The 288,358-nt window shown below is 42.1% G+C and overlaps 5 protein-coding genes across 5 annotated transcripts in view; 2 read left to right on the forward strand and 3 right to left on the reverse strand.

Annotated features, from left to right (window-relative positions):
- Positions 1 to 31,615: 31,615 nt before the first annotated feature.
- Positions 31,616 to 87,577, reverse strand: Efhb (EF-hand domain family member B). The gene is made up of 14 exons (XM_048354773.1): positions 86,762 to 87,577; positions 82,400 to 82,462; positions 80,826 to 80,969; positions 78,556 to 78,736; positions 76,890 to 77,000; positions 68,671 to 68,800; positions 58,387 to 58,470; positions 55,994 to 56,061; positions 52,132 to 52,286; positions 47,501 to 47,708; positions 42,831 to 43,043; positions 40,518 to 40,699; positions 35,453 to 35,622; positions 31,616 to 31,739 (listed from the first exon to the last, which is right to left on the reverse strand). The coding sequence occupies exons 1-14, from the start codon at positions 87,575 to 87,577 to the stop codon at positions 31,616 to 31,618; spliced, it is 2,649 nt and encodes an 882-aa protein (XP_048210730.1).
- A 9,339-nt stretch (positions 87,578 to 96,916) lies between these two features.
- Rab5a (RAB5A, member RAS oncogene family) lies at positions 96,917 to 129,606 on the forward strand. The gene is made up of 6 exons (XM_048355948.1): positions 96,917 to 97,280; positions 100,803 to 101,058; positions 120,713 to 120,864; positions 121,108 to 121,230; positions 123,064 to 123,157; positions 129,349 to 129,606. Exons 2-6 carry the CDS (start codon positions 100,896 to 100,898, stop codon positions 129,462 to 129,464), a joined length of 648 nt encoding a protein of 215 aa, XP_048211905.1. The 5' UTR covers positions 96,917 to 97,280; positions 100,803 to 100,895; the 3' UTR covers positions 129,465 to 129,606.
- Positions 129,607 to 130,692: 1,086 nt separating this feature from the next.
- Positions 130,693 to 147,415, reverse strand: Pp2d1 (protein phosphatase 2C like domain containing 1). Its single transcript, XM_048354774.1, has 3 exons — positions 147,261 to 147,415; positions 145,551 to 146,659; positions 130,693 to 131,783 (listed from the first exon to the last, which is right to left on the reverse strand). Exons 1-3 carry the CDS (start codon positions 147,413 to 147,415, stop codon positions 130,975 to 130,977), a joined length of 2,073 nt encoding a protein of 690 aa, XP_048210731.1. The 3' UTR covers positions 130,693 to 130,974.
- Positions 147,416 to 172,230: 24,815 nt separating this feature from the next.
- Positions 172,231 to 268,733, forward strand: Kat2b (lysine acetyltransferase 2B). The gene is made up of 18 exons (XM_048355946.1): positions 172,231 to 172,607; positions 202,525 to 202,651; positions 215,215 to 215,360; positions 223,140 to 223,232; positions 225,875 to 226,056; positions 232,068 to 232,259; positions 235,627 to 235,733; positions 240,969 to 241,091; positions 241,307 to 241,443; positions 244,375 to 244,583; positions 246,178 to 246,304; positions 250,593 to 250,703; positions 251,590 to 251,733; positions 257,174 to 257,288; positions 260,137 to 260,173; positions 260,419 to 260,482; positions 260,581 to 260,665; positions 266,695 to 268,733. Exons 1-18 carry the CDS (start codon positions 172,311 to 172,313, stop codon positions 266,886 to 266,888), a joined length of 2,490 nt encoding a protein of 829 aa, XP_048211903.1. The 5' UTR covers positions 172,231 to 172,310; the 3' UTR covers positions 266,889 to 268,733.
- Positions 268,734 to 273,140: 4,407 nt separating this feature from the next.
- Sgo1 (shugoshin 1) overlaps positions 273,141 to 288,358 on the reverse strand; it is a 17,145-nt gene continuing 1,927 nt past the window's right edge. The window contains exons 2-8 of the mRNA XM_048355947.1: positions 287,567 to 287,715; positions 287,289 to 287,485; positions 283,415 to 283,491; positions 280,020 to 280,072; positions 278,365 to 279,174; positions 274,929 to 275,118; positions 273,141 to 274,047 (exon numbers count right to left, since the gene is read on the reverse strand). Coding sequence (XP_048211904.1) covers positions 273,918 to 274,047; positions 274,929 to 275,118; positions 278,365 to 279,174; positions 280,020 to 280,072; positions 283,415 to 283,491; positions 287,289 to 287,485; positions 287,567 to 287,708 — 1,599 coding nt within the window. The 5' untranslated portion in view covers positions 287,709 to 287,715 and the 3' untranslated portion in view covers positions 273,141 to 273,917. The remainder of the gene's footprint in view (positions 274,048 to 274,928; positions 275,119 to 278,364; positions 279,175 to 280,019; positions 280,073 to 283,414; positions 283,492 to 287,288; positions 287,486 to 287,566; positions 287,716 to 288,358) is intronic.

Raw genomic sequence — 288,358 nt, forward strand, 5'->3', positions numbered from 1 at the left:
CTCAGGCTAGTTTTATGCTAGGAAATCTGCTAAAGTGAATGGATACACATGCCAAATTGTTACAGCAAGAAAACAAGTAAGAATATGTAGTATAGAGACAGACACCAATGGTTCACACCTTTAATCCTAGCTACTCAGGAAGTTGAGATCTGAAGATTGCAGTCCAAGGCTAGCTCAGTCAGGAAAGTCCATGAGACTCTTATCTCCAACTATCCACCAAAAAAAAGTCAAAAGTGGAGCTGTGGCTCAAGTAGTAAAGCACTTGAGCAAAAAAAAAGAAAAACCTTAAATAAATAAGTAAATAAATAGCCAGCATTATCAACATGACAGGTAACATTTTGTCAATTTAACCTTTCCTAGGAGATCCAAAGGCATCTGGCCCCTCTGAATTCCCAGCCCCTTGGGCAGCCTCATGCTATCGCCACACTCACATGGGCACAGAGACTCCATGGACGCAGTACTCCTCAACAATGTGGAATTTCACAGTTTTGAAGATCACCTAAGCATCTTCAACTAGCCATTTTTTTCTTGATTGACCTGTTCATTTTTACCATTTGTGAAAACTTTTTTTTATTAAATTTTATTAACAAGGTGTTGTGCAAAGGGGGTACAGTTACATAATAAGGCAGTGAGTACATTTCTTGTGATATCTTACACCCTCATTTTTCATTCCCTTCCCTAGATCAGGTAGGCATATATACAATATCCAGTGTACCAAAATCATATACAGTAACCACGTAGGGAACACCATAGGAAATTCACCTAGAACTTTACAGATAACGTCAACAGTAGAATCCTCCTGTGTCCTTCTCTTGGAGTTGTTTTTGCTTATCCTCTTCTTATATGATCATGTGTACATAGCTGTTGAGCTATTGTGATCCACTGATAGATTTATTCTAGAACTTTTTATGTTTAGTAGTTGTTTGGTTTTAGATACATAATGTGAAGTCACTGACCCAAACATGTGGAAAAATACCATTTGAAAAGAAGTTTGTTATTTTGCAGACTTGGTTTCTACTGTCCTTCTCCCTCCCTAACAGTCATATATCAAGGAGGCCATGCCCCTTTGTTCTCTGTGTTCAAGGCTTGTCTCGCTCAACATTATTTGTTGCTAATACCAATATTTTATCATTTCTAATCGCTATGTAGTATTCCATTGTGTATAGGTACTCATTTTTTGGATCCATTCATCTGTAGTGAGGCAGCTGGATTGTTTCCATATTTTGGCTATTGTGAATTGTGTAGCAATAAACATGGATGTTCAGATGTCTTTATGATATCCTGAGACCTGTTGTTCAGGATAGATGCCTAGGAGTGGTATGGCTGGGTCATAGGGTATGTCTATGCTGAGCTTTTTGAGGAACCTCCATACTGTTCACCAAAGTGGTTGTACTAATTTGCACTCCCATCAACAGTGGAAAAGGGTTCCTCTTTCCCTGCATCCCTTCCAGCATTTGTTGTTGCCTGAGTTCAGTGTATAGGCTGTTCTAACTGGGGTGAGGTGGTATCTCAGGGTTGTTTTTATTTGCATTTCCTTTACTGCCAGGGATGTTGAACATTTCCTCATATGTTTCTTTGCCATTTTTATCTCTTCTCCTGTGAGGTCTCTCTTTAGGTCCTTTGCCCATTTAATAATTGGTTTCCTGGGCTTGGAGGGGGTTAGTTTTTTGAGTGCTCTGTAGATAATGGATATTAGGCCTTTGTCTGTTGCTGTACTGGTGAAGATCCTTTCCCATATGGTTAGTTGTCTTTCTAATTTAGTGCTTATGTCTTTAGCTGTGCAGAAACTTTTTATTTTGTAGTAGTCCCATTTGTTGAGTCTCTCCCCTATCTGTTGTGCCCCAGGAACTATGTTCAGGAAGTTCCTACCTGTGCCTATAAGTTCTAGTGTCTCTCCTACTCTATCCTTCAGTAGTTTCAAGGTTTCAGGTCTGATGTTGAGGTCCTTAATCTATTTTGAGTTGATCTTGGTGCATGGTGATAGGCTAGGGTCCACTTTGAGTTTTCTACATGTGCCTCCAAAATTTTCCTATCACCAGTAGTTGAAGAGGCTATGTTTTTCCATTGTATGTCTTTAGCTCCTTTGTCGAATATCAGCTGACTGTAAGAATGCGGCTTTATTTCTGGGTCTTCTATCCTATTCCATTGGTCTTCAGGTCTGTTTTTATGCCAATACCAGGCTGTTTTTGTCATGATGGCTCTGTAATAGAGCTTGAAATCTGGTATTGTGATTCCTTCTGCACTGCTTCCTTTGCCTAGATTTGCTTTGGCTATTCTAAATCTTTTGCTGTTCCATATGAATTTATGGGTTGTTTTCTTTATTTCAGTGAAGAATGTGGCTGGGATCTTGATGGGGATTGCATTAAATTTGTATAACATTTTGGGCAATATGGCCATTTTCACTATACTGATTCTGCCTACCCATGAGCATGTGAGGTCTTTCCATCTCATGAAGTCCTCTTTGATTTCCCTTTTTAGATTTTTATAGTTCTCATTAAATAAGTCATTCACGTCTTTAGTTAGGTTAACCCCTAGGTAATTTATTTTTTTTCAGCTACTGCAAATGGTATTATTTCCATAATTCCCTTTCCTGCTTGTACATTGCTGCTGTACAGAAAAGCTGCTGATTTTTGTGGATTGATTTTGTATCTTGCTACTTTGCCAAAATGGTTTATTAGTTCTAGGAGTTTGGGGACTGAGGTTTTTGGGTCCTTTAGATATGAGATCATGTCATCTGTGATTAGGGATACTTTGATTTCTTCTTTACCAAGGGGATCCCTTTGATGTCCTCCTCTTGCCTTATTGCTAGGGCTAGGAATTCCAGCACTATGTTGAATAGAAGCGGGGAGAGTGGGCATCCTTGTCTTGTTCCTTAATTTAGGGGAAATGGTTTTAGTTTCTCCCCATTTAATATCATATTAGCTGTTGGTCTGTTGTATATGGCTTTTACTGTTTTAAAGAATGTTCCCTCTATTCCTGTTCTCTCCAGGGCTTTAAACATGTATGGGTGCTGTATTTTTGTCAAAGGCTTTTTGGGCATCGGCTGAGATAATGATGTGGTTCTTAGTCTTAGCTCTGTTGATGTGGTGAATTACATTTATTAATTTGTGGATGTTGAACCATCCTTGTGTCTGTGTGATGAAGCCTAATGATTGTGATGCATAATTTTCTTCATCAGTTCCTGTATCTTGTTAGCTAATATTTTGTTTAGGAGCTTTGCATCTGTGTTCATTAGTGATATTGGTCTGTAATTCTATTTTTTTGTTGGGTCTTTGCCTGGTTTGGGGATGAGTATGATATTAGCTTCATAGAATGAGTTTGGGATTTCTCCGTCTGTTTCTATTTCACAAAAGTGTTTGAGGAGTATTGGTATTAACTCCTCACTGAATGTTTTATAGAATTCATTGGTGAATCCATCCGGGTCTGGACTTTTCTTTGTTGGAAGGCTCTTGATTACATCCTGTATCTCGCTGTAGGTTATTGGTTTATTTAGTTGATTTAGTTCTTCTTGATTCAGTTTAGACAGTTTATACTTCTCTAAGAATTGATCCATTACTGTAAAATTTTCGTTCTTTAGTGAGTAAAGGTTCTGGAAATAGTTCCTTATGATTGTTTGAATATCCTGTGTATTTGTTGTAATTTTTCCAGTGGAGTCCCTGATCTTACAGATATGAGTCTGTTCTCTCTTTTTTTTTTTTTTGTAAGTCTTGCAAGAGGTCTGTCAATTTTATTTATTTTCTCAAAGAACCAGCTTTTAGTTTTATTTATTTGTTGAATGGTCTTTCTATTTTCAATCAGATTTATCTCTTCTTTAATCTTTGTGTTCTCCTTCCACCTTGTCATTTTAGATTCAATTATTTCTTGTTTCTCCAAATGTTTTAGTTTCATCATGAGAATATTCACCTGCTCTGATTCTGTTCTTTTAATGTGTGAGCTGAGGGCAATGATCTTGCCTCTCAGCACTGCCTTTGCTGTATCCCATAGGTTTCTTTGTGATGTATTTTAATTGTCATTGTCGCTTATGAACTCATTAATTTCATCCTTAATTTTCTCTGTGACCCAAATGTTAGATAACAGTGAGGAGTTTAGCCTCCAAGTATTTGTGTAGTTTCTGTGGTATCCTTTGTTATTGTGGGCTACCTTGATCCACTGTGGTCAGATAGAATACATGGGATAATATCAATACTCTTGTATTTGCTGAGGTTCTTTGTGTGGACTATGATATGATCTATTTTGGAGTATGTTCCATGGGCTTCTGAGAAGAATGTGTATTGAGTCTCTGTAGGGTGAAAAACTCTGTACAGATCTGTCAGATCCATCTGGGCTATGGTGTTACTTAGGTCTTTGGCTCCCTTGCTAATCCTCTGTGTGTTGGATCTGTCTCTTAGAGAGAGGGGAGTATTAAAATCTCCCACTACAATTGTATTTGGGTCTGTCTTCTTCTGTAGTTACAAAAGAATTTTTTTGACATATTTAGGGCCTCTTTTGTTTGGTGAGTATAAATTTATCATGGTGATGTCTTGTTTCTGGATTTTTCTTTGTATTAATATGTAGTGTCCGTCTTTATCTTTTTGAACTGTTTTTTTTATTTTTCTTTATTTTTTTTTGGCCAGTCCTGGGCCTTGGACTCAGGGCCTGAGCACTGTCCCTGGCTTCTTCCCGCTCAAGGCTAGCACTCTGCCACCTGAGCCACAGCGCCCCTTCTGGCCATTTTCCATATATGTGGTGCTGGGGAATCAAACTGAGAGCTTCATGTGTAGGAGGCAAGCACTCTTGCCACTAAGCCATATTCCCAGCCCTTGTACTGATTTTAATGAGAAGTCTAGCTTGTCTGAAATCAGGATGGCTACCCTGCCATTTTGGTAGGTATGTTTGCTTGGAAGATCTTGCTCCATCCTTTCATTCAGAGCCTTTTTTTATCCTTTGCTGTAAGGTGGGGCTCTTGAAGACAACAGATATCTATATTTCATCTGCAAATCCACTCTGCCAATCTTTTCCTTTTTATTGGAGAGTTCAATCCATTTATATTTAAAGAGATCATGGTTAGGTGTGGGTTTTTTTTTCCTTTCCATTTTCCTGTTAGGCTGTGTTTTGCTTCTTTCCTTTCCTTTCTTTCTTGTCTTTATTGAGCTGCTTTTCCTATTGGGCTCTGACTATTGTAGTTTCTTTCTGTTTCTGTTTGGAGGTCCTATACATTTTCTGTTGGGTGGTTTTTTCCTCTTAGAATTCTCTGTAAGGCTGGGTTTTTGTTTACATATTCCTTTAGTTTCTCTTTGCTATAGAAAGATTTGGTTTTTCCCTCGAAAGAAAATTCTAATTTTGCTGGGTATCTAAGTCTGGGTTGGCAATTTTTGGCCTGCAAGACTTGGATGGTGTTCTTCCAGGCTCTTCATGCATTGTATATTTGTGTGGAGAGGTCTGCCATGATTCTAATCTTTTTTCTGTTGTAGCATAGTTCTTTCTTTGTTTTGACTGCATTCAGAATAGGTTCCTTGGTGTTAAAATCTGAGGCCTTGACTATGATGTGTCTGGGGGAGTTTCTTCTAGGGTCTGGTCTGCTAGGTGTTCTATATGCTTCCGTTATTTGGGTGAGGGTTTCCCTTTTGAGATAGGGGAATTCTCTGTAATAATTCTATTGAATATGTGTTGTATACCTCTGCTCTGATACTCCTCTCCTTCATCTAGTCCGATTATATATAGATTATATCTCTTTTCCCTGTCCACTATCTCCTGGATTAGTCTGCCCTGGAGTTTGACAGTTTCTTGGAGTGAGATAACCTTCTGGTCCTTATCAGTTGAGTCATCATCCCAAAGAGAGACTCGAGATTCAAAATGATCAATTCTTTGTGATGTAGCTTCGAGTGTGGCTTGCATTGAGGCAAGTGAGCAGTTTATGGTTGCCCAGATCAGCTCTCATTGTGGTAATTTCTTCTTTTAAAGAGTTGTATTTTGGTTCCATTTTTTTCATGCATTTCGTTTCTCAGGATGTTAAGGTCTTCTTTAAATAAGAAGTGGACTGTATCTATTTTTGCTTCCATTTCTTTCTTGACTTCCTGAAGACCTTCGAGAATTCCATTCTAAATTCCTGGAAATATTTTTTGAATTCGTTCCTCAGGCTTTCAATCATTTCTGCTATCTAAGCCTCTAGCTTTTTTTTATTCTCCATCTCCTCTTTGGTTGTACTGTTTTTTGAGCTGGCAAGTTGGCTTGACCTTTCATAACATTTGTAATATTTCTTTGTGATTTACGTATCTGGGATGAAGAAATTATGGATTCTTGATTTCCTCCTGCACTTCCTTTCAGGGGCCTGTAGGTGGAGGCCTTGGCTTGGCTTTGTGCTGGTTCCTGCTGGTCTGCCAGCAGGGACTTGTTTGTATCCAGGCCACTGCCTTTAACACCTAGCTCTGACTAGACTGTGGACTCAGCAGGGCAGGATTCCTCGGGCCTGGTTTACCTGGCTGAGGGCCACTTGCCCTGGATGAGGTTCCTCCTTCCTGGGCAGGGCAAACTTCTCCTGCCCGGAGCTACCTTCTCCTGGGTGGAGCTGGCTGTGGAATTCAGCTCCAATTGCTGGTAGGAATTGGGCGTCCTCTGTAATGGAGCCACCTATCTGTCTCAGGAACTGATTACTCCCCAATCTGATTGTTCCATGTGGCCAGTAGCTGCTGGCCGCTTTTGGTTTGATTTTAGAAATTCCAGCTGCTGGAGAGTCAGCAGCCACAGTGTCAGTGGGGTGGGGCAGGTGGGGCACCTCTGGCTGAGTTTACCTGAGTCTGTGAACCGCGCGGCCCAGGAATGAGCCTCCTGCCTGGGTGGGAGGGATGTTCTCCTTGGCAGAGCTGGCTCTCACCATTCAGTTACTCTTGCCCTTTTCAAAGATGGCCCCTTCGTCCTTGATTTCCCTTGGCCCGCTTTAGTTCCTTTCTGGTTGACCACCAGAGCAAAGATGGTGCTTTGCTCTGGCAGTGGGGGAAGGGCTACCTTCCAGAAGCTGCTCTGTGGGCACGAGTAAGAATGTCTTTTGTGGGGTACTCACGCTTTCTCTGTGGTTTCTGCCCGTCTGTGCTCAGCCTGTGATCCTCGTCTGTCTGCCACTGTCTGGAGGATTTCTCCCTGGTCGCTGCTGTGTGCTTCAGGTGCGTGGGGTACCAGGCGCTGTGCCAGTGCCAGTTCCTGCGTGGCAGCTGCACACCACCCAGATCTCAAATTTGTGTTTTCAGGCCAGCAAAGTTGAATTTTCCTTTCTGGCTAGAAACCCTATACTTTTATAACTTACTTGGGCTGTCTTTCTAGGAGTAAAAGTTTCTCTGGAGTGGTAAAACTGGGATGTCGGAGGGAGCTTAGCTAGGGCTCTGCTGCTCCTTCGCCATCTTCCCGGAAGTCTCTGAAAATTCTTTATATGCCTAAGTGACAAGCAGGGTACAGGCATCCCCTTTAAATCTAGTGTGTGTTGTGCACCTGTCAGCAACTACTGACCAGAATCACATGGATTCTGTTGGGACTCAGCTGCCTTCTCCAGATACCCACCATGGACAAGCTGTCTTAGCTATGATGCCCCACCGTGTGTGTATATGTGTGTGTGTGCATGTGCGTGCATGTGCCCTCACATAATCATGCAACACCAGAGCTTGAACTCAGGGCTTCACACTCTTGCTTAGCTTTTACACTCAAGTCCGGAACTCTGTCACTTTGCCACTTTTTGCTGGTGAATTGGAGAGAAGAATCTCTTGGATTTGTCCAGCCATGGTAGCTCCAAACCTTCATCCTCAGCTCTCAGCCTCTGGAGTAGCTAGGATTACAGGTATCACCACTGGCACCCACATACCCCTTACTTTAATGCTGCTATATTGTATCATTCTCCTACACAGACTGCTGCTCTGAAGCAGTGTCATTTTGATCCCCATCAGTCCTCAGGTATTTAGGATTTGTTGTCCTTTCTTAAATCTAAATTGATTTTTAATCTGATTTTATTGATTGTACCAAGACTCGGCTTATTTTTCTTTATTCATTATAGAACTTTGAGTCTCAGACTCTTTGAATGAAGTTCTCTCTCTCCCTCCCACATTTCTTCCCTCTCCCTCTTTCTCTCTATCCCTTCCTCTCTCCCTCCTCCCTCTCTTCCTGTCTCCACTCTTTCTCACATCTTCCTTTTCCTCTTAATTCATGTTTACTAGACCTACACATCCAGTCCATACTGATAAATCAAAATCCTTCCCCCAAAGTGAGGCTGGCTAAGTTCCTTTTTTTTTTTTTAATCAGTCATGGAATTTGAATTCTGGGCCACATCACTGTCCCTGAGCTCTTCAGCTCAAGGCTAATGCTCTACCACCTGAGGCATGGCACCACTTCCAGTTTTCTGGTGGTTAATTGGAGATAAGAGTCTCGCAGACTTTCCTGCCTGGCTGGCTTTGAACCCTCAGATCTTGGCCTCGTGAGTAGCTAAGATTACAGGCATGAGACATCAGCTCAGTTCCTATTGGTGAAGTCAATTCTCTAGTCTCATGACTCCTATTCACAATAGCCCCACAATAGCCTCTTCTGTCTCATTTTCTGAGTAGGGAACATGAAACGGTGCACATCCTACAGACCCTGTGTGTACCCAGAGTCCAGCAAAGATATCCTTTTAGCCCCAACCAAGCCTTTGATTTCTCAGTGCCTAGAGATAGTCCTGTAGATTTTAAATTCACCTGTTTTAACTGTTTATCTATCATGGCATGTGTTTATAGCAAGATTCACAACTCTAATGTGGACAAAAAACCTATAATATACATCATATATCACATATATACATATATATATTTCTGTGTACAAATGTTACATTTAACTATCTGAGATTATCCTCCCAAAACTCTCTCATAAACTACATTCAGGAGAACAAAGCCCAGCCTTCAGGAGAGCTTGAGAATCACCCTCTAGTCACTCTCCATTGACACGCCAGAATCTCTGACAGTGCTGTAGATTTTAATAATCCTGACTACCCACTAGGCGATCTTTCCCACTAACAACAGATCACTGGAAAATCTCTGACTGAAGTTCAAAGGGTGCTGTTTTGATTAAAAACTGAATCACTAAGCATCACACAGTAGAATCCAAAGGCTACAATGACTGGTTTCAGCAGCTGAAGCATCTGAAAGAACAGCCTCTGATCGCTTCTTTCAGCAAGAGGACTGAAGATGCAAGGCGCTGGATGTCTGGAAGAAGAGGGAGAGGAAGACATGCTGGAGACTTTACCAACTGGCTGAGATCCAGTTGCAGACCACAGCACTCACAGAAGGTTCTGGATTGCAGCTACATCTCCAGAGAAGTATTGCCTATTCTTACTAATGAAGTGGAAAAGCCATGTGGAAAAGCTGTGATCATGGGATCTGCTTTACAGTGCTAGCACTCTATACACCAGCCTTGAGTCAAGACAAAGACCACAGAGAATCTAAGAGATTACAGATTAACTTGAGGAAAATTTTGGGCTGTGTCAGGTAAGGACAGACAAAGATGAAAGAGAAGAATGGGGCTATTGTGCCTGGTATTGTGCCTCATGCTTATAATCCCAGATACACAGTTCAGCATATAAAATAGCCAATAAAAAGCAAGCAGGAGGCAGGGCTAAAGTGGTAGAGTGCAAACCAAGCAAGCAAGCTAGAGAACACAAGGCCCTGACTTCAAACTCTGGTACAGATAAACAGTCACCTTTTCATATTTCCTCATTTATAAACTAGTGTGCTTCTTTTACTAGATATTTGAAGACCAGTTTTAGATTCACAGCAAAACTGAGTAGAAGGCACCAAGACCTCCAGAACACTTTCTGTACTCTAATGTTTTCAATGGTGATAGAGGTAATTTAACCAGCTGGGCACTGGTGGCTCATGCCTGTACTCCTTGCTGCTCAGGAGGCTGAGATCGGAGGATTATGGTTGAAGACAGCCAGGCAGGAAAGTTCATGCCTCTTCTCCCCAGTTAACCACCCAAAACACCAGAAGTAGAGCTGTAGCTCAAGTGGTAGAGCACTAGCCTTGAGCAAAAAAGCTTAGGGACAGTGTCCAAGCCCTGAGTTCAAGCCCCTGGACTGGCAAAGAAAAATAAAAAGATAATTTGACTAAGTTAGAATATAACATAAAAAAACTATATTTACATCAGGTGTCCCCAAATGGTCCTATTTCATCAACTCACATGTAAGAAAATTTAACAAAAAACTTAGAACATAAAATAAGCAAACAAGTATATTTGATATGCCCATATTCATTTTGAACCAGCAACTCTTGATAAACCTCTATTAAATAACTCATAACACCTTGCATCATTCATAGGTTTCATCACTTGACCACTCAGCACTATAAAGCCCCTCATGTCTGTGCTTCGGCATCTGCACCCAACTGGCAGGAGGACATGGTCACGGGGGCAGGGACTTGTGATCACACCACAAAAACAACACGCCAGGAATCACGCTGTGTCACCTACCGCAGATGGGAACAAAGATGGATGTTCCAAACTAAACAAACTCGCCTCCACAAATTAAACCTCATACAGTTTCAGTTAAAGAACATTAAGTCCTTTGAAAAACATTTTTTATGAATTCTCCATACCTAAGTTTTCCCAGAACCTACCTCCAAAAATCTATTTTCAGTCCTGCCAAATTCCAGTCCTGCCATTAATAATTGAGAAAGCAAATGCCCCCATAAAATCCATTATCCCATTATTCCACAGGAATGGAATCGAAGCAGTTGCCCAGATGATGTTCTACTTCCTGAAGTAACCACATGGCCTTTGCCTCTAGCATACCATAAGCAAAAATGAAAGAGTCCAGTGAAGGTAGCTCACGGGGAGGAGGTAACAAGTTGGATAAGAAATGTACTCACTGCTTTACGTATGAAACTGTAACCCCTCTGAACTTCACGTTGATAATAAATGAACAAAAATTTGAAAAAAAAAAAAAAAAAGTCCACAGGGAGAGGCCAGGCAGAGGCACCCAAAGCAACTCTGGAGATGGGAAACACCCAGGCCCAGCACAGGGGTGAGGGCTTGTTGCACATCAGCCATCAGACAAACAAGGAGCTGCACAAGGAGCTCAGCCAACTGCATGTGGAGCAGAGGACAGCCATCTCTGCTGAGTCCTGCATGGATGTCCAAACCTAACAGACTTGTGAACACTCAATGGCTATTGTTTTCTTTAAAGGCTTTGAACACGTTTGCTATTCCAGACATACATAATAGGTACTCTATCCTAACCTCCTTATCTCTATCACTAGGTTTTTTAGTATACTTGATACCAAAGGAGGAAGACTGTAGGCCCTTGGGCCAAAAGGTGCTGGTATTTCCCGAGAAACCTAGATCTTCCCCCACCTGCTTTGCCCCAGGTAAAATTCTAGTTCTGCTTTCCTCCTTCTGCTTTACTTAAACTAAAATTCTCCCTTGTAAGGCACAGGTTGCTATCATTATTTTGAACTTCTCTAAGAAACCTACAAACCACAAAGTTTTGTTTATTTTGTAGTTTTGTTGCTTGTGGCAATGTTTTTGTTTTTTTATGTTTTCATTTTGCATTTTTTTAGCTTTTGTTTTGTTGTGTTTTGTGCCAGTACTGGGACTTGAAGTCATGGCCTCATACTTTTGCTTAGCATTTTGTTCAAGGCTGACATTTTGCCACACCTTGACTTGTATAATTTTGTTTTTTTTGTTTGTCTTTACTCGTTAATTGGAGATAAAAGTCTCTTGGATTTGTCTGCCCAGGCTAGCTTTGAACCTCAATCCTTAGATCTCAGCCTCCTGAGTAGCTAGAATTACAAGTGTGAGCCACTGGCTAAACCACACTTTTCATATGTGTTTCTTAGTTGTGATGAAGATCTATAAATGTGTGTATGCATACTTGGAGTGTAAGCTTCTAGGTCTGTGTATATGTTCATAAGTACATCCTTGTTTTTATTTATATACTAAGCCTCAACATGGTCAAAATTACGTTTAATTCTATGTAGCTATGCTATATAATATACATGAATATCTCATCTCTTCATGTAAGTTTAGTAGCACCAAGTTTAGCAATGCTACTTTCTGACAAGAAAGCCCCTTTTAATTCTGTACAAAAGATTTTTTAATCCAATTTGATTGATTCAGTAGTCACAACATGAATATGCCACACTGACCTGAAGCACTTTCTTGGTGTTCTAAAGAGGTCTAAATGGTTGCCAATGGCAACCAGAGAATCCACTCGACATCTCAGATGATAAGAACTTTGCAGTCCATCCACAGGATAAGCCCAGCAGAGCACACTGGGCAGCTTATGACATTTTAATCATTGATAATTTGGGTTGTGCTGATGAGAAGACTTTTTAATGTGTGACACTTGGAGAGGGTTTTAAGGAGAACTGCCAAAGTCATTAAAACAGCCATATAAATTGGCTTGAATAAGCCAGGCTGTCAAAATGCCCATTAGTCTCCCTGACCCTACCTACCCTTCTATGGCCACATGCATCCATTCATCAGATGTGTTCTCAGCGTACATTGAGTAATGGACCACACATTGATGTCAAAAATGTGCCATGATTTAAGCAGCACATACTACTTCAGGTTCCTTTGGAGACTGGAACACACTAAATAAGGAGCTAGATCATTTGTGCCCTGCCCGTTTCCTGAAAGAGCAGTTTACATGAGAGACGCAGTTAGAATAATACACAAAGTTATGGGCTGGGAATATGGCCTAGTGGCAAGAGTGCTTGCCTCGTATACATGAAGCCCGGGCTTCAATTCCCCAGAACCACATACACAGAAAACGGCCAGAAGTGGCACTGTGGATCAAGTGGCAGAGTACCAGCCTTGAGCAAAAAGAAGCCAGGGACAGTGCTCAGGCCCTGAGTTCAAGGCCCAGGACTGGCACACAAAAAAAAACAAGAATAATACACAAAGTTAACACAAGGTAACAGCTTGTCTCAGCCACTTAAAATTTTGTAGGAGAGGCAGTGACAACATGGAAAGGAAGCCAATGAAACCGTTAAGTGAAGAAGAGACTTCTGATCAACATCAATACAGCCATCACTAGAGAGCATAGCAGATGGCAGTCAAATTCCAAGAGTGTCATTCAATTCTCCTAGTCTTCGATGACAGAACTGAGACTCATAGTGTGTAACTGGCCCAACTCAAGGCTAGGTAGTGATGGAACTAGATGCCCCACCTGAAGCTGTAGGATTCCAAAGCCAACTCAAACCCCACCCCCATATTCTCAATCCAGTGGGACGGAATGAATAAGCACATGAAGCTATAGAATAAAATGTTTTATGTAAAGCAATTCATTTATACATGTACAGTATTCCTTGTGGTCTATTTTCAGAAGACAAGTATGGATGAAGCTTTTTATTTTTTGCTTTTCCACACTCCTTATTATCCTATCTTCGTACAAATGATTACAAACACAACCAGTGACTGGGCTCTTGTAAAGTTCCCTCTCTCTGAGTGCAAAGTGAAATGCCTCCAACAAAAACAAAATATGATATTTGGGTTTTGTGGTTTTCTTTTTTAATAAAGGGCTTCTATAGATGTAAAGATTCCTAGTTGGTGAGTTGGAGTTCATCAAACACAGGCTTGAGCTGCATGCAGGGGCTTCTATCTGTAATCTTGGCTATACTGGAGGTGGAGATTATGGTCTGAGATAGACCCTAGACAAAAGCAAGGGACTCTATCTTAAAAATAACTAAAGCAGCCAGGCCCACGTAGCTCATTCCTATAATATCAGCTACTCAGGAGACTGAGATCTGAGGGTCATGATTCAAATCCAGTCCAGACAGAAAAGTCTGTGAGAATTTCTGATTGACCAGCAAAAAGTCATTCATAAATGTATAGTTGAAGTGGAGGAACACCAGTTATGAATGAAAAAAACAAGCAAGAATTCAAGGACCTGAGTTCAAGTCCAAGTACACAGAGAAGAGAGAGAGAGAGAGAGAGAGAGAGAGAGAGAGAGAGAGAGTCAAGCACTGAAATTGTCTTCTCATGGTTGGTAAAAAGAGGTGTGTGCTTTGGGAGGTAGTCAAGTGGGCAATGACTACTTGTGTGCTGTACCTGTCTGAGCTTCAATCTCAAAGAGGAGGTCATCACTGAGGCCATCAAGAAAGACTTTTCAAATGAGCAAGACTTAGACACTATGTTGAAATAAACTTTACATCTTGGGGGGTGAAGGGGAGTAGGGGAAGAGAAGTGGGAGAAAATGAGGGAAGGGGTGACATTGTTCTAAAAAAATATATACTCGTGGGCTAGGGATATGGCCTAGTGGCAAGAGTGCTTGCCTTGTATACATGAAGCCCTATGTTTGATTCCCCAGTACCACATATGTAGAAAATGGCCAGAAGTGGTGCTGTTGCTCAAGTGGCAGAGTACTAGCCTTGAGCAAAAAGAAGCCAGGGACACTGCTCAGGCCCTGAGTCCAAGGCCCAGGACTGGCAAAAAAAAGAAAAGAAAGGAAATATACTCATTACCTCCCATAACTGTAACCTCTCTGCTCATCACCTGTGCAATACAATTAAATTTAAAAAGAAAAAAGACTTCCAATAGAGCACAGTTCTTAATGCCAACACCCTTGCTTCTCACTTTGGAGAAATCCTGGGATTCCCAACTTCTCCAGCCACATTGAAATTTATTCAAGGGTCCAAATGTATTCTCCTCACTCCCTGACATTTACTGAATGCATACTGCAAATCTCATTGTATATCTTTTAATCCTATTTTAAGAGTTAATCTGAACTGGGGAGTGACTCAATGCCCAGCTTGCCTAAGGCCCTGAGCTTTGATCGCTAGCACTAGAGGAAATAGAAGAATTAGTCATGTTCTTCCAATTATTATATCACAATGCAATGATCACTACCTGCCATGAATTAACAATTTAGATGAGCTATATCTATAGAGTACATACCTAGAGAGATGATGATGGTGATACCAGTAATAGTATTGGGGAATTGACTAGGAGGCTGTGGGTGGGACAGGGGAGGGCATTGGGAGAGAATACTGAGGGATGAAGAAGGAGAAGATACTGAGGGACAAAGGGAAGTGTATGACGTATAATATGTGTGTATATGTATACATATAATGTACATGTATAGATACACACACAGCATAGTGAAACCTGGAGAGCAATGGGAATATGGTGGAGGAGGTAAATCTGTTAAAAGTACATAGTGTACATGTATTGGAATGTCACAATGGAACCCTTCCATATGGCAGATATATATTATTTAGGCATTCACACACAGTAAGATTAAAGGAAAGTATTCTTAGGAGAGGGACACAAAGTCACAATGCCACAATGCTATGTGGAAAAAGCTGTGCCTTAAGTGGTAGAGCTCTATCCTTGAGCAGAAAAAGCTAAGCAAGAGCCCAAGGCCCTGAGTTCAAACCTGAATCTTGGCACTAATAATAATAGAAATGATAATCAAATTTTAAAATAAAAAGAGTATGTGAAACATTATTGTCTATGAGAAATCAATTTGTCCTGTTATCTCTTACACATGAAATTAACTGAACTACTTTTTCAGGGATTTCTGTTGGGCCTTCATTGGTATAAACCAACCCTACTATTTAGTCCAGTCAGTGTGACTTTGAGGCATGTACTATACCCCATCTCTGTGGGAAAACACACCCTCTTTCCCTTTGCCATCTTCCATTTGCTCCTCCACCAACATGGTAAATGTGAATTTCTATTTCCATTAATACAAAGAGTATTTTTATAAGCTTTAAATATGCAAACACTGCCATCATTTACTAGAGGTGAACTGTTCTATGAAAACTTCACCCGGGGTGTGTTCACAAACATAGAAACAAGTCACACCTTCATTTCACAGCATTGGAGTCAGTCAGCACCTCTTCCACTTACAAATGCTCTCAGTTAAACTCCAGGTTATTTGTAGTTCAGGACTATGATGCATGGTTATATTATTTTATGCTTATTACGTCCCGGGTAGGTTTTATAAGCCATTTTTTTAGATTTGAACCTCAGGCTTTATATTTGCTACCCAAAGCATCTGACATTTGAAATACACCCCCAATCCTTTTGGCTTTAGTTTGTTTTTAAATAGGATCCTATTCTTTGCTTTTAAATAGGATCTTATTTTTTGCCAAGCTTGGACTGAAATCAGCCTCTTTATGCTGTCCATTTGCCTGGCATACACACACGTACCACCATGTCCAACTTTTATGGGTGGAGATGGGGTCTCTAGAACATTTTGTCTGGGATGACCTTGAACTGCAATCTTTAAACCCGAGCCTCTCGATCAGCTAGGAATATAGACAGGAGCCCGACATGATATTGAAATATTTGGGCAGTGGTGAAGAGTGAGTTGTAGCCAAGCTGGGAAACACTGGCGCTTCTGATTTGCATAATGAAAGCCTTCAACCAGCAAGAACATGGAAATCCTGGCTGCAGCATGGGTTTGCATTTTGCCACGGCCTTGTATTGTATGGTGTGAGTTATGATTTGAATATGAAGTATCCCCTTCAAAATCTCATGGATTGGTTTCCAGCTGGGGGTGCAATTTTGAGAGGTTCTGGAAACCTCCTTCCTCATCGGAGCCAGTAGGTTTCTGGGAGAAGATCCTTGTGGATTATACATTATATCTGGCCCCTTCCTCTCTGTCTCACATCCTCCCTCCCCCCTCCCTCTCTCCTCTCTCCTCTCTTCTCTCCTCCTCCACACCTGTCCTCCTCCATACCTCTCCTCCTCCACACCCTCCTCCTCCTCATCTCTCTCCCTCTCTCTGCTTCACAGCACAGGGGCTGCTAGCTCCCTATGCCATGATGTAGATGAAGAACCTCATCAAGCACTCCACACACTTAGCAATCCACCAGCAAGCACCTGGCTGTAGCAGAGAGATCTTCAGGGTGAATGAGAAACCCAGCATTTCTTGTCCTTGAGAAGCTTCTAGAGATGGTGTTTGTTTTTATGCTGGTACTAAGGCTCAAATTCAAGGCCCTGTGCTCTTACTGGACTTTTTTTTTTTTTTTTGCTGGTCCTGGGGCTTGAACTCAGGGCCTGAGCACTGTCCCTGGCTTCTTTTTGCTCAAGGCTAGCACTCTACCACTTGAGCCACAATGCCACTTATGGCTTTTTCTGTTTATGTGGTACTGAGGAATCAAACCCAGGGCTTCATGCATGCTAGGCAAGCACTCTATTACTGAGCCACATTCCCAGCCCATCATTTCAAATCTTCTGAAAGAAACAAACATCCAATTCCCAAATGAAGTCTCATTTAAACAGTGATCTTGCACATTTTTTCTGCCATTTGTAGCTTTTTTTTCCCAATAGGCCATTTGCAATTTTTATTGACCAGTGCATAATAATCATTTGTTAGACATTGTATTGACTGAATAAATGAATGAATAAGCAAATTAACATTGACACTCAGTCTTGGAAAACAATTTTACAAGTCTAGTTTGACTAGATATTTTGATCCACTTCCAGGTTTTTGGTGGCTTATTGGAGATAAGAGTCTCACAGACTTTCCTTCCCAGACTAGCTTTGAACCATGAGCTTCACATCAAATGATCTAATACATAGCTTGCCTACATGTTTTGATCCCTGGACATTTTAGTGACCTTTTGATGCTTAACAAATTTTCCCACAGCTTGGTTGATTAAGCTTTACTATTTCTCGTAAGTCCATGAGTTGAATGGGCTCCACTGGGCACTTTGTTCTACACAGTACTGGCTGCTCACTGTGTGCTCAATTCAACAGGACACTCATCCAAAGAGTCTTGGTATTCCTCTGCCTGGCCTTTCCACGCTGTATCCATCCCCTGAAAAGGCCTGCATGGGCTCCATCTGGAATTCCACTCAGCACAGTATCTGCATTCCAAGGGGAAATCTTTCAAGAAGACCCAAGTGTGAGTGTTTCTCAGGTAATGTTCCAGTCCACGCCTCTCTGAGGGAGGACTTCGGTTCTACTGTAGATCTGGCAGAAACCCAATCTAAGGCTAGAGGTGGGACCTAAATGGTAGAGCATTTGCCTAGCCTGAGTCAAGTCTTAGATTCAACCCATGTGCTGTAAAATAAATAAATACAAAAGGTATTCTTATAAATATGACCAAATACATTTATACGTATTTTAAAAAGTTCCCAATGAAACTCACTGTTTAAAATTTTGCAAGAAAACTTTTAAAGGGGTGGATAGGGGAGGAAAGTAGAAAGGGCATGAGGGAGGGTGAATATGTATGTATAGAAAGGCCCTAAAAAGTCCCCTTTCTTTGTATAATTAATACACATGATAAAAATAGTACCTATTTACACCTGCAATCCTAGTTCCTTAGGAAGCTGAGATCTGAGGACAATGGTTCAAAGCCAGCCCAGGCAGGACTAGCTTTGACTCTTATCTCCACTAAATTACCAAAAAAAAAAAAAAAAGTGGAGCTGTAGGTCAAGTGATAGTACAGACTAGCCCTGAACAAAATATTCACAGGGACAGAGCCTAGGCTCTGAGTTCAAGCCCCAGGACCAACATCCACACATCCACAAAAATAAACAAATAGTGTGTATCTAAAAAGAAGCCTCACCAGGCACCAGTGGCTCATGCCTGTAATCCTAGCTACTCAGGAAGCTAGGATCTGAGGATCATGATTCAAAGTCAGCTTGGGCAAGAAAGTCTGTGAGAAGCTTAACACCAATTAAATCACAGAAAAGGCCACAAGTATCTCTGTTGCTAACCTTGAGTGCCAACCTTGACAAAAAAAAAAAAAAAAAAAGAGCTCAGGGACAGTGCGTAATTAGGCTTGAACTCTCTAGACTATGAGGAGAAGGAGGCAGAAGGGGAGGGGGAAGGGGAAGGGGAGGGGAAGGGAAAGGAAGGGGGAGGGGAGGGGGAGGAGAGGGAGGGGGAGGAGGGGGAGGGGGAGGGGGAGGAGAGGGGGAGGAGGAGTTGTTGCTGTGTCTAGCTGCCATACTGTCATGCTGGGAGCATCTTTCTCTGACTTTTAATTTCCTCTTTATTTCAACAACCCAGTGATAAAACTAAGTCTAACCTAGTCTTGTCTAAGAGGAGCTAGGTCTAGTCTGTCCATTAGTTATCATAAGTGAGTAGAGGAAGAAGAATTGTTATTAAGCAATCCCTGTATCCTAAACCAAATATCCAGTCTGTTTCTGACCTCTAAAACTTTAGTCCCATTTGTTAAAACCTCCATCACACTTTAAATCAATTTAATCCCAAGTGAAATTTGAGAGAAACACATGAATGCAAGCTTTTCTCTCCAATTTGCTCACCAAAGATGAACCAAATATAAAGAGTCCAGGAAAGCAAAATAGTCTCTCACCTATATGGTAATGAAATCCATGAGGTGAACAACAGTCTTGCAGAAAACAGAGGAAATTACATGACAGCTACAAGGAAGCAACAATTAGGCAGGCAGTTGTTATTTCAAAAGTAGCATCATAAGCTGAAAATTCAGTGGGGATGGCCATCCATCCTGTTGAGCAACAAAGCTTCTTAATTAAAGCTGCACAAGCAGATAAAATATGTTGTGGCCAAAATGTAAAATAACTGCAGACCAACAGCTTTAATCCATCATAAATTGTTACAGAAAGAACTATTAAAGGATGTACTTCAGTGGGAAGGAATTTAAATCAGAAAGAAAGCAGCAATAGACACATTGTAAACACATGTTTATCCAGAAGTGTTTTCATTCTATATCCTTTTCACATTTTAATCTCATCTATTAATACATTCCTATTCTGACCTTGGCAGAAATGACTAGCTGTGAAAACTAAAGACAAGACTTAATAACTAATATGAATAGCAAGAAAAGACTTAATAGTTAACATGAATAGTCAAAATTAGTCATTCATTTCATTTTTGTTTACTAGATTGTTTGAAATCATAAAATGTATTGCTTTTAGTTTTCATCTTCATTTCCCTCCACCACGATAGGGGTACAAGCAAAAAAGATGTACATAACACCTCCAGTTAGAGCTTGGAAATTTGTTGTCCCATATCCCCATTACAACAAAAAGCTGAGAAAACTCAAAGCAACAAGTTTTCTTAGTTCTTGCTTATTCAGAGAACTGATGTTGCAAAGCAAACAGCCATTACAAAATCAGGAGAGACAAGCAGAGCCAGGGAGCCACCACAAGATCCAGTAAGAAACCAGTAAGAATTTTGATGAATTGCTGCAAGCAGAATATGGACTAAGGGGCTGGGAATATGGCCTAGTGGCAAGAGTGCTTGCCTCCTACACATGAAGCCCTGGGTTCGATTCCCCAGCACCACATATATAAAAAACGGTCAGAAGTGGCGCTGTGGCTCAAGTGGCAGAGTGCTAGCCTTGAGCAAAAAGAAGTCAGGGACAGTGCTCAGGCCCTGAGTCCAAGGCCCAGGACTGGCAAAAAGAAAAGAAAAGAAAAGAATGTGGACTAAGCTGAAAACAAAGGAACAAACAAAAATAAACTTGTGAGTGCTACAGAGTTGAGAGTTGACAAGAGGGTCTCAAACCTTAGTGGGTTTTATCTTCAAAGCACACAACATAATATCAGAATGTCATGGTTGCCAAACATGATAGCAAATGCCTATAATTTCTCAGGGGCACAGGCAAGAAGATTGAGTTTAAAACCAGCCTGTGCTACATAACAAGAATGCCTCAAAAAGATAAGAGAAGTGGAGGGGAGAGAAGAGGAGAGGAGGCCTAATGGCCTCCCGATTATCCCATCTCTAGATGCTATCACCTTGCAAAAACTACAGGCTGAATCGCTATACAAAGATAACATTCTTAATCATAATCTAAATGAAGCAAACTGTAAGTTAGAGACTAGACTTTTAGAAAGTACAACTGGTTGACGAGTGGAGACCAATGCTTTACAACTATAATCATAGCTACTCAGGAGCCCAAAATGTGAAGACTATGACTCAGAACCAGCCTTATCTCCAACTAACCAGCGAAAAGTTGAAAGCAGAGACATGGCTCAAGTAAGAAGTAGAACAAAGTTAAGTAAGCGTGCAAGGCCCTGAATTCAAGCCCCAGTTTCAACAGAGAGAGTCATCTAATGAATTCATATAGCATACGAATTTACTCCACAAGAGAATGGAAAAAAAAAATCTTTCACCTCTATTTACAGAGGGGAAAGCAGGCAGAGTAATTACAGGTAGAATAAGAGCTTGCAAGCTCCAGATGACTCTCAGGAAACATTTCTTAAGTCTAAATGCACTTTTTAATTAGCTCTTCCAATAGCATCATGCTAATTGGCTAATTTGGGAATGATATGAGACCCTGTGTGCTTTAAAGAAAATCTGTGTGTTGATATATTTATTTGCAACTGAGACTGTCTTATTGCTGGCAGGACAGATATTATTAAAACAGAATCACCTGCTTGTTTCAACCAGGTTTTGTGTTTTTTTAATGAACACACATGAATTGGTTTATCCCTAGGGTTTCAGGAGAAAGTATTAGCATTTTGAGTGATGGGAAATTGCCGCTTAGCAGGGAAATAAATGAGCTTTAAATAGTTCCCATTATTTTTTTACAAGGTTATTATTGCCAATGTTTTATCAGAGCAAGATGCCCTTCTACTCTCTCCTCGATGTTAGCTTATGATTGGGGTGTTAACCTCTAACTAGCCTAGCCCTTCACTTCAAGCCATACTGAGTTTTTATGAAAGGTTCTTACATAAAATTAAATTACCCATTGTTGGCCCATATAATATTTCCAACAAGTTTCTTCATTTTCTGGCTATATTGTGAATTAAATAAATTAGGCTTATTTGCCAGAGCTTGAAGACTGTGGCTTGCCCCCCAACCAGTCCTGGGACTTGAACTCAGGATCTAGGTGCTATCCCTGAGCCTCTTCAGCTCAAGGCTAGCACTCTACCACTTAAGCCACAGCACTACTTCCACCTTTTTTTTTTTTGGTAGTTTATTGGAGATAATAGTCTCACAAACTTCCATGCCCAGGTTGGCTATGAACCCCAGTCCTCAAATCTCAGCCTCCTGAGTAGCTAGGATTACAGGCGTGAGCCACTGACACCTGGCTAAGACTGTGTCATTCTAAAAGTTTTATGTACTGTATTTTATGTACTGCATTTTTTATATACTATACTTTTCTGTTTCAGGGGGTGGGGTGGGGGCAGCACACTGGGGTTTGAACTTGGGAGGTTTGAACTCGGGACCTGGATGCTGTCACTTAGCTTTTATTGCTGAAGACTAGTGCTCTACCACTTGAGCCACAGTTCCACTTTCAGGTTTTTAGTGGTTAATTGGAGATAAAGAGTCTCATGGACTTTCCTACCCAGGCTGGCTTTGAACCATGATCCTCAGATGTTAGTCTTGAGCCACTGCTGCTCAACTGTATGCTTAACAAGACTGTCCTAAAAACCATGAGAGCATTGTTTGAGTGACAATACTTGGATTCTTATTTGTATATTAGCAAATAGTTCACACTCCTTTACTTCACTAAGAGATCCAAACTTCCCCTCTATCTTTCTGTTTAAAATGTTTCTTCCCAACCTAATTACTGCCACTAAATAATAAAAGGAGAAAGTTCCCAAAATACCTTGGATATTGTGTGGTGCCGTGGTAAAGATTCTTTCTTCCTTCAGTTTAGCATTGTCTGTTTACCAGAAATTATTGTTGAACTAGCTTCAGTTATTCTGCAGTTAGCTAAGGTTCATGGTTGAGATTGGAAATGCTAGCGTGCCCCCTACTGTTCAAAATGAGAAATACATCTCTTCGCTTCAGAGTACAACATTCTTCTAAGATACTTAACCAAAGATAAATGATTAGCAACAGGAATGCATGCACCATGTATGTATGTATGTATGTATGTATGTATGTATGTATGTATGTATGTACGTATGTATGTATTTATGTATGTATGTATGACTAGAGCTACCTGTTGTTATACTTTAAATTTTTAGACTTTTGGAGGGGAGGGCAGGTCCTCCAGCTTGATCTCAGGGCCGGGTGCTGTTCTGTGCTTTTGCTAGGCCAAAACTCTACCACTTTGAGCCACAGCTCCACTTCTGGATTTTTTTTTTTTTGGTAGTTAATTGGAGATGAGTATTAAGGGATTTTCTGCGAGGGCTGGCTCTGAACTTATGATCCTCAGATCTCAGCCTCCTGAGTCACTAGGATTATAGGTGTAAACCACCTGTGCCTGGCAGAATTTTAGATTTTTTAACTACTATTCTGATAATCTATAGATATTATATCCATAAGTCAATGGGGGATGATTATTATATGGCTAAAAGCTTATGTTTTGGTGCATTTTCTAAGTTGGCAATGTGTTTTGGTTTTGCTTTTATTATAATTTCAAAGGGATACATAACCAAGATCTAAATTGACTCTCTCTCTCTCTCTCTCTCTCTCTCTCTCATAAAAGTACCGTGCAGCCCTTTCATTTTGCTTTTAAGCTCACTCCGAGATCCCAGTTTTATTACTCCAGAGAAACTTTTGCTCCTAGAAAGACAGCCCAAGTAAGTTATAACAGTATAGGGATTCTGGCAAGAAAGGAAAAATGGACTTTGCTGATCTGAAAACACAGATTTGAGCGCCAGCACAGCGCCTGGCCCTCCACGCACCTAAAGCACACAGCGATGACCAGGAAGAAATCGACTAGACAGTGGCAGACAGGTGCAGATCGCAGGCTTGAGCACAGACGGGCCAAAATTCCAGAGAAAGCATGAGTGCCCCACAAAAGACATTCTCGCTCATGCCCACAGAGCAGCATCTGGAAGGTTGCCCTTCCCCTACCACCAGAGCGAAGCACCATCTTTGACTCCCATGGTTTTTGTTTTGTTTTTGTTTTTTGGAAGCCCTGGGTTTGACTCCTCAGTATCACATAAATAGAAAAGGCTGGAAGTGGTGCTGTGGCTCAAGTGGTAGAGTGCTAGCCTTGAGCAAAAAAACCCTCAGGGACAGTGCCCAGGCCCTGAGTTCAAGTCCCAGGACTTGAAACAACAAAAAATTCTCCCCTACAACTCTTTGTCCCATTCAAATTGCTGAATCCATTTGCTCTATCACCTTTTTTTGTGGTATGGGGTTCAAACTTGGGGCTCCTTGCTTTACTGAACAGTGCTGCCTCTTGAGCCACATCTTCACCTTCCAACTCCATTTTCTGTATTATTGTTAAACCTTTTTCTGTGGTTTTCTGCAAGCTAATATTTTTATTATAAATTTGCATTTTATGTTGTTTAACAGTCTTACTGGTGTTTCTTTCTTTTTTCTTACTATTCTAGCGTATTTGGCCATCAGCATTCTGATAGCGTCATAAAATGAGTTGGAAAAAAATTCTGTTTCTGTTCTGTGCAATCATTTATATTACTGGACTTAAGTCTCCCTTGATCATTTATAGAACTAGTATCAACTGGTTCTATAGTTGTTGGTTTTTTCTGGAGAATATTATTAGGGAAAATAGAATGCTTGTAGTTTGAATTTGTTCCTAATGACTACATTGGAGAGACTATATTGAGTGATAAGCTCAAAATAGAATTCTCTTATTTACAAGCAAAAAGAAACTTTAATTCTCTAATTTGAAATGAAGAAAACACTGAAATTCAGGACTTGCAGGTGTGGAAGAAGTTAGAGTCTCATCTACATCTGCTGAAAGGGGGAAAAAATCTAATAATTTGAAAGGAAGAAAATTGACTAAGGAAAAACAAAACCAAATGATTGGTCTCTCTTTAAACTAATAATCACAGAGTGCTAAAGCTCTGTATTTCCTTAACCAATTGAGTAGCCCAACAGTGATGTCATCCTTCCTCATCTTTTCCCACTTCAACACACCCTCCACTTCCCCATCACTCTCCTCTGGAGAGGATTGTCTTCTTAAGGTCCTTCTATGTCTTCCCTGAGCAATCACCACACTGCCTCCTAAACACTCAGATCAGGAACTTTGCTCCTATGACTATTTCTTCCTACTCACACATTTCAAGTTTGATCTCTTTACAATTATTTTCAATGAAAAATGTACTATAAAGATCTCTCCAAGACTTTCCATTTCCTTACAAATGGGGCAATGTCATTCTTTCTGATAGAAGCATAGAATTCTATTGTGTGTATATACCATAATTTCTTTTTTTTTTTTTTTTGGCCAGTCCTGGGCCTTGGACTCAGGGCCTGAGCACTGTCCCTGGCTTCCTTTTGCTCAAGGCTAGCACTCTGCCACTTGAGCCACAGCACCACTTCTGGCCATTTTCTGTATATGTGGTGCTGGGGAATCGAACCCAGGGCCTCATGTATACGAGGCAAGCTCTCTTGCCACTAGGCTATATCCCCAGCCCCAGCCATAATTTCTTGATCCATTCATCTACTGAGAGGCATCTGGGTTGGTTCCATGTTTTAGCTATAGTCAATTGTGCTGCAATGAACATGGTTGTGCTGGTAGCTTTAGTATAGTCTTGCTTGTGATCCTTTGGGTAAATGCCCAAAAGTGGGATTTCTGGGCCATAGGGGAGCTCTATGTAAAGCCTTGGGGAAAAAAAATCATACTAAGTGAAGTGAGCCAGACCCAAAGAAACATAAACTCTGTGGTTTCCCTCATTTGTAATAATTAGTGTATGTCTAGGATATTCTTAGCACATGATCACAATAGCTCAATAGCTATGTACACATGATCACATAAGATGATGCTAGGTGAAATGAACTCCAAATTATGGAAATAAGTGGTTTATCATCGTTGCTGTCATTTTCAATGTACTATGTGAAATTATGCCTTTTTCTTTTGTTTTTCTTCCCTATGGTTTTATCCCTGATGCTACTGTAACCAATTTTGGTACCCTGGATATTGTATATACGTTTATCTGAACTAGAGAAAGGAAGGGGAACGTCAAAATGGAGAGACAAAGGATAAAAGGCAAACCAGTGCAACAGCAATACTTACAAGACAATATGCTGTAAATCATCTATACAACCCGGGGGATGGGAGGGATTGGGGAAGAGGAAAGGTGGGAGAAAAATGAGGGAGGAGGTAACAAGTTTGACAAGAAATGTACTCACTGCCTTACATATGTAACTGTAACCCCTCTGTATCTCACTTTGACAATAAAAATATTTTAAAGATTTCTCATATATATGTATGTATATATTAAAGTCTTAGCTGGGGGACACATATGAGAGCAAGTATGTGCCATTTTTCTCTCAGCCTAACTTAACATAATTTTTTTCAAGACCCACCCATTTCTCTGCAAATGAAATATTCTTTCAAATAGATGAATAAAATTCCCTTGTGTACATGTACCACCTTTTCTTGACCCACTTATACATCCATAACTTGGATATTGTGAATAATAAAGCAACAAATACAGATGTGCAAGTTCCTTTACCATATCCTGACTGGTAATGCTCTGGTAGATGCCCAAGAGGAACATGGCTGAATCATAGGGTAGTTCTATAGTTAGTTTTTTGAGGAATCCTTAAACTGCCTTCCATAGAAGTTAAGCTAGTTAGTAGTCTCACCAGCAATGTAATCAGGTTCCTTTTCCTCCAAATACCTACCCACATTTCTTTTTATTTGAATTCTTGGTGGTGGCCAATCTTATTGGAATGAGACAGAAACTCAGTATTATTTTTATTTACATTTCCTTTATGGCAGAGATGCTGAGCACATTCTCATGTGCTTATTTATCCATTCTTTCTTCTTCTACTGAGAAGTCTCTATTTTTATCCTCTGCCCATTTATTAATGGAATTATTAGGGGTTTTGTTAGATATTTTATTATTTTGACAGATCCCTTCTTCCATGTGAATTGAATCAAATATGTCTATCTCTGACTATCATCTCTTCTCAGGTGTGAACTGAGGCCAACACACCTGTTTCTGCAGAAAGTAAGAGCCATTCCCCCCCGTCTGTCCAGGTGAAGAGCATGCCTGTTTGTGAGAACTTTTCTATTGTTTGGACACTGCTTTCTTTTCTTTTCTTTTTTTTTTTGTAAGTGTGTGAGGCATAGAAATCTTTATTGACACAGAAATCAAGTGCACTCATCCCATCTCATCAACAGTTTACAAATCACAAGAATGCAGACTTCACACAATAAAATATAATACAGACATGAGGTGGACATGGAAGGAGGAATGGTCCTTGGTCTATATAGGCTGTAATACTGGGGTAATCAATTGACCTTGTTCTGACTGCTTTCTTTTCCTCACCCAATATTATCTTCCACCATGTATGGGGAAAATGTGAACATGGGGGTAATAATAACCCACCATTTGCTTTGAAAAAGCAGTGTTATAAAATTTGGTCAAAAAGAATTAGTAAGCTAGGCATGATGGCACGTGCTGGTAATATTACCATTTGAGAGGCTGAGGTAGGAAGACCACAAGAGTTCACGACTTGAGCCCTTGACTTATTTTTTTCTTCTTTTACTTTTTTTTCCTTTTTTGTCAAAGTGAATTACAGAGGGGTAACAGTTTCATACGTAAGGCAGTGAGTACATTTCTTGTTCAACTTGTTACTCCTCCTTCATTCCCCCCCCCCGCTTCTTTTCCTCTCCTCCCCCCACCCTATGAGTTGTGCAGTTGTTTTACACCAAATGGTTTTGTAAGTATTGCTTTTGGAATCATTTGTCTTTTTATCCTTTGTCTCTAGATTTTGGTATTCCCTTTCCCTTCCCTAGTTCTAATTCACGTATATACACTATCCAGGGTACTAAGATCAGATACAGTGATAGCGGGGGTGAAACCACAGGAAGGGAATACAAATGGGAAAAAAAAAAGGGTGCAATTTCACATGGCATGTTGAAAATAACTACAACAATGATATAACACTTATTTCCATAATGTGGAGTTCATTTCACTTAGCATCGTCTTATGTGTTCATAAGGGCATAGCTATTGGACTCTTGTGATCTTCTGCTATGACTAGCCTAAACATGTACTAATTATTCCCTATGAGGGAAACCATACAGTCCTTGCTTCTTTGGGTCTGGCTCACTTCACTTAGTACAATTTTTTCCAAGTCTTTCCACTCCCTTGCGAATGGGGCAAGGTCATTCTTTCTGATAGAGGCATAGAATTCCATTGTATATATGCACATTTTCCTGATCCACTCACCTACTGAGGGGCATCGGGGTTGGTTCCATATTTTAGCAATGACAAATTGTGCTATGATGAGCATTGTTGTGCTAGTGGCTTTAGTGTGGTCTTGCTTGTAATCTTTTGGGTAGATGCCCAAAAGTGGGGCTGCTAGGTCATAGGGGAGCTCTATGTTTAGCCTTCTGAGGAATCTCCATACCACTTTCCAGAGTGGTTGAACAAGTTTACATTCCCACCAACAATGAAGTAGGGTTCCCTTTTGGCCACATCCTCTCCAGCATTTGTTGTTGTTAGTTTTCCTAATAATGGACATTCTTACTGGGGTGAGGTGGATTCTCAATGTCGTTTTAATTTGCATTTCTTTTATGGCCAGTGATGTAGAGCACTTCTTCATGTGAGACCCCGTCTTAAAAAGGCAATTTGGATGGGCTGGGGATATAGCCTAGTGGCAAGAGTGCCTGCCTCGGATACACGAGGCCCTAGGTTCGATTCCCCAGCACCACATATACAGAAAACGGCCAGAAGCGGCGCTGTGGCTCAAGTGGCAGAGTGCTAGCCTTGAGCGGGAAGAAGCCAGGGACAGTGCTCAGGCCCTGAGTCCAAGGCCCAGGACTGGCCAAAAAAAAAAAAAAAAAAAAAAAGGCAATTTGGAGAATAAGCTATTGGGTCTTAAAATGCTAGACCAAAATTAGTAATCAGAATATACAAGGAATTCAAACACTAAACTCCAAAAGACTAACAACCATTAATGAATGAGCAAATGCATTTGAAAAAATAATTGTTGAAAGAAAGAGTAAAGTGGCCAATAAATACGTGAAGAAATATTTGCTATAACTGGTCATAAAGGAACTGCAAACTGAATTTCAACTCACCCCAGTCATAATAGCCATCATAAAAAATACAAGCGACAATAAACTCTGACATGGAGATTAACAATCTTAATACACTGTACGTGGGAATGTGAGTTAATACAGCCACTATGGGAAGCAATATAGATACTCCTCAGAACGAAAGCACTGCACTATCTGGTGATATGCAACTCTTAGGCATATATCCAAAAAGACTGTCATAAAGATACAACAGAGATACTTGACCACTCATGTTAATTGAAGCACTATTATATGCATAACCAAGGTATGGAATCAGCCACTACTATCAAGCTAGTGTGAAGCTCTGAGTTCAAAGCTCAGTACTGCCAAAATGAAGAAGAGAAAATGTGTTATATACACACAGTGGAGCATCATTCAACCATAAAGAAGAATGAAATTCTGCCATTTGCAGAAAAATAGTGAAACTCTAGATCCTGGTGTTAAGTAAGGTAAACTTGGTAAGAGGTGAAATACACACACACACACACACACACACACACACACACACGATGATGATAACTGTGGTACTATTTTGGATGTAAGGGAGGTAAGAAGAAAGGAACTGAATAATATCCAAATAAATGTGTCCATGTGTGAAGATTATGAAGATGGCCTGAGGGAACCTAGTGAAAGCTGCTGGGAATAGAGAGGAGGAATGGAGAGGGTTTTTTGCCAGTTCTGGGGCAAATCAATGGAAAAGAATCAAGTCTACAAATAGGCCCAATGCAAAAATGCACAAATAAAGCTATTATTTACAGTAAGTGCAAAGATTATTCAATATAAGGATAATTTTTCCAAAAAGAAAAATAAAACCATTGAGCAACTGGGAATGTGGCTTAGTGGTAGAGTGTTTGCCTAGCATGAATTAAATCCTGAGTTCAATCCTTCAGTACCACATAAACAGAAAAAGTCAGAAGTGGTGCTATGGCTCAAGTGGTAGGGCACTAGCCTTGAGTACAGAGAGGCTCAGGGACAGAGCTCAGGCCCTGAGTTCAAGCCCCAGAACCAGCAAAAAACAACTGAAAGAATTCAACATTTGTAGAAAATTTTTGAGATTGTGAATTAAACATATCTTTTGCAAAACATAGCAAAAGCACAATCCATAGCTGAAAGTATTGATAGAGTTCTTCAAAATTTAAAACATCTATTCTTTGAGAGTCCCCCTTTAAGAAAATTAAATGACATACTAAACACAGGAGATAGTGCAAAGCATGTATCTGATTCAGGACGTGTATACAGACCATGCAGGCTAGAGGCATGGCTAAAGTCCTAGAGTACTTGCCTAACAAGTACATGACCTTAAGTTCAAACTTTAGTACTAACAAATAGAATATAGAAAGAACTATTAAAACTCAATAATAGAGGCTGTGAATATGGCCTAGTGGCAAGAGTGCTTGCCTCGTATACATAAAGCCCTAGGTTCAATTGTGGCGCTGTGGCTCAAGTTGGCAGAGTGCTAGCCTTGAGGAAAAAAAAAAAAAAAGCCAGGGACAGCGCTCAGGCCCTGAGTTTAAGCCCCACGACTGGCCAAAATTATATCACACACACACACACACACACACACACACACACACACACACGGTCAATAAGACCCTGAGAAGATATTCAGCATCACTGGTCATTACAGAAATGCAGGTTCAAGCAATGCTGAATTACTACACTATTGGTTGAATGGTTCAATGTTTTAATTTGATAATGCCCCATGCTTGTGGCAAAGGATACACTGAAATGCTCAGGAATTGCTGGTAAGAATACAAAATGATGCAACCATTTTAGAAAACATTTTTCAATGTCTTATAAACTTCAACATATGCTTACCATACAGCCCAAGAATCCTATCCATATGTGTGCTCCCAAGAGAAATGAAAATGTGTGTTTACACAAAATCTATACATGAGAGTTTATAGTAGCTCAGTTGAGAATTCCAAAACACCAGGAACAAACCCATGTGTCTCTGGTGAGTTGAAAAAATACTCAAAACAAAAAGAAATTGTTCTAATGACTACTGATCCCAGCACAACATAGATGGATTCCAAAAGTACTGCACTAAAAGAAGCTAGGTCTACAAAAGCTAAAAGAGGCATGATTGCACTTACATGACATTTTGGAAAGAGACTAAACTATAGGAATAGAAACACAGTCTCTGAAGGGCAGGAATGGGCAAGAGAGTTATTGACTGTGGAGAGACTCAGAAAGCTTCGAGGAATGATGCGTAGGCGCTACATTTTGTTTGTGATGGTGGTTACACAATGGCCATGCATTTTTTATTTTTAGCCCTCCTCAGACTGTGCACTGAAATGGCCTCATTATCCCTTTATGAAGATGACACTGAAATAAACATTACAACATTATTGATCACAAAACCAAAACCAATGAGCACCTAGGAAGAAATCTACTGGACAATGGACATTATGTCAACATGGAAAACTAAAAAGCATTACTGAGATAAAGAAAAGCTAAATAAGTGCATGGATTGATATGTCTATTAGTCGGAGCCAAAACATGACCAAAAAAATTCACCTTACTTAAACTGATCTTTAGGTTCAATGCAATCACAATAAACATCCCAGAAAAATGTGTTTTGAAAAATTTAAGAAGCTGGAGCTGGGAATGTGGCTTAGTGATAGATTGCTTGCCTAGTATACATGAAGCCCTGGGTTCTATTCCTCAATACCATATACACAGAAAAGGACAGAAGTGGGTGCTGTGGCTCAAGTGGTAGAGTGCTAGCCTCAAGCAAAAAAGAAGCTCAGGGACAGTGCCCAGGCCCTGAGTTCAAGCCCTAGTAATAAGCTGTGCTTAGAGCATAAAACAAGTAATAGACATGCCCTAACTGATATTCTTTAATTCCCTTGAAAGGTAAACCTGTGGGAATTGTTGAATTTACCAATGCCAACACTGGACATCTAGTTCACAAAACAGGAATCATAGAGATGAAAGAAGAACTAAAAGAAGGTCAATATAATATTTGTATTAAGAATGGAAAACAGCCAGGTATTGTGGCTCAGACCTGTAATCCTAGCTACACAGGAAGCTGAGGTCGAAGAATCACATTTTGAAGCCAGCCTAAAAAACATTTATCTCCAATTAACCCCAAAAGGCTGGAAGTGGAGCTGTAGCTCAAGTGGCAGAGCAACATCAGCTATGACAGACAAAGCTCAAGGACAATACCCAGGCCCGGAGTTCAACCCATAGGACAGGAAGGAAAAGGAAGGGAGGGAGGGAAGGAGGAAGGGAAGAAGGAAGGGAGGGAGGGAGGGAGGGAAAGAAGGAAGGAAGGAAGGAAAGAAGGAAGGAAGGAAGGAAGGAAGGAAGGAAGGAAGGAAGGAAGGAAGGAAGGAAGGAAGGAAGGAAGGAAGAAGGAAGGGGCAGTGGAGAATACCATGGTACTTACCAGTGGATGAGATGAGCTGAGGCCTAAGCTAGGCCTTCTGACTAACATTTATTGAGCTAAAACTGTCCTGGGTGCTTACTCAATATCCCCATTACCATCAAAACAAATTCACAGACTGATAAGGAAGCTATTGCAATCTGGATTTTATATAAAAAAGCTACAGCTTTGTAAGACTAAATGCCTTTCCAAGGACACAAATCAAGGCAGTGACAGATTTACTATTCATACTATCAGTTTGCTCCTCAGGAGGGGTCTGATTGGAGAAGCAAAAATTACTACAGATTATAACATTTTGCATTCAGAATAAGTGTGAGGGCTGGTAGGCTGGCATGCTGGAGACTGTGATTTGCTGCAAATTAAAAATCTAGACATCAGCACTATATCTCTGATATAATACAACCAGGGAAAGGAATGGCATTTCAGCAACCAATAGGAAAAAAGTGACAAATTAGGACCCAACAAAGGCATGAAGCTTGATTGAAATTACAGTTCTTCATACTTCACTAATATGGGCAAAGGTAAGAAATGTTAAGTCACAAGATGCCCATACACTGTATGAAAATTCATTTCGGTACACAGCTGCATATAGCTTTTCCTTGTAGACTAAGGGTGTGGTGAGGCAAGTTTTCAGTTAGGCCATTGGCATTTTGCCAAGCCTCTGTCAAGGATGGGAGTTAAAGAGGGAGGGAATGTGGTTTAGTGGTAAAGTGCCTACCTAGCATTCATGAAACCCTGGGTTCAATTCCTCAGTACCACATGAACAGAAAAAGCTGGAAGTGGTGCTGTGGCTCAAGTGGTAGAGCACTAGCCTTGAGCATAGAGAGGCTCAGGGACAGAGCCCAGGCCCTTGAGGTCAAGGACCTGGACCAGCATAAGAAAAGGGGGGGGGGCAGGGGCGAAGGAAGGGAAAAGGAAAGTAGGGAGGAAGGGAAGAAGGAAGAGGTGAAGGAAGGTGTTATTTATGTAGGCCAGATTAGCCTCAAATTTGAGCTCCTCCTGCCTCAACCTCCCACATTCAGGTATTCTCTACCACATACAACAATGTTTAACTCTCTAGTGAAAAAGATATGGTTAAAACTTACCTTTTCTGGTGCAGCTATACATCCACTATGTAAACATGAATACCTTTACTACTAGTGAATTAGTGCATTTTTTATCACTTGTGTCAGAAATAGCAGTTCAAATTGGCTTGTCTGCCTTGAGCCTGTAAATCATAGCTACATAAGAGGCTAAGATCTGAGGATCACAGTTCAAAGCCCAAGGAAACAAAACCACAAGACTCTCCAAGTTAACCAGCAAAAGCCAGAAGTAGAGCTGTGGCTCAACTGCTAGTGCCAGCCTTGGGCAAAAAAAAAGCCCACCGAGAACAAAAGGACAGTATTGGGGCATGCACATGCATACATACACACATTCACACAAAACACAGACTTTTCTTTGTTATCACTTGTGTTGAGAAGTAGAGTTTATCACACTTTCAAACAGTTCCCACTGTCAGGTAAGTATGTGTTTGTGCATATGTGTGGATGGGTAGATGGACAGATACACAGATAATTGAGGCATAGGCTAGTAAAATTCTAACTACTAGCTCCCTGAGAGGAACAAATCCTTAATTTTGTATCATTAGGTTTCTTATAAATATTTCCACTACATCTGACATAAGCTACCAGTAGGAGATCAATGAAGGTAATACTGAAAAGGCAGATTCCAGCACACCACTGTAGAATTCTGCATACAATTTTTGCAAGTCTTAAGATGACTTTGAAATAAAATTAAAAGGAGAAGGGGGGAGGAGAACACTGTCATAAAATTCAATGTATGTCCTACAAAATTAAGAAAAGTGAGGGAAAGGGCGGGTTGGGAGGGATGGGTGAAAATGTTGAAAGGGGTGACATTGATGAAGATGCAGTGTTTTCATAGACTACTTTGTTAAATGGCAACTCCTTTGTACAACCACTTAGAGATAATAAAATACAGTAAAAAGAAATAAAAGAAATTTCAACATATATTATCTATATGATAAATGTATTATCAACATATTTCCCCCTGGAAATTGAGTAAAATCATGTTTTTAGGCTGTAAGTCTCTATAGTTTACATGTATAGTGCTGAGGACTGAACCCAGATCCTTGAGCATAGGAGACAAACATTGCACCACTAACCTACAGCACCAGCAACTACAATTTAACCAGTCAGCAGTATTTTATTATACTAATAGACAACAAACTGGTCAAGGTCTATGAGAGAGATACTGACAGAGTGCAGATTTATTGATTGTTGGATGTTTATCTTACTGATAAACCATTAGCTGTGTCTGGCCTGCACTTTGCACCTGCTTGAGCTAGGGAAGGAATGTACCATCCTCATCCCATCCTGGCTGGACATGGAGGGCCAAAGCATGAAGAAAGGAAAAGTGGTTCCACATAGCTACTAATAACCTTCTAAAGGCGCATCGTATGGTGGGTCAGCTGTGCCCTCTTCGGATATATCAAAGACAGCATGTCTTGTTTCTCAGGCCATAGAAAGTCTGAAAAAAATCACTAACTATTGTGCAATTGTTGGGACCTAAGATTTGGCTGCTTAAACCCTTGCTTGTGAAGAAGTTGCAGACTAGATGCTAACAAGACTGAAAGCCTGCAAATCTTAAATCTTTTCATTATAAAGCCTAAAGACAACAATAAGACTTCCTCAGGCCTAGAGTAGCTCATGCTTGTAATTCTAGCTATTCAGGAGGCTGAGATCTGAGGATCTTGATTAGAAGCCAGTCTAGGAAGAACAGAAAAGCCCTTGAGATTCTTATCTCTAATTAACCACCAAAAAAGATAGAAGTGGAGTTGTGGCTCAAAGTGATAGAGTACTAGCCGTGAACAAAAAAACTCAGGAACAGAACCCAGGCCCTAAATTCAAACCCCAGGAGCAACACCAAACAACAACAAAAAGCATCACAAAAGAGACTGAATGTCAGACAACACAGCCATAGAGATGACCAGATTCTTAAGTCTCACTAAACATTTTCTAACTTGTACTAACATTCTGAACTGTAACTGGTGAGGCTGAAGGCGAACTCTGCAAGTGCAGAGTTTTATGATAAACAAACAGACACATTTTACAATCTAAACTGTAATGTATTAACAACGCAGACTGGCAGACAAGTTGTGCCAACAGGGTGGCTGGATAGCCAGAATGGGTTGAGCCTTTCAGATGAACATGGAACTCCAGCGCAGCTCACCCGGCTGTTTTGCACTTGGTCAGGTCTTTCTGCAGTAACTCATCCAGCGCATTCCTGATCGTCTCCACACACACTTCTCCTCTGTGGTGTTTCTTGGACGCCAGGTTCCATACGGTCTCAAATTCCTCTTCAGAAAGCTGAACACCAATGTTACATAGGATCTCTTTAATCTGGAAAAAATAATGTATTAAGGCCACACCAGGGTCTGGGAGTGCAGCTTAGGGGTAGAGTGCTTGCCTTGCACACATGAAGCCCTGGGTTCGATTCCTTAGCACTACATAAACAGAAAAAGCTGGAAGTAATGCTGTGGCTCAAGTGGTAGAGTGCTAGCCTTGAGCAAAAGGAAGCCAGGGACAGTGCTCAGGCCCTGAGTTCAAGCCCCAGGACTGGGAAAAAAATAAACCTTTCATAATATCAAATACTATGAATATTTATCCCTCCTTCCCCCCTGCCCCTGGCAAAAGTATAGGTATATGCTTGTGTGTGTGTGTGTGTGTGTGTGTGTTTTTAATTAAGAAAATATCCAAATTCTAGACATTTTACCACAGAAGTGGACTTGTTATTATTAATATGAGAGAATATTATGAATAGAAGATATATGATGACTTTGTGTTATGTGTACTTGTAACCTTTTTTTTTCTTTTTTCTGTGGTGGTACTGGGACTTGAACTCAGGATCTTGAGCTCTTGCTTAGGTTTTTCCACTCAAGGTTGACTCTGTACCACTTGAACCATATCTCTACTTCTGGATTTTTCCTAATTGGAAATAAAAGTCCATGAGATTCTTATCTTTCATTAACCACCAAAAAGCTAAAAGTGGAGCTATGCTCCAAGTGATAGAGGACTAGCTCAGGGATAGTGCCCAGTCTCTGAGTTCAAGCCCAAACACAACACACACACACACACACACACACACAGAGAGAGAGAGAGAGAGAGAGAGAGAGAGAGAGAGACTCACAGACTTTCTAGCCCTGTCTGGTTTCAAACTAAAATCTTCAGATCTTAGCCTCCTGGGTAGCTAAGATGGCAGGTGTGAGCCACCAGCATCCAGCCTGTATTTTCTGTTGGTTTGGTTGGTTGGTTTGTTAGGAGAAGCAGCAAGATTCAAATAAAAAGAGCACAAAGAATAGTGTAAGACTTGCTGTAACTGAGCCATTTATTTGAGTCATTTATCGTCACCCTAGTCTGTGGGTGCCATGTAAATTCTTCAAATGTTAGTTTTCTCACTTTAGAAGATGGGACTTAGGGCTGTGAATATGGCCTAATGGTAGAGTGCTTGCCTTGTATACATGAAGCCCTGGGTTCAATTCTTCAGCACCACATAGATAGAAAAGGCCAGAAGGGGCGCTGTGGCTCAAGTGGCAGAATGCTAGCCTTGAGCAAAACAAAGCCAGGGACAGTGCTCAAGCCCTGAGTTCCAAGCCCCAGCACTAGCCAAAAAAAAAAAAAAAATAGAAGATGGCCTTGGGCTGGGAATATGGTCTAGTGGCAAAGTGCTCACCTCATATACAAGAAGCCCTGGGTTCGATTCCTCAGCACCACATATATAGAAAAAGCCAGAAGTGGCACTGTGGCTCAAGTGGTAGAGTGCTAGCCTCGAGTAAAAAGAAGCCAGGCACAGTACTCAGGCCCTGAGTTCAAGCCCCAGGACTGGCAAAAAAAAAAAAAAAAAAAGAAACCAAAGAAGATGGGCCTTTATAAAAGGTATCTAACTGGGATGTTGTAAAATTTAGACTTATGACTATGCAATAGGATCAAAGGATCACACAAAGAGCTGAGCACATGAAAAGCAGCCATGCTGGCTAACAAGAATGCCTCTGCGTGTTACAAAAAATATCTAAGAAAGTGAAAACTAGTACTGAGAAGACAGGATAGAATGGGTAAAGGGAGTAAAAGATGTGGAAACAATTTTTTAATGAACGAGATTTAAAGTAAGAAAACCATTTACTACCTTCCACCTGGATTACATACAGTGAGACCCTTCCCCCCAAAACAAAGTGAGGCACAGCTGGCTCAAGCCTGTAATTTTAGCTACTCAGGGGATGGAGATCAAGAGGGTCACAGTTTGAGGCCAGCCCAGGCACACAGAGCCATACCCTATCTCAAAAAAAAAAAAAAAAAAAAAACAGAAAATTAATTAATTATTGAATAACCAGAGCAGAAAGAGCTTGAGGCATGGCTCAAAAGGCAGAGTGCCTGATAGGAATCATGAAACCATGAGCTAAAACCCCACCATTGCCAAAAACAGAAGGGGAAAAAAAAGGAAGAGAAAGAGAGAGAGCGAGGAGGAAAAGAGAGGATAGGAGGGAAGTAGAATGTTTGTTGTGAAGCATTCAGGAAACAAAGAAAATAAAAAGAGAAATGAGTAGGAAAAATATTTTTAAATATTACATTAGGAAAATATTAAAATATTAGGCAGTGAATGGGAAAGCCAAAGAAGTGGAATGCTTGCAGAATATTCCTATTAAACAGAATGTCAACTGCTAAAAGGTCTTCTAGAAATCATATATACCTTGGTCAGAAACTAGCCATACAAATGAATACTACACCAGAATAGCAGAGCTGCTAGCACATTCAGCTGCTCAACAAAAACAGCAATGTCCCTAAGCACAGCTGCTGTCTCCTCCCAGGCAAGGGCACCTAACTGGTGGAGAGAATTCACTGAGAGGTCCCAGGCCCCAGAGGCATTCCTCTCAGACATTAGCAAGCTACCAGAAGTGTGCAGAACAGGTAACAGGGAGTGAAAGCTACTTGTTGTCAAGCTAATGAAGTCACTTCCACCAAGTCTTAGAGTTCTTGTAATCTACAACTGTGAGCTCAAGTGTGTCCAGTTAGAATATTTAGACACCAAAAACCAAGCAAGAGCCAAACCCTAGCCCCTCCTGCCTGTATTCTACCTATTCAGGAAGTGAGATGTGAGGAACTACATTTGAAGCCAGACTGGGCAGGAAAGTCCAGGAGATTCTTATCTCCTCTTAACTAGAAAAACAGCTGGAAGTAAAACTGTGGCTCAAGTGGTAGAGCACCAGCCTTGAGCAGAGAAAGCTACAGGACAACACCTAACACCTAGGCCTTCAGTTCAAGCCAGAGTACAGGAAGGAAGGAGGTAAAGGAAGGAAGAAAGGGAGGGAGGGGGGGAGGGAGGGAGGGAGGAAGGAAGGAAGGAAGGAAGGAAGGAAGGAAGGAAGGAAGGAAGGAAGGAAGGAAGGAAGGAAGGAAGGAAGGAAGGAAGGCAAAGAAAGAGCGGGGGTGAAAGAGAGAAAAAGAGAAAGAGGGAAAGAGAGAAAATAGAAAGAGGGAAAGAAAGAAAGAAAAAGAGAGAAGGGAGGAAGGCAGGGAGGGAGGGCCATGTGAAATGATTTGGAGGTATCTCTTCTCTGACCCCCAGGGCCAATCCTGGCCTGGCTTTTTGGTGGCAGTTGGCATGCATCATCCTGAGTTTCCCTTCTTTCCCCTGCCACAGTGGGAATGAATTGTAGAAACAAATTTGTCATTTGTTAGTACTTAATACTTAGTAAGCTTTCAACCGGTCAATCTGAAGTCCCAGGCGACATGTATCTCATGTCTCATTCCACCTCTGGATATAAAGGTTCTGAGGAGGGAGTGCTCCTGGGCTCCATGTTGCTTTCCACTGTGCAAATCTGCATGGGCCGATCCCATGAGCACTGATCCTTGCACTTGACGTACAGTAGCTACCGTGACCTAGTCACTGCTGCTGTTTCTAATCCATCTAGAAGGAAGATCACTGGGATATACAAACCATGTTTTATGACTTAAGAGAAAAAAAAACACCACTGCTGGCGACTCACACCTCTAATCCTTTCTACTCAGGAGGCTGAGATCTGAGGATCTCAGTTCAAACCAGCCAAGGCAGAAAAGCCCATGAGACCCTTGTCTCCAATTAAGCACCAAAATGCCAGAAGTGGAGCTGTGGCTTAAATGGTAGAGCACTAGTCTTGAGAAAAAAAAAAAAGAAAGAAAGAAAGAAAAAAGCTTAGCACAGTGCCCAGACACTGAGTTCAAGCCCCAGGACTGGCATCAACACTTTCCCCTACCCCAGATAAATGAATGTGGTGGCAACAGGACAAATTTTAATCTGAGATATTGGCTAGCTGAGGACAGGAAGGGAGACAAGATGGGCCTCCAATGCTAAGGATATTTACACAAGGAAGGGATTGGTCTTTTTTCCTTTTCCCAACTAAGAACAGGATTAAATGATCTAGAAAATATTTTTTATCTTTCTAAGGAAATTTTTTAAATCATGAATGAAATGTTTCCTGTCACATAATGAATTCTTCAACAATTATACCAAGCCAGGCATGATGGTGCCTGCAACCCCAGCACTCAGAAAGCTGAAGCAAGAGGATCTCAAGTTTAAATTCAGCCTAAGCTACATAGCAAGTTCCCAACCCTCTTTCCCACACACAAAAAAGTGGATGGATGGATGGATGGATGGATGGATGGATGGATGGATGGAGGACAGACGGATGGATGGATAGACAGATAGATAGATAGATAGATAGATAGATAGATAGATAGATAGATAGATAGATAGACAGATAAATAGACAGATACAGAGATAGATACAGAGATAAAAAGATACTAGGCACCAATGTCTCAGGCTTATAACCCTAGATACTCAGGAAGCAGAGATCTGAATATTTGGGTTCAGAGCCAGCTTGTCAGGGCAAATACTCAAGACTGTTATCTCCAAGCTAACTGTTATTTTCAAGCTAAAAGCTTGAAGTGGAGGCATGGTTTAAGTGGTAGAGCACCAGCTGCAAATGGCAAACGCCAAGCAAGCATGTGAGATCCTGAGTTCAAGCCCCAGTATTGGGGGAAAGAAAAGAATTGTGCCAGGAAAGCCAGCTGTGGTGGTTTAAGCCTGTAATCTCAGCCCTCAGAAGGCTGAGGCAGGAGGATTTTGAGTTCAAAGCTAGCCTGAGCTTACATATGAGACCTTGTCTCAAATAATAATAAACTTAATTATAGTTATTGATGAGTATTGATCTTCATCCTTGTGTGTTTATGTGATATTGACATTGCTTTTGAAGTGATTGCCTTACCTCTTCTTTTGATCTAGCCTGGAAGAAGTCTCTTTCATACACTCCTTTCTGGGCGAAGATGGTAGGATGCAGTAATGAGTAAGCATTGCCGTCTTTGCCATAATTTGTTCTGTCACTGATGCGACGGATTCGTGGGGCAGGAATATCAGATCGGACAGTTGGAACACCAAAGATGGGGTAACCTAGGTCATTGATCAGGGAAGAAACAGATCTAAAATGAGGCTATGTGGTGCAGTAGCCAATTGCCATGATGTGGCTCCTGGAGGCCTGAAACGTGACTGGCCTGAATTACAATGTGCTGTAAGAGCAACTTGTGTCCCAACTACTGGGGAGATGAGGCAGAAGGGGCACTTGAACCAAGGAGCCAAAGGATGGTCAGGGCAACAAAGTGAGAGCCATCTTAACAGAGGGAGGGAGGATAGGCTTAATAAATGTATTTTTATTTTGGATACTTATATTTATATCTACAATTAATTGCTCGTTTCCTTTATTTATGGGGCTTTTTGAATATACTACAACATTTTAAATGTAAATGTAATTCCAATTGCATTTCTATTGGCCAACACCCAATTGTAAAGGGAGTGACACTGGGACCTAAAAGTAGGTCTATTAGGTCTGGTTACCAGGCCCTGGTGGCTCACATCTGTCATCCTAGCTACTCAGGAGGCTGAGATCTGAGGATCAAAGTCCAAAGCCAACCCCCAAATCCATGAGACTCTTACCTCCAATTAAGCACCAAAAAAGCTAGAAGTGGAGCTGTGGCTCAAGAGGTAGAGCAATAGCCTTGAGCAAAGAAAGCTCAGGGACAGCATCCAGACCCTTAGTTCAAGCCCCAGAGCTGGACAAAAGAAAAAAAATAGCAGGCTGGGAATATGGCCTAGTAGTAAAGTGCTTGCCTCGTATACATGAAGCCCTGGATTCAATTCCTCACCACCACATACATAGAAAAATCCAGAAGTGGTGCTGTGGCTCAAGTGGTAGAGTGCTAGCCTTAAGCAAAAAAGAAGCCATGGACAGTGCTCAGGCCCTGAGTTCAAGCCCCAGGACTTGCTAAAACAAAAACAAAATAGCTAAGGGTACTGAGGTATGATTTAAGTGGTACATTGCCAGTCTAGCAAGGAGGAGGCCCTGGGTCCAATGAAAGACCATACAAAAAGGGGGGGGGGGGAGTTTCAGAAAAAAGTACTCACTGGGAGAACACCAGGTGCAGATAAAGGCAGAGAGCAGGGAGCTGCAGTAGAGCTAAGCAGTGCTTTGGTGCTTCACTGCCTTAGTGCCACTGAAAGCGAGGGGAGTCATTAAAACAAATTCCCCACCACTGTCCACAGAATGAGTCAACTCTACCACTGGCCACACTTGGACCTCAGACTTCCAGCCTCCAGAACAATGGAAAAATACATGATAGAAATTCTGTCTTGGAATCCACCCAGCTGGTGGCCAGGCAGATGGGCTCCCGCCTATCATTCCTCCCACTCAAGAGACATGGGTAAGAGGCCAACCCTGAGGCAAAAGAGTCAGAAACTGTATCTGAAAATAACTAAGGCAAAAAAATGGGGGGGCTAGGGTATGATTCAAGTGATGGAGCAGCTGTCTAGCAAATGTAAGGTCCTGGGTTCAAAACGGAGTATGCCAAAAAAAAAAAAAACCTAACTAGTTTGTGTACTTCATTATGGCAGCCCTGGCAAGCTAATGTGATATGGAAAGTGGTATTTATCTTATAAAAAGCTCTTTAATATTTAAAGGCAGAGTATGTATGGAACTAAGAATCACATAGCTGGGAAGTCTGAATTAGTACATATGCAACATACAATTAGCTCGTCTATGTGGGTTTCTGTTCTATTAATGTAGAGAAAAATCATTTTAGCTGGGTGCTGGTGGCTCACACCTGTAATCCTAGCTACTCAGGAGGCCGAGACCTGAAGGTTATGGTTCAAAACTAGCCTACACAGGAAAGTTTAAAAGATTCTTGTCTTCAATTAATCAGAAAAAGGTTGGAAGTGGATTGTGGCTCAAGTTGGAGAGCACCAGCCCTAACAGCAAAAGCTAAGCAAGAGCACAAGACCCTGAGTTCAAGCCCAGGTATGGTACTGGTACGTGCGCATGTGGACACACACACATATTTTACTTTGAGTCAACATCAGCAGTTCAGCCAACAGTTTGTGAGACACCCACCCCGAGTACTTAGGATACAGAATTAAATGTAAAGTCACAGCTTTGAAAAATTTCACAGTCTAGTGCAGAGAGAACCTAAGCACAAACAAAGAATGCTTGACTGATCATTTTGAAACTTCACAAATTTGGTGACACACTTACAAATAGATGGAACAGCTCCAACAACTGCATTGATCTCAGAAGACGTTGTCGTATAACAGTGAGCAACTTTATCGGTCGGTCTCAAAAGTGTCCGCAGAGTCTGCTCTGAGCTCCCTGGTTCTTTTGGGACCATATCTTCAGGCTTGATCAGCAGGGTGGGTTCGGTTTCTTCTAAGTTAGCCTCAGCAGGGTAGGTGCAGTCTGGTTTTCTACCTTTAGGGAAAATAAGAGACAGTTCCCAGTGGAAAGCAGGCAGGAGAATCATCATCAACATTAACCCTACCATGGAATAAATAGCAAGCTTAGGCCAATGTTGTCCACCAGAAAAATCTGTCCATGCTATTACCTGAGTATTTTCCTTTTGCCACTCAATTTTATTCTGAAATGAAAATTTCAAATATGAGGGCTGGGAATATGGCCTAGTGGCAAGAGTGCTTGCCTTATATACATGAAGCCCTGGGTTCAATTCCCCAGCACCACATATATAGAAAACCACCAGAAGTGGTGCTGTGGCTCAAGTGGCAGAGTGCTAGCCTTGAGCAAGAAGAGGCCAGGGACAGTACTCAGGCCTTGAGTCCAAGGCCAAGGACTGGCAAAAAAAAATTTAAAAAAAATTCAAATATGAGAGACTAAGAGAAACTATAGAACCCATTCTTTGTTTTCCTTAAAAAATTTTAGTTTATAAACTTATAAGTAAATATGTAGGGTGGTATGCAAGTATATATAAATATAGTAGATTTAAGGGAGAAGTCAAGTTACGTAATTCCTTAGAAAGGCAAAATCAAAGTTCCACAAAATACAACACCAGGAAGTGGGTGCTCTAAAGGGGAAGGAGGAGACATCAAGAGGAAAGGGGTAAACAAATGAAGAGAAGAGGGGGAGAATGTAGTCAAGAATCCAATGCATATTCTACAAAATTAAGAAGAGTGAAGAGAGGGGTGAGTAGGAGAGGGATGGGTGAGAATGCTTAAAGGGGTGACACTGATCAAGATATATTGCATTTATAAGCTGCTTCATTAAATGGTAACTCCTTTGTACAACTATGTAAAGATAATAAAAAAATTAAATTTTAGAAAGGAGAGAGAGTGTGAGTGTGTGTGTGTGTGTGTGTGTGTGTGTGTGGTGTGCGTGTATTCTCATATTTAACTCAAGCTAACAGACTGCCTATCCAGAAAGGAAATAAGAATCCAATGCACCATCAGGCATCAGTGAGTGGCTCACACCTGTAATCCTAGCTGCCCAGGAGGCTGAGATCTGTGGATCTTAGCTCAAAGCCAAGACCGACAAGGGGGCTGGGGATATGGCCTAGTGGCAAGAGTGCTTGCCTTGTATACATGAAGCCCTAGGTTCAATTCCCCAGCACCACATATACAGAAAATGGCCAGGAGTGGCACTGTGGTTCAAGTGGCAGAGTGCTAGCCTTAAGCAAAAAGAAGCCAAGGACAGTGCTCAGGCCCTGAGTCCAAGCCCCAGGACTGGCAAAACAACCAAACAAACCAACAAGGACCAACAAATTCAAGAGACTTTTATGGCCAATTCACCAGCAAAAGACAAAAAGGGGAGGCCTGTCTCAAGTTGAAGAACTCCATCATCTTGACTGATAAAGCCAAGCAAGCAAGAGCCTCAAGGCCTTTAATTTAAGACCTAATACTGGTACACACACACACACACACACACACACACACACACACACACACACACACACTCACTGGGAACTCAGAAAATTATCTTAACTCATTGTATAACTAAAACCCAGGGCTGGATACTAAAACATATGCTTAGCCCATGTGCTTAGCATACATGAAAGAAAGTGTGAAGGTGGAGCTGAGAACGTGGCTTAGTGGTAAAATGCTTGCCTAGCTTGCATGAAGCCCTGGGTTCATTTCCTCAGCACCACATAAACAGAAAAGGCCGGAAGTGGCGCTGGGGCTCAAGTGGTAGAGTGCTAGCCTTGGGCAGAAAGAAGCTCAGGATGATGTTTTGTAGATTTGCTTTGCTGAGTCAATTCTGAACTTTAAAGAGGAAATTCCTGAGACATGATTTTCTTCTTGTTTTTGTTTTCCAAAAACCTGGTTATTCCATAGCTACCAGTAGAGGGCACTCTGGTGTTTTGATGTCCAGAAGAACTTAAAGGCCTGGTAAGGCCTTCAGGTCCAATCTAGGTTTGCGGAGACAAAGTGGAGCTCTGGAATCAAACAACCTTGATAGAGCCATTCCATCATTCCTTTGTGTGCGATCTTTGCAAAAAAAATAATAATAAAAAAAGCATTCACGTCCAGAGTTCCAGATCCTCTAACACCACCTCCTCTCAACAAAAAGCAGAGAGCTAGAGAAGTCTGACAGAAAGCCTCTTCAGAAAGCTGAAAGCCATTGTCTTCCAGTACTTACCCCTGTCCTCCACAGGCCAAAAGCCAGACAGAACAGGATATATGAATATTCCTGGCAAAACACAGTTGGACTCTCCTGGACCTACTGGACCTAATGGCCCGGGGACACTCGTACTATCTGACCTAAAGTCATAGAAGACAAACTCCTCCTCAGGGACTCCACTGAGAACCAGCTGTAGAAGTTCATGCCTATAATCCAGCTCTGGGGAGGCAAGAAGGAGGGAGGAAGGGAGAGAGGGAAGGAGAAGGAAGGAGGGAAGAGGGAGGAGGAAGGAAAGGAAGGGGTGGGGGAGGGAGAGGGAGAGAGGAGGAGAGAGATGAAGGAAGAAGGAGGGAGAAGGAAAAAGGGGAGAAGGGAAGAAAGGGGAAGGGGAAGGAAGATGATGAGGGGGACAAGGGGAGGAGGAGGAGGAGGATCCCACTGAAAATGGCTGATGAGACTGGGAATAACTTAAAGAACTATTGGTACCAAGCACCAGTGGCTCACTCCTGTATACCTAAGTACTCAGGAGGCTGAGATCTGCGGAGCACCGTTCAAAGCCATCCCAGGCAGAAACATCCTTGTGACTCTTATTTCTAATAAACTACTCAAAGAAAGCCGGAAGTGGCGCTGTGGCTCAAGTGGTAGACTGCTAGCCTTGATAACAAAAAGGATCAGGGACAGAGCCCAAGCAGGAGTGATGGGGGGGGGGGGGGCGGTTAACTATTGGTTTGAAAACAGAAATCATTGAATTAGAAGAAAATAACTCTATCACACACCCCCTTGATTTCTGAGAAGGATGGCATAGATGGGCTGGAAATGTGGCTTAGTGGTAGAATGCTTGACTAGCATGCATGAATCACTGGGTTCGATTCCTCAGTACCACATAAATAACAAACAACAGCAACAACAACAAAAAAGCCAAAAGTGGCACTGTGGCTCAAATGGTAGAGTGCTAGCCTTGAGCAAAAGAGAAGCTCAAGGACAGTGCCCAGGCCCTGAGTTCAAACCCCAGGACTGGCAAAGAAAAAGAAAAGAAAAGAAGTAGAGACCATTCTACGGCTTTCACAGGGAATGGGAGGAAAGGCTGTCAACACATTGGGCACATGCTCATATAGTCATAAAAGACCCAAATTTGGTTTCGGCCTTGCAGAAAGACATGATCTAAGAATAAAAATGAGAATGATAGTATATTTAATTTTTCAGAGGAGCGGCATTCCAAGGGGAAATAAAAAATGTAAAACAACCTTTCTAAAAAGTTAATCATCTCTAATAATCATCATAAAATTAAAGCAAATAAGATATCATTACATATCAACTAAATTATAAGAATGTTTGAAATAACACTCGATGGTAGCAATGCTGGAGTAAACCACAGAGGCTTGGTTGATAAAATTACAAATTGGTGCAATCATTTAGAAAAGCAAAATGAAAATAGAGCTACTTCTGGGACAATAATAACATTCATAAGAAAGGAGATATAATTAGAAGCAGAAAGCTTCTTGAGGGAAGATAGTCATAGCATTACCTGTATTACTTTTAGGAGATCTGGAAACAACCTAAATTTCCAAGCATGCAAAAAGGTTTAGTATCTAATATATAAGTAAGCACAACAAATTTTAAAAAAAAAACTGTAAAAAGCCAGGCACCAGTGGCTCACTCCTATAATCCTAGCTACTCAGGAATCTGAGATCTGAGGATTGTAGCTCAAAAGCCAGCCCAAGGGCTGGGGATATAGCCTAGTGGCAAGAGTGCCTGCCTCGGATACACGAGGCCCTAGGTTCAATTCCCCAGCACCACATATACAGAAAATGGCCAGAAGTGGCGCTGTGGCTCAAGTGGCAGAGTGCTAGCCTTGAGCGGGAAGAAGCCAGGGACAGTGCTCAGGCCCTGAGTACAAGGCCCAGGACTGGCCAAAAAAAAAAAAAAAAAAGCCAGCCCAAGCAGGAAAGTCCCTGCAACTCATCTCTAACTGCCCATAAAAAGCCAGAAGTGGAGCCATAGCTCAACTTGGCAGAATGCTATCCTTGAGCAAAAAAGCTTAGGGACAGCACTCAGGTCCTGAGTTCACACTCTAGAACCAGAAAAGGAAAAAATAAACAGTAAAAGAATGCTTACATTCCACAGAAATTTGAAAGATAAATTTTAAGAAGCCAGATGAAATGGGATATCCACTGTTACTTTAGAAAGTTTAAAATACACATAAAAATCCTATCATGCTGGTGCACATCTCTAACTTACACAATTTGGAGGCTGAAGCAGAAGAATTATAGATAGATAGATAGACTTCAAAAATCAGATACCTTTAATAATGACTCTTTTTTCATACTCCTTAAGAGTAAATTTGTCTTTCCAGTTCAGAAAATTTGCAAATTCTAGATAGTTAATCATGCCATCATTATCCACATCACAGTAGTCAAATAGTTGGTCCAGGAGCTTCGTATCCAAACGTAAATTGGCCTGGCTACAAGCTCCAAGCAGCTCTACTTTATCTATCATCCCGTCTCCATTCTGAAACAAAAATAGAAAGAATTTAACACTATCTGTGAGAGCAGACAGTATCGATTATTTAACAACAAAGGGAAAAATGAAATTAAGTTGGAGATGGAGATAGGAAGATCAAGGTTTGAGGCTACTGGGACGGAAAAGTTAGTAGTAAGACTCCATCTCAAAAAACAAACCTGGTGGGCTAGAAATATGGCCTAGTGGCAAGAGTGCTTGCCTCGTGTACATGAAGTCCTGAGTTCAATTCCTCAGCACCACATATATAGAAAAGGGCAGAAGTGGTGCTGTGGGCTGGGAATATGGCCTAGTGGCAAGAGTGCTTGCCTCGTATACATGAAGCCCTGGGTTCAATTCCCCAGCACCACATATATAGAAAATGGCCAGAAGTGGCGCTGTGGCTCAAGTGGCAGAGTGCTAGCCTTGAGCAAAGAAAAGCCAGGGACAGTGTTCAGGCCCTGAGTCCAAGGCCCAGGACAGGCAAAAAAAAAAAAAAAAGAAGTGGTGCTGTGGCTCAACTAGGACAGCACTCAGACCCTGAGTCCAAGCCCCAGGACTGGCAAAAAAAAAAAAAAATCTTGGTTTGGTGGCTGATACCTATAATTCTAGTTATGTGGGAAGTACAAATGGAAGGGTCCCAGTTCAAGACCAGTCTTTGCCCCCTATACCGCCACCCCCCCCAAGTAAAGTAAAAAAGGCCGGGGATGAGGCTGAATAAGCACAAGGCCCTGATTTCAAACCCTAGTACCACCAAGAAGTAGAGACACACAGAGAGAATAGCTCTATCATTTCAAAGAATTGGTCTCAATTTCCACACACAGGGAGTCATATTAAGCAAGACTGATTATCTTTAAGTCCACCTCACATACACCCAGTAATTTCAGACTCAAGAACCAAGTGTGCAGGCCCAATTTTATTTTAATAGTATTACTTAAACCAGGGAGCAGGGATAATCTGGATACATGATGGCATTTCATGTGGTTGGTGTTCTGTACTGCTGACAGCTCTTTACAACTTCCTATCCTCCCAGTGGTGTACTGTGTGTGTTTTCTTCAGGCTCTTTGCTGGGTGGAGTATAAGGAAGATCTGATTTGTAATTGCTGCTACTGTTCATTAATTCTCCTGTCAAGAAGAATTGTGTGTGTGTGCACGTGCGTGTGTGTGTGCACGTGCATGTGTATGTGTATGTGTGTGTGTGTGTGTGTGTGTTCCAGTATACTTGTAGCCTGAACTCAGGGCCCGGGCCCTGTCCCTCAGCTTTTTCAATCAAGGTAGAACTCTACTACTTAGGCCACAGAACTACTTCCAGTTTTCTGGTGGTTAATTGGAGATAAGAGTCTCATAGACTTTCCTGCCTGGGCTGACTTTGAACCACAATCTTTAGATTTCAGCCTCTTGAGTAACTAGGGTCACAGGTGAGAGCCACCAGAGTTCTGGCTTTGTCGGGCAAGCATTGTGATGCCAACTGACTTGCAAACTTCCTGAAAATGTACCTGTCATATGCACTCTCAGTTCTAGCCGGCCAGTGCTATTCTAGCTTATGGTTAACTCCCTTAGCCTACACCTCATCCAGTAAAGGGTGGGATGTACTATGGCCGTTCCATAATTAACAATTAATTTCATAAGCCACAAATATTCATTTAGGAAATCATAGTTTGTGCTGTTTTAGTTTTTAAAGTTTTTTCTATTCAATTAAATTGGGGAATCCACTTTCAGATTCAAATCATCAGAAATGATCCTACAGCTGTATGTGACGTGCCCCACTTCGCATCACCCTCGCAGTAAAACATTCCGTAAGGACACCAAGCTCTACGCTGTGCCTATTAAAAGTTAACCGTTTAAAAGGCATATCAATATTAAATAATTCTCAGTAATTTCCTCCCTGCTTAATTTAATTTTATCATAAGGAATGTGCCTGGTGGTTTACTCAGATAATCAACAGCTATTAAGATGATCATATTTCCCATAATTGCATTTCAAATGAATTTTTTAAAGCAAAGCACTATGTACTGTGGCAGGTTGTCTCCTGTTAGTACTATGTAAATTAAAATCCCCTCAAATATCATACTTGGGAGATAATCTAGACTTCAGGGGAAAGGGGCTGAGGTGTAGGTCAGTGACAGAATGGCAGAGAATTTTCCTGGTACATGTGGAAAGCCCTGGGTGCTATCTCCAGCATTGAGAGACAGAGACAGAGAGACAGAGATACTTGGCTCAGGGCTTCTTGCTTACTAGCAAGATACTCTACCATGTTCTTTTTTGCTTTACTTTCTTTTTTTGTTTTTTGCCCATCCTGGGGCTTGAACTCTGGGCCTGAGCATTGTCCCTGGACCTCTTTGTGCTCAAGTCTAGTGCTCTACCACTTGAGCCATAGCCCCACTTCCAGCTTTTTCTGAGTAGTTTATTGGAAATAAGAGTCTCACAAGGCCACACCTGTAATCCTAGCTATTCAGGAGGCTGAGATCTAATCATCTCAATTCAAAGCCAGCCTGGGCAAGAAAATCCATGAGACTTATCTCTAACAAACTACTCAAAAAAGCCAGAAGTGGCACTGTGGTTCAAGTGGTAGAGCACTTGACTTGAGAAAAAGAAGCTCAAGGACAGCACCCAAGCCCAGAGTTCAAGCCCCAGGAACAGTTTTATTAAAAAAAAAAAAAAAAAAGTCTCACAGACTTTCCTACCCAGGCTGACTTCGAACTGTGATCCACAGATTTCAGCCTCCTGAGTAGCTAGGATTACAGGTGTGAGCCACAGGTACCCCACTAGTTCTTATTTTAATATTGAAGAATTATCTTGAAATGAGTGGGGTATAGCTTAAGTAGTAGAGCACTTGCCTAGACAGTGTGAGACCCTGAATTCAAATAACTGCCAATTTTTTTAAATACCTATAAATACAAATTGGTTTATCTTAAAAAGCTAGGCAGCCTCAGTAGACGAATGGATCAGGAAAATGTGGTACATATATACAATGAAATTTTATGCCTCTATCAGAAAGAATGACATTGCCCCATTTTTAAGGAAATGGAAGGACTTGGAAAAAATTATACTAAGTGAAGTGAGCCAGACCCAAAGAAACATGGACTCTATGGTCTCCCTTATTGGGAATAAGTAGTACAGGTTTAGGCAAGTCATAGCAGAGCATCACAAGAGCCCAATAGATATACCCTTATGAACACATAAGATGATGCTAAGTGAAATGAACTCCATGTTATGGAAACAATTGTTATATCACAGTTGTAACTACTTTCAACGTCCCATCTATATCTGTAGCTTCTATTATTGATGATGTTCTTGTATCACCTTCCTGTGGTTGTACCTACACTATCTCTGTAATCTTATCTGAGTATATTGGAAACTGTGTATACTGGTATTAGAAGTAGGAAATTGAAAGGGAATACCAAAATTGAGAGACACAGGGTAAAAAAAGACAAACAACTACAAAAGCAATACTTGCAAAACTGTTTGGTGTAAGTGAACTGAACACCTCAGGGGGGGAAGGGAAAGGGGGAGAGGGAGGGGGGTATGAGGGACAAGGTAACAAACAGTACAAGAAATGTATCCAATGCCTAACGTATGAAACTATAACCTCTCTGTACATCAGTTTGATAATAAAAATTTGAAAAAAAAAAAAGCTAGGCATTTGGATTTTTACACACTTTTGTTCTGAGTTATTTAAGTGTAAACCCACTGTTTATCACCTTTATACTAACTGGGTTGTTTTTTGTTTTGGGGTTGTTGTTTTTTTTTGGTTTTTGTTTTTTGGGTGTTTTTTTTTTTTTTTTTTTTTCCAGTCCTGGGGCTTGAATTCAGAGCCTGGGCACTGTCCCTGAGCTTCTTTTGCTCAAGGCTAGCACTCTACCACTTGAGCCACAGCACCATTTCCTACTTTTTCTGTTTATATGGTACTGAGGAATGGAACCCAGGGCTTATACATGCTAGGCAAGCATTCTACCACTAAGCCACATTCCCAGCCCGTAATAACAATTTTTAAAATGAAAACCCAAACCCTCATTTTTGTGTGAAATGCAATTGAATGCTGATTTATAGATGTCTGGACCCTATACAATTAGTCTAAAAATAACTGGGAGGGGAAGAGGGAGTTGAAATAAGAGAACCTAATGATAGATAGTAATCTGTTACTACTACTCAATTCTGCAGTAGGACAAACGCAGCTACGAATAATAATCCACATAAAGAAAGGACTGTATTTCAGTGAAAGTTGAATTACAAAGACAGTAGGCTGTGATGTAGCCCTGAGCCAAGCACTTGCCTAGCAAGTGCTATGTAATGGATTTGATCCCCAGTACAAAAAAAAAGGGTTTTTTAAATCCAAACAAAGACAAGTAGTGACTAGATTTGACCCTGATCTGCATCTGCCTGCTGGAATTAGTTCAGCCTATACATAACCCAAAAGGTCTGCCCTACCACTGACCTTGTCATAATGATGAAAGGCCTCCAGCAAACTGTCAAAGTTTTGGAAATTAAATTTCTTCAGGTGGTGTCGGACGGCTGCAATCATGGCTCGCTGTCTATCTTTCCCTCGAAGACATTCTTCCAAAGGTCTATTATGAATAAGATCACCAACTCCTGTAAAAGAAATAAGAAAAGAAAGTCTTTGTGTTTTTTGTTGTTGTTTTGGGGATTTTTTTTCTTTCTTTTTTTTTTCTTTTTTTTTTTGTCAGTCCTGGGGCTTGGACTCAGGGCCTGAGCACTGCCTCTGGCTTCTTTTGCTCAAGGCTAACACTCTACCACTTGAGCCACAGCACCGCTTCTGGCTTTTTCTATATGTGTCGTGCTAAGGAATCAAACCCAAGGCTTCATGTATATGAGGCAAGCACTCTACCACTAAGTCATATTCCCAGCCCCTTCTTTTTGGTTTTGTTGTTGCTGTTATTGTTTTGCCATTCCTGGGGCTTGAACTCAGGGCCTCAGTACAGTCCCTAGCATTTCTCCACTCAAGGCTCATTCTCTACCACTTGAGCCACAACTCCACTTCCTGATTTTTTGGTAGTTAACTGGAGGTAAGAGTCTCACATACTTTCCTGCCCAGGCTGGCTTTGAATCATGATACTCACATCTCAGCCTCCTGAGTAGCTAGAATTACAGATAGGAGCCACTGGCACCTGGTTCATTTATTTCCATTTAAGGAGGAAAGTGAGGAGGGAAGGATAGAGGGAGGGAGAGAGAGAGAGAGAGAGAGAGAGAGAGAGAGAGAGAGAGAGAGAGAGAGAGATCTAGCAACCTCAGGGAATGAAAAAAGCCTCCTATCTAACTATGATGCTATTATACAGAACTTTTTTATGTACAATAAAGTAAGCCTGGACCAAGGGTTCACACCTGTAACCCTAACTATTCAGAAGGCCAAGATCTAAAGGTCTCAGTTCAAAGCCAGGCTGGGCAGAAAACTCTATGAGACTCTTACCTCCAAAAAGCAGTAACAAGTTAGAAGTGGAGGAATGGCTCAAGTAGTAGAACACCAGCCTTGAGTGTAAAAGCTAAAGGAGAGTACCCAGACCATGAATTTAAGCCCTAATATTGCCAACAACAACAAAAAGTACATTAAATAATTAAAAGAGGCAGGCAGTGGTGGTTCACTCCTGTAATCCTAGGTACTCAGGAGGCTGAGATCTGAGGACCATGGTTCAAATGCAGCCCAGACAGTAAAGTATGTGCATCTCATCTCCAATTAGTCACCAGAAGTGGCACTGTGACTCAAAGTGGTACAGTGCTAGCCTTGAGCTGAGAAGTTCAGGGATAGTGCCCAGGCCAAGTTTAAGCCCCATAACCACCACCACCAATAATAATAATAATAATAATAATAATAGAAAGATAGTGGTATTTCTAGCCTATCACTTCTCTGCTCAAGAGAAAAACGAAAAAGCCTAAGTTTTGTGGGACATCATCACTCCCGTTCAACTCCTTTCTTTTCCTAAGTAAGACAATGGAGTCTTTGCTTGACTACTTATTATTCAACATTTATGCACAACACTGAGGATCTGAAAGCTGGGACTACTCCCAACTGAGGGCTATTCATCATGTCTGGAGTTGGCTGAACTTCTATGATCTTTTGTAAAATAATAATAATAATAATCAAATTTGTTGTTCCCTCCTAGATTCCAGTTGGCTCTCCAGTTCCCATGTTTCAGACTGACTTCTTCCCATCCCATCAGTGTTACTGGAGCCTTAGCCAACCCCCACCCCATCACCACCAGCACCCCCTCATCCCCACCGACAGTTCCATTCTCCAGGAGTCCTGGCCCCCATGCCCAGTGAGAATATCCTCACCTGTTTCAGATATGGTGGCTAGTGGGTGTTACCAGAGAAGATTTTCTGCCTCTACTGTTTTTCTCTTGGCCTACACACTTCCCCACCCTCCAGCCCAACCTCTTAGCAGTCACTGGAGCAAGGTCATCCTGGCAGTTGGCTGTGATATGCTAGCTGAACTAATTTACAACACTGGTTCCAGTTTAAGTTATCTAATTTTTACACCTATCCTGTGTAACTCTCTATCAAGGGTCTTTGTTAAATAGGTATCCATGGCTAGTGTAAGTTACTTATTCATCATACAATCAGGAGCTAATTATGCTAATTATTTCCCTCATGGGAAAGCCCCTGAGAAGAGGTGAGAAGCCCACCAGTAATACTGGCTCCAGAGACAGGGCAAGTGCTGCAGACCTAGGCCATCAGACCATTCTAAAGTGAACAAGACCCCCAAAAGACCCTGGAAGGGGGCTGGGGATATAGCCTAGTGGCAAGAGTGCCTGCCTCGGATACACGAGGCCCTAGGTTCGATTCCCCAGCACCACATATACAGAAAACGGCCAGAAGCGGCGCTGTGGCGCAAGTGGCAGAGTGCTAGCCTTGAGCGGGAAGAAGCCAGGGACAGTGCTCAGGCCCTGAGTCCAAGGCCCAGGACTGGCCAAAAAAAAAAAAAAAAAAAAAAAAAAAGACCCTGGAAGGGAAATTCAAAACAGTAAGGAAGCTAGGCACTGGGGGTTCCCACCTGTAATCTTAGCTACAGGGAAGGCAAAGATCTAAGGATTTGTCAGCCTAGGCAGGAATGTCTCTTATCTTCAAGTGAGACTCTTATCTCCAATTAATGACCAAAAAACTGAAAGTGGGGCTGTGGAGTGCTAGCTTTGAACAAAATACCTCAGAGGCAGTGCACAGGCCCTAGAAAACACACACACACACGCGCACACACACACACACACACACACACAGAGTTGGGAAGTCTGATATGGCAAGTCCTCTACCATAGATAGCCCAGCCCTAATTGGTAAATTTTTAATGCTATTTTATATTTTAGTTCTTTTGTGCTGGTACCGAGGGCTTGAATTCAAGGGCTCCTAGTGGCTCTAACCACTTGAGCCACACATCTGCTTCCAGCTTTTTGCCAGTCCTGACCCTTGGACTCAGGGCCTGAGCACTGTCCCTGGCTCAAGGCAAGCACTCTGCCACTTGAGCCACAGCGCCACTTCTGGCCGTTTTCTGTATATGTGGTGCTGGGGAATCGAACCCAGGGCTTCATGTATACTAGTCAAGCACTCTTGCCACTAGGCCATGTTCCCAGCCCATGCTTCCAGCTTTTTGCTTGAAGATAATAGTCTTGGTCACTATCACTGGTGGCTCTCACCTGTAATTCTAGCTACTGAGGAGGCTAAAGGATCTGAGAATCACAATTCAAAGGCAGCTCAGATCTCAGCCTCCTGAATAAGAATACAGGTTTTTGAGGTGCTGCCTAACTTGATTTGTTTTGTTTGTTTTTGTGCTGGTCCTAGGGCTAGAACTCAGGGCCCAGGCACTGTCTCTTAGCTTTTCCTCTCATGGCTAGTGCTCTACCACTTGAGCCACACCTCCACTACCAGTTTTTTGCTGGTTAATTGAAGATAAGACTCTCCTCAGTCTAGGCAGGCTTTGAACTTCAGTCCTCAGATCTCAGCCTCCTGAGTAGCTAGGATTATAGACATGAGCACTAGTACCCAGCTAAAATCATAACTTTTGAAAGTTCCTGAGTTTAATTGAGTAACTTTGTGAATATTTATTTATTTATTTTCAGGCCTAGGGCTTGAACTCAGGGCCAGGGTGCTATCCCTGAGCTTTTGTATTTAAGGCTAGTGCTCTACCACTTAAACCTAATTGGCTAATTGGAGATAAGAGTCTCCAGAACTTTTGGGGGGGAGCTAGCTCTAAATCCTGATCCTCAGATCTCACCCTCGTGGGTAGCTAGGATTTCTAGACTGAGTTGGGTGCCTGGCTTTGATGAAGTTTAAGGAGAACGTTTGTATATTTACCATACATCTCAGGATGGAGACAACCTCCAAAGGCATGGCCTGGGGGGATATTCATTGTCTCTGCAATGCTATAAAAAAAAAAATCCTTTAGTTAAAGCACCAAGCAAATGTCCTCCCTGACATTTTAAGTATGTTTCCCCATGAGTTTTTTTAAATTATGAATTAAATTTTATTGACAAGGTATTGTGCAAAAGGGGTACAGTTACATAATAAGGCAGTGAGTACATTTCTTGTGATATCTTACACCCTCGTTTTTCTTTCCCTTCCCTAGATCAGGTAGGCATATATACAATATCCCGTGTACCAAAATCATATACAGTAACCACATAGGGTATGCCAAAGAAAATTCACCTAGAACTTTACATGTAACATCAACAATAGAATCCTCTTGTGTCCTTCTCTTGGAGTTGTTTTTGCTTATCCTCATCTTATATGATCATGTGTACATAGCTGTTGAGCTATTGTGATCCACTGATAGGTCTATTCTAGACCTTTTTATGTTTAGTAGTTGTTTGGGTTTTGATGCATAATGTAAAGTCACTGACCCAAACATGTGGAAAAATACCATTTGAAAAGAAGTTTGTTATTTTGCAGACCTGGTCTCTACTGTCCCCTCCCCCCACCACCACCCTAACAGTCATATATCAAGGAGGCCATGCCCGTTTGTTCTCTGTGTTCTAGGCTTGTCTCGCTCAACATTATTTGTTGCGAATACCAATATTTTATCATTTGTAATCACTATGTAGTATTCCAATGTGTATAGGTACCACATTCTTTTGGATTCATTCATCTGCAGTGGGGCACCTGGGTTGTTTCCATATTTTGGCTATTGTGAATTGTGCAGCAATAAACATGAATGTGCAGGTGTCTTTATGATATCCTGAGACCTGTTGTTCAGAATAGATGCCTAGGAGTGGTATGGCTGGGCCATAGGGTATGTCTATACTGAGTTTTTTGAGGAACCTCCATACTGTTCTCCAAAATGGTTGTACTAATTTGCACTCCCACCAACAGTGGAGAAGGGTTCCTCTTTCCCTGCATCCCCTCCAGCATTTGTTGTTGGCTGAGACCAGAGTATAGGCCATTCTAACTGGAGTGAAGGTGGTACCTCAGGGTTGTTTCTATTTGCATTTCCTTTACTGCCAGGGATGTTGAACATTTCCTCATATGTTTCTTTGCCATTTTTTTTGTTTTGTTTTGTTTTTGTTGTCAGTCCTGGGGCGTGGACTCAGGGTCTGAGCACTGTCCCTGGTTTCTTTTTGCTCAAGAACTTTAAATGTAACATCAACAATAGAATCCTCTTGTGTCCTTCTCTTGGAGTTGTTTTTGCTTATCCTCATCTTATATGATCATGTGTACATAGCTGTTGAGCTATTGTGATCCACTGATAGGTCTATTCTAGACCTTTTTATGTTTAGTAGTTGTTTGGGTTTTGATGCATAATGTAAAGTCACTGACCCAAACATGTGGAAAAATACCATACTCTACCTCTTGAGCCACAGCTCCACTTCTGGCCGTTTTCTGTATATGTGGTGCTGAGAAATAGAACCCAGGGCTTCATGTATACGAAGTGAGCACTTTACCACTAGGCCCAGCCCTCTTTGCCATTTTTATCTCTTCTCCTGTGAAGTCTTTCTTTAGCTCCTTTGCCCCCACAAGTTTTTAGTAGCCTGTACTATCTCTCCTCTCTCTCTCTCTTCTTTCTTGCTTCCCACCTCTTTCTCTCTCAGCTTTTTTTGCTCAACACTCTACCGCTTGAGTCACAGATCTATTTTTGGCTTTTTTTTTTTTTTGGTGGTTACTTGGAGAATCTCACAGACTTTTCTGCTCAGGCTGTCTTTGAACCATGATCCTAATATCTCAGCCTCCTGAGTAGCTAGGGTTACAGGCCTGAGCCAACAGCGCTAAACACTATATTTTCAGGCAAACTGTAATGATCAATCATCAGGTCTTAACTTTTTTAGTCTGACCACCTACTTGCATTAACAATGGCTGAATACTTTTAGTGCCTCTTACTAACCCAGCCCCCTCCCCCCAAAAATCAGAGCAAGCTTTCCAAAATATAAACAGGGACAGAGAAAAATTTAAAGCTGGATTATATGTCAAACTTTCTAAACATAAAGCTTCATATAAAATTCTCCCTCCTACATCTCCAAATGCCTGGTCTACCCTTAAGAGCTCTTCTCTCCTGGAAACCCAAGTACTATAAATGTGAAAAGAATCCCATCGATAACAGGAAAATGTATCTACAGACATAGATACATCAATATAGGGTTGTTTTTCTTTTTACTTAATAGATAGAAACATCTAATGGAACATAAACCAATATTCACCTTAAGAGTACTTTTTAAATTCCAGAAACACTAGCAATAATAAGTTAATCATTTACTTACGGATCTAAAACTCTTCCAACTTTATGTTGAAACTTTTCTTTGAAATCATCAACTCTCTTGGATACAATTTTACTTCCATTTTTCCTACAAAATTAAAAAATTGTCAGTATCTTGTCTGCAAAATGTACAAGAGAAATGTCAGCATCCCCACACCTTCAGTGAACAGATCTAGTTTCAAAAGAAAATTTCCATGATTATAAAAAAAGATCTTATGCATGTTTTCCTGATGTTTATTCTGTATAATAAAAATATTTGATTAAAGAATAAGGGGACTGAGCTCTATCCCTTAACTTTTTTATTCAAGACCTAAGCTACCATTATACCTCTGGCTTTTCAGTCATTAACTTAAGAAAAGAGTTTCTGGGACTTTCCTGCCCTAGTTGGCTTTGAACCTCGATCTTATATCTCAGCCTCCTAAAGTTGCTAGGATTATATGTATAAGCCATTGACATATGGCTAAAAATATTTTCTTTTCTATATTATTATTATTGTTGTTGTTATTATTATTATTATTTGCCAGTTCTGAGGCTTGAACTCAGGGCCTGGGTTGTCCTTGAACCTCTCTGTGCTCAAGGCTAGCGCTCTACCACTTGAGCCACAGAGGCACTTCTGGCTTTCTCTGTTTATGTGGTACTGAGGAATCGAACCCAGGACTTCATGTATGCTAGGCAAGCACTCTACCACTAAGCCACATTCCCAACCCAAAAATATTTTCAGATGAATAAAAACAAAGGGTAAATTGTCACTGTTGTAAGTGTTAACTCCTAAAATTGCTTAAAGAAAACCCATCATTGTGCTGGACTTCTGGGCCCATAATGGTAATCCCACCACTTAGGAGAAGGGTGAATTTGAGGCCAACCAGTGCTACAAGAAAAGATTCTGTCTAGATGGGAGGAAGATGGCGCCACCACAGTAGGGAGGCACCCCAACTCGCTCCAACTGAATAGCAAGCTGGGAACTCCAGCACCGAACACCCCATCAAGAACCCAGCAAAACCAGCAGCCAGAAGCAATAGAGAAATGCAGAAAACAAAAAATAACAAAAAAAGAAGAGCCCATAACCTGCACGGAGCCAGAAAATCTCCGGGGTACCCCACCCCCACCCGCCGACCCTGGCCTGAACAGGCGGGGGAACCAGGCAGTGCAGAAGGGGAGAGCCAGGGCCGACACCACCAAATGACCGATCGCCACACCCCAGCACACCACCTCCAAAGGGCCAACAGCAGCGCAGGATACACACCCAATCCAGGACCAATAAGTTCCCCATTACCCCCTCCCCCAACGAGAGACCAGCTATCAGAGACCCAAACCCTACAAAGAAGCTAGAGCTCCCTCCCTTCCCCTCCCCACCCCAAGGGAACAAAGAACCCCCAAATCAGGCAGCAAAAGGTCCCTTCAGACTCTAGGAGGACACAGGAGCTAGCAGGAGCAGAGCAGAGCCAAGGCATCAGAGGAGCCTGAACTGGCAGCACCGGCCCTGCCCGCTTCCCAACAGGGGCCCGGGACCGGCAGGCATTGGAAGCCCCACCCGAGGTGCCTGGGCCTCACGGATTTTTTGAACAAAAGTCACCGGCGCACTGATGGGCAATACCAGCCCAGCAGGGACACCTGGGCCCAATCACATGCCCTCCTCGCAGCAGAGGCGCTGTCTGCGGGCACCAACCCACGCCCGGGCACTTGATCCCACTGGGGCCCACACATACTGCCCCCCACAGCAAACTTGCAGAAGGGCACAAGCACACCCCAACAACCCAGGGCTCGCTCTGGTAGGTGTACCCCGCACAGGTGGGCAGGGCCCCCCAGCGGCAGCACCCACTCAGATTGGCAAATTTCACACAAGTGGGTGGGTCGCCCCTCAACAACACTGGCCCCGGAGCAATCCACACAGGAGGGCGAACCGCCTGAGAGATGAGCTCCCCTGACCAAGATACCAAGTCGAAAAAAGAACCAAAGAAGAGAAAAGCCTCCACGCCACGCTGAATCAGTGACCAGCAAACCCCCACCAGGGGCACGCTAGGGTCAGCACAACACAGCGGCAGGACACTGTCCCGCAGAGAAAGAAACAGAACCTACCCACCCCCAAGTGCAGTGAGGGTGACCACCTCGGCAACAACCGAGATGGTCATGTTCACCCATTGGGCAGTAAGATTCAACAGCCAAACTCAAACCCAGAGCCAGGACACAAACAAGTCTCCCACTGACAGACCAGCGGGAACCAGCACAAAGCCAAACCAGGGGAGCTACCCACAGATCTCCAGATGTGCAAATCACAAAGAAATATAACAAATTTCATCAAAGGGCAAGCCAACTCGCCAGCTCCAAAAAGCAGCACAACTGAAGAGGAGATGGAGAATAAAAAAACAACTGAGGCTAGGTTAGCAGAAATGATGGAAAGCCTCAGAAACGAAATCAGAAAACAATTCCAGGAGTTTAGAGCAGAAGTCTTGAAGGACATCCAGGAAGCCAAGAAAGAAATGGAAGCAAAAATGGATTCAGTGCAAACCTCCATCAAAGACCTTAACATCCTGAGAAGTGAAATGCATGAAAAAATAGATTTAAAATACAACTCTTTAAAGGAAGAAATTTCCACAATCAGAGCTGATCTGGCAACCATAAATAGCTCTCTGACATCCATAAACTCAGCACTCGAATCCACAGCACGAAGAATTGACCATATGGAAGCCAGAATCTCTCTCTTGGACGATGATGCAGCCTATAAGAACCAGAAAATTACCATACTCTAAGAAACGGTAAAGCTCCAGGGCAGACTAATCCAGGAGCTAGTGGACAAAGACAAGAGATATAATCTGCACATAATTGGAATAGAAGAAGGAGCCAAATACCAGAGCAGAGGGCTTCAAAATATTCTCAATAAAGTGATTGCAGAAAAGTTTACCAATCTCACAAGGGACCCCATCCAGGTAACCCAAGCCTATAGGACACCTGACAGACCAGATCCTAGAAAAGCCACGCCAAGGCACATAATATTCAAGACTTCAGATCTCAAGAATAAAGAGCAAATTTTGAATGCAGCCAAAGCAAAGAAAGAAATTTATTACAATGGGAAGAGGATCTGAATAACAGCAGACCTCTCCACACAAAGCTACCATGCGCGAAGAGAATGGAAGAACACCATCCAAGTCCTACAGGCCAACAATTGCCAACCTAAAATAAAATATCCAGCGAAGCTGGAGTTCATATTTGAGGGGAAAACCAGATCTTTCCATAGCAAAGAGGATCTAAAGGAGTATGTGAATAAAAAACCAGCCCTACAGCGAATTCTAAGAGGGGACTCCCACCCAACAGAAATCGTACAGGACACACAGACAGAAACAGAAACTACAATAGCCAGAGCCCAACAGAAAGAGCAGCTAACTAAAGACAAGAAAAAAAAAAAAAGAGGAAAAACAGCCCAACAAGAAAATGGAAGGAGAAAAAACACTCTTATCCTTGATCTCTTTGTATATAAACGGTATAAGCTCTCCAATAAAGAGGAACGGACTGGCAGAATGGATCTGCAAACAAAAAGTTGCCATCTGTTGTCTACAAGAGACCCAACTTACAGCAAGGGATAAAAACAGGCTCCGAATGAAAGGATGGAGCAAGATCTTTCAAGCAAACGCACCTACCAAAACGGCAGGAGTAGCCATTCTGATCTCAGACAAGCTGGACTTCTCATTAAAACCAACTCAAAAAGACGAAGAAGGTCTCTACGTTTTAATACAAGGAAAAATCCAGAATCAAGACATCACGGTAATAAATTGTACTCACCAAACAAAAGAGGCCCTACATATGTCAAGCAAATTCTCACAGAACTACAGAACAAGATATACCCAAACACAATCATAGTGGGTGACTTTAATACCCCACTCTCTCCAAGAGACAGATCCAACACCCAGAGGATCAGCAAGGGAGCTGAGGACCTAAGTAACACCATAGCCCAAATGGATCTGACAGATCTATACAGAATCTTCCACCCTACAGAGACCCAATACACCTTCTTCTCAGCAGCCCATGGATCATACTCCAAAATAGACCATGTCATAGCCCACAAAAAGAACCTCAGCCAATACAAAAGTATTGACGTCATCCCATGTATTATATCTGACCACAGTGGATTAAAGGTAACCATCAATAACAACGGTTACCACAGGGGCTATACACATTCTTGGAGGCTAAACCCCACACTGTTATCCAACACTTGGGCCACAGACCAAATTAAAGATGAAATTAACGAATTCATAAGCCACAATGACAATGAAAATACATCACAAAGAAACCTATGGGACACAGCTAAGGCAGTACTGAGGGGCAAGATCATCGCCCTCAGCACTCACATTAAAAGAATGGAAACAGAGCAGGTGAATAACCTCACGATGAAACTGAAACATCTGGAGAAACAAGAAATGATCGAATCTAAAATGACTAGGAGGAGAGAGATCACAAAGATTAAAGAAGAGATAAATCTGATTGAAAATAGAAAGACCATTCAACAAATAAGACTAAAAGCTGGTTCTTTGAGAAAATAAATAAAATTGACAGACCCCTTGCAAGACTTACAAAAAAAAGAAGAGAAAAGACTCATATATGTAAAATCAGGGACTCCACCGGAAAAATAACAAGTACACACGATATTCAAACAATCATACGGAACTATTTCCAGAACCTCTACTCACTAAAAAACAATAATTTTACAGAGGGGCTGGGAATATGGCCTAGTGGCAAGAGCGCTTGCCTCCTACACATGAAGCTCTCGGTTCGATTCCCCAGCACCACACATATGGAAAACGGCCAGAAGGGGTGCTGTGGCTCAGGTGGCAGAGTGCTAGCCTTGAGCGGGAAGAAGCCAGGGACAATGCTCAGGCCCTGAGTCCAAGGCCCAGGACTGGCAAAAAAATAAATAAATAAAATAATAATAATAATAATAATTTTACAGAAATGGATCAATTCTTAGAGAAGTATAAACTTCCCAAACTGAACCAAGAAGAAATAAATCAACTAAATAAACCAATAACTTACAGCGAGATACAGGGGGTAATCAAGAATCTCCCAACAAAGAAAAGCCCAGGCTCAGATGTATTCACCAACGAATTCTATAAAACCTTTAGTGAGGAACTAATACCAATATTCCTCAAACTCTTCTGCAAAATAGAAACAGAGGGAGAAATCCCAAACTCATTCTATGAAGCTAATATCATACTCATTCCCAAACCAGGCAAAGACCCAACAAAAAAAAGAGAACTACAGACCAATATCACTAATGAACATAGACGGAAAGCTCCTCAATAAGATATTAGCTAACAGGATCCAGAAACTGATCAAGAAAATTATACATCATGACCAAGTAGGCTTCATCCCACAGTCACAAGGATGGTTCAACATCCATAAATCAATCAATGTAATTCACCACATCAACAGAACTAAAATCAAGAATCACATTGTTATCTCAGTCGATGCCCAAAAAGCCTTTGACAAAATACAACATCCATACTTATTAAAAGCTCTGGAGAGAACAGGAATAGATGGAACATTCCTCAAAACAATAAAAGCCATATACAACAGACCAACTGCTAACATCATATTAAATGGAGAGAAACTTAAATCATTCCCCCTAAACTCAGGAACAAGACAAGGATGCTCCCTCTCCCCACTTCTTTTCAACATAGGGCTGGAATCCCTAGCCATAGCAATAAGACAAGAGGAGGACATCAAAGGGATCCACATCAGCAAGGAAGAAATCAAGCTATCCCTGTTCGCAGACGACATGATCTTATATACCTGAAAGACCCAAAAATCTCAGTCCCCAAACTCCTACACCTAATAAACCATTTTGGCAAAGTACTAGGATACAAAATCAATCCACAAAAGTCAGCAGCTTTTCTGTACACCAGCAATGTACAAGCAGAAAAGGGGATTATGGAAACAATTCCACTTACAGTAGCCAAAAAAAAATAAATAAATAAAGTACCCAGGGATCAACCTAACCAAGGACGTGACGGACCTATTTAATGAGAATTATAAAAATCTAATAAGGGAAATCAAAGAAGACACAAGGAGATGGAAAGACCTCCCATGCTCATGGGTAGGCAGAATCAATATAGTGAAAATGGCCATATTGCCCAAATTGTTATACAAATTCAATGCAATCCCTATCAAAATCCCAGTCACATTCTTTTTTTTTTTTTTTTTTTTGGCCAGTCCTGGGCCTTGGACTCAGGGCCTGAGCACTGTCCCTGGCTTCTTCCCGCTCAAGGCTAGCACTCTGCCACTTGAGCCACAGCGCCACTTCTGGCCATTTTCTGCATATGTGGTGCTGGGGAATCGAACCTAGGGCCTCGTGTATCCGAGGCAGGCACTCTTGCCACTAGGCTATATCCCCAGCCCCCCAGTCACATTCTTCACTGAAATAGAGAAAGCAATCCATAAATTCATATGGAACAGCAAAAGACCTAGAATAGCCAAAGCAATTCTAGGCAAAAAAAGCAGTGCAGGAGGTATTACAATACCAGACTTCAAGCTCTGCTATAGGGCCACCATAACAGAAACAGCCTGGTATTGGTATAAAAACAGACCGGAAGACTAATGGATCAGAATTGAAGATCCAGAAATAAAACCGCACTCTTACAGTCAGCTGATATTCGACAAAGGAGCTAAAGACATACAATGGAATTAGCCTCTTCAACTACTGGTGCTGGGAGAACTGGGCAGCCATATGCAGAAAACTCAAAGTAGACCCAAGCCTTTCACCATGCACCAAGATCAACTCAAAATGGATCAAGGACCTCAATATCAGACCTAAATCCTTGAAACTACTGAAGGACAGAGTAGGAGAGACGCTAGAACTTATAGGCACAGGAAGGAACTTCCTGAATATAGTCCCAGGGGCACAACAAATAGGGGAGAGACTCGACAAATGGGACTACTACAAATTAAAAAGTTTCTGTACAGCTAAGGACACAGACACCAAAATAGAAAGACAGCCAACGATATGGGAAAAGATCTTTACCAGCACTGCAACAGACAAAGGCCTAATATATGTCATCTACAGAGAACTCAAAAAACTAAGCCCCTCCAAGCCCAGTAAACCAATTAAGAAATGGGCAAAGGAGCTAAAGAGAGACTTCACAAGAGAAGAGATAAAAATGGCAAAGAAACATATGAGGAAATGTTCAATATACCTGGTAGTAAAGGAAATGCAAATAAAAACAACCCTGAGATACCACCTCACCCCAGTTAGAATGGCCTATACTCTGAACTCAGGAAACAACAAATGCTGGAGGGGGTGCGGGAAAAGAGGAACCCTTCTCCATTGTTGGTGGGAGTGCAAATTAGTACAACCACTTTGGAGAACAGTATGGAGGTTTCTCAAAAAGCTCAATATAGACCTACCCTATTACCCAGCCATACCACTCCTAGGCATCTATCCTGAACAGCAGGTCCCAAGATATCAAAAAGACATTTGTACTTCCATGTTTATCGCTGCACAATTCACAATAGCCAAAATATGGAATCAACCCAGATGCCCCTCCACAGATGAATGGATCCAAAAAATATGGTACCTATACACAAATGGAATACTACATAGCAATTAGGAATGGTGAAATATTGTTATTCGCAGGGAAATGGTCAGAACTTGAACAAATAATGTTGAGCGAGACAAGCCTAGAACACAGAAAACAAAGGGGCATGATTTCCCTGATATATGACTGTTAAGATGGGATGACGGAGAGACAGAAGAGACCAGGTCTGTGAAACAAAAAACTGCTTGTCAAATGGTATTTCCCACAGGATTGGGGCAGCGACCCAACATTATGTAACTAAAACCAAACAACTACTCAACATATAAAGGTCAAAAATTGACCTCTCAGTGGAATACAATAGCTCAAAAGCTATGTATGTACGTTCATATAAGACTACTGTTGACATATTGTCTAATGTCGACATTACATTTAAAGCCCTAGGCGAATTTTCTTTGGCGTAGGCCACGTGGCTACTGTATATATTCTTGGTACATTGTGTATTGTATATATGTCTACCTGACCTAGGGAAGGGAAAGAAAAACAGGGTGTAAGATATCACAAGAAATGTACACACTGCCCTACTATGTAACTGTACCCTTTTTGCACAACAACTTGTCAAAAAATTTTTGTTTAATTAATAAATAAATTACAAAAAAAAGAAAAGATTCTGTCTTAACAACACAAAACACTGTAACAACACAAAAAAGAGAATTAAGCATCGAATAAGTAAATACCCAATAGATAGAAACAACAAACAGGCAATTCACAAGTAAGCAAATACATGGGGGAAGTTATACTAATCTTATAAGTATAAAGTTAAAATAAATAGAGGCTCTCTTTTTTGCTTTTTGCCAAACTGGGGTTTGAACTTAGTCACTAGGAATCTCTTTATAACTAGTGAAAAAGCAAATATATGTGGAGAGAGAATATTGAATATCTGAAGTTGACAGAGTAAAGAGGCATGGTAAAACACTTGCAGATTTCCTTTTGGAAACAATTAGGCAATATGGACATAAAAGCCAAAATATGGGTGCAGAGGGGCCACTGCTCAAGCCATAGAGCACTGCCAAGCAAGCATTACAATTTCTTGCATTCAAAACCTAAGTATTAACAAAAAAAAATTAGAAAGGATAAAAATATCTTTACTGCTAGGCACTGGTAGCTTATGTCTGTAATGCTAGTTGCTGAGATCTGAGGATCGCGGTTCACAGCCAGCCCAGGCAGGAAAGTCTGTGAAATGCTTACCTCCAGTTAACCATCGAAAGAAAAGAAAAAGCCATAAGTGGAGCTGTGGTTCAAATGGTAGAGCACTAGCCTGAGCAAAAAAGCTCAGGGACAGTGCCCATGCCCAAAGTTCAAGCCCCAGGACCAGGACAAAAGTTAAAATTTTGGGGCTGGGAATTTGGCTTAGTGATGAGTGCTTGCCTAGAATATATGAAGCCCTGGGTTTGATTCCTCAGCACCACATAAACAGAAAATGCCAGAAGTGGCTCTGTGGCTCAAGTGGTAGAGTGCTAGCCTTGAGCAAAAGAAGCTCAGGGACAGAGTCCAGGCCCTGAGTTCAAGCCCCAGGACTGGCAAAAAATAAGTAAATAAAAACGGAAAGGAAAAAAATACCTAAAAAATAATTTTAAATTTTTAAATTAAAAAAAATGTGCAAAAATGTGAACATGCTTTACTGACTCCAAGTTTATAGAACAAAAAAAACATGATAAAGAATGAAGTACTGAGCTTTTTAAAAATCTGACAAGTCAAAGGAACTAAAAAAATCCCCAACTGCTTTCACAGTAATATTTCAATTAAGTATTGAAACATTTAATTGAAATTTAAAACTGTAAGGAAGTCAGACAGTGGCTCACACTTGTAATCAGGAGGCAGAGATCTAATGATTGTGGTTTGAAGCCAACACAAGTAAGAAAGTCCCTGAGCCTTTAATCTCCAATTAAGCACCAGAAAAACAGAAAAAGAAAACTAGCTTTGAAGAGCTCAGGGGCAGAGTTCAGGCCCTGAGTTCAAGCCCCAGGACTGTTACAAAAAAAAAAAAATCCCTCAAAGTATCATCTAACAAAACATTATTCTAATTGCTGGTGGTATATGCATGTAATCTCAGCACTTCTGTAACTGAGGCAGAAGGACCAGGATTTGTAGGTCAGACAGGGTTACAAAGCAATGAGACCTGGTCTCAAAAGAAAAATAAGGGGGAGGCTGAGATCTGAGGATCCAGGTTCGAAGCCAGCCCAGTCAGAAAAGTCCATGAGACTCTTAACTACAATTAATCACAGAAAAAACTGGAAGTGGCACTGTGGCTCAAGTGATATAGTGCTAGAAAAATAAGAGCTCAGGAGAACTGAGAATGTGGCTCAGTGGCAGAGTGCTTGCCTAGCATGCATGAAGCCCTGAGTAAAATTCTTCAGTACCACATACACAGTAAAAGCCAGAAGTGACGCTGTACCTCAAGTATTAGAACACTAGCCATGAGCACATAGAGGCTCAGAAACACAGCCTACACCCTGAGTTCAAGCCCTAGGACTGGCAAAAAAAAAAAAAGAAACCAATGTATATCCTACAAAATAAAGAAGAGTGAGGGAAGGGGTAGGTAGAAGAGGGACGGGTAAAAACATAGAAAGGGGTGACATTGATCAAGATATATTCATAAACTGCTTTGTTAAATGATAACTCTTTTGTACAACTAATAAAAATGTACATTTTGAAATCTTTTAAAGAAAAACTGTATTTAAATCCTGGAGAGAATACAGTAAGCTTACATTTGTAGTTCATGGAGCCAATATAAAGATTTTGCCATGCCTTTTCCATTATTATAGTGTGGTGTTCGGACTCCAAATACGTTGGATGTTTGGAAACTTGATGGGTTATACTTCCGGTTCTTTGGTTCTCCTGGAAGGGAGGAGGAGGAGGGATGATTCAAGACACACATAACCTTATCTTATAAGAAGCACATTACGTTCTCATGGACATTGAGAATGAGATGGAGACAAGGAACAAACTCAAAACAGTGTAGGGCATTGTGCAGAGCTGGCTACAGAAGACAGACACATTCCTCCAATGTGAGCTACAGACTGGTGAGATATGTACAATACTACTCATGTTAAGATTTGGACAGCTATATGTAGAAAATCCCATAGGCAGTACCAAAAACAAATAATAACTACCTAGCAGAAAAAATAAATAAATTGTGAAAACAATCCCATTTACAATAATTAGTCAATAAAACGCTTAGGAAAAAGTTTAGGCTCTGATTGCAGTTCTTGGGATTAAACTCAGTGTCTTGCGCATGCCAGGCAAGTTGTCTACCACTAAGCTACATCACTAGCCTTTGGTATTTTTGAATGGAACCTTACTTTGTTGCCCAGGCCAGCCTTGAACTCCTTGGCACAAGTGATTCTCTTACCCCAATCTCATGATTAGTTGACTACAGTCACACATGTACCACCTTACCTTGCACTTAGGAATACATTTAACTTAAAAGGCAAAATACTTGTATACTAAAAACTGTATTGCCAGATGCCAGTGCCTCACATCTGTAATCTTAGCTACTCAGAAAGCTGAGATCTAAGGATCAAGATTTGAAAACAGCCTGGGCAGGAAAGTCCATGAGACTCTGACCTCCAGTTGACCAATAAAAAGGTGGAACTTGACCTGTGGCTCAAGTAGTAAAGCACCAGTGTTGAACAGAAAAAACTAAGGGATAGCACTGGAGGACAGAATTCAAGCCCTAGCGCTAGCACACAAGCACACACGTGCTCTCTCTCTCTCTCTCTCTGGCTCGCTCTCTCTCTCACACACACACATTCACACTTGTGAATCGCTGTTGAAAACAATGAAAAGAATGCAAATAAATGGAAAGATATTTCATATTCCTAGAGTAAAAGAATTTATACTGTTAAAACCTCTATACTACTTAAAGCAATATAGAAATTCAACAATTCCTATTAAAATCTCAATAGTAGCATACTTGACAAAAATAGAAGAAAAAGAAAATCTCAAGTAGTCAAAGAATTCAAATAGTGAAAGCAATGCTGAGAAAGACAAGATTAACATCACCAAACTTCCTGGTTTAAAATTATATTACAGGGCTGGGAATGTGGCTTAGTGGTAGGGTGCTTACCTAGAATGCATGAAGTCCTGGATTCAATTCCTCAGTACCACATAAACAGAAAATGCTGAAAGTGGCTCTGTGGCTCAAGGGGTAGAGCACTAGACTTGAGCAAAGAAAGCTAGGGACAGTACCCCAGGCCCTCAGTTCAAACCCCAGGACTGGAGAAAAAAAGTAAAGGGGAATAAAAAAGAAATGAAAGAAAAAGAAAAGATAAAATAGATATACAAGACCAGTGTCAGAGTAGAGTTCTCAGAAATTCAAGCATGTATGGCCAATTCATTTTGACAAAGAGACCAAAAAGAGGTACACTGGAGAAATTATAGACTTAACAGTAAATGGTGACATAAAAATATAAACCCTACATAAAAACATGACTGTAACTTAATGAACCATCCTTCTCTGCTTTGGGATAGTTCCTAACACTGTTCCTGCTGTGACCTACAGGAGCTGTGACTCCCACCTCATAGGATGTGTAACTGCCTTCCCACTGTTTATAGGTGCAAAAATTCTCCACCAGGCTGAGCCAATCAGATTCTCTTTACTAGGGCTTTAGAACAGGATAAGCAAAAGCATGGGGTAGGCAGTTAACATCTTTTGCTCTGTAACCCTGTGACTGGGGTAGCTATTTTGTGATTAAGTACAGAGATTTGATATCTCCTATAGGGAAAAAGTTTGGATGGAGGACAGTGAATCCATAGAGATGACAAGTAAGTGATCATTTGACCTGGGCAGGATGAGGGAGAAAGGGAATAAGAGAGAGAAGAATTCCTAGTTCCTTGAAAATTAGCTTTTCTCCTGGTATCTTAGATTCTCTAGTAGTTTCTCTGCCCTGAATTTCTTCCTAATAAACTTTGACTGTTCAAAAAATATATATATAAACCCTACACAACTCACAATCAACAAGAGACCTACACTTAAGGCCTAAAATCATAAAACTCCTAGAAGAAAACTAAGAGGAAAAAAGTCTTTCACACTGGCCTTGTCAATGCTCTCTTATTAAGACTTAGGCTATAAAAGCAAAAACAAGGGCTGGGAATTGTGTCTTAGTGGTAGACTGTTTGCCTAGCATGCATGAAGCCCTGGGTTTGATTCTCCAGAAAAAGCTGGAAGTGATGCTGTGGCGCAAGTGGTAGAATGCTAGCCTTGAGCACAGAAAGGTTCAGGGCCAGAGCCCAGGCCTTGAGTTCATGCCCCAGGACTGGCAGAGAGAGAGAGAGAGAGAGAGAGAGAGAGAGAGAGAGAGAGAGGAGAGAGAGAGAGAGAGAGAGAGAGAGAAATGGAGGAAAGAAAGAAAGGAAGGAAGAAAGGAAGGAAAGAAGGGAAGGAGGGAGGGAGGGAGGGAGGGAGGGAGGGAGGGAGGGAGGGAGGGAGGGAGGGAGGGAGGGAGGGATTGCAGGTGTGAGCCACTGGTGCCAGGCTGGAACAACTTTTTTTTTTTTAAGCAAAAAGATGGATTTATTGGGGAAGCAAAAAGTATACTGACTGGCGAGTGTCACGGCCTAGACTCGGGAACTGGTGGAACAACTTTTTTTCACCCTTATTTATTGTCAAAGTGATGTACAGAGAGGTTTACAGTTTCATACATTAGGCCATGGGTACATTTCTTGTACTGTTTGTTACCTCCTCCCTCATTCCCCCCTCCCCCTTTCCTTCTCTCCCCATGAGTTGTTCAGTTGGTTTACACGAAATGGTTTTACAAGTATTGCTTTTGGAGTCGTTTGTCTTTTTATCCTTTGTCTCTCGATTTTGATATTCCCTTTCACTTCCCTAGTTCTAATACCAGTATACACAGTATCCAGGGTACTCAGATGAGATACAGTGATAGTGCGGGTACAACCACAGGATGGGGATACAAGAGGATCATCAACAATAGAAGCTTCAGTTTCACATGGCATGTTGAAAGTAATTACAACAGTGATATAACGTCATTTCCATAACATGGAGTTCATTTCACTTAACATCATCTTATGCATTCATAAGGGCATAGCTATTAGGCTCTTGTGATCCTCTACTGTGACTAGCCTAAACCTGTGCTAATTATTCCCTATGAGGGAGACCATAGAGTCAATGATTCTTTAGGTCTGGCTCACTTCACTTAGTATAATTTTTTCCAAGTCCTTGCATTTCCTTACGAATGGGGCAATGTCATTCTTTCTGATAGAGGCATAAAATTCCATGGTGTATATGTACCACATTTTCCTGATCCATTCGTCTACTGAGGGGCATCTGGGTTGGTTCTGCAAGACAGGGATGTCCACTCTCTCCCCTGCTCTTCAACATAGTACTAGAATTCCTAGCCAAAGCAATTAGGCAAGAAGAAAACATAAAGGGGATCCAAATTGGAAAAGATGAAGTTAAACTTTCTCTCTTCACAGATGACATGATCCTATACCTAAAGAACCCCATATACTGTACTCCCAAGCTACTAGAGCTGATCCAAAACTTTGGCAAAGTAGCAGGATATAAAATAAACCCACAAAAATCAATGGCCTTTCTATATGCTAATGACCTGAAGACTGAGGCTGAAATAAAGCAACTCCTTTTGCAATAGCCTCAAAAAACATAAAATACCTAGGAATAACCTTAAAAAAAGAAGTGAAAGACCTTTATGATGAGAACTTTAAAAACATGAAAAACGAAATTAAGGCAGAACTAAGGAAATGGAACAACTTTTAAACAACTAAAATCTCCCAACCAGCAAAGGAAACAATCAACAAAATGAAAGTCAATTCACAGACTGCAAAAGAATATTTGCAAACCACATATCTGATTAGACTAATGCTGAACTCATCTATAATCCTATCTACTCAGGAGGCTGAGAGGATCGAGGTTCAGAACCAGCCTGGGCAGAAAAATCCATCTCAATTAACCAGCAAAATGCCACAAGTGGAGGTGTGGCTCAAATGGCACAAAACCAACCTTGAGCAGAAAAGCCAAGTGAGAGCCAAGTGAGTTTTGATGATCTCAGAAGGCCCGAGGATGGCAGTGATTCTCCATCCCTGAACCTCCCAGTGCTTTCCTCCAAGCTAGTAGAAGCCCAAGTGTTTTGTGCTTGTCCACACAGCCACTTGGTGAGATCATCAGAACACTGAAACCCTCATATGTTGTTGTTGTTTTGGTTTTTTTGTGGGGGTTTTTTGCCAGTCCTGGGGCTTGGACACAGGACCTGAGCGCTGTCCCTGGCTTCTTATCACTCAAGGCTAACACTCTACCACTTGAGCCACAGCACCACTTCTGGCTTTTTCTATTTATGTGGTACTGAGGATTGACCCAAGGGCTTCATGTATACGAGACAAGCACTTTGCCACTAGGCCATATTCCCAGCCCAAAGATGGTAAGAATTGAAGGACACTGAGTCTCTCTGAATAGGTTTATTTTACATGAAAACAGCAACAAGAAATCAAAAGTTGTCTCCCAGTTAATCAAAAACAAATACCAGCTAAGCTCACTCAGGGCTTCCTGGGGTAATGGAGATTCTCATAGTTAACTGAGTTTAAGTGCAAAGTGGAGCGCTTAGTTTATTCAGGAAGATAATTTGTCTCAATGAAATTTTCAAATGCTTAGAAGCCTAGCAGTATATCCTAAGTACCAGAGCACACTCAGGTTTAGGCAAGTCACAGCAGTGGATCACAAGAGCCCAATATCTATACCCTTATGAACACATAAGATGATGCTAAGTGAAATGAACTCCATGTTATGGAAACGATTGTTATATCACAGTTGTAACTACTTTCAACGTCCCATCTATATCTGTAGCTTCTATTATTGATGATGTTCTTGTATCACCTTCCTGTGGTTGTACCTACACTATCTCTGTAATCTTATCTGAGTATATTGGAAACCATGTATACTGGTATTAGAACTAGGAAATACCAAAATTGAGAGACACAGGGTAAAAAAAGACAAACAACTACAAAAGCAATACTTGCAAAACTGTTTGGTGTAAGTGAACTGAACACCTCATGGGGGGAAAGGGAAAGGGGGAGGAGAGAGGCGGGTATGAGGGACGAGGTAACAAACAATACAAGTAATGAATCCAATGTCTAACCTATGAAACTGTAACCTCTCTGTACATCAGTTTGATAATAAAAATTTTTAAATAAAATAAAATAAAATTCAAAAAAATGTATTTTTGTAATAGTGAAAAGTATGATACAGAAACCAACATCAATAAATTGCCAAAATATTTCATAAGACAAAAGAATAACAAATAGATGAAAAATGATACATGTGTATATGTGTTTATATATACATATACTATATATATATATATATATAAACTCAGGGCCTGGGCACTGTTTCTGAGCTTCTTTTGCTCAAGGCTAGCACTCTACTACTTGATCCACAGCCACTTCCAGCCTTTTCTGTTTATGTGGCACTGAGGAATCAAACCCAGGTTCATGCATGCTAGGCAAGCACTCAACCAGTAAGCCACATTCCCAACCCCTCCTCATATATATATGTATGTATACATATATGTATATATACATAGATATGTGAGATATATATATATATGCTGGGGATATAGCTCATTGATAAAGCATTTGCCTACCATGTAACAAGGTTCTGAGTTCAATCCCCAGCACAGCAAAAAAAACAATACAAACCCCACAAATTTCATAGGTTGTTGGGCACTGCTGACTTATGCCTGTCATTCAAGCTACTCAAGAGGCTGAAGTCTGAGGATCCTGATTCAAAGCCAGCTCAGGCAGGAAAGTCTATTGAGACTCTTTTCTCTAATTCACCAGCAAAAAAAAAAAAAATGAAGCTATGGCTCAAGTGGTAAAAAGCACAGGACCAAAGAAAGAAAGAAAGAAAGAAAGAAAGAAAGAAAGAAAGAAAGAAAGAAAGCAAGCACAGGACCTATAGTCCTAGCACTGTGGAGGAACCCCATTTCAACTTTACATAAATGAAATATTTTCACAAAGGATCAGGGAGGAAAGAATGATGGAGAGAAAGAGCCTTAGGAAAGCAGAGGTCAGAGATAAGGAAAGGACTCAAGGGCATGAGAAGGAATATGGTGTCCACGTGGGAAGAAATGGTGCCCGCCTGAGTAGGACAGAGAGATTATCTCAGGGCCGGGAACACTGTAAGGAGTGCATGGAGCCAGAAGAGATTAGCTATGAAAGGAAATGTGGGCTGACTCCAGATGGGGCTTTCATGTGACATGTGTCAGGGTCCAACCATCAATTCCCTATTATGTTAACAATACAGGGGCTGGGGATATGGCCTAGTGGCAAGAGTGCTTGCCTTGTATACATGAGGCCCTGGGTTCGATTCGCCAGCACCACATATACAGAAAACGGCCAGAAGTGGCGCTGTGGCTCAAGTGTCAGAGTGCTAGCCTTGAGCAAGAAGAAGCCAGGGACAGTGCTCAGGCCCTTGAGTCCAAGGCCCAGGACTGGCCAAAACAACAACAACAAAAAAAAAAAAAAAACAACAATATATAGCAATAACATATTACCAGGTAATTTGGATTTTATAGCACTGCATATCTAATTCACGCCTTCATAATCTAGTAATATGACAGATTAGCCTAGGTGAGATCACTTGACAAGAATAAGTAATGATTATTATGAGGCCAGGCACAGGGGTGAGGCCTCTAATCCAGCTACTCAGGAGGATTGCTATTCAAAGCCTGCCTGAGCAGGAACGTCTAGGACACTCTTATCTCCAACTAAACACCAAAAACCCAGACGTGGAGCTGTGGCTCAAGTGGTAGAGCCTTGAGCACAAAAGCTCAGGGACAGTGCCCAGGCCCTGAGTTGAAGCCCCAAAACTGGCAAATAAATAAAAAATAAAAATATGTGAACATTTACTATTTTTCAGGTATTTGATAGGCATTTTACATGTCACTTAATTCTCTATTGTTATAAGAAGGGATGATGATTAAGTTTAAAAAATGGCTCCAGGAGCTGAGAATATGGCTTAGTGGTAGAGTGCTTGCCAACATGCATGAAGCCCTGGGTTCAATTCCTCAGTACCACATAAACAGAAAAGGTCTGAAATGGTGCTGTGGCTCCAGTGGTAGAATGTTTTCTTAAGAAAAAGAAGCTCAGGAATAGTAACGAAGCCCTAAGTTCAAGCCTCAGGACTAGCAAAATATAAAAATAAAAAATAAATTTGAAAAATGGCTCCATTTCCAGAAAAGTCAATAGATGAGCTAATATATGAACCTAGCCAATCTGATTAAAAATTAGTATTAAAATGAAGCATTTAAAGTGATTCTGATATGTATCTGAGTGTGGTGGTATAAACCTGGAATCTCAGCACCTATAGAGTCACAGGCAGGAATTCAAGACCAGCCTGAGCAATGTAGAGATATCTTGTCTCAACAAAATAGTAATGAAAGGGTAAGCCTGATATTTGAATAACAGTCACAATTTTTCAACCAAAATAATCCCTGGGAAATGGCGCTGTGGCTCAAAGTGGTAAAGTGCTAGCCTTGAACTGAAGAACTCAGTGCCCAGGCCAAGAATTCAAGCCCCACAACTGACAAAAAATAAGAAACAAACAAACAAACCAAAAACAAAATAATCACTAAAGAAAAAAAGACCATATAAATTTTGTCTTCCTCAACTGCTTTTTCATTTTATTAATGCATGTATTTCTATAATTTATATACAAAATGTAAGTGTTCCAATGCATATACAAAATGTACATGTGCTACCACCAAATATATTATAAAAATAACTTATTTAAAATAATGCTTTAGTATTTATTGTTACCATGGTAATAATAAACTACCATTCACTGATCACTTATTATAAGCCAGACCTTTAATTTGGTATACCTCATGTCCTCTTCCTCTTCACAAATCTCAGAATCCCACATCCTTAGGCCTATTTTGCAATGGAAAAGACTTACCAGCATAATAATCATTGTGAGAAACAACATACAAATCATGTCCCTCATTTCCTTCTTTAAGTACTTCTTCATGGGATTTGGGTGGGTTCACTACTTCTCTAGCAGAGAATTCTGAAGGCAGAATCAAAGAAATCAGTTTTAAGTTTTTTTTTTTCATCTACTTCTAATGTACTTAAATTGACTAGGACAAATGACACGCAAGGCAAACTGATTTCATTAGCTACATATGCATCCTGTAAGCTGCTCATTCCTGCATGAGTAAAGATTTATCAAGACAAGACATAGTCTAAGGGTCTATTTCGTTAGAGAGCTCTTCTTGACCTCACTCACTCCCAAAATTTCTAAAGAAATTAGAACTCTAGCCTGGCACCAGTGGCTCACGCCTGTTATCATAGCTACTCAGCAGACTGACATCTGAGGATCACAGTTCGAAACCAGCCCCGGAAGGAGAGTCTTACCTCCAATTAACTGTAAAAAAGCTGGAAGTGAAGATGTGCTGAAATGAAGCTAAGGGATAGTGCACAAGATTTGAATTCAAGACCCAGGACTGCCACAAATAACAACAACAGAACTTTGTTGATAGTCAACCCTTAAAGCTTCCCTGAATCACATTCTAAGCCCAGTTAAATTGCCAGTACTTAGATATTAGCTTCAATCTTTTAAGGTGATCTAAGAAATTTTGAATTACAAATTAGAACCCTTGGAAGTCCATGAAGTATGCCATGGCACAATTTTTACCAATTGTAAAAATTATATATAGGCCACATGTCTCAAGCTTGTTTTGTTCTGAATCCAGCCTCAAAATAAGTTCTTTTTCCTACAGGCTCCAAACCTAAATAAGACCTGTTTGTTGAATAGCTGCTTCCCCATACTGGTGGTCCTCAGTTGTGTGTACAATGAATTATCTTGTTTTTTATTGGGTTACCTAATTGTTGTTGTTGTTGGCACTGCAGCTTGAATTCAGGGCCTTGAGCTCTTGCATGATGATTTTGCTGAAGTCTAGTGCTCTATCACTTGAGCCACACTTCCACTTCCAGCTTTTTTGCCAATTAATTTGAGAAAAGTATACTTTCTGCCCAGGCTGGTTTTGAAACTCCATCCTCAGGTCTCAGTCTAGGAGATTACAGGCGTGAGCCATCTACTATTGCCTACTATTTTTAAAACCAACTTCATTTACTGTTTCATTATTCTTTTTCAACATAACAATATAGATCAAGAAGAGTCCTTCCTTGTGGGTTAATACACAAGTATGCATCATGAATCTGAAGCTTGATGTGCAGCATTTACAAACTTGTTTGTCTTATGACTCATAACAAGATAAGAGTCAGAATGCATCAGAGGCGTTGAAACACACCCATGCTTATCTAGAAAGAAGACTGCAGATCTCACACAACTGGCCTTAATGCCAACTTTTCTACCTCCCTCCTATTATTATATCTTGTTATTCAACTCACATTTTCATTCTAAAACCTGGATTTGTATTGTCCTCATACCCATAAACTCAAGGATTTGAGTTCAGAAAGTAGCCTTCTTATCACAATTCCGTTGTCCATTCTTGAATAATTATTTAGTCCATCACCAAAAACAGAACTAGTGATATATTTTTTTCCAACTTCCCATGAGGACTTCTTTACAACCCCTTCCCATCCCTTGTTTATTGTACTACCTCTGATGACTGGTGTCCCAAATGTTGTTTTGATTATATCCAGTCCTTTTGGTAATCCTGGTGTTTGATCTTGGGATCTTCCTAATGGTGCTTGTTGATTGCTAAGATACACAGATTCTTTTTTATCTTTAACTAACTGTTGAAATCTGGTGATAGGCTGTGGGTTTATCAATGCGTGAGCCTAAAGAAATCACATAAGGAGGACCAGGAAAGAGAGGGCAATACAGGTTAATCTAAGTAAACTATAATATACACGTGTATGAATTACCACATTGAACCTTTTGCATAATTAATATTCGCTGAAAAAATAATGAAAGACAATAAAGTAAAATAGGCTATATGTGTAGAAGGGTACCAGCAAAAAGCAAGAGAGTGTTAACAGAGAAGAGAAGGGAGTAAACAGATGATAGTAAATACTTCACATTAATATATGGAAACAGAAGAACAAAAACCACCGGGAGCCTTTGGCTCGCATCTGTAATTCTAGTTATTCAGAAAGCTGAGATTTAAGGATCCTGGTTTGAAGCCAGCCTGGACAGACAAATTCATGGGATTCATATCTCCAATTGCCCAGCAAAATATTAGAATGAAGATATGGCTCAAGTGGTACCAGCCTTGTGTTGTACTAAGCCTCAAGCTGGGACAGCCTTGAGTGAAAAAGGTAAAAGCAAGAGTATGAGGCCCTGAGTTCAAACCCCAGTACAAGCACAATATTTGAATAAAATAAACATTAAAAAGAAAGGAATGGAAAGGGGAAGGAAAGGAAAGAGGGAGAAGGAAGGGAGGGAGGGAGGCGAAAAGGAATGAAGGGAAAAGAAAAGGAGAGAAGAAAGAGGATACTGAGAGGGAGGCATAGGAAAGAAAGGAGGAAAAGAAACATCTGTGGAATTGTTTTAGAAGGGGGAAATGAATGAGAGATGGAGGGGGAGTAAAATGGAACAGACTATATTGTGTATATTATGGCAATGTCACAGTAAAAAAATTCCCCTTCCTACAACTAATATATGCTAATAAAATTTAAAAATACCAGGGACTAATGGCTCATATCTGTAATCCTAGCTTCTCAGAGGGCTGAGATGTGAGGACTGAGGGTCAAAGCTAGTTCAGTAAGGAAGTCCTTGAGATTCTGCTCTTCAATTAGCAAAAACTCTGGTGTTGTGGCTCAAAGTGGTAAAGCACTAGCCTTGGGCAAAAGAGCTCAGGGACAGTGCCCAAGCCTTGAGTTCAAGCCCCACAATAGACTAAAAGAAAAATAAATAAATAAGGGATTAAAAAATTTTAAGTTACAGAGCTGAGTACAAGTGGCTCACAACTGTAGTCCTATCTACTCAGGACACTGATATTTGAGGGTTGCAGTTCAAAAACAGCCCAGGTATATAGAAAAAAGCCAGAAGTGGCACTGTGGCTAAAGTGGTAGAGTGCTTGCCTAGCATGCATGAAGCCCTGGGTTTGATTCCTCAGTGTCACATAAACAGACAAAGCCGGAAGTGGCACTGTGGCTCCAGTGGTAGAGTGCTAGCCTTGAGCAAAAGAAGCTCAAGGATAGTGCTCAGGCCCTGAGTTCAAGCCCCACAACTGGGCGGGGGGGGGGGGGGGAGAGAGAGAGAGAGAGAGAGAGAGAGAGAGAGAGAGAGAGAGAGAGAGAGAGAGAGAGAGAGAGAGAGGAAGGGAAGGAAGGAGGGATGGAGGGACAGAGGGTGAGAGGGCGGGAGGGAGGGGGAGGATACTGAAGGAGGAAGTAACAAGTTGGATTGGATAAGAAATGTATTTCCCTTACATATGAAACTGTAACCCCTCTGTATATCACTTTGACAATAAAGAAGAAAATAAAATAAAAGACCAAAAAAAATGAAGAAAAACACAAGAACCAATTTCCACACATTCTCTTCAGAGTGGATAGAATCTAAGACTATCCATTCAATCAGTAGCTGGTAATGTTCTGGCTCAGACTACACTTCACAGTGCCTGTCAGAGCCCCCAGGAGACAAGAAGTGGTTTTCAAGACTGTCTATTCCCTGGCAAAGCCTGCCAGCCTTTCTATTTAACATTACTTGATAGAATGCAACAGGCTTTTCATCATCTAAAGGACAATGGCTTATACTGTGACCATTTCTCCACACTCTCTCACCTGCTTGTTAGATTCTTTTTTCATTGTCTTTTAGAGGACAGGTTGAAGAAGGTGGAAAGGAGATTAGCATTGATAAATTCCATTGATTTTATTGGTACATTTTCACCATGGTAAATTACTAATGTAGGGGGTGAGGAGTTACCGGTACTGTAATTTTAGATCTTATTCCATGGGTCAAATATGGTGCAATTTGGGGATCATTTGCTCTGCCATAAAATATTCTTTCTTCTCCAGGAGGTGGATATCTAAAGTTGAAGTATTTTTTGGCCTCAGGTGGCGTGATCAGCTACAAAGAAGGAGAAAAGAAAATAGAACTAGTAAGTACATTTTTTTTTTTTTTGTGGGTCATGGGGTTTGAACTCTGGGCCTGGGTGCTGTCCCTGAGCTCTTCAGCTCAAAGCTAGTGCTCTACCACTTTGAGCCACAGTGCCACTTCTGGTTTTCTGGTGGTTAATTGGAGATAAGAGTCTCATAGACTTTCCTGCCTGAGCTGGCTTTGAACTGTGATCCTCAGATCTCAGCCTCCTGAGTAGCTAGGATTGCAGGCATGAACCACTGGCCTGGCTGAAAGTACAATTTTTAAAAGGTTAGCAGAACATTTCCAATCAAACTCCCTTAATTTCATATGTTCAGCAAAGGAATTGGTTACTAACAGCAGCCTCAAATAATATGCGTTTACTTATGGAAATAATGTATATTTAAAAGTTATGCCAAGAAAATAGTAAGTATCCAGGTTAGAAATTATTACTAATAGCCAGGTGCAGGTAGATCATGCCTGTAATCCTTGCTACTCAGAAGGAAGAGATCTGAGAATCAAAGTGCAAAACCAGCTGAAGTAGAAAAGTTGTGAAATTTTTATCACTGCTTAACCCCCACGAAGTCAGAATTGGAGCTTTGGCTCAAGTAGGAGAGTGCAAATATTGAGTGGAAAAGGCTAAGGGAGGGCACCCGGACCCTGAGTTCAAGCCCCAGAAAAACCTAGAAAGAAAGAGGAAGAGAGACAGAGAGGGAACAAAAGAGAAGGAAGGAAGGAAGGAAGGAAGGAAGGAAGGAAGGAAGGAAGGAAGGAAGGAAGGAAGGAAGGAAGGAAGGAAGGAAGGGAGGGAGGGAGGGAGGGAGGGAGGGAGGGAGGGAGGGAGGGAGGGAGGGAGGGAGGGAAGGAAGGGGAGGGAGGGAAGGGAAGGAGTTATTACCAGTAATGGTAATAAATATGATTATTTTTACTGGTATTAAATACCTAGAAGGTTTTGTAGCACTCAAATTATAAACTCAGAATTTTCACTTTCTTGGACAAAATCAATAGAAGATCCCATTGTACACTAAAGATTATAATTATAACTCTACCACATTAAACTTATACCATTCTGCTAAGAAATACAGAATTGTCTATCTCCTAATGTTCAAGGTAAAAATAGATACATAAAGCCAGGTACCTTCAATCCTGGCTATTCAGTTGGCTGAGATCTGAAGATCGATGTTCAAATTCAGCCCAGGCAGGAAAGTCCATGACACTCTTGTTTCCAATTAAACTCACACACACACACACACACAGAGCCAGAAGTGGAGTTGTAGCTCAAGTGGAAGAGTACTAGTCTTGAGCAAAAACACTTAGGGACAGCATCCAGGCCCTGAATTCAAGCCTCAAAACCAACACACACACACACACACACACACACACACACACACACGACATATAAAGACATTGGAAGTGCTCACCCTAGGCAGTTTTTCAGTCAGACAAGTTGCAACTCTATATCCAACCGGTTTAATTTTTCCTGCCTAAAGCAAAAAAAGTGACAGTGATTATTGTCAGAGTAGAAAAAAAGCATTTTTTTGTCAGTCCTGGGGCTTGGACTTAGGTCCTGAGCACTGTCCCTGGCTTCTTTTTGCTCAGGGCTAACACTCTACCACTTGAGCCACAGAGCTACTTCTGGCCTATTCTGTTTTTGTGGTGCTGAGGAATCAAACCCAGGGCTTCATGAGTGCTAGTCAAGCACTCTACCCCTAAGCCACATTCCCAGCCCAACAAAAGAGCATTTTGAAGATTGAAGCTTATTTCAGATTTGATCTGTGCTTTTGATGCTATGAAGTTCCTTTGACTACTACTACTACTGGTAATAATAATAAATGTTATGGGGCTGGGGGAATGGTTAAAATAGTAAAGTGGCTGCCTAGCAACAATGAAGCCCTGAGTTCAAACACCTGCACTGCAAACTAATTAATTAATTAGATCCCACATATATTCTAATATAATTGTAAGTATATTTAATTGTGATCGAGCACTGTCAGTGTTTGATCTAATTACAGAAAATTATAATTTTTGAAGTTTCAGCAAGGATTTATTTTCGTATAACAGGATAATATACAGAGAAATAGAAAAATAAAAGAGAGCTAGAGAGATGGGCTGGAAATGTGGCTTAGCTGTAGTATGCTTGCCTAGCATGCCCGCAGCCCTGAATTCAATTCCTCCGTACCACATAAAGAGAAAAGTCCAGAAGTGGTGCTATAGCTCAAGTGGTAGAGCAAAAAGTAGCCAGGGATAGTACTCAGGTCAGGTCCTGAGTCAGAGAGACATTTCCTATTCTCTATGCAGGAAATCAGAACTAAAGACAAAATGGTGGACTGGAATCATGGCTCAAGTGGTAGAATGCAAGTCATGAGCAAGAAAGTGGCATGAGTATGGAGCCCTGGGTTCAAGTCCCAGTACACACACACACACACACACACACACTAAAAAAAATGGTAGTTATTATTAATAGCTTTAGTACTTTCTCAGTTCTAAGAGTCCATCTGTTGTAGAGCTGACTCCATCTTGATTAGGGAAACATGGTAGGTAATGTTGGGGAGAATAGAGCTAACTCCATCTTGATTATTAGTCAACCTGACCCCAAAATTCTGCTTCTGTAAATGGCTTGCTCGTTTGTTGCTTGTTCCACCCTCTGTGTCAACCTCCTACATCTGTGCCACGCTTGCTCATTTGTTGCTTACTCTACCCACTGTATCAAGCCCCTACATCTGTGTTACGCTTTTACCTTTATAAACCCTGCTAACTGAAGGGTCGCGGCTTCGATTCAGATCCATTAAGTCGGTGATGATCGTGAGTCCAGACTTGTGCTTGCAATAAAGACTTGTGCGTTTGCATCAGATTCGGCTCCTTGGTGGTTTTGGGGGACCCCAAATCTCGGCATAACACTTCCACCCTAATCCTAAGACAGTGGTTTGGTGTGGGCAAGGCCACCCAAAACATGGGATCAGTAGTGATTTTTGAACTTAGGTTTGCCAGACAAGCCTTTTAATTCCTGTTGTTTTACCCACTTTAAAGTTAGAAGGGTTTAACATTCATTTTCAGGGTGGGGAGCAGAAAATGTTTCTCTCTCTTCTCCATTTCTCCCTCCTTTAATCCTGTTACACAAAAATGAATCCAAATTAAAACTTTTTAAAAATTGGGCCAGGCACCAGTGGCTCATACCTGTAATCCTAGCTGCTCAGCAGGCTGAAATTTGAGGATTGAGGTTCAAAGACAGCCCAGACAGGGAAGTCCTTGAGACTCTGCTCTCCAATTAACTAGCAAAAAATGCAGAAAGTACAGTATTGGCTCAAGTAGTAGAGCCCTAGCTTTGAGCAAAAATGCTCAAAGATAGCACACAGGCCCTGAGTTAAATCCCCTAGAATGGTACTAAATACACAAACAAACAAATACAAAAATTTCAGAAAAAAAATTTCAGAGACAGTACCATGGTCCTGAGTTCAAACCCAATAATGAACAACATCAACAACAAAAAGTGAGAATGTAAGGCAATGAGTTCAAGTCCATGTAACCCTTCCACAAAAATATCCCTGCAAGGCTGGGAATGTGGCTTAGTAGTAGAGGGCTTGCCCAGCATGCACAAAGCCCTGGGTTTGATTACTCAGTACCACATACACAGAAAAAGCCAGAAGTAGCAGTGTGGCTCACATGGTAGCCTAGAGCAAAAGAAGCTCAGGGACAGTGCTCAGGTCCTAGTCAAAGCCCAGGACGGGTAAACAAACAAAGAAATCCAAATCCCTCCAAAGCTCTAGACTGCAGTTCTTTGAAAGCAGGTACTCTAATTTTTCATCTATGTAGCCTCATGGCTTTACATTGTCCAATCATTGTAGGTACTATCTTTACTTGGATTATTTTATTTTATTTTATTTTTGTCAATTGTGGGTCTTGAACTCTGAGCCTGGGCACTGTTCCTGAACTCTTCAGTTCAAGGCTAGTGCTCTGCCACTTGAGCCACAGTACCACTTCCAGTTTTCTGAGGTTTATTGTAGATAAACATCTCACAGATTTTCCTGCCCAGGCTGGCTTTGAACTGAGATCCTCAGATCTTGCCTCTTGAGAAGTGTCAAGCACCAGTGCCCTGCTAATTTTATTGTTTTAGGACATTATCTTGCTATGTAACTCAAGTTGACTGCAAAAGATCTTCCCAAATCTGCCTTCAGAGTACTGGAATTTCTTGTAGGGGCCTCCATGTCCACCCAAAGTTAGTCTTTATTCCTATTTGAGAGATATCTATATCATGTCAATCAGAGATGTTTTAACACTGAGAAATTTCTTTTCTAAATCCTTATCATACTTAGAATGCTCAGTATAGTAGTGGAGATTCAAGTCTATAATCACATCAGGACTTGAAGGGTCCTGATGTTCATATTCAAGGCCAGCATTGGCTAGATAGTAAATTGAGGCTAGCCTGAACTATAGAGAACTTGCCTAAAAAAATAAAATACAGTGTGAGAAGTAGAGATTTTAAAACTGCCTGTGTTGAAAATCAGGTTAGAAGACATAACAAATCCAGAAACAGGAACAGGAAGCAGACATTGTCAAGTAAAAAGTAAAAATCTGACCAGGTGCCAGTGGCTCTCACCTGTAATTCTAGCTATTCAGGAGGCTAAGGTCTGAGGATAGGAGTTAGAAGCCAACTCAGGAAGAAAATTGTGAGACACTTATCTCCAATTAACTACCCAAAATCCAGAAATGGAATTGTGGCTCAAGTAGCAGCCTTGAGGGGAGCTCAGCAACAGCACCTTCTGCTTGAACTCAGGACCAGGACCACCTGTACCAACTCCTCCAACTCCCCCCCCCCCCCCGGAAAAAAGTAAAATGTCAGTGCCTGGGGAAACCCAACAATGGAATCAAAAGGCCAAATGGGCCAAAGCCAAAAGGATGGCCTAAATGCCAATGAGATCCTTAGTCTGAGATGCAGACAAAACTGCAGAATTCCTCTGTTCCTCAGAGTTTCATTACTCTCAAATCTCAGTATGTGAAATCTTTTATTCCAAGAATGCCTTTAAGATGCTTTAGAATCACCAATTCAAGGACAGCCTAAGATATTATATATTAATTTTGAGGCTTTGTTGGACTACATAACAAGACCCTGTCCTAAAACAGCAAAAAGCAGAAAGATGCTCCCTTCATGCTCAATACTACAGTATCACACTCAGATCTGATACTCAGACATCCCACTCTTTTCTCCAGTCTTTCTCTCCTTTGATTAATTAATCTTTCTTCCTTGAACAATCCTTGTCTTATGAGCTCATCTTTCTACAGTGTACTTCAAGAATGTCAGGGTGTCCCAAGTTTTCTGCCTTCAACTTTTCCAGTTCACACCCATGGCTTCAACTTGCTCACTGTGTCCACTGTCTTGGCAATCCAACGGTCTCTCTGTCTTCACCTGCCATTTCAAACTCAAGATATCCACAAATTCAATACTATTAATTTCCTCTCAAGCCTAAAGTTCATCTTCCCTAGCATGCAAAATCCCTAGTGCTGGGTTAAATCCCTAGTACTAAGGAGGAAAAAACAAAAAATGTTAACTGTGAACTTCTGAATTGTAGATTTTTAGATCTCTTCTTCATCGCTCAATGCCTAAATAACCTAAGTCAAATTTTGTGTGCCAGTCCTGGGCTTGTCCTTGAGATTTTTGTTCAAGGCTAGTGCCCAGTACCATCACACACACACACACACACACACACACACGAAGAGGAAGGCATAGGTACACACGCAGCTCCTTGAGAGAACAAGGAAGAAAAAATAAAAACACATCAAACACTTACACTTGGCAAGCAAGGTGTCCGGTCAAAATATTTCCCAGAGTATATGGGTCTGATGCAATCTGGAGGTTCCACTCCCTGTTCAGTGTTTGCAGCCTCCTTTTTCTCTTCGGGTTGTGGGACAAACTGATTCCAAGGAGGTTCAATCACCAAGCCCACTTGGGGCTCTGGAGCCTTAGTTTCATCTGCGTCCTCCCCTGGCGGCAGCCCAATGTCTACATCCACAGAGTCCAGGTCTATTCTGGGTTTCACCACAACACAAGTGGACTTTTTTTCCTGTTGCTCTCCGGGTTCTAAACTTGAAACGGGTTGCTTTCCCACTGAAGCCTTTGTTTCTTCCGGGCCACTGGCCTTAGGTTCCTTCTTACACCGTTCAGCCTGGGGAAGCCTACAGGGCATGGTCAGAGGGGGCGGTGTCACCCATCCCCCAGGACAGCCTTCAAGGTACTTGTATTCTAACCCCACTCTTCTTTCTGGCAACACACCCAGAGGCTGTGCCCCCCTGAAATCTGATGCCCCGTCACCTCCTAAATTGTACTTCTCAGCAGACAAGGCAATCTGTCTTTCTAATAATCCCATTTCAGGCCCAGGGCCCAGTGGAGGTTTTGTTTCTGATGACGCCAAGTTCTCATGATAATGATTCCTCACCGCAGGGCTCTCCTCCCACAGACGATTTCCTTTTTCAAGTCCTAGTCCCAGCCCTAACTCTGTAGGCGGTTTTGTCCCCATAAGCGTGCTCCTGTCTTCTAAGTCATCTTTTCCTTTTTGGGTAAAACAGACCTCCATGCTCAGGGGAGAGTTCTCCCCAGGCCCCGTCATTCCTCCGAGGGCACTCATGGCTCAGGGGGTAGCTGTACCTGGGTGGAGGGAGGTTTGGAATTCTTTAGGGGACCCCAGTATCACGAAAGAGCAACTCTCCCCTCTGCTTCCTGCCTGCCTAGCTCGCCCAGCGGAGTTGACACAGCAGCAGGTGGAGTCTGTTTACGCGGTTACCTGGGAAACTGCGGGAGGGCGGGGGGGGGGGGGGGAAGGGGGAGGGCTGGGCCAGCAAGTCCTCCTAGGGCTATCCCACCCCTCTTTCCTTCCCTTCCTTTTTGGCCTCAATTTTTCCTTTTTCTGTCTCTAATAATTTTTACTACCTCTGTAGAGCAAGAAAGCTAGAATGGTGTGGCTCTTGGGAACTGGAGCCATAGTTCACCAACCACTCTCTGGTTTGCCAAGCAATTCAGAACTATTAAAATAGTTTCAAATATAAAATCATTCACCACCATTGGCTTAATTTGACTGGTGGTCGCCTGGGAGCAAGTCACTCTTGGGTGGTGATCACTTTATGCCCTTCCTTGCTCCTAAGTATCTCCACACCACATGTGGTGTGTTTTGTTTTTTTTTTTAATTTTACTGTTTTTATAAAAGTGATGTACAGAGATGTTACAGTTACATAAATCAGGTAAAGAGAATATTTCTTTTTGAACAATGTTACCCCTTCCCTCAGTGTCTCCTAGTTTTTCCTCTCCCCACTTACAAGTTGTATAGTTTATTTTCAACATAGTGTCTGGTGAGTACCATTGCTGCCTTTGTTTACCCTGTGTCCCTCCATTCACATGTGGTTATTTTAACACTACAAGCCTACTTGTGGTTGGTAGTGCACCTCAACCTAGGATCTGTAGTCCTGACTGAGCTAAATCCTCAGCTCTAAAGCACTAGTTTGGAGCGGAGCATGAGTGGCTCACGCCTGTGATCCTAACTATTCAGAAAGCTGAGATCTAAGAATCCTGGTCCAAAGCCAACCCAGCAGGCAAGTCCATGAGGCTCTTATCTCCAATTAACCACCAGAAAACTGGAAGTGGCACTGTGGCTCAAAGTGGTAGAGTTCAAGCTTTGAGCAAAAAAGCTCAGAGACAACTCTCAGGCCCTGAGTTCAACCCCAATGACCGACACCCCCCCCCCCAAAAAAAAAAAACAAGACTATTTTGGCAAGGTATAATTAAAAACACCTGTAAAACCCAGCACAAAGCAAGACCTGGTTTCAAAAAAAAGGTAGGGGGTATTATTACTCATTGGTAAAAAACTATTTATTTATGGGAACAGCCCAGATGCCCTACAAGAGATGAGTGGATCCAAAAAATGTGGTACATATGTACAATGAAATTTTACACAGGTATTAGAAGATTATGTCATTTGCAGGGAAATAGATGGACCTAGAACAAATCATGTTAAGTGAATAAGCCAACCTTAGAGAAAGGGCACATGTTTTCACTCATATGTGGAAGTTAGTTCTAAAACCCCAGGACATGGTAAATTATACATGACTGTAGACATACACAGTGAGACCAAAAGCAGATACACTTAGGAGAGGAACACAAAGGTGCAATGCCTTTGTGGCTCTAATCATATAAAATATTTATTGAAATAAACTCCAGGAAATGGAAACAAGAGGTTTTATCTTTATTATTGTTTTTGTTTTCTTTCCTCTGTGTCTTGTTTGTTCATTTATCCATCTTTGGGAGGGTAAGGGGAAGCACAGAAATGGAGGGACAAAGGGTGAACAAATGCAGCGGTGGATCTCACTAGGCACTATGTGGAAAATGAATCATACAACTTGTGGGTGGGAACGGGAGGGAAAAACTGGGAGAGAGCAAGGGCAAGGGGTAACATTGTCAAAAAGAAATGTACTCGTTACCTGATGTATGTAACTGTAATCCCTCTGTACACCACCTTTATAACAAAAAGTTTTTAAACTGCTTACTGTAACTTTCTAGATCATTCATATAAATGTTCCCAAGGTTTTGCTTCTCATAAGCTCTTTGTTTTGTTTTGTTTTTTGAAATCTGAGACTGAGACTCAAACTGTCCTACCTGATGCTTTTGTTCCTTGGTGGCATTCTACCAACTGAGCCATGCCTCAAACTCCTCCCCAACTCAATATTGTATACACAGGGTATATTTATATGGGGACTTTTGAGTTCATTCATTCTGCATATATGGATTGAGTCTCAACTGTTATGCCAAATCGACAAACGACCACCAAGAAGGCCACCGAGACTCAGACGTTCTGAAATGCAAAAGCAAGGCAAGACTTTATTCAAGCGAGCTGCAGCTCGAGCCTTGTCCTACCCACCGACACAGCAGAGGTTAGGAGGAAGCCCCGAGCTGCGATTGCACAGGGCTTATAAAGGCAAAAAAACAAAGTTACAGCAATCAGGTGTTCAAGCAAGCAAGATTAGGACACGGGTACAAATCTGATTGGCTCAGGGCTCAAGACATTCTGGGGACCGTTAGAGTTAAGCATTCCCAGGCGGTTAGAGTTCTGGACCGGCTGGGCCCTAATAAGCTTGCCCTGGGTTTGCTCATAGTTTAAACAGACAACAAAACGGGGGCTGCCTGAAAATGGGGTTTACTTTAACTCTTCATTCCCCCTTTCATCAACTTTGTGTCAGCTTTGGGAATATTAAAGGCTATTTACCATTTTTATCTCACAGCTACATTGTAGTAGGAAACCTAAAAAGTGAACGGGTAAAGAAAATCATTTCAGCTCTATTAGAGCTCAGCACTATTAGCTCACATCTGTACTTTTAGTTGCTCATGAGCCTGATATCAGAGGACTAAGGTTCAAAGCCAGCCTGGGAGGGAAAGCCGGAAAACCCTTTTCTCCAGTTACCAGCAAAAAGCTGGAAGTAGAGCTGTAGCTCCAGAGATAGAGGACCAGCCTTGAACAAAAAAGCTGGGAGACAGAACCCAGGCCCTGACTTCAAGCCCCAGGACCAGCACAAAATAAAGAAAAAAAAAAGAAAATAATTTCAGGCAGCCAAGTGTTGAGGGGAGAAAAACACTTGTTTTGATGTGAAGGAAAACTGTGTGTGTGTGTGCGTGTGTGTGTGTGTGTGTGTGTGTGTGTGTGTGTGTGTGTGTTTTGTCAGTCATAGGGCTTGAACTCTGGGCCTGGGCACTGTCCCTGAACTCTTCAGCTCCAGGCTAGCACTCAACACTTGAGGCATAGCACCACTTCCAGGTTATTTTTGGATAATTGGTGGTAAAAGCCTCATGGACTTTCCTACCCAGGCTGGCTTTGAACCATGATCCTCAGATCTCAGCCTCCAGAGTAGCTAGGATTACAGGAGTGAGTCACTGGCACTGGCTGTGAAGAAAAGGTTTAAGAATTAGAAGACTTAGCACTTTGACAATAAATAAGAAAAAAATTTAAAAATTAAAAAAAAATAATTAGAAGACTTAGAAGTCCCTTTTGATGACTGAGGCCTGAATTATACCTTTCAGACACAAGCCTTTTTATTTCTTTTTGTTTGTTTGTTTTGTTTTGTTTTGTTTTGTGCTGGTCTTGGGGCTGGAACTTAGAGCCTGGGCACTGTCCCTGAGATTACTTTTGCTCAAAGCTAGCACTCTACAACTTGAGCCACAGTTTCACTTCCAGCTATTTGGTGGTTAGTTGGAGATAAGAGTCTCCACAGCCTTTTCTGCCCAGGTTGGCTTTGCACCACAATCCTCAGATCTCAGCCTCCAGAGTAGTTAGGAAAACAGGCACGAGCCACTGGCACCCAGCAAGGTAAGATACAAACTTTTTATTTTTAGTGCTGTTGAGCCCAGAGCTTCATTCTTGCCAAGCACATGTTCCAACACTGAGATATGCCCCAACTCCATGCTGATGCATCTTAAATATGACCTGTTCAAGTTTCTTCTCTCCCCCCACCCCCCACCCCCCGCACACCCCCACCACCCCGGTTCAGTGACTTTAACTCTGGGCTTGGGCGCTGTCCTTCAGCTCTTCAGCTCAAGGCTAGCACTCTACTACTTTGAGCCACTTCCAGTTTTCTGGTGGTTTACTGGAGATAAGAGTCTCATGGACTTTCCTGCCCTGGCTGGCTTTGAACTGTGATCCTCAGATCTCAGCCTCCTGAGTAGCTAAGTAGCTAAGATTACAGTTGCTACCAGCAACTGGCTCTATTCAAGTTTACATAGCATTTTCCTCACTGTCTTGACACTATGCTTTGTATTACAGCCACTATTTGGTGTATATCTAGAAAAAAATTACCCCAAATACTCTTATTCAAAAATAACTGGTAGGGGCTGGGAGTGTGGCTTAGAGGTAGAGTGCTTGCCTAGCATCCATGAAGCCCTGAGTTGGATTCCTTAGTACCACATATACAGAAAAAGCCAGAAATGGCACTGTGGCTCAACTGGCAGAGTGCTAGCATTGAACAAAAAAGAAGCTCAGGGCCAGTGCCCAAGCTGAGTTCAAGCCCCAAGACTAGTAAAAAATAAAAAATAATAATAACCATTAGCTGTGTGTGGTAGTATATGCCTGAATCTCAGCACTGAAGCTGAGGCAAGTGGGCTGCATAGGGAAACCAACAACAAAGGTAATATAACCATTCATTACGTTCTAGGAAAAGATTCTTTTTTTCCTTTTATTATTACTTATTAGCTTGCATTAGTTATAAGGGAGGATTCATTGAACAATTTATTTTTCCAGCTACACAAAGGGGGGAAAATCATGAAGAGAAGGCACAGGATATGGGGCTAGTTGTTGAAAGAAGCTAAGCCCTGGGAATTTGTGGTTTGGAAAATTGGGGATCTAAAGGAAACATAAAGACTAAAGGCTTTTTTTTTTTTTCTTTTGCCAGTCCTGGGGCTTGAACTCTGGGCCTGAGAACTGGTTTCTTTTTGCTCAAGGCTAGCCCTCTACCACTTGAGGCACAGTGCCACTTCTGGCATTTTCTATATATGTGGTGCTGAGGAATCAAACCATGTATATGAAGCATGCACTCTACCACGAGGCCATACTCCCAGCCACTAAAGGCTTTTATTTTTAGACTTTTTTATTTTTTGAGGTACTTGCTTAGACTAGGTTCACACTTCGATCCTTTAGACTTCAGCCTCCTTGAGTAATGGGATTATAGAAGTGAGCCACTGACACCTGGCAAGGCCCATCCATTTATTTCTTTTTTTTTTTCTTTTGCCAGTCCTGGGGCTTGAAATCAGGGCCTAGGTAGGCACTGTCCCTGAGCTTCTTTTGCTCAAGGCTAGCAGTCTACCACTTGAGCCACAGCACCGCTTATGGCTTTTTCTGTTTATATGGTGCTGAGGAATCCATCCCAGAGCTTCATGCATGCTTGGCAAGCACTCTGCCACTAAGCCATACTGTCAGCCCCAAGGCCCATTCATTTCATAGCTTCCTTAATAAATTCAATCAATTAGTAGGACTGTATATTTGACTCTGAAATATATAAAGTTGTCAGCCCTCTTCAGTCTTCCAGAGTTAGGAAAAAGAAAGCACAGGCATATCATGAGTTGCAACCTAATAGCAAAGCTTCACTGAGGCATTTCAGTATCTCTAAAATTACCACTAGTAAGAACACTTGTTAAAAATGCACAAGGCTCTTAGTTCTATCTCTACTACTACCAACAGGTAATAAATAAATAAAATCTCCACTAGATATTTAGAAGTGCTAGCCGGTGAGTCAGCACCTTCCTAGGCAAACATTATAATCAAACTATAAAATAAAGTAGAATCTCTTAAATTGGTGAAGTAAAAAAAAAAATCAGTAAACAGAAATGTGGGGCTGAGAACGTGGCTCAGTGGTAGATTGCTTGCCAAGCATGCATGAAGCTCTGGGATGGATTCCTCAGTACCACATACATAGAAAAGGCCAGAAGTGGTGCTGTGGCTCAAGTGGTAGACTGCTAGACTTGAGCGAGAAGCTCAGCAACAGTGTCCAGGCCCTGAGTTCAAGCCCCAGGACTGGCAAAAACAAAAACAAACAAATAGAAATGTATGAGGAAGCAATATTCTAGAATAATGAAATAGGGAGTTCCTAATGACTCATAAATGTCAATATCTAATATATTACTAGTGAGATTTTTTTTTTTTTGCTAGTCCTGGGGCTTGGACTCAGAGCCTGAGCACTGTCCCTGGCTTCTTTTTGTTCAAGCCTAGCACTCTGCCACTTGAGCCACAGCCACAGCGCCACTTCTGGCTTTTTCTATATATGTGGTGCTGAGGAATCGAACCCAGGGATTCATGTATGCAAGGCAAGTACTCTACCGCTCGGCCATATTCCCAGCCCCAAAACTATTGTGAGATTTTAAGTCAAATGTTTATTCCAAATGTATTTAATCCTAAATGGAACTAAATATTTGCTGGTTCCTGTTACATAACCAAAGTATTCTGTGTGAAACTCAAATGATGCATAACTGGGGCTGGGAATGTGGCTTAGTGGTAGAGTGCTTGCTTAGCATGCATGAAGCTCTGGGTTCGATTTCTCAGTAGCACATAAGCAGAAAAAGCCAGAAGTAGTGCTATGTCTCATGGTAGAGTGCTAACCTTGAGTAAAAGAAACTCAGAGACAGTGCTCAGGCCCTGAGTTCAAGCCTAGGACTAGCAAAAAAATTATACAAAACTGATGACCTGTGTCTTTAAAAACCAAGGTACTATAGGCTAGCTGAAATACATACAGCATGTTTTAGAACCATTGTATACAGTAAAATTCTCTATGGCTTTTCTTCTGTAGGTTGAAACTGCAAAATAAATTACATTGGGCACTGGTGGTTCACATCTGTAATCATAATTACCTAGTAGGCTGAGGTCTGAGAATCACTGCTTGAATCCAGCCTGGCAGAAAGGTCTGAGACTTTATGTCCAATTAGCCAGCAAAATGCCAAAGTGGAGCTGTGGCAAAAGTGCTAGACTTCTAGCCTTGAGCAAAAAAGCTCAGACACCATCCAGACTCAGTTCCCAGGACCAGCATACATACTCTGTGTGTATGAATTGGGACTAAAGTCAAAGAGCTTCAGACTTCAGTTAGCAAATATTGAGATATCAGTAGATTTTGTGTTTCTGTGTTTTACTGGGGATTCAGGGTGTTGAACTTGCTAGGCGGGCAGAACCATTGGAACCCAAGCCTCCTGCTTCTCAGGCATTTTTGTTTTTTTATTTTTTTGGCCAGTCCTGGGGACTGGACTCAGGGCCTGAGCACTGTCCCTGGCTTCTTCCTGCTCAAGGCTAACACTCTGCCACTTGAGCCACAGCGCCACTTCTGGCCATTTTCTGTATATGTGGTGCTGGGGAATCAAACCCAGGGCCTCATGTATATGAGGCAGGCACTCTTGCCACTAGGCCATATCCCCAGCCCTTCTCAGGCATTTTTGAATAGGAGAGTAACTGGCTAACATATAAGGAATGGACTGAACAGGCAGGAGTGTGGATTTCAGTTTAAAAGAATGCAACCATGATCCACACCTTAGGATTAGACCTAAAATTCAGATACTTAGAGAATGTTTGGTGATAAAGCCAGATTATATAGCAGGCACTGATGCCTTATGCCTCTAATCCTAGCTTTTCAAGAGGCTGAGAACTGAGGATGGTGGTTCAAAGTCAGCCTGGACAGGAAAGCCTACACGACTCTTATTTCCAACTCCCCAAAAAGTTGGAAGTGGATCTGCGGCTTAAGTAGTAGATAGAGCACAAAAGCTTGGGACAGTGCCCAGGTCCTAAGTTTAAGCCCCAGGACTGGCATTTTTAAAATGGTAGGTTATAAGGGATGATAGTTCATCTCATGTCTGGGTGACATGCCAATTCATGCCAGTCACTAAATGGAAGCTGGTTTAGAGTTGAATAGATTTGATTTAGGACATGCTGTTGACATGACAAAATGGATTTGATATTTCCTGTTTCCTGATTCTTCCTGGGATTGTCTACAACCTGTTACTATGACTAGCACATCACACTGGCACAAGTCCTTAGGGATAAAATGCCACAGATTCTATTTACATGTGACACATTTTGTTCTTCTGGTAATTAGGTAATTAGGGAAAGACTGGCTCAAATTATCTTCATTGCCCAGTGTTGAAAGGTACCCACAGGATACCTTAGCGCAGGTATACTTCAATGAAAGAGGGTTGTAAATGACAAATCACAAGCTGAAAAGTAGCCTTTATTCTGAAGCAAAATGAATTCACGTTCTTCTAGAAAATTAATTCCGGGGAGGAAGGAGGTGGTGCCTGGTTTTGAATGCCTAGCCAGAGACGAAGGGTTGGTTATTACCCAGAGAGGCATGTCCCAAGCAGATCTGCTGTGGAGGGTGCTGAGCACTGTGGATGGCCCTCCTACTGGAAGCCAGTGCAGGGTAGAATCCAGCCAGCCTCACCAACCAAACAGTGCACTCACACAAGTTACTCAATCACTGCGGCCTTAAGTTCTTGGCCAGTAAGCCAAACATGCCTCATCCATTCAGTTATTCATTCCACAACCACGAAGACTGTCTGTTACGCCCTGGACTCAATACCGGGTTACACAGGGGAAGATCACTGCATATCCTCATATCCTAAAGGGAGACCGGCTGCGAGTTTCCTAATGATCGGGATAATCTCCGCCGATTTAGGCACAGGACAATAACTCTCATGAGGAAATTATGAATAAAAGTTACTTTAGGACTTAAATTTTCTCCCCAACCCCCACCCCAGATGAGGATCCACCCACCCGCCGACCCCCAGGAGATGAGGATCCACCTACCCGCCGATCCCCAGGGATTGAGGATCCATCCACCCGCAGACCCCCAGGAATATGTTGGGCGGGGGTGTCCACTGACGGATAAAACCCTCACCCACGCCCATCTGCGGGGTCAGCAGGACTGAGAGTTGAGAGGAGGTGGAATATCTGTGAGAGAATATTCAGAGGAAACCTCACCGCCCACCGACCACAGGCCAACAGCAAAAGGACCCTACGTCGTCCCCGGGACGCGCCCGCGCCCCCGCCCCGGGCGTCCCGCCAGGCCCCGCCAGGCCCCGCCGTCCCCTCCTAGATAACAATGGCGCTGCCGAGGGTGGGGCGGGGCGCCTCGACCCGGGAGGGAGGCACCCGGGAGCCGAGGGAGGGCGGCCGCCTCTCACTCGAGCGGCTCGTGGGAGTCACGTGACACCCTCTCCCTTTTCCCTCTCCCCTTCCCCTCCCCGCCCCTCCCAGCGACACCTCCCCCACCCCGCTGCCCCTTCGCCCCGACCCAGCCTTGGGAAACCGAGAAAAAGGGGGCGACGGAACGGATGGGGCGGGCGGAGAAGGCGACGACCGGAAGTGACGAAGGAGCGTGACTCGCTGCGTGCAGCGACGTGGCGGCGGGACGGGTGCGCCGAGCAGCGGAAGTGGCTGCAGCGCTGGGGCTTGAGTGTTTGTGTTTTGGTTTCGTGAGGGAGCCCGCGGCTGGCGTGAGGGGAGGAGGCCGTGGAGGGAGGTGGAGGAGGAGGAGGAGGAGGAAGAACTAGTCTAGACTCGGCAGTCGCGCCCGCGGCTGCGGCGGTGACGGCGGAGGAGGGGAAAGGAAGGAGGAAGGCGGAGCGGAGAGAGGCGGAGACGGAGCCCGGCAGGGGCGGCACCGCGGCTCGAGCCCCGCCGCGTCCAGTGTGAGGCGAGAGGCGCCGGGAGGAGACGCCACCGCCACCGCCACCGCCGCTCGGGCCTCGTCCGTCCTCCGGGCCACGCCGGGGCTTCGCTCCCGGGACGCTTCGGCCCCGCACAGGTAACCGAGCCGACGCCCCTCGCCGTGCGTGCGCGGAGTGAGCCCCGGATCCCAGCTTTGCCCGCGGCCCGGCCCGCACCCAGCTTTCCACCTTGCCGCACTCGCGACCACCTTCTGAACCCGGGATCCTGGAGTCTTGTCCAGCCTGGCCCAGAGACTCATCCCTCCGGGAGCTGTGGAGCTCGGAATTGGGGCGTGTGTGTGGTGGGGGTGGGGAGACCAGCTGAAATTGTCATCCTCTTCCCTTCTCAAGATGGCGCCGTGGGGAGAGCCCTAGAGGCCGCGATCCCCGCCTGGTCTCAGTCTTGGGGTCTCCATCCAGGCCAGACTGGGTTCGGGAGGCGGCTTGGGAGGGCGATGGCAGGGCCTGGTTGAGTTCTGCTGGTCCAGGCACTCAAAGCTAGACTCCTAGAGACTCCCTTGGCAGGTGTGAATGTGGGGAACTCCGCCCACCCCCGATTTGCAAAGATGGGTCATGCAAACGGTTGGGAGGTTCGTTCGTCTACACTGGCCCGTCAGAGCGTCTTGTGTCATCTATGGGAGGTTGTGGGTGAGCCCTGGCTTTAAAAGCAATTCGGGATCACCAGGCCGCCGCACCCCTTTCATGGAAATCTGCTCTGCTATTCCCCTCTGCAAACTGGTTACCCCTTGAGACTTACTAGCATAATTCACGTACTTAGAGCCTGTCTTGTCCGAGTGGCATCAAAATGCTGAATCAGTCTTACCCTTGCATGTAATAAGAAAAATAGCACCTTCGTATACACCTCTGGGAAGACGCGGGCTTAACGTAATACCTAGGTTATTTGAGTTGTAAGCAAAGTACACTAAAAGAGTGCCTGGCACAAATCAAGTGCCTAGGAAATTTTTTTTGATCAAAGAATACCTAAGATGATTATGTAGAAAACTCCTTTATTTCTATAAGACCCAGAATGCATATTTCTGCAAAGGCTTTGTTTTTGGGGGAAAAAAGTTTAATGAGCAAATACAAGTGATTGCTTCCCCCCCCCCCTTTTTAAAGTAGTGCTGGATATTAAACCCAGAGCCTCCTACATTCTAAGCAAGTGCTACACTGAGCTGCATCTCCAGCCCCTGGGTGTAATTTTTACCTTCATAAAATTTGGTTTATTTCCTGTTGTAGATCTCTAGGAGTAATCATGTTGCAGTAGCTTTAAAACAAGCTTTGAGCAGTGGTTCATGCCTGTGAACTACCCCAGGAGGCTGAGATCAGAGGATCATAGTGTTTCAAAGCCAGTCCAGGCAGTAAACCCTGTGGGACGTTTTATCTCCTGTTAACTACAAAAAAAAAAGTTGATAGGGGAGCTGAGGCCCTAGTGATAAGAGTGCTAACCTATAGCAAAACTAAAGTGTTCAAGCCCTGAGGTGTAGCTCCAGGACTGGCATGCACACACACACCCCCTCCCAAGCTCTGGACTTTATAACTCAAAACTAACTTAGAAACTTGGCTTTTCTATGGGAATCTAATGTATTCCCTAAAATTCTAAAAGGACCATCTAGTTGTCCTAGATAAGCCATTTCTGTTCTGTAGATAAATAAGTGGCAAGTGTTTATAAATTGATAGTATGTGTTCCTGAAGGTATGTTGTTACATTATCTACATGATAGTCTATTGATGTGTGAGCATTATCTCATTAGTGAACCATTTTAATTGCCAGTTGTAATCACTGCTCTGTGGTAGGCACTGTATCAAAAGGTTTCCATGTATTATCCCTTCATTCTCAAATTAGCTATGCACATTAGATATTGTGAAATAAAGACTCAGAAATTAAAGAATTTACCCCAATAGAATTAATATAACTTGGATTAGACTTTAAAATCTGGTGTGTTTTTGCAAGTGAGGTGGGATGGTGGTGGAAGCAGATCAGAGTTATCATTTCATCTATAAATATGCCAGTACCTATTGGCAACATGGATATGTTTATTTTCAAGGGGGTTTCTTGTATAAACTTGAATTATATGGAGTAGCAAATTCCTGTGAGGTCCCAGCTAAAATGTAGGAAGGTTAAGAAAGGAATCGTACAGGATGATACATATTTTACTACTAAGAATGTAAAAATAGTTTGATTAAAGATGACAAACTGCTAAGATTGATTTGTGAGTAAGATTGATTTGTGAGTAATCCCATCACTTGGGAAGCTGAATCAGGAGGATCACCCACTTGTGCTACACAGTGAGATCCTGTCTCAAAAAACTGAGTCTGAGAGTTGGACACTGGTGGCTTACCCCTGTAATCTTAGCTACTCGGGAGACTGAGATCCGAGGATCATGGTTCAAAGCCATCACTGGCAGGAAAGTCTGTGAGACTCTTATCACCAGTTAACTAGAAGTGGTAGAGCACTAGCCTTGAGTTGAAGAGCCCAGGGACAATACCCAGGCCCTAGAGTTCAAGCCCTACAACCAACAAAACAAAACAAAAACTGGGACTGGGCATGCGGTTTAGTGGTAGAGCACTTGTTTATCATGCATGACGCCCTGGGTTCGATTCCTCAGGGCCACATAAACAGAAAAGGCTGGAAGTGACACAGTGGCTCAAGTGGTAGAGCACAGAGAGGCGCAGATGGAGCCCAGGCCCTGAGTTTAAGCCCCATGACCAGGGGTAAAAAAAAAAAAAAAAATCAAAAAACTAAATAATAGCATAAATATTTTAAGTGCAAAAGCTACAAACATTTTGCAGTTTGTGTAAGTAAATTTACTATTAATTCACTCTATAGCTATTGTTAACATTTCCTTATGTGGAGTAAGTACATGAGGAAACAGGAAGTGTTAAATGAAAAGCATCACTTAACTGAGGCCTTCATTTCTATTTAAACGTTTTCCATATATTAGGATTCCTCAAATAATTTTAACCCAAGTAATGTGGCTCTAAACCTCAGCTTTTTTTGACAGTACTTAAGATTTGGACTGAGGACTCTGTACTTGCCAGGCAACTGCTTTACCACTTGAGCCACATCTCCAGCTCCAGAATGTAAACTCTTGAGTCACCTTCTAGATTGTCTAGGCACCATCTTACTTCTGTCACACTACTGTATGACTTCAATCAAATGGGCCTTTTTGTTCCTGTCTTTATTTATTTATAAAGATTGTGATAGTACATACTGAATATTGTTGAGTGGCTATATTATGTACCTAAAACATTACTTGGCACAGAATCAAGTCTTTTAACTTTTTTTTTTTAACATAAACGGTCTGTCCACATATCCCAAATTAGTCTTGAATTTGAGATGCTCCTGCCTCAGCCACCCTAGACTATCGCTGCCAAACCCTGTTATGAAATTTAGCTAAAAAGAACAAAAAACCTAAAACCAAAGAAACTGAAAATTTGTGTTCCAATCTTATGCCTTTAAGTTGATTTCCTTTAAAAGGTAGTGAAATAAAGCAAATGAAATTAAATGTCCAGTAGAATAAGTACCATATATTAATGTGCTATGGGCAAAACTCACTATAGTGATTAGTGCTGGGTCTGCTTTGTTTTAGTGATTTGTATATTTAATTTGTTTCTTTACAGGTTTCTTTACCTTCAGAAAGAAAAAAATTGATACCTTGCATCCTGGAAGTTCATTTAGCACTGTGAAATTAGGGACTTCTTCCAAATTTGGATATGGCTAATCGAGGAGCAACAAGACCCAATGGGCCAAATACTGGAAATAAAATATGCCAGTTCAAACTAGTACTTCTGGGAGAATCTGCTGTTGGCAAATCAAGCCTCGTGCTACGTTTTGTGAAAGGCCAATTTCATGAATTTCAAGAGAGTACCATTGGGGGTGAGATTATTACCTTTTTCTTTGCATCATTTAATTGAAACATATGGTAATAAATACGTTGGTGTTCAGTTGCGTGATTATGAAAAACTATACTACAAGGAACAAATAACTTTCAGTAGATTTCATGCCTTGATTCTTAACCTTGATTTTTGTTAGAATAAAAACTACATGATTTTCTGGTTAACCCCAACATGGTTGTACTATAGCTAAAATATAGATATAACTATGCATATAGTCAGTATTCCAAGAAATACGTTTTAAAAATAAGCTTCTAGTTTATCGTCTTTAAACTGAAGAGAGTTAACCTTAGATTTTTTTTTGGCCAGTCCTGGGCCTTGGACTCAGGGCCTGAGCACTGTCCCTGGCTTCTTCCCGCTCAAGGCTAGCACTCTGCCACTTGAGCCATAGCGCCGCTTCTGGCCGTTTTCTGTATATGTGGTGCTGGGGAATCGAACCTAGGGCCTCGTGTATCCGAGGCAGGCACTCTTGCCACTAGGCTGTATCCCCAGCCCCTTAACCTTAGATTTTAATTATATATAACTGGGCTATTTGTAAGTTAGTTGTACCATTTTGTAAAATTAATGTCACTAGGATATACATGTAAAAATGTTACTAGGATAAGTGATTAGAAAGGATAAATAATGTGTGTAAAGACACATAATAAGAAAATGGGAGCTAGAAAAATAGATAAGAGAAGAGGACAAGATAGAGTAAGCCTTGCAAGCAGTAACCATACTAGTATAGAGAGATGAGAGAGAAGGAAGATTCAGGACCAGAAGAAGAGACAACTATGTAGTTGTCAAAAGAAGGCTGAAAATTCAATAATTAGATTTTATCAAAGAAACATTACATAGCACTGGGGAAAAAGAGCTTCTTTTAGATCTAAATCTCAGATACAAAGTGAGATGATGCTTTTTAACACAAAGTTTTCCAAAGGGTATGTGTGTGTTTGTGTGTGTTTGCGTGCGTGCCCGCATGCATTTAATATATTTGAGAATATATTTCAGCCCTAAACTTGTAGAAAGTCTTTTGAAGTACAACAGATATACTCATTATAGTGTATTTTTCAGAAACAAAACTTAGTGCATTTACTGTATGGTCATAAGCAATTTGACAATTGTTATTTATAATCTTGGACTCTTGTGGTAAGATAAATTACAGAACCATTTTATCTAGTTAAGTGGTGTTTTCCATTTTAATTGACTTACCAGTATAATGATAATCATGAGCTATTGTATTAGGGTTCATATTGTTTTACTGGATTTTATAATTGCATAGCATCAGAAATTCTTTGTCATGGGGCTTTTGAGTTGAAAACTTGACTTTTTAAAAATGTTAATGATAATGTTTATGGCTGATGGTGGATCTCCCCTTTACTCCTAGCTCCTTAGGCTGTGATCTAAGCTGGAACAGGCAAGAACATCTGGATTCTTAACCAATTAACTGCAAAAGGCAGTAGAGATATAACTCAAGTGGTAAAGCCTTAAATAAAAACAAAAGCTCAGAGTGCCGAGGCCCAAGTTCAAGCCCCAGTACCAGCACCAAAGAAAAGGAGCAGTGTATTATAAACCTTTAAAAGTTTACTTTTTAAGAAGTGGTGATGTGGGCTGGGGATATAGCCTAGTGGCAAGAGTGCCTGCCTCGGATACACGAGGCCCTAGGTTCGATTCCCCAGCACCACATATACAGAAAACGGCCAGAAGCGGCGCTATGGCTCAAGTGGCAGAGTGCTAGCCTTGAGCGGGAAGAAGCCAGGGACAGTGCTCAGGCCCTGAGTCCAAGGCCCAGGACTGGCCAAAAAAAAAAAAGAAGTGGTGATGTGGCTCAAAGTGGTAGAGTGCTAGCCTTGAGCAAAAAAGCTCAGGAAGTGTCCACACTCTGAGTTCAAGCCCCAAGACCACCAACAACAAAAGTTTCCTTTTAGTGAGTAATGGAATGGTATCTCCCAGGAAAGCTGTTTCCAGAAGCAGCTTAGTACAAATACACTTGGCCTGTCTAATAGAACTTTAAAAACCTGCTAGGTCATATCTTTGCACTTTAAGCCATTTGACTGCCAGTGGCAACATTTCCTACAGTACATAGGCATTCTGGGTTAAATGCCCTTGGCTAAAAAGCTTTAGGATTTGGCTGTGTGCTCCTTTTTTATCATCTACATTTAAAATAATAAAGAGTCTTAATTCACACACCTTAGTATATACTGAATGCCTGAGAAACTTCTAGGGGCCTGAGAATTCTGTTTGTTTTTGGTAATCAGTCCTTGTTTACATATTCTGTGCAATACTAGTCAGATGTCTAAGTTTTTCATGAAGTTTTGTTACTGTATAGGAAGTCTCATTGTTTTCTGGTTCTACACATTAAATCTGACTGTCTAAAAGGGATGTATATGCAAATTTCTCTGTTAATGGTTGTTGAATATACTTTTTCAGTGTGCTGATTTGTTTCTATGCGAGTTAAAATAGTGACAACTGAAATCTGTTTCTTTTTGTTTGCTTGAGACAGGGTCTCACTGTGTACCCATTTGTACCCATTGCTAGACTCAAACTAGCAATCCTCCTGCCTTAGCTTCCTAAGTGTGGGCATTACAGGAGTGCACTACCACAGGCCCAGAGAGAGTAGTTTTTTAATGCCCTTTGCTAACAGCTCTTTGCATTTAGCCACGAGCGTAGATCCTAAGCATTTAAGGATCTCAGTATTTCAGCTAAAAATAATCAATATCAAAGGTATCTACCTTGTAAGTAGTGTGGGTTTTTTGTTTTAACTGATATGTGATGGAAGGTTATCTAACAAATGTACCTGGTCAACTGTTTTTGCATTTCAGTTTTGTTTTTATTACTTGACTTCATGTCTAGTGATATTACTGTCCTAAGCCAGGCACTGGTGGTTTACACTTATAATCCTAGCTACTCCAGAGGCTGAGATCTGAGGATCTCGATTGAAAGACAGTCTCACGGACTATCCTGTGAGACTCTTATCTCCAATTAATCACAGAAAAAGCTGGAAGTGGCACTGTGGCTTAAGTGGTGGTAAAGTGCTAGCCTTGTACAAAAGGAGCTCAAGGACTGTGCCCAAACCCAGAGTTCAAGCCCTAGGACCAGGAAGAAATGCAGATATATAATCTGTCCTGAAACACTGAAACGTTTTGTCTTGTTTTTTTGGTTGGTCGTGGGGCTTGAACTCTGGGAACACTTAAGTTTTTTGTCCTCATTTTACTGTGTTCTGAGGTAGAAATCATGCTGCAGTGTTGAATTGTCAGTGCTAGGACCATCTGTAGTTGTGTGATTCTGCCTAAAAATGGTAACTTGATTTAAGAATCCTTGTTTTTATATACTTACTGACCACTCTTGATTAGGTTAGGTAGATTGGTGGCAGGATTTGTAATTTGAGAAGTTCTAGCTTGTTTGTAGTAGTTTAAAGTCTACATTATATTTATATTCCTGTTGTTTGCCTAAAATTAACCAGGATGTTAATGAAGTATTGAGCACCAAAGGTTGTCTTCCTTAATTATTTCCTTATCCCTAGGCTTAGCTGTTCATCTAGGTCCTTGTTGGATGGTAGGGCTAGCTTTCTTGCACTTAACATTTTTTATTTTTTTTTTGTCAGTTATGGGGCTTCAACTCTGGGCCTGGGCTCTGTCCCCAAGCTCTTCAGCTCAAGCAAGGCCAGCACTCTACCACTTTGAGCCACTTCCGGTTTTCTGGTGATTAATTGGAGATAAAAAGTCTCATAGGGACTTTTCTGCCTGGGTTCACTTTGAACCATGATACTCAGATCTCAGCCTCATGAGTAGCTAGGATTACAGGTGTGAGCCACTGGCACCTGGCTTCACTTAACATCTTGAATGCCTGAAAACTTGAAAGATTTCTAGAATTTCTCTCTCTCTCTCTCTCTCTCTCTCTCACACACACACACACACACACACAATTAAGACATTTAAATATTTATACATGAATGGGTCCTCAGTATTGTTTGGAATACACAGTGAAGTAGCCTACAGACAATTCTTTTTCTTTGTTTTCAGGGAAATGTTTGATACTAATTTTAATTTTCTGTGTACGAACCAGGAAAATGTAAACTTTAGATGATAGAATTTCTTTTGTTGATGGTGTTGGGTTTTGGGTTGTATTTTGTTGTTGTTTTGTTTTGTTTTTGTGGTACTGAGTTTTGAACTCAGCCTCAGCACTGCCATTTGAGCCATGCTCCCAGTCTAGAAGCTGTGATTTTTGAGCATTGGCTAGAGTATTGGCTCTATGGATGTTTCTGTTCCACAGCACATATGCATTACTAGGCACTAGCTTTGAGGAACTTACTAAAGTATGCATTCCCATGTTGAATCAAAACATTTAAATAGTGCCAGAGTTTGTTGTTTGTCTTTCAGGCAGGCTCTCATTGAATTCCAGCTGGAATTTACTATGCAACTCAGGCTGGCCTCATAGTTCTGATCTTGTTGCTGCAAACTTTTCAGTGTTTGGGTTATAAGCCTGGGCCAACATGCTTATCTTGCACATGGTTAAAGGCACTTTAAGAACAAGAACCAGAGATTAACTACAATTATTGAGCAGCATGTTTTGTTTCATTTAGTTTTGTTTTAGAGCAAGGGCTTACTGTGTAGCTCAGACTAGCTGAAACTTGCTGTCTCTCCTACCTGGCCTCAAATTCACAATCCTCCTGCCTCAGCCTTTCAAAGTATTGAGATGGCTTAGTGCCTAGCATGCATGAGTCCCTGGGTTCGATTCCTCAGTACCACGTATACAAAAAATAATAAAATTATAGCGGGGCTGGAAATGTGACTTAGTGGTAGAGTGTTTTCCTAATGTGCATGAAGCCTCAGGTTCAATTCCTCACTACCACATACACAGAAAAAGCCAGGTTCAATTCCTCACTACCACATATACAGAAAAAGCCAGAAGTAGAGCTATACGGCTCAAGTGGTAGATTGCTACTAGCCTTGAGCAAAAGCAGCTCAGGAACAGTGCCCAGGCCCTAAGTTCAAGCTCCAAGATTGGCCAAAAACAAACACAAAACAACAAAAACCCGCAGTGTTGAGATTATTTACTTTTGATTTAGTATATGTTTTAGTTTACGGGGAAAAATGTTTTGAAGATACTATACTTTTTGTGTGAGTTAAAAGATACATGTTAAAAGTCTAGAAGAAGAAATGTACCCAAGGCCTAACCTATGAAACTGTAACTTCTCTCTCTGTACATCACTTTGACAATAAGGGGGAAAAAAAGTTTAGAAGAAGGGTTTCTCAGTTACGTTCTGAAGAGAAGTCAGTTTGTATAAGATTTTATGCTGGGCCATTGTGAGATCTGTTCTGGCTCTGTTCAGTCTACCTTTGCTGCAAAGCTTTCTGGTTCTCTATGTTCTGATTAAGTTTGTGGGCAATTGACCTTGTAGATACATTGAAAGGCACATAAAAGGCAATTGGGTTCAAGTAAGTGGGTGGATACTGTAAGATAGGAAAGATGTTTGTTCGCTTTTAATGGATTAAATAAGGATATGAACTCATGGTGTAGCTTACTTGTAGAGTACTTAGCATGTGTAAGGACAAGTGTTCAGTTCCAGAACCTCAGAAAGGAAAAGCTAATTTTTTTAGGGGTGTTGCAGGTACTAGGGCTTGAATTCAGGGCCTGCACACTGTTCCTTATCTTTTTCATTCAAGGCTGGTACTCTACCATTTGAGTTACCTTCACCTCCATCTTTTTGCTGGTTCATTGGAGACAAGAGTCTCACAGATTTTCCTGCTGGGCCTGACTTCACACCTTAATTGTTAGATCTCAGCCTTCTGAGTAGATAGGATTACAAATCTAAGTCACGTGTGAAAAAAATAATTCAGACTTGAAATCATGAGAAATTCTTGAGTACTGATTCTTTTCGTTTGTTTGTTTGTTTTTTGCCAGTCCTGGGCCTTGGACTCAGGGCCTGAGCACTGTCCCTGGCTTCTTTTTGCTCAAGGCTAGCACTCTGCCACTTGAGCCGCAGCACCACTTCTGGCCATTTTCTGTATATGTGGTGCTGGGGAATCGAACCCAGGGCTTCATGTATACGAGGCAAGCACTCTTGCCACTAGGCCATATCCCCAGCCCCGAGTACTGATTCTTTTCCCTTTTAGGACATAAAATAATCTGATGTTAATTTTGTTTATGACACAATCTGAGTTAACTAATTTAGGCACCATTGAGAAACTTGTCCACAAGAATGTGGAGAATGGGGGTGTCTAAGAGAAAAGCATCTACAGGTTTTTGATTTTGAGTTGTTTTTTTTTAATTTGCCATTCTGGGGCTTGAACTCAGGACATGAGTGCTTTCCTTGTGCTTTTATGCTCAAAGCTAGTGTTCTACCACTTGAGCCACATCTCCACTTCTGGCTTTTTTTTTTTTTTGGCAGTTAAAGTCTCACAGACTTTCTTGCCAGGGTAGCTTTGAACTGTGATCCTCAGATCTCAGCCTCCTGAGTAGTTAGGATTAGGTAGGAGTGGACTACCCATGCCCAGCTCTTTTTTAAAAAATTTTTTTCACATGATTAGCCATCTAGATGTGAGCATAAACTGTAGGTATTTATTAAAATCAAGATCAGAATATTGCTGATCATATTGAACTTTTGAAAATAATCTGAGTGCTTTGCAAATACTTCAAAATATAATTTGCAATTTAAAGTAGGATGAACAAACAATAATTTAGGCGTTTTTATTTTTGTTTTGGAATTTTTTTGGATGCTGGTCATGGGGCTTGAAATTAGGGCCTGGGCACTGTCCATGAGCTCACTTGTTCCAAACTAGTACTGTACCACTTGAAACACAGCTTTACATCTGGCTTTTTGATGGTTAATTGGAGATGCGTCTCATAGAGTGGCTTCAAACCATGATCCTCATATTTCAGCCTCCTGAGTAGCTAAGATTACAGGCATGAGCCATCTGCAGGCACCTGGCCACTGCCATCTTTTTATTTTCTTTTTTTGTTTCTTTGAAGGTGGAAGATGTGGGGGATCAAACGGGCCTTTGCATATGATAGGCAAGCTCTCTTTATCACTGATCTGTCATCTGCTATTTTTGAGGTGTTGGATTTGCTTCTGTTTTGTTTTAGGGTGTGTTTGTGGTACTGGGAAAGGTTTGCTTATCAAATACTACCACTTAAATGAACCATGCCCCTGGTCCTTTTGCTTTTAGTTTCATTTCCAATAATCTCATGCTAACTACTAGGCTGGCCTCAGACTACCTTTCAAGTAGCTGTGGGTATACCACCGTTCCTAGCCCCTTGTCCGCTTTTATTTTGAGATAAGATCCGCTGTGAAGCCCAGGCTCACTTGGAATTCACTACATATTCCAGACTGATCTCAAACACACTCTACCCCATTTTCTCAAGTTCTAGGATTACAGATATATGACAACAGGCCTGGATGAAAACATTTCTTTTTGTCTTTACATGAAAGTAATGCCAGTGAATATTCCACCTAGTGGAATTCTTTTTTTTTTTTTTTTTTTTTGCATTTCCAAGTAAGTTGTAGAAATATGACTTCACAGAGATACAGGCTGATATTAACACAGGATACTTAAAATGATCATATTTATTTAGCAGATGCATTCACAGATTTTATACGACATTTTCACAAGCTCCTATTTTACCATAGCTAATATTTATACCAACTTCAAATAAAAGCAAACTGCAGCAATAACTTAAGTGGTTTGCCTGAGGTCTTGGTACTAAGTACTGTTGGAATTCAAAACATCTTTATTCAGTGTAACACTTACTCTGGAATTGTGTGTGTGTGTGTGCTTTCCTTTGCAAGAAATATATCAGACTAGAAAATCTAATTACTATACACGTGACAAGCGCGCTGTGTTATATAATATTCGGAAGATATTAGCCTCTTTGTATATTGCTTAAAGAAAATTGTGTGAAATGTAAAATTGGGGGTTAAAGGATATTTACCTCAATAGTATAAGGCTTACTTAGGATGCATGAGGCCCAGCACTACAGAATAAATAAATGAAGGCCAGCAGATATAGATAAAAATGTAATGACACATGTCTCCAAGTTAATATCCCTTATATATTTGTTTTGTTTTTTGTTGCCAGTCCTGGGGCGTGGACTCAGGGCCTGAGCACTGTCCCTGGCTTGTTTTTGCTCAAGGCTAGCACTCTGCCGTTTTCTCTATATGTGGTGCTGGGGAATCAAACCCAGGGCTTAATGTATACGAGTCAAGGACTCTTACCACTAGGCCATATTCCCAGCCCTTAATATCCCTTTTTTTGATCTTAGGACTTTGCACTTAGTAGACAGGTGCTTTACCTCTCGAGCCACACCCCTCTACCCTCTTTTGCCTTTAGTTTTTCTGAATAGTGTCTTACATGTATGCCCAGGCCAGACTGTATGGTGATACATCTGTTTACACAGCTTACTTAGGATAACAGGCACATATCACTCATCCAGGTCTTTTGTGTGCTGGTCCTGGGACTTGAACTTAGGACCTAGACACTGTCTCTGAGCTTTTCTGGTCAAGGCTAGCACTTTATCACTTGAGCCACAGCTCTAGCTTTTTTGCTAGCTAATTGGAGACAAGAGTTTCGTGGTATTTGCTGCCAGAGTTGGGCTGGAACCTTGATCCTCAGATATCAGTCTCTGGAGTAACTAGGGTTACAGATATGAACCAATGGTGCCCATCTCTGTTCAGTTTGAAATGAGGTCTCATGTTTATTTGGGGGCTAGCATGAAACCATGATCCTCCTGCTCTCAGTCTTCATATCGCTAGGATGACAAGCATGTGTGCCACTGCTATCAACTGTTGAGGTAGAGGTCACTTTTTTATGCCTGTGCTGGCCTCAAACCACAGTTTTAATTGATCTCTGCCTCCAGAGTAGCTAGGATTACAGGTACAAGCCACCAGCAGTACCTGGCTTCAGTGTTTTCACTTCTATGCTTATCTACATGCATCATTTTAGTTAACAGTGATGTCTCCCTATCTGTTAGCCTGTGTTCCTTTCTCCAGAGATAATGTCACCTTGTTTATCCTTGAAGGTTGTTTTTACTCAGGTTTGCGCATTCTTCCCTTTTACAAAAATTGAAATACTACAGTATGTCTGATAAAATTTGAAACCTATCAGACCTACTTTGTAACATACTTTATTGTTTAATACTGTTCTAGTTATCTGTTCCTGAGAAATCAACGGTAAACCTAGACTTAAAACCATTTTATCATCTTAGGATTTGGGGTTTTGTAAGAGGTTTTCATTTGCTCTGTAGCTGAATCATCTTAACATGTCTAGCAGTTGGTGTGACTGTTGGGACCTCAGTTTGGATTGGCAGCTAGAACTCCTACATGTTATTTGTTAATGGTGAAATTGCTCAGTATTTGCTTGTTTTTATTTTAGTAACTTAATCTCATTTTTTATAATTACGTTGTTTTTGACTATTGCCCTTCCCTTCAGGGCCTTATGCATGTTAGACAAGCATCTTACCTTTGAGCTACACCCCCAGCCCTACTGTTGGACACTTTTTTGTTTGCAGTTTTAGGTAACCAACCATGAATATCATTTTAGAATTTTCTTCCTCGAGTTATTTCTGTAACATAGTTTTTGAGGTTTAGCTATAGAACCAAAAAGAAGTTGTGTCTAATGCCGGGCTTTTAAAGGAGTCCAGTCGTTATGACTTCTCTTAGTGCACTCCATTCTCCCATTTCTTTGGGAGTTGCTTGCCGTAGACAATTAGGTTCTGGCTTTACAGGTTTCCTGTAATTGATACCTTAGGTTTTCTTTTTTCTTTCTTTTTTTTTTTTCTGTTTCTCTTTTTTGCATATCTGGTCTTGCCTTGTAGCCCAGGCTGTATGGAGATAATGTCATTGTCCTCTCATCTCCCTGCGTGCTGGGGCCTACAGTTATTCCCTGTGTCCTAAAGTCCTTCATATTCTTAATGCTAAGCATGAAAGAGTCACTTTCAAGGCCATTAATGCTTACAATCTGGGAGATCTTTATTAAAGTAGGCACCATGGTCTTGTTTTGAGCCAGGAAATGGGAAAGCTTTTTTTTTTTTTTTTTGCAAAATAACCTGGGCACTGGCTTCATCATGTATTTCAGAAGGTTTTTGTTTGTTTTGTTTTGTTCTGGCCAGTCCTGGACTTGAACTCAGGGCCTGGGTACTGTCCCTGAGCTTCTTTTGCTCAAGGCTAGCACTCTATCACTTGAGCCACAGTGCCATTTCTGACTTTTTCTGTTTATGTGGTACTGAGGAATCAAACCCAGGACTTCATGAATGCTAGACAAGCACTCTACTACTAAGCCATATTCCCAGCCCTTGGTTGTTTCTCCTTTGAGATAAGCACAGGTTCTTGGCTCAGAAGTTGCCCAGTTCAGTCAGTATAATGGAGTAAAACAATGTTTGTACATCAGCGTGCTCTCAGAAGTACCTAGTGTGGTAAATCTCAGCTGGTGACATGAGACTAACGTATGTCCTTGTTAGTTGATTGCCTTCTGGTAGATCATAGATAGGTGATAGATATCTCTTTTTTCTGACATCTCTCTTTTTTAATTTTAATAAGTGTCATTTTATATGTTCAGAAGTACAGAGGCATTCTGCCTTTAGGTTCCTAACCCTAAGAGTATCCTCCTTTGGTCTCACTATGTATGGCTATTCTTTTAAGGTCAAGTGTCAAGTAGGACATGCTGTCACATACCTACAGTCTACATAGAGGCTTGCCCCAAAAAATAGAAAGTTAAGGGGCTGGGAATGTGGCTTAGTAATAGAGTGCTCGCCTAGAATGCATGAAGCTCTCTGAGTTCAATTCCTCAGTACCTCATAGACAGAAAAGGCTGGAAGGGCACTGTGACTCAAGCAGTAGAGTGCTAGCCTTAGCAAAAGAAGCTAAGAGACAATGTGTAGGCCCTGAGTTCAAGCTCCAGGACTGGAGAAAAAAAAGAAAAGAGGGCTGGGAATATGGCCTAGTGGTAGAGTGCTTGTCTCACATACATGAAGCCCAGGGTTCGATTCCTCAGCACCACATATATAGAAAAGGCCAGAATTGGTGCTGTGGCTCAAGTGGTAGAGTGCTAGCCTTGAGCAAAAAGAAGCCAGGGACAGTGCTCAGTCCACTAGTTCAAGAGGAAGGAAGGAAGGAAGGAAGGAAGGGAGGAAGGGAGGGAGGGAGGGAGGGAGGGAGGGAGGGAGGGAGGGAGGGAGGGAGGGAGGGAGTTCAACAGTTAAATGCCTGTTAAGTTATAATAACATATCTTTTCAAGTTCTCCATCCATTAATTTATAATTACCTCCTGCTAGCATTCTGCTTTGTACTAAGAGTATTTAGTATTTTATGACAAGCTTATTTCATTTTGCATAGTGCCCTCCAAGTTCAGAGTTCATCCATGCTCCAACATGTCAGATGTTTGTCTGTTTACTTTTGAGACAGTGTCTTACTATGAAGGCCCGGCTGGCTTGGAAATCAGTATGTAGACTAGGATGGCTTTGAACTCAGTCTTCCTGCCTCCTGCCTTAGCCTTCTAAGTGCTGGGGTTACAGGCATGTGTAACCATGCCATGCCTGGCTCTTTGTGTCTGTTTGTGTATGTGTGTCCATGTCCATCCCCATCCCTTTGTCTGGCCATCCTGGGGTTTGAGCTCAGAGCCTGGGCACTGCCCATGAGCGTCTTTTGCTCAAGGCTAACACTGTACCACTGGAGCCACAGCCCTACTTCTGGCTTTTTGGGGAGGGAGGGGTAGTTTATTGGAAATAAGAGTCTCATGGACTTTATTGCCTGGGCTGGCTTGGAATGATGATCCTCAGATCTCGGCCTCCTGAGTAGCTAGGATTACAGGCTTGAGCCATCGGCACCTGTCCTGGTTCTTTCAAAGCTGAATAGTATATTGTGAAAATGTACTAAATTTTATGTATTCATTCATCCTTTTTTTCTTTTTTTTTTGCCAGTCCTGGGCCTTGGACTCAGGGCCTGAGCACTGTCCCTGGCTTCTTCCCGCTCAAGGCTAGCACTCTGCCACTTGAGCCACAGCACCGCTTCTGGCCGTTTTCTGCATATGTGGTGCTGGGGAATCGAACCTAGGGCCTCGTGTATCCGAGGCAGGCACTCTTGCCACTAGGCTATATCCCTAGCCCCTCATTCATCCATTTTTTGATACATGGGTTGCTTCACATTTTAGCTAATGTGAATAAGGCTGTTAACACATTTTGGGGGGTATATATTCAGAAGTGGAAGTACCTAATCATATGATAATGTGTGTGTGCACGCCTGCTTGTCTGTTCTATGTTTGTGTCTGTTGGTACTGGAGCTTAGGGCCTTGCTCTTTGGTTAATTTTTTTTTTGTTGGGGGGGGGATCAGTCAAGGAGTTTAAACTCTGGGCCTGGGTGCTGTCCCTGAGCTCTTCAGCTCAATGCTAGTGGTCTGCCACTTGAGCCACAGAGCCACTTTGAGTTTTCTGGTGATTAATTGGAGATAAGAGTCTCAGGGACTTTTCCTGCCCACGGCTGGAGATCCTCAGATTTCAGCCTCCTGAGAAGCTAGGATTACAGGGCGTGAGCCACAAACACCATCGGCTCAGCTTTTTTGGCCTATGGCTTAAACTAGTTCCAGTTTCTTGCTGGTTGGTTGGAAATAAGAGTCTGATTTTTCTGCCTGGGCTAGCTTTTGCATCATGATCCTCAGGCTTCAAACTCTTGAGTAGCTAGGATTATAGGCCTGGCTTAAAATTTTGTTGTTGGAATGTGAATGTGGCTTAGTGGGTAGAGTGCTTACTAAGTAAGCATGCATGAAGCCCTGGGTTCAATTCCTCAGAACCACATACACAGGAAAAACTGGGAGTAGCACTGTGATTTAAGTGGTAGAACGTTAGCCTTGAGCAAAATAAGCTCAGGGACAGTGCCCAGGCCCTGAATTCAAGCCCCAGGACTAGTAAAAAAAAAAAAAAAGTTGGTTTTGTTTTTTAGTTGCTGGGGATTAAATACAGGGCCTCATACATGCAAACCACATACTGTGCTGCTGAGCAACATCCTCATATATAGAATTATTACTACACTGATACCCTCTTATAAATGTGTTAACTCAAGAGTTAATATAAGCAATTATCAACATTTTCATGAGTTTGCTACATGTCAAAATTCTAAAAAGTTATGTTAATGTGTTCGCCCCTGTGTCTTAGATGTATATTTGCAGACTCTGGAGTCTCAAATATTTATGTTATTTGAACCCAGTAGTAGTCTCATACAGGATTTTTGGTTAATTGTAACAAAGTATTTTTTTTTCTGTCAGATTTGTCACATTACCACTTGGAAGACTAGAAATACAGCTCAGTGGTAGAGTGCTTGTGAAACCTTTTGTTTTTTCACTACAACTGAAAGTGGAGTCTGTTTTCCCCTTCTACTTATTTCATGTAAAATTAGTTATAAAAGAGATTAATTTTTTTGTTGACCTTTGGTTTGATGCCATCAATTTGTGTTTTTTCCTTTCCTGTAGTATTGCTCTCTCTTCCTTGCATATTTGTTAAGGTTGTGGGACCTTGGTATTGAAGACTTAATAGTTTGAGTTATTCTCAACAAACCCAATGTCTATGATAGTTATGTGTAGTTTTGCTGAGAATAAAATAGTACTTGCTTAGCCAGGTACCTGTGTGGATCAATTCTATAATCTTAGCTGCTCGGGAGGCTGAGGCCTGCGGATCAAAGTCTAAGCCACCCTGGATAGGAAACTCCATGAGTCTTTTACCTCCAGTGAAACACCAAAAAATCAGAAGTAGAGCTGTGGCTCAAGTGGTAGCTTTGAACACAAAAGCTCAAGGGCAGCACCCAGGCCATGCATTCAAGTCCCATCACTGCACACACATACACACTACTTGTTTGCCATCAGGCTTGCTACAAGGAGCTCCTCATATAGTTCAAAGAGGGAGTCTATTAGAGAGGCCTGCACCTGCATCTCAACGCAGCTTTGTTTTTCTCTACTTGTCGTCGAGTGCACAGTAACTCTCGAAGTGATAAAAGATGTTTCTTTGTGAAATGTGGGCCCGAAAAGAACACCCAACTGCTAGTGATGGTGATGGAAGGAAGTGAAGAGAAAATGAAGAGGTCTTAAGAAAGTGATGGTTCTTAGCCAGAAAATAGACGTTTTGGATAAATTAAAGTTTTTTTGCAGATTCAGGTAAGTTTGTGGTTGGTTAATGTTGCTACGAATATTGATAAAGTAGTTTGTGTTTTGAATGACAGAATTTTTTCATAATTAATAACATGTTTTTTTAGAAGTGCTAGGGATTTAAAGATTTTTTTTTTTAATTTCATTTTCACATTGGGCTGGGAATATGGCCTAGTGGCAAGAGTGCTTGCCTCGTATACATGAGGCCCTGGGTTCGATTCCTCAGCACCACATACACAGAAAATGGCCAGAAGTGGCGCTGTGGCTCAAGTGGCAGAGTGCTAGCCTTGAGCAAAAAAGAAGCCAGGGACAGTGCTCAGGCCCTGAGTTCATGGCCTAGGACTGGCCAAAAAAACAAAAAATTTCATTTTCATTGCATTAAAATTTAGAGAAGTAAAAATACTGCTAAGACCTTGGGCTATATTGTATATAGCAACATTTTATTCACAGCTGACATACTCTAGTAATATTTGTCTTTTTTTGCTGTTGTAATACCTTCATACCTTTATATATGGTAATACATTTTTGGTGCCGTGTTGGTCTTTTTCTCTTCCCAAATTACATTACTTATCATACATGAACAATAGTACAATATTGTTAGCAAGTTAAAATGATGATATCTGGGCACCAGTGACTCACATGTGTAATCCTAGTTACCCAGATCTAAGATCTCGGTTCAAAGCCAACCCAGACAGCAAAGTCCATGAGACTCTTTTAACTTCAGTTAGCCACCAAAAGGCCAGAAGTAGAGCTGCTTGCTCAAGTGGTAGAGTGCTAGCCTTGAACAAAAAAGCTAAGGTACAGCACCCAGTCCCTGAGTACAAGCCTCAGGACCAGCACATCTACACAAATGATGTATTTGAGATTGTGTTCCATGGGTAGATTATCACTTATTCAAATGCTCAGAACCAGAAGTACTTTAGATTGAGGATTTTTTTGAATTATTAAATACTTGCATAAACATAATGAGGTATATTTTGAGAGCCTAAATCTAAACCCTGAATTTATTTATATAATGTATTTATGTATCTGCCCTGAAGGTAATTTTATTAATATTTTCAATTTAGTCCTGAAACAAAGTATTGTGGTTTTTGTCTATTTTATTATTGTCTCCATGCTCTTAAATTTTAGATTTTTAGAGCATTTCACATTTCAGAGTTTTGGATTAAAAATGACTTGAACCAGAACCTTTTTGGAGTAGCTATTCCATTTATGAGCTCTCTATTTAGATATTATCTAGAATAGCTTTTAAATGGTTCCATATACCATCTTTACAGATAAGAATTTTATACCATTGTATGACCCAAGTTGGTTTCAAGCTCTCAAACTTCCTAGCAGACATGTTTAGATCATGTTAAACTAGGATGCTAGTTATAGAGAAGAACTTTTAGGTATTTTTCTCAAGGAATTCTTCAAGTATAGGAAAAGATGCCTAAGTCATTAGTGTGAACCATGTTATTACACAGGGAGCTTTGAGGAGGACAAAGGTAGGATACTACCTAGGGTGAATGGAGGAGAGTTTTTAAGTGGAGTGAAGTTGACAACAGAAACTTGTTTTCGTGATCTGATAGATAATTTCCCCTTCTAAAATTTTACTTTGTTATTGCCAGTGTATTATAGAGATATTTACTTATCTATTCTAGCCAATTTAAAGAACTTATTTTTACATTTGGGTTTAAGTGACACTCATGCTTTCAAATAATGCTCTTTCCAATCACTATTTTAGCTATTATAAGGATATATGAAATGATAACTAATAGTGGATATTTTTGTTTTGTTCAGAGATTCATTAAGAATACCTAAGAGTTTTGCTGATTTCATACTGGAATTGGGATTAGATATGTGCTAAATCTAAGAGTTCTGTGTTTATTGGGATTAAATATTGACTATAACACTTTTTATAATTTAGTACAAAAATTTTCTTGTATAATTTGTACTTCTGAAAAAATTATTAATAAACTGTTGTTCTGTTGATGCCTGTATTTTATGTGTGTGTGACTTGTGCACACCAATACTAGAACTTAAATTCTGGGACGTTGAACTAAAACTTTTTGCTCAAGGTTGGAGCTATGCCTCTTGAGCCACATCTCTGCTTTTTGATGGAGATGAACCACAATCCTTGGATTACAGACATGAGCCATGGGACACTCGGCTTATTTGGCTTTTTGTTCATGCATTTATAAAGACTAGTGGTCTTCTGTGATTATTTTAACTGGACAGAGAGTCGAGCTATATTGCTTTCTTTCTTAGATTTTTGGTATTGTTCTTGGTGGTGGTGGTGGTTGTGGTACGTGAACTCAGCCTGGATGCTGTCCTTGAATGTTTTTGCTCTACTTTTCTGGTAGTTAATTGGAGATAAAAGTCTCATAGACTTTCCCTCCACAATCTTCAGATCTTAGCCTCCTGAGTGACTAGGATTACAGACCTGAGCTACCAAGCACCCAGCTGATCCATATTTCTTTTAAAACAGAATAACTAATATTTACTTGCCTGAGACATAAATTGATTTATAGAAGTATGAGTTTTGAAGTGGATTTTTTATTAGTGTAGTTTGTGGTCATAAAGGAGAAAGCAAAGTCTTACTATAAATTTTAGTTCAGTTTGCCTAAGTTTGCATTAAGCTATACTTGGAAGTTTATGTTTGTGAAGAAGTCTCTTTCTGTCTCTGTCTCTGTTTCTCTCTCTCTCTTTGTTTTTTGGAAAAGGAACAGTTTCAAGGATTTAATATTTATTAGACATGTTTGTGGTTGTTGCTTTTTTGAGATAGTGTCTCATTATGTAACCCAAGATAATCTGGAACTCTTACATAGTTCAAGCCAGCCTGAAACTCAAGGTTCTCTTACTTCAGCCCCCCAGTTCAGGGTTATGAATGTGTACCACTGTAATTTTAGATGTTGAGAATTATTTTTTAAGTTGTGCCTATGGCTCACGTCTATAGTTGTAGCTGCTCAGGACACTGAGATCTGAGGATCACCATTCAAAGCAAACTTGGGCAAGAAAGTCATGAGACTCATCTTCAATTAACTGACCAAAAGCCCTAAGTGGAACTGTGGCTCAAGTAGTAGAGCACTAGTCTTGAGCACAAACACTCAAGCCCCAGGACTGGCAAGAATGAAAGCAACGTGGGGAGGGAAGTGGAGGGATTATTTTTTATTCCTGAGATAACTTTTCATTAGCATCATTTAACATACATTTCAGAATCTTAGAAAATAGATATTTCTGCTGATTTTATTTGGTAATTGAAGTTTGAACCTAAGATACATTTAAAGTGAGATGAGTTGTATGAATTCCTAGAGTCTAGGTCGGAGACTAAATAACATTTAAAATGTTACATATGGGGCTGGGAATGTGGCTTAGTGGTGGTAGAATGCTTCCCTAACATGCATGAAGCCCTTTGATACCTCAGTACCACATACACAGGTAAAGCCAGAAGTAGTGGTGTAGCTCAAGTAGTAGAATGCTAGTCTTGAGCAAAAGAAGCTTAGGAAAAGGCTGGGAATGTGGCTTAGTGGCAGCATGCTTGCCTAGCACACATGAAGCCCTGGTTCAATTCCTCAAGCACTTTTTTTTTTTTTTTTTTTTTGCCAGTCCTGGGCCTTGGACTCAGGGCCTGAGCACTGTCCCTGGCTTCTTTTTGCTCAAGGCTAGCACTCTGCCACTTGAGCCACAGCGCCACTTCTGGCCGTTTTCTATACATGTGGTGCTGGGTAATTGAACCCAGGGCTTCATGTATACGAGGCAAGCACTCTTGCCACTAGGCCATATCCCCAGCCGGTTCAATTCCTCAATACCACATAAAGAGCAAAAGCTGGAAGTGGTGCTGTGGCTCAAGTGGTAGAGCGCTAGCCGTGAGCACAGGGACAGTACCCACGCCCTGAGTTCAATCCCCAGGACTGGCTAAAATAAAATGAATAAGAAATAAATAAAATGTTACATATGTGAGAATATAAGAATAGAATCGTCCTCTGTATAACAGTGTAAACTGATAAAAAGAAATTATGTCCATGAATTACATTTGGGAAAACTGCATACACTGGTACAATTTGGACAAAGAGATAATTCTTCCATGAGTTTCTGAAAGCTTTGGGGGGTTGGGAATATGGCCTAGTGGTAGAGTGCTTGCCTCATCTTATATACATGAAGGGTATACCCATATACATGGGTTTGATTCCGCAGCACCACATATATAGAAAAAGCCGGAAGTGGTAGAGCTGTGGCTCAAATGGTAGAGTGCTAACCTTGAGCAAAAAGAAGCCAGGGCCAGTGTTCAGGCCTTGAGTTCAAACCCCAGGACTGGCAAAAAACAGAAGAAGCAAAAAAAAAAAAAAAAAAGTTTTGTAGTTCAAATTCATTCCAATTAGGAAGGGATTTAAGTATCACACTTGAGTGATAGGGCCAAAGGGTCCTCAGTAGTAGAGTTCATAGAATGAGGAGGAATTTCTAGACAAGGTGGTACAAGCTGCTAAAATTGTGTGTCTTTTCAAGAGATGTTGCTAGTAACTGAACCCAAGGTCTCACACATGCTGTTGAACTGAACTCCAGTCTCCTTTTGTGACTATTTTGTTTGTTTCTGCATTTCCTGTCTTTTTATTCTGTTAGTTGAATTTATGCAGATCTTTTAATTTTAGCAATAAAGTATCATTCTAAAATGATACTTTGGTGCTTTCTTTGTGTTGAAATTAGAACCAAAAGCAGAGATGAAAAAGTACAACTCCAGAAAATTCTTAGAACAAAGTATGAGTGCAGTAGGAAGTAATATGGAATCTATTGAACAGGTTAAAATTATATAAGGTCTGTGTTGAAATAAAGATGATTGCCAGTATATTACATTTTAAAAGATAATGTAAAAATAAGTATGAACTGGGACTTAATCACCAAAATATGCCAGAACAAACAGGAGCAGTGTCACAGGGCCTGTTGTCACCATTGTAGGTGTTGTAAGAAATGTACTCATCATTAAGTTTCCGGTGGGGTTTAGTTTCAGGAGACACCCTTCCCCTGCAAATACAGAAACCTGCAAGTATTTAATCCTTTCTATAAAAGGGCACTGTGTTTACACATAACCTGTGTGTGGCCTCCCATATGTTGAAGTCATCTCTAGATCACTTAGAATGCCTAATACAGTGGAAATGCTATGTAATTAGTTATACTGTAATTGTTAGGAAAGAATTAAAAAGTCTATACATGTTCAGTACAGAAACAGCTTTCATCCAGGTAATTTTGTCATATGCTCAGTTGAATCCATGGATACAAAAGACTGACTGCATTGTTTTTTTCAAGAATAGCAATATCTGTGAACTTACTAAATTGTAGAACATTACAGAAATGTGGCCTTAGACTGGCTTAATATAACAATCTTTCATTGTACTGTACAGGTCTTATGTGAAGGCAGTATCTGGTTGGAAGCACAAGTTTTTGTATATACTTAAATTCTATATTAGTTGGGTATGCACTATATCAAGTTTTCCAGGTATTTTCTGATGTGAAAACACTGAGCATAAATGATAAACTCATTACAGGTATTTTCTGCTTTCAGCTGCTTTTCTAACCCAAACTGTGTGTCTTGATGACACAACAGTAAAGTTTGAAATATGGGATACAGCTGGTCAAGAGAGATACCATAGCCTAGCACCAATGTACTACAGAGGAGCACAAGCAGCCATAGTTGTGTATGATATCACAAATGAGGTAAGTACTAATACCTCTTACCCTGAAGCTAGTTTGAAGTTCCAATTCAGAATTTGTCAAGGATTTTGAATATTATTTTTCATAGCCAAATCTCTTGCAAGTAAAGTATGGAAGTGTCTCAAATGATGTAATAGACCTAAAAATTTCATTTCAGGGTTGCCTTTAGGAACTATTTTCTCTCATACAGATGCTTCATGACCATTTTTTTACCCTATGCCAATATTTTTCCTTTGTTTAAACCAGGAGTCTTTTGCAAGAGCAAAAAACTGGGTTAAAGAACTTCAGAGGCAAGCAAGTCCTAACATTGTAATAGCCTTATCAGGAAACAAGGCTGATCTAGCAAACAAAAGAGCTGTAGATTTCCAGGTATGGCTCATTTAACTTTCACTTACGGGGGTGGGGGTGGGGTTGGGGGTGGGGGGGGGTGTCTGTGTGTGTGTGTGTGTCTGTGTGTAGCATGTGCACACACATGCTAATACTGGTATTTAAACTCAAGGTGTAGGCACTGTCTCTTAGCCTTTTTGCTTAAAGCTGGCACTCTACTACTTGAGCCATATCTCTCCTTCCAGCTTTTTGGTGGTTAAGAGTCTCATGGACTTTTCTGCCCAATCTGGCTTCGAACCCTGTTCCATAGATCTTTGCTTTCTGAGTAGCTAAGATTATGGGCATGAGCCACCAGCACCTGGCTCCAGAAACATGTTTTTTTTTGTAAATGATTTTGATCCTTGAAAATAGGAAATACAGGGCTGGGAATATGGCCTAGTGGCAAGAGTGCTTGCCTCCTACACGTGATTCTTGGTTCGATTCCCCAGCACCACACATATGGAAAACGGCCAGAAGGGGCGCTGTGGCTCAGGTGGCAGAGTGCTAGCCTTGAGCAGGAAGAAGCCAGGGACGGTGCTCAGGCCCTGAGTCCAAGGCCCAGGACTGGCCAAAAAAAAAAAAAAAGTAATGATTGTCATCTACTATTATCCATCTACTTCTACATATACTATAGGAAATATTGTCTCTTTTATCTCTTTTCTATTCATTACCAATGTCTGTCAGCATTCATAACACATATAATTGTTCCGTACATACATATGTATACACAAATCTGGTTATGCGTAAAAGGACATTCAGAAATAAAGTATACAAAACTCCGTTTATTTTTTCACCTGAGATAGGTGATTCAGAATATTCTTGCTATAAAATCTGTGCTAATCATTTAAAAAGAAACCTTTTTTTGGGAGGGGGGGCGTGAAGACCAGGACTTGAACTCAGTACCTGACACTTTTGCTCATTGGCAAAAGTGGCTAGCTCATTCTACCAGCCATGCCTCCATCCACTTGAACATAAACCTAACTAGAATTTTTAAGCCACCTTTCAGAATAGTTGTAGCTATTGTGATTATAATGTCAGTGGTAGAATAACTTTCTGTTTGGATGGTGATTAGATAGAGCCAAAAGGAGAGTATTTCTTATACCATTAAGTATTAAGCTAACCCATTATACATGAGGTTTTATTTTATTTAAGTCATGTGGTGACCATGTTAGGTATAATATCTATTATTCTTTCCCAGACAGTTAATCTTTACAGTATACAATAGTAAAAGAGCACTTAACTGACAGTCAAAACTGGCCTGTCCAGTACTTCTTCAAAGGAGCCTGTGTTTCATGATGAAATGGGAAAGATAATTTGTTAGTTCTTAGCACCACTGTGAGAAAGGTGGTAATGTATACAAACTGTAGAGCCCAGCTGAAGTATAGAGCAGTAACATCATTTTCTAAGGGAATTATTCTCTTGATAAATTCAAAATTATGTTACTGTAGAAATTCATTTAAAACTGAATGTGAGGGTGGCATTCAGTACTTGAAGCCATGTAAGACATTTGATTTCTCTTCATCTTCTTTATTACAGATAACAAGCTGAAGTAAAAATTGCAATTGAAGTCAAAAAGAGTTTTGTATTTAGAATGAATAAAGTCCTTTCCCTGCCCCTGAACTCATTATATGAAAGTAGATTTAATGTTAGAACAGATGGATCAGGGCAGAATAATGCAAGAAGTTAATGAAAAGAAAATATTACATGGTGAATCTCCCACACATTGCTTCTGCCTCTGTTAGAGCCTAGTATCGTTGTTGATAATAGGTAATCAAGTTGAAAAAAGCAGATGTGTAGTATATGTGCATGGATATATCTCATTTTTCTTACCAACAGGAAGCACAGTCTTATGCAGATGACAACAGCTTATTATTCATGGAGACGTCAGCTAAAACATCAATGAATGTAAATGAAATATTCATGGCAATAGGTAAGATTTATATTAATTCTTTTCAAATGATAACCATGTGTAGAGCTGTCTGCTACTTTCATAATCCCTTCCACTAAGTAGTATTTTTTTTTTTTTTTTTTTGGCCAGTCCTGGGCCTTGGACTCCGGGCCTGAGCACTGTCCCTGGCTTCTTCCCGCTCAAGGCTAGCACTCTGCCACTTGAGCCACAGCGCCCCTTCTGGCCGTTTTCTGTATATGTGGTGCTGGGGAATCGAACCTAGGGCCTCGTGTATCCGAGGCAGGCACTCTTGCCACTAGGCTATCTCCCCAGCCCCAGTATTTTTTTAATATTATTAAATTGGAAAGATCATTACTTATTAGGTTGTAAATCATTACCTGTTAGATTCTAATACTAACAGTTTTGGCACAATTCTTCCAAGGTTAGCTATAGCTATTTTTGGTTGGTTGATTGGTTGGTGCTGGTCCTGAGGCTTAAACTCAGGGACTCGATGCTGGTCCTGAGCTTTTTTGGTGCTTAACTAGAGATAAGAGTGTTACAGACTTTCTTGCCTGGGCTGGCTTTGAACCTTGATCCTCAAATCTCAGCATCCAGCTATAGTTAGGTTTTCCAAAGATTTCACTGAAAGTTGAGATAAATTCATATTTTCTTTGTTTATTTGTTTTGTTTTTGTTGCCAGTCCTGGGGCTTGGACTCAGGGCCTGAGCACTGTCCCTGGCTTCTTTTTGCTCAAGGCTAGCACTCTACCACTTGAGCCACAGCGCCACTTCTGGCTTTTATCTATATATGTGGTGCTGAGGAATCGAACCCAGGGCTTCATGTATAGGAGGGAGCACTCTACCACTAGGCCATATTCCCAGCCCCTCATGTTTTCTTATTACTGTTTACTTTTTATTATTACTTATTACTACAGTTTGCTTTTCGTATGTGGTTAACCCCTCCTTTTCTGTGAGAATATATTCTGAGACCCTCCCTTGACTGTCTAAAACCTTAAATCATATTGAGCCCTGTGATTTAATGTGATTTAATGTGATTTTCTATCTTTGGGTTCTTTGATTAGGGAATGACCTGCCTGTTCCATCACATACTTAGCACACACTAGTTCTTACTCTTGCATCTTGAGATTAAAAAACTAGGACAAATTCTTCACAATTTCTTAAAAGATTCCTTAAAAAATAATAATGTTGGGGATTGAATGCTAAACAAGTATAGTACCACAGCAGTGCAGCTACATCCCATCCTCAAAGATTGGTTTTTTGTCATTTGGTTAGGTTTGGTTTTTTAGAACTAGTAATCTAGGTTGGCCTTTAGTTTGCAATTCTTCTACCTCCTAATGCTGGATTATAAGCATGCACACTCAGAAATCTCACTCAAATTGAGGATTTGTTGTTGTTGCTTTTGTTTTTGCCAACCCTGGGGCTTGAACTCAGTGGCTGGGCACTGTCCCTGAGATTCTTTTCTTCAAGGCTAGCACTCTACCACTTTGAGCCACAGTGCCACTTCTGGTTTTCTGGTGGTTCATCAGAGAAAAAAGAGTCTCACAGATGTTCCTGCCCTGGCTAGCTTTCAACCATGATCCTCAGAGTAGCTTCTAGGATTATAGGCATGAGCTACCAGTACCTGGCTATGGTTTTTCTTTGACGTGCCCAAATTTCCAACATCCTACTTTGGTGCTTTAGAGCCATTATTTGGTAATATTTTGCTTTAACACAACAATGATATCAACACTATCTGATTGAACTGATTATAAGGATGAGTAGCATACATGCTGGAGAGTGCTAAACACTATAATTGAAGTCCACATCAGGGTAGATTGAGATGGTGCAAGCTTTCATCATGTGACACATGACAGCACCCCATTTGAAGCATGAATTGTTACTGGAATTTTCCACTTAATATTTCAGACCTGAATTTCAGGTATGAAATCATAGAGAAGGAGATTACTAAACAAAGAAGAAAATAAACGCATTGTTTACTATATTTACCAGTCAGGTGTTGGTGTCTCAATGCCTATGATCCTGACTACTCAGGAAGCTGAGATCTGAAGGTTGCTGTTCAAAGCCATTCCAGGCAGCAAAGTTAAATGGATATAAGAATCTCCAGTTAAAACCAATGAAAGCCAGGCATAGAGATGTGGCTCAAATGGTAGAGCACTAATCTTGAGCAGAAAGCTCAGGGACAGTGCTCATGCCCTTAAGTTCAAGACTGACACACACACACACACACACACACACCAAAAAAAGAGATAAAAAAGTTAATCAGAAATAAAGAGATAACGTTCCTTCTGATTTTAAGACTGGGGATGTTGCTCAGTGTAGAGTACTTGCATAGCATACTTAAGTTTCTCCTTGAATTTGATTCCCAGAAATGCAAAAAATAGTGTGAGGAGGATGTAACCAAATGGACACTGGTTTTTACCTTTTGTTCAGGTATGCTAACAAGGTCTTTGTTGGTCTTATAAAGTAACCTGCATAATACATTTTTTAGTGTTTGCTTGAAATTACAATGGTTCCCTTCCCTTCTGGAAAGAAATCCCAAGTATAGATGGGATTATCTTCACGAGATTTGTTTGGTTTTGCTTTTTTGTTGCTGTAGATTATGCTTGTTAGATTGACACTCTCCCTTTGGGCCATGATCTTTACTACTTATAGTAGTAAAGGGAGGGCTTGGTTTTTGTTTTTTTGTGCCTGTCCTGGAGCTTGAACTCAAGGTGCTGTCCCTGAGGCTTGTTTTTTTTTTTTTTTTTTTTTTTTTTTTTGGGTTGTTGTTGTTGTACACCAGATCTACCACGTGAGCCACAGCTCTATTTCCTCTTTTTTTTTTTTTTTTTAGTTAATCGGACATAAGTGTCAGACTTTGCTGCCTATGCTGGCTTCAAACTGCAATCCTTGAATTTCAGCTTCCTGATAGCATGAGCCACCAGCACCTGTACTCTGGCTGTTTTTGAAATAGGCTTTTTTTGCCTAAGTGTCATGTTTACTTAGGCTTCCTGCTGTACCTGGATAGCAAGCATATGCCACCATGCCCAGGTTTTTGTTAAGATGCAGTCTCTCAAACTTTTTTTTGCCAGGCATGGAGCCACATTTCTTCTAATCCCAATCTCCCCTATGGCTGAAATGACAAGTGTTCACCACCACACCCCACTGTTGGGGTGGGTTCTTGGCCTGGGCTGGCCTCAAAGCATGATACTCCCAACTTCATTTTTTTTTTTTGCCAGTCCTGGGGCTTGAAATCAGGGCCAGGGCACTGTCCCTGAGCTGCTTTTGCTCCAGGTTACCACTACCACTCAAGCCACAGAGCCACTTCCAGCTTTTCCTGTTTATGTGGTACTGAGAAATGGAATCCAGGGATTCATGCATGCTAGGCAAGCTCTCTACCACTAAGCCATATTCCTAGCCCCCACCCCCCCATTTCAGATTCTTGAGTACTTGAGTAGCAAAAATTACAGACATGAGCCCCCATGCCTAGCCCAAGCTTGGTGTATTGGATCACACAATACCTCAGTACTTGGTAATTTTACCAATTCAAGGACTATGAAGTATCTTGTTGCAGTTAATTACTTCCAACCTTCTAGTTTTTCTACTCAGATGTAATTGGAGAAAGCCCTTTTTAGAAATATGCTAAAGAGTGAGATCTTGTTTAATCCCAAACCTACTTTGGTGTTGTTATCAATTCATAATGCTGTGTCTTATTAGTATTTCTCACCTATAGGGCATTGCTTGTAAATTTATTTGATGGAGAATTTATCATTATCCTTTATGCTACAATCTCTAGAGCAATTCCTTGAGGAATTGGCCCATTTGGGAAGCAAGCTTTCTTCCAAATTTCAGAACTCTTTCCTGCCTCCCAGAGAGACCACTTTCCAGCACCTGATACTCTAAAGATGGTTAGTGCTCCTGTAGAATAAGCAGAGTAATGGAAGAACACTTACCAAATATGCACCAGCCCTGGACTGGATCCCCAGCATCACAAAAGAAGAAACAATAATTAACAAACTAAAACATAAGTGGACGTTCAGCTATTTTTATTTCTTTGTTGTTGTTGTTTTGGTTTTTTGTCAGTCCTGGGGCTTGAACTCAGGGCCTGAGCTCTGTCCCAGGCTTCTTTTTGCTCAAGGCTAGCACTCTGCCACAGCCACAGCGCCACTTCTGGCCATTTTCTATATATGTGGTGCTGGGGAATCGAACCCAGGGCTTCATGTATACAAGACAAGCACTCTTGCCACTAGGCCATATTCCCAGGCACAATATTTTTATTTTAGTACTGCTCCTGGGGATTGAGCTCTCAGGGCTTGGGTGCTGCTGTCCCTGAGCCTTTTGCTCAAGGTGGGTGTACCACCACTTGAACTATAGCTCTACTTCAGCTTTTTGGGTAATTAATTGGAGATGAAAGTCTCATGGACTTTCTTGCCCAGGCTGGTTTTGAACACTGATCCTCAGATCTAAGCGTCCTGAGTAGCCAGGATTACAAAAATGTGAGCCACCAGCGCTGAGCTCTGAGCATTAAGAAACTCTATCAGGCAGGCAGGCTGGCAGGAGAGTGGGTATGAGCTACCAGTACCTGGCAAGACAGACTTTTTTTTAATCATTGGGACACATAGCCCACCACACAACTACTACCTTTAGAGAACTTAACAGAATTAAAACTGTGCACATTGGTTGAAGAAGAAATACTTGTGGCTTTTAAATTGCTGCTGCCAGTTTTTTTTTTTTTAAGTGGAATTTTGATAGGGCACACTTTCTGACAGGATGAAATTGGATAGTAGCTTTTGGAAATAGGTTCTTCAAGATAGACTCTACTTATATTGGCTGCTGCTATTGGTGAATTACATTAAGGTTAGCCTATAAAAGGAAAAAATGTAGGCATTTAAAAGGTGAAGGCTATGGAGACAGGAAGAAAATAGGCGGTCCATTCCTTCATAATTCTGAGTGTTAGATTGCATAGTAGAGGACAGGTTTTGTTAAGGTTATAGTGCTTGTGGTGATAGTATCTGTTCATACTCAAAACTGTTCTCAAGTGTTAGTTGTAGAGCCAGCATGGTAGTGAACTCAGCAACGCTGGGATGATTGAGTTTGAGGCTCACCTCTGCTAAATAGTGAGGCCAAGTCCCAGAGGTGGATATTGGGAGGAGGGTGACTAATAATTCACCACCCAATAATCTTTAATAAAATTACAAGGTAAGAGAATTAAGATATAGCAGCCGACAAACATTGTTGCTCACTGACACAGTCAGCAAGTCAGATGGACTCACTATGTGTCTAGGCTGCCTTTGAACTCCTGGGCCTTATGTCAACCTCCTGCCTCCTGCTCCAAAGGGAGTAGCTAGGACTTTTGATATGCCTCACCACACCTAGCAGATTTTGCTTAATAGAAGTATGGATGGTTATGAAATTTGCTGGGCCTGTGTAGCTCAGTAGTAGAGTACAAATCTAAAATGAACTTGTTTTCATACCCAACACCACATGAAACAAAGAAATACTTATGACTATCAAAGTGCAACTTTGCTACTATTAAACTAGTTTTAAATTTTAACCATGTGCCACCATCTCATTCCTATCTCCTCCTATACACTCAGAAATTAAGCTCCTTTAGTGCAGCAACCAGTATTTTTATTTTTTTTTATTTATTTATTTTTTTGGCCAGTCCTGGGCCTTGGACTCAGGGCCTGAGCACTGTCCCTGGCTTCTTCCCGCTCAAGGCTAGCACTCCGCCACGTGAGCCACAGCGCCGCTTCTGGCCGTTTTTTCTGTATATGTGGTGCTGGGGAATCGAACCTAGGGCCTCGTGTATCCAAGGCAGGCACTCTTGCAGGCTATATCCCCAGCCCAGTATTTTTATTTTTGTTGCCAATCCTGGGGCTAGACTCAGGGCCTGAGCACTGTCCCTGGCTTCTTTTTGCTCAAGGCTAGCACTCTACCTCTTGAGCCACAGCGCCACTCCGGCTTTTTTCTGTATATGTGGTGCTGAGGAATAGAACCTAGGGCTTCATGTATACAAGACGAGCACTTTACCACTAGGCCATATTCCCAGCCCCAGCAACCAGTATTTTTAAGCACTGAATACATGCTAAGTAAACACTGGGAAAGATTGAGCACTTATTTTGTGAAACTTTAGAGATAATTTAATTGCAAAAAAAATGCTATAAATAAGCAAGGGAAAGTGATTTTAGTATGATTATTTTGATTTTGTTTATTTGGTCATTTCTCTCTCAGCTAAAAAGCTACCAAAGAATGAACCACAGAATCCAGGAGCAAATTCTGCTAGAGGAAGAGGAGTGGACCTTACCGAACCAACACAGCCAACCAGGAGTCAGTGTTGTAGTAACTAAACCTCCAGTTTGAACTAGCTGGAATTTTCTGCTTCCTAAATGTTAATAACAGTGGAATTGGAGCATTTAGCCGGCCCAGTATGACTTCCAAAAAGAAGAGACTTATGATAGATGTCAAGTTTCTAATACAGGATTATTTTAAGTGTTTTGAACTTAATTTTTAATAACGTGCATGTATCCCTCTGACTAATGTTTCAGCAATAGAAAGGGAAAATGAGGACTGTGTATAATTGTTTCATTGAAAGTTAGAGGGAATAATTTCACATCATTAGGGATAAAGACAGATGACTACTTGGACCCATCATCATTCAGTTTTTCCAGACTGGGACAGTGGTCATCTCTGAAAATGATTTGGAAATTAACGAATTGGGGCTTTTGAAACACATTATTAGAAGGACATTTTAAAAGTATGCTTAGCTACAGTATTCACATCAATGATCATTTCTTCTGTTATCTAAAGTGTACATTCCACATTTAATAAATTACCTACAAGGAAGTGGTCCCACTTTTCCAGGAAGAAAGAAGAAATACTTGTGGCATCTAAATTGTAGCCATTTGTTTGTTTTGTTTTTTTTTAAGTGGGATTTTAAAGAGTCAACTGTAATCCCATCTTGTTCTAGGAATATAAACACTGATAAATGCATTTAAATGGGTAGTGTTGCCTTCATGTGAGCTCATCAACAAAAATGAAACCAACCAGGTGTCTGTGATTTCTATTTAATCACTGCTGGCCATTACATAGGTCTTGTAAGGGAGGGAGGGGCTCTTGTTCCCTCCAGATATAATAAGAGTCAGTGCACTCACAATTATGTACATTCAAACTTGATTATTTTAAATTTGGTCTTCAACTGTACTGTAAATAGGGTACTGCATTGTAGTCTCCATATGTTTATTATTTTTCTGTAATATTTAAGAATTGCTTAAAAGTATACAAAATGTACAGTTACTAAAACAGCTAATTATTTCTTTCTCCTCCTTTGAAAAGAGGGGCTTCAGGTTGTTCCTACATGACTAGAACCATAATAAACAATGCACCTGTAATTTGTAACATAAGTATTATGATGCTAGTAACAATCTTGCAGCTTTGTTTTTCAAAGTCCATTTTATTTTGATCAGTTCAGTATATTGCACTAATTATTTTAGGTATTTTCATTATATGAAATCTACCATGTGTCAGAGATGATTTAATCTATTTAAGTGTTGAACTGCTAGCAGAACTTGTACATTTTACAGTAATTGAGAATTAGTAAGGAAAACAGTTCACCAGTGTTTAGTTTTATATTGAGGTGCTCAGGTTGGAATAAAGTGGTATAAAAAGCAGTACTGGTTTTTCTCTCTTTTTTAATACAAACAGTGCACATCTATTAATAGTATTATATAACCCCAAATCTGCGGTTATATTTTTCTTTTGCTCTTAAGTATACTCCTTTTGCACATTCTTCTGATAACTAGGAAGAATTGTCTTGTGCTATTATAGTTTTGATGCTCTGGATAATTAGAACTTCATTTCTTATGGCAGTAGTGGATGCTCACTTCCATTGAGAAATATTAACGTAACTGTGATGTTGTCTCTGGAACCAGCCTGTAAGGCAGCCTTTACAAGTTCACGGCTGACGTACTCAGCTGCACCTTCATAGAAATCTTTAGCATGTGATTCATTTCTACTTACTTGCACACTGTCTACAATGTTGGGTCTGTCAGTTTCTTCCTCTCTGAAAAGTTCATGATTAGTCATCTCTGATGGAAGTGTCCCCTCATTTTTAGGGCTAGAAGAGTGGTATTCAGCAAATTTTGAGCCAGAATTTTTGTTTCTGTTTGTATTTGTAACTGACACATGTTCTTTAGATTCCTGCTTATTCTGAAATAGTACGTGGATGGTGCTTTCTGATTTAGTCATATTTGTGTCACTGATGGGACGAAGCTGACACTGTTTGGATGGTGAAGATTTGATTTGTGTGAAAAAATGGTATGCTTCTGTATACCTCTGAAACAGTGTTATTATCAGTGAAGTGACTTCCTTTTTATCCAAAGCTTCCCAAAGACCATTAGTAGCTAACACAAGGAACTGACATAAATCATCTATGGGAACAGAAATGGTTTGAGGTGCTGGGATAAGGAACTTTTTCAGATGGAGGTTGCCATGAAATCCAAAGCCTCGTGTGGTTTTTACTTGTCCCTCTAGGAGCCCATATGGTTCATCTGGGCTGATTATTGCTCCACTCTCAAGCACTCTTGTTCTCTCATTGATGTTCTGCGTGGTATGTTCCTTGGTTACGCAAAATCCTTTGCCATTTCTGCATAAGACTGCTTGCACATTACCTGTAGATTATTTTTTAATGGAACAGTTACCAGTTGTGCCAACATATGCTGTTATGTTTACTCAATCCTGTGTTTTCAGTGCTCATCAGAAAGCAGGCCAAGTAAAAATACTTTGAATACATGGACTGAATGAATGGTTTATAGTGCAGTTAGATTTCAAACTGAGAAAGAAAACAATTTTCTCTGCGTGAAGCACTGCATTTACTATTAAAATAATGCAAACTACAGGCAATTACCTGCTTTGAACTTTTTATAACCAATATATATTCCATATAGCAGATTTTTTAAAAGTTTAGATAAAAGACTGTTTTAATAAAAGTCAGCTATTTTTTTAGAATGATAGTTTTTAAAATAGTGAAGTGAAAAGCAAATGTGACTTAGGTGATAGGTGGTAAAACTATTAGAATGCCACTGTTAATGTCCTACTAAATTCTTGTGATCTGTAATTAAGCAAAAAGTGATTCTGTGAAAAAAATGTATTATTACTAATTTATTAAATGGATTAAACCCTTTGGTCCAGAACTGAAATCTTAAATAAGTTCTGTTGTTCTGAGATGGTTTAGGGACACTTGGTTTGTGTTTTTGTTTCCTTGAGGAAGGCTGGCCTTGGTATTCCTGCTTTATTTTAGCCTCTGATATGTGGGAGTTTACAGCCTGTGCCCATACCCAGCTAAGACCTCAGGTTTTTAGAGTAAAAGAATTTTAGAAAGATGAAGTCCTTGCCTCTGGTTTGATAGAAAGGAAACCTAACTTGGTGAAGAGTAGTTGTCAGATCCAGATCTGGCTCATTGCTTCATGAGAAATACTGACATTCGTGTTACTGGACTGGGACCAAGAGATGATATACATACAAATGTGTGAAGACCTGAGAGCTATATAAATGATGGGTGTAAAAACTACATGACCTCTTTTATTTTGTAGTTCAGTTACTGATGTTTTATATTAAATTGTATTTCTGCTGATCCTACTGTGAGATAGTTCAGTGAAATAAGTCTGGACTTTTGGTGGATTGTGAAATCAGTGTTGTCCACAGAGTAGTATGGGATGGTATTTAACATGTCTACTGTTTAAGGAGAGCCTACAGTCCTCGACTGCTTTTCAAACAGCCTCTGGCTGTCGCTCAGCAAGTCACCTCCAGCTTTGTTTTTTGCTAATTGGAGATGTAGCCTCATGGACTTTTCTGCCATAGCTGATTTTGAACCACAGTTGTCCTGAATCTTAGTCTTTTGAGTAACTGGGATGGGATTGCAGGTGTGAACTAGTGGCACCCAGTTTAGAGGAAGGTTTTGTTCATGGAGAGGACTGGAAAGAAGTCAGCTGGTTTAGGAGAGGGCAGCATGGCTCTGAAGAAAGCTTCCTGTGCCAGCTGTATGGAGGAAGTGAGAACAGCTGGCCAAGTGGCGAGCTGCAGGATAAAATTTAATCTTGAGTAAAACCATTCTCAAGTTTTTAAATATAACTAGTTTGGGGCCTGTCATCTGAGCTGAGGCAGGTGGATTAAAAGTTCAAGGCCACCCTGGGTGACTCTACACTGAAATTGAAAACATTAAAGGAAGAAAGGAAGAGGAAAAGTGGAAAGTACACCTGGTAGTTCAAGATGGTGCTGAAGTAGAAGAAATGCCATAGAGAAGTGAACAGTCATGGAAGCCCGCCACTGAGTTGGGTTTTGGTTACCTTGAGTCGTCCTGTTTTGCTGTTTATCACCTTCCTGTTACTTGTCAGTGTTGCCACAAGGATTTAATAGATGGTTATTATGGGCAGTTGGGGAAGTATATTTTAATGTTTCAGGAAGGAGAAAGCCACTAAGAAGCTACTCAAACAGGAAATGACCGTTGTCTCATGTCAAATCAGTGGATAAAAGAATTGTAGAAACCCTTAGGAAGTAGAATTACAAGCTTAAGAGAGTAGATTGTAGTAAGTTGGAACTTTGGAAAGAAGAAATGAGTGTAAGTATTCATGTAAATGAGGAACTAGATTTTCAAGGCTCTAATATTGGCATGGCAGCTTTGTGTCACTCCAATTAGTATAAGAGCCTTACCTGTGGGATTAGTGTGCATTGCAACATGCGTGATCATGAAATTCATTGGAGTTGTCTATTGCTCAGCATTGTACTCTTGGTACACAACTCTTCCAGCAATTTTGGAGGAGAGATCAGGATTACAGTCCATGCCAACCTGGACAAGACATCAGCCAGACCCATCTTGAGCCAGACATGGTAGTGAGTGACTAACCCTAGCTATATGGGACGGGGGGGGGGGGGGGGGGAGGAAGGAGTATGTTAAGAGGATTGTGGTCTAGGCCTGACCTCAGGCAAAATGCTTGAGACTATCTAAAAAATTACTACAGAGAACTGTTATCTGTGAAGATATGGTTCTAAGGAGACTGCCTTTGAGGGGGGAAAAAATGCAGAATTATGTTCTGCACTGCAGTTGCTTAGTACTTTTCTCCCATAATGCCTACTAACATCCTCTAAAGACACATATAAACATTTCAAATTTCCACCCTGGACCTTCAGTGAAGCACACCCTGAGCCTTTCTTGGCTTGGGAGGATTGCCATTACTTTCCCTTTGTGTTTTGAGCATTGTTTGTTTTGAGGGAGACTTTTTTCCAAAAGAAAGCAACAGATCATACAAGGGTTTAAGCACAACTGATGATCCCTCAGGACTGAGAGAACCATAACCCTATAGCAACTAAGCTGTGGGATGCATGTGAGCAAATAAATTTTTGCTTCTGAAATTTTATATCTTTCTAACTGGTCAAAACCATGTATAATAAGCCCACGAATAAGGCAGGCTGTAAAAGCAAAAAATGACTTGGGCACATGGGTGGGTTTTTTTTTTTCTGTTGTTCATTTTTGTTGATCATGGGGCTCAAACTTAGCACCTGGGCGCTGTCCCTGAGCTCCTCAGCTCAAGCCTAGAGTTCTACCACTTTATTCCACAGCACTACTTCTGGTTTTCTGGTGGTTAATTGGAGATAAGAGTCTTAGAGACTTTCCTGCCCTGGCTGGCTTTGAACCATGATCTTCTTATCTCAGCCTCCTGAGTAGCTAGGATTACAGGTGTGAGCCACAGGCACATGGTTTAAGTAGTAAAGTACCTCCCCAGTAAGCACAGGTTCAGACTCTACTACCTTCTCCCCAAAGTGGAAAAGTCATTAAAACAAAAACAAAAAAAAAAGCAGGGTTAGCCAGTTGGTTCATGCCTATAATCCTAGCCGCTCAGGAGGCTGAGACCTGAGGATCAGTTTGAAGCCAGCCCGGGCAGAAAGGTCCCTATGAGACTCTTATCTCCAGTTAACCCCTCAGAAACTGAAGTGGTGCTGTGGCTCAGGTGGTAGAGCACTAGCAAAAGGAATGACTGATGAATCCAAGATTATGTCCAACATGAAAAACAGTTTGTTTCTGAGACCAGGTCATGGAGCTGAATAAATGAGCATGAATTTCCACAGCATTGTGAAACAGGAGAAGAAACCTACCATTTGTCCAGGCTGGGGAAGACTGAATGAAATGATTGTCCCCCAGAATGCCAGGACCCAAACAGACTGTGTCACCACTGAAACAAGCAAAAATAAGCACATGCCTGCAACCACTAGGCTGCAACAAACTTGTAGCTGATGCTAAACAGAGATGGGACAAAGAACTAGATCAACATAGATTGCCCAACCACCACCCTCCATTTTGTCATGCTTGCATATGGAGCTCACACTGAGGGTGTGTGAGGCAGAGCCTAAAACAGACACTGCTCGCTAGGTGATGCAGCCCCGACTTCCCAAAATTCAAGTACACAGGGAATTTCTTCAGAACAAAGTACATACAAGAAAATGATTACATTGATACTTTCATGTATGTTGAGACAGAGCAAGCAGCAGTCACGTGAGACTAAGGAGACTTAACCTAGGATGGAACAGCAGAACAGCAGAGAGAAAAGGACTTCCTGGTTGTGCGTACATGCACGTGTGTGTGTGTGTGTGTGTGTGTGTGTTCCACAACAATGGAAAGAACTACTTAGAATTAGAAGGCTCATTGCTCAGGTTGCACACAGGCTGGGAACAAGCCCTGTTTCTACCAGCCAGCCAGACTGGAAAAACACAATTCCTGGGCCATTGGATAGCACAGTTAGGAAAGTCTTGCACAGTGGTGGGGAGTGCTGTGGACCTGCTGGAAATTTACAAAAGCAAAGTCAAAAGGGTTGATTATCTCTAGAACAAAGATGAACAAAATGTATCCAAGCGCATATATTCATGGAATTTTGAAAGCATTTTTCTCCTCAAGAAAAAAACGGGCATGGAGCTTGTGCAGTTACACTTATTAGAGATTGGAAACGAACATCCAGAATCCGCCATGTAGGATCTAAACCCAATATGAAGTGTCCTTATAAAAAAGAAACAATAGAAGAATGTAGGAGGATTGTCAAAAGCCAGGGGAGGGTGAAGGCAAATACCGGAATTACACAGCCACAGGCCAGAAAAGGCCTCAAGTCCCCAATTGAGCTGGAAGATGCCAGGAGTCTCCTGTAGAGAATCCAAAGGAAATAAAGCTGCAGAGCTGGGAGATAGCTTGGAGGCAGAATCCTTTGTCTGGCATGCATGTAGCCCTGGTTTTTAACACCACCACCACAAACAGAAGAGGAACAGAGGAACAGGAGACAGAAAAGGGAAAGGGCAGGAGGAAAAGGGGCGGAAGGGAAGAGCTTGCCAACATCTTGATTTCAGATTTAAAGTCTCTAAAATTTGAAACTAAGTTCTTACTGTTTTAAGCCACTAAATTGTGGTAAATTTTAAAGCAGCCCAAGGAAACTACTACACCAGGCTTCTAAATAAGCATGAAAACACTACGCGAGTGCACAGTCAACTAACTGAAACCAACCTCAAAGTGACTCAGATATGAGAGTTAGCAGGCAAGAACATGCAAAGTAGTTGCAACTTCATTCCATGTGTTCAAAACGTTAAATTGAGAAATGGAGATTCAAAACAACCAATTCTAGAGATAAAAACTACAGTGCCTCAAGTGAAAAACATGCGTGTGATCCCTGCAAGATTATCTCTATAGAAGAAAACATTGAGCTGAGAATGTGGCTTAGTGGTAGAGTGCTTGCTTGTCTAATATGCACCCTGGGTTCGATTCCTCAGTACCACATAAACAGAAAAAGCTGGAAGTAGCCCTTCGGCTCAAGTGGTAAAGTGCTAGCCTTGATCAAAAGCAGTTAAGGGACTTTGCCCAGGCCCTAAGATGAAGCCCCAGAACTTGAGACAGGCTCTGGTTCAGCAGCCCAGGTTGGCATTGACCTTGTAACTCTCCAGTGTAGAGTTCTTTAGTGGTACCATTAAATTCCATTCCTAATCACATTGAGTCCCTTCTCCCCCATCCAATATCAGCATAAGTTGTTTGTGGTCTTACATCTCTTCTAATTCTCTTAAAAATTCATTCCCTTCCATTTTCATCTTTCAATTGACCTTCTATTGTTTGTTGCACTTTTTTAATACCTCTTGGTCATTTGCATGGTTTATTGTTCCATTTGATTTATTTATTTGTGCACACATCCATGCAAGCTGGTTCTGGGGCTTGAACTCTGGGCTGGGGCACTGTCCCTGAGCTTTTGTGCTCAAGGCTAGCACTTTACCACTTGAGTCACAGTTTCACTCCCATTCTCTGCTGGTTAATTGGAGAGAAGAGTCTCAACGAACATTCCTGCCTGGGCTGACTTTGGACCATGGTCTTCAGATCCCAGCCTCCTGAGTAGAATTAGGTGCAAGCCACTGGCAGCCAGCCCCATTTATTTTTTCATTTGTCTTTTTTTTTTAACATAGTACTGGGATTTGAACTCAGGGACTCATGCTCACTTGGCTTGCTTTCTCATCTGGTGCTCCACTGCTTTTGTCTTCAGCCTATCTTTGTGCTTTATTTTGGAGAAGGACTCTAGTGAACTTCTCTGATTAGCTTTGAACCAAAATCCTCCATAGACATATATGTATGTCTTAAACACAAACACACACCCTCGCAAGTGCACACATGTGCACAGGCTTATCATTGTTTAAACTATTTTTAAAATTCCCCAGGAGAAAGCTCCATTCTAAGGGCTTGTCATTGTTTGACCTGATGCAGCTCTTTTACTCTGTGCACACAATTCCATTCCCAAAGGATTTGTCAAAAACAAACAGCAGCAATAATTTGAGTTTACAGCAGCCTGAGGCAGGGAAAGCATTTGGGTCTAACAAGTAGTAGACTGGAATAATGACAACCTGGCTGAGTGAGGTATCAACAGAATCTGGTGACTCACCTGTGGCTCTGTACACACAGGAAGTAAAAGCTGATACAAGACTGAAAATACAGTCTCCAGTAGGGTGTTGGTGACTCATGCCTGTAATCTTAGCTATTAGGAGGCTGAGATCTAAGAACTGTGGTTCAAAGCAAAATCAGGCAGGAAAGTCTGTGAAACTCTTATTTCCAGTTAATTACACACACACACACACACACACACACACACACACACACACACACACAGAAGATAAAGCTCAGGGACAGTGCCCAGGCCCTGAATTCAAACTCCAATACCCAGCCCCTCCCCCAAAAAGAAGGGAAGGAGGGGCTGGGAATGTGGCTTAGCAGTAGAGTGCTTGCCTAGCATGCACGAAGCCCTGGATTCGATTCCTCAGTATCACATAAACAGAAAAAGCCAGAAGTGGCACTGTGAGCAGAAAGAAGCCAGGGACAGTGCTCAGGCCCTAAGCTAAAGCCCAGGACTGGCACAAAAACAAAGCAAACAAAAAGAAGGGAAGGAGGGAAAGAGAAGAAAAGAAAAGAAAGGGAAAGAAAAGAAACAGACATAGTAACCAAAATAAGGAAAATTGCATGATACCAAATCAGTATACAAAAGTCAGTATTTCTGGCCTCAGACCACTAAGCTTCCGGAGCTCTGATTCCTGAATGGCTAGGATTACAAGCTTGAGCCACTCCACTTGATTACTTTCCACTCCTCCCTCCCTCCCTTAACTAACTAACTTCCTTCTCTCCTTCCCTCCTGCCCTCCCTCTCTTCTCTTCAGATATTCTGGCCAATTCTCTTTCAGTCAATTCTAATTCCAGCCCAGGCTGACCTGGAACATAGGATCCAAAAGCCTCAACTTCCTGAATGCTGAATTTAGAGTCATAGACCACCAGATCTAGTTTTAAGTGAGTGAAAGAAAGCCATTTAAAGTACTTTCTTTCAGTAGCATTTCTGTAGCATAAGTCATTACCTCAACTTCCCCCCCCCCTTTTTTTAATTCTTTTTTTTCATAAGGTGTTTTATTAGTGGGGCCATAGTTCCCACGGGAGAGGGAGCTACATGGCGTCTGCACCTTATCCAGGTGGCCGCTTCTCTCTTTTTTAAATTAAATGTTATTGACAAGGTGATGTACAGAGGGGGTACAGTTACAAGGTAGTGAGTACATTTCTTGTCTTCAGATAAGCATATATACAATATCCCGTGTACCAAAATCATATACAGTGACCACGGGGGTACGCCAAAGGAAATTCACGTAGTACATTAAACATAACGACAACAATAAAATCCTCCTGTTTCCATCTCTTGGAGTTCATTTTGCTCAGCCTCATCTTATATAATCATATGTATGTAGCTGTTGAGCTATTGTGCTCCTGGCAGGTCTATCCTAGACCTTTTTATGTTTATTTAGTAATTGTTTGGTTTTAGAGACATGATGTAAAGTCACTGACCCAAACATGTGGAAGTACTATTTGAAAAGAAGTTTGTCAATTTGCAGACACGATCTCTACTGTTCTCTCCCCCTCCCCCCCCCACAACCACCACATATCAGGGAGACCATGCATCTTTGTTCTCTGTGTTCTAGGCTCGTCTCACTCAACATTATGTGTTCAAGATCTGACATTTCCCCGCGAATGCCATTATTTTATCATTTCTAATTGTTATGTAGTATTCCAGTGTGTACAGGTACCACATTTTTTGGATCCATTCATCTGTAGTGGGGCATCTGGGTTGTTCCCACATTTTGGCTATTGTGAATTGTGCAGCGATAACCATGGATGTGCAGGTGTCTTTGTGGTGTCCTGGATCCTGTTGTTCAGGGTAGATGCCTAGGAGTGGTATGGCTGGATCATAGGGTATGTCTATGATGAGCTTTTTGAGGAACCTCCATACTGTTCTCCAGACGACTTCCCCTTTTGAAAAGTTCCTGCCTCAGTCTCTGAAGTGCTAGGTTGTCAAGCATGTGCTGCCCTAGCCAATGGAAGTCAGTATGTCTTTAAGCAATTTCGCATACTATGATTCCCATGAAGATCACTGAGTTCCTTGAAACTAAAGCCCGAGAATTCTTGTCAGAAGGCCTTATTTAAACTCCTGATGCTTAAGCCATGGTAGTATCAGCATGTAATTCTCTTCTGTAGGCTTTTTTTAAAAAAAATCTTCACTTGTTTGATAGCCATGCACCAGTTGCTCACAGCTGTAACCCTAGCTATTCAGGAGGCTGGGATCTGAGGATCACAGTTTGAAACCAACCTGGGTAAGAATGTCTATGAGATTCTTATTTTCAATTAACTGCCAAACAGCTGGAATTGGAGCTGTGTCTGTAGTGATATGAGTGCTAGTCTTGAACAAGAAAAGCTCAGGGACAGATCTCAGGCCCTGAGTTCAAGCCTCAGGACTGCCCTTTTACCATTCTCCCTCCCCCTAATTGTTTTTTCTACTTGCATTATGGACATGCTGATGAACATTTGACTAAGATTTTGGGTTTTAACTTTTTTTGAGCTATTTTCTTTAGCATCCCTTTGAAGCAGATGCATGTATCTGCTTCCATTTTTTACTTTATTTAATTTTTTTATTTTTGTCAGTCATGGGGCTTGAACTCTGAGTCTGGATACTGACCCTGAACTTTCCAGCTCAAGGCTACTGCTCTACCCTTTGAGGTGTGGTACCACTTCTGGTTTTTGGTGGTTAAGTGAAGATAAGAGCCTCACAGACTTTCCTGCCTGGGCTGGCTTTGAACTACAATCCTCAGGTTTCAGCCTCCTGAGTACGATTACAGGCATGAGCCACCGGCGCCCAGCACTTCTGCTTCTAATTTTTGGCACCCCATTTCTCTAGATAGATCTTATTCACCCAAAAATCATCATACTCAGCAATAGTACAGATTTGTGAGATATGCCAATATCTAAGATGAAAAGGAGTTAGTGGTCTTTTGTATTTTTCTGTCTGGTAGTTGATTCTGACAGATCTAAAAAATAGTCTTGCAAGTAAAGCAAAAGCACAGCATTATTGTATGAGGTCTCCCCGCCCTGCCCAACTCAAAGAACATTTTCTACTAGTGTTTACATTTCCAAAACTCAGAGGTCAGTTCCCCAATTGGCCAGAAATGTGAAAAGCAGGTCTACCAGGAAGCTATTTTGGAACTTCAGTGCTGAGACTGAGAAATGACAAAGGCTGTGAGAAAAGCGGCCTTGCACTTGGCTTCTTGCTTAACCTTAAGGGCTCAATGTGGCCTTTGTAACTATGTGACCCTTGCAACGCCAGCTCTGCCACAAAGTTCCATTCCAAGACAAGCCTTAAACCCACTGTGGGGATTTAGGAGAGTGAGTGCTCTAGTGTGGAAGGCTAGTCTCAATGAAAAAAAGACATTCTGTCCCCCTTCTTATCTCCGTGGGTGATGGTAGGATACTATCTTGAGAAAAGGCCTATTGTTTGAGACTATTGCTCTGCTTAAAGAAAGCAGAGGCTCAGTGCTGGTAGCTCCTGTCTGTAATCCTAGCGACCTGGGAGGCTAGATCTGAGAATGAAGGTTCTATGCCAGCTAGGATAGGAATGTCTGTGAAACTCTCATCTCCAATAAACCACCAAAAAGCCAGATGTGGAGCTGTGGCCCAAGGGGTAATGTGCCAGCCTTATGCACAAAGCTCTGAGTTCAAGCCCCAGAAAACAAACACTACTCAGGGAGTCTTAGGACAAGCTCCCACAGTGCCTGGACAGGAGAGGGTCCTGAGTGGTGGTTGTGGAAAGGGAACAGGTTGGATGTGGTCTCAGAGAGAAGTTTAAGCAGCAGGGAGCTCCAGCAGGAAAGACTGTCCCGCTGGCAGCCCTAGCCTTCCACAGCCAGAAGGAAGTCCCTTTCCCCGAGGGTCACAGAGGAAATGAAGGCCATGCTGCACAGGCTCTGCCTCCTAGCTGAGTGTCGGGTAGGAGGTGAGTAAGAGGCCCTGGGCACAGACTCTGCATCATGATAACCACGGTAGAACATCACACCTTCAGTCCCACACACAGCAACCACGTATTTATTCACATAGTGTACATGGAATATTATGACTGTACTTGTTCATCCTTCCATTTTCCATTTCTGTGCCACCCTTGTATTGCCCCCGCCAAAAGACAAAATATTAAAACAACAACCAAACAGCACATAGCCAGTTCAGGAAATAGGAGAGGGTGCAGGTGTATTTTGAGATTACTTGTGAACTGCTAATCTTGCTACTTGTCTTCTTTTTAGCCAGTTCTGGGGCTTGAACTTGGGGTCTAGGCACTGTTCCTGAGCTGCTTTTTGCTCAAGGCTAGCACTTTACCACTTGAGCCACAGCGCCACTTCTGGCTTTTTCAGTTTATGTGGTGCTAAGGAATCAAACCTAGGGCTTCATGCCTAAGCCACATTCCCAGCCTGTTAATCTTATTTCAAAGTCGCTTTATGTAAATACATTCTACCCTACTCAAACTAGCCAATCACCAGCAGATTGTGAACCTGACTGAGCTCAACCAAGCCAAGCAGAGGGGCGAAGCTGCTGTTTTAATAATAAATAGGGAGGCAGCTTGCCTGCTGTGGGTGCTTGCTTGCCAGATTTTTGGCTGATGGCATACCTTTCTGCAGATGTAATTTTGCCTTGCTGCAATAATGAAAAACAAACAACAAAAAATCATAAAGCATGAGTGTAAAACAGGACTTGGTGGGGGGAGGCAGCTATAGTAGGGAAGGACAAAAGTAGAGGATGAAAAAGTGAACATTACTGAAGTACCTCATATGTATGCACAAAAATAGCATAATGAAATCATTTTAAATTCTTTAAAAATGGGGAAAGATAAAGACAATAAGAAGGGGTGAATTTAATGAAAATGCATTATAGTCATAAATGGAGAGAACACATTAGTGTAAAATGAATATGCACTCATTAAAAAGAGAGAAAAATGAATTGAAAGGACACAGATAGCTAGGTGTTGGTGACTCACGTCTGTCATCCTAGCTACTCAGGAGGCTGAGATCTGAGAACTGCAGTTCAAAGCCAGCCCAGGCAGAAATGTCTGGAATACTCTTATTTATAATTAACTACGGGGGAAAAAAAAGTGGAAATGGACATGTGGTTCAAGTGGTAGAGTGCTTGCCTTGAGAGAATAAAAACTAAAATTTAAAAAGCTCAGGGACAGGTCTGGGGATATGGCTTAGTGGCAAGAGTGCCTGCCTCATATACATGAGGCCCTGGGTTCGATTCCCCAGCACCACATATACAGAAAATGGCCAGAAGTGGCGCTGTGGCTCAAGTGGCAGAGTGCTAGCCTTGAGCAAAAAGAAGCCAGGGACAGTGCTCAGGCCCTGAGTCCAAGCCCCAGGACTGGCCAAAAAAAAAAAAAAAAGCTCAGGGACAGCACCCTGGCCTTGAATTCAAGCACCAGCACCAGCATGAGAGAGAATAAATTTACCAATCAACTTCGTAAGAAAGAAAATACTTGTACATAAAACTGAAGCATTAACTGTTATTCTCTCTGAGATGAACGTGATGCCACATGCCACTAAGCTTGAGGATTATCTGATATCGACACTTTCTTTAGCTGGGTGTGGCGTTGCATGCCTGTTATTTAGATAACTCGGGAGGTGGAGGCTAGAGCATCCTGAGTTTGAAGCTAGTCTGCTGCCAAGTAAATCTTCATTTTGTTCCAATCCAGGAATATGTAGTCTATTTGCTTTCTGTCTTTGTTAACAACTATATAACTTTCTAATTAGGAAAATGTTAATGTTTTGTTACATTTATTTTGTTTTTACTTTTGTAGCTCTAACCACAATCATTTAATAGTCTCAATTACTTGTGCTAGAGTGTGCAGGCCTAATAAATACCAGATTCCAAAGTCTGGAAGCCTGAAAGATACACTGAGCCTCTACAGTTAACATACATTCACAACTCAATGGCTCAAAGTTCAAGTAATCTTATAAACCAATCCAATTCTATTCCCTGGAGCCAGTAACGGTATCACTTGTTAGACTTGTCTAATAAATCACTTAGTCAAGTTTAATCTCTTTTTGCATGACATTATTGTGACACCTCATGTGTTCTGTTTCCCCTTAAGAGAAATTCATGAATATGACATTGTCATATCTGTACAATCAGGGTTATAATTGCAATCTTTGTTTTTCATGTAAAGAAAATGGCAGACAACATTTTTGTAGAAATGCATAGACTGAAGCAGTGTGTACATTATGCAATGCTTCTCAGATCTAAAACCTTGTTGAAAACCTTTGATTCTCACACAGATTTTCTGCACTTTCAAAAAAATGTTTATTATGCTGAAAAAAATAATCATAGTGCTGGGTGCTGGTGTTTCGCACCTGTAATCCTAGCTACTCAGAAGATTTGAGTCTGAGGATGATGGTTTGAAGCCAGTCTGGGAAGGCAGTCCCATAAGACTCTTATCCTTAATTACTCAAAGAAATCCAGAAATGGAGCTGTGGCTCAAGAGATAGAACACTAGCTTTGAGCAAAGGAAGCTCAAGGACAGTATCCAGGCCCTGAGTTCAAGCCCCCAGACTGGCACAAAATAATCATAAAAATCATAAGAAGCTAGGTACCAGTGGCTCATGCCTGTAATCCTAACTACTCAGTAGGCTGAGATCTGAGGATCAGGGTTTGAAGCAAACCCAGACTCAAAAGTTTGTGAGAGTTTTATCTTGTTAACCATAAAAACTCCAGAAATAGAGCTGTTAAATAGAGCAACAAAGTCTGGGACATGGCCCTAAGTTCAAGCCCCAGGACCAGTAAAAATACATACATATTTACATAAATACATACCCACATAGCAAATCATGAACAGAGGACTTCACAATGGGAATATGGATAGTGTCACATTGCTTTAAATCTGTGCATCCTTGAGAAACAATTCATTTCAGCCTGCAATCTGAATTGGTGTTTGTCATTTTTCAATCAATGATTTCAAGTTGTTGGTATTAATTTACTAAGTAAGCTGTATGCTTTTCTACTCAGGAGGCTGAGATATGAGAATTACAGTTCAAAGCTAGCCAGGGCAGGAAAGTCCATGAGACTCTTACCTCCAGTTAACCACCAGAAAAACTGGAAGTGGTGCTGTAGCTCAAGTAGTAGAGCACTAGCCTTGAGCTGAAGTGCTCAGGGAAAGTGCCCAGGGCTAGAGTTCGAGCCCCATGACCAATAATAATAATAATAATAATAGGACTGGGAATATGGCCTAGTGGTAGAGTGCTTGCCTTGTATACATGAAACCCTGGGTTTGATTCCTCAGCATCACATATATAGAAAAAGCCAGAAGGGGCACTGTGGCTCAAGTGGCAGAGTGCTAGCCTTGAGCAAAAAGAAGCCAGGGACAATTGCTCAGGCCCTGCGTTCAAGCACCAGGACTGGCAAACAAACAAATAATAATAATAATAATTTACTAAGTAAAAGCCCATTAAATAATTCTGGAAGTGTGAGAGGTTATGCTGTTAGGGATCAAAAGTATCAAGGTATTGTTACCTGGTGCTATTCAATGTACATACCAATATTTGCGACGTGTAATACTCCAGAAATTATGTTAGGTGTCACTGGGGGAAGAATGCTGCTTGCCTCAGGGCTCTTGGATCTTTTCCTGCTCTTACTAGCAGGGCTATTTTTAATGGTGCCTTCCAAAAGACAAATCAGTGCAGAGCAGCCACTCCATCGAACATGGGAGACTTCATTTCTTCCAAGACGTAAAAGTCTATCCATTCTCCAAAAGGCTTTTGCAAAAGCCTTATGAATGTTTTCATATGCATGCTTTTCTGTTCTTCTCATGCTGTGTGAGGAAGAGAAACGTTCTTCAAGTGTTATGTATTCTTCTCTGAACACAGTGTGAAAGGAATGGATAAACTTTTGCTGTTCTAGGCTCATCTGATAGGAAGCATCGATTTTGGAAAGCTGATGGAGAATTAAAATTGGAAGTTCCTTTGAGGCTAAGTCAGCTGAGTAGACCCCATGATGACCATCAAACAAACCAAAAAAACACACGTTGGGTTTATTGCCAAAATCATTCACTATTGTGAACTTGTCATTCATGTCTGATCTCCATGAAGAATTTCTATCTTCGCAGGTGGCTACCCCTTTAATTAATAGATGGCTGTTTTTTTGAGAGTATACAGAACTCTTTCCAACATCATCACACATCTTAAAGTGTCCTGATACTTTTTTATTAAATAGCAGCTCAGTAGCATTATTTATGGACTGTAGGAGTTGTTCCGTGAGCATAAACGATGAGAAGAGCTTAGAAATTATAAACTGTCTTTTAAGAGCAACAATTACGGGTTGTGGTTTTGTTTTATCCATCCATTGGAAACCCAATGTAGCCAAAGCTTCATGTTGTTTCTTATGGAGAAAAATTTCATCTATATCTATTTCCTCCTTGCATACCGAGCAAGGTAATAGGAGTAACTGAGGTAGGACAAGCTCTTCTTTGGAGGTTTTGCTGTCTTTAGGGATTTGGGGTCTTTTGCGACGACGTTTCTTTTTCCTTTTCTTTTTCTTTTCTGAAAGTTCCTTTATTTTTGTGAGTAGAGGAAGAATAGCCTCCTCAGATGACTCAGAAGGACTTTTTTTACCCCATTCTCTAAATTTGCAAAACACTCTGCAAACAAGATGGAAGGTATTTGTAGATCAGGAATGATACAATATAAATCAGGCCCTTATTATTTCAATTTTCTTTGGCTCCTGATAATTTCATATGGGCCTAGAGTGAATATTCTGATTTTGATTTAAAAACAAAAACAAGACTTCCCAGGTGCTGGTAGCTCATGTCTATAATCCTAACTACTTAAAAGGCTGAGATCTGAGGATCTAGGGTTGAAACCAGCACAGCAGAAAACTCCTTGAGACTTTTATCTGCAATTTACTGCCAAAATGCTGGAAATAGAGTTATGGCTCAAGTGCAAGAGCACTAGCCTTGAGCAGAAAAAGTCAAGCGAGGACATGAAGCTCCGAGTTCAATCTCTAGTACTGGCACACAAACACACACCACACACACAAAATATTAAAAATAAGTAAATAGATATACAGCCTAAGAGGACAGAGAGGGTAAAATTCCTCCTTTGGAACACGTATAGAACACGTTTCATCTACATAGTTTAATGAGAAGACAAGATTGCTTATGATGACAAAGAAAGGGGGGAAGAAAAGATACTGTAGATATAATTGTTCTTTGACCAATTTTGTTATGCAACAAATGAAAAAGAGAATACCTTATAGCACCATTTCCGTCTTCCTCAAATTCTTGTTCCTCCTCTGGGACCTCATCTACAGGAGTATTTGTGATGATGGTTGGCAATATAGGAGATGGCTCCAAGGACACAGACTTCGAAGGTGCTGGAGAGAGTAGGTGCTTGCTTGGCTTCATGGTGGAGCTTCCTGTATGGAATGTTTTCTACCTCACTTGGAACTTGCATCACAACTCACTTTATGATTCCAAAGGACTGGAAAGCCACAGTCCTAAGTTGTAATTTCATTAGTATTGTTGTTATTATTATTTAGTCATTGGATAAAAGAGGTTTAATCCTATAAGTCAGAGTACAATGCGTTCACCATACTATCTAACGCCTTATTGCAGGCAAAAATATAAGAGGAATGATGTCAAGTTAACTTGTTTTTTCCAGAAAGCTGTGAAAGTTCAGAAGTAATTGTTTGGTTTCGTTTTGTTTTTGCCAGTCCTAGGGCTTAGACTCAGGGCCTGATCACTGTCCCTGACTTCTTTTTGCTCAAGGCTAGCACTCTGCCACTTGAGCCACAGCGCCACTTCTGGCTTTTTCTGTGTATGTGGTGCTGAGGAATTCAACCCAGGACTTTGCACATGCTAGGCAAGCACTCTACCGCTAAGCCACCGAGCTAGCCACCATCTTTTTTTTTTTTTTTTTTTGCCAGTCCTGGGCCTTGGACTCAGGGCCTGAGCACTGTCCCTGGCTTCTTTTTGCTCAAGGCTAGCACTCTGCCACTTGAGCCACAGCATCACTTCTGGCCATTTTCTGTATATGTGGTGCTGGGGAATCGAACCCAGGGCTTCATGTATATGAGTCAAGCACTCTTGCTACTAGGCCATATTCCCAGCCTGCCACCACCTTTTTAAATTTAAAATAATTGTTATTGTAAAAGTGATGTACAGGGCTGGGAATATGGCCTAGTGGTAAAGTGTTCATCTTGTATACATGAAGCCCTGGCTTTGATTCCTCAGCACCATATATATAGCAAAAGCCAGAAGTGGCACTGTGGCTCAAGAGGCAGAGTGCTAGCCTTGGGCAAAAAGAAGCCAGGGACAGTGCTCAGGCCCTGAGTTCAAGCCCCAGGACTGGCAAAAAAAAAGTGATGTATTGCTGAGGGGTTACAATTACATAAGTCAGGTAAAGAGTACATTCTTTTTGGACAATTTCATCCCTTCTCTTGCTCTTTCCCAATATCTCCACCTCTTAAGTAGCAGGGATTTCAGATCCAGACCATCAGACCTATCTGTGTTCTTCTTAAAATAATCAAATTTCTGGGTATAGGTGGCTCATGCCTTGAACCCTAGCTACTCAGAAGTGTGAGATCTGAGGGTTCCAGTTCAAAACCAGCCCTGGCAGAAAAGTCTGTGAGACTCTATCTCCAATGAACTATGATGATGATGACGACGATGACGACGACGAAGAAGAAGAAGAAGAGGAAGAAGAAGAGGAGGAAGAAGAAGAAGAAGAAGAAGAAGAAGAAGAAGAAGAAGAAGAAGAAGAAGAAGAAGAAGAAGAAGAAGAAGAAGAAGAAGAAAAGGAGGAGGAAAGGGAGGGAGGGAGGGAGGGAGGGAGGGAGGGAGGGAGGGAGGGAGGGAGGGAGGGAGGGAGGGAGGGAGGGAGGGAAGGGGGAAGGAGGGCCTAAATGGAGCTCTAGCTCAAGTAGTAGGGCATTAGCCTTGAACCAAAGAAGCTCAAGGACAGTACCCAGGTCCTGACTTCAAGCCCTAGGACCAGTACATACAGAGAAAAATCAAACTGACTGGGGTCTTACTTGGGAGGCTGAGGCAGGATGATCACTGATGACTACAACTTCTGAACCAGCCTAGATAAGAGAGATACCTGAAACACAACAAATGAACCAATGCATTCACACAATACAAACGTTTTGTGGTATAGGAAAAGTATACACCGGCCTTCAAAAAAGGGATTGTCAAAAAGTTGGTATGGATTGTTTTTCACGAGTTTATGTATGTGAGAACTGACAACCCATCTTCAATTTCAAGAACAACTCCTTTCCTTCTTGTACTCCTTGCTTGTCTCCATATGTCTTCCATCTCTCTCTCTTCCTCCCTTCCTTTGTCAGTACTGAGGATTGATCCCAGGACATTGAGCTTGTTCTGCCACTTGAGACACTCCCAGCCCTTTTGTTTTAGTTTGTTTTTCACAAAAAGTCTCATACCAACCTTGCTCAGTGTGCCGTTAATCCATGATTCTCTTACCTCTTCCTTTCAAGTAGTTGGGATTACTGCTATATCCTGGGCACTGTCTCTGAGCTTTTTTTTTTTTTTTTTTTGCCACCTCTGGGGCTTGGACTCAGGGCCTAAGCACTGTCCCTGAGCTTCTTTTGCTCAAGGCTAGCACTCTACCTCTTGAGCCACAGCACCACTTCTGGCTTTTTCTGTTTATGTTATGCTGAGGAATCGAACCCAGGGCTTCACGCATTCTAGGCAATCACTCTACCTCTAAGCCACATTCCCAGCCCCTTCTCTGAGCTCTTTTGCTCAAGGCTAGTACTCTACCACCTTGAGCCACAGCATCACTTCTGAGTTTTTTGGGGTTTTTTGAGTGGTTAATTGAAGAGAAGAATCTCACAGGGACTTTTCTGCCTTGGCTGGCTTTGAACTGTGATCTTCAGATCTCAGCCTCCTGAGTAGTTAGGATTACAGGTGTGAGCCACCAGTGCCCCACTCAAATTCAGTTTTTCACTTAACAAACTATGCAAAACTTAAACATACAGCCGATGTATGTGTATGTAAGAATAAATAAACTGGGGGACAATAGAGACCAGGTCTGTGAAACAAAAAAACTTCTTGTCAAATGGTATTTCCACAGGTTTGGGGCAGCAACCTTACATTATGTATCTAAAACCAAACAACTACTAAACATGAAAAGGTCTAAAATAGACCTTTCAGTGGATCACAATAGCTCAAAAGCTATGTATATATGATCATATAAGATAAGGATAAGCAAACTCTATTGTTGACATTATATTTAAAGTTCTAGGTGAATTTCCTTTGGCGTATACCATGTGGTTACTGTATATGATTTTGGTACACTGGGTATTGTATATATGCCTACCTGATCTAGGGAAGGGAAAGAAAAACAAAAGTGTAAGATATCACAAGAAATGTACTCACTGCCCTATTATGTAACTGTACCCCTTGTCAACACCTTGTCAACAAAATTTAATTAATAAAAAAGTGGAAAAAAATAAACTATCAAGTCTTGTTTCTGCAATATAATTTTTTCTCTAAATATTTACCTTCAGTCATCATTGTGAGGTGGAGATTTTTCAAGTCAGTACCTATCGAAAAGAAGAAAAGAGGCCTGGGAATATGGCCTGGTGACAAGAGTGCTTGCCTCCTATACATGAAGCCCTGGGTTCAATTCCTCAGCACCACATATATATAGAAAATGGCCAGAAGTGGTGCTGTGGCTCAAGTGGCAGAGTGCTAGCCTTGAGAAAAAAGAAGCCAGGGACAGTGCTCAAGCCCTGAGTTCAAGCAGGGGGAGGAGAAGGAGGAGGGGGAGGGGGAGGAGAAGGAGGGGGAGGGGAGGGGGAGGAGAGAGGAGGAGGAGGAGGAGGAGGAGGAGGAGGAGGAGGAGGAGGAGGAGGAGGAGGAGGAGGAGGAGGAGGAGGAGGAGGAGGAGGGGGAGGAGGAGGAGGAGGAGGGACGACTTATTGGGTGACCTTAGTTAGGTCTTTTAGCTAATTTGGCTACAGATTTCCCCACTGATGAACAGAGATAACTTTTTGTTGGGCTGGTATCAAGGGCAGGAAATCTCCCAAACACAGAGCTCAGTGTATAGAACAGATTATCAGTAACCAAATGGCATGGTCATTACTACCTTCAATATTAGCCTTGTATTATTTAGTTGCCCCACATTTCACAATTTCATAACTATCTTTGCACACGTATTTCCCTTAAGTTCTTTCCTGATCAACTGAATGGTCTCTCTCTCTCTCTCTCTCTCTCTCTCTCTCTCTCTCTCTCTCTCTCTCTCTCTCTCTCTCGTTGGTGCTGGTGCTTGTCCTTGGGCTTGAACTTAGGGACTAGGTATTTCCTAAACTTTTACTCACAGCCAGTGTTCTATTGCTTGAGGCACAGCTCCACATTTGGCGTGTGTGTGTGTGTGTGTGTGTGTGTGTGTGTGTGTGATTAATTGAAGATAAGAGTCTCTCAGGCTGCCTTTGAACCATATTTCTTACATGTCAGTCTCTTGAGTAGCTAGGATTACAAGAATCAGCTGCAGGTGCCAGCTTTTTTTTTTTTTAAATAGTCCTGGAATTTGAGCTCAGGGCTTTATCCTTGCTAGGCAGGAGCTTTTCTGCTTAAACTATACCTTCAGCCCCTTTTTTGGCTCAGCAGCCAATCTGTCCTAATATATTTATTTTTATCTGATAGAAATCTTTTTTTTTCAAATTTTTATTATCAAACTGATGTACAGAGTGGTTACAGTTTCATACGTTAGGCATTGGATACATTTCTTGTACTGTTTGTTACCTTGTCCCTCATACCCCCCTCCCCCCTCCCCCTTACCCTTTCCCCCCCTGAGGTGTTCAGTTCACTTACACCAAATAGATTTGCAAGTATTGCTTTTGTAGTTGTTTGTCTTTTTTTTACCATGTGTCTCTCAATTTTGGTATTCCCTTTCAATTTCCTAGTTCCAATACCAGTATACACGGTTTCCAATATACTCAGATAAGATTACAGAGATAGTGTAGGTACAACCACAGGAAGGTGATACAAGAACATCATCAATAATAGAAGCTACAGATATACATGGGACGTTGAAAGTAGTTACAACTGTGATATAACAATTGTCTCCATAACATGGTGTTCATTTCACTTAGCAATCTGATAGAAATCTTATGATTTCTAAAAGAATATTTTTAAATTTTATTGTTAGTATAAAGGTGATATACAAATGGATTGTAGTTACATAAGTCAGGTAAAGAATACATTTCTTGGGCTGGGAATGTGGCTTAATGGTAGAGTGCTTGCCTAGCATACATGGAGCCCTGGGTTTGATTCCTCAGTACCACATAAGCAGAAAAACTGGAAGTGGCACTGTGGTTCAAGTGGTAGAGTGCTAGCCCTGAGTAAAAGTAGCTCAGGGACAGTGCCCAGGCCCTGAATTCAAGCCCCATGACTAGGAAAAACAACAACAAAAACAAAGAGTATATTTTTTCTTTGGACAATGTCACTGCTTCCCTCACTCCTAGTTTTTCCCTCCCATCCCCATCCACAAGTTGGATCATTCATTTTTAAACTTAGTGTCTAGTGAGTACCACTATTGCATTTGTTCTCCCTTTGTCCCACCTGTGCTCCCCCTTAGCTTCCAATGATAAATGAACAAACAAGACAAAGAAAAGAAAACAGAAACAGCAGTCAAGAAAAAAACAAAAACCCTCTTGCTTCCATTGCCTGGAGGGGATGGATTTCTGGTTTAAATGTCTTCTCGAGGGCTGGGGATATAGCCTAGTGGCAAGAGTGCCTGCCTCGGATACACGAGGCCCTAGGTTCGATTCCCCAGCACCACATATACAGAAAACGGCCAGAAGTGGCGCTGTGGCTCAAGTGGCAGAGTGCTAGCCTTGAGCGGGAAGAAGCCAGGGACAGTGCTCAGGCCCTGAGTCCAAGGCCCAGGACTGGCCAAAAAAAAAAAAAAAAAAAAAAATGTCTTCTCGAAGCTCCTGTGTTGGAGGCTTCCCCAAGCCATGGGGCCATTGGGAAGGGGTGGGAATTTGTGAAATGAGGGCTGGTTGGGTCAGGCTGGTGGAGGCATGCTCTTGGAAGGTGTAGTCAGATCGCACCCTTTCTTCCTTGCCTCTGCTCCCCTGCAAAGCAAGGTAGGCAACTCTGCTGTACCACTTGCTTGGACACTATGTCTGCCTTGTCGTAAGTCTAGGGCAACAGGGCCAAAGGAAAATGGACTGAAACCTCAGAAGTCATGAGACAACTTTCTCAGGTCTTTTGTTGAAACAAAAATTAAATGATACAGGGTTTTGCTAAATAGCCCAGGCTAGCCTCAAGCTGGTCATCCTCTTGCCTTTACCTCCATAGTAGCTGTATCCTAGGATGTACCACTATGCCCCGTAACACCACTTGTTTCTGTAACAATAATTTTTAAGTTTTTGAGGCTGGGGCATGGCTCAAGTTGTAAAGCCCTTGCCTACCAAGTTGTTACAGGCCCTAAATTCCAATTTGAGTAATATCCCCCCCCACACACACACACGTTAGTGTTGAAAGGCCATTTGAAATAATTTCTGGGAGAGTGACTCAAGTGTTAGAGCACTAGCCTAGAAAGCAGGAGAGCCTAGGTTTCTGAATCCTTAGCATCACAAATTAACAAATTAATCAAATTTTATTTCTTATTAAAAAGAAAAAGGGAGCTGAGGGCACCAATGGATCACACCTGTAATCCTAGCTACTCAGGAGGCTGAGAGGTGAGGATGGGGCAGTCCAGGAAGAAATGTCTGTGAAACTCTTATCTCCAATTAACCACCAGAAACTGGAAGTAGCTCTGTGGCTCCAAGTTGTTGAGCTCAGGGATAACACCCAGGTCCTGAGTTCAAGCCCACAATGAAAAAAAAAGGTGGGGGCGGGGTGGAATATAAGCAAAGGGAATGGGTGGGTAGACTCAAAAATAATAAGGTATTTTTTCCCTTAACTTAGCATCCAAAAATAGATAAGAATAGGTAAGAGTCTGGATGAGTTCGTTCAATGTGGGTCAGAAAACCACCTGGTTACATTTTGCATATATTCATGTTACAAAGACTCTTCTGTAATTTTCTCCTTTGCTTTGTGAAAATAAGGTTAATATTATTTTCGGGGTGGTTCAGGTAGCTCTTCCTCGTTTTAAAAAAAATTACAACATAGTATATCATTGTAGTAATATATACAAAAACACAATTTCATGCCTTCTCGGTTGATCAATAGTCTATTAGTAGCATTTATTTGCCTTTTACAAACAATGTAGTTCTTTTTTTTTTTTTTTTTTGGCCAGTCCTGGGCCTTGGACTCAGGGCCTGAGCACTGTCCCTGGCTTCTTTCCGCTCAAGGCTAGCACTCTGCCACTTGAGCCACAGCACCGCTTCTGGCCGTTTTCTGTATATGTGGTGCTGGGGAAATCGAACCTAGGGCCTCGTGTATCCGAGGCAGGCACTCTTGCCACTAGGCTATATCCCCAGCCCAACAATGTAGTTCTTATACATGTACCCACAAGGTATATTCCCAGAAGAATTCCTTTGTGAGTGGCTTAGTATATTTTTAATTTTTCTATTTTATTCAACAATACTTCATTAAGGATATACTATGTGGGATATTACTTTCAGCACTGGGAATTTCATAAGGAAGAAAACAAGTTGCTTTCTGCAAGTAACACAGGTGATCCCTGGAGAAAAACCACTGAATTAGAATTAGAAATTTCTGGATGGGAGGAGTGGCTCAAGGGGTAGAGGTCTGCCTCCCAAGCACAAGGACCTGAGTTCAAACCCTTATACTACCCCCAAAGGGGGGGAGGAGGCCATACATACAACCTGAACAGACACTCTGTGAGAAGACTTACAGATTGCAAATGAGCATATGAACAGATGCTAACAGCATCTTTTAACATGCCATTGGAAAAATGCAAACAAAAACAACAGCATACCACTGTGTATCTACTAAAATCCTCAGTCCAAAACTGACACCACCAAATGCTGTTGAGTATATGAACTCCTATTCATTGCTGGTAAAACTGAAAATGGTAGAAGCCACTTGGACAGTTTCTTACAAAACTAAATCCAGTAAGCACTGCCCTGGGTGTTCACCCAAACAAGTTAGAAGCTGATGTTCACACAAAAACTTGCAAATAAATGTGTCCATCAACTTCGTTCATTGCAACCCAAACTCAGAAGCACCCAAGATGTCCTTTACAATGACAAAAATGGAAAGCACATGGACTTTGGCCAATAATAACGCGCCCATATTGTCAATTGGAACAAATACCAAGAGGTTAACAGGTGCAAGAGGCTAACAGAATGGGAAGGTGTGGGGGAGAGGAGAGTCAGGGAGTATTTGGGGAATCACTGGACTTTCTGCTCTGCTTTTCTGTCAACCTAAAACTCCCCCATCCCTGTCAGATAAAAGTTATTAGCTAAAGTAAGAATATATATGTGTGTAAGTAGAAAAGTTTAGAAGAAAGAATCTTTCTGGAAGTACTCCCAGTGGAATTCCCCCTAATTCTTATCTAAAAACAGATAGGGTCGGTGTGGTAAGGAACTAGAAAAACAGATTCCCATCTTGGGAAGGGTAAGGTGTGCAAGTGAGGCTCCTTTTTAAAAGAGGGTTGCATCAATTCATGACATCATATATTTGAGCTCCTACAGGAGTAGGCACTGCATGTAAATTCCACTGGCAGGTTCCTTGTTGAGGAGCCCGTGGGGGTGGGAGGGGGAGAGTAGGCACACAGATGCCCTTCCAGATGATAACATAATCGGGGCTTACCATGTGCCCAGCTTTCTCTAGCATTCTGCCCACACTGTCTCACACTCCCTCAACCGCTCCACCCTGATAACCCACTGTATAGATGAGGATGCCTCAGCTCTGAAAGCTGAGTTCACATGGTTGAAAGAAGTCACGGTGCTGGAAAACAAACCCAGGTGTATTGGCAAGTAAAACAGGTGACTTTTCTAGTTTGCTAGGGACCAAAGGGAAAAACAAAAACAAACCCAGAAAAACCTCAGCTGAGTGCTGGTATTCATGTCTATAGTTCTGGCTACTTAAGAGGCTGAAATTGAGGATCAAAGTTCAAAACCATCCTAGGCAGAAATGTTCATGAGACTCTTATCTCCAATTAACCACCAAAAATTTGGAATTAGACTTGTTAGCCTTGAGCTAAAAAGCTCAGGATAATACCCAGGCACTAGGACTCTCTCTCTCTCTCTCTCTCTCTCTCTCTCTCTCTCTCTCTCTCTCTCTTTCTCTCTCTCTTTCTCTCTTGTTTGGAAGAGGACAATCACTCATTCTTTCCACTTAGAAGTTGGTTTCACTTTATTTGAGACCTAAAATCTTCCAATACAATCACCAATGTATTAATCGCTTTATTTTTGCTCTTCTTTCCTTTCCTTTCTCTAGCTGGAATAAATGGCTTACTACACACCTGATGGCAGGACAATCAAATGGCTCAACAGAAAAGTGGCCAGAGTTAATCAGTTTTCAAAGCCAAAGTGTTCAGGAAGCAGTTGCTACATGGCTTAAAATTGTAGTCCAATTAGTTTCTTAGGTGGTCCATAACTCTTATCTTTTTTTTTTTTTTTTTGGCCAGTCCTGGGCCTTGGACTCAGGGCCTGAGCACTGTCCCTGGCTTCCTTTTTGCTCAAGGCTAGCACTCTGCCACCTGAGCCACAGCGCCCCTTCTGGCCATTTTCCATATATGTGGTGCTGGGGAATCGAACCGATTCCTTCATGTGTATAAGGCAAGCACTCTTGCCACTAGGCCATATTCCCAGCCTGCATAACTCTTATCTTAAAAGCCAAGGCAGTAGGCCCACCCTGTGGAGAAGAGAGTTATAGTGAGTGTTCCTTTAGAAGCAAGCCATCTCTTCAGGTATCCTGAAGATTATGCTACAGAATGTTACTGTTGTAGGCCTTTTGGCCCTGTGGCAGAGAAATGGAGTGGGTGGTTTGCTGACAGTGCTTATAAATACCCCAGTATTTATTTAAAGGCAGAGATGTGCCGAGAGAACACGCAGTGCATCAGAGGAAATAACACAGCTTAGCTCCATTCATTGCCTGGGCTGGGAACCAAGCTTGAGGGCTTGGAGTGTGATTCTGAGGAGCTGCCTCTGAGCCAGCTGCAGCTTGGTGCCTGTGGAAGTCACCTGCCCGCCTCTCAAAAGGGGAAGGAAGGAAGGAACAGGGAACAATGAAGCTCTTGTCAAAAGCCAAGTTTTCTGTTTGTTATTTTTTGTAAAACAAAACAAGTCTATTTTCTAGTCGTGTCATTCCTCTGCTTCAAACTTTCCAGTACTCTGGGCCACTTCTGATCTTTTGAGTGAAAGATCAACATCTCAATATGGCAGTAAGGCTTTGTGGGGCCCCGAATGAGCCTTCAGCCTCGTGTTTTATGCTGTCCCATCCTGTACATTACCCCCAGACACATTCACACACAGCATACTGCAGGTCTTGTGTAGGTAATTCCTTCCAGTCCCAAAGCTTTTCTCCCCCCTGGTACCTGGGAATTGTAGCTCACTCTTCATTTCTCACTTCCACGAAGTCTACCGTTAGCGTCATCAGAGAGATGTTTCCTGATCTTCCTGATGGAAATCCGTCCTCAGTGTCTCCACCTTTCAGCTGCGTGGATGTGGCCTTTGAATTTCTTAAGAGACCACTGTATGGTCATTGAAGCAGTGCCCACCTCTCCAGCCTGCACTGTTAGTCACTGTAACCCGAGTCAGCGAACAGACTTGTGGGATAATATGCCTACCATAGCGTAAATGGTCCATACACATTGATGGAGTAAGTGAATGGCAATGAAATACGTGTCTGGATAGCCAACTCATATATAATGAAGGGAGAAGGAAAGCCCGTCATGTTTCTCCCATTTTTAGCAGGGCCTTCATCTGGAAATCCAAGCTCAGAAGCTGGCTGCTGATGAAGTCAGGAGCCAGAAGACTAGGACAGAGGTTCCCCTGTCCCACATTTTACTTTTCACAGTTTCACCCACAGTCAACTGAGGTTTGAAAGCATTACAAGGATTTTTTTTTTTTTAGAAATAAAAACTCAGCTGGATGCCAGTGTTTTATGCCTGTAATCCAAGCTACTCAGCAGGCTGAGATCTGAGGATCATGGTTCAAAGCTAGCCAGCGCAGAAAAGTCCCCAGGACACTCTTATCTCTAACAAACTACTGAAAAAAAGCCAGAAGTGAAGAGTGGTAGCCCTGAGCACATAAAAGCTCAGGGATAGAGCCCAGGTCCTGAGTTCAAGCCCCACAAGCAACAGCAAGAAAAAGAGAAAGAAAGAGAGAGAAAGAGAGAGAGAGAGAGAGAGAGAGAGAGAGAGAGAGAGAGAGAGAGAGAGAGAAGAAAATATAGAAATAAAAATCCATAGCTTTTTTTTTTTTTTTTGGCAGTCCTGGGGCTTGGACTCAGGGCCTGAGCACTGTCCCTGGCTTCTTTTTGCTCAAGGCTAGCACTCTGCCACTTGAGCCACTGCGCCACTTCTGGCCATTTTCTGTATATGTGGTGCTGGGGAATCGAACCCAGGGCTTCATGTATATGAAGCAAACACTCTTGCCACTAGGCCATATCCCCAGCCCCAAAAACCCATAGCTTTAACAGGCACCTGTGGCTCATGTTTATAATTCTGGCTCCTCAGAAGGTTGAGATCTGAGACCCACAGTTTGACTCTCATATCCAATTAATCACCAAAAAATCCGTTAGTAGAGCTATGGCTCAAAGTGATAGAGTGCTAGCCTTGACCACAAAAACTTGAGGACAGTGCCCAGACCCTGAGTTCAATTACACACACACACACACACACACACACACACACACACACACACACACACACAGCACCTGTGGCTTACGCCTGTAATTCTAGCTACTCAGGAGGATGAGATCTGAGGATTGTGCTTCATCAAAGCTAGCCAGGGTAGGAAAGCCTATGACCTCCAATTAGACAGAAAGAAAGCCAAAAGTGGAGCTGTAGCTCAAGTGGTAGAAAGCTAGCCTTGAGCACAAAGGTCAGGGACAGTGCTCAGGCCCTGAGTTCAAGCCCTAGAACCGGAACCAAAAACACAAGCAAAAAAAAACTCATACCTTCAGATTGCTTGCTCTTTGGAGTAGCATATGAAATCTCACGATATCCTGCTCATCACACCTGTGGACATCACCAAGTAGCACCTCTGCTCTCTTCCTGATAACATCACAAGAAGAAAGGTGGTGCCCACCTGAAATCCTAGCACTTGAGTGGGTGAGACCAGAAGATCATGAGTTCAAGGCCAGTCTGGGCTATATAGCAAGACACTATCTCAAGGAAATGAAGAAAAAAGAGCTGTGCTAATTGGTAGCCACTAGACAAATCTCCTATAGAAATTTAAACTAGTTAAAATTAAATGAAATCTCACCTTATGGCTAAACCATATTTCACAATCTCAATGACCAGCAGCCACATGGAAGTGTAGAGAGTCTACGCACGCCCGTGGTCACAGAAGCCTCTATGAAACTGCTGCCCTCTGATGAAAATACCCTCTTCTGCAAAGAACAAAGGATTCTTACGGGCTGGGAACATGGCCTAGTAGTAGAGTGCTTGCCTCGCGTACATGGAGCCCTGGGTTCAATTCCTTAGCACCACATATACAGAAAAAGCCAGAAGTGGTACTGGGCTCAAGTGGTAGAGTGCTAGCCTTGACAAAAAAGAAGCTAGGGACAGTGCTCAGCCCTGAGTTTAAGCGCCAAGACTGGCAAAAAAGAAAAAAAAAGGATTCTCCACAGGGTCATAGGACAGTCTACTTTCCCTTTTGCTTTTTACTCAAGATTGAGACTTTTACATTGCTGTGACGAAACTTGAGAGAAAGAGTTTAAAGGACGAAGGAAGGCAGGGATGGATCACACCTGTAATCCAAGCTACTCAGGAGGAGATGGGAGGATTGAGGTTTGAAGTCATCCCAGGCAGACAAATCCTTGAGACTCATCTCCAGTTAACCACCAAAGAGCTGAAAGTGTAGGTGTGGCTCATGTGGTAGAGCACTAGACTTGAACATAAAGTCCGAGGCCCTGAGTTCAAGACCCAGTACTGGCAAGCAGTCATATACACACACACAAGCTCACACACGCACACACACAGAGAAAAGGAATCCATTTTTCATGGTGTCAGAGGTTTCTGTCCATGGTTGGCTTGCCCCACTGATGGTGAGGCAGCACATCATGGTAGGGAGGACATGACCCATGCAGAGCCTGCTACTCACTTCATGACAGCCTGGAAACTGACAGACAGAGTTGTAACCCATGTTCTTGCCCTTAGCTGTCTCCCAGGAGATGGTTACCATGATATTTGTCAGCTAAAAGTTAAAAGTGTCAAGAGTAGGAATAATTTGTGTGCAAACTGTTTAACTTTTCTGATAAAGATTCCCCCCCCCGCCTCCTGCTAAGAACTGATAGCCTATTTGTGTGTGTGTGCATGTCCGCGCATGCATGTATGTGTGCATGTGTATGTGTGTGTATACATGTGTGTTTTCCAATCTTGGGCTTGAACCTAGGGCCTGGGAGCTATCTCTGAGCTTTTTGTTTTTGCTCAAAGCTAGCACTCTACCAGTTGAGCCACAACTCCACTTCTGGCCTTTTGGCAGTTAATTGGAGATGAGAGTCTTAAGAACTTTTCATGCCCAGGATGACTGAGAACCATGATCCTAAGATCTCAGCTTTCTGAGTAGCTCAGATTTACAGACATCATCTGCTGGTGCTCAGCACACTGATAGTCTATATCCATATTCATTGCCACACTATTCACAACAGTTAAATTATGGAAACAGCCCAGATACCCTAAAATAGATGAGTGGATCAAAAAATGTACCTATATACATTGGAACTTTATACAACCATTAAAAGAATAATATTATGTCATTTTCAGGGAAATGGAAGGTCCTAAAACAAACCTTGTTAAGTGAGGTAAGCCAAGCTCAGAGAGACAAACAGTGAATGTTTTCTCTCATATATGGAAGCTAGAAACAAAACACACCGGGATGTGACAAATTATATAGTACTCTAGGCATTCACACCCAGAGAAACCAAAGGAGGATACTCTTAGGAGAGGAACAGAAAGTCACAATGCCTATGTACTTCTGATCATATGAAATAATATTTATGGAAATGAACTCCAGAGGCTGGGAATGTGGCTTAGTGGTAGAGTGCTTGTCTAGCCTGTAGGAAGACCTGAGCTGGATTCCTCAGTACAACATAAACAGAAAAAGCCAGAAATGGCACTGTGGCTCAAGTGGCTCAAGAGCAAAAGATCAGGGACAGTGCCCAGGCCCTGAGTTTAAGCCCCAAGATTGGCAAAAAAAAAAAAAAAAAAAAATTAATTCCAGAAAATGGAACAAGAGTTCCCCGCCCCCCTTGGTTGTTGTTTTTGTTTTCTTTTTGTTTTGTTTTGTTTTGTTTTTTTGCCAGTCCTGGGCCTTGGACTCAGGGCCTGAGCACTGTCCCTGGCTTCCTTTTGCTCAAGGCTAGCACTCTGCCACTTGAGCCACAGTGCCACTTCTGGCCATTTTCTGTATATGTGGTGCTGGGGAATCGAACCCAGGGCCTCATGTATACGAGGCAAGGACTCTTGCCACTAGGCCATATCCCTAGCCCCTTTTTGTTTTCTTTTTGTCTTATTTGTATATCTTTCTTTGGGAGAGTAAGGGAAGACACAGAAATTGAGAGACAAAGGGTGAACAAATGCAGCATTAGTACTCAGTAGACACTATGTGTAAAATACGTGTAAGATGAACTATACAACTTGTGGGTGGGGATGGGAGGGACAAAGTGGGGAAGAGTGAAGGAAGGAGTGACACTATTCAAAAAAGAAACGTACTCAATACCTGACTCATGTCATTGTAACCTCCCTGTCTATCACCTTCATAACAACAATTAAAATATTTACAAAAAACAATTTGTGGGGCTGGAAATATGGCCTAGTGGTAAAGTGCTCGTCTTGTATACATGAAGCCCTGGGTTTGATTCCTCAGCACCACATATATAGAAAAAGGCCAGAAGTGGAGCTGTGGCTCAAGAGGTAGAGTACTAGCCTTGAGCAAAAAGAAGCCAGGGACAGTGCTCAGGCCCTAAGTCCATGCCCCAGGACTGGCAACAAAAACAAAAACAAAAAACAAAAAACAAAGAACAACTTGTGCTAGGAAGGACAATAAATCGATATTGAATGTAAAAGAAAGAAATCACCCTAGGTGGGGAGGAGGAGAGTCATCACAGCACAGAGCACATGGTAAATACCCCCCAAACTGTTCTTATTTTATTATTGGTCCGTGCTATAACAAAATTTACTTTCTCAGAAGTCACCTCAGAAATCAGCTTCCAGCTGTGAAAACATTCCAGGTATGTGCTTGAAGATGTGTAGATGTGGCTGGCAGGGCTAATTTCCCTGAAGCTTTCATTTGGGTTTTCTGAGAGCTGGCAAACCCATCAGTAAGTCCTGTTGTCAGGAAGTTAAATTCTGACTTGGCCACATCTGCATTTCTGAGTATCTATGACTTCTTACTAGGCCTAGAATTGCCTGGTTAATATCCCAAGTCCAGATCCATATTATGGAATATTGTTTATCTTAAACAATTGGACTTGTAAGTTTTTCGCTTTTGCTTCATCTATGTCCTTTAGTGTCTCCTGTCAATTTTGCTGGCTCTGTTGTTTCTCACATTCTAGATGTTTCCATAAGGCTGCCAGATTCCAAACAGGGTGTGTATGTTTGTATTTGGAAGGTGGTAGATGGGAAGCGAAGGAAGAAGGGAAGTAATGTCTAAGTTGATGTGAAATTAAAACCAAGGGACAGAAGATAGGAATGGCAGAAGGGAACTGCAAGCATTTACTTAGCACATATCTTTTCCAAACCTCGCTCTAAGCACTTATTATTTCATGTGCTGTTGTTGAGATCGAGTTTCCCTTTGTGGGTCAGGCTGGTTTCAAATCCACAGACTCAAGTGATCCTCCCATCTCAGGCTCCTGGGTGGCTGGGATTACACGAGTGCTCCACCATTCCTGAAATGTTTTCCTTGAAGAGGTTATCTTCTTCTTTCTATTTATTTATTTGTTTATTTATTTATTTTGGCCAGTCCTGGGGCTTGAACTCAGGGCCTGAGCACTGTCCCTGGCTTCTTTTTGCGCAAGGCTAGCACTCTGCCACTCGAGCCACAGCACCACTTCTGGCTGTTTTCTGTATATGTGGTGCTGGGGAATTGAACCCAGGGCTTCATGTATGTGAGCCAAGCACTCTTGCCACTAGGCCATATTCCCCAGCCCCTTCTTTTTGTTTTTGAATTCAAAGTAATCATGTACACGGTTAAACTGCTACTACATGTGAATGGTTTAAAATGTGACTGTAGGTGGGACAGCATATATTTATAATCCTGGCTGTGAGGAAGGCTCAGGCAGGAGGATCATGAGTGTGAGGCCAATGTAGGCTACCTAGTAAGACTGTGTCTTAACAAAAATATACACGCACGCACACACACATACACAAACTCATGTGACTGTAAAGAATAAAAATTTGAATATATTTTATTCCTCAAAATGTAACAGTTAATGGAATGCAGTACTCATTAAAATCCCAGCGTCAGCTGGGCGCTGCTGGCTCACTCTTGTACTCCTAGCTACACTGGAGGCTGAGATCTGAAGATCACGGTTTGAAGCCAGGCTGGGTAGATAAAGTCTGTGAGACTCTTGCCTTCACTGAAGACAAAAAAAAAAAAAAAGGCCAGAAGTGGATCTGTGGCTCAAGTGGTAGAGCTCTAGCCTTGAGCAAAAGAAGCTCAGGGGGCTGGGAATGTGGCTTAGCGGCAGAGAGCTTCCTTAGCATGCGTGAAGCCCTAGGTTCAATTCCTCAGTACCATATAAACACAACAAAATCAGAAGTGGCACTGTGGCTCAAGTGGTAGAGTGCTAGCCCTGAGCAAAAGAAGCTCAGGGACAGTGCTCAGGCCTTGAGTTCAAGCCCCGAGATTGGCAAAAAAAGAAAGAAGAAGAAAGGAGGAGGAGGAGGAGGAGGAGAAGGAGGAGGAAGAAGAACTTTATACTACCAAGCTATAGTTACAAAAATAACATGATACTGATCCCCTCCCCTCCACAAAACAGATACAAATACCAATAAAACAGAATAAAAGACGTACAAACATCTAAGTGTGTGTGTGTGTGTGTGTGTGTGTGTGTGTGTGTGTGTGTGTCTTGGGGCTTGAACTCAGGGCCTGGGCACTGTCCCTAAACTTTTTTTTTTTTAATTTTTCCAGTCCTGGGGCTTGGACTCAGGGCCTGTCCTTGGCTTCCTTTTTGCTCAAAGCTAGCACTCTATCTCGAGCAACAGCAGCACTTCCGGCTTTTGCTGTTTATGTGGTGCTGAGGAATCAAACCCAGGGCTTCATGCATGCTAGGCAAGCACTCTATCACTAAGCCACCCTAGCCTCTCTTTTGGTAGTTAATTGGAGATAAAAGTCTCAGGAACTTTTCTTACTGGGTTAGCTTAGAACCTTGTCTCACATTTCAGTCTCCTGGGTAGTTAGAATTATAGGAGTGATCTATTTGCCTAAGCAAATGGAAATCTCAGATTCCAGTACAAGAAGGAAAGAAAGAGAGAAAGAGAAAGAGAGAAAGAATGAGGAGAGAAAGAGAGATGAAGAAAGAAAGAGGAAAAAGAAAAAGAGAGAAAGCAGGAGGAAGGAAGAGAAGGAGGAGGACGACGAGGAGGAAGGAAGGAAGGAAGGAAGGAAGGAAGGAAGGAAGGAAGGAAGGAAGGAAGAAAGGAAGGAAGGAAGGAAGGAAGAAAGGAAGGAAGGAAGGAGGGAGAAGGAGGAGGAAGGAGAAGAAGAAGAGGATGAAGAAGAAGCAGAAGCAGCCACATAGGGAGCCTATCTGTGTGGAAAAAGTGTTATCTGTCTTCTAAAATATTCAAAAGGAGCTATCAACACTTCAAAATGAAATAGCACAATGAAATTATAGTCATTCTGTATTAAACTTTTAGTCACAGATGTTTTAAATAAAACTGTCCTTTTTATTGGCTTTTTAGAAAATGCAAATGGTCTTCCTAAATCTTAACATACTTTGGTCTTTGCATTCAATGTTTTCCTGTCTTTGACAATGAAAAAAACTCTACAGCCCTGCTTTCCTAGGTAATGTTTCCATCCCTGTGCCTATCCATTTGAGGGTAAAGTGAATCAGTGTTACAAAATGTTCTTCCACCGCTGCAGTATTACTGAACACTGCTCATTTATGAGGATCTTCAAAACCATGAATTGGAGCACAAAGACAAGCAAGTCAGGGCTGTTTGGCACTCTGAGGAAACAATACTTTGTTATGCAAGAATCTCTTGCATTCATGCTAAGAAGGAAGATTTGACAAGTTAATTAATTTGTCTTTTCTCTTACCTAAGCACTTCTGCCACTCAAACCCTTTTTGTACTCCAAAGCGGGGGCTCTGGCGCTGAGCATGCAGCATTTCAGCGTGGGCGCCTTTGTTTTGAGGATCTGGGGCAGGGGAAGTGCAGAGTGTGGAGTCTGAAGATGGTTAGGTGGAAGGGAGAATGTCTAGGTTTGCAGACTTGTCCTGACTACGACTCATACCAAGTGACAGACACCCCCCACATTTACCTCCTTTTTGAGTGTTTATGACATAAGGAACTTTTTAAATGTTGGTCCCAGATGGGGAGACCGCTTGCCTGAGCCCCAGGGATTTAGTGCTCTAAAAGCTAATTTAGAGTTGGGGACTAGCTCATTCAGTGGTGGAGTGCTTGTCTAGCACGCTTGAGGTCCCCACCTCAGAGCTAAGGATTGTAAAACAAGACAGCCAATACACAAAACGAATCAAACACCATATAGTAAGTAGTTAATGGGATGCAAAAAAAAAATTCTTGGAAATTAGTACTGTATTTTTAAGGGATAGGGTTTTTGCTAGGAATAGTGGTTCATATCTATAATCCCAGTACCTAGCGCATTGAGGCAAGAGGATCATGAACTGAAGTCCAGCCTAGGCTACATAGCAAGGATTCTTACTAAAAAAAACTAAAAAAAGTATGTGTGTCATAAAAATGTAGATTAAAACCTGGATACCAATGGCTCACTCCTGTAATCCTACTCAGGAAGCTGAGATCTGAGGATTGTGGTCACAGCCAACTGGGACAAGAAAGACAATGAGATACTTATCAAAGATTAACCACGGGGCTGGAAATAGGGCCTAGTGGTAGAGTGCTTGCCTTGTATACATGAAGCCCTAGGTTCAATTCCTCAGCACCACATAAGTGGAAAAAGCCACAAGTGGTGCTATGGCTCAAGTGGTAGAGTACTGCCTTGAGCACAAAGAGGCCAGGGACAGTGCTCAGGCCTTGAGTTCAAGTTCCATAACTGGAAAAACAAAGCAAAACAAAAAACTGTGGTTTATCTAAAATAAACCACAAGGCTGAGCGCTGGTGCCTCATGCCTGTAATCCTAGCCACTCATGAGGCTGAGATCTGAGGATCATGGTTCAAAGCCAGCCTGGGCAGAAAAGCCCATGAAACTCTTATCTCCAATTACCCACCAAGTGGTAGAATGCAGCCAAACAACCAAGCCAAGCCCAAGTTCAAACCCTGAAACCCATAAACAAACAATATATACATGTATAGATGTATATAAATCTATCTATGCAGAAGAGTGTGGGTTCCTCTGAGTATTGTGCTCTGAGTTCAAACTCCAGTAGCACCAAAATAAAATAATAACTATGGTTTGGTAAGTAGCTATTTGATTTTCTTTTTCTTGCCAGTCCTGGGCCTTGGACTCAGGGCCTGAGCATTGTCCCTGGCTTCTCTTTGCTCAAGGCTAGCACTCTGCCACTTGAGCCACAGTGCCACTTCTGGCCGTTTTCTGTATATGTGGTGCTGGGGAATCGAACCCAGGGCTTCATGTATACGAGGCAAGGACTCTTGCCACTAGGCCATATTCCCAGCCCAGTTATTTGATTTTCAACTCTTTAAGACAAAAAAGATTATAAAGTCCATGAGAGTCTTGTCTCTAATTAACTATCACAAAGCCAGAAGTGGAGATGTGGCTCAAGTGGTAGAGTGCTAGCATTGAACAACAACAACAAAAAAAGCTCAAGGGCTGAAACTTTGATTTTAGATCTAAAGGATCCCAATAGCAGTACATTCAGCTAACCAGGAATAAAGATTAATTAAATCAATTTTACAAGTTGACTCTAAACTAGAAAAAAACAAAAGGCTTGGAGAAAGATACTCCCCCCCCCAAAAAAAAAAACTTTCAAAAACATGTACCTAAGTGGTTTTTTTTTTATACAGTTAGAGAATTAGGCACTCTTAGGTTTAGTCTAAACAAATACCTGGCACTACCAAGAATAAAATTCATGGCTGGGCATAGGTAGCTCATACCTGTAATCCTAACTGCTCAGGAGGCTAAGATCTGAAGTTGGAGGTTTGAAACCAACACCCCACCCCACCCTGCAGGAAAATTCTTGTGACTCGAATCTTCAATTAACTACCCTATAAAAGACAGAAAGGGAGCTGTGGCTCAAGTGGTAGAACATGAACCTTGAGCAAAAAAAACTCAGGGACAGCACCCAAGCTCTGAGTTCAAGCCCCAGGAATGGCAAAAAACACACACACACACCACTACCACCACCAACAACAACAACAACAAACCAGTCAAGAGAGGAATTACCAATAGCAAGGATGGAAGATATAGAAATTGGGAGAAACCCAACCTTATGGTTCTAAACCATCTTTATTTAGATTTTTCAGAACATCTGATGATCTTTGTGAGGCCTTTCCTTAGTCTTTAATCCAAATACAGTCGCTATGAGTTTTAACTTGGCAGAAAAGTAAAAAGTCTGTCTAAAAAGAACAACTGTGCCTCAGTTCCCAGCTACTGGATCAGAAGATGGATTCAAGGGGTCCCTGGGCGACAAACCAGTTCCAGACCATAGAGTTCTCTCCCTCCCATCTCAAAACAAAACAAAACATTCAAACAGTACAGAAACATTCCTGTAGAGGAAAAGCAGACATCTTCCTTGCACCTAGGAACTTGCTGAAAGTTGCTTGTGGATTGTTCTAGTCTAGGTTCATACATGAAAACACAGAAGCTGACTCCAGGAAATGTTCCATAAAAGAAAAAGGAGACTTCCAATACGAATGTCAAGACCCTGCTCTTCCTCTGTTCCTCCATTCCTTCCCTAAAGATACCCTTTGTGTCCCTTAGCCCTTAGTAGAAGGGTTGAGCCCTTCTACCTTGTCAAGACTGCTAACCTCAATTGGGTTTGGAGGGATGAGAGAAAATGATGACAGGGGTAATGCTGATCAAGATGTATTGTACTTATATAAATGACTGTTGAATGGCAGCTCCTTTGTATAACTACTTAAAGATAATAAAAACATAACCCCTGATCTAATTCCTTTCTACCAAGTCTCCTGGGCTGAACATTGACCTTGGTCCAGCCAGCAGCCTGGACCTTTAATTCCTGTTAGCAGACGGCAGGTTCTCCAAGCTCTTGTGATTTTCCAAATGTGGCTTTTTGCCTCAATAAAGTAGTAGATACTTTGGAAAGCACATTATTGCCTTTGATCTTCTTGGCACTCTGTGTGTGTGTTTGTGTGTGTGCAAGTGTGCACGTATGTGCATGCATGTTCAGTGTGTACTCCATCCAGTATTGGGGCTTGAACTCAGGGCCTGAGTGCTATCCCTTACCTTTTTCGGCTCCAGGCTGAAGCTCTACTATTTGAGCCACACCTCCACTTTTAGCATTTTTTTTTTTGGTGGTTAATTGGAGATAGGAGTCATATAGACTTTACTTCCTGGGATGGCTTAGAATCATGATCCTCAGATCTCAGCTGCCTGAGTAGACAGGATTATAGGTGTGAGCCACCAATGCCCAGCTTAGTACTCACTTTTGAGTGCCAAGGAAGTGCATGCTCACTGCAGCCTGATGGTGAAGAACCTAAACATCCTTTGCCCTTGAAAATTCCCTGCCTGGAGCTCCTAACACACTTTGAAGAGGCCTTGAAATTGCAAGCCTCCACTGCAGGCAATCTGTCATCTGGGTGCTCCGAGCAGGTAAATAATGAAAAATAATGTTCAGTGGATGTCACAAGTCATTCTCCGTTCAGACAGTGATGATTTCAGGGAGGATTAAAAATGAGGCTGGCTACTTCTGGCTGAAAGCATCCTGGAAACAGCCTGTTTCTTAAACTCTGAGGGGAGATGATGAGTGGATTGATATTAAATCCAAGTCCTCAATATTTTGATACAGAAAATTTGAAATATATTGAAAAGTGGAAGGAGTCATATGGCATGAGATAGAGGTGTAGCTCAAGTGGTAGAGTGCTGACCACGCAAGGTCAACCCTCAGTACCATTTATGCATGTGTACACACACACACACACACACACACACACACGGACCCACTACCTGGATTCTACCATTGCATCACTTTATACTCACTTTATCACATTTCTGTCTGTCTACTTGTCCACACACAGACCATCCAGCGTATGTACTCTCTGAAGTATCTCAAGCACATAGTGTGAAGACATTGCACTCCTAAGGTTTCAGCATGGAAACTAGATCTCTATTTTTTTAAATGATTTTTCTTTATTTCATTTTTTTTGCCAGTCCTGAGGCTTGAACTCAGGGCCTGAGCACTGTCCCTGGCTTCCTTTTGCTCAAGGCTACCACTCTACTACTTGAGCCACAATGCCACTTGTGGCTTTTTCTATATATGCAGTGCTGAGTAATTGAACCCAGGGCTTCATGTATATGAGGCAAGCACTTTACCATTAGGCCATATTCCCAGCCCCTTTATTTCATTCATTTTTGTATCTTGGCACTGGGGCTTGAGCTCACAGCTGTACACTTTGGCTTAGCTTTTTATTCAAGACTGGTACTCTACCACTTTGGGCTCCATTTTGGGCTTTTTAGTGGTTATTTCAAGATAAGAATTTCTTGGATTTGTCTGCCAGGGCTAGCTTTGAACCAGGATCTGAACTCTCATTTTTTCGAGTAGGTAGGATTACAGGAATGAGACACTGACACACCACACTTAGAGGGACATTTATATCCAGTGAAATGCACACATCTCAACTGGACCAACAGATTTGCAAATCTCTGTGAATTAATAATCAGGGCACCAGTGACTCATGCGTGTACTCCTAGCAACTCAGGGGGCTGAGATCTGAGAACTAAGGTTTGCAGGCAGCCCAGGAAAGAAAGACCATCCGACTATTATTTCCAATTAACCACCAACCAAAAAGCGCAGAAGTGCAGCTATGGCTCAACTGGTAGAGGCACTAGCCTTGTGCACAAAAGCTCAAGGATAGTGCCCAGGCCCATAGTTCAAGCCCCAGGACTGGTAACAAAACAAATAAACAAAACCCATTAACATCACAGTGTAAGAAGTTTGATCACATGAACCATGCCGCTGAGAATCTTAGCCCTTTTAATGGGAACACTACATTTTTTTTTTAAAGAAAAGGAAAGCAAGGTCTGCAAAACCAACTCAGTAAGAGCTGAGAGAGGTACCAATAGTTAAGTCCAGGAAGGAAACAAGATATTAAATGTCCAGATGCAATTGGATAAGACACTGCCATTTCGGAGCTTCGGGCTGGGCTCAAGTTGGGAGAGAACATTTCCTTTTGCCCTGCCTAATAATCACAATACTACTTAGATCCACAAACTTTCCAGTATCTTTTACCTATCACTCTGTACTAGAAATCTAAAGGCCATAGAAAATGGGGAGGGGGATGGAGAAAATTAACTGCAGTGAATGGGATGGGAAGAGGAAAAGTACAACCCTCCAGGCATTTCTCACTGGGGCTGGACTCTCAGGCATGCGCAGAACCGAGTCGTAAGTGCACTTAGACCCGGAGTCGATCCAGCCACCCTCGCTCCGCCAGGGGCCCCCGAGAGCGCGGTGCCGCCGGGCTGGCAACCTGCTCCACCCCACCCCAGTGGGGTACGCTTTTCAAAAGCATAACCGAAAAGGCGTGCCCCAGGGTCCTAAACCCCACCCTCGCCTGTCCGCGGCCACCATGAAAACCAAGTTCTCCACTGTCTCGACAGCAGTCACCGTCGCGCAGCTTTCCGTGGCGAACTTTGAGAAACCAAAACCAAAATGCATTCTCCCGGGTGCTGGCCAGCACCCCAGTCCACCCGCCGGGGGTACGGTGCAGGCGGGTGGGATCGGTCTCCAAGACGATGGAAACATCGCGGAGAAGCGCACAGCCATCGATTTTAATCCTACCCACCGGAAACAAACGCTGCCAACAAACTTGCACCCGAACTTTCCCCCACTACACCGTGATGGCAGTTGTTTTTTGGCTTTATTTTAATTGTTAAAGACAACCGTGGTTTTTAGCCACACAGGACGAACAAATACATATATGATCTTTTCCTCCCTCTTCGGCCAGACTCGATCCAAAAGTGTAGGGGGGAAGAAAGCGTGCTTCATTTTAAAAGGAAAAAAAAAAAGTTTGGCCGGACAGCCCGCCAACAGAGCAATGCAGAGCACCTCCTCTGTATTTGGGGGAAGGAACAACAAAGAAAAGGATTAGCACGGACGGGTACTTTTCAAAAATATTTTCTTTTCCCTCTGGCTCCCGCTAGGGTGGAGGAAGTCACCTCCCCGCGCCGAGCGAGCGAGGGTGGGACCGACGACGGGGAGGTCCCCCCGCCCCCCTCAGCTCTCCATCCAGGGCCGCCCGAGGGGTGGGGACGGAGGGCGGGGGACGACCAGCAGGTGCCTGGGCTCCGGCCCCCGTCCGCGCCCTCCCTTCCCCTCGCACCCACACCCCGAAGCCGGCCTCGCCCCCTGGCGGGCGCGCGCTCCGTGCAGAGCGCCGGGGTGCGGGGCGCCCACCTCGCGGGCAGCGCGCAGGCCGTGGGGGTGGGGGCTCCCGGGGCGGCACGCCCCGCCAGGCTGCCGCCGGGACCCCCAATCCGCCACCCCGAGGAGCATGTCCGCGGCCGGGGCGCGGAGCGGAGCCCCGGGGAGCCAAGCCCGGGGAGGGCGTGTGCGGCGGCCGCGGAGCCGCTAGTCCCCTCCCTCCTCCGGGAGCAGCTGCGGCCGCCGCCACCGTCAGCGCGCGGGCCGGGCCGGGCGGGAGCGAAGCCGGGCGCGCGGGGCGGGCGCGGGGCGGGCGCGCGGCGGGCGGGGCGGGCGCGCGGGGCGGGGGGTGGGCGCGGCGCGGCGCGGGAGGGCGTGGGGGGAGGGTCTCGCCCTCCCGATCACCGGGCGCCCGCAGGGAGACCCTGGCGGCGGCCGCCGCGGCGGCGCCTGACACTCGGCGCCTCCCGCCGTGCTCCGGGGCGGCATGTCCGAGGCTGGCGGGGCCGGGCCGGGCGGCTGCGGGGCAGGGATCGGGCCCGCGGCGCTGCCCCCTCCGCCCGCCGCGTTGCCCCCCGCGCCCCCGCAGGGCTCTCCGTGTGCCGCCGCCGCCGCCGCCGGGGGCTCGGGCGCCTGCGGTCCGGCGACTGCCGTGGCTGCGGCGGGCACGGCCGAGGGGCCGGGAGGTGGCGGCTCGGCCCGGATCGCCGTGAAGAAGGCTCAACTGCGCTCGGCGCCGCGGGCCAAGAAACTGGAGAAACTCGGAGTGTACTCTGCCTGCAAGGTAGGTCCGCGCCCGGCCCCGCCGCCGGGAGCCGGGACCCCGCCAGGGACCCCCGCCCCCTCCCTCCTTCCCTCCTCCCTTTGCGCCCCCTCCTGCCCTCCCCACCCCCCGCCTCCGCCGCGCGCCTCCCGCCTGGGGCCGCTGCACCGCGGAAGTGCCGCCGTCGCCCGCGCGCAATGAGCTCCTTGGCGCACGAGAGTCCTGTCCGGGTGGAGAAGGGGGTCGCGGGGACTCGGGGGCCTCTGTTCCCTCCGTTCTCGCTTTGTAAGGAAACTGCCTCGGGCGTCCCAGCTCCCGGGCTACCCCTGGGGCTTTGTGGCTCCGTAGGAGCTCTCCCATGCCACTTTCTCGCCGGTGGAAACTGCACGGGGCGGGCGCATCCACCGGGGCTGCGGGGAGGAGGGAAGAGACATCTTTTTGGAGGTGTGGGGGCTCCACAGTTTGCGATCGACAGGCTCTCGTGCCCCACCGGGTGGAGCTGGGTTTAAGACGGGAGGGCGGCGCATCGTCCTGGACTTGTGGCACTTGGCGAAGCGAAGGGGAGGAGCGGGCGGGGCGGGTCAACCCGGTGGGCTCGGCCCGGCCCGGGGCGGGGGTTCCCGTGGCGCCGGGCACCCGCAGCCTGCGGTCACGACTCTGACATTGTGATGTTAGTACTTGTTTAGTTAAAGCGTGGTCCCGGCAGCCCGGAGGTGTCCCCGGTATCTGGCTAGATGACAGCCCTGCGCGGGGAGCTCGACCTCTGGGGCGGAGGACACGGTGCTGCCCTCCTCGGCCCGTGCCAGCGCCCGCCCTCCCTCGGCTGCAGATCCAGATGTGGGAGCTGCGCTCCCGACCTGGGAGGGTTGCCCGGGGCCGCCGGGCTGGCCGGCCTTGCGCTGTCAGCAGAGGCTTTGTTTTGACAGGGTGACAGCTGAGGGGGGCGGGGACTTGGCCCTGTCAGCTCCTGCGGCCTGTGGCTGAGCCCGGGAAGACACACGCGCGCGCACACGCGCACACACACGCACACACACCCCTCCCGTGGGTTCATCCTGCCGGCCACAAACCGGGTCAAGTTCCCAGGTTCCAGATTACCACACGGGGCTGCCCTGTGGGAAGGTCTCTCACTGCCTGAGCTGGCTTTAGTACTGACTGGAGCTTTTCCCAGCCGAGCTAAGCCCCAGCCTCCCACCCCGCCACCCCACCCCCTTTGTTTAGTTGAAGCAAGCACCTACTGAGTGCTCTATGCTTGTCTATAGATACTGTGGAAAGAGACAAGCTCTTAGTTCTGGCCTTCCCTAACTTCTTGCTCCAGGGTGACCCGGGGGTGGGGTTGGGTTGCTGCTTGAACTACTGTGGTGAGGCTAAAATGTGCATTTTGAAGGAGTTCTCAAGCATTGCAGGGTTCCTTCATTTAGAGACCCCCAGTTGTAAGGCCCTGGTTCAGACCTGAACTGTAGAGTATTTGTCCCTTTTTATTGTAATGCATGTTGCATGTGTTTGTATGTTTGTGAGTGTGTTTGCTGATGTTACACCTGAACTTAAAGCTCAGGAACTGCCTTTTTTTTTTTTTTTTGCCAGTCCTGGGGCTTGAATTCAGAGCCTGGGCACCATCTGAGAGCTGCTTTTGCTCAAGGCTAGCACTCTACCACTTGAGCCACAGCACCACTTATGGCTTTTTTGGTTTATGTAGTACTGAGGAAGTGAACCCAGGGCTTCATGCTTGCTAGGCAAGCACTCTACCACTTCTCTGCCACATTCCCAGTCTGGGAATTGTCTTTTGAGTTTTTATTTTTTTAACCCTCTTCAGCCACAGCTCCAATTTTGGTTTTCTGCTGGTTAATTGGAGGTAAGAGCCTCCAATTAACTGGGCCTTCCTGCCCCAGTTGCCTTTGAACTAGGATCCTCAGATCTCAGCTGCCGGAGTAGCTAGGATTATTGGTGTGAGGCTACGTGTTCCATCTGAACTCAGCCAAGAAAACGAGACTTGTGGAATAATACTACTGTAATGCTTGGTATTTCTGAAGGCTGAGAAGTGGGGATTATCTTCTAAGAAAAACCAAAGCCTGGAAATTGATGAAGGCCTTGACAAAAATGGAGAGCAAGTTTAGTGACTTGGTGGACCTGGTGTTTAGCTCTGACTTTCAGCTAAGGCTCAAGCCTTAGTTCTGGCTTTGTTTTGTAGTTTTATTGTGTTTCATTCACTACATACCTCTTCTTCTTGCTGCCTGTGGTTGGTTGTCTTTGCACATGAACACTTTTCACACATGTTGGTTCTGTTTAAAGCCCTGTGCTTGCATATCCAGTCCTGATACTTTCTTTTTCCAGTCTTGGGGCACCATTTCTGGCTTTTTCTGTTTATGTGGTACCGAGGAATCAAACCCAGGGCTTCATGTATGCTAGGTAAGCACTCTACCACTATGCCACATTCCCAGCCCAGATGTAGCATCTTAAAAAATGTTTTTACTGGGCTGGGAATATGGCCTAGTGGTAAAAGTGCTTGCCTCGTATACATGAAGCCCTGGGTTTGATTCCTTAGCACCACATATATAGAAAAAGTGGGAAGTGGCACTGTGGCTCAAGTGGTAGAGTGCTAGCCTTGAGCAAAAAGAAGCCAGGGACAGTGCTCAGGCCCTGAGTTCAAGCCCCAGGACTGGCAAACATGAAAGAAAAATATTTTTATTGTTATTATTTTATTGTTATTCAGAGGGGTCACAGTTACATAAGTTAGGTAACGATTACATTTCTTTCTTTCTTTTTTGTCATTTGTGGAGCTTGAACTCAGGGTCTGGGTGCTGACCTGAGCTTTTCACTCAAGGCTACCACTTTGAGCCACAGCACCATTTCTGGTTTTCTGGTGGTTAGTTGGAGATATAGTCTTACAGACTTAAGTGCTCAGGCTGGATGCAAACCTGGATCCTCAGATCTCAGCCTCCTGAGTAGCAGGATTACAGATGTGAGCCGTTGGCGCCCTATATGAGTACATTTCTTTTTGGACAGTGTCACCTCTTTTCTTTCCCATCCCCACCCACAAGCTGTATAGTTTATTTTCCACATGGTGTCTTGTGAGTACCACTGCTGCATTTGTTCACCCTTTGTCCCACCATTTCTGTGCCCCGTTACCCTCCCAAAGACAGACATAAACAAACAAGACAAAAAGAAAAAACAGCAATGAAACAACATTAAAAACCCTTCTTGTTTCCATTTCCTGGAGTTCATTTTGATAAATATAATTTCATGAGATCAGAGGTACACAGGGATTGTGCCTTTGTGTTCCTCTCTTCCTTTCACCTCGCTGGGTGTGAGTCCTGTATTTATGTATCATGAGTCCATGTATTTTAGATCTAGCTTTTTCATATGAGAGAAAACTTGCACTGTTTGTCTCTCTGAGCTTGGCTTACCTCACTTAAAATATAACATCTTGTCTAAAGTTTGCAACTTGAATGTTCACCATCTAATGAATAGGAAAGGTTATTTAAGGCCTTTTTTTCTTCTATCCACTAGTTTATTAGCATCATCATTTGTTTGAGGGGGGGTCCCCTGTGTAATATTTTCACAAATCTGTACAATATATCAGGATCAGCCTGACCCCCTCTGTCACTCTCCCTTTCCCCTCCTTCAAACAATTTCCACAAGTTTCATTGTTTTGCTTTATTTTATTTTTTCTCCCCTGTGTCAGTTCTGGAGCTTGAACTCAAGGCTTGGGTGTTGTCCCTTAGGTTTTTGGATCAAGACTAGCATTCTACCACTAGAGCCACCCCTCCCATTCCAACTTTTTTTTTTTTTTTTTTTTTTTGCCGTCCTGGGCCTTGGACTCAGGGCCTGAGCACTGTCCCTGGCTTCTTCCCGCTCAAGGCTAGCACTCTGCCACTTGAGCCACAGCGCCGCTTCTGGCTGTTTTCTGTATATGTGGTGCTGGGGAATCGAACCTAGGGCTTTGTGTATCCGAGGCAGGCACTCTTGCCACTAGGCTATATCCCCAGCCCCCCGTTCCAACTTTTTGGTAGTTAACTGGAATCTCTCAGATTTGTCTGCACAGGCTGGCTTCGTACCATGATCCTCAGATCTCAAATTCCTAACTAGTTAGGATTCATTGTAGGCATGAGCCACTGGAGCCCTTCTTCTCCTCCTTCCCCTTTTCTTCCTTCCTCCTTCCCGTTTCATCCTTCCTCCTTCCTCCTCCTTCTTTGTTCCAGTCCTGGGGCTTGAACTCAGGGCCTGGAACTGCTGTCATTGAGCAGAAGAGTGCTTTATCACTTGAGCCATAGCTCTACTTCTTGCTTTTTGGTGTTTAGCTAGAGATAAGAATCCCACAGACTTTCTTGCCCAGGCTGGCTTCAAACTATGATTCCCAGATCTTAGCTGCCTGATTAGGATTATAGGTGTGAGCCACCTGTGCCTGGCTTCTTTCTCCTTGTCTGATGGGGTCTTACTATATTGCCTTGTCTGGCTTAGAACTCATGATCCTCCTACCTCCACCTGGAGTACTGGGATTATGAAAACGTCACTTTTTTTTTTTTTCTTTTGGTCGGTCTTGGGGCTTGAACTCTGGGTCTGGGGGCTGTCCCTGAGCTCTTCAGTGCAAGGCTAGCTCTCTAGCACTTGAGCCACAGTGCCATTTCCGGTTTTCTCGTGGTTAATTGGAGATAAGAGTCTCCTGGACTTTTCTGCTCAGGCTGTCTTTGAACTATGATCCTCAGGTCTCAGCCTCCTGAGTAGCTAGGATTACAGGCATGAGCCACTAGTGCCTGGCTTGAAATGGTCACTTTTTACTCACTTATCTATTCAATAAAAATTTCAAGGGATACTAGCCAGCTGCAGGCATTGGGCTAGGTTCTAGGCCCCAGACACCAGGATCTCTCCTCGTGGAATTGTTGACCAAGCAGGTGTGTGTTGCATACTGTGTGTCCATGTGCATGTGCTAAAACCCTTAGGGAAAAAGACAGTGAGCCAGTTACAGGAAGTCCAGAAACCCTTTTTTTTTTTTTTTTTTTTTTTTGAATGCTAGAAGGACTGGAGCAGTGGCCCGGTGGAAGTGATTTCCTGGAGGAAGTGTCAGTAGCTGTTGAAGACTCTGGGTTCGCTGTGCAGGCAGGGCTAGGCTGGGCCAAGTGTTTTTGGAGAAACTGAAAGCAGCTTTGCATACTTGGAGCTGGGCCAGCTGCCGGCAGGACCACATTGCCTCCCCCGCAAGGGGGCAGGCTGGGGACTCCGGGTGACTGTCCTTTAAGGTTGGAGTGGGTGTGCTGAGGCTGTGAGAGCCTACACTGTGGTTCTAGCTCAGCTCAGCTCTGCATTTGCTGAGCCAGCCCCTAAGGACAGAGAATGCCCTGCCTGTTCCATGAGCTCCTTGGGGAGTTGAAGAGAGCAGAGATGAAGAGGGAGAAGGGGGAGACTTAAAAAGAGAGGGGCTCACATCCCTCTTAGCTACTCAGGAGGCTGAGGATTGAGGTTCAAAGCCAGCCTAAGCAGGAAGGCCTGTGAGACTCTTTCTCCAGTTAAGCACCAAAAGAAGCTGAAAGTGGCACACTGTGGCTCAAGTGGTAGAGTGCTAACTTTGAGGGAAAGAAAAAAAAAGCTCAGGGATATTGCCCACACTCTAGGGTCTGACTTTTTTGTTGTACATAAACCAAAAATAAGGAAGCTAGTTCACAGCCAAAGTGGCTATGTGCTCCAGAGAAGAAGCAAGGGAAGGAGGGAAGGAAGGGAGGGAGGGAGAGAGGGAAGGAGAAGGAGGGAGGGAAGGAAGGAAATGAGGAAGGGAGGGAGGAAGGAAGGAAGGAAATGGAGGAAGGAAGGAAGGAAAGAATGAAGGAAGGAAGGAAAAAAGGAAGGAAGGAAGGTAGGAAGGAGAAGGAACAAAACCCACAAACATGTTTTGCAGGGCTCAGGATGGAGTTCTTTGAACTCTGTCCTGGCAAAGGTTGCATCACAATGATTTTGTTTGTTTTGACACAGCCTGAGTGGTGACAACAATGTGGGTCTAACCTGTTAGGCCTTGGCTTTCAGTCTTCTCCTTTACTAGGGCCTTTATGGCCACAAGGGCTCTGGCCCCTTTGCTGAGCTTCCTTCTATCTCAGGGCCTTTGCACAGGTTGTTCACCAGGACTGGAATTGAAAGCTCTTTTCTTTCACTTTAAAATCATAAACTCCCTTAGGCCAGAGATAGGTCTGTGCTAGCACAGCTCTGCACTCAAGGCCCCCAGGGGTTTAACCTAAAAAAAAAGTGCAAAAAGCAAAACAAAAAACCATTTCTCTGCTCTTTCCTCTGAAAAAGAACCACCAAAACTAAAATTGTCACAATTATTTTGCAGATTTTAGATTCCTTGTCTTTCCTCTATGTCCGTCTAGCCTTCTCATTCGAAATGACCTACATTTGTCCTGAGATATTATTGTGATTTATACTTATGTAATTTTTTTTTTTTTTTGAGAGGAAGTCTTGCTATGGTGTCCTGGGCTGGCCTCTAACTCCTCCTACCTCAGCCTCTTGAGTGCTGAGATCACATGTATAGGCCACAGTGAGATTACTTGACGGCTCACACTCTTTGAACAGATAGATTCTTGGTGATAGAGCTGTTGACTAAGCAGATGAACTAGAGAAGATGGAAGAAATGAGGAGCCTCTGGGGGATTTTAGCTAGACAATTATGTGAAGATTTTTCATGTAGGGCATTTCTAGGGGATGATGGGATTAAGGGTTGTGTTTGTTCATTTTTTTGTTGTTTTGTTTTGTTTTGTTATTGTCAATTGTGGGGCTTGAATTGTGGGGCCTGAGACATGTCCAGCAGCTCTTTTTGTTCAAAGCTAATTCTCTACCACTTTGAGCCACAGCGTGCCACTTCCGCTTTTCTGGCGGCTAATTGGAGATAAGAGTCTCAGGGACTTTCCTGCCTGGGCTGGCTTTCAACTGCAATCCTTACATCTCAGCCTCCTGAGTAGCTAAGATTACAAACGTGAGCCACCAGTGCCTGTCTGTCCCTTAGCTTTTTTCTCAAGGCTGGTGCTCTACCACTTGAGCCACAGCTCTACTTCTAGCTCTTTGCTATTTACTTGGAAACAAGAGTCTCGCAGACTTTTCTTCCCAAGCTGGCTTGGAGCCACCATCTTCATATCTCAGTCTCCTGAGTAGCTAGGATTAAATGCATGAGCCACCAGCTCCAGGCCCAGCCTGCATTTTCTTTTCTGTTGAGGTAGGAATAACACTGTGGTTCTCACAGCCTCCGAAATAAAGATGGAAGATGGGGCCACCTTCTCAAGCTGCAGCCTCTCAGGGCAAAGGAGGCACTGGCTCCCTGGGAAGCTGGGAAAACCTGGGATTCTGTTTTAACCTCAGCTGTGACCCTTGTGTGATCTTGGGCACAAATCGCTTCATTTCCCTGTGAGCCTTTATGGCATACCTATACAATGGGGACCATAAAAAGAGAAAAGCATCCCAGAGTTCCTAGAACATAAAGTGGCTGGGTTACTGGTGGCTGAACTCGATGGGCTGGTGCTTTGCTCATTGTTGCATGGGTGAGGAGCCACTGAACATTCATGAAGAACTCACGGGCTTAGCGTCTGGGCTGAGTGCCATCCTTAGAGAGTTAAAGTGGCACAGGGTAATACCATTAGTCTTTATTTAAAACATAGCGTGCTTTTTTTTATCACTCAAAAAGAGCATGAATATGGAGTGTGAAAAAAAAATAGGAGGCCAAGGTGCCATGGTAAGAGAGAAGTGTGCTTTTGGTTGAAGGCTTTTGGATAGGTTATGAAGCAAACCTCCTAGTGACAAGAGCTCCCCGGGGAACTTCTGTGTGTGTGCGTTTGTGTGTGTGTTTTTAGTCACTATTGCAGTATCCCCTTCCTCCCTCCATCCCTCTCTCCATTTTTCCATTATGAGATTCTCTTCCCTTCCCCCTCACATGCTCTCTCTCTTTGCTTCCTTTCCTTTTTTTCTACGATGAGGATTGAACCCAGTGTCTCAGGCATGCAAAACTAGCTCTTCTACGCCATAAACTACACCCCGAGCTCACCAGTGAGTTTCATTATGAGATCTTCATTCATGTATGGACATACATGGATCATTTTCAGACTCTCTCACCCTCTCCTCCAGCCTCCAGCTGGTTCACATCCAGCCTCCTGGCTGGTGAGAGCACCTCTCATTTTCAACTTCTCAGCTTGGAGCAGCCTTTCATCCTGGAGTCCCTTGGTCCCTGGGACATTTCTCTAGTGTCTATGGGTGTTTTATGGATGTCTTCGGTCATTGCACTTGGGAGCAGGGAGGCAGGGCTGTCATCAGATGTCTGCGCAGGACAGACAGTTCCCCACCACAAGGAATTATCTGGCCAGAGTGTGAACAGTGCAAGAGTTGGGAAACTGCTTTGGAGGAAAATTGCATTTTCCCACAATACCATCAATGTCTCTCAGAATAGGGAAAATGCATACTTTGGATGTTCATTTGAGTAACACTTGAAATATGAAGAACTTCACTTTGTGAATCACAGGCATAGTTTTAAAACAGCTTTATTGTGGTATAGTTTACAGATCATAAAACGAGCCCACTGTATGTGTGCAGTACATTTGAGTAAATGCAGATAGTTTAGCCTCTACCACCACAATTAACTCTTCCATTTCCCTCAAAAATGTCCTCCGGCCAACTTTTTTTTTTTTTTTTTTGGCAGTGTTGGAGATGGAACCAAGGCCTTGCTTAAGCTTGACAGCATTCTGCTGTTGAATTACAGCCCTAGCCCTGCTCCTGCCAATTTCTTTTCCTTTTGGGGTTTGAACTTGGGGCCTGGGCACTGTTCCTTATTCTGTATTCTTCAGGTAATGGCCCAGGGCCTGATCCATCCTAGGACATGTTGAGGGTGAAATATTGGTGAGATACTTTGGAACAGCCTAAACTTCCTTGGCGACAGGTCCCAGCTCTCAAACAGTGCTAGCACCTTGTGGCCTTGTCTGGCTCAGCCCCTTCTGAGTTAGTCTCTCTTAGACAGGAAGGTAGCTTTTCCTTGTTTTGTTTTGGAGACACCCTCTGGCTACATAGCCCAGGCTGGCTTTGAACTTCTGCTCCTGCTTCCTCAGCCTCCCAATTGCTGGGTAAAGCAGTCTTTGGCATTGCCGGCAGTTTTATCTTCTTGGAGCTTCCGGGAGCCTTGTGATTCTAATAGGAGTCAGAGTAGCAGGCACACCGGCCCCCTGCCCAGGGAGGGGGAACCCCCAGGAGTCCTTTCCTGCCCCTGCTGGCCGGGCCTCATTGGGCAGCAGGTCCAGTCTCCTTCACTTTCTCCCTTGGTGAGGTGCAGGCAAGGAGTGGCCCCACTGACTTATTCTTAATAGTTTCACCTAGGTGAAGTTTCTTGGAATGTGAGCATTTCACAAACATCTATTTTGTTTTAAAACCAAACATTCTGCAGATGCCAGCAGCTGGTGTTTTGCCAAGGCTGGTCTCAGTTCATTGGAGCCTTCCACATTGGGGAGAGGGAAGGTGACACCCAAAGAGATTAGGTGACTTCCCCCAGGCCACACCCTTGCCCAGGAAAGCACCACCATGGAGGGCATGAGTCAGATTCCTCTTCTAAAACTTCCTTCTGGGGCTGGGAGCGTAGCTTAGTGGTAGAGTGCTTGCCTAGCATGCATGACCTCGGCTGGCTTCTATTCCTCAGTACCACAGAAACAAAAAGCCACAAGTGGCACTGTGGCTCAAGTGGTACAGCACTAGAATGCTAGCCTTGAGCACAAAGAAGCCAGGAACAGTGCTCAGTCCCTGAGGTCAAGCCCCAGGACTGGCAAAAAACAAAACAAGACAAAACAACTTTCTTCTTGGGGTGTAAGTGTGTGTGTGTGTGTGTGTGTGTGTGTGTGTGTGTGTGTGTGTTGGGGGATGTTCCTGCTTTCCACATGGTTTCTGAGGGAGGATTTTGTTTGTTTCAGGCATTCTGCTCTCATTTTCTGACATTTCATTTTACTCCTTTTGAGAGGTTTGTTCAAAGGCCCTTCTGGTGCACTGATACTGTACAGCCTGTAATGTAAACAGAGTAAGTGTCTTTATTGCTGGCCTGGACAGACCTAAGCACAGCATTGATAGTTTTAAAGTTGCCAATCAAGTCTGATAACTGTGAGGGCCCAACCGAATTCCCTGGAGGAAAGATGAAAGAGATTCCTGCTCAGGCTATAGAAAGTTCCCAATGTGTCAGGAAAGGGTGAGATGGGCTGTTGCAAATCTTTCCTTTTTTGCCAGTCCTGGGGCTGGGACTCAGGGCCCAAGCACTGTCCCTGGCTTCTTTTTGCTCAAGGCTAGCACTCTACTACTTGAGCCCAGTACCACTTCTGACTTTTTCTGTTTCTGTGGTGCTGAGGAATCGAACCCAGGGCTTCATGCATGCTAGGCAAGCACTCTACCACTAGGCCACATTCCCAGCCTGTTGCAAATCTTTAAGGTCCTTAAACAGCACTGCCATGCAACCAAAGGGAAAGGCATTTAAAAAATGTTTGAGTTTACTGTGCACATAATCAAGTACTCATAGATTAACAGTGCAAACAACTTTTTTTTTTTTCCAGTACTGAGGCTTGAATTCAGAGCCTGACATGCTTGCTTACTTAGCTATTTTGCTCAAAGCTGACACTCTGCCTTTTGACTCATGCCTCTGCTGGGTAATTGCTGGTTAATTGGAGGTAAGATCCTCTTAGATTTGTCTGTTGGCTTTGAGCTACTATTTTCTGGTCTCAGCCTCCTGAGTAGCTAGGATTACAAGTGTGAGCCACTGGCACCTGGCTCTTCCCCGCGCCCCCCCCCCCCCCCATGGCCTTATGCTTGCTCAAATGGTGCGCTACCATTTGAGCCACACCCTCCAGCTCTGCTTTTTATTATATTGTATATTATATTATAAAGGTGATATACAGAGAGGTTACAATTACAGAAGTCAGGTAAAGAGTACATTTCTTTCTGAACAATGTCACCTTTTCCATGGCTCTCTCCTAGTTTATCCCTGCTTTTTGATTATTTATTTATTTTTTTGCTAGTCCTAGGGCTTGAACTCAGGGCCAGAGCACTGCCCCTGGCTTCTTTTTGCTCAAGGCTAGCACTCTAACACTTGAGCCATAGTGCTGTTTCTGGCTTTTTCTATATATGTGGTGCTGAGGAATTGAACCCAGGGCTTCATGTATACGAGGTAAGCACTCTACTTCTAGGCCATATTCCCAGCCCCTGGATGATTCTTCTAAGATGGAGTCACACAGACTTTCTACCTGGATTGATTTGGAACCTCAGTTCGTCAAATCTCAGCCTTCTGAGTAGCCAGGATTACAGGGGTGAGCCACTAGCACCCAGTTAACCAGGCAAAGAGCTTTTACACGTGTAGTCATGAAGCTGTCCCCCCAGGTAAAGCTGTAGAGCATTTCTGGAAACTCAGAGGGCTCCCTTGTACCCCCTCAACACCCATGCCAACCTGTATTCTGACTTCTTTCATCAGAGACTAGTTTTGTCTGTTCTTCAGATTCACACAAGTGGGATCCTCCTGTAAGAATACATGATGTCTGCTTTCTTTCTTTTTTTTTTTTTTTTTTGGCCAGTTCTAGGCCGTGAACTCAGGGCCTGAGCACTGTCCCTGGCTTCTTTTTTGCTCAAGGCTAGCACTCTGCCACTTGAGCCACAGCGCCACTTCTGGCCATTTTCTGTATATGTAGTGCTGAGGAATTGAACCCAGGGCCTCATGTATACAAGGCAAGTACTCTTGCCACTAGGCCATATTCCCAGCCCCCGATGTCTGCTTTCTTTCCCTCAGCATCCTGTCTGAAATGCATCCATGTTGTTGCATAGAGCATTAGTCAGTAAAGACACAAGTTTTCAAAATAAAATATGCTAATAATTACCAACTGTTTTCAGGATAGAAATGAATGGATGTGGATGGCTTCACAGAATGGAGTGTGTGTGTGTGTGTGTATGTGTGTGTGTACAGAATGGATTTTTAATTAGAGTTTTGCAAGAAAGGTTGGGAATTAGATAGTAAGAGCTGAAGAGGCTGGAATGTGGGCCAGCAAACAAGGTGTGCTGGGCCCTGTAGCTGTAGACAGGAAGTGATGTCACAGCTGATGGAATGTGCAGCCCGCACTGTTCCTTCTCCCTGGAATCTGTAGAAAGAAGCCCTTAAGGGTCTGGGAATGTGGCCTAGCAGTAGAGTGCTCGCCTAGCATGCATGGAGCCCTGGGTTCGATTCTTCAACACCACATACACAGAAAAGGCCGGAAGTGGCACTGTGGCTCAAGTGGCAGAGTGCTAGCCTTGAGCAAAAAGAAGCCAGGGACAGTGCTCAGGACCTGAGTCTAAGCCCCAGGACTGGCAAAAAAAAAGTTCTTAAATGTAAATAGCAAGAAAGCTTGCTGCCACTGCCCCCTAGTTTGGAAGGTGACTGCCTAGAGCTAGGCATGCTGGGCATGAATGCAGCTTTCCTGGGATAACACACTTCCGCGGGTGCTGCCACCTCTGTGGTATCGGCCTGGGAGGGGTGGAGGTGTTGAAAAGGGGACACTTAGTGCCACCTCCTCCCTAGCAATGGCAGTAAGAAAGTGGGATTCCCACACAACTCAAGTTGTTTTCTGACAATCACTTTACTGAAAGCTAGAACTGCAGATAAGATGAGGGGAGTATTTGATGGAATTATGTGGACCATCAACCTATAAATTAATCTCTATACCAGATAGGGATTTTTTTTCTCATTGATTTACTCAAGAGCATGCATGCATAGGTTTGTGGGGTGTTATACCCAGGTGTAAGTTATGTGGGCTTAGCTTGCTCCTGTTTCAAACAACTTTCTCTTCTTCCTTTTCTTCTTTTCCTCCTCTTTTTTTTTTGGTGCTGGTACTGGGGTTTGATCTCAGGGCCTCAAACTCTTTTTCACTCAGGCTGCTACTCTACCATTTGAGCCACACCAATACTGTCCCACCTTCTAGCTGGTTAATTGGAGATAAGCATTTCAAAGATTTGTCTGTCCAGGCTGGCTTCGAATTGTGATCCTCAGATCTTAGCTTTCTGAGTAGCTAGGATTACAGACAGGTATGGGCCACTGGTACTTGGTAGGTTCTAACTTTTTATGACAGTTTATCACCTAGCTAATTGAAATGCAGTTAAATCATTTATAATTGTGTACTGTTTGTGTCTCTAGCACCAAATTGTGCCTGGGATTACATCTGTTTCGCACACTTCTCTTGTCCATGTACCTTGGTTCCTTGTTCTGATTCATTCTTAGATGCCAACTTTATTACATTAGCCTTTCTTATGCCCCCCTCCACAGTGCAAGGCGGATACCATGCCAGCTGGGTCCGGACCATTCCTCTGTAGGAACTTGGTGCAGTTCTTTTAGCTCATGACAGATATATATTTGAGATGAGGGCACTCTCTGTAGCCCAGGCTTGCCTTGGGTTAAAAGATTTTCCTACCCCAGCCTCCTGCGTGCTGAGATAATAGCTGTACACCACAACCAGCCCTTGCTTCCTGGACTTCTGCTATAGGACCAAGCAAAGAGAATTCTGGACTGCATTTATTCCTCCTCTGGATGAATAATGTGAATTTCTGTCATGACTATTTCTTCTTCTGTAAATTAAAAACATTTTCAGAAATATGCTGTGAGTGTTGTGGGGCCAGCAGTTTAAAAGCTACTAAGTGAGAAAAAGTCTCTACCTTCTGTTCTAAAAGTCTGTATTACATTGTTGTTATTATTTCTCTGTGTGTGTGTGCGCGCGTGTGCACGCACGTATGCATGCTGGCCTTTTTACTGAAGGCTGGCACTGTCCCACTTGAGCCATACCTCTACTTCTGACCTTTTGCTGGTTAATTGATAAGACTCTCACTAAGTGTTCTGCCTGGACTGGTTTTGAACCACGATCCCCAGGTATCAGCCTCTTGAGTAGAATAGGATTACAAGTGTGATCCTGGGGCACCTGAGCCACTATCAGTTGTGTATACAGGCATATTCTCCAACTACTATTTATAATTTTGTTGTTGTTGTTGTTGCTCAATGTAACGGAAGTCTCCACCGGACTTTCTTTCTTGAACCTATTCTGTGTTTTCTCTCAGTATTATTCTGCAATCAGGAGATGCTTATCTTCTGGGAAAAATAAATAGTGTGTCTCTAAGGATCCTCCAGTGACCCACCACCTAATCTCAGGAGGAGACTTTTCGTAATCTCCTTCATGACCTCAGGGCAAGATGTGAGTGGATGCATCTACGAATCCCAATCCCATGCTTTTTGGCTGCCATCTGGGAGGCTGCTGTGGTATGCAGGAGATTCCGGAAGTACAGGGACAGGCCTGAGGAGCAGCATGGGGACTGGCAGTGGCAGTACTCAATTGCATGAGCTTTAACAAGCTGGTGTTGAAATCAGGTGGCCCAATGCCAGTGAATCCAAGGTCAGAATATTTTGAAATAACAACGTGAATCATGTAGCTCAGGATTCGCATATCCCTGCTGGACTACTTGACTCACTTCACCTCCAAGGAAACACCTTGGTGTTTGGGCCCTGCTCCCTGCTGTGTGTGCCCCTCAAAATGAGGTGAAGGACATCAGGAGCCCCTTGTCTTGGGGAGGGGTGGCAGATATGCAGGACAAAAAAAGTGATGATGGAGTGTAATGTTCATGCAGAGATATCGTGGTCAGGAGCAGGGGGCAGTGTAGGAGAGAGGTCGGCCTAGGTGGGGTGAACAGGCTTCAGGGTGGTTAAAAACTGTGGTCCTGAGTTGGAATCCTGACGCATTGGTTTCTGGCTTTGTGGTCCCCTGAAGAATGTCCTCCTCTCTTGTCAGTGTTTCTGGTTTCATAGCAGTAAATTGGAGATGATGATACTGTCATCTTCTCCATTCATTCAGCAAATTGTTATTTAATGTGTCAGGCATTGATGTAGACACTGGGGAAGTAGTGACAGATGGGTCCTTTCCTTTTGTAGAGCTTGCTTTCTGGTAGGGGAAGCAGACAGTAAACATGAAAATAACAGAATGTGGCAAGTACCACGCAGAGAATCATGGAGAATGGGAACGGAGAAGTTATTGAGAGTGCTGGAGAAGTGGCCCCCCACTGTCACCCCTGAAGGTTTCAATGCACGCAGGAGCAGGTGACTGGCACCCAGTGGGTCACACCTGTAATCCTAGCTACTCCAGAGGCTAAGATCTGAGGATCATGGTGTAAAGCCAGCCAAACCAGGAGTAATCCTAGCTATTCTGGAGGCTGAGATCTGAGGATCATGGCTCAAAGCCAGCCAAGCCAGGAAAGTCTGTGAGACTCTTATGTCCAGTTAACCAGCAAAGGCCAGAAGTAGGACTGTTACTCTAGTGATAGAGCACTAGTCTTGAGTAAATAAAAAACCTAAAAAACAGCGCCCAGACTCTGAGTGCAAACACACACACACATGCACACGCACACGCACACACGTGCGCATGCGCCTCATAACTTTTTTCCTGGACTGGCCTTGAACCCACATCTCCCCAATGTCTACCTCTGGCACAGGTACTTTGCTTATAGGCAGGAGTCATGGCACCTGAAATATGGAGGTTTTTAGTGTTTTGACAAATACATGTCTAGCTAGACCCAGCCCATTCCTAGCACCCCAGCAAATTCCTTTCTGCTTCTTGCTATTCAAATTTCTGTCCCTCAGAAGCCACTGTGGATCTGATTTGTGTCACTGTGGTTTAGTTTTACTGATATAGAAATTGGTATAAATGATACTACACAGTACCTGCTTTTCTTTCTTTGCATTGTTGGGGAATCTGACACTCTGTGGGCAACCACAATCTGTATATCCCTTTGCTCTTGTGGACCTGAGCTGTTTCTAGTGGATTTGGATTATATTTGCAATCCCTCTGGTTCCTCTGAGAATAGACATATAAGAGAATGTAGATAAAAGGGTTCGCAGGGCAGAAGTATCTTTCCTCTGTGCACGTGTAAGATCTTGTACCTGTTTTTTTTTTTTTTTTTTTTGCCAGTCCTGGGCCTTGGACTCAGGGCCTGAGCACTGTCCCTGGCTTCTTCCCGCTCAAGGCTAGCACTCTGCCACCTGAGCCATAGTGCCCCTTCTGGCCGTTTTCCATATATGTGGTGCTGGGGAATCGAACCGAGAGCTTCATGTGTAGGAGGCAAGCGCTCTTGCCACTAGGCCATATTCCCAGCCCCCTTGTACCTGTTTTATGATCTGTGTAGTGACTGGGGTTGTGAGCAATGTTGTTCTAGAATGTTTTTGTGTGGGGTGCTAGTTGCTAATGCCTGTAATCCTAGCTACTCGGGGGACTGAGATCCGAGAATTGTCGTTTGAATCCAGCCTGGGCAGAGAAGTCCATGAGACTCTTATTTCACATAACTACACAAACACACACACACACACACACACACACACACACACACACACACACCCCAAAATGAATGTTTTCAGATGATGATGAGAAGCTAATACAAAAATGGTGTGTTGCGAGAAAGAAAGGCCCTCTTGGAAATTGTTGTAGTCTAGGTGCAATGATGTATCTGTGACTTGCAGAGGAGAAAGAGGGGATTGAGAAATGGACATTTTGGGGCTGTTGTAAGGGCAGAGACAACCATATATGTCAGGAGGGGGAGGAGGGAAGAAAAGAGGGAAAGGAGGGACAGTGTCCACATTGTTGTCCTGAGGAATTGTCAAGGATGATGGAGCCATTTACCAAGGATGGGGTGGGTGGGGACCAGAGCTAACAGCAGGCTTGGGATGGGTGAAGATCAAGTGCTTTCCTGGGGCTGTTAAATTAGGTATGTCTGTTAGTATAGTCAAATGTTGTTAATAAAAGTGTTATTAAGTATTGATAATGAAAGGAGATGTTGCATTTTAGTGTTTGGTATAGAATTAAGTGTACAATAAAGGGTAGGCACTATTACAGATGAGCAGTGCTAAATCATAATTATTGAGGGCTCGGTATGGTGGTGTGTATCTGTAATTCCAGTTACTCAGTAGGTAGAGATTGGGAGGACACAGCCCGATGCCATCCTAGGCCCCCCAAAAAGTTATCAAGATTGACTTCAGTAAACTAGCTTGGCATAGTGGTCACACCTGTAATCCCACCTCTGCAGGGTGGTATAGGTAGGAAGGTTCTCAATTTGAGACCTGCCCTGGGCAAAAACTCCAAGACCCTATCTGAACAATAAGGAAAGCAAAATGGGCTAGAGGTGTGGCTCTGGGGTAGAGTACCTGCCTAGCAAGCGTAAGGCCCCGAGTTCAAACCCCAGTACCACCTTAAGCAAAAATGTATTATTGTTTTCTAAAAGATTAGCCAAATTTCAGAAAAAGAAGAACGTGGGTAAAGTGAAGCAGTGGGAAATAGGATCTGCTGGGTGGTGGGAGGTTTTGGATTTCAGGTAGAGAGTTGGAACTGAATTTGTTTGAGATGGTGTCTGTCCTGGAAGAAGTGAGGCCCAAGATGTTTCCGAGTGTCAGGAAGAGGTCTTTGGCTTGCATCCTGCTCCCTGCCAGCCCGGGTGAGCTCAGGCTAGCCACACCCTTCTCCAGGCATTGAATTACTTGTCCTACAGGCTTGTTGGGAGGTGAAATAAGATGACTGGGACTGGGTGGAAACTAAAAGCTAATGGTTGGCAGTGCTGTTCAGGTGAGATTTTGAGCGGAGTGAGCCTGCTAGGTAGAGGCCGGGGGTGGGGGGGTAAGGAGTTGCTTTGACCCCCTTGGGGGGCAAGGTGGGACCTGGCAGTGACAGTGGGGAGGGGCTAAGCTGAGATCCTTTGAGTCCAGTGGTGTTGGTGAGGCTTGAGAAGGGCAGGTGAATGGGGCCTCTGGCTGGGAGAAAGGGGAGTAGATGGAGTGAGGTAGTTGGAAGGGGGGATGTTGGAGCTGAGGGCTAGACATCTGGGTGTTGGGTGTATGACTTTGCGAGCGCAAAGTCTCTAGTAGGTGGCTGGGAATGTAGGCTACAAGTTCTGCTGTGCAGGTTGGGCTGGTTACGTGGATTAGAGAGGAGACAGGCCAGATGATGACTGATACCTGGAGAACGCCAGGCGTTCAGGAAAACCACACATAAGACATGGTTTTCCTCAGCCCAGAGGACTCGGTGCCAAACGGCAGCCTGGAGAGGACGTCTTCAGTCATCTGGAGTCTGCGCCACTTGCTGAAACATGTTGCTTCAGTAGTTGAAGACTGAGCTGGCCATGTGGCATCTTTACAGAGAAAGTCTGAGTGTGTGTGTTGTGTGTGTGTGTGTGTGTGTGTGTGTGTGTGTGTGTGTGTATGCTGATACTTGGGCTTGAACTCAAGGGCCTGGGCTCTGTCCTTTAGCTTTTGCTCAAGGCTTGGCACTCTACCACTTGAATCACAGCTCTGCTTCTGGTGTTTTACTGGTTAGTTGGAGATAAGAGTCTCACATACTCTTTATCCTCTGGCTGGCTTGAGATTCCCAGCCTCCTGAGTAGGATGACAGAAGTGAACCACCAGCACCCAGAGTGTGTGGATGGATGTGTATATTGAAAGAAACCCACAGGAGACGGGAGTCATTGGCTCAGGCCTATAAATCCTCACTACACTGGAGACAGATTTGAGGATTGAGTATCTAAACCAGCTCTGGGCAGGAAAGTCTGGGAGACTCTTATCTCCAATTAACAACCAACAAGCTAGAAGTGGAGCTGTGGTTCAAGTGGTAGAATGCTAGTCTTGAGCAAAGAAGCTCAGGGACCGCAACCAGGCCCTGAGTTCAAGCCCCAGGCCTGGTGTGAGGTGGAGAGGGCAGGGGGATCCACTTGAACATCTGAAGCAGGAGGATCATGAGTTTGAAGTCAGCCTGGTCTACATAGTGAGACCCAATGTCAAAATAAAATAAAATAGAAAAAGCATCCTGTAGTTAATGTCCCAGGGAAGTGGCTTCTAGCCTTCAGTGTTATTCAAAACTGCTCAATATCTGGGCAAGTGGGGCTTTGTGGTTTGGCCCTGCAGAGGTGACACAGATGGGATGTGCCTGGTTCTGCCAGACCTAAATGATTCCACAAAGGGACTTCAACTTGATTCAACTCCAGCCTCAGCAACAGTACCAACTCAAGGGTTGTCACTATGATTGGTCTTTTCTTATGCATCATTGGGATAGAACCCAAGGCCTCACCCATAGTAGGTCAGGGCTACAGAGTGGACACCAGGCCCCCAATCCCAAGACCCTCCCTCCTTCCTCCCTTCCTCTTCCTCCGTTCCTGTGATGTAGGAGTTAGGTGCTCTACCACTTGACCGATGGCCCCAACCCAGGACTTCTCTGCTGATTTGTTATTGAGAAGAGTGGACGAGGAAAATTCCATAAAGGTTTCTACCTGGGTTGTTTTTAAAAAAATCATAATAGAGTTTTCATTCTTCTGTGCCACTCACCACTTTGCTTAGTGTTGTGTTTCCCTGTGACTTTCCAGGCCTGAACCACACGGCTATACAGGTGATTTTTTCTCCCGTTTCTCTCACAGAGGATGGATGCTGGCTTCCCCAGTTTCCACAAAAACTCTGAATTCCTTGAGATCCACTCATGAAAGGCATTTTCAAAAAGAGTCTCACAAGATGGAAGTTTTAGCAAGGGTTTATTTTAGTATAGCAAGGTTCAAAAGTAGGGCGAAATGGAAAAAGAGAAACATTTCCAGTTCCTCTTGCAGGAAATGGGAGTTACAGGTTCAAAACAGTGGTTCCTATTTTTATTTTGAGCTGGGCAAATACTGGAGGTTGTATCATTTACAACTCCTAATATTTAGCCTGTGGCTCTGGGTGGGTAAAATGGATGAGTACCACCCGAAACACCGGTGAACTTCAGAACTTGCTTTTGCTTTGTGTGCCCTTTCATTTTTTCTTGTCTTTTTTTTAATGAATGATTTCCAGGTCTCAGCCTCCTGAGTAGTTAGGATTACAGGCATGAGCCAGTTGCCTGTTGGAGGGGCAGTTTGCCTTCCACAGTAGTTGCTTAATAGTGAATCTTCTCTTTCCTGGAAGGAAGCCAAGGTGATTGTCAAGGGACTGACACAGAGAACAGCTCCGATCAAAGGGCACAGATACAAAGTTGGGGGTTACAAAGTTAATTTACTTTTAGTTAATTTACAGGCTCCAGCAAAAAACATCTTTTAAATTGTCTGGGTTAAACAATTGGTAGTAAACTGGGTTAAGCTCTTGATGTTTGATTTTTTTTCCCCCTCTGACTTTGAAATGTTTCAAATAATGTTTCTGGGAAACATATGTGTGCAATTCTTCCTTTGGATGTATGTTTTTACTTTTCTTGGATGGGTTCCTAAGAGTGGATTTGCTGGGTCATATTTGGGAATCTATGGTTCCCTTAAAAAATGGCTAATTTGCCAGGCTGTGGTGGCACATGCTTGTAATCGTAGCTACTCAGAAGGATTGCAGTTCCAAGCCAGCCCGGGGAAGGAAAGTTTGGGAAACTCTTATCTCCAATAAGCCATCAAAAAGCTAGAAGCTGAGCAGTGGCTTAAAGTGGTAGAGTGTTTAACCTTGAGCAGAAAAGGTGAAGGACAGCATCCAGGCCCCAAGTTCAAGCCCCAGTACTGCTCCCTCCCTGCATCACAAAAAAAGTAAAAATAAAGCAAAGCACAAAAGCTCACATTGTTCAAGCATCACTTCTTTTTTTTAAATTTTTTTTTGTTTTCTTTTGTTTCAAAGTTATATTCTTTTCATTTTTGTTTTGCCAGTCCTGGGACTTGGACTCAGGGCCTGAGCACTGTCCCTGGCTTCTTTTTGCTCAAGGCTAGCACTCTGCCACTTGAGCCACAGCACCACTTCTGGCCATTTTCTATATATGTGGTGCTGAGGAATTGAACCCAGGGCTTCATGTTTACGAGGCAAGCACTCTTGCCAATAGGCCATATTCCCAGCCCCCTCAAGCATCACTTCTGAAGAACGTCTTGCACAGCTATAGCTCTGCTCTCATTGAGCAGTGCCTCTCCTTTCTCTGCTGCCTCTAGCATGCAGCCACCATTTGACATTCTAATTTCTGACTTTGGCTCTTCTAGACCCCTCCCTTCCCCCCACTCCAAAGTGGTATCACACATGTATGCCCTTTTTCTACTGGCTTACTTTACTTACCATAGAACCCTTAAGTTTCAGTCATGTGTTATAATTTCATTTCATTTCATTTCATTTCATTTCATTTCTTTATTTCTTTCTTTCTTTCTTTCTTTCTTTATTTATTTGTAGTGCCAGTCCTGGAACTTGAACTCAGGGCCTATGTGCTGGCCCTGAACTTTTTTGCTCAAGATTAGTGCTTAGCCACTTGAGCCACAGCCCCACTTCCTACTTTTTTGGTGGTTAATTGGAGATCAGAATCTCTTGGATTCTTGTCTTGGCTGGCTTTGAGCCATGATTCTCAGATATTAGTCTTAGGAGTAGCTAGGATTACAGGCACCAGTCATCAATGCCTATCTTCTTTCTGTTTTTGAAGGTCAAACAACGTCTATTTTTCCCAAATAATCGTTTATTGCAGGCCTATACAATATTTTATTTATTCTCTCATGGTTGGGTTGCTTCTACCTTTTGGTATTGTGCTAAATAAGGCTGGGAGACAATGGGTGTATACATATCTTGGACTTCCTGCTGTAATTATCCTTTTTCTCCCCATTTGCATTTTGCAATGCAGAACCCCTAGGCCTTGTGCATTCCAGGTCCAGGGCTCTACTCCTGAGCTCTACCTCAGCCTACCTGCTTCAGTTCTTTTGGGTTTATACTCAGAAGTAGAATTGTTGGATCATGTGGTTCATTTCATTTTTAAGTTTTTGGGGACCTGTCATATTGTTTTTTCTACAGCAGCTGGGCTATTTTACATTATTACCACTTGCAGCACACAAGCTCTTCAATTTCTCTACATCCTTTCCAACAGTTGTTTTCTGGGTTTCTTTCCCTGTGTAGCCAAGCTAATGGGGTGAGGTGGTATCTGATTATAGTTTTGATTTGCATTTCCATCATGATTAATGATGCTGAACATCTGGTTCATGTGTTTATTGGTTATTAACAATTTATATGAATATCTTAGGAGGAAATTCTTTTTGTCCCAGTACTAGGGCAGGAACTCAGGGCCTGAATACTACATCCCTTAAGACTGGTACTCTTCCATTTAAGTCATACTTAGGGCTTTTCACTGGTTATTTGGATCTTATGTCCCACAGATTTTCCTGCCCTCGCTTGCTTCGAACCAGGATCCTTAGATCTTGGTCTCTTCAGTAGCTATGATTATAGGCATGAGCCACTGAAACCTGGCTTAAGAGGAATTTCTGAGACATGGTCTGGAACTCACACTGTCTTGAATAGCCTAGGTTTTCCTCCAAAATGTTGAGATTTTCCTCCCAAATACCAGGGTCCTTGACCTAATTTTTAATTGGGTTTTTTGGTTTTGTTGTTGAGCTGTAGGAGTTCTTTATATATTCTGGATATTAACTCCTTATCAAATCAAATCTTTTATTTTAAATATTTTTCTTCCCCCCATTCTATTGGTTATATTTTTAAATACACAGAATTTTAAACTGTTGGATAAGATCCAATTTATCTATTTTTTGCTGCCTTTTTTTTTCTCTTCAAGGATATAGAACCTTTTTTTTCCCCCTGCAAAGGACTATTTAGATGTTTAAAATATAATTCATAGGCTATACAGAATTATCAATGTAGGCAAACAGCCTCAGGAAGCCAGTAAGAGGTATTTAAGAACCATTTGTTTCTGTCCCTGTACTAAATGATTTCAGAGGCCTTACATAGCACAAGGGCTGGACATTCTGTGCTCCAGGTACTATTTCTCACAGTATAGGCAGATCTCAGCCTCCGGAGTGCTGGGATTACAGGTGTGCATCCCCCCAGGCAGGCTGGCTCCAATTTTGACATCAGATCTAACACATTATTGTCAAATTCAGTGTTATATAGCTTGCCCCTTGTGTTTTCCTCTAAAGAGATTTATAGTTTTTGTTCTTAGGTTAAGAAATTTGATCTATTTTGAATTAATTTTTATTCCTTCATGTTGTAGGAATTCAGTTTTTTTAGCACCATGTGTTTTAGTACTAGGGTTGGAGCTCAGGGCCTTGTTGAAATGATTGTTGTCTCCTCATTGAATGGTCTTGGTGTATCCTTGGATGGTCTTTGTGTATCCTCAGGATCTTCTGGCCATGTTGTGAGGTCTTTACTGTATGGAACTGGACCATGTTAAATCTTTTCTTAAAGAATGTGCAGTGAAGCCGGGCACTGGTGACTGACTGGGGCCTGTAATCTTGGATGCTTGCGAGGTTGAGACCGGAGGATCTCAATTTGTCAACTTGAAGCCAGCCCAGACAGCGAAGTGTGTGAGACTCTTTATCACTACTAACTTCCAAAAAAAGAAAAAGAAGTCTGAAGTAGAGCTGTGGCTGAAGTGGTAGAGTAATAGCTCTGAGTTCAAGTACCCAGACTCTCCGTTCAAGCCCCAAGACTACCATGAAAATATAGAAAAGAAAGTGCTATGATGCAGGAGGATCATGAGTTCAAGGCCAGCCTTTGATATATGGAAAACTCCTGTGTAGAAAGGAGGAAGGAGGGGAGGGAGAAAGAAAGCAACGAAGGAAGGAAAGAAGGGCCAAGGTTTCCAATGTGGCTGCATAATATCTATCTATCTATCTATCTATCTATCTATCTATCTATCTATCTATCTGTCTATCTATCTATCTATCATCTGTGTGTGTGTGTGTGTGTATGTGTGTGTGTGTGTGTGTGTGTGTGTGTGTGTTGGCTTGAACTCAGGGCCTGCATGCTATCCCTGAGTTTTTTTGCTCAAGACGAGCACTCTCCCACTTGAGGTGCAGCTACACTTCTGGCTTTTTGCTGGTTAATTGGAGAAAGAGTCTTACAGACTTTCCTGCTTTGCATGACTTTGAACCATGATCCTCTGATGTCAGCCTCCTGAGTAGCTGGGATTACAGGTGTGAGCCTCTGGTGCCTGGCTGGTTGTATCTGTTGATGAGGATTTCAGCTTTGGTTTGTTACTGTCTGCCTTGATGATCATAGCTATCATAGTAGGTGTGCAGGTACTTTTTGTTTCAGTGCTGGGGCCTAGTGCAAGTCGAGACCTTTACCTTTGTACAGGTTCTTTTTCATAGCTATTGATAAAGGTTGGATTGCACAGTTTTACTCAGTGATGCCCCAACAGTGTCTTCATATTGACTTTCCATATTTTGGGCATGACTAAATCCTGCGGGGCAAGGCTGAGAATGTGGAATGTGGATCTCTCTCTCTCTCTCTCTCTTCCCCACCCCCCCGACATCACTCAAATAGCAAGCAGCATGCATTTACTCTGAGAGAATGGCAAGTGAGCCCCCTATTCTTGTCTGAAATCTGGGTTGTGACCATTTGTTTACTCAGGTTAGCTCCTGCTACTCATCTTTCTGGCCTCTGTGTGCTGTAAGGAAAGCTGTCACCTTGCTAGGCCTCTATGCCTGGATCCTCTCGAGAGACAAAGAACACATGTACCCCAGGCCCCAGGAGGACAGTGCCTGACCTTTTCTTCCTTCTGGGCTCTGCCCTGTCTGCTGTGCACTGTTCTTGGGAGGAGGTGACATCATCGGGGCTGTGTTCCCTCCTTGTGTCCAGGTTGCTAGCGATGACAGTAATTGGCCTGGCAGTGAGCTCCCTAAAAGGTTGTCCTTCAAGCTGGTACCCGGTGCAGGCTGCAAGGCTGAGCCCTTTGGGAGTTCCCTTCCACAGCAGCTGTCGAGTCTAATTAGGGAGAGAGAAGGGAAAGGTGTTTGGAAGAGAGACGTCTTATCTCAAAGAGCAGTGGGCGCGCGGGAGCGTTTGGAAGGTGAGACGAAGGCCAGACGGAGGGCAGGGTAGCAGCCGCTCAGAGCACTTGGCAGAAAAATAACAGCTTTGCTGGCAGTCCAGGAGGATGGCATGGACTGCGTTTAGAAAAGACTTATCTGCCCTCCTTAGTGAATGAGGTAATGAGTCCTGTGCATATTAAACATTTTTTGCACTTGGTTGCTAGGTGCCCACAGGTGTGGCAAGTGCTCAAAGTACTATTCTTTTTGTTGTTGTTCGTGTGGTTTTATTTTCATAAGTTTAAATTAATTGCACAGTGGGTTTTTTTGGTGATATTTCCATACATGCATATAAAGTACTTGTTTTGTATATGATGGTCTTGGGGCATGGACACTATCCCTGAGCTATTTTTTGCTTCAGGCTTGTACTCTACCCCTTGAGCCACAGCTCCATCCACAAACTGCCTTTTGATGGTTAATGGGAAGCAAGAGTCTTATAGACTTTATTGCCTGGGTTGGCTTTGAAGCTGGATCCTGAGATCTCAGACTCCTGAGTAGCTGGGATTACAGGCATGAGCCACCAGCACTGGCTCATATAATGTTACTTTGATCAAATCTACCCCTGCTATTACTCTTTCTTATCCCTCCCCTGCACATTCAGAAACAATTTTTAGTAGGTTTTGCTGTTCTATTTTAGGATGTAATTTTCATATCCTTAAAAATATTTCCTGATAGACATGGGCAGACAGATCTCGGAGGATTCCAGTAATGAGGGCCACTCATTACCATTGAGGGTGGGGGCTGGGCTTTCAGAGGCCACAGTGAAGACTTAGGCCTTAAACTCTGGTGCAGCAATACCTGTGAATTATAATGTGAGCTGCATAGGTGATTTAGCATATTCTAGTAACTCAGTACTGTAGTTTCTTGGGGCCACCACAATGAATTACTACAAAATGTTTGTGTTAAGATAAGAGAATTTCTTGGCTCATTGTTTTGGAATCCCAGAGTTGGAGATCCAAGGAGGACTGAACTATTATTAAGAGCTATACTGTAAACTTTCTTTTGGTGGTGCTAGGATTTGAACTCAGGGCTTCATGCTTTTTAGGTGTTTTGCCACTAAGCCACATCCCCAGTGCTGGAGACTATGGCTTGATTTCTCCATCTACAGAGAGAAAGAGAGAAAGGAAGGGAGGAAAGGAGGAAGGAAGGGAGGATGGGGCTAGAAATTGATTTTCATTTATTTTAATACCCTCTTTTACCAAATACTCCAAAATATTATTACGGTATATAATCAGTACATAAGAATTGTGTGTGTGTGTGTGTGTGTGTTTGTGTGTGTGTGTGTGTGTACTAGGGCTTGAACTCAGAGCCTTGTACTCTCACTTGATATTTCCATTCATGCAACTGGCGCTCTACCACTTGAGCCACATCTCCACTCTTATCTCTACTTGGAAATGAGAGTCTCATAAACTTTTCTACCTGGGCTGGCCTTTGACCTGGATTCTCATATCTCAGCTTCCTGAGGAACTAGGATTATAGGTGTTCTTTTTAAAAATTTTTATTTATTTTGTTTGTGTGCTGTTATCTTTATTTATTTATTTCTTATTTATTGTCAAAGTGATTTACAGAGAGGTTACAGTTTCATACATTAGGCCTTGGGTACATTTCTTGTACTGTTTGTTTCCTCCTCCCTCAGGCATTCTTTTTTAAAGCATAGTGTCCCTTTGTTTTTTCTTTGTGTGTGTATATGTGTATGTGTAATTGTTATTATAAAGGTGATGTACAGAGAGGTTACACTTAGATAAGTCAGGTAATAAGTACATTTTTTTGGACAATGTCACCCCTTCCCTTCCTCTCAGTTTTTCCCTTCTGTCCCACTCACAAGCTGTGTAGTTCATTTTCCACATAGTGTCTAGTGAGTACCACTGCTGCATTTGTTCACCCTTTGTCCCTTCGTTTCTGTGCCTCCTTACTCTCCCAAAGACAGATAAATGAGCAAACAAAACAAAAAGAAAGGAAAACAGAAACAGCAATAAAGAAAAAAGAAACTTTCTTGCTTCCATTTCCTAGAATTCTTTTTTTTTTTTTTTTGGCCAGTCCTAGGCCGTGAACTCAGGGCCTGAGCACTGTCCCTGGCTTCTTTTTGCTCAAGGCTAGCACTCTGCCACTTGAGCCGCAGCGCCACTTCTGGCCATTTTCTGTATATGTGGTGCTGGGGAATCGAACCCAGGGCCTCATGTATATGAGGCAGGCACTCTTGCCACTAGGCCATATCCCCAGCCCCCCTAGAATTCATTTTGATAAATATTATTTTATTTAATCACATGCATGTAGGCATTGCAAAGAGTATCCTCCTTGGGTCTCACTGGGTGTGAATGCCTAGAGTCCTGTGTAATGACATATCATGTCCTGGTGTATTTTAGATCTAGCTTCTACTACGTTAGAGAGAAAACATGCACCATTTGCCTCTTTGAACTTGGCTCTGGCAAGAATTCTTAAGGGGATATTTAGATTTTCTTTTTTGGTGGCACATTTTGGCTTGTCTATGTTCACATGAGGTAACTCCTACACCTCTGAAATGCTGTAGGGCTCATACAACTGTGGCTTTACTAGTGTTCTGCCCCTATTTTCTCATCAGCCTCCTTGGTTTTCAAGAATTTTCTGTTTATTTAGAAAAAAATCTCCTTCACTCTAGACAAAAGAAATAAATAACAGATTTTGCTGAAACTACTGAGATCCCAGGACTCAGGGGAAGCAACATTAGCCAATTTTGCAAGAAAAGACCATTTGTTTTCATTTATTACTTTTTTCTTTTCTTTTCTTTCTTTCATCTTGTGGATTGAATCCTTAATTCAGTTACATTTTTAAGGCCTGGTGTTTATTGTGTGGAAAATTTGTTAACACTCTAACACAGTGACTTAAATAAGTGTGGCTAAGGTTTGGGGTACAGATCTTCTATTTTTTATCCAGTAGGAGAAATCTAAGACTTTTTTATTATGTATCTCCCTACCATGAGATCTGTGACTCAGCCCTTTATGGGTCTCCATGAACACTGCTATTGTTGCCTGTCATGTTAAGACAAGAAGGAATACAAACTTTTCTTTCTGGGGGATTGCATTGAGTCTGTTGCAATAATGAACTGATGATCTATATCTCTAAAAGTCTTTGTTGTCCTCAAGAATTCAAAGCTTGTTTCTTGAGAGCTTGAATTTGTTTCATTGACAAAGGAAGCAACCTAAAGTGAGAAAAGTTTGGGGTCTTTCAATACTACTACAAATAATATTCATCCATTCACTCATTTGAGATGAGAATCCCACAGACTTTCCTGCCTAGGCTGTCTTTGAACTGCAATCCTTAGACATCAGCCTGCTGAGTAGCTGGGATTACAGTGGTGAACCACTAGCACCCAGTCCTCTTCCAGCTTTTGAGTAACTAGAGATGAGTCTTAAAACTTTCCTGTCTGGGCTAGCTTTGAATCACAGCCTCAGAACTTAGCCTCCTGAGTACCTAGGATAATAGGTGTGAGCCATGGGCACTCAACTTCTGGTTGTAGTTTTATATTGTATTACTTACTTGTGTGAGCTGTTCAACCCCCCTGACTAACCACCCCAACACAAGCTACATGAGAAAAGTTTGTTGTTGTTGTGTGTCAGTATCATTTACCCTGGACAAGCCATACTGAAGAGCTTAATCACAAGTAGCTAGCTAATGATCATCGTATTGGACAGTGTATGTGGGAGTCTTTTGCCTAAAAATGCACCAGTGTGTGTTCTGTGCTGTCGTGACCATTTATTTTTCTGGTTTCCCAGCCACAGCAGATATGAAGCAGTAAGTGCTGATATAAATAGTAGGGACGGGACATTAGTGGCTCAGGCCTGTAATCCTGACTAATCAGGAGCCTGAGATCTGAGAAGCACAGCTCAATACTAGTCTGGTCAAGAAAATCTGTGAGGCTGGGAATGTGGCTTAGAGGTAGAGTGCTTGCCTAGCTTGCATGAAGCCCTGGGTTTGATTCCTCAGTGCCACATAAACAGAAAAGGCCAGACGTAGTGCTATAGCTCAGGTGGTAGAGTGCTACCTTGAGCAAAAGAAGCTCAGGAATAGTGCCCAGGCCCTGAGTTTCACAAGCTCCAGGAACAGTTAAAAAAAAAAAAAGTCTGTGAGACTCTTATCTCTAGGTAATCAGCAGAATGTTGGGTGTGGAGGTTTAGCTCAAGCAATAGAGCACCAGTTGGAACAGAAAAGCCCCTTAGACAACAGATCCTTAGATCAAAGCCCTGGCCTTGAGTTCAAAACCCACTACTGGAAGGGAGGGAGTGAGGGAGGGAGAGAAGGAGGAAGGGAACGAGGGAGGAAAGAAGGAAAGAAAGAGAAAGGAAAGAAGAAAGAAGGAAAATGAAAGAGGAAGGAAGGAGGGAAGAAAGAAAAACCAACAGGAGGAGGAGGACAGTGGTCCATGTTGGTGGCAGGGACAATTTAGTACAAGTATGCTAGCCACAGGACTCTGGGTTGTTCAGAGTCCCAACCTGGTGGAGAAAATGATTATTTTTTTCATGTGTGCCTTTTGTTCAGGCCACTGCAAGCAGACTCACTATTGTTCCTTCTTTTCTACAAAGGTGTGGGGTATGAAGACTATATGGACAAAGTGAAGGAAAAATTCCTATCATCAAGTATTGCTAAAAAAGCAATTCTGTATTCTAGTACAAGACCCTGGGAACTCTGCACAGATAGAAGCCCTGGAGCTCATCATGTGTTTGTGGGTGTGCATTCGCTCAGCTCTCTAAGATTCTCAATGCTTTCTGTCTATGCTTTGGGTCCATGGATCAGGGTTGGCAGCAGTGGCCTTGGAATCTGCAAAGCTCCGTCATCCTAGGCCTCTTATTGACTGTGGAACTTCATTATTTGGGGGAGTTTTTGCAATGGACTTGTTTGGAACTGGCCCCTTCATGGGTCTGCATTGAGGACAGGGGTCAGCCAGGCTGGGGGTCAGCCGGCTCCAGCCAGCAGAAAGCACAACAAAGCAAAACCAAAATGCCCAAAGCAAATAAGCCCTTTGCCTTTTTCTCTATTGTTTTTCTTTTTTTCTTGCACAAATAGAAAATGACACAATGGAGCTGGGCCAGGGGGAGGGTACAGAGGTTCTTGTGCAGCATGACCAGTCCCTGGCTGCCTGTTACAGAATTTTGTTTTTGTCTTGGTTGTTTTTCTTTCAGGCGGAGGAGTCCTGTAAATGTAATGGCTGGAAAAACCCCAATCCCTCCCCGACTCCCCCCAGAGCCGATCTGCAGCACATAATCGTCAGCCTCACGGAGTCCTGTCGGAGTTGCAGCCATGCCTTAGGTGAGTTCTCCTACCTTCCAGGAAAGGGACAAGGTCATTGCTGCTCACGGGATTCTCTGGTGAACCAAACACGATTGATCTTTACCTCTGTGTGAGGCCAACAGCCGCAGTCTTCCTGGTCACACGAGTTTGCTGGTCACAGGATTTCCTGTGGGTGAGATAGAACTTGTGTAGTGCCCATTGACTTTCTTTTTCTTTTTGCCAGTACCAGGGCTTGAACTCAGGACCTGGGTGCTGTCTTTTAGCTTTTTCACTGAAGACTGATGCTCTTACGACTTGGTCCACAGCTCCACTCCAGGCTTTTAAAAGCTGGCAATTGGAAATAAGGGTCTTTTGAATTTGTCTGCTTAGACTGGCTTTGAACTTTGACCCTTAGATCTCAGTCTCCAGAGTGCCTTTTATTACAGGCAGCCAGTAGCCTGTAGCTGTTTATTGACCTATTCTCTCTTCCCACAAGAGCTGGTTTGGACTGAGGGATTGCCAATAGGTGAAACATGACAACAGAGCTGTTTAGAATAAGTCATATGTAACCCATCCTGACTCATTCTGTGCTGGGCCTAAGGATCTCCCATCTCAGAGTTGAACCTTGGCTAAGTGGAGATTTGTATAATTGCCACCACCAGTGCAGTCACCACCACGATCATCACCACGATTATCAGCATCATAATTATTATTATTTTCTGATTTCTGAGGATGCTTTTATGTCTGTGTTCCTTTGGATCACTTCATTGGACCTGCTCTCATTGTGTGTGGTAAATGTTTGCTTGTTTTGCTTTTTGACTTTTATCTGTCCCTGCAAGATTATTATTGTCACTTGGCAAGATAGGTTTAGTTGCATTATTCATTTAATTAAATGAATGTGTCCTAATGACAGTTTTAGGAGTTTCTTGTTGTTGTTGTTGTTGTTGCCAGTCTTGGGGCTTGAACTTAGGGCCTGAGCACTGTCCCTGGCTTCTTTTTGCTCAAGGCTAGCACTCTATCACTTGAGCCATAGCCCTACTTCTGGTTTTTTCTATATATGTGGTGCTGAGGAATTGAACCCAGAGCTTCTTGTATGTGAGGCAAGCACTGTACCACTAGGCCATATTCCCAGTCCCTGTTCTCTGTAGTGCTAAGTGCCATGTGTTTGCTTTGCCACTAAGCTACTGCCCCAGTCCTAGCAAACAGTCTTCTGTCTATGTATGACCTCAAATTCTTGCTTTTTCTGGCTAAGCTCCCCGAGTGCTATGATTAGGGGTATATTCAAAAATCGTTTTGAAATTGTATTTTATTTGAGAAGATAAAAGTTAATGAGGAATTAGTTTTGCCTAGATAATAAAATGGTTGTTTGCCCAGGATTTTAGAATATGATTCCCACCTTTCTGCCTTCAGTTACCCAGTCTTCAAAGGCTATAAGTCCTTTACTTAAGAGTTTTTACCATTTACCAGCTGGTCACAAATGGGTGACAGCTTGTGGAGTTTCTCTCCACAAGTTCCTGCTGATTTAAATATGATGTAAGTCAGCTTCCAAGGTGAACACGGTGTTGGGAGGCCTGAAGTTTTTTTTTTTTTTGGCCAGTCCTGGGGCTTGGACTCAGGGTCTGAGCACTGTCCCTGGCTTCTTTTGGATCAAGGATAGCACTCTGCCACTTGAGCCACAGCGCCACTTCTGGCCATTTTCCGTATATGTGGTGCTGGGGAATTGAACCCAGGGCCTCATATATACGAGGCAAGCGCTCTTGCCACTAGGCCATATCCCCAGCCCCTGAAGTTTTAAGGTATTCCAGTACTTTCATTAATAACAGAGAAAAATGGTAGGGAGTATGATCTTCCCAAGAACTCACCATACTGGTGTAATATCCTGAGAGGAAGGAAATACACCAATAAATACATCATTGTGTTGCTTGTGAGTTGCTCTCAAGTAATCCAACCTGCAGTTTCTTTTTATCTTCTTTCTTTCCCTTCTCCCTCTCCCTCCCCTCCCACCATCCCTCTCCTCTCTTCCCACTATTCCTCTCCTCCCCTCCCTACTCCCTCCTTTCTGAGTTCTCACTGTGTTGCCCAGGCTGGTCTCAAACATGAATTAAAGCAGTCTTCCTGTCTCAGCCTCCCAAGTAACCACATTACTAGTTCCTAAGCTGTGGGTTTTATTTTTTTTTATTGTTATTATAAAGGTGATATACAGAGGGATTACAGTTTGTCATTTCTTTTAAATAGTCAGAACAGAACTGTCTTTACTTATAATTTACCATTTTCATGACTGGTCTCTGAGTGAGTAGACTGAGTGCCCTTTAGAATTGCTTCAGAAAATCTGATGCAATGAAAAGCTGGTCTCAAGAAACATGTAAGCTGTGGGCATGAACTACATTTGGTATTGAATGGGAAATCTTGTTATCCCACATCAACTGACTAATACTTAAAAGGAGGATTTTCTTTCTGTGTCTTTGCAAATTGTCTTTGTCCTTGCACGAAACACACATGCATGCCAGAGGAGACAGAAATGTACAAAAAATGAACCCACTTTATTTCCTTTGAAATGAACTTTGAAAACAAAATGCCCGGAGTGCCAAAACAGGATTAAAAAAAATAAGAATGAAAAAAAAGTATAGATTTTCTTTTTTACAGCGGGTGAGGGAAACTCAAGCTCACACAAACTCTCTCCCAGTGATCACATACAGCTGACCGCATGCATCCTTAAAACTGGCAAATCCATGCCCGAAATTTAACCCACACACAAACGAAGATGTGCCCTTGAATTAAATGAAAAGCACACTTATAGACTTATTTATGACATTAAGGAACTAGGAAGAACCTAAATATAATTGGTTGTATTGTGAATATTGCTATTATAAAATTCAATATGGCTGAGTTAATCTGATCAATGGACAATACAGGCAGGTATGAAATACCTAGGTTAGTCCCTTTTGTACCACTAATACACACTGGTAAAACATCAAATATAGCTAGGATAGCTTTGTATGAAAAAGTGCTTGACTTTTTTCTTTTTTTTTTTTAATGGTCTTGGGGCTTGAACTCAGGGCCTAGGCACTGTCTCTAAGCTTTTTTTTTGCTCAGAGTTCTTGCTCTACCACTTGAGCCACAGCTCCACTTTTGATTTTTTTTGAAGAGTTAATTGAAGATATAAGTCTCATGGGCTTTCCTCCCTGGGCTGGCTTCACACCTTGATGCTCAGATCTCAGCTTCCTGAATAGGTAGAATTATAAGCATGAGCCACTGGTACCCATATGATCTGTTATTTTAAAACTTAAATGTCTGCACATTTTCAAGTACTCTGCTCCTGGTATTTCTGTTGGAATGTTAGTTTGCTTATTAGTTTTAAAGTAAATGCTCTTTGGTAACCTATTTCATGAGACTATTCCTTGTCCCTCCCCCCACCCCCATTTCCTTGATTTTCTAAAACTTTATTATGGATAGTTTCAAACATGCAAAGATAGGAAGAAGAGTAGAACAAACTGCCCTGTGTCTCACACTCAGCTTTAAGGATTACTAACATTTGCTATTTTGTTTGATCTAAATTCCCTCCCCCCCCTTTTTTTGTCAGAGTATTTTAAGCAAGTTCCCGATGCATTATCTCATCACAGTCTTGCAGATCACTTCAGTGTCCCTAATAAAGTAGAGGTTGAGATACTGGGAATCTTGGCAGAAACCATGCAAGGCTAATGCTTAGTTGGTGTACACTGTACTGCTTCCATGTAGGGACTTGTGACCTTGGAACATTTACAAGCCAGCCGTGGGCCTCCTGTGTCAATATGTAATGAATGCTTCTGGGCTTGTCAAAACAGAACACTTCAGCTTCTCAGTTCTACTTATGAGGCTATGTGCACTTTCTGTCTCAGCCATGTGTGTGTATGAGCATGCATACATGCATGTGCATTTGCCAATACTGGGGCTTGAAACTCAGGGTCTGGGCATTGTCCCTTAGCTTTTTCTCTCAAGGCTGGTACTCTACCACTTGAATCACATCTCTCTACTTCTGGCATTTTGCTGGTTAATTAGAGAAAAGAGTCTCTTGGCTTTGTCTGCCTGGCCTGGCTTTGAACCACGATCCTCCGATCTCAGCCCCTACGGTAGCTAGGAGGTTGCTTGCCAGCCACCAACACCCAGCCCATCCTGTTCTTTCGACACTGAGCTCTGGTTTCTGTGGTCTCCTGTGAGTTATGTTTATCCCTGGTGTCTGGAGGCCTGTTGTGGTAAGCTGCCACGCCTCTGTGTCTTGTGGACATAAAATACAGGAGTGACAGAGTTTGCTCAAGTGGAAAGAACATTGAAATGCAAGTTAGGCAATAAGAATCTTGGGCCAGGCCACACAGTTTACCAAATTGCCTAACCTTTTTTATAGTTCACCATCTTCATTAGAGAGTGAAATGGTTAGACCTGTATTGTACAACACAGATCACTTACCACGAGGTATTAATCAGCCCGGGAAGTATGTCCCATGCAGATGGAGACGTGCAGGTGCAAAGCAGAGCCTACGATACCTTATCAGTGTTGTTTTTAAACATTAAAATGATAATATTTAGGATGTCTGGTTACTAAAATTTTATTAAAATTAATTTCACATTTTAAATGGAAAATTTTAAATGACATGCGGTTCACCATATTTTTTGGCAGGTGTTGGCTTAGAAAATTCTAGCCCTCTTTTCTGAAATTATTTTATATTTCAGATGAGTATGCATTCTGTTCCCACCACTTTGACAGAGGATTCTAACAAAGCACTCCAGTCAGCGCTAACATATGTCCTCATATTTGTATTAATGAAAATTCTTTATTTGAGGACTTGAAGAGAAACCTGTTTTAAGACTAGGTTAAGACTAGAAAACCTGTTTTAAGACTACTGAGAATGGAAAACAGAGTGGGACTTTGTTATGATTTTGGGGTCCATCCTTCTGAGCTGTGTGAAAACAAACCCAGGACTACAGTATTATGAGCAAGTGTTTCTTTTTAACTGAAAGGTAGAAATGTGTTTATGTCCCACTGTAGTGGACCAGAATTACACCAGGATCATATTATACAGAAGATGGGGCATCTGCTGGTGTCCACACAACTGTAAAACACGAAGGAAGTTGGTTGTATGCATCTTTCTAAATCCTTTTCAGTTGCCATTGTATCACAATGTCCTCACATCCCTCTTTCTTCTCTCCTTTCTCTCTCCCTCCCTCCCTTCTTATTTCTCTCCCTCCTTCCTCTATTCTAACCCTAACCTTCCTCTTTCAGTCCCTTCTGTTCTGGTACCGGGCCTTGAATTAAGGGCTTGTAGTCTCATTCTGTTTTCTTGCTCAAAGCTGGTGCCCTATCACAGAAGACACCCGCCCCCCACCCCCAGCTTTTTGCTGGTTAATGGGAGAGGGAGTCTTATTAACTCTTCTGCCTGGTCTGGCTTTGAACCTCCATTCTCCAGGTGATAGTCTCCTGAGTAGCTAGGATTATAGGCAAGAATTAATGGCATTGGAAATGTTATTTCTTGAATACGATAAATATAATGTCTCTTGTACTATTTCAGGCAGGAAGTGGTGCTGTGACACAGGTGATAGAATGCTAGCCTTGAATGAAAAAGCTCAGGGACAGCACCTGGGTCCTGAGTTCAAGACCTACTACCAACCAAAAATTAAAAAAAAACATGTAAGCAGAGTATATGTGCTATAGCAGGACTTTAAAGGATAAATAACACGTGATCTTTTTCCTGCTGAGCTGGTATGCCACTTCTTTCTACCTTCCTCTGTCTGTTGATTCACCCTCCCCAGGCCGCCCTCAGGTAGTGTCTGAATTCATAGTTTTCCTCCTTATTCCCTGGCCCTGACCACTGTGGCTCCACATGTCTCATTCCCATTCTTGCCCACACAGCTTTGCCAGGAATTTGTGATGGAATCTGGTCACGTGCCTCTGCTTTACCCATATCACTTTCTTATTGTTCTCAGGGTAGAGTCTAGTCTCCATGTGGGCATGCTGGCCCCTTCTGGCCTCTCTGCCTTCTGGGCTGTTCCTGATGCCAATGGTGCATCCAGCCACAAGGCCGCTCTAGATTCTGTGAACGTTCTTCTGCCCTGTTGCAAGTCTGGAGGCTCATACCACCTGTAATGCCTCCCCTACTCCCCTACCTTTCCTTCAGGGAATCCTGCCCATCCCACAGGGCTTTATAGAGAGAATAAAGGCTTTGTGGGAGCTGTGGTGCCTGCTTGCTTCACTTGATGTCTTTATAATTACCTATCTGCCTGTTGTTTCCAACATTGTGATTAAGGGCTGCTTTTTTTTTTTTTTAGGTCAAAATACGTGGAATTCCTTGGGTGTCATCAGGTTTATCCTTTTATTAATGCATAGACATTGAACTCAGACATGCTGAGAAGAAGCCAGGCAACTGGAATCCCAGCTACTCAGGACGCTGAGATCTGAGGATCACAGTTTAAAACCAGCCCAGACGGACAAATCTCAGAGACTCCTATCTCTAACGATCCAGCAAAATGCTGGAAGTGGAGGCATAGCTCAAGTGGTAAAGCCTCAGCTCGTGCAAGAAAAGCTAAACAAGAGTGTGAGGCCCTGAGTTCAATGATGGCATAGAGAAAAAGAAAGAAGAAAAAAACTCAAACTGAAAAGGAAGAAATGCTCAGAAGGGCAGAGGGCCCTTTACAGGTGGCAATCTGGAGGGACACTGTCCGTGGTTGTGGCCATGGGGCCTGGTGTGGTAGTGAGTACTCTAGGTGTAGCTGGCTTGAATTGAAATATACTGCATGTGTGAAATGCACACTAGTCTTGAGGACTTTCTATGGCAAAAAGGGGCAAGATATTTATTTATTTAATGAAGGGTACATGGAAGTGATAATACTTTATTAGGTTAAGTAAAACATATTAGCAAAATGAATTTATTTTTGTTTTTGTGTTGAGACTAGGCCTTAAACTCAGGGCCTGGGCGCTCTGCCCTTTAGGTTTTTTTGCTCAAGGCTGCTGTTCTACCACTTGCTTCTAGCTTCTAGCTTTTGGATAATTAAGTAGAGATAACAGTCTCTCTCAGACTTTCCTTCCTGGGCCAGATTTGAACTGCAATCTTCAGATCTTGGCCTCTTGAGAAGTTAGGGTTACAAGTGCGAGCCATTGGGACCTGGCTATATTTATTATTATTATTATTATTTCACATTGATTGGTTGTGCTGAGGACTGAATATATGCTAATAAGCACATGACTTGCTAATGCTAAATCTCCAGCTCTTCTTTCACCTTTCTGTTATGCTTTTTTAGGTTTTTTTTTTTTTTTTTTTTTGCCAGTCCCGGGGCTTGAACTCAGTACCTGAATACTGTCCTCGGCTTCTCTTTCCTCAAGGCTAGCATTCTACTACTTGAGCCACAGTGCCACTTCTGGCTTTTTCTATATATGGGGTGCTGTGAAATTGAACCCAGGGCTTCATGCATATGAGGCGAGCACTCTACCACTAGGGCACATTCCCAGCCCTGTTATGCTTTTTTAAAAACAGTTTTCTGCCATGTAGTCCAGGCTGGCCTTGGATTCTTTATCTTCCTCCTCCAGTCTCTCAAGTGCTGAGGATACAGGCATGTGCCACTATGTCTGGCTTCTTTGTACCTTTTGTGCATGTGTGTGTATGTGTGTGGTACTAGGGTTTGACCTTAGGGCTGTACACTTGCTAGGCAGGCACCTCCCCCTCCCCCAATCCCTTTCTGCTTTAGTTATTTTTCAGGTGGTGTCTTGGACTTTTGCTCATGCAAAATTCTCTCGATCTCTTATTCCCAAGTAGCTCAAATTATAGACATGAAGCATTGCACCTGGCCTTTAAAAACAAACAAACAAAAAAACTCCAACAAGCTTTTTTAGTGCAACTACTGGGCTATTTAAAGTTCCATCGTGGCTTTTATTCTGTTTCTTTTGAACTGTTGTTATCGAATGGGCTCTCACTCTTACTCTGCTCTTTCCTGCATTTCAAGTCTGTGATACAAAAGGGAAACCACTGGAAGGGATTACCTTTTTGCACATTAGTTCATTCAGCCAGATTTACTGTAGTGATTTATTTTACCTCTTCAAGCTTTGACCCCCAAATACCTGTGAAGAAAACAATGTATTTGAGCAGATCTGAGACCTCTGGCCATTTGCTTCTGGTGCAAAGCAGCAGGGACATGTTAGTGTCTTGTCCAGTGGGTGCCCATTCACAGGGCAGGGCATATGGGCCTGGCAAGCTGTTGTCATGGGAGGTGTGGGCTGTGGGTACATGCAGCCAAATCTTAGCAAGGGTCACAGCACACTCTGACAGTGAACTTCCTGTTTCCAGCCAGGCAGCAGCTGCACAGTGATTCTTGGCACCAGGCATGTGTTTGGCCAGGCTGCGGTTGATCCCCTGGGTGTTTGCAAGTCTGACATGGAAGGAGAGGTGTCAGGGCATACCCTTCTGGAGAGATGTTAAAAAAAAACCCTCCAACCTCCCCTAGACCTCTGACATGCACCTGGCCTCTGCACAAAATGGATGCTGGGCAAATTTGTCCCACAGAGAGAGGGACCTTTCGTAGGCCGGGTTGTTATCATTGTTATAGCTCTTTTGAGATAAGGTTTTGTTAAGTAGCCTAGGGAAAACTTGAACTCTCAGTCCTGCCTCAGCTTCCCGTGTGACCGTGCTTGACCCATCTTGAGTGACTATATATTGATGTTGAATTATGAATTTACCTATTATTATCAAAGTTAGGTGAAAATAGATTTTTTTTTTACAAAAAGTTTTTAATTTGAAGACGAGTGTGTGTGCGCGCGCGTGTGTGCGCGCGTGCTGGTCTTGGGCCTTGAACTCATGGCTTAGGTACTGTCCCTGAGCTTTTTCACTCAAGGCTAGTGCTCTACCACTTAAACCACAGCTCCACTTCTGACTTTTTGGTAATTAATTGGAGATAAGAGTTTCTCATATTTATCTTCCCAGGCTGCCTTTAAATCATAATCCTCAGACCTTAGCCTTCTGAGTAGCTAAATTGAGCCACTGGTACCCAACTTATTTTAAGGTAATTTAAAACTTAAAAGAGGAGTCATGAGAATAGTGAAGAAAATTCCATATATCGTTTCCTGAGGGAGGCTTACCTATTGGCAACATTTTGACTTATTTGCTTTGCTATTTACTTTACATTGTACGCAGAAAAAAGCATATATATGTATGTACATGTATATATTATGTGTGTGTATATGTGTGTTTGTGTATATAGTCATATGAGTCCTTCTGTTCCTTCTCCTTCTTCCTCTTCTTCCCCCACTATCTTTTGGGGTCTTAGGGTTTGAGTTCAGGGCCTTGTTCTTGCCAGGTAGTATACCACTTAAACTAAACCTCTACCCTCAATTTTTTTCTTAAGACTACAAACTTTTTCTTGAGGTCAGTCACTGTAGCCTTTGAGGGGCAGACCTTGTTTTGGAGACAAGTAGATCAACATTTTCATTACTTGCAAAATAATTTAAGATTATTTTTTGCAGAATAATTTGTTACTTGCAGAAATCATTTATGATTTTTCTTTTGTCTTCTACAATTTTAATCTCTTTCCTGTGGCAGGCTATAAGACAAGTCAGTAGACAGGTGCTAGTGGCTCATGCCAGTAATCCTAGCTACTCGGGAGGCTGAGATCTGAGGATCCCAGTTCGAAGCCAGCCTGGCAGAACAGTCTATGAGACTCTTAACTCATTAAACACCAGAAAACTGGAGGTAGAGCTGTGGCTCAAAATGGTAGAGTGCTAGCCTTGAGCAAAAGGGCTCAGGGACAGTACCTAGGCCCTGAGTTCAAGCCCCATGACTGACCAAAAAAAAAAAAAAAGTACACAATCAAATGTAAATTCCTTAGGATTTTCCATCATATGAAACAACATATAGTGGTTGAACTCATGGAACTACACATCACAATTTATTTATATTTATTTAAATTTTATATTATTACAAAGGTGATGTACAGAGGGGTTGTAGTTATATAAGTCTGTTAAAGAATACATTTCTTTTGGACAATGTCACCCCTTCCCTTGCTCTCTCCCAGTTCACAATTGCTTTTGAAACCACAAAATGCCCAAATGAAATCTTCCTTTGAGTTAGAAAGAAGCACCTTGCTTAAGAAGGCTTAGGGGCCCTTCACCTTCTCTTATGGGCCCCATGGTTTGAAAACCATGATTTGGAACCCTCTTTTTAACAGTAGGTTGGAGACAATGGGGCTCATTCCCTCTGATTCTCAGCACAGAATTGAGCATGGTGGGGAATGCTTGTAATCTATGCAGTCAGGAGGGTGAGTCAGGAAAATAGCCAAGTTTAAGGCCAATGTAGGTTGTAGACTCTGACTTAAACCCTATAAAATTAAAAAGTTGAAGCTGAGCACCGATGTCTCCCAGCTACTCACTGATGGAGGGGGAGACAGATCAAACTGCCTGGCATCCATCCACAGATCTGTTCAAATGAAACCCTCTTATCCATCTCCTTGGTGCTTAAGAAAAAGTGATGGGCTGATTTCCTCACAGTAGCTCCATGTAGGTGCTTTTTCTCCAGAGGCCCTCTTTCCTACCTGCCACATCCTTTCCTTACTCTCCTTTTCGGCCAGCAGGATTGGCAGGGCTCCCTTCACCACCTTGTCACTGCCATCTCCCCTTCCTATCTTTGGTGCATGGAGATTTCAAGCCTGCAATGTCAAAACCTGCTCTCTGCCACCTGGGTAGTCTTCCTAAACCCCATTCCTCAGGACAACCCTATCTTTACCAAATCCAAACACTGCTCCTCAGTCTTTGGGCTGCTGACCAAAATTAGTCTTAGCAAACTTACCTTTAAGCCTCAAGCCAGCTTTACAAAGCTGAACTACTGCCTGTACTGGTAATCAACTGGTTTTAAGTCAAAAAGTCTACTTGTTGCCACCACAATGCTTCTCTTAGTCTTTTTGAAAAAAAAAATTTTTTTTGCTCAAGTCAAGTCCACACTCTTCCATGACATTTTGTGGTATTGGGGATTGAACCCAGGGCCTTGTACATGATAGGCTCTGACACTTGAGCCCTAACCCACTCTTCACGTATTTATAAAACATGGTTTTGGTGGGACATGGTGATGCATGCAGAAATCCAGGCACTTATGTGGTTGAGACAAGAGGATCTGGATTTTATTGCTACCCTGATCTATGTAATGAGGCTCTGTTTAAAAAACAGTGACAGCAAACAGTGCTGGGGGTTGTAGCTCAGTGGTAGAGTTCTTGCTTATCATATGCAAGGCCCTGGGTTTGATCCCCTAGCAGGTTTCCTTCCTTCCTTCCTTCCTTCCTTCCTTCCTTCCTTCCTTCCTTCCTTCCTTCCTTCCTTCCTTCCTTCCTTCCCTCCCTCCCTCCCTCCCTCCCTCCCTCCCTCCCTCCCTCCCTCCCTCCCTTCCTCCCTCTCTCCCTCCCTCCCTTCCTTGCTTTCTTTGTACCAGGGTTTGAATTCAGGGTTTCAGGCTTTCTAGGCTTGCTTGCTCTGCTGGTGCTCTACTATTTGGGCATGCTTCTCATTTACCTTTTTCTATTTATTTTGGAGAAGGAGTCTCAGGGTCTTTTCTGCTGAGGTTGGCTTTGAACCACAACATTCAGGCCTTAGCCTTCTGAGCAGCTAGAATTACCAGTGTAAGCCATTGCTTAAAGCTTGGCTTTCTGCACCTCTGACCCTCAGACTTGGATCCATGTCTGGATCCCCAGAGAAGGCTTTGCATGCAGTGGAGAATTTGCCTATATAGGAACTTGAGGACTGGGGATGTGGCCTAGTGGTAGAGTGCTTGCCTTCCATACATGAAGCACTGAGTTCGATTCCTCTATATGTGGATAAATAGAAAAAGCTAGAAGTGGCGCTGTGGCTCAAGTGGCAGAGTGCTAGCCTTGAGCAAAAAGAAGCTCAGGGACAGTGCTCAGACCCTGAGTTCAAGCCCCAGGACTGGCAAAAAAATAAAAATAAAAAAGAGAAGAAACTTGATAACTTGACCTATCATGACTAGACTCATGGCTATGAGTTCCATTTTTCTTAGAAAATATATCTTAATTTTTTTTATTGTTGTTATAAAGGTGATGTACAGAAGGGCTGCAGTAATATGTCAGATAAAGAGTATATTTCTTTTTGTACAGTGTCTTTTTATTTTTTGGTGTCAGTACTGTAGCTCGACCTTAGGACGTAGGCAGTATCAGTTAGCTTTTCCACTCAAGGCTGGTGCTCTACCATGTGAACAACGCCTCCACTTCTGGCTTTTTGTTGTTAATTGGAGATAAGAGTCTCAGACTGCTCTGTCTGGGCTGGCCTCAATCTGTGACCCTCAGATCTCAGCGTTGAACCACCGGCTTTGGGCTATGATACATGGTTTGACTACGGTAGCTCCTGGCCCATTGTTAGCCTTGGATAAGGAAGGGTAGGGCTCAACAACATTGAGGGCTTCACATTTTAGGTAGATTTTGTGAGAAGACGTCAGTCTCACAGGGATTCAAACATTTTGCCTTACAGACTCAGTTATGCAGACTAATGGGTTGAAGAGAATGCCTTTGAGAGAAAATCCCCGATTTTAAAATGGGGAGCATTGGTGTTTTCTGAATAGCTTCTTACACATGTTCCTTGGATCTTGGCCTTAGCTGCCCATGTTTCCCACCTGGAGAATGTGTCGGAGGAAGAAATGAACCGACTCCTGGGAATTGTGTTGGACGTGGAATATCTCTTCACCTGTGTGCACAAGGAGGAAGATGCAGACACCAAACAAGTTTATTTCTACCTGTTCAAGGTGAGACTGCCACACTTTACAAGGCTTAACGCCTCTGTTTTGGGGTGTGCTTAGCCTACATGTGTCTGCACATGGGGTGAAGGCTCTGGGTTTACTTGCATTGGGCCTTCAGGGTTTGGTAAAGCATGTGTGTATTTGTATGTGTGTGTGTTTGAGTCTTGATACTGGAGCTTGAACTCCAGGCCTAGATGCTGTCCCTGAGCTCTGCCTACTCACGGCTGGCACTCTGCCACTTGATCTACAACCTCCACTTTGAGCTTTTTGGTTGTCTCATGGCTGTTCCTTCCTGGACTGGCTTTGTTGGGTGAAGATCCTCATATCTCAGCCTCCTGAGTAGCTAGGATTATGGGCATGAGCCCCCTCTGCTCAACAAGCAGACATTATTCCATGCTAGATTCTCTAAAATCTCCTGCCATACTTTGGACCCACCACTCATCTTCACAGTTGTCTGAAAATTTGAGTATTTTTTTGTTGGTGAGAGGCAAGATTTTACTCCGTGGCTCAGATGGCCTTGAATTCTGTATCCTCCTGACACAGCCTCCCAGACACTGAGATTACAGGTACATACTATAATAAACACCTAGATTTTCATGAGGTTATAGATTTCTTTCCATCTACCCAACGCATATTTCTTGCATATCTGTCGTGTGTATGGCCCTGATGCAGAATGATGGACTGGTCAGTGGACAAGACAAAAATCCTTCTCATCTTGGAGCTTACATTTCAGACAGCCAACAAGGCAATGGCATATTCACAAGCAGAGATGAGCACTGGGAAGAGAAACAAAGTGTGGTAGGGTACGTGGAGTCAGGGTGGCAAGCATGGTGGCAGGCTGGGGTATGACAAAAGGAGGGAATTAGGAATGCCTCTCAAGGAGATGGAAGTTGAACAGAAATCTGAGTGGGAGTGAGGTGCTACCCTGCCAGAGGCTGGGGAGAAAACTTCCAGGCAGACCGAACAACGTCCAGGCTGGGTCTCAAGCAAGCACAGTGTGATGTAGGAAGAACAAATGGGCATGGTGGAGCCCAATGAACTCTGTCTTCACTTAAGACTTTCCAACATTATGTTGCCCACTGTCTTCTGAGTCTGGCAGACCCTAGTCACTAGCTTCTCTCTTTCCTTGGAGCTCCCTGGTTCGCCTGTCTGGTGAGGATCACAGTTGCTTGGTACTGCCCACAGATCTGCATCTCCTTAAGTTTCTGCTCACACTCTGGTGTCAGAGGAACGTTGGTAGTAAGATGGACAGAAAAGTTCAGCTTGCCAAAATAGATTCATAATGGAAGCCAAGAGGAGAATCAGGAAAACAAACAACAGAGCTGCCATTGAGGACATGGAAATGGCACTGTATGGCACCCCTCTAAGGATGGCAAAGCGTTAAACGCAATCACTCAGAAATTGTGGCTAAGAAGAGTGTGCCTGTTTTATTTGTTTGTTTCTGAGACTTGGTCTTGCTCTACATGTAGTCCACCTAGGCTGATCTCCATCTCTTGTCTCTACTTCCTGAGTGCTGGGATTACAGGTGTATACTTCCTTGCCTGGAAAGTTTTCCTCTCTAGATAAGAGGTGTTGTGTCTAGTGGACAGGTTATTTATGTATGTATGTATTTAATTTTTTGCCAGTTCTAGGGCTTGAACTCAGGGCCTGGGCACTGTCCCTGAGCTTCTTTTTGCTCAAGGCTAGTGCTCTACCACTTGAGCCACAGCACCACTTCTGGCTTTTTCTGTTTATGTGGTGCTGAGGAATTAGACCCAGGGCTTCATGCATGCTAGGCAAGCACTCTACCACTCAGCCACATTCCCAGCCCTAGTGGACAGTTTAAAAAAATGAATATCAGGATGCTGAAACATGATTTTTTTTTTGGAGAGGGAACAGATGAATGTTGATAGAAGTGTGGGGGAACAGAGTCATAATAGTCAATGTGCATATGTAAGAATGTAATCAGGTAAATTGAAGGGATGAGAGGGATTGGAGATCCAAGATGGAGGAGAGTGATGGAAGGAGTGACATTGATCAAGATGCATTGTACTTATAAACAGGTATGTTGAATTGAAACCCCTTTAATTTGACTACTTAAAGATAATAAAAAAAGAGAATAGGTTAAAAAATAAAGAAATAAGAGATGTGTTCTCCTTATTTTTAGTTGTATTTTTTATGTGTATATTTGTGCCCATCCTAGGGCTTGAACTCAGTGCCTGGTCACTGTCCTTAAGTTTTTTTGGTCAAAGCTGGTACTTTACCACTTGAGCCACAGATCCACTTTTGGATTTTTGGTGGTTAATTGAAGAATGTCCTGGGCTTGGGATGGTTTCAAACCATAGTCCTCCTCAGATCTCAGCCTTCTGAGAAGCTAGGATTTCGGGTCTGAAACACTGGTCCCCAACTTACAATTTTTTAAATTATTAAATAGTTGTACAAAGATGAGGCAATTCTATAAGTCAGGTTATGAATATACTACAAATGCAGTCATTATATTCAATGTACATTATGTAAAAATTGAACTGTGTAATCGGACGATAGGGATGGAAGGTAGAAAAATGGGAGGAAATGATAGAATGGATGGCATTGATCAAGAAGCATTGTAATTTTTTTTTTTTTTTGGCCAGTCCTGGGCCTTGGACTCAGGGCCTGAGCACTGTCCCTGGCTTCTTCCCGCTCAAGGCTAGCACTCTGCCACTTGAGCCACAGCGCCGCTTCTGGCCGTTTTCTGTATATGTGGTGCTGGGGAATCGAACCTAGGGCCTCGTGTATCCGAGGCAGGCACTCTTGCCACTAGGCTATATCCCCAGCCCTGTAATTTTTTAATGAGTAAGTTTTTTATAAAAATTGAGAATTCGGGCTGGGAATATGGCCTAGTGGCAAGAGTGCTTGCCTTGTATACATGAAGCCCTGGGTTTGATTCCTCAGCACCACATATATAGAAAACGACCAGAAGTGGCGCTGTGGCTCAAGTGGCAGAGTGCTAGCCTTGAGCAAAAAGAAGCCAGGGGCAGTGCTCAGGCCCTGAGTCCAAGGCCCAGGACTGGCAAAAATAAATGAATAAATAAATAAATAAATATTGAGAAGTCATTTCTGTCTTAAAATTTTTGTTAGCATAAATTTATTATATAAAGGGCTTCATTGTAATATTTCCAGCATGAATATCATGGACTTGAACTAACTTCCATATCTATTAATTTTCTTCCTTCCTTTCCTTGTTTCTTTTTTTCTTTCTTTTCTCTTTCTTTCTTTCTTTCTTTCTTTCTTTCTTTCTTTCTTTCTTTCTTTCTTTCTTTCTTTCTTTCTTTCTTTCTTTCTTTCTTTCTTTCTTTCTTTCTTTCTCTCTCTCTCTCTCTCTTCCCTCCCTCCCTTTTTCCCTCCCTCCCTCCCTTCTTCCCTCCCTCCTGCCTTCCTCCCTCCCTTCTTCCCTCCTTCTTTTTCTCCACTTTCCCTTCCCCTACCCCCTCTCTTTCTTTCTTCAGTACTGCAGTTTTAACTCAAGGCCTTAAACGTTGGCAGCTGTGCCTCCAGCTTTGCTTTTTAGCTGGTTATTTTGAAGATGCAGTCTAGTGAATTTTACTGCCTGAGCTGGCCTTAGCATCAAGGTCCTCCAGATTGCAGCCTCTTGAGTAGCTAGAATTGTAGGCGTGTACTAGAGAAATAGGAGGCTACAAGGTAGACAAAATTTTGTTTTCTGGAATGTGTATTTGGCGAAACAGTTTCTGCAAATGAGCTAATGCAAATAATACCTCCTCCTCTTTTTAAATGAGGGTCTCATCTTACTGGGAAAAACATGAAGCTTCAGGTATGGCTAGATATAGGTACTCCAGTGAGGTATTTGGAACTCTAGCTTTCTTTTCTCTTTCTTCTTTTCTTTGCTTCTGGCACTTGACAATATTGTTTTTTCTTAACCCCTTTCTCTCCCTTTTTCCCCTAGCACTGAACATTGAACCTATGATTTTGAATATGTCAGGAACCAGTACTCTTAACATTGAAGCTTTATCCCCAGCTCTCTCATAATTTTTATAGGACAAGCAATAGCTACATTTCCTATTGAGCTTCCTGTTTTGCCTTGGTTGCTGTGAATCTCAGTACAAATTTGATATCTAATTCCTATAGTGTTTTTCTTTTCCTGAACTTACTTAATCTATAAGTATAGATCCTTTTCTCTTATTTGTTAGTCCCCCCACCTTTTTTTTTTTTTTTACTGTATTATAGTAATAGGGGTTTAGAGGTGGATAAAAAACTAGAAGGGAGAAGTCTAGTTTTTAAGTTTTGTAGAGTTATTAGAATATCAATGAGAGAGAGAGAAAGAGAGAGAGAGAGAGAGAGAGAGAGAGAGAGAGAGAGAGAGAGAGAGAGAGAGAGAGAGAGAGAGAGAGAGAGAGAGAGAGAGAGAGAGAGGGAGGGAGGAGCTGAAATCCCACAGCCATCAGCAGGCACTAGCCCACTCCAGGTGACAGCTTGTTGACATGGCTGGCCTGAGTCATCAGATTGAAGTCTGGCAGTGTCTCACTATTTACAGCTTCTTTTGGAAGAGATCTTAGTTGAAGAAAAACAAGGTTTGCATGGCTGCAGCTATTATTTGTGTTGGCCCTGAGCTCCTGGCAGCTCCCTTGCCCTCTGGAAGCGAAGGTGGTGTCAGGCTTTCCATCCTCCCAGCTTCCTTGGTTCCTAGCCAGCCATACAGGCCAGAAAGCTCTGACCTGCTTAGGAGTTTATTTCTTCCCTGTTTCTTTCCTCCTCCATGATTAAGTAACAGTGTAACTGTATACTGTACTTTCCTCCAAGAACATAATCCAAATTATACTTTATTCTCTCCCTCTGCCTTTGCTTTTTTGGGTGTGCTATTACTGGGGCTTGAACTCCAGGCCTGGGTGCTGTCCCTGAGCTTTTGTGCTCAAGGCTAGTGCTCTACCATTTGAGCTGCAGCACCACTTCCAGCTTTTGGGTGTAGATAAGAATCTCAGGAATTTCCTGTTTAGGCTGGCTTTCAACCTCAGTCTTCAGATCTCAGCCTCCTGAACAGCTAAAATTACAAATTAGAGCTGTGGGGCAGGTGACACTTTCAGCTTTTTGGTGTTTAAAGGAGATAGGGTTCCCATGGACTATTGTTCTGCCTCAGCTAGCCTTGAAGTGTGACTCTCAGATCTCAGCCTCCTAAGTAGCTAGGGTTACAGACTTGACCCATCTTCCCCCAAGCATTTAAAGATCTCACTTTGTAGCCCTGGCTGGCCTTGAACTTAGTTTAAAGTGTTATCTTTTTTTTTTTTTTTTTTGGCCAGTCCTGGGCCTTGGACTCAGGGCCTGAGCACTGTCCCTGGCTTCTTCCCGCTCAAGGCTAGCACTCTGCCACTTGAGCCACAGCGCCGCTTCTGGCCGTTTTCTGTATATGTGGTGCTGGGGAATCGAACCTAGGGCCTCGTGTATCCGAGGCAGGCACTCTTGCCACTAGGCTATATCCCCAGCCCTAAAGTGTTATCTTAATGTGTTGAATGTGAACTAAGTCTGAGGGGAAGGAATAGATGGGATTTAGGGGGGGTGGGGATGATGGGAAGGGAGACTCATCCAGAAGCACTGGACACTTAAAGGACTTATTAAGTTGTAACTCCTGGTACAACTATTTGAAGTTCAGAAAATAAAAAGAAGATGCTTGTAGGTTTATGCATTGTCATTTTGTAAATGGATACATTGAGTTCAATATCTTCCCAACTCACATCATTTTATCTCCAAATTAAAAACTTGGGCCAGGTTCTTAAGTGGTCATATTTAACAAAAAAAAAAGGCAGCAAGAATCATTTATAATCAAAATTTTATGATTCACCTGTCTGCCTGCCTATCTACCTATCTACCTACCTACCTACCTACCTACCTACCTACCTATCTTGCCAGTCCTAGGGCTTGAACTCAGGGCCTGGGCACTGTCCCTGGGCTTCTTTTGCTGAAGGCTAGCACTCTACCCCATAAGCCACAGTGCCACTTTCAGCCTTTTCTGTTTATGTGGAACTGAGGAATCCCAGGGCTTCATGCATGCAAGGTAAGCACTCTGTCACTAAGCTATGTTCCCAGCCTTCACCTTTATATGTTGTTAAGAATACATGCAGTACTTACCGTCTTTGCACATTTATCTTTTGTAAAGATGGACAGAGGATCAGTAAGTGTTCTGTCTTCATAGCATAAGGTACTGCTAGGATTTGAGGTCATTGTAAGACACAGCTTGTGGTATACCTGGGAATTCTTTTTTTTTTCTTCTCTCTCTCTTTCTTTTTCTTTTTCTTTTTCTTTTTCTCTTTCTCTCTCTCCTTCCTTCCTTCCTTCCTTCCTTCCTTCCTTCCTTCCTTCCTTCCTTCCTTCTTTCCTTCCTTCCCTCCCTCCCTCCCTCCCTCCCTCCCTCCCTCCCTCCCTCCCTCCCTTCCTCCCTCCCTTCCTTCCTTCCTCTTTCTTTTGTTCATTCTTTCTTTCCCTCTTTCTCTCTCCTTTCCTTCCTTTCTTTCTCTTTCCCTCCCTCTCCTCCCCTCTCCTTTTTTTCTCCCCTCCCCTCCCCTCCCCCTCCCCTCCCCTTCCCTCCTCTCTTCTCCTGTCCTCCTTCCTGCCAGTTCTGAAGTTTGAATTCAGAGTCCTAATCTCTCAGGGCCTCAAGCTCCCATTCAGCCTTTTCTACTCACAGCTCATGCTCTACTACTTGAGTCGTGCCTGACTGGCATTTTGCTGTTTAATTGAAGATGAAGTCTTGTGAACTTTTCTGCAGGTCTGGCTTTGAACCTCAATTATCTGATCTTGCCTCCTGAGTAGATAGGATCAAAGGCATGAACCACCAGGCCTGGCTATGCCTGGTCATTCTTTAACCTGAGGAGCCATCAGTTTCCTTTAACTCCTGAGAAAATGGAGGGCTTGTTTCTTTTTTTTATTAAAAAGGCAGCCAATGGGAAAGAAGAGTGAGAGATCTAAATAGATACATGGCCATCTTATGACTGGCCCTCGTGTCAGGCTATCAGATAGCTGGTGCAAGCTAAGGTTGGAGGAAAAGCATTTCAATTTCAAACTTATTTTCAGCTTAATTCTTGGTAAGAGGTTCTGTGTTCCCTTTTCTTTATTTTCTCTCTGAGGGCTCTAAATTCCAGTGGCAGGAATTAAGAGCAGTGATTTTGTTTGGTGGGCATCAAGAGATGCCAGAACCCGTGGCTTGCCTCCTGCAGATGGAGGAGAAATGAAAATAGACTGCTACAGTCAATGCTGCTTACAGAGCGCCTTGCAGTATCTGGTTCCCAACCTGGCTGAGCCTGAGCTGGGGCCTTAGGTTATGTATAAGACATACAGCTGCTGTAGCCAGTTAGTTCCTCTTCCTGCCACCACCACTACCACCACCACCACCACCACCACCACCACCACCACCACCGCTACCACCACCATCATCATCATCTTTAAATACTTGTAGAATAAAGGGGTTTCAGTTCACCATGTCACTGTATAAGCACAGTGAATCTTGATCCTTGTGATCTGAAGGGATCTTAGTTTTTCCAGTGTCTGAGGGAGACACACTCCAAGCTTCAACTCAGTCGTAGTACCTGGTGGGGCATCTGGTACTTGGTCCTGGGTGCTTGAGGCTGCTTCGATCCTCAAAAAATATCTAGCACCTTGTAGCTGTGGTTCTGAGCACGAAGGCACATTTGCATTATCTGATAGCTTGCCCTTTTGATTTAAGGATTTATTTACATATGGTTAAGATAAATAGAATGTGACTTCCTTAAAGGCTGTGTGTACGAGAGAGAGAGAGAGTTAATTTAAAAAATTATTCCTTTGCAGCTCTTGAGAAAGTCTATTTTACAAAGAGGAAAACCTGTGGTTGAAGGATCCTTGGAGAAGAAGCCCCCATTTGAAAAACCCAGCATTGAGCAGGTAAAATGATGAGAAGCTGTTTTGTATCGTTTTGTTTTGTTTTATGCCAGTTAGTACTGGGGCCTGAACAATGTCCTTTAGCTTTTTCCGCTCAGGTCTGGAGCTTCCACTTCTAGCTTTTTGGTGGTTAATTGGACATAAGAGCCTCATGGACTTTCCCCTAGGATTATAGGCATGAGCCACCAGCATCTGGCTTAAGAAGCTGTTAATGCTACATGCTGGGCAGTTACCCTAGGTGCTTGCATATGCTAGGCAAGTACCTCTGAGATACACCCCCAGGGTGAAGGTATTCGACTCTTTCCTGGCCCTTTCTCTGTACATTTTTACCTTCCATTTTCCGTCTTAGCTTGGAGAGCTTCACCAAATCTGTAGAAATTATCTTGGACCCTTTGGATTGCAACTGCACACCTCACTTTTAAAAACAGTCTGCTGTCTTTTTTTTTTTTTTGGCCAGTCCTGGGCCTTGGACTCAGGGCCTGAGCACTGTCCCTGGCTTCTTCCCGCTCAAGGCTAGCCTCTGCCACTTGAGCCACAGCGCCGCTTCTGGCCGTTTTCTGTATATGTGGTGCTGGGGAATCGAACCTAGGGCCTCGTGTATTCAAGGCAGGCACTCTTGCCACTAGGCTATATCCCCAGCCAGTCTGCTGTCTTTTAAAATTGTTGTAGACTCATAATTCAGTAGGTGTTTGGGAAAGAATATAAATTACAAAGACCCAGCAGTTAGTAAGAATTTTTTTCTTCTTGTCCATGTCTTAAAATTGTCTTTGTCCTTTTGTTTGGCACTTCCTGAAAAAAAAAAGCAACTAAGTGAATGTAGTGGTAACATGAAAAATGTTGCAAGTCTAGCAGAAGAGTAAAATAAGGAATGAGGGTTTGCTGCTAGAAATTGACTTTCTGCCCCATTTTGATTCTGGGAAAGGAGCCACTTTACACAGAGAGTGAGTTTCAATGTGTAGATGTTTTCTGTTATGTGTTGTGGGAAGATGCATGGTTATTTTAATCCTTGTTTGGCCAAGTGAATCTCAAAACACTCAGGACTGAATTTGTTCTTCCTTCCCTCTTTCTTTCCCTCCCAGCCTCCCTCCCTCTCCAATTCTCCCTTTCCTTCCCTCTCTCTTTCCCATCCTCCCTCTTTCTTCCTCTTCTCTGTTCTCCCTTCTTTTTGTGGTGCTGGGGATGGAACACAGGGCCTCACTCAAGCTAGCCAAGTGTTCTGTCACTTGAGCCACTCACACCCTCAACTCCTGGAATACTTTTTTGTTTTTGCCAGTCTTGGGGCTTGGACTCAGAGCCTGAGCACTGTCCTGGCTTCTTTTTGCTCAAAGCTAGCACTCTACCACTTGAGCCACAGCGCCACTTCTGGCTTTTTCTGTTTACATGGTGTTGAGGAATCGAACCTAGGATTTCATGTATGCAAGGCCAGCATTCTACCGCTAAGCCATATTCCCAGCCCTGATTCATTTTTAAAACATTTTTGGTGCTAAGTATTAGGGTTTGAAATTAGGACCTTTTGGTTGTTCAAGTGGAACCATGATTCCCCCCTTCCCCTTTCCCCCAAAGCAGCTTTTTGCTGGTTGTTTTGGAAATGGAGTCTCTTCCTAGGTAGGCCTCACACCTCAGTCTTCTAAATCTCAGTCTCTGGAGTAGGTAGGATTACAGGCATGAGCCACTGGTACTCAACCACAGCTTGTTTGAAGAAGTGCTTAACTTTATGTAAAGAAATGATTATTTTTTCCTGATATGCTTGCTGAGACCAAAGGTGTTGATTAATAATAAAGGTTTCAATTTTAGTGGTTCAGTTCATGGGAAGATGTGTTTTTTTTTTTATTTTAATTTTTTTGAGAGGTCTAGCCATGCAGTTCAGGCTGGTCTGGAACTGAGACTTTCCTGCCTTCGTCTTCTGAGTTCTGGAACTACATATGTGTATCAGCATGCCTGGCTGGAAATTTTAATGGTTTAGTTCAATGGAAGATATACTAGCAGACTTTCAATTACATTTTTACAAAGAAAAGCTTTATAATTATCAAAGAACTGTATTATATGTGAATGACTGTGCTGGTAGTATAGTAGAAATTATTCTTCAAAACAGCCATATTTAATTGTGTAAGAGATTTTGAATTTTTCAATCTAGATGTGATTTTTTGTTTTGTTTTGTTTTCTGCTAGTACTGGGGCTTGTACACAGGGCCTAGGCGCTGGTTGTTAGCTTTTCCACTTATATCTGGTGCTCTTCCACTTACCACAGCTCTACTTTCAGCTTTTTTTTTGGTGGTTAATTGGAGATAAGAGTTTCACCAACTTTTCTGTACAGTTTGGTTTCAAACTGCAGTTCTCAGACCTCAGCCTTCTGAGTAGCCACCAGTGTCCAGATAGTTGATGGTTTTTATTTTTGCTTTAATGCTTCAGGATTAGACCAAGGACAGAATAACCACTCCTAGTTTTTCTATCTTGAGCCCTCTTCTACACTGACCTCCTAGGACATAGTCGTTTCCTTTTAATTCAAGAGAAGAAAACTTTGTGAACTGAAAAATCCATTCTTTAGTGACAACCCCCAGGGGTGTTGGCTATGGATGGATGTAGGTGTTTAGAAAAATCGATGTGATTGCATAGCTTCCTGAATAACTTGCTCTCCCTTCATTTCAGGGTGTGAATAACTTTGTACAGTACAAATTCAGCCACCTGCCCTCCAAAGAAAGGCAAACAATCATTGAGTTGGCAAAGATGTTCCTAAACCGCATCAACTATTGGCACCTGGAGGCGCCGTCTCAGCGCAGACTGCGATCTCCCAACGATGACATTTCTGGATACAAAGAAAACTACACAAGGTAATCCAGGGACAAACAAACTCTTCTCCTGAGGCAGCATGATCATGTGACAAACAGGAAATTACTGTTTGCCTCTGCGAGTGGAAGGCTGTCCAGTTATGATGGTGACTCCAGCAATTTGGGCAGAATGTCTGTATAATTAAGCTTTCCAAGTCCTACTTTTCATTCACATCACAGTGTTCTAAGGGTCACGAGTGGATATACTCCAGGCCTATACCATCCAATATGATTGTCACCCCAAGTGTCCAGTGAACACTTGAAAAGGAGCTAGTGTGAATCAAAACATCATCTTAAAGACATTTTTCTTATGTGCATATAAAGTACTTCAGTTATAGTCATCCCTAGCACTCCTCCTCCTCCTCCTCCTCCTCCTCCTCCTCCTCCTCCTCCTCCTCTTCCTCTTCCTCTTCCTCCTCCTCCTCCTCCTCCTCCTCCTCCTCCTCCTCCTCCTCCTCCTCCTCCTCCTCCTCCTCCTCCTCCTCCTTTTCCTCCTCTTCTTTGAGGAGTCTTGAGATATGCTCAGGGTGGCTCTTGAACATAGGGTCCTCCTGCTTCAACCTCCTAGGTGCTAAGATTGCAAATGAGTGCCAACATGCCCAGCTTGAATTGAAAGATTACATATAAGTGCACGCATATACACAAATACACATGTAACTTTTATTTTTATTATATAAAGGTGATGTACAAAAGGGTTACAGTTACATAAGTCAGGTAATGAGTGCATTTCTTTTTGAACAGTGTCACTCCCATACAGTAGCTACAGTTGGAGACGTGGCCCAAGTGGGAGACTGTGGACCTAACAAGTGCCAAATTGTTAAAATTGCAGTACTGAACCTATCAAAAAAAGGCATTTGAAAGCTTTGTTTTCATATGCATGCATTTATATTTGTAGTGGTAGGGACTGAACAGGGCTGTTCACGTGCTAGGTAAGCACTCTACTCCCAGTTACATGTCCAGTCCCAATAGTTATTATTTCTTAATGTTGATTACATTCAGAAATGATAGTTTTTGTGATATATTGGATATCTCAAGTAGCTTGGATTATAGCTGGGAGCTACTGACACCTAGCCACAATAACTCTCATGAAAGATAGAAAGCAAATCTCTCAAAAATATGTCTTTTAACCTTATGTATGAACAATTGATAAGGTTGAGTCTTGTTAAAGCCAAACCCCTAAATGCCTATGCAACTCTTTTTTTTTGCCAGTCCTGGGCCTTGGACTCAGGGCTTGAGCACTGTCCCTCGCTTCCTTTTGCTCAAGGCTAGCACTCTGCCACTTGAACCACAGCGCCACTTCTGGCCATTTTCTATATATGTGGTGCTGGGGAATTGAACCCAGGGCTTCATGTATACAAGGCAAGCACTCTTGCCACTAGGCCATATTCCCAGCCCCTTTTGCAACTCTTAACTGAGAAAATGGTTGCTGCATCAAGAAAACAGAGCATAAATGTGAAGCAGCAAGGAGAGACATGGTTTCATTCTAGAAATCAAGGTAAAGTCTTGAGCTGGTGGATCACTCCTATAATCCTAGCCACTTAACAGACTTGGATCTGGAAGATTGAGGTTGAGAGTCAGTCTGGACAAAAAAGTCTGTGAGACTTCTCCTTCAAAATAATCAGCAAAAAGCCAGGCTGGAGGCATAACTCATGTGGTATAGTGCAAGTAAGCAATTCCAACAAGCGTGAGGTCCAAGTTCAAATCCCAGTACCTCAAAAAAAAAAATCAAGCTGGGCACCAGTGGCTCATGCCTGTAATCCTAGCTACTCAGGAGCCTTAAGATCAGGGTTTGAAGCCAGCTCAGGCAGAAAAGTCTCTGTGAAACTCTTATTTCCAATTAACCACTCAAAAACCAAAGTGGAACTGTGGCTCAAAGTGGTAGGGTGCTAGCCTTGAGCAAAAGAGCTCAGGGACAGCACCCAGGCTCTTAGCTTAATCCCCAGGACCAAGTGACAAAAAAAAAAAAACACAACAAAATCAGGATAAAAATACAGAGCAGTATTTGGAAATTAACCAGGAAATAAGTTGTGCGTATAAATACACTTAAGGAATAACAAACTAGACTATGAATCACTGGGTTTGTTTTGTGGTTGCATGCTGAATGAACTTGAGACCTTATCTCCTTATTTCTCCAAGCTTCCATGACTTCTGTCAAGTCTTTTGAGCATTGGGATCCACAGACACGTGGCACCATGGTCCCAACATGTGTTGAGAATCCTTGTTATTTTCTCTCACAGCCTGGTTCTCTAAGTCAGTTATTCATGATAAGCTACAGCCTTAAGTGGACAGTGAATTATGAGTAAAATATTTGACTATCACATCAGAAGCTAAGATAATAGGGAAGAGGAAGATGGCTGAAGAATCTTCTATAGCCTGACTCTGGAGGCAGCTTTAAAGGTGGAACTGTGGCCAGACCATGGTGGAGAGAAGATGAGAGGAACTGAAATGAATATGCCCTGGTGACTTCTGACACCAGCTGATTTCTAGTGGAATAGAACCCAGAGTCCCTATTAATAATAAATAAGGAAATGAAGGTAGATGATAGCCACCTCTGAAGGATCAACCTCTGAAAGGTAGGAGGGTCAGTGTCCTTTGCAGAATAAAGACAAACTGCTGGGACTCCCTGTGCAAATGGACACAATCCACCCAGCACCCAGCACGATGCCTCCTTTATACTAATGGGCAACAGTGGTTAATGTTATTTAGGCTGCAGGCCTGTAGGCTTCGTCTTGATTGGACAAAAGAAGCTCAGCGTCTCATGTTGACTCAGTTCATCATTTACAGCACTACTGGCAGTTAGAACAAAAGTTCCTAAGACTTCTCATGCTCAACATTAACGTGATAATGGGTTGGAACTGGATTGTTTGTGGGAGAGACTGATTTCATCACCTAGCCAGCTGGTGAAACATCATCTTAAAAAGAAAATCAGCTGAGCGCTCATGACTCACCCTTGTCATCCTCCTAGCTACTTAGGAGACTGAGAACTGAGGATCATGGGTTCAAAGCTAGCTCCTGATTGGAAAGCCCTTATCTCCAGTGAATCACCAAAAAACCTGGAAATGGAGCTGTGGCTCAAAGTGGTAGAGCACTAGCCTTGAGCAAAAAAAGCTCAGGGACAGTGCCCAAGCCCAGAGTTCAAGCTCCAGGACCAGCAAGCACAAAAAAAGTAGATTGAGCAGAAGTAAAAGGAAAATAAATCTTTTAAAATAGAAATTAACTCTCTCACTAATATTATATCTATCTATCTATCTATCTATCTATCTATCTATCTATCTATCTATCTATCTATCTATCTGGGCTAAGTCTCTGCCACCTGAGCCACAGCTCCACTTGAAGCCTTTATTGTAGGGCCTGGCACCATGTACATAGCACTCATACGTGGACATATAAGTCTAAGAACACTGTGAGGAATCGTGAAATAAAGCAGGCTGGAAGGCAGAAGATCTATTTCCAAGTCTGTATTCCAGTTCAGGGTCCTTTATTCAGAGTGCTTAGAATGAGAAACATTCCACATTTTGCAGGGTTTCAGACTTTCAGAATGGTTGCGAAGAATTTGTGAGTTGAACACCCCTAATCTGAAAACTTAGAAAGTTTCAGACTTTGATGCATTTCAGATTTCAGAGTTGGACGGTTGAGTCTGTAGCAACCAGCCTTGCTTTTGGGGAACTGGGAATGTCCAGTTAATTCCTGAAAATGGGAACTTCCATACAGCAAGCAAGTTAACAGCATTCAGAGTTTGCAATATTTACATTTTAAAAAGTTGCATATCCACTTGCAAAGCCATTTGGTATAACCTCATAAAGGGAGAGGGAAAGGGGGAGGGAGGAGGGGGGAATGAGGGAGGAGGAAACACACAGTACAAGAAATGTACCCAAGACCTAATGTATGAAACTGTAACCTCTCTGTATGTCACTTTGACAATAAATAAGAAAAAAAAGTTGCATATCCTTATGATGATGTGGAAAAATCGGATTTGAACAATCAGTAAATGGCATATAGATGCTATTTTCTATTATTCATGTGGATTGGAAGGAACTATCATTTCCTTTCCTTTAAAAGTCCTGAAATCACTTATTCAGGTAAAATCTTTTCCTCAGATTAAGTCTTTGGATGGATGTACCTGCCTACACACTCCCATTTCTTTCTTTGTGTCAAGACATGCAATCTTCCTGTCAGTTTATTAAAAACAGTATCACTGCATTATAGGTATTGACTCAGTCTCCTTATCTTATCTACTGTGTACTTGACAGATTATAAAGGAAGATTAATCCTAGAAGTAAAAGCAAGACTGAAAAGCATAATTTGATGTCTGTAAAATGACTCAGAGGAGATGAATGGGAACAGATTATTTGAAAAAGTTCACTAGATAAACTCAATCTGTGCTGTTTTCCTTCACTCTGCGAAGACTGAATGGCCTCTTATGTACTTTTGGATAAAAAGTGTGGGTTTTATGACAATATTTATGATCTATAATTTCTGTAGCAGAAATACATCAGTCTCGTGGTCTCAGGTATCTGTGGACCTGTCGGCAGATGGAAATGCTCTTTAAGTTCTAATTCAGCAAAAGATAGAGGTGTGAGTCATAAATAAAAGTCTCATTGATGTTCCTGCCTGGCTTGGCTTTGAACCACTATCTTCAGATCTCAGCCTCTTGAGTAGCTAGCCACCTGGCTTGAAAGTGGTTAATTTCTGAATTACAGAATGTTTCTAGGGTTTTGTTTTTGCTATGAAGATACTTGTCTCTGATTTGACAGGATACAACACAACACTTAGGATTCCCACTTCAGTATTATAAATATAAAACACTTAGATGTTAATTATAAAATGGAGAAGAAATAGAAGTGGTAGGAGAGTTTTAAGATTATGAATCTAGGCAGTAGCAATACCACTAACCACCATTAATACCTAGGGGAAGTAGTAGGGGTAGTGTACAAAATAAGATAAAAAAAAAAAACCAAAACAAGGCTGATAAATATTGCTTCATTCTTTACTGAGGGGTTAAAGTCTACTGAGCACCTCCTGTAATAGCTTGGGGTCAATTGCTTTCCCAGTTGAATGGGGAGAGGTGGTAGTTTTTGGAAAGGATCCCATGAGTAGAAGAAAGTGACTTGTAATCTAGTCTCAGGGAGTACAATATCCCTTCCTGACAGGTTTCCCTGGTTTGGGCCACCATCTGTATGTGATTCATGTTGCTCTGTCCTGAACTCTTACATCTCCCCTCAAAGAAGGAGGTCATTTTTAGAATGTCTTCCATTCTCTAGCGTCTGTCATCTGAAGGGGCTTTCTAAGTTGAATGGCTCCTGGGGCCCACATACTCACTGTGGTTAGACCTAAGAACCCCTTAAGGAGCTCCTGTGGTCTGGACGCTGCTCCAGTCCTGTGAAATACCGCAGTGCATTTTCAACATTGAGTCTGATTCATTGCGAAGTATGTACCTGGACCATGGCAGTGGAGGCTTGTTCCTTCCTGCATTTATGCTGAGTTTTTGATGGTCTTTTTTACCATAGTGATATATGAATGCTGAGCAGGCATCTTAAAGAAACTTTACATTTTACTTGGGACTAGGTAGCAGGATTCTGCTTCGGTCCTCAAAGGGACATCCTCAGCTTTTTGTTTTCTTTTTTAACTTAATCGAATCACGCAGAACATCTTACTCAGGATACCTTCTTTAGTGTTCCACAAGCCTAGTGACATGCTATCATGGGCCCTACTGTCTAGGTAAGGAAGTGGGGACCTAATAACATTAAAGTTTCCAAAGCAAGGTAGTCAGTTAAGTGGCAAAGTGGTCATTTGATCTGAGGACTCACTGCCTGGCAGAGCAGGGTAAACTCAGTTCTTCAGTACTAGTGGGAGAGGGGCAGGCCTGTGAATCTAACTAGCAAGTCACAGCTAGTGACTGGTATCATGGGTCATTGCTGCAGACATGCTTTCTTCTACTGTGGTTAGCCGTGTTTCAAGTCAAATGACCTGGAGGCCGAGGAGATATTGATGGTACTCGTCTCTTCTTGTTGCAGATGGCTGTGTTACTGCAATGTGCCCCAGTTCTGCGACAGTCTACCTCGGTACGAGACCACCAAGGTGTTTGGGAGAACGTTGCTTCGCTCTGTTTTCACCATCATGAGGCGACAACTCCTGGAACAAGCGAGGCAGGAAAAGGACAAACTGCCCCTCGAGAAACGAACCCTCATCCTCACACATTTCCCAAAGTAAGAGACAGAACTCTCCACATTGTTGGTTTGCTTGTTGATAAATACATACACCAAAGATTGCATAAGTAATAAAATCAGGAATGATAGAAAAGCATCCACGGAGGAGAGAGAAAGGACCCTTAGTCCCTTTGTGAATCTTTAGTAAATCTTGTCTTAGCATCTCCCTAGTGCTTTTCCCTCAAACTTGGACCATTTCATATAGTGAGATGCCATTTTGTTTTAGATGTGTCCTTTTTGAGGCTTGAACCCAGGGCCTGGGTGCTGTCCCTTGCATTTTTTTCCAGGTTGGTTGGTATTCTACCACTTAAGCCATAGCTCCACTGCCAGAAAACCAACATAGGAGATAGATGACCTGAGCATTTTAGTGTTTTCTGAAGCACTTAAAGTTTGAATGTCACCCTTAATCATATTGTGATTTCTGAGCATGCTAATATATTCAGTGGCTGTCTTTCAGATAGCTGGAGTTCCTTTCAAAATATTAAAGCCATTTTACTTATTTCACCATTACAGTTGCCACATAAGTAGCATTTTATATTTTTAGGCCTTAGTTGTCGTTCTTCCAAGGGTCAAAGGACAAAGAGGGGCTCTCCCACCCCAGCATTCCCATACACCTGTTAGGGTAGTAAAAGAGAAATTTTAATTACTTTGCATAGTAATTTTTTTTTCTCCATAGCCAATGCATCTTGCAGATATTTGCTAATTATAGTGTGTTTTGTTCCTTCAACCCATAGTTCTGGCATGCTCATACTATTGAGTTTTCTTTTCTTCTGCTACTAATGGTAGGGTAAAACTACCACCCACTTCTCTTAAATCCCTTTTCATCAAATATGACAACATCTGAGGCCATTAGGGCTTTATACCTACAGCTTTGGCAGTAGAATCATACCTATTGTGGTCTGAAGGAGCTTGCTTGAGTCTCCATCTTCTCTGTTTTGGGGTGAGATCTGGGATCCACATCCCAGCACCCAGTGACCCTATGGGGCCCCTGATTCTCTGATGCATGTTCAAAGTTTGAAAGGAAAATTGTCCCAGAAGAACCACAGACCATAGACAAAGTCACGTAGAGCAAAGAGTTTATTGCCAGCAGGACCGGCAAGGCCAAGTTCCCACAGAGGAGAGGAAAATGGCAGCTGAACTCTCTTTTGGGGGGTCTTATACCTTCATGCAACTAAGGTGGGAGGTGCTCCGCCTGCCCCTCAGGTAGCCACGGGCGGAGTCACATTGCCAAGGGCAGAGCTTATGGGCCAGGAGACATCTATAAGCTTACAAAGTTCACCCCTCCTTTTTGGTTTTCTTTTTTTTTTTTTTTGGCCAGTCCTGGGCCTTGGACTCAGGGCCTGAGCACTGTCCCTGGCTTCTTCCCGTTCAAGGCTAGCACTCTGCCACTTGAGCCACAGCGCCGCTTCTGGCCGTTTTCTGTATATGTGGTGCTGGGGAATCGAACCTAGGGCCTCGTGTATCCGAGGCAGGCACTCTTGCCACTAGGCTATACCCCAGCCCCTCCTTTTTGGTTTTCTATGTTGCCTTTTCTATAACTAGTGCTTTCCTTCCCCAAATCTACATATTATGTACAATTTTCTAAAGTTTGATTTCTGTATTTCATTTATTTATTTAGTTAGTTAGTTATGGTTTCTTTTGTCTTTATTTTATTTCATTTTATTTTGTCAGTTGTGAGGCTTGATTGAACTCGGGGCCTGAGCACTGTCCCTGAGCTTTTTTGCTGAAGACTAGCTCTCTACCACTTTGAGTCCCAGCTCCACTTCTGTGTTTTCTGAAAGTCTCATGGACTTTCCTCCCTGGGCTGGCTTTGAACAGTGATCCTCAGATCTCCTGAGTAACTAGAATTATAGGCGTAAGCCACTAGTGTTGGGCCTGCTTGTGTTGTCCTTTTGAGATGGGTCTTGCTCCATAGCCTAGCCTGCTGAGTGTGGGCATGAGTTACCATCCCCCACTGTGTCATTCTAAACATGGTAAATGTACAGCTTGAAAAACAGTTTAGCGAGTAAAAGACCACCCATAGTCCCACTATGCTAAGATACTTTTAGCTATTCCTATTTAAGTATTAGACAAAAAACAAACAAACAAACCTCTGTAAACCTAGGTGAGACTTGAATGTCTGCCGGTCCAACTACCCTCCCTCACTCCTGCCTTTCTTCTTTCCCTCTCTCCTGCCAACACTGGGACCGGGTGCTATCCTTGAGCTCTTCAGTTCAAGGCTAGAGCTCTACCACTTGAGCCACAGCACCACTTCTGGTGTTTAATTGGAGATGAGAGTCTCATGAACTTTCCTGCCCCAGCTGACTTTGAACCACGATCCTCAGATCTCAGCCTCCTGAATAGCTAGGATTCCAGGCCTAAGCCACCTGCCCCAGCTTAGTATCTATTTCTGTTAACATCTCTAGGTGTTCTCTATGGGCCACCAAAACATGAGATCCATTTGCTTGTTAACAAGGAGGGAAGATAAAATAATAATGAATTGCTGGTCACAATTCTGGCCTCAGTGTTGTATTTGTCGAATATTTTTGTGTGTGTGCACCAGTATTGGGACTTTAATTTAGGGCCTGGAAGCTGTCTGTTTGCCTTTTCACATGAGGCCAGGACTCTACCACCCCCACTTCTGGCTTCTTTGGTGGTTAATTGGAGAGAAGAGTCTCCTGTACTTTACTTCCCCATCTGGCTTTGAGCATAGATCCGCAAATCTCAGCCTCCTGAGTACCCAGAATTACAGTCATGAGCAACCAGCACCTGGCTTAAGTGTGGGAATTTGACATCTATTTAACCTTTCTGTACTTTAGTCTTTTTCATCTCTAAAATGTTTGTAGTAATAGATTCTGTTTCATGCTGTCATTATAACAATCTGGTAAATTAGTGCACATCAACCCCTTCCAACACTGTGTTGCAGTGTAGGTGTGATAAATAAAAATGAAAAACAATGTAACTCAGGGTTGGTATGAGGATTCAGTAAGAACTTTCCAGAACAGTTCAGGCATGAAACAAGCATTCGATGTTAGGCACCTTTTGTGGTAGTAATGATAGCAACAATGGCTGTCAGATGAAGAGCTGGAATAAATATTCCTGTCATGGAGGAAGACAGATGCAGTCCCACTCATGAAATACGTGTGTGTCCTGTGTGGTATCAGTCCACTCAGGGTCAATGAGGATAAATTTATGGGAAGTTGTTTATGCCTTGGAACAGACCAGAACTGCCCAATGATGTCATCATTTTAGTCTGAACTCTCTAGGGTATTTCTGAATTGGAAATGAGACCCTAACATTAAGGGGATTATCAAATGTCTCTAGGAGTTTTACCTCTCTAGTAATACATTAAGGTTTTTTAATTTTAATTTTATTTTTTTATGTTTAGGTTTCTGTCCATGTTGGAAGAAGAAGTTTATAGTCAAAACTCTCCCATCTGGGATCAGGATTTTCTCTCAGTCTCTTCTAGAACCAGTCAGCTAGGAATCCAAACAGGTGAGTTCCTTTCTCCCTCCCTCCCTCCCTCCCTCCCTCCCTCCCTCCCTCCCTCCCTCCCTCCCTCCCTCCCTCCCTCCCTCTGTCCCTCCCTCCTTGCCTTTCTCCCTTCCTTTCTCTTTTCCTTCCTTCCTTTTCTGTTTCTGTTTTCTTTTTCTTTGTGCCAGTACTTGAGTTCAGAAAGCTGGGTACTATCCCTTAGCATTTTTGCTTAACCACTTGAGCCACACCTCTATTTCTGGCTTTTTTGGCTATTAATTGGAGATAAGAATCTCTGCCTGGGCTGGCTTTGAACTGTGATCCTCAGATCTCAGCTTCCTGAGTAGCTAGGTTTATAGGTATGAACCACTGGTACATAGCTACAGGCAAATTTTTTTCACAGAGAGCAGCCAAGAATGTCAACCTGAGTGTTAGCTGTATCTCTCACTGCAATTATTTGTGGTTTTTTTTCATTAGGAAATTGAAGACTAGAGCTCGGAAAACAAATAAAAACCCAAAGCCAAACAGTTTCACAAATCTCCCTTTGCATTATTGTTCATGAGGAGAAAGCAAGTATAGACCAAAATCTTGCAATTATGTTTTGTAGATGAAAAGTGCAGAAGTAAACTAAATAGTTAAAATAGTAATATGTGCAGGAAGGTGTGGCTTGTCCATTACAATTGAATGGGAAGTGTAAAATACCAGGCAGCTCTGCCTTGTAGCCAAACACTGACTCTTTCTGAAGATGCTTAAAGGCCTAGTCAGTGGCTGTCTGTACCTAGGAATTGTCTCACTCTGGCCATTTCATCCATGGCGTCTTTTTCATGCACGAATTTACTATGAGGGTAATGGTGGTAGTGGAAGAAGAGAGTGGTCTTGGGTCTCAGGATGTGAAATGTTGGCTCCAGTAGGCTGGTGGCTTCAAATGGCGTCCTGTAAGGGAGGGAAAGGGCTGCCTTTTTGGAGTCATTGTGGTTCCTGCCTTTGGCATGAGGAAAGACTCAGTGGAGTCAGGTAGAAATGCCAGCACATGAATTGATTGCTGGCTATGGAGAAAGACAGAAGGCTTTGCTTTGACAGCAAGGTTTGTTTTTTAGATCTCTAGCTATTGATAGGGTGTTGACTTAGGATGGCTGCAAAGGTAATTTTGTTCTTTCTTAAGAAGAATTTTAGGCATAATTTACCTATTATAAAACCTCATGATGAAACCCACTAGGCACTATGTTGTAAATGTAGTATGCAACTTAGGGAGGAGGGAAGCCAGGAGGGGTAAAACTAGGACAGAATGAGGAAGGGGATGACACCATTCAAAAGGAAATGTACTCATTACCTACATTACCTTTCCAAAAAAATTTTTAAAATAAAAAAAACTTGTCTTTTTTTAGTATGTCACAGGGCACTGGGTTTTATGTTTTTATTTATTTTTTGTGCCCATATTGGGGCTTGAACTCAGGCAATGTCCTTGAGCATTTTGTTCAAGGCTTGCACTCTACTCTACCACTTGAACTACAGCTACACTTCTGGTGGCTAATTGGGGGTAAGAATCTCATAAACCGTCCTGCCAGGACTTGAACCAAGGTCCTTAGATCTTGGCCTCATGAGCAGCTAGGATTACAGGTGTATGCAACAGATGCTAGGCTATCATGAGTTTTGACATACACAGTTGGGTAGCCATCATTACCAGCAGTATGGTACAGTTGCACTACTCTGGACAGATTCTCTATAGCCCTTTGTAGGCCATTCATTGTCCTACCCCAGCCTTGGCAACTTTTCATCTGATATTTATTCCTATAGTCCAGTCTTTTCCAGAATATCAAGTGGAAAATATCATACAATATATAGCTTTTTGAGTCCAATTACTTTCAGTTAGCAAAACCACTTGAGAAGTTTAATTATTATTTTAAAATCTACTGCCCAAGCTTGGACATATGTAATTAAATCCCTATCAACCACAGTGCTTAGGGAATGAGGTATTTTGATTTGGATCAACACCTGTTTTGTTTGAATGTTTGCTACCAAAAATCATCTTGTTTCCTTTTTGCTTTACTTTAGGTTGTAATTTTATGTTTCTTTTTTTTTTCCTATTTATTGTCAAAGTGATGTACAGAGAGGTTACAGTTTCATACATTAGGCCTTGGGTACATTTCTTGTACTGTTTGTTACCTCCTCCCTCATTCCCCCCTCCCCTCCCCCTGTCACTCTACCCCCCATGAGTTGTTCAGTTGGTTTAGGCCAGATGGTTTTGCAAGTACTGCGTGGTTCCTGGAGCTGTCCCCTGCATTACTCTTTGGACCTGTGTGATTCATTTCATCTTTGTCCTGATCCCACCAAGTATTCAATTGCCATCTCTCCTCTCCCACAGCTACCCAAATCCACCTGTTTCCTGGCAAGCACTAGATCTCCCTCCTTCCAGACTTTCCTAGAATCTTTTGTGTGGTGGTGGGGGGGTGGTGAGGGGAGGGTGGACCAGTACTAGGAGTTAAACTCAGAACCTCAAACTCAAGGCATTCTCTCTTGGCATTTTCTGCTCAAAGCTGGTGATCTACCACTTCAACCACACCACCATTTCCACCTTACCCTCCCAGCTTTTTGGTGGTTAATTGGAGATAAGAGTCTCATGGACTTTCTTGCCTAGACTGGCTTGGATCCACAATCCTCAGATTTTAGCCTCCTGAGTAGCTAGGGTGAATGGTGTGAGCCACCAGAACCCAGCTTTCCTAGAAACTGGACTGTATGTGTCCTGATCTGAGTGGTGAAACACCACTGTACAATGGAATGACTAATGGATATTTGTAATGTAATTATTTGTGATCATTATAAGATAATGTGATCATAGTCTGGGTTGCTGCTGGACATTGGGGACTTTTTTAAGCTCTTAGGTGATTTTAATGTGCAATTGTATCTGAGAACTATAGTGTAATGTCATACTCATGTTGTCTTAGGTCCGTATTTTTCTCTAATATGAATGCAACTCTTAGATGGAAAGAGGCTCAGTTTTGCCACCACAACAATAACAGGTACTTTCATGGAGTGCTTTGCCTCTGAAGCTTCCTTCCTGTCTTTAAGCCTCTTGAAATGCTCTAGGAAACTAGAATTAATATCGCTTTTTTCTTTGAAGACATAGAAGCACAGAGAAGGTCAACCAGTTGCCCCAGATTAGAGTTTCTATGAGATGGTATTGTCTTCCACTCCCACACTAGTGCCTGACTCCTACAGGACATGAGAAGCCAGAGCAAGCACTAAGTGCTCTCCCGTGGTGTGGGCTAGTGTTCAGCGTTGTTGCCAGCTTGGGGAGAGAATGAGCAGAGAAAGAACACTGCTTCCTCCCTGAGGCATGGAACATCAAAGCTGTTCAGCAGGGTCCACTTAGTTCTCTTATTGAGGGCCTCTGGAGAGGGCTGCTTTGTGAGCAAGAACTCCCTTTGATCTGTGCCTGCTCAAAACCCTGTCTGTCTGTTCAACTTCTGGCCACATGTTATCTGCCATTCCATACACAGGCTAGCCAAGGCAGCGGTTATCTCTGGCTATATGGGAGTTTTATGCTTATTTTTGTTTGTTTCTAAGATTGTGCCCAGTTTAGCCAAAGAATACACTTTAGTCTTAACCTGAAGGCTATCAGCATCAAGCTGTCTTCTGTTTCGTAGTAATTGCAATGTGTTCTCTTCAGGGTAGAGAAGAGTGTAATTGTCTTCTTAATTGGCATGTCTGCACACCCATGCAACTGTGAGAATGGCATTCATAATGATGGCTCTAAAGTTTTGCAAGATACTCTTAAGATGTCTTCTGAATCACCCACGCTTCCTCTTTGATAAGATCCATCTCAGTGTACTTGGAAATTCAGAAGGCCTGTGTACTGCAAGGAAAAAAAAATAAAGCCTGTCACTTAAGTGGATTTTATTTTGGAGACCTTTCTGGTGTTTGAACTCAGGAACTTGTGCTTTATAACTTGAGTCACCCCTTCAGCCTTGGGTTTCCCCTGATTATTATTATTATTATTATTATTTGTTGGTCCTGGGCCTTGGACTCAGGGCTTGAGCACTATCCCTGGCTTCTTCTTGCTCAAGGCTAGCACTCTGCCACTTGAGCCACAGTGCCACTTCGGGCCATTTTCTATATATGTGATGCTGGGGAATCGAACCCAGGGCCTCATGTATACAAGGCAAGCACTCTTGCCACTAGGCCATATTCCCAGCCATTATCTTTTTTTTTGGCCTTGAACTCAGGGCCTTAGCACTGTCCCTGGCTTCTTTTTGCTCAAGGCTAGCACTCTGCCACTTGAGCTACAGTGCCACTTCTGGCCGTTTTCTATATATGTGGTGCTGAGGAATCGAACCCAGGGCTTCATGTATACGAGGAGGGCACTCTTGACACTACCGTATTCCCAGTCCACTCCCCTGGTTATTTTTTTAAGACAGCGTTTTTCTTTCTGCCTAGATGTGTGTGCCTGAGCCACGCTCTGCCTCCTTCCAGCCTTTCTGTAGTTGCTGGGATCATAGGCACACACCACAGTGGCCAGGGACGCCATGGAAATGGAGTCTCATCAACTTTCCTGCTGGGGCTAACCTAGTGTCTTGATTCTCCCATCTCAGCCTCTGCGATAGCATGAGATGACAGGTTCTCCTATGGGTTAAGAAGGAGGTTTGGGGAGTTTTGCTGCCCCAGGCTTTATTATTTTTTTTTTTTGGCCAGTCCTGGGCCTTGGACTCAGGGCCTTAGCACTGTCCCTGCCTTCTTCCCGCTCAAGGCTAGCACTCTGCCACTTGAGCCACAGCGCCGCTTCTGGCCGTTTTCTGTATATGTGGTGCTGGGGAATCGAACCTAGGGCCTCGTGTATCCGAGGCAGGCACTCTTGCCACTAGGCTATATCCCCAGCCCCCCAGGCTTTATTTTTAAGTAATTTTTTTTTTTTGCCAGTCCTGGGGCTTGAACCCAGGGCCTGGATGCCTTCCCTTAGCTTTTTTACTCAAGACTAGGCTTTAACACTTGAGCCACAGCTCTACTTTCTGATTTATGGTGGTTAGTTGAAGAATCTCACAGGCTTTCTTGCCCAGGCTGTCCTTCAACTGAGATCCTCATTTCCAAGCCTCCTGAGTAGCTAGGATTACAGGTGTGAGCCATCAGAGCCCCGCTTATCTTCTTATTATCTTGATGCCATGTGGTTTTTAGTTTAAAGATGACTTTCTGTGGTGTTGGTCTCAGGTGTTCTTGCCTATGGAAGTAGTAATCTCATAATTTCTTTTCCTTTTCTTGGGGCAGTTATTAATCCACCTCCTGTGGCTGGGACAGTGTCATACAACTCAAACTCATCTTCCCTCGAGCAGCCAAACGGAGGGAGCACGAGTCCTGCCTGCAAGTCATCTGGGCTTGAAGCAAACCTAGGTAAGCTCTTAAGCAGGGTAGGAGAGATGGAGAGAATGGGTCTGCCGTTGGCAATTCTTATAACCCCTTCCTTCTCTCCCATCCTCCACCGCCTCCCTTTCCTCTGTCGAAGAGGGTGTTCACCTTCCTACCCTCAACTCTGTTTGGAAATTAGTTGCATCAGTGGGCATTCACACTTTGTTTTATGTTTATTTTTTAAATTTTGATTGTTGTAGGAGAGAAGAGGAAAATGAATGACTCTCACATTCTAGAAGAGGCCAAAAGACCCCGGGTTATGGGGGATATACCAATGGAGTTGATCCATGAGGTCATGTCCACCATCACAGACCCTGCAACCATGCTCGGGCCTGAGGTGAGCAGGGTAAATGGCAACTGGGGTCTGGTAGGCCTCTTTCTTCCTGGTCTTCTGGCCACTTAAGCGCTCAGAAATGAAGCCCTCTGTTCTCAGCAGAGAGCCAGCCTGCTGTCAGGTTTGCATGAACACTGGTGATCCAGGTGGGGAGGGCAGGATTGGCTAGTCAAGAGGTGATTTCCCTTGAAGAATATCACATCACGGAGCCTCATGCTAATAATCAGTTGCAAACTTTCTTATCTTGAAGTATTTCTAACCCGGAAAATGTTGCAAAATATCTATGGTAAAAAGAAAATTCCTGGACTTCTAGATCCCTCTAGTTGTTAACATTAGGCCCCATTTCACTCTTACCTTCTGCCTTTCTCTCTTGTGAACCATTTGGAATGACATCAGAGTTGAAGACAGATGAAAACACTTCACCCCTAGTTTTCATAGGAGTAAGGCTATTCACTTACAAAATCACAATGCAGTTAGCACTCAGAAAATTTAGCTTGGAAAATTAGCACCCTTAGCAAAGTTAGAAAATTTGGTTATAAAAATTTCTGCTATAGGGTTGGCAAACTGTAGCCCACAAACTGGATGTAGCATTCTTGCATTATTCCCTCCCTCCCTCCCCCTCCTACCTTGTATTAAAATTTTTCTGACCCTGGTATAATATACATCCCATATCTAAATTCCCCATCAGTCTAAATGGTGTCTTTTGTCACATTTGTTGCTGTTGGTGAAGGATCAGTGAGGGAAGAAAGCATTGCATCTAACTTTTATTTCTTTATCCCTTTAGTCTCTCTCTTTTGAGGGGCGGGGGTCGCGGGCAATGATACAGGTTGAACCCACAGCCTTGCTATGCAAGAAAAGCACACTACACTCAGCTATAGTCCTAGTCTGTTAAATCTCCTTTAATCTAAAACAATACGTTTCCAGCTTTTTCTTAGTCTTCTGATATGTTGTTAATGATTCTTGGTCACCAGTTTCGCAGTCTATTTGACTTTGCCTTTGTAAAGTGGTTATTAGATTCAAGCACTTCGAGTAAAAGTATTGGCACTATCTTGTTACATGGTATCTATGGAAGATGGCTTAAGCTGTTTTTCACAACTCCAGGAAAAGAAGAAGAAATGACCCGAATATATATATTCCCTAGTCCTGGTGCTTGAACTCCTACTTGGGCACTGTCCCTGAGCTTCTTTTGCTCAAGGCTAGCACTCTACCACTTGAGCCACAGCATCACTTCTGGCTTTTTCTGTTTATGTGGTGCTGAGGGATGGAACCCAGGGCTTCATGCACGCTAGGCAAGCACTCTACCACTAAGCCACATTCCCAGCCACGAGATATTATTTTTTATAAACAACTTTTTATATCTTCTTTCTATGGCTCTACTTGATAAAAATATTAGTTTTTGTTTTGCCATATGTTTTTAGGTATTTATCATGTGATGTTGAGGTTAACTCGCAGAACTGGACTGTTTTGGTAGAACTATCTCCTCATGGACTAGGGTTAAAGCTCAGAAACAGAGTGCTTGCCTAGCCTGCATCAGGCCCTAGCACCATGAAAAAGTTAATAATAAAGCTGGGCACTGATGCCTTATGCCTGTAATCCTAGTTACTCACTCAGGAGGTTGAGATGTGAGGATTGTGGTTGAAAGCCAGCCCCGGTAGAAAATCCTGTGAGACTTGTTTCTCAAATTCTTCACCACAAAGCCAGAAGTGGAGTTGTGTCTCAAGTGGCAGAGTGCCAGTCCTGAGTGAAGAAAGCGAAGGGAGAACACTATGCCCTGAGTTTAACCTCCAGCGCTGCCCCCTCAAGTTAATAATAACAGATCTCATCGGAAGATTATTCTTCCCCATTGTGATAGCTAGTCGCTGAGGATGTCAAACTGTAGTTCTTCTCGTCTCTTTGTCTTTTAAGGATTTAATAGCTTCACTGATTAGCTGATCTTCGTGTTTCAAGTTCTAAAGTGGAATGCAATCAATCAACATTGTTGAAATCTGTTAGGTGAATTTAGTAGTGTGCTGAACTGGCTGGTGCTGGCTCATGGAAGCAAGCAGTTAAATTTTAGGAATTTTGTAAGCTGGTTGCTGAATAGCTTGGTGGCTTGAAATTGGCCACAGTGGTACCTGGTCACATGGTCACCCAGCCTACTGTACACCAATGAAATCAGCCAAGTGCTACCAGTTAGGACTTTTCCTCCCTGAAGAGCTGTTTGTGAAACATTTATTTCCCTGCCCTGCACTGATGGATTCAATAAGACTAGGAACACAGAGTACCAGCCCTTGCTGTGATGTGTGCTGTGGTTCAGTGAGGGTCAACAGATACTTCCTTGGAAAGAAAACTGTCCTCGGAAAAGAGGTGGTAAAATAGGAATGTGACTGCTACTGTTTGGGCTCTTATGAGAATTTGGGGTCTGTTATCACAATGGATCTTTTAAAGCTAAAGTGAATGAAATTATTATTAAACAAAACAAAACAAGGGACAAACTATGGCCCATAGGCCAAATGTGATTTGCTCTGTTTTATTTCATGTTCTAGATAAAGTCTTAGCTGGAGTGCTATTACACATATTCTTTCAGTATACCTATTCTTCAACAGAGCATCTATAACTGCCTTTGTACAGTCATAACAGTTGAATAGTGAAGATAGAGATCTTAAGCCTCAATAAGTCTAAAATATATTTTGTCTCAGGCATATAATAGAAAACTTGGCCGATGGCTTATCTGGCACCCTGGGGGTCCTCAGATTTCTCCCAGTGCTTTACTTATCTTTTCTATCTTGTCTTTGTGACTTGAGGAATGTGTGTGTGTGTGCGTGCGTGAGAGTGTGTGCGTGTGCATGTATTCAGGGCTCTCAAAGTCTGTAAACAAAGAAGAGAAGCTTTGATGTGCCATTGCCTTCACAGAGTAGCTGTGTATGTGATCTTTTCCTGTCTCCTGCATCCCAGACCAATTTTCTGTCAGCACACTCAGCCAGGGATGAGGCGGCAAGGCTGGAGGAGCGCAGGGGTGTCATTGAATTTCACGTGGTTGGCAATTCTCTGAACCAGAAGCCAAACAAGAAGATTCTGATGTGGCTGGTTGGTCTACAGAACGTGTTTTCTCATCAGCTGCCTCGGATGCCAAAAGAGTACATCACACGGCTTGTCTTTGACCCGTAAGCTGAGCCTTACTCTTTGTTTTCCCTTAGTTCCCCCCGCCCCCTGGATCTCAGGGCTTGGACACTGCCCTCAGGGCTGGTGTACTACCACTTGAATCACAGCTGCACTTCTAGCTTCTTTATTGGTAGTTAATTGGAGATCAGTGTCTCATGGAATTTTCTACTCAGGCTGGCTTCGAACTGTGATCCTCAGATCTCAGCCTGTTGAGTAGCTAGGATTACAGGCATGAGCCACTGGTGTCCAGCTTAAATGTTCTTGTTAATAGTAACATGCTTTGTATTTTAAGTTTCCAGTTGGCTATCCTGTGCTCCATTCATTATAGCAACATATACACTAAGAAGCTGTATTACTTTCTTGGTAATCTACCCATTCTTGGTTTTAGAGTCTTAACTAGCTACTGTTGTTGCTCAGCTCTGTAAAAGCTGGGGAAATTATTGAGATATAAGAAATCTATTCGTTAAAAAATCCACAAAAAGCAGGACGCTGGGTAGCTCACCCTTGTAATCCTAGTTACTCAGGAGGCTGATATCTAAGGATCACATTTCAAAGCCAGCTGGGACAGGAAAGTCTGCGAGACACTTACCTTCAATTAACCACTAGAAAACTGGAAGTGGTGCTGCAGCTCAAATGGTTGAGGGCTAACCTTGAACTGAAGAGCTCAGGGACAATGCCCAGGCCCAGGGTTCAAGCCCCACAACTGACCAAAAAACAAAGAAAAACCACACAGAAAAACACCAAAAAAAACTAAACTTGTATAATTGGATATATTTTAGCTTACCATACATCGAACCAGCTGGACTAGGATCCTTGAATGTGACAATTTCAGAGTATGCTTTATCCAGAGACGGTCTCATGTGATTCCATAATACAGAACATGACTGACTGTGCATTTGAATCACATGTTCTTTTCTATAATTAATATATATGTATACATAATATAATATTTATTTATTTTTGGTACTGGTTCTTGGTCTTGAACTCAGGGCCTAGGCACTGCCCTTGAGCTTTTATGCTCAATGCTAGTGCTCTACCACTTAAATCATAGCTCTACTTTTGGCCTTTTTGGTAGTTAGTTGGAGATAAGAGTGTTATGGGTTTTCCTACCCACACTGGCTTTGGATTGTGATCATCAGATCTCAGCCTCCTGAGCAGATAGGATTATAGGCATTAACCGCTGGTGCCCATCTCTGTAATGTTTCTGAGTAGGAATAAACTGCAGAAATGTGTATCACATCTGTCACGACTTTGAGCTCTCCTCTTGACTCTGCCATGGTTCTCCGAATGTGGGGTATGCCAGTTCCCAAATACTTCCTCACATACTTTCTTGCTACTTTTAGACATCCAACACTTGTTAGGGGACATTCAGTTTTGTCCTGGGGACATTCACTTTTGTCCTGGTGGGTGCTCTCGTGTTGTCTCTTGTTGTCAGATTGTTGTTTCAAACAATCTAGGTAAAAGTGTAGTGGCTAGATTGAAGGAAGTTCCCACAGAAATTCAAGAGCTATCTCCCTCTTGGCTAGTTAATAACCACCCAAAGCTTATTTATATAACCAAGATTGGTAAGACTTTGACATACTTTTATCCTTTCAGGAAACACAAAACCCTCGCTTTAATTAAAGATGGCCGTGTTATTGGTGGTATCTGTTTCCGTATGTTCCCATCCCAGGGATTCACCGAGATTGTTTTCTGTGCTGTAACTTCAAATGAGCAAGTCAAGGTAAGGAAAACCCAGGGTCTCAGAAGAAAATCAGGGTGTGGGATTCTCATTGAAGCTGTGAAGCTTGGGGCAGCTCTTTCCATTCTGTGTTCAGAGAAGACTGCAAGTAGTGTTCATTCATGATTTTCTGAGACAAGTCTCACTGTAACTGTGTGTTTGTGTAAGAGAGACGAGGGGAAGAAAAGGGGAAAGTGGTTTCTGACCAATACATAGGGTTGTCAAAAGGCTTTGATAGGCCTTCTGTCAAATTAAGCCACCCTCACTGTGCAATCCATGATGCACCTGAATTGTAATCTGTAGCCAGTGAAGAGAGCTTTGAAAGTAACGCTGTGCTTATTGTTAACATTAAAATACACACACACACACACACACAAACACACACACACCTGGTGTCACCAAGCCACCATAAAGGTTGTGATTAATGTGGCTTACGAAGGTGATTTAGCCAATTAGAGTACAGAAAGATTCTATGATTCCTAAAGTACTTCTATAAGGGAAGCCATGAAGAGTTTGAGTACATTCATGAACCAGTGTTTATGTCGGGTTTGGAATGTGTTGGAGTTTTTGCCCTCCTTGTTAACTTACCTCCCCTTATCTTGGGCATGAATCCCTTCCTCCCTGGCAGGTGTGGCTGTGTTTTATTGCTGTTGTAGCTAGACAACCCATGTGACAGAGAGGTCCCATCTAGACTATGTAATGTCATCCTCTGTTGCTATGAGGAAAAAGGGAATCTGAAATGTATCCTAAGAAGATTATGCATTTAGTATTCAGGGAGCTCTGAAAGTTGTCATGGGAAATATTGTTGTTGGTGATGGAAAGACGAGAAGAATGATTGCATGGTCTAAGATAATGTCCAATAGAAGCCTATTGCAACCTGAAATGTTGCAATGATTGCATAGATGAGCTACTAAATCTTCTAGTAGCCACATTTTTAAGAGAAGCAAGTGGGAACAGGTGAGATTAGTTATTAATAATATTTTGTTTTGCCCATAATTCAATGTTAGGAAATATTTTTGAGTCCATTTGTGTTCTTTTTTGTCTTGATATTTTGTTACTAAGTCTTTGAAATCAATTGTATAGTTTATGTTTCTAGCAGGTATCAGTTTGATGAGCTATATTTCAAAGGCCCAAGAGACACATGTGGCCAGTGGCTTCTGTATTGGGCAGTGCAGGATGAGAGACATGGTTGATTTCTTCATCTCCAAAGAAACTGTGTCATTCACAAAAACACAGAATGAGTGTTCTCTGTTCAAAGGCATTGGGACCCTTTGATTTTGTTAACAGCCTTGCTGTGTGGTCACAATCCCCATCGTAGCTTCTGTGAGGTGTTTATTCTCACAAAGCACAGTGGAGGTATGTGTCTTAGACATCCAGGACCAAATATAAGTCAGGTCTTAGCATTTCTCATTTGGATTGGGGAAATAGAGAACCAAATTTGCTGGAGACTGTTTTCCAAGGGATTCTGAGAGTATGTCCTTAAGTGGTATTATTTGTACTGTTATCATTCTTCCCTCCCTCAGCAAAATGAGAAATGTTCAAGTATCCAGATGTTTCTAAACATCCAGAGTTTAGGACTTTAAGGCAAATTTTAACTGTTCATAGAGAGAAAGATTGTATAATATTTACTTTCCCTCCCTCCCTCTCTCCCTTCCTACTATGTAACTCAGGCTAGCCTTGAACACTTGATTCTCCTACCTCCCTCCTTCCCAGTGCTGAGATTACAGTCATGGCCATAATGCTTAGTTGTATAAATTGTGCTTTTAGAGATCGTTATAGCAAGAACCAGACACTGGTGGCTCACATCTGTAATTCTACCTACTCAGAAGGCTGATATCTGAGAATTGTGGTTCAAAGCCAGCCCAGGCAAGAAAGTCCTTGAGACCCTTATTTCCAATAAACTACCATAAAGCCAGAAGTAAAGCTGTGGCTCAAGTGGCAGAGAGCTAGCCTTGAGCAAAAAGAGCTCAGGGATAGTCCTCAGGCCCCGAGTTCAAGCCCCCCACCCCCCTGCAGAGATAGCTATAGCAAGCACCTTGTTTGGAAAGGTTAATTAAGGTTGATTTGGACATTTTTAGGGATACTACAGGGAAACAAAATATATTTAGTATGAGTTGTTACTTTGTCTTACTTCTTTTAACAAGGGCAGTTTATTTTATTCCCCATACTGTAAGTTTATAAAGACTTGAAGGAAGTTGGAGAAATGTCATAAACACAGAAGAAAGCCCTAAAAGAATAAAGCCACTTCTTGTTGATGATCTGAAAGTGTAGTTTTAGAAAATGAAGATTAGTGTTACAGAATAGAGCAGAATGAACAAACTGATGGAACATATTATGTATATGTATACTGGTTATGTTACTTTATTAGGGACCAACTATTGAGTACAAATAGGAGTGGGAAAAACAGTTATAGCATTGTTTTCCTGTCTTTTCATTGTCTTGTGTCTCTAGTTAATGATTAATGACCAACTCCTGAGCCAGCTATTGCCCTAGATGCTTACATTTTCAAAGGCATCTGCTAGCCCCCATCACTGGAACAAACAATGGGATGAAACTCAATGAATCCCAGTGCCAGTAGCACTTACTTGTGATAACAGCAAATCTGTATTTACTATATTAAATTTATATTATATATGTATACTATATATTATATATTTATATTATTTTATATTTATATTATTTTAAATTTATATTTAAAATTATGTTGAGAGGCTAGAGGTGTGGCTGAAGTGGTAGAATACTAGCTGAGCAAGAGCAAGGCCTTAAGTTCAAACCCCAAAATAGTGTGTGTGTGTGCGCACGTGCTTGTGTTTCTGTCTGTGTCTATGTCTGTGTATAAATAAAATAAAATTTTATCTAGTCATTTAGGTGAATTAAGATTATATATTCCTGTGAATAAGATTTTCATATGAATTTATCTGGTTCAAAAAATATATAAAAGGGCTGGGGATATGGCCTAGTGGCAAGAGTGCTTGCCTCGTATACATGAGGCCCTGGGTTCAATTCCCCAGCACCACATATACAGAAAACGGCCAGAAGCGGCACTGTGGCTCAAGTGGCAGAGTGCTAGCCTTGAGCAAAAAGAAGCCAGGGACAGTGCTCAGGCCCTGAGTCCAATCCCCAGGACTGGCTAAAAACAACAACAACAAAAAACAAAAACAAAAAATACATAAAAGGTAATATTTGAAAATATACCTGAAGCACCATATCAGATTTAGAATATGTTTTTCATTTTAAAACTCCTTGGTCTTGATAAGTTTAAAATTATATAGCTAACAATTATATAGCTACTTAGCTGTATAAAATTATATAGTTAAAATTATATAGCTAGTGTGTTCTGGCCACTTGGAGTTTCTGGCCTTTTCTGGTCCTCTTTGTTCTTTTGTTCTTTGTTTGTTTGTTTTTTGTTTGTGACAAAGACTCAAAGTCTGTACCTGTTTACCTGATGCTTTTTCTCATGGGCTAGCAATCTACTAAGCCATGCCTCTGATCCCATCAGGTCTTTCTTGAAAAGGTCTGATGATAGCAAATTAAAAATTCTGTGTATGCTGGATGCTGGGGCTCAGGTCTGTAATTTTAGCTACTCAGAAGGCTGAGATCTGAGGATCACAGTTCAAAGCCAGGGCAGGCAGGAAAGTCTTATCTTCAATTAAACACCAAAAAAGCTGAAAGGAGAGCTGAACTCAAGGGGTAGAGCCACTAGCCTTGAGCAAAGAAGCTCAGGGACAGCACCCTGATCCTGAGTTCAAGTCCCAGAACTGTCCCCTCTCCCCTAAATTCTATGTATGAGACACAGTAATTTTAGAAGGCTTGATATTTTATAATACAGAGCTAAACACTTGGATTGGTAAATATTCTAGTGATCATTAGCACTTTTCATTTATATTCCTTTTAAAAACTAAGATTCTAAAATACTTTCAAAATTAAGCAGAAATTCCTTAAAAATATTTACTCCAGGAAGACTTAATGTTTTAGCTAGGAATTTTTGTATCTGAGTTTGTTGTCTTAGTATGTGTTATTGTCAAAGAAGCAAAAATGTATTTTCCTTTTTTTATCTTGAACCAAGAATTTTGATTTTTTTTGTAGTTCTGTACCTCATTTTCAAAGTTCAGAATTGTTAAAAAAAATTGTTAAAATTAGATTTCCTCCAGGAAAGCCTCTGTTGGCAAAATATGTTATGGTCAACATATATATATCTCCAAACTCTTCAGTTTGCCAATACTTCCTGGCAAGTTTGTAGGATTTTCTTTACTCCAATAATGTATTTGTCTGCATGCGAACTTGTACACAGGGCTATGGAACACACTTGATGAATCATCTGAAAGAATATCACATAAAACACGACATCCTCAACTTCCTCACGTATGCTGATGAATATGCAATTGGATACTTCAAGAAACAGGTGAGTGTCCCTGTGTGGCCATGTTCAGGTGAAGTCTGTGAGAGAGAGAGAAAGAGAGAGAGACAGAGACAGAGAGAGACAGAGAGACACAGAGAGACACAGAGAGACACACACACAGAGAGAGAGAGAGAGAGAGAGAGAGAGAGAGAGAGAGAGAGAGAGAGAGAGAGAGAGAGAGAGAGAGAGACAGACTTCTGCTTCCCTGATAGGCAAGCTGGACCATGGGGGAATGGTCCTTGTCATCCGGGAAAGATGGGAAAGATGGGGAGGGTCCACAGTGGGCAGACTGTGGCTTAGGTATGAATCACAGCAGGAAGTAAGACTTTATCCTAAAAATAACCAGTGGATGCGTAGCTTAGCATTTCATTCCAGTTTAACAAGATTGAGGCTCTGAGTTCAAACCCCAGTAGTACTACCAAAAATATAAAAACATTCTTAAGACACATTTAAATTTTCCAATGGCCATTGTTATTAAGTAAAAATTAATTTCCAGGCTGCCACTGTGATCCTTCCAATTTCAATCTCCTATGTACCTTGAGATGTCAAGTGTGTGTTCTTGTGCTCAGTGATGGGTTGAGAAGGGATCATGTGCTTGTGCTTCCCAGAAACTACTATACTCTGATTCTCAGCCTACCAAGTAACTAGGATTACAGTGGTAGGGGCCACTGGTGCCCTGTTATTTGGGTCATTTTCAAGTGTTACATAACTTCCTATTTGCACTGTGCGAGTGACATGGGTAGTTTTCAAGCCAATCCTCTTCCTATAGTATTTCAAGGAGATGGGAAGGAAGCATGCTGGAGTCCTTTCTCAGTGCCTGGCCATAGTTAGCACTCAGTAGTAGCTCTGTGATCCAGTGTCTGTATGAACTAATGGATTTGCTTTGCAGGGTTTCTCCAAAGAAATTAAAATACCCAAAACCAAATATGTTGGCTACATCAAGGATTATGAAGGAGCCACGTTAATGGGATGTGAGCTAAATCCTCGGATTCCATACACAGAGTTTTCTGTCATCATTAAAAAGCAGAAGGAGGTGAGTACTGACTGAGCTTTAAATACTCTCCAGGGTCACCTTTGTTGAGGTAGATGGTGTTTCATTTGGGTTCCATGTATATTTGTCTAATGCTATTATAATCTGTTTGCCTGGCTCCTTTCTGGGTCACTAATCCTAAAAGGGTCAACCTAAACTGTATAATACACAATGATATGTTTTCTCATTTCCTGCCAAAAGCTTTTACATTCTGGCCTCAGTCATCCTTCTCTCTCCTACATCTTCTCCCTCCTCCCTCTTTCCCTCTCTCCTTTCCTTTTCTCTTTCCTTTCCTTCTCTCATCCCCCCTCCCCTCTCCCCTACCCCCACTCTCCTCTCAGTTTACATCAGTTATACAGAAGGGGATTTTATTGTTTTATTTCTACATGTATTTATAATATATTCCACTCTAATCCCCTCTACCACTCTTCTTTCCCTTTTCCTGAAACCATTTCCACAGCTCTCATTGCTCTATTTTCATAGTTGCAAATGATCTGCTTCAACTCTCCCTACCTCTTTCATCCTCCTCATTAGCCCAGCTCCCTTCCTGTCAGTACTCACCCCCAGCAGTCGGCTTCTCTTGTCTACGCCCCCATTTCTCTATTGAGGATCTTTGTGCTGTTTTCATATATACTTACAGTGTATTTCAAAATTATTCTGCCTCTATCCTTTTTAGCTCCCCCTTCTTCTTTTTCTTGTAAGCCATCCCTTAGACTCAGGTTCTATGTTTATCCATAAGTAAGTAGTTTTCTATATGGGTATGTATGTGTATGTACATGTCCATAAGTATGTATGTCTTTCAGGTCTCGCCTTCCACATATGAGTGAAAACATACAATATTTGGTTGTTTGAACTAGGCTTGTCTCATTCAACATTTGTTTGTACCTCTTTCCCTTCATTCTATTTGAATTCTCCACAAGCCATGCTGACACTTCACCTCTTGCCTGCCCACCCTTTTCCCCAGACGTGCAAGGCAGACCCCCTGCCTCAGATCCAGGCCCTTCTCTGCTCTCTTCTACCCCTGCTTCCACTCTTCCTGTCTGGATTCTAATAATTCATGTTCCAAAGTCAGTATTGTAGTGCATGCTCACCTCTCCTTTTAATTCTCTTCAAGTTCTGAAGGCTTCTCTTTCTAAATATGAAGTGTTTTGTGATTTGACATCTGAGTTACGTGTTTCATGCATCTTGAACAGTGAAAGAAAGGCTTAGATGGAAGGACATAGGCATTTTAAACTTCCCTAAAGCAGAACAAACAAATCAAACAGAAACAACTATATAAGAAGAGTCCACACTCATTAAGAAATTAATGCACATTTTGGTTTAATCCCAGTACCACTCTGGAGTTTAGTTTGTTGTTCAGGAATTAGTTGGGGTCTATGCCAGTCCACATCAGTTCCACTTGACACTTCTGTTGTTCATTTGAACGCACACTTCTCTAGCAAATCACCGGAGAAACGCATCTTGTCTTTGGCCTACCTTTACTTCTTGCTTTCTGCAAACACACTTAATCCTGGTTCGTAGTGGCTTAGCCACCAGTCAGGTTTTACCCACATTCACAGCCAACAAGCTTGTTTGATTTGATTTGTTTTCCTTGATCTATAGCAACTCAAACTTGTTTTTCTGCTTCTATAAAAGTGAGCAAATTGACATTTTATGTTAAATTAGAAAACTAAAAACAAATTTTCTGCATCTTGGTAAAAAACTGTGAGCCTATAAAAGGATTGCAAAGACAGTGTTTGGACGAGTTAAGAAAACACAGCAGGCTCCTCTCTGTGAAGAGCAGGCTTTCCTCATTGTTCTCTGGGGCTTAATGAGTGGCTGTGGCAATCCAGGCTGCTGGCCAACTCCAGCCATCACTGTGCTGTCAGCTCCTTTCTGCCCAGTCCTGCCCAGCAGTAATTCAAACCCCAGATTAGCTGAGCAGAGGAGTCCCCTGGCAGAGCAGAGAAGTGTGCATGGCTACTGAGCTCTTTTGGCCCTTCCCACCTACAGGGAGGGAGCACAGAGCTCACAAAGCTCTCAGCCTTTAGGAAGACAGGCCTCCTCCCTCCCCTTCTCTCCTCATGTCTCTCTCTCTCTCCCTCTCTCCCCACCACTTTCTGAATGGATGATAGAGGTTTGGTGCCGTTAACCTAGTTCTTTTAGAAGAAATCTGAAGTTATCATCATAAAATACGGTATTTGGATGCAGACAGGTTTTGAATTATTCCTTATCCGAAATATTTGTGATGAAAAGTAGTTTAGATTTTGGAGTTTTTCAGAATTTGGAACTTAATATCAGATTGAGTATACCTGTTCTGAAAATCAAAGAGTTTCTAAATCCCCAAACATTTACTTGGGTTGGGGGGGGGAGAAGAAGGTAGAGATTAATAATGACAGTAAACAGCCTGAGCATGGTAGCATACTCCTGTGATCTTAGCACTCAGGAAGCGGAGGTGGGAAGAACAGAAGTTTGAAACTAGCCCATGCTTTGTTGTGAGCGCCTGTCTGGAAACAAACACAAACAACAACAGAAAAAAACTACAACACCAAGGGCTAATCCACCCCAAAAGTAAAAACAAGACAAACAGACCCCTCTTGCCCCCCTCCCTACCCAGCAGCCAGAGGGAGGCTGGGGATGTAGCTGTGGTAGAGTGCTTGCCTAGCATGTTCAAGGCCTTGGGTTTGATTCCAAGCACCACCACTACCACCACTATGACCAACACTGCAACAGAAGAAGACAGACTTATAAAAGGCCGGCATCCATCTAGAGGAGCTCTTTCCAAAGTAGGAGCCACTAGCCACATGTGGCTATTGAGTGTTTGATCTGTGACTAGTTAGAACTGGAATGTGCTCCAACTTCTAAAGACTTCATTATGAGTAAATGAATGTCAAGTACCTCATAACTACTTTAACGATAGTATTTTTGATATAGTGAGTTAAACGAGAGATGTATTATTAAAGTGAGTGTCACCTGTTTCTTTTTACCTTTCTAAAATATGGCTTACTAGAAAAATTTTAATTAAAAATTAGATTAATAAATTACATTTAAATTTGTAACACAGTAGGAATTATAGTCTCCCTCCCTCCCTCCCTCTTTCCCTCCCTCCCTCCCTCCCTCCCTCCCTCCTTCCCTCCCTCCCTCCCTCCCTCCCTCTTTCCCTCCCTCCCTCCCTCCCTCCCTCCCTTCCTTTTTTTGCTAGTCCTGGGGCTTTAACTCAGGGCCTGGCTTCTTTTCTTTTTTGCTTGACGCTAGCACTCTACCGCTTGAGTCACAGTGCCACTTTTGGTTTTTTCTATATATGTGGTGCTGAGGAATCGAACCCAGGGCTTCATGTATACAAGGCAAGCACTTTACCACTAGGGCATATTCCCAGCCCTACAGTATCTATTTCTAATTGGACAGCACTAATCGTGATTTACCAAAGGCGCACATTATGATTCCCAGTCATTTTGGGGAAGCTTTTGTTCAACAGACAGCTATAAATTCATTCTGCAGTCATCACCAGTCATATATAACTAGAAGAGGAGCTGGAGTTCCCTGCTCCACCCCTGGGTGAATTGAGTTAGTGATGTTTATTGATTAGCTTATTCTTCCCTCACATTTAGGTATGCTATGGTTTGTTACAGAATGGTGATATTGAGGAGTTTTTATTTTATTTATTATTTATTTGAGACAGGGTTTAGCAATGTAGCTCAGGCTGGCCTTGAACTCACCATCATCTAGCCTTGGAATACCAAGTAATGGTGTGTGTGTGTGTGTGTGTGTGTGTGTGTGTGTGTGTGTCTGTGTTTTGTTTTTAATTTTATTTATGCCAGTCCTAGGGCTTGAACTCAGGGCCAGGAGGCTATCCCTTAGCTTTTTTGCTCAAGGCTAGCACTCTAGGATTTGAGCCAGCTACAGCTATACTTCTACCTTTCTTGTTGGTTAAGTGGAGATAAGAGTCTCACTGATTTTCCTGGCCCTGCCGGCTTGTGCTTCTCAAATCTCAGCCTCCTACATAGCTAGGATTATAAACCTGAGCCACCAGCATGACTTCCCTGAGCTTTTATTCCCAAGGCTAGCACTCTACCACTTGAACCACAGCTCCACTTCCTGCTTTTTGATGGTTAATTGGAGATAAGCGTTTCTTGAACCTTCCTATTCTACCTGGGCGGGCTTCTAGCCATGATCCTCAGCTTCCTGAGTACTTAGGATTACAGGCATGAGTGCTTTTGTTTTTAAAGGAAAACTGCAATGTCTTAGAATTACCTTAGTTACTTTAGGATTGATTGATTGATTGCCAGTCCTGGGGCTTGAACCCAGGGCTAGGGATATGTCCCTGTGCCTCTCTGTGCTCAAGGCTAGCACTCTACCACTTGAGCACCACTTCTGTTTTTTTCTACTTATGTGGTACTGAGGAATCAAACCCAGGGCTTCCTGCATGCTAGGCAAGCACTCTATCACTAAGCCACATTCCCAGCCCTACGTTAGGATTATTTAAAGTAAAGAAAACAGCTCTCTGAAGTTCTGAATGAATGAAGCACTTTAGGTCATGTTTGTGGTGCTCAGTGGATGGTACGTTAGGACACCTTGCTTTTAGAATAGCATCCATTGGGGCCCAAAGACCCCCTCTTCTCTTCTCCTGTCTCCTCTCTTTCCTCCTGTCTCCTCCCACCTCCCTTCCCAATTTAAATAATCGTAGGCTGTACATCTTCCAGGATTTCTGAGTTCTTTTTACCTGCTCCTCCTGTCTGAACGGTACAGTCTTCACTATGGGATGTGAAGAGGTTCTTTGCCTTGGTCAGGTGCTTCCAGGGGCGCTCAGCTCTTCTGAGCCTGGCTCCTTAGAGAAGCAGGACAAAATGCTTGGTTCATATACCCAAGAGGACAAGTGAGCCATAGGCAAGTGTTCTCAGCATTGACTTGCCTTGTAAAAATTTTTTTTATTACCATATGTTAATTGTACAAAGTGAGGTATTTCATTGTGGCATTCCTGCACATGTATACAATGACCTCAAGCTCACATGCTCCCCTCTACTACTCTATTTTCCCATACTCCTTTTTAAAAACTTCTTGCAATGGCTTTTATTAGTGTATATTGACCTTTTATAATAATGCATTCTAAATCACAGTTAACAAATGAATTGCATAAATCAGAGGGTTTCACCATAGCATTTCTAAACATGCAAGTGTCATGCTTTAAGCATGAACATGTATCCTTTCCAACCTCGTGTCCTGCCTTTCCTAACAGCCCTTGTCTGTATGGCGGGGGGAGTCTTTCCAAGATGGATAGGTGAATGTCATTGGATCTGTAGGAAAGAATGTGTTCATTTCTGACCTGTTAAATAGTATTCATCCTTTCCTACCATTTTGTACCACGAAATAGTCTTGTAAGGAGAATGTTGCCTTCAAGTTACTGACTTGAACTGTGTCATTGCATATACTTCTTTCACTAAAAATAATTTACTCCTGTACTTTACAGATAATTAAAAAGCTGATAGAAAGAAAACAGGCCCAGATCCGAAAAGTCTACCCTGGACTTTCATGTTTCAAAGATGGAGTTCGACAGATTCCTATAGAAAGCATTCCTGGAATTCGTATGTATAGACATTCTTTTTAATAAGCATATTTTTTGGAGATATCAGAAGTTGTATTTGAATCTTTTTTTTTTTTGCAAGTCCTGGTGCTTGAACTCAGGGCCTGAGCACTGTCCCTGGCTTTCTTTTGCTCAAGGCTAGCACTCTACCACTTGAGCCACAGCACCACTTCTGGCTTTTTCTGTTTATGTGGTGCTCGGGAATCGAACCCAGGGCTTCATGCATGCTAGGCAAGCACTCTACCACTAAGCCACATTCCCAGCCCCAGAAGTTGTATTTGAAACAATTTCCAGAGTGTAGTAATTGTAAAAGCCACATTGTCTTTTTCATTTCCATTTGTGTTCTTTCCAGTCTTAAAAATTATTATTATTAGCCAGGATTATAGGCATAGGCTCATGCCTATAATCCTAGCTACTCAGGAGGCTGAGATCTGAGGATTGTGGTTTGAAGCCAGCTTGGGCTTCAAGGACTGTGAGACTCTTCTCTCCAATTAACCATCAGGAAAACCAGAAGTGAAGTTGTGGCTCAAAGTGGTGGAGCACTAATCTTGAGAAGAAACAGCTCAGGGACAGTGCTCAAGCCCTGAGAAGCCTCATGATCGGCCAAAAAAAAATTATGTTTAAGTAGTTGTTCAGAGGGCTTTCAATTCAATCTGTCCATTTATGAGTACAATGTATCTTGGTCAGTGTCACTCTTTCCATCATTTCTAATCTTTTAAGAAGGCAGCAAGCTGGGTATGGCTAGGCAATCCTAACCCCTGGAGGCTGAGATAGGAGAACTGTGAATTCAAGAATAGTCTTGGGTTTATGTAAATAGACCTTGTCATAAACAAACAGAAGGCAGCAAATGCCTCCCTTTTAATATCTTTTTTCTTTTCTTTTTTTTTTTTTTTTGGGTCAGTCCTGGGGCTTAGCCTCAGGGCCTGAGCACTGTCCCTGGCTTCTTTTTTTGCTCAAGGCTAGCACCCTGCCACTTGAACCACAGCGCCACTTCTGGCAATTTTCTGTATATGTGGTGCTGGGGAATCGAACCCAGGGCCTCATGTATATGAGGCAGGCACTCTTGCCACTAGGCCATATCCCCAGCTTAATATCTTTTTTCTTCCTACTCCAACCAACCAATGAAAATTCCTTCTTGTTTTCACTGTTAATATCCACCCTTTATTAAGATCTTGGCGTTTGTAGCACACTGCTAGATGCTAGCAACATGGAACATGGGAAACAGCAGAATTGCGCATAAACAAATGGGGAAATTGGGTCTCGGAATGGTTGGCATTTTAAATGACTCATTACAGGTAATAGGTGAGTTGTATTGGGCAAGCCATCCAAATCAGCTGTTTCATGTACACCAAAAGCTATTGAATATCCAGTGGCATGTTTACTCGATTCAAATCCAGATTTAATAGACTAAACAAAACTTGACAAAATTCTCCATAGAAAAAAGATGTTATTTGGAAAAGATAAAATTACCTTATTATATCTTTCTTATAGAGCAGATCTTATTTTCACTACTCAACTTTTATCCCTACTGATATGATATAATAACTATCATATTATTATAACCTTGGACCAAGGTTTGTTTGTTTGTTTATTTAGCCAGTCCTGGGGCTTGGACTTAGGGCCTGAGCACTGTCCTTGGCTTCTTTGTATGGTAGCACAAAGTGTGGCTAGCACTCTACCTCTTGAGCCACAGCACCACTTCCGGCTTTTTCTGTTTATGTGGTGCTGAGGAGTAGAACCCAGGGCTTCCTGCATGCTAGGCAAACACTGTACTGCTAAGCCACATTCCCAGCCCCCAAGATTTATTTTTATTTATTTAGTTTTTTGGTCGGTCATTTGAACTCTGGGCCTGGGTGCTGTCCCTGAGCTCTTCAGCTCAAGGCCAGCACTCTACCACTTTGAGCCACAGTGCCACTTCCAATTTTCTGGTGGTGAGTTGAAGATGAGTCTCACAGGCTTTCTTGCCCTGGCTGGCTTTGAACCACAATCCTCAGATCTCAGCCTCCTGAGTGGCTAGGATTACAGATGTGAGCCACTGCCACTTGGCTATTTTTTTCCTTTTTCTTTTTTGTTCTAGTACTGGGGCTTGAGCTCAGAGCCTGCTTGCTGTCCCTTAGCTTTTTTGCTCAAGGCCGGTGCTCTACCACTTGGGCCACAACTCCACTTTTTGGTTTTTGGTGACTAATTGGAGGTAAGTATCTCATGAACTTTGCTGCCTGGGTTGGCCTCAAACTGCAATCCTCACATCTCAGCCTTCTGACTGGCTAGGATTGCAGATTTGAACCACCAGTAACTGGCTGAATTTTTTTTATTATGAACTAACTTCAAAAGGAATAATATCACTTAATTTTGAGAATTTTGATTTATTGATTGGTAGCCTGAGATGTAAGAGGTTAAGTGACTTACTTAAGACATGCTAGCCTTTAAACAGTGAGCAGAAGGAAATCTGTGATGCAAGATGTTTCAATATAGATAGAGCACAAACAGGGCCATGGCCAAATAGCACAGTTTGTTCTGACCTAAAATAATACCTTCACTATTTTATCTTGTGATTAGCAAATAACTTGACTTAGAATTAAAAAAAATACAATTCTAAGTGTTTGCCTCTACTGGAAGGTGGAGACAAAGGTCACAGTTTCCACTTTACAAAACATATACAGGATCCTGTTTGAGAAATACTTTGTATTATGAGCTAGATAAGAAGGTGAATAAATGTTGGTCATTTCAGTGTGTTCCTCCCAAGACATTTATTGAGGCATAGCTGTAATGGTTTATGCTTTCACTAACTATGTGTGTTATTATCCTGCCCCAAAGCCTTTCTTGTTTAATGTTTAATTTTCTTGACATAGGAGAGACAGGCTGGAAACCGAATGGAAAAGAGAAAAGGTAAAGGAAGGTGGGCAAGAGGCTGTGAATGGAAATTGCTTACCCCCACCCCCTCATCACCCTCTTCCAGCGACTGAGAGAAAAGTGGCAAAGTGATAATTACTCACACAGCTCTGGGTGGGGGTCATTGTTCCTCAGTTCTAGAATGGATCCTATTGGGGGTTTCTGTAAGGCTGAGCAGAGCAGGAACAAGCTGGCAGTAGGGTCAGAACTAATCTCTGCTCCTGATGTTTCCTCTTTTCAAGTAAAGAACCCAAAGACCCTGACCAGCTTTACAGCACGCTCAAGAGCATCCTCCAGCAGGTGAAGGTAGGTGCTTCTTTCATATACTTCATACCAGTGTTTTGAAATGATTTTCCCATTCAGAATTGCCATATTAGATACCTTACTTTTTTTCTTTCCTCTAGAGCCATCAAAGTGCTTGGCCCTTCATGGAACCTGTGAAGAGAACAGAAGCTCCCGGATATTATGAAGTTATACGGTTTCCCATGGGTAATGCCCTTCATATTTTCCAAGTATAGATTTAAAACTCTGGGTGGCAAACAGGTGGTGAGGTTGATTTGGTCTCCTCTGTGGTGGGGTAGGAAGTGGGTGGTGGGTTTCCTGTGTCTATGGAGGCAAGGGTCAGTTATGTTAGAGTAGAATGATGAAAGGGAAGGGGCTGGCCCTGTTCCTTAGAGAAAAGCCACAGCTGTCTTTAGAGTCCATGGCATGGAGTCCAGATGGAGAACTGACCTGCAAACGGCTCTGGATATGGGGACACTTGCTATTTGGACATAACCCTGCTCATGTTCTACCTGCTTGTGGCAAATGTAAAGATAGCAGGCTTTATCCTTTTGATATATTTTGAATCCATCGTAACTATCCCTCTTAAGAGTCATTCAAGGCAATACGAAAGAAGGTAGGTTAAGTTGCTTGCATGCTGTACTTTCAGAGGGAGAAATGGTAGTAAATTCTCGATTTTCCATGTTCTTCATGATACTGTTTATCACTGCGTGTGCTGTTATTTTAACATTCATTCATCCATCCTTCATTCATTTATTGCCAGTTCTGGGGCCTGGGACTCAGGGCCTGAGCACTGTCCCTGGTTTCTTTTTGCTCAAGGCTAGCACTCTACCTACTTGAGCCACAGTGCCACTTCTGTTTTTTATTTTTTTGTTTATGTGATGCTAAGGAATTGAACCCAGGGCTTCATGCATGCCAGGCAAGCAGTCTACTGCTAAGCCACATTCCCAGCCCCTTAACCTTTATTCTTATCTGAAAACAAAAGAAGCCTTCAAACATGCAGAATTGCAGAAATTGCTATTTGTGCCTGTACTATACTAAAATGGATAATTGAATCAACTGAGAATTCCCAAATTCAATCAACTTGTCATTGTGCAGGTGACAACTAGCTGAAATGAGAGCAGTCTTCTGTTCCTCTTTTACTTGTAGTTTTTTTTTTTTTGTCGGCTATGGGTCTTGAACTCAAGACTCACTCAAGGTTAGTGCTCTACAACTTTGAGCCACAGCGACACTTCTGGGTTTTAAGAGGTTAATTTGAGATAAAGTCTCACCGGGACTTTTCTACTTCTTCTGGCTTTGAACTGTGATCCTTGGATTACAGCCTCCTGAGTAGCTAGGATTATAGACATGAGCCACCGGTGCCTGACTGCTTGTAATCTTTTCCAAGTGTTAAAATGTGAATGAGTGAAAGATATCCTTTAGTTCTTTGGTAACTTGAGTTAACTTCCAGGGGTATTCATTTTCTCATGAATGTTACACAGAGTTCTATGATTTCATTACACTATAATTTTTTTGAATCTTTATGATTTTCTTTCCCTCTTCTGTTTTGCTACTTTATATTTTAGAACAGAAAACCAGAAGGAGTCAGTCTAGAATTCTAATTAGAAAGCTGGGCTTCGGTGGCTCGCACCTGTTATCCTAGCCATTTAGGAGGCTGAGATCTGAGGACTAATGTTTGAAGCTAGTTGGGCAGAAATCTGATACTCTTATCTCCAACTAACCACTAAAAGCCAAAAATGAAGTTCTTGCTCAAGTGTTAATGTGCCAGTCTTGAGCTGAAAAGCTAGGAGACAGTATCCAGGCCTTGAGTCCAAGCCCCTTACTGGCACACACACACACACACACACACACACACACACACACACACACACACAGAAAAAGAAAAAAAGAAAAATGAAAATACAAGGCTGATTTGGGGATCAGTATTTTCTACTATGTGAGAAATAGGTTAAAACTCTCGAAGAGTTTTATATTCTCTTCTCTGGACCATCTCAGCTGCTTCTTTTTTAAAAATATTATTTTGTTGTAGAGGTGATGTACAGAGGGGTTACAGTTACATAAGTCAGGTAATTAGTACATTTCTCTTTGATCAGTGTCATCGCCTCATTTTCTCCCTGTTTTTCCCTTCCCTTCCCCCTCCCAGACTGCCAAGTTCATTTCCAACATAGCTTCTAGTGAATATCACTGTTGAATTGGTTCCCCCTTTGTCCCACCCTTTCTTTGATTCTTTCCTCTCCCCCAATCAGATAAACTTATATACAAGACAAAGGGTACAGAAATAAAAACAGTGACCAAAGGGAATAAACTGAAGGGATAACTGCAAATAGCACAACGAAAGAAACCTCTTTTTTCCATTTCTTGGAGTTCATTTTGATATGATCATTTTATATGATATGATCATTTTATATGATCATATGCATACAAGTTGCTGTGCTTTTTTTTTTTTTTTACTATTATTGACTTGTACCCCAGGTCTGTCTCAAGTTGTATCAGTTTGGGGACAGTAATTCCCTTTGAGGCTCTGTTCATGTTTTTTCTAAAATCCTACAGTGGGTTGTTGCTGGGATGGTGAAAGTCTGGTCCCAGGGCTGAATAAAGCTTGCAAAATCATTTGATACATAATGAATGTATGTGCTTTTCATTGGGCTCAAAGTTGTCAGTCTATACTAATAATTTTATATGGCCTGTGAGTGATGCTATATTCAAATGGTGCTTGGCAGCAAAAAGGGTTCCCCAGCCCTGAGAGGTATGTCTCTGTCATTACCTACCCATACCTGCCTTATGGAAGTTTCTTGTTGCAGCTTGAAAAATGCATGTGTTTCTTCAGTGGGATGCTGTCTGGATTCATAGTTGAGTGTACTGGAGGTGATGTTTAAACCGAGCCAGTGATGGCTGAGATGTGTGCCATATAAAACTAATTAAAGCAGAATAATGTTTTGTTTTGTTTTGGGTTTTTTTGCCAGTCCTGGGCCTTAGACTCGGGACCTGAGCACTGTCCCTGGCTTCCTTTTTGCTCAAGGCTAGCACTCTGCCACTTGAGCCACAGCACCACTTCTGGCTGTTTTCTATATATGTGGTGCTGGGGAATCGAACCCAGGGCTTCATGTATACAAGGCAAACTCTCTTGCCACTAGGCCATATTCCCAGCCCCAGAATAATGTTTTCCTCAAGATGCCTTACAAAACATATAGCCTCGGTTATAAGATGATCCTGTATTTGAAAACAAACTGACACAACAAGAATTGGTGGGTTATTTTTTTCTTTTTTTGATTGTAGCACTTGAACTCAGGGCCTGGGCACTGTCCCTGAGCTCTTTTGCTCACCACTAGCACTCTGCCACTTTGAGCCACAGCCCCGCATCTGGTTTCCTGGTGGTTAATTGGGGATAAGAGTCTCATGGGGACTTTCCTCTGTGGCGGGCTTCACCCCATGATCCTCTCAAATCTCAGCCTTCTGGGTAGCTAGAAATACAGACATGAGCCACTAGCACCTGGCTTATATTTATTTGTTGCCTTCTTGGATCTTTCTAAAGAGGTTTCTTCTCTTTCCCCCATGTTCTACAACCTCTTTTCTCTCATCTTTGTAAATGTGTTTCACCTGGGGAGTGGCAAGCAGCACATTGCCTGAGTTGTCTGTGCCAAGCATGACATTTTGCTGACATTGCTAGGTAGGGTCTTCTTGCTCACCTAGGAAAATGCAGTTCCTTTCATGCCACCTCTATATTTGTTCCCGCCAATGTTTTTATTTTTGTTTTTCCTTTTCTTTCTTTCTTTTGGTGCCAATTCTGGAGCTTGAACTCAGGATCTAGCACTGAACCTGAGCTTTTTTGCTCAAGGCTAGTTCGTGCTCTATTGCTTGAGCCACAGCTTCATTTCTGGCTTTTGGGGTGCCTAATTGGAGATAAGAATCTCCGGGATTTTCCTGTTTGGGCTGGCTTTCAACCTCTGTCTTCAGACCTCAGCTCCTGTAAAGCTAGGATTACAGGTGCCTGGTGGTTCCAGTGCTTTTTTTTTTTTTTTTTTTTTTTTGCCAGTCCTGGGCCTTGGACTAAGGGCCTGAGCATTGTCCCTGGCTTCTTTTTGCGCAAGGCTAGCACTCTGCCACTTGAGCCACAGCACTGCTTCTGGCCATTTTCTGTATATGTCGTGCTGGGGAATTGAACCCAGGGCCTCATGTATATGAGGCAAGCACTCTTGCCACTAGGCCATATCCCCAGCCCGGTTCCAGTGCTTTTAAACTCATGGTATTTAGTCAATCAAAATAATGTGACTTAATCAAAGAAAGAAAAATGCCACCTATAGCATTAGTATAGAAAAATGGATTGTTATTCAGAATGAATTCTAGTTTTTTTGGAAGGTCAAACTCCCCACCTAAATGTTTGGAAGAGCTTTGGACCATCTTTGTGTTGCCCTTCCTCTCTTTCCCTTCTTCCGCCCCTCTTCCTCCTCCTTTGTGTGTGTGTAGGTTCTGATGCTTGAGCTCAGGGCCTCACACTCCTGTTTAGCTTTCTCAGCCATGGCTGGTGTTCTACCACTTGAGCCACATTTCTAGCTCCATCTTTTGTCTGGTTAATTGGAGATTAGAGTCTCTTGGATTTGTCTGCCCAGGCTAGCTTTAAACTGCATTTTCAATTTGTTCTCCTCCCAGAACTAAGTTGTTGTTTTATGTTTCTTGATTTGGGCTACATGTTTTTTTTTTTCTTCTAAAACATTATAAACTTATTGGGCAGCATCTTAAGTGGTGGGGGAAAGGACTGTGAACACCTGGTTGTACTTAATGAGGCCACAATTTTAGTCTTTCTTCCTTAAATGAAAGAGCATCTTGACGCTTTCAGCCACACTTAGGTGAGATGTTTAGTGGAGGATTTGCTGAGTCTTTATCTTAACACTTTTTCCTGTCTCCAAACTGCTTCTGTTAGAGAGGAAAGAAAAGTTAAAAGTTGAATTTACAGATGTGATGTGAACTAACAGGGATAGGCGTTAACTAAAAGAGACAAAGAGATATTTCCCCAGTCTTTCCTTTGGTGTTTCATAGTAGCTTGAGATTTTGCTGTAAATGAATTCATTCTCATTTCAGGATGTGATGTAGTCATACAGAGATAGTGCTAGTGTATCTCATGGCAGATTTCGTTTCCTCTGGAAAATTTGATAATATAGTGGGAATCTTGGATTTCTACAACACTATCAAATTTTGACTTATTTGTATAGTTTCTACAGTTGTAACTTTTGGTGATTGAACTAGATTTAAAGACACCTTAAATAGACAAATGTGAGTATCCAGTTTGCATTGAATTGTGTAAGTTTGTTCTCACCATGAGGATTGAGGAAACTCCATGTATTCTAAGGGAGAGAGATGGAGTACTGTCTTCATTTGCTAAGTTACACAATTTAAGCAGGAAGGTATAGTGAGAAAATATATTTCACAAGTCTTGAAAAATTTATCTACTTTAGAAAAATAACTATGAAGTTAGTTGTTTTTATTTAATTGATGGAACATGAAACAGTTCCTTGTTTATGTGCTTGTCACTGCTATATTTGGAGTTATACTTAATGATTAGTTTTTATACTTTAGTAGAGAATTTACTATGAACTCAAGACACACAGTACAATTGTTTTAAGTAATTAAATGATTCAATACAAATGTCCCACCTGCTTTATTTGATGAAGATAGAGCCCTTTCTGTATAATTCAGGATGAATAGCTAATAGCAGTCTGTTTACCATCTTTAGCTCTTGATAATCTATTTAGCTCTCTTGTGTTCAATGGAGGATTGGAGCAGATAACTAATAATGGTCCCTTTAATGATAAAGTGAATCTGATTTTATGTTACAAAACCCTCTCAGAAGAATAAAGTAAGATTTAAGAAATGTTTTCTCAAACAAAAGTATTGGGATCGGGGCTGGAGATATGGCGTAGTGGCAAGAGTGCTTGCCTCGTATACATGAGGCCCTGGGTTCAATTCCCCGGCACCACATATACAGAAAATGGCCAGAAGTGGCGCTGTGGCTCAAGTGGCAGAGTGCTAGCCTTGAGCAAAACAGAAGCCAGGGACAGTGCTCAGGCCCTGAGTCCAAGGCCCAGGACTGGCAAAAAAAAAAAAAAAAAAAAAAAAAAAGTATTGGGATGATAAAACTGTAATCAAACCAAACACATAAATTCTTTCCCACAGTTGGTTTTGTTCGCTTATATTAGTGCTTAAGAAGAGTCAAATATGGTTAATTTTTTTTCCCTGTGCAGATCTGAAAACCATGAGTGAACGTCTCAAGAATCGGTACTACGTGTCTAAGAAATTATTCATGGCAGACTTACAGCGAGTTTTTACCAATTGCAAAGAGTACAACCCCCCTGAGAGTGAATACTACAAATGTGCCAATATCCTGGAGAAATTCTTCTTCAGTAAAATTAAGGAGGCTGGATTAATTGACAAGTGATCTCCTTTCCCTCTGCTTCTTAGAAACTCATCAGCAGTGTGCCTAAAGCAAGGTGGTTTCATTTTATTTTTTTTGTCATTGTTGTTTTGTTTTAAAGAACTGAATTGGAGATGTCTTTGAAGAGACTTGTAAATGTAATAATTAGCACTTTTGAGAAAACAAGACATCAGTCTTGTTAGCTTTTCAGATATGTATTTAAATTGAAGTAATAGAACATTTTTATTTGATGGAATAGATTTAAATCTATTTACTGCTAGGATGTACATTTTCTATGATAAGCCCACTAGCCCACCTATTCCATGATAGAAGATCAGGGGTTTTCAGACCGTGAATGTTTCCATTTTTTTTTCCTAATGGAATGTGAGAGTGTAGTTTTATTTTATTCTGAAGGACTTGAAGGAGGAAATACATGATAAAAAGCCCATAAAAAGTGAAATATGTGATGTTTGAAGTCAGCATAGATTCTATATGAATATTTTTTAAAACACTCGTTTAGATGAGGTGCTCTGAGCAGTTCTGGAAAAAAAAATGCAGGTCTTCAACAGCAGCTGCTTTGATTCCTAAGGAAGAGATTCTAAAATAATGCAAACTTTTTTTCTAAGCATCTGGGGTTTTGATAATTCTGTCTACACACAACCTTGTGCATATGTAACCACTATTTTAATAATTCTTGACACAAACGTGAGATACCATATTTGACTTTGCTTATGCAGGCCATAAGTTCAAAAAAAGAAAAAAAGGTAATTTCCCAAGCCACAAAGGCATAAAGTTGAAAACACTTGAAATCGAGACAACATGCCTTACGATGAAAAAGACATGTAATCTATATATGTACCAAGCAATCTGGTGGGTCCTGGTTCTAATAAGTGAGGATTTTTACTTTTCTATGACATGTATAACTCCATTAAGAATGTCTGTGTGAACATTTTTTCCCTTTTTCATCTCCAGATTATGTGTATTATCTGAGGTGGATTAAATTCCCACTAAGAGCGATATCAGTATTTTAACACCTCATTACTCTCTAGGTCCAGGGTTATATACTACTATAACCATCATACAGTCTTATTACCTAACCTGTCCTGGGATTCCAGCTTAGTGCTTGCATTTTAATCCCGATTACACTACAGAGAAAGTGGGACACCCATAATACCCCAACTCTGGGAAAACTAACTAATATACAACCCTATAAATAAGTGAAGCCATCTCAACAGTCTTGACACTAATTTTTATGATGCAAATTTGTAAACTGATTTTTGTAAAGGATGAGGTTTTAAAAATGAATTTGTTTTCTATCAGCATAAATTAAAATGGTCACAAGTAGTCATTCAAAAGTCGCCAGAGATGGCAAGCATGAAGGGAATACCTGTAAAATGGCTAAGTTAGAAGTGTTTTTTGTTATGTAGGAGATACTCAGAACGCTCACAGTGAAACACGCCTCAACTTTTTCAAGGATAAGAAACTACCTTGAGTGGTGTCTAGATTTCTAATGAAGAATGATGCTACAGTTTGGATTAAGTATCTTGGACTGGTTTTAAACAGAACTTTGTACCGGATTTGCTGAAGCATCTATCCAGCTCTTGGTATCCTGTGAAAATTTGTTATTTTCTGGGTAGACATTCTTATAGAATATTGTCTTTAAAATCAGATCGTCTCTTCTATATTGAAAGCATTTTTATGTTTTCTAATTTAAAAATTAATATTTTCTTATAGATATTGTGCAATAAAGCTGAAGTAGAATGTGTGGTTTTTGCAAATGCTTTAACAGCTGATAAAATTTTACATTTGTAAAATTAATATATTGTACTGGTACAAAATAGTTTTAAATTATATTTTGAGAAGCTCCCAGTCTGGTGTTGTGTATTTCTTTTTTCCTTCCCGCAAGACTGAATTTAACAGGAGAGAGAAGTATGACCTGGCATGACTTCTGACTATATCCTTAAGTCCTTTAGGTAGCTAGATGCATTTGTAGGAAATTTCTTAGAAATCTATACCCCATCAGTGAGATTTTTCAAGAAGATACTCATCTTTGTGTTACCTCCTGAACCATAGAACACACCCACAGAAGAATGTTAATGGTTTAGAAATGTAAAAGATGAGATTTTATAGTTTTCGTATTTTACTACAGGAGTTGGAAACACAGCTGCTTTCAAACATCTCCCATCTGATCTTACAATGTTACCTAAAATTCTGTCTTTATGAAATATTCTGTCCTCTGGGTTTGAGAGGACCCAATACTCAAGACCCTCCCCCCCCAGAGCCCCTCGCCCCCCAATGTGAATCTGAATGAAACTGCAAAGTGGAGAATGTTACTTTTCGCTGTGGAAAGTAAACTTTCAACACTGAACCCCAGAATGACTGCTCTGTTGACAGTAGCTCTGTATCACTGCCATCTTCCCAACCAGGGGTAGGGTGTGTGCTATTAAGCTCAGAAGTCAAGGAGTCAGGCACCAGTGGTAGAAGCATGTGCTAGGTCCTGGGTTCCATCCCCAGCACTGTAGCGGGGAGGTGGGGAGTAGGAAGCAGGGTGTAACAGCCCATAACAACTTGATAGGTTTGTTCCTACTTAGCTTATAATTAGGCAAATCTCTCCTTGGCAGGACTAAATGAGGGGGCAGAGGGAAGCTAGATGATGGATGTCCTCCTACATCCAAGGAAACTTTTGGAAGTTAAATTTACATCTCCACTCCATATATTAAACATTTACATTTTCTTGTTCATTACTCAACCATTACCTTTAAAACGGCCAGTTAGTAAAACAAAACAGTGAAAAATCTCTGATTTTACGTTTCTTGGCAGTAACATTTATAATTTTGGACACTCAGTAGAAACAAGGGTAGACTGTGGATAAACATACAATTTATTACTCTTCGAGATGGTGTGTGTATGTATACACACACACACACATATATATATATATGTATAGTTTATTTTTGGCCACTTTTGGGGCTTAAACTCAGGGCCTGAGCACTGTCCCTGAGCTTCTTTTGCTCAAGGCTAGCATTCTACCACTGAGCCACAGGCCCACTTCCTGCTTTTTATGTGGATGTGGTTCTGAGGAATCAAACCTAGGGCTTCATGCATGCTTCAGACAAGCACTCTACCACTTAGCCACGTTTCCAGCCCCCAAGCTGGTATGCTTTAAGTGACTAGGAAGGTGTTGGAAGATAAAGATTTGTCTACTAAGTGGACATCTGGGTAGCTTCCAGTTACAGTAAGGATGCTGTTGTCACTCTTGTCCAAATCTTTTTGGAAAACAAATGCTTTTATGTAAACACCTAGTTGGAGAATTCAAGTCATAAAGTTGATATGGACATAGTATTGTAGGAAAACTTTTAGTTATTGACATTAACATCTGAAAGTTTGTCTCTGGTGTGACAGGATGGCTTCACACTTGTAGCCCTCTTCTATCAGTCTCCTGAGTAATGGGATTACAGTCATGCATCACACCCAATTTCTTGCTTTTTTTCCCTTCTAGCTCCAGCATTCACTGCTATCCACTCCTATGTTTTACATGGACAAGTTATATGCTTATTTATAAATCACATAAATGTCTTCTCATACCTATGTTACATTGTTTTTACTTTTTTTTGTGGTGCTGGGGCCAAACCCAGATCTTCATGCATGCTTGCATGCATGCTTTACCACTGTATACTCTGGCTGCTAGTCATGTTACTAATAAAAATTACTGAACAGGATGGAGGAAAGGCTCTGATTTCCATTATGATGCTATATACCAGGTTCCAAGATGCCAAGATTAAAGTTTCTTTACTGTAGCTGTCTGTGAATTCACCTAAGAAATCCCTGTTCAAGCCACATTTCTCCGTTTTTTCCCCTACAAAACAAAGCTGTAGATTTAGGTACTTGTAGTTTGTCTTTTACTTCATTACACGAAGATATTTCCACATTCTCTACCCATGGTGCTGCAATAAACTAGGAATGCTAGTCTTTAAGACTTAAGTCTACAAGAGAAGAAATATAAGTGAAAGAAAGGTAGCACGAGGGACTTTGGAGGTAAGACATTAATGTGAGGTAGGGTGAGAGTTGGTAACGTTGTGGGGATTAGAAGAGGTCATGAAACAGGAACCTGCATCTCTTAGAATGAGGTCCAAAAGAGCTATAGAATACTCACTACAGCACTGATTTGTAAACAGTGATAAGTGATAGTACGTGGTCTGAAGAGGCATCAGTCAAGTGTGGTTTATTTACATAATACTGTACAACAATGAAAATACATTTACCAGCATGAGCAACACTCAAAAAAACAGTTCAAGGCTGCTGAGTATATACAATATAGCTCATACAAAATGTTAAAACACAAGACAATATTTAACAGTCTACAGATGTTCACTACAACAAAGACTACAACATTAAAAATAAAAAAAATCCACCAGAGGCTTTACAGAAATGGTTGACACAGGGCCTGAAGGAGGTGAGAATCAAAGCTACCCCAGAAAGTTTGAAACAGTAAAAAGGTAGTCTGTGGTCTAGAGCAAGAAGTGGCATTTTTTTTTCTTTTCTTTTTGCCAGTCCTGGGCCTTGAACTCAGGGCCTGAGCACTGTCTCCTGGCTTCTTTTTGCTCAAGGCTAGCACTGCCACTTGGACCACAGGACCACTTCTGGCTGTTTTCTGTATACATGGTGCTGGGGAATCAAACCCCGGGCTTCATGTATACGAGGCAAGCACTCTTGCCAGTAGGCCATATTCCCAGCCCCAAGAAGTGACAATTAAAAAAAAACAAACAATGAGTCTAGCCCAAGTTGGCTTTGAGTCATGATCCTTCTGCCTCAGCCCCCTCAGTTGCTGCGATTACAGGCTTGTGCCACCATGCTTGGTCCTAGGAAATTTTGATTAAAGGACTAGAAAGGAATATTTTAGGATTTGCCAGGACAAAGGTAAGACTGATGTTTGGATTCTACAATTTTCCCCCCAGTAACATATGCAACCATTCTTAGCTTGTAGACTACCTAAAATCAAACAGTATACTGGAATTGGCCCACACTCTGTAGATTGCCCACTGTGAACTCAGAGCATTGTCTAGCAGAAGGTTCTGTGATGACAGAAATGGCCTGCATGTGCATAGTCTGTACAGCGACAAGACACACCTTTGGCTACTGAAACTGAAAAGCTGAATATGTGTGTGTACGCAAATACCACTCCTGGGGCTTGAACTCAGGAACTGGTGCTCTCCATCTATCATTTGAGCCACAGCTCCATTTTTGCTTTTTTGGGTGGTTAATGGAAAATAAATCTCACGGACTTTCCTGCTCAGGTTGGGTTTGAAACTCAATCCTCAGATCTCAGCCTCCAGAGCAGCTTGGATTATAGGTATCAGACTGAAAAGCTTCTGGCTTGAGCAGTTTATTGAAGATAAGACTCACCTGGACTTTCTGCCTGGGCTGGCTTCAAACCATGATCCTCAGATCTCAGCCTCCTAAGTAGCTAGGATTAGGGGTGTAAGCACTATTATTCTTATTTAAACAGTCTCCTATACTCCCATAATAGCTACTCAGGAGGCTGAGATCTGAAGACCATGGTTCAAAGCCAGACCAGGCAGGAAAGCCAGTGAGATTCTTATCTCTAATCAACTACTCAGAAAAAGTTGAAAGTGGTGCTATGGCTCAAGTGGTAGAGAACTAGCTTTGAGGCAGAAAAGCTCAGGGGCAAAGCCCCAACCTAGAAGCCTGAAGACTAGCAAAAAAAAAAAAAAAAAAAAAAAAAAAAAATCTATAAAGTTGGTGACACACTAGGATAGGAACTGATGTAATGGGACCAGATGAGGAATGGCCATCTCATACAACTAGATGTACCTTGTGTGTGCCAGGCAAGCACTCTGAAATTAAGCTACCACTTCAACCCCCAAATGAAGTTGTGACCTGGTCACTGAACAGTAAAGGGTTAGAAAAGAGAAGTATTGGTGTGGAGGGAAAGCGGAGACTTTCTTCTCAGTGGTCGTATCAAATATCAAGGGGAGGGAAAGGAATACCAGATAGACACTATTATTTGATATTTATTGTTTTTTGCCAGTCCTGGTGCTTGGACTCAGGGCCTGAGCAGTCCCTGGCTTCTTTTTGCTCAAGCCTAGCACTCTGCCACTTGAGCCACAGCGCCTCTTCTGGCCTTTTTTATATATGTGGTGCTAAGGAATCGAGCCCAGGGCTTCATGTGTATGTGAGGCAAGTGCTCTTGGAACTAGGCCATATTCCCAGCCCTTCTTATTTGATATTTAAAGAACAGAAGGAAAATACAAGTGGTAACTTTTTACGAATTTTTATTGTTCTTTAAGAAAGTGGATCACCCTTTATAATTTAAAGTTTAAAAGGTATATAAAAGTATACATGTTAAACTCTCTAAATTCATTCTCACTGCCTGATCAAAAATAGGGAGAAGCCCTTACTATTCACGCTTTTAAGATGTCTGACTAAAGAGTTTTTCTAAAAATCTGTAATTTGCGGCTTTGCCAAGGTTAATCACTGAACAACATACACTTAGGATTCATAACCAGTTACTTACCTAGATATTGAACCTAAATAATCAATGATTATCTCCCCACCTAGGAGGCTGACACAGACAATTTTGAGTTTGAGGCTAGCCTTGGCTACACAGCAATATCCTGGACAAAACAAAAATAAAACAAACTCAACAGTAGTTACGCCACAAAACTTTAACTGGGTGTACCAAGAATTTATTCTACTCAAAAATTACACAAGAATTTCAAATGATTCTCATCTATCTTACAAAGTTCTTTACTATAGTACACTCATCAGCCTATGCCTTTAGGAAAAAATACAGAGGCAGATTAATGTAATTTTCAAGATGTTGGTACCAAGCTACTCTTTAAATAAAATACAGCTATGTTTTGAAGTAAACAGCAAAACAAATCTAAACAATTACAAAGTATTGTCCTGAAGATGTTTTCATGACTTAAGTGTCCTGTTAACAAAATATTCAAATATTCGGTTCTATCCACTTGTGTTCTATCTCACAGATTCTCTACTTAGGCACCAGAAAGAAGAGGGTAGAGGATAAATTTAAATAGCATCCAACATTTTTTGTATTTGCTTCATACTTTTTTTAGAATGTCTCAGATCCTTTTTCTGCTTGTAGATGGGAGAATTCAAGAAACACAAATCTGTAAAAGGATCCCCTCTTCTTAGTTTCCTACAAGGGTCAAAAAGATATTAAGCACAATTCTAAGTATCCTGTGTTAACTTACTCATTATAAAATATTATCAAAACATGTCAGTTTTAGTGTTTTTCCTTTGTTGTGTGTATGCCAGTACTAGGACTTGAGCTCAGGACCTCATGTTCTTGCTTGGCTTTATTGCTCAAGGCTGGTGTGCTTTACCGTTTGAGCCATACCATACCTCCACATCTGGCTTTTGTTTTGTTTTTTTTTTTTGTTTTTGGCCAGTCCTGGGCCTTGGACTCGGCCTGAGCACTGTCCCTGGCTTCTTCCTGCTCAAGGCTAGCACTCTGCCGCTTGAGCCACAGCGCCGCTTCTGGCCGTTTTCTGCATATGTGGTGCTGGGGAATCGAACCTAGGGCCTCGTGTATCCGAGGCAGGCACTCTTGCCACTAGGCTATATCCCCAGCCCTTTTGTTTTGTTTTTGTTGCGAGTCCTGGGGTGTGGACTCAGGGCCTGAGCACTGTCCCTGGCTTTGCACAAGGCTAGCACTCTACCTCTTGAGCCACAGCGCCCCTTCTGGCTTTTTTTTTTCTATATATGTGGTGCTGAGGAATCGAACCCAGGGCTTCAGGTATACGAGGCAAGCACTTTACCACTAGGCCATATTCCCAGCCGATATCTGGCTAACTAGAGAGAAAAGTCTCACAGACTTTCCTGCCTGGGCTCTCTGCCTCCTGAGTCGCTAGGATTACATAGATGAGCCATCAATGCCTGGCTTTCTGTTTCTTTTAGTCAAATTTTAATACTTAAGACTCAGTAAGACTCAGTATTGAACAGAGCTCAGTCAGCACCTTCATTCCTCCCACATGAATCAATCATTATGACAAAGTCCTCCCTAAACCATATACTTACGAAACTAGTGTTGGTTCCTTATAGTTCACCATGGTTGCACACCTGCGCTTAGGCAGGGACTGTACTGGGCTTTCTACATTCCGTTTTGGAGAAAGAGAAAGTCTCTGGATTTTGACCACAGGATATAAGTGGACATTGGTGATATCCTTCAGGCCACAATGCGATGTCTGGGGAGCCTCTGGGGGGGCACCTACAAAAAATGACTTTTATGGAATAGTTCCAAGAAAAAGCACAAAATTTAGCATTTAACATTTTTTGGAAAATGTTTATTTCCCCTTTTATCACACACATTTTATAAAAGGTGGTGTACAGAGGAATTACTGTTACATACATCAGGTAATGAGTACATTTCTTTTTTGACAATGTCACCCCTTCCCTCACTGTCTCCCAGTTTCCCCCTCCCATTCCCACCTATAAGATGTCTAGTGAGTGTCACTGCTGCATTTGTTCACCCCTTGTCCCTTCATTTCTGCATCTTTCCACCCTCCCTTACTCTCCCAAAGAGAGATAAAGGGACAATCAAGACAAAAGGAAAACAAGAACAACAACAACAAAGGAAAAATCTCAGGTTGGGAATACTTGAAGCATACATGAAGCCCTCAGTACCACATAAACAGAAAACAGCCAGAAGTGGCGCTGTGACTCAAGTGACAGAGTGCTAGCCTTGAGCAAAAAGAAGCCAGGGACAGTGCTCAGGCCCTGAGTCCAAACCCCAGGACTGGCAAAAAAAAAAAAAAAAAAAAAAAAAAAAATCTCTTGTTTCTATTTCCTGGAGTTCATTTAGATTATTATTTCATACGATCAGAGGCACATAGACATTGCATCATTGTGTTACAGAATTTAGAATTACAAAAGTCTGGCATTTTACAGATTTCTAAAACTTTCTCCTCTAGGCACTGGTGGCTCACGCCTGTAATCCTAGCTGTTCAGGAGGCTGAGATCTGAGGATTAAGGTTCAAAGCCAGCTAAGGCAGGGAAGTTTGTGAGATTCTTATCTTCAGTTAACCACCAAAACCCCCCACAAAAACCAAGAACAACCCCCCCCCCAAACCCAACAAAAACCAAACAAATAAAATAAGCTGAAAGTGGAGTTGTGGCTCAAGTGGTAGAGGGCTAGCCTTGAGCACACAGCTCAGGGACAGCATCCAGGCTCTGACTTCAAGTTCCAGGACTGGCCCCTTTTCCACTCCACACAAAAAACCTTTCCCATGTTTTGCATCCTTTTCAAGCTAGACAATTTTGAAATATTAGTATGGTAGATATAAGAACAGCACATTTTTCTAAGACACCTTTCCTTTTTTCCTTTTTTTTAAAACAATAAATAGGTTGGGCATAATAAGTTTAAATATGAAATTTCACGTTAGTCACACTTTGCCTTTTTTTGGTGGCACTACTGGGGCTTGAACTCAGGGGCTCACCCTCCAGAACTTGGATCACCCATGTCCCCATGTAGCTGGCTTCTATACTTGAGCCAATCCTCTAGTTCTAGCTGTTTGCTGGCTAGTGAGAGATAAAAGTCTCCTGGATTTGTCTACCGAACTGGAGTCTTCAGAACTCAAGTCTCCAGAATAGTAAAATTATAGACACACGCCTCTGGGACAGGCACACCCTGTTACTAAGAGTCATCAATGCTTCCTTAGCTCATCCCGTACCAAAGATGATGATTAATTGGTTCCCAACAGTATGAAGACATGTAAAACCCTTCAATATTAAATAATAATTATAAGTAAGAGTCTGTCAAAGTCAGGATGAAATGTAAAGCTAACAAGTTAAAACGTTTCTAGTGCTTTCCTGTTGTAATCATTCATGTAATTTTAGGGAAGAGCTGTACCCAACCTGGGAGAAAAGCGCTTAAGCCATAGTGAGGAAATGGCAAGATGAAGAATCTTCTCAAATAAGCATTGAAAAAGAAAGCCTATCTCAAGAAGTAGCAAAACTTACAAAACTATACGGTGTAAACCAACTGTACAACTCATGATGGGGGCGGGGGGAGAAGGAAGTGGGGAGGGGGGAAGTGGGGGAAAAATGCAGGTGGAGGTAACAAATTCGATAAGAAATGTACTCACTGCCTTACGTATGAAACTAACCCCTCTGTACTTCACTTTGACAATAAAGAAAAAAATAAACAAAAGAAGTAGTAAATTGACCGCTAGATGACTGTACACTAAGCTGCCACATATTTCAGTGTGAACTGACTTTGTCCTTTTCTGTCACCATAACGTACTAAATTAATTACCCCAACTTTCAGTATATTCCTAAGCAACACTATCAGATAGATAAGTTGGTATACTCTAGAATGCTTGCGAAACTTTGATGTGTTTAATAAATCCACAGAGACACTAACTCTAACTCAAGGGTTATGGCCTGTGACTGCATTTAAAACTTTCTAGGTATGCTGATTGATGCTTGTAATCTCTGTTTTAGAAGATTTTTCTTTTTTTTCAGTTCAAAACTTAAACTAGCAACAGATCATGGATCAGGTGGTAGAGTGCTTGGCTATCAAGTATGAGGAATAGTTCTAACCCTAGTACCACCAAAACCAAACAAAACTGATTTATTCTATAATTATTGCAATTTTTTTTGTGTGAACTCAGGGCCTAGATGCTGTCCCTTAGCTTCTCTTGGTCAAAGCTAGTGCAGTTGAGAGACATTTCCACTTCCAATTTTTTGGTGCTAATGTGGAGATAAGAGTCTCATGGACTTTCCTTTCTAGGCTGGCTACAAACTGCAATCCCTGGATCTTAGCTTCCTAAGCAGCTAGGATTATAGGCATGAACCACCGATGCCTTGCTGACAATTTTTTAAATAAATCATATAACCTAACTATATACTAACTAAAATTCCCAAGTGAATACTTGTGGGCAGGTGCAAGCTGCATTACCAACATTTGAGGTATGTCTTTCCTCTTGCCAAGCTAGCTATCTTGGTCTGATTAGCCTACCTTTGCTAACTAGAGAATTATTTATTTTAAATCATGGTCTCTTTCAAATGAAATACAAAGCAAAGCCATTCAAATGACAAATTACTGGATTTAAGTTTATAATTTCATTTTCAAGGGAGTGTCTCATATAGATGTACAAAAGATCTTTTTATTCCACAACTCCACAAAGAAGCTCGCCTACTCCCAGCTGTTAAGAAGTCTCATTCACTGATAGTAAAAAATTATGACTTGTTCATGACAAGTAATAGACAAGTCATAATTGTAGTTAAAGAAGATTTATATTTGCTTGAATTAGGTCAGAGCAGCAACACAACTTTGATTTCTACTTCTGCCCCCATTATTTAATCAGACTACAGCTTCCCTCCCAAAAGAGGCAGAAGTAAAGCATCTAAACCTCCCGCAGAGAGGCAGATGATAAGTATAGTCAAAGCACTGAGAGTGATCACTCATCAGAAACATTAAAGATGGAGACAAAGAACAGCTTCCATCACTTACTGGTGGGTGTTGCTGGCTGAGAACCGTCCTTGTTTGGTTCATCCATGTATTTCAGCCCTCTTTTACACTGAGGCCTGGTGACTGGCCTGTTCGCTTGGCTGTCCAGGTTTGCAGTGTACTCACAAGGGGGTAGATAGAGGTCATCAGAGTCATCTTCTGAAACACTACTTTCACAGCTGCTTACTTGAGACTCACTGTTGTTTCCTTCCGTGGTAGGATCACTATTCATTTTTTGTCGGAAAGGAGTGAGATGAATGCCCTCTTCCAAATTAAAATTGTAAGCATCATTGGCATCAACAGAGTCACCCATATTTTTTTTGGAAACATATTTTTTTTGCTTATTTCCACTTTGGTTTCCTTTATTCTTTGATTTAGATTTTGACCTCCTTCGGTCAGCTTTTCTTTTCGCTTCTCTTTTTCTTCTTTGTGCATTATTAGACTTACTTTTAGTTTGCTCAGGTTTAGGGTCCAAAATGATTTCTTTTGTTTTAGAAACGTTTCCTGGGTGAATTGGCCTTGGCGATTTGTTAATTTGGTCTTTATTCCACTGACAAAAATAGTCTTGAACATTTTCAAGTCTGCGTATGTTTACTGTTGGATTTACACATTTAACCCTTTCTAGTTCCACAGATGGCCTTGGAAAACGACTGGTTTCAAAATCCTCCAAGGGACTAGATTCACTTAAACCATTGAAGCATTTTGTTAAATGGCGACGGAGAGACACTGTCCTGGGTAAGACATCAGAAGACTGAGTATCACCTGAATCAAAATCACATCCACGTGCATCTTGAGAAATAGTAGATATCTGCTCTAAGATTAAAAAAATAAGAGAAAATTTTAGGCTTTGGGAATGTGAAAGAACCAAAAATTCTAAATTCAAAGTTGTAGAAAAGACATTCTATAATTTTTCTACAATTATAATAAGCAAACAAAACTGAGAAAACTTAGTATTATTATCATTACTTGTTAATAACCTTGAACTCAGGGCCTGGACATTGTTCCTGTCTCTCTGTGCTCAGGGCTAGTGCTCTATCATTCAAGCCATAGTGCCACTTCTGGCCTTTTCTGTTTATGTGGTACTGAGGAATTGAACCCAGGGCTTTGAGTATGCTAGGCAAGCACTCTACCAATAAGTTGTATTCCAAGCCCCTATTTTTTTTTTTTTTTCTGGGATAGTATCTCACTATATGTGTAGTCCAGGCTAGCCTCAAATTACAGGTTTTCCTGCCTCTATTTTGCAAGTGATGGGATTTATACCACACCTGGTTTTAGATGACTTATTTATTTTATTTTTGTGCCAGTCCTGGGGCTTGAACTTAGGACCTGGGTGCCGCCACTGAGCTTTCATATTCAAGGCTACCTCTTTACCACTTGAGCTACTGCTCCACTTCTGGCTTCTTGGTGGTTAGCTGGAGCTAAAAAAGTCTTACAGGCTTTCCTGCCAGGGCCATTTGAGTAGTTAGTATTACACGTATTAGCCACCAGCCCTGGCTACATGGATTTATTTTAAACCTGTATTATTCTATGTAAAAGAAATAGATTTGCTTTGAGCAGAATATCAGATGAGATTTAAAATTTAAATAAAAAAAGAAATTAGATTATTTTTTTCCTTCAAGATTGTGCTTTTAATACTATTAGATTATTACTTGGATTACCTTCTACTTGGGATGACTCTCTTTGTCTTAGGTCAACTTCTTGAGAAACTTGCCTTAGAAAATGAAAATTAAAAATTTAGCAATTATGAAAGAACCAAATTTAATATTTTCCAAAACTGCGTTTCCTCCTTTCCTCAGTATTATTTCATAATCACATTCCAAACCAACAAAGCTGTTCTCCATCAAAATAACCCAAAACTATTTATGCCAATGTTATAATGACTTATTTGTTACAACTGATATTCAGCTCCCATAGAGAGCTGGAAAGTGCCCTCTGAAAACATGCCATAATTCAATTCAATTTCATTTACTGGAAACAACACCCAACTTACTTACACACACACGCACACACACACACACACACACGAGCGCACGTGTGTGTGTGTGTGTGTGTGTGTGTGTATGGGAGGCAAGCACTCTTGCCACTAGGCCATATCCCCAGCCCATGTGTGTGTATGTACATGTATATAATTAAAAAAATGCAGATTGGCTGCTCAGATTTTTAGAACCCACTTTATCATGGGCTCTACTGTGATTTGTTAGTGATAAATGCTTCAGTGGTGTTAACTACTAAATTCTGTAACTGTTTAACATTCACTTTCTTTAAAAACAAAATCAGTCTTAGATTAGTGAAGCAATTTTTTAAATATGCAAAACCTATTACAGGAAGTTTAATTCCAATTGTAATTTCACTCTTTTTTTGCCAGTCCTGAACTCAGGGCCTGGGCACTGTCCCTGAGCTTTTTTTGTTCAAGGCTAGTACTCTACCATTTGAGCCACAGCACCACTTCTGGCCTTTTCTGTTTATGTGGTACTTTGTGCATGCTAAGCAAGCACTCTACCACTAAGCCACATTCCCAGCCAACTTCACTCTTTTTATCTGAGAGAATTTCCCACTCTAGATTATAAAAAATTAAAATACAATTTAGGTTAGAGTGCTGTGGTAACTAATAATGACTTTAGAAATTTTATAAAAACCTTGATCACTTCAATTTTTGCCTTTATTGTGTATGATTTTAAACTTCAATAGTGTAAAAACTAGTAATGATTTAGAAGTTATCTATGGGGTTGGAAATTGTCCTTGTTTGTACTTCATGAGAAAGGAACAGAGTTAAAAGTGACGAAGGGAATTGTCTATAGTGGCAATCCTCTTGGGAGCAATTATGCTTTCTAGAGGTTATCTGCCAATATTTGGAACCATGTTTAATTCTCACACGTGGAGCAGGAAGATGTTACTGGTACTGTCAGCAACTGTTATACCTGATCATGCTTAGACAAAGGCCACAATGTTAAGAGTGAACAATCCTGGGCTGCACTGAGAGCAATATTGCATGGTTTTCTTTTTTATTTTTGCTGTTTGTTTTTTTGCCAGTCCTGGGTCTTGAACTCAGGGCCTGAGCACTGTCCCTGGCTTTTTTCTTTTTTCTCAAGGCTAGCACTCTACCACTTGAGCCACAATGCTACTTCCGGCTTTTTTCTATATATGTGGTGCTGAGGAATCGAACCCAGGGCTTCATGTATATGAGGCAAGCACTTTACCATTAGGTCATATTCCCAGCAATCTTTTTGTTTTTTGAAACAGCCTCTTGCTAAGAAACTCAGGCTCTCCTTGAACTTGAGATCCATCTTGTCTCTATCTCCCAAGTGTTGGGATTACTGGCCTAGCTTAAAGTTCCATATTTTAATTGAATTTAGGTTTCAATGAATTAAACTAATCTCAATAATTCATGAGCAAACATAAAATACACTTGATCCAAGAGAAGAAGAGGGTACATGGGGGGGACTGATAGAAAAAGGACTTACATCAATGAGACAGTGTTATAGCTGTATTAAATGTGATGTTTTATTATATAGTTTTCCTAAACCAGATTATTACTATGATTTGCTGGTCCTGGGGCTTGAACTCAGGCCTAGGCATTGTCCCTGAGCTTAATATGCTCATGGCTAGTGCTCTATCACTTGAACCACAGCTCTTCTTCTGGCTTTTTCCTGCCCTGGCTGGCTGTGATTCTCAGATTTCAGCCTCCTGAGTAGCTAGGATTACAGGTGTGAGCCAACAATGCCTGGTTGAACCAGATTTTTAAGATTGGAAATTTTCATTTTAATAATAATCCTTTCTTAGAATAAAAACAATGCTTATATGGGAAAAAAGACTAAAGGAAAGCTAGTTTTAAAATATTTCTGAGTTAGGACAGTGGCTAAGCTATTGAGGGAAGTATAAGGAAGAGTCCATGGTACAGGCTAGACAGGGCAAAAGTGAGGCCCTATCTGAAAAGTAACTAAAGCAAAAAGGGCAGGAACATGGCTCAAGGGGCAGAATACTTGCCTAGAAAGAACAAGGCCTTGAATTCAAACACTGATATTAAAAAAAACGTGAAGCCGAGTGCTGGTGGCTCATGTCTATAATAGTAGCTATTCAGGAGGCTGAGATTTGAGAATCATAGTTTGAATGCAGCCCAGATGGGAAAGTCCATGAACCCTTTTTTTTTGGCCAGTCCTGGGCCTTGGACTCAGGGCCTGAGCACTGTCCCTGGCTTCCTTTTTGCTCAAAGCTAGCACTCTGCCACTTGAGCCACAGCACCACTTCTGGCCGGTTTCTGTATATGTGGTGCTGGGGAATCGAACCCAAGGCAAGCTCTCTCACAACTAGGCCATGTCCCCAGCCCCCATGAACTCTTATCTCCAGTAAATAACTCAAAAAAGCTGATTGTGGCGACATGGCTCAAGTGGTAGAGCACTCACCTTGAGCAAAAAAGAAGCTCAGGGATAGTGCCTGGGCCAAGTTCAAGCTCCAGGACCAGAAAAAAAAAAGTGAATAAGTAAATAACAAAAGTTAAAGCTGTGAACATGCATGGCAGTATATGCCTGTAATTCTAGTACTTCTAAGGTCAAGGCATACTTGTGAGACCTTGTTTCAGAACACAAAGAAACAAACAAATGAACATATATGATCTAGTGAAGCTTCTTTTACCATTGAAGAACTAAATACAACACACACAAAAAAGCTGAAATTTGGCTATATAGGATTTTTTGTTTGTTTTGTTCCCTAACCGGGAAACAAAGGATTTTTTTTTTTGTCAGTCCTGGGGCTTGAACTCAGGGCCTGAGCATTGTCCCTGGCTTCTTTTTTGCTCAAGGCTAAAACTCTACCACTTGAGCCCCATAGTGTCACTTCCGAATTTTTTCTGCTTATGTGGTGCTGAGGAATCAATCCCAGGGCTTTGTGCATGCTAGGCAAGCACTCTATGAACCCAGGGCTCGTGCATGCTAGGCAAGCACTCTACCGCTAAGCCATATTCCCAACCCCATATAGATACAAACTGCCGTTTGTAAATTGATCACAAAGTTAAATCTTCCTCAGTATTTATAACCATAGTAATGAATTTGATACTAACGGTAAATCCATCGCAGATAAATCACAGGTACTGCCATTACCAGTGGAGTCCATTTCAGAGGGAGATATCTTCTGGTTCTATTAAGGTATTAAAACAGAAGAAAACCGTTAACTGTGTACTGTTGTATAAGTGTGTAAACACACAGCTACAAACATAAATTACTGAACAAATAAACTCTTTTACCATATCCACTTACTTGCAGTCCACTATGGTAATCAAGCAGTGTAGGAACCGGGATGAGGACAGCTGAGAAGCAATCAGACCCTATCTTCCTAAAGCTTTCATTCTAAGCTGGATATACATAAATACAAACATACATAAATATACATACATGTATAGAGTATGTATGTGTGTGTATATCTATATCTATCTATCTATCTATCTATCTATCTATCTATCTATCTATCTATCTATTTATATACACAGACATCGCTCTCTCTGATTTAGATAGTGGTAAGTGCTAGGAAGGAAATACCAGGAAATAATTGAGGTTATAGGGATTTTTTTTTTCTCTTTAGACAGTGAATTTGATCCGAGATCTAAGTACCAGAATCAGCTACTAAATGAGCAAGAGTTAAGAAAAGCATGGAAATAGCAAATACAAGTCATGGCTAGGAAGAAATCTGCTGTATGAAGACACTAGATTGATGTGGCTAACACAGTATCTGAGCGCAGTGGATGGCTATGCCGAAGTCAGCTAATGAAAGGCCTTGGGGGGGTGGGGTGGGCTGGGAAGATGGCCTATTGGTAAAGTGCTCACCTCACATACCTGAAGCCCTGGGTTCTACCTCCTCAGGACCACATATATAGAAGAATCCAGAAGTGGTACTGTGGCTTAAGTGGCAGAGTGCTAGCCTTGAGCAAAAAGAAGCCAGGGGCAGTACTCAGGTCCTGAGTTCAAGCCCCAGGACTAGCAAAAAGCAAAACAAAACAGAAAGGCATTGGGGACCATCAGTGTGGAATTTAATCCGACATTATTGCAAGTCACCATAGGGAGAAAGCAAAATGGAAAGCTCTAAAAGGATGCATGTGGGCATTATGTGAAGCATGGATTAAAAGGGGGCAAAGGTGTAAGGAGCTGATAGATTACCACAGCAAATCAAGCAAGACAATAGTAGAGCTATAGTTATGGTAGCAAAGGCCTTCAGTTAATTAACTATGCGCAGATTGAGAAGGGATGGAGGAGACACTGAGGGAGGAGGAAACCTATGGTTTTGGTCTGAACAGGTACCTCAGCTAATTTACTTAAACAAGGTTGTGTTTTGTACAAACTATGCTTGAGATACTTCCCAAATATTTAAGTGGAGATATATATTAGCAGCTGTGTGTGTGTGTGCACGCGCATGTGTTATAGGTGATTTGAAAGTTACCAGTAGATAGATGGTATATGAAGCTACTAGAGGGGAAAAGACATGTGTCTAGAGCAACTAGCATTTAAAAATAAGCCACCAGCAAAGGAGACTGACGGGGAGCAGTAAAGTAGGGGAGAATTACATCAAGAAAGACAAGAGATCTGAAATTTCAGGTAGAGTGTTCTGCTGTGTACTACTGCATGTGTGCATGCTCACTGAAGTGACCATCGAGTGTGGAAATGTGGAGGTTCTGTGGAGGTTGATCTGGATACAGAATGGTAGCAGCAGAAGCCATAAATGAGTGGCTTGAAGTGAGAATGAAACAGTGAATGCATTGTTTTTGGTGGCTTTTTAAAAAAAATTATGCTGTGAATGAAAATAAAAACGAGGAGATGTGACCCAGAGAAGTTTCATTTGCCTTCCTTTAAAGGAGGATATAATAAATTTCTACATCAAAAGGAGGTGAGAGGAGAGAAATGTGGTGAACAAGGAGAGGGCTGGCTTTCAATAGAAGCCACCATAGGAAGGGACATGGAGGACATATGCAAAGACAGAGGCACAAATAAGAGGAGAGCTCCAGGGTGACTCCTAAGAAGGCATTCTAATTTAATTCAATTAGTTTTTGAAGCCTGATGAACATATACCATAGTGATTTTAAAGTAATTAGGCTAATACTGTTACTCAGAAATTGGAAAATGGCATTACTCTTCAAGATAGAGGAAGAGAATATTTATACAGTAATATTATTTAAAAGGTTCATTATAGAGCTTAAGGAACAAAACACTATTACAAAATATTGCTATGTTAACTACTGACAGGCAAGAAAAACCTTCATCACTGCTAAGTTGACTTAAACACGAAAGTACAAGTACAGAATGATGGTTTGGAAATGGACAAATAAGTAAGTACATGACAGAAAATAAACCAGTGTTTCAAATGCTAAGATTATAACAGCTCAGAAAGTAATACTGTATTTTAAGGAATTCTAAAAAGTCGTCAATAAATCTTAAAGAACCTGCAATAATAGAATTTTCTCCCCATTGTTTTGTGATATTACTGAGTATTCTATTCATATTATTTCCATTTGATTTCAGCAAAAACTAGAAAGGGAGCAGGAAGATTCATACAGCTTGGTGAGATATTTTACCTCCTGAATAAGAAAAAGAAAATTTAAAGATTACATGTTGAGGACTCTTTTAAATAATCAAACCCTTACATAGAGTGAAATCATAGTTAATCTTTATAGAGCAATTCTCATTTATACTGTGTATGCACATATTATATATGTGCATACATGAGTATTGTTTTTATATCACACATGGTAGAAGTACATGCACATATATGATTTACGTCACATAGTTAAAATAAGGAGTCATAGCTTTTATTGTCTTTGATCGTCAGAGCAGTGACTTTAGCTCTTTTTTCAAGTCCTCACCACAGCTGGCTTTCTTAGCTGGCCAGCTCGAGTAAATACCAATGCAATGGAATTTGCTGGCCACTGGGGAGAATGTCAAATGTACTGTTGACACTTGACACTCACCACTGCTTCTTTTTTTCTCTGCCCCATGTAATTTCCCAGGCAGTGGCTTCTGGGAAGAGGGAAGGAGAAACTAGCACATCATTACTCTTTTCAGGATTATCTAAATAAGATATAAAGAACATATCCTAAGACAAACTGTGTTCATGTCTATTGTCTTCTGGCTGGCAGTCTCATATTTGAACTTCTTTATAAACTTGGACACAAACAGCATCAAATAAAAAAAATCCAGTTACTAAAATGTTCAGGAGGTTTCTTACCTGGAATTAAACATGTAGTCTTTCCTACCTAGCTTATTTGATATTTCACTTCAATACTCATGTTCCAAGGGGACATACTGAATATAAGGTAGTTGTTATAAAACCCCATGGAAAAGTTTGGATAAAACTTAAGATAGCCTTGATGAAACTTTGGACTAGTGTCTCTTCAACTATCAGCTTCCAACCTTTAGTTGTTGCCTATCTTTGATTCACTTGGTTGAAACATTCAAAGATGATCAAGAGTAGCAAAACAATAAATCTTCTGCACATGGCTTTGCTACCTACTTGAAGAAGCAAGTCAGGAGGGTATAAGCCTCAATCATCTACATGCTTGAAATATTCATACTGGTGAGACATCTATGCCAGAGAACAGTTCTAATGTTCACCAACACAGACGTCAGATATGAATTTAAAAAGTAAACTAATTTGCTGGGTGCTGGTGGCTCATAACTGTAATCCTAGCTACTCAAGAGGCTGAGATCTGAGGATCAAGGTTTGAAGCTAGCCTGAGCAGGAAAGTTCCTGCGACTCTATCTGCAATAAATTACCAAAAACACAGGAAATGGAGGTGTGGCTGAAGTGGTAGTATAGCTTTGAGCACAAAAAGCTTTCAGATAGTACCCAGGCCCTGAGTTCAAGCCCCAGGATTGGCAATAGCAAACAAAAAGAACTAAAGTGCTTATTATAGGGTATTCCCCCCAAACCAATATTTGCAATAACAATACCTGAACTGTTTCTTTTGTTTGTTGGGAAGTAAGCTTTTCTTTCAATGCATACAGCTGATATGTGAGGTAGTAGCATTCTTTTCTCAGCTGTAGTATCACTTCTTGGGCTTCTTGCACTTTGGATTTTTCATTTTGCAAAGCTACAACTAACATTCTATTGTTGTCCTGGTAATTTTTCAGCAGTGTAGAAGCATTAGCTAGAAGAAGACAAATAAGAATGATCAGTTATTAAATCTAAACTTAAAAAGTGATGTAACGGCGACATCAAAACCTCTTACTGATTACTTCGCAGGGTGCAGTTATGAAGGACTTGCGTCTGCCACTCTCTGCCAAGTTTCTGTTCCTTTTCTCTTTCATTCGCTTCTTTATGTTTTCAAGACTATCTTGAAAGGACTTTTTCTGGCATCTTTCCTTGGCCATCTTTTACCTACAAATTTAAAACAGTAAAGAATAATTGTTCTCAGAGATATTTTCAAACACCAAATTCACAGAGGGGTGAAGTAGCAATTAACTGTAGAATTACTCAAAGTAGGTAGCTAGGTATTCTAGTAACAGCTTAGAATGTTGCATCTTTAAAACCTCACTAGTAATTACATATTGTAGCCTCTGCATGTAATCCCAGCTACTTCAGAGGCTGGGGCAGGGGGATCACAAGTTTGAAGCTAGCTTGGGCAATATACTGACATCCCATCTCAAAAAAGAAACAAAAACATGCTAGGATTAAGCAAAAACCTATAAACTCTCAATACTTTTGACATAATCTTATTTTCTTTCACTATTTTATGGAAAAGTTTTATTTTATTTTTGTCCTTCGTGGGGCTTGAACTTAGGGCCTAGGCACTGAGCAATTTTGCTCAAGGCGAGTGCTCTACCAATTTGCCACTTCCAGCTTTTTTGTTTATTGGTTTTTTTTTTTTTTGAGTGTTTATTGGAAGTAAGAGTCTCATGGGGACTTTTTCCTTTTTCCTGCCAAGGCTGGCTTTGAACCTTGATCATCAGATTTCAGCCTCCTGAGTAGACAGGATTATAGGCATGAGCCACCAGTGTCTGACTAGGAATGCTTTATTAAG

This window comes from Perognathus longimembris, chromosome 10, assembly GCF_023159225.1.
Source record: "Perognathus longimembris pacificus isolate PPM17 chromosome 10, ASM2315922v1, whole genome shotgun sequence".
Classification (NCBI taxonomy): domain Eukaryota; kingdom Metazoa; phylum Chordata; class Mammalia; order Rodentia; family Heteromyidae; genus Perognathus; species Perognathus longimembris.

What these genes read in the sequence shown, in the direction of transcription:
- Efhb (XM_048354773.1), bottom strand. Translation starts at nt 87,577, where the DNA reads ATGACGGGGCCTGGGGAGAACTCTCCCCTGAGCATGGAGGTCTGTTTT. An exon ending in TGACTGAAAAACTGCCTAGG is followed by an intron (nt 80,970 to 82,399) that starts GTGAGCACTTCC and finishes CCTTCTTTGTAG; the next exon opens with CTGATCACGCCACCTGAGGC. An exon ending in CCTTTCATCATTATGACAAG is followed by an intron (nt 47,709 to 52,131) that starts GTCAGTGGTAGG and finishes TTTTTGTTTCAG; the next exon opens with AATGGAGACGGGATGATAGA.
- Rab5a (XM_048355948.1), top strand. Translation starts at nt 100,896, where the DNA reads ATGGCTAATCGAGGAGCAACAAGACCCAATGGGCCAAATACTGGAAAT. An exon ending in TGTATGATATCACAAATGAG is followed by an intron (nt 120,865 to 121,107) that starts GTAAGTACTAAT and finishes TGTTTAAACCAG; the next exon opens with GAGTCTTTTGCAAGAGCAAA. An exon ending in TGAAATATTCATGGCAATAG is followed by an intron (nt 123,158 to 129,348) that starts GTAAGATTTATA and finishes TTTCTCTCTCAG; the next exon opens with CTAAAAAGCTACCAAAGAAT.
- Pp2d1 (XM_048354774.1), bottom strand. Translation starts at nt 147,415, where the DNA reads ATGAAGCCAAGCAAGCACCTACTCTCTCCAGCACCTTCGAAGTCTGTG. An exon ending in GACGGAAATGGTGCTATAAG is followed by an intron (nt 146,660 to 147,260) that starts GTATTCTCTTTT and finishes TACCTTCCATCT; the next exon opens with TGTTTGCAGAGTGTTTTGCA. An exon ending in ATTACACGTCGCAAATATTG is followed by an intron (nt 131,784 to 145,550) that starts GTATGTACATTG and finishes AATAATCTACAG; the next exon opens with GTAATGTGCAAGCAGTCTTA.
- Kat2b (XM_048355946.1), top strand. Translation starts at nt 172,311, where the DNA reads ATGTCCGAGGCTGGCGGGGCCGGGCCGGGCGGCTGCGGGGCAGGGATC. An exon ending in GAGTTGCAGCCATGCCTTAG is followed by an intron (nt 202,652 to 215,214) that starts GTGAGTTCTCCT and finishes TCTTGGCCTTAG; the next exon opens with CTGCCCATGTTTCCCACCTG. An exon ending in TCAGCTAGGAATCCAAACAG is followed by an intron (nt 235,734 to 240,968) that starts GTGAGTTCCTTT and finishes TTCTTGGGGCAG; the next exon opens with TTATTAATCCACCTCCTGTG.